Source organism: Indicator indicator, chromosome 29 (assembly GCF_027791375.1).
Source record: "Indicator indicator isolate 239-I01 chromosome 29, UM_Iind_1.1, whole genome shotgun sequence".
NCBI classification, from domain to species: domain Eukaryota; kingdom Metazoa; phylum Chordata; class Aves; order Piciformes; family Indicatoridae; genus Indicator; species Indicator indicator.
The window spans coordinates 7,511,195-7,793,434 of NC_072038.1; the positions used below are offsets into that span (position 1 = coordinate 7,511,195).

Here is a 282,240-nt window from a genome sequence, read left to right on the forward strand (position 1 = left end):
GAAGCCCAGAGACTGGAGCCTGTGCATCCTTCCCAAGTAAACTCAGGCACAGCTCTTGCTTCTTAACTCTCCATTTGCTGGGAATCAGCTTTTCTGGGTTTAGATGTTTGTTCTTTGGTTCCAAACAACTTACTGCTGATGTATTCTAAAGCCTTGCCTTTTGTTGTCACCAAGGTTACTTGAACATTTCTATCTGTGACTCTTTGGGAGTCTCTGAATGGGTCTCACTGCTTGGTAACTCCTCAGTGCTGATGGTGAACAGGACATAGGAACCAGTGGGAAGGAAGCTGGAGAGATGGAAGGAGGAGATTGAATCCTCTGGTGTGGGCTCTGTTAAAAAGAGAAGGTTTTGGGGATAGTTCTTTAGTTTCTCACTACGGTGAAGTAATGTACAGAAACACAACCCCTACCCCTCTGCTGTGTGCCTGGAGAGTGAGCTGCAGAATCACAGAATGGTAGGGTTGGAAGGGACCTCTGGAGATCATCTAATCCAACCTTCCTGCCTGAGCAGGTTCACTTACAGCAGGTTGCACAGGACAGTGTCCAGGCTGGTTACCTTTGATGTAGCAAATCTGCCACCTCTGCTGTGGTTTCATTCAGCCAGTGCAGCTAGGAGGGGGCTGGGCTGTAGCTCCAGCATCCTTCTGCTCTGCTCCAGGCAGCTGCTCCACAGCCCATTCTGGTGCTGTTTTGGGATGTGCCATGTGGGTTTGGATTTCCTGACTCCCTGCTGTGCTCTCTCCATGAGATGTGGCACCAAGACAGCTCTGCAAAACGATTCCTGCTGGTGTCGTGTTGGGGGTGTGGAGTGTGCCTGCTCCCTCCCCTGCATGAGAACACGCTGCTGGGAGGGGATGTGTGAGCAGAAAAGCTTTCAAGAACTGCCTGTTCCTGGAAGCCCTAGGTTCTGCCTGGCCTGTGCAGCCTCCCCTGCTCAGCACCAGCGTGCAGGGCGTGTGGCTGGGTGGCCTCTGAGCCATGCAGCAAGGAGAAGGCTTCGTGTCCCACAGGGCACCCAGCCACTGCCCTGCAGCCAGCTCCCTCCTCCAGGAAGCTGGTAATTAATGCAGGAACCGTTTCTTGGCTGGAAGGAGTCACCTACCCTGCTGAGATGCACATGTTGGAGAGCCCTTTCTGGTTGTCCTGCCTTAGGCTCATCAACAGACACGGCCTGCCCCAGTTTAATTAAACCTGAGCTGCCCCATGCTGAGCCTCCTCACTGCAAGCTTGGCTTCTGCAGGTCAGGCTCAGCCCTGCACACAGTTAGAGGCAGATCAAAAGCTGCTTAAGAGCTTCTCCATACTAACCTAAGCTGGCATAAGGAACCAAACACATTTGCCTTCTGAACCTGGTGTTGGTGCTTCCAGTTTCTCACCAGCCTCCTGAGAGCTGTTATGTTTTATTGTTTTGTTTACCCTCTGAGGATATGGAGGGAGATGTAAGATTTGTGCCAGTCAAATGCTAAATGATTTGTTCTGCTGCAGATCCTCTGGATCTTCTTCCTCTATGATCTTTGTGGACACCTAGAGATCAGGAAGGAAAAATCTCTGCAAGTGCACTGCTTATCAGGGCTCCATTGATAAGGAAGAGAAGATGCTTTAGGATTCAGGTCTGGTTCTTCTCTGATCTTTGAGGGATTCTAGATGAGTAACCCAGTCACAGTCACCTCTGTGCCTGAAGCTTACAGCAGGCTGGATGCTGCCTGTGCAGTTTGTATTGCAAGGACTGAGCTCTGGTGACTGGAGGTTTGTGTTTTGGGACACTCATGCTGAGGACAGGGAAAGTGGTTTTGTTGGGATTTCCCTGCCTCCCCACCCCCCAGTTCTCATTCCTCTTCCCTTCTAACTTGTGCTGCTCAGGTAGAGATAGGAGAGGCTGTTTCCCTCATGCTTCTCCAAACCCAGTCCAGCTGTAGCCATCACCTGGGTGCAGTATGCAGCCACAGGCTGCAGAGCTCCTGCCACAACCAACTGAGGTTCTCCTTCCACATTTCCAGTGCATTTGGCTTGTGTAGAGCTGGTTGGGGCATCTGTGTGCTGTTGGCTCTCTCCCTTCTGCTCACAGCAGGGAGGCTATTCCTCATCTTTAGGCCCCAATTCCTGGCTAGTGTTGGTCCTCTCTGGGACAGCTGAGTCCCATCAGGCATCCAGAAGACTCTTGTGCCATGGATGCACAGGTTGGTGCTAGCAGGCAGTCTCTCTGGTGAGGCCGGGAAGCACTGTGATTCCCCTCCAGTTGTCTCCTTTTGTCCTGTAAATGGTTCTCCACCCCAATCACTCCGTTGGTCTCTGTTGATCCTCTCCAGCACTGACTTGGGCACCTCTTACCAGAGTCCTCCCAGCCCCTAGCTTTATTTTAAGGCCATATTAATTAAAAGCAAATGAGTGGAATTTCTCTTGACATCCAGATTAATAGCAAATGAGATAATTATGAGCCGTGTCATTAGGGTGATGGAGCAGCTTGTACAGGGCTCAGCCTAAAGGAAAAGGTGCCAGGACTGCAGTGCACGGAGAGATGTCTCCTTTCTGGTGGCAGGGGCTGGGTCTGAGCAGAGTTGGGGCTGTGACCCCCAAAAAGCAGCTGGAGAGGGCAGGAGGGTGGGGTGGCAGGCAGGGAATGTGTTAGCTTTGGAGCAGGTGAGAGTACAGACGTGATTTCTCTCTGGCACCTGATCTTCCAGAGCCAGGGCCAACAGCATCTGCCTGCATGGGGCAGGCTGTGAGCCTCGGCAGGCACCTGTGCAGATCAAATCCAGCAGCTGCACCAGGCTCAGGAGAGCAGCAGGGGCTGGGGGGCATGGGAAGGTGCCCACTCTGTTTCTTGGGCTTCTGCTTTGGTTTACGAGGGGTGGTGAGCAGACTGGTGAGCAGACACAGCAGTGATCCTCCTTCTGCTGCATCTGGGCTGAAGGAAAAGGATGGGAAGGTGAAGTGGGGCTGGGTGCTCTTCTGCACCCTTGCTGTGGCTCTGCATTGGGTGCTCTGCATGCCCCCATTCGTACCAGCTTCCTTCTGAAAGGGCACACTCAGAAAGTCTCTGTCCCTATTCTGGAGGCCTGATCAGCTTTAAAAACCTCAAATAAAGTCCATAAAATCAGCCTGTAATTAATTCTTGGGTGAGTTCCCAACTCCACGCACAATGTTTCCTTAGGAACGTGCTTTTCCTTGCTTTTCTTGGACTCGCTGCTTGGCTTGTTGTACCTCTGCCTGCAACACCCCCCCCCCCCAGCTGTTCACACTCAGCTGCTGGTGCTTCTGAGCCAGTGCATCGATCTGATTCTTATTTCACTTGATTTTTCTAATGTTATATTTATTGAGCACTCCCAAAGGCCTTGTGCAGGGGAGGCCCCGGTGAGCACAGGGACTCTGCCTCCCACCCTGCCTGAGGCAGGTGGATGAGCCGGGGATGGAGGGGGGACACCAGACCAGCATCTCCTGGCTGATGTTTTGACTGGAGCAGTTTCTCTTGTGTGGAAACAGCTCCTGCTTGCATGCTGCCGAGGAGGATGTGCTGAAGCAGGCCAGCGGAGTGTCTGGAGGGAGGGCTGCGTGCCGGCGATGACAGGCGCGGGAAGGAGATGAAAGGGAGGAGAGGTGGTGCTGGGAGCCAGCTCCGCGCCTCTGTCCTCGCTTGAAAGGGAGGCGTCCGTCTTCCTCGCCACGAGCATCGCTGCCTGCTAATAAAGTATCAAACGCATTCTGAAGAGAGTGTTTAGGATCTGAAAGCCTGTGATAAATCTGGGAGCTTTGCGACTCGTTCAAAACTACGGCGGGGAGGGAGCGAGGTGATTAAAGCTTTCTGATTAGCACAGCAGCCTGGTTTGTAATGAGCGGGACTGGGAGGGTTTGGGAAATCCAGCTGGCACAGAACGAGGTTTCTTCAACAGATTACTCGGATGTCAATTAGTTTGCTGGGTAAATGTCACCTGGTTTCTCTTTGTTTGCAGTGAACTGGTATCTAATTAATTTGATGTGGTTATTGCCTGTGACTGACAGTGCTGAGGCCACTGCAGGCTCAGGGGTAGGCAGTGGAGCAGGGCAGCATGGGCAGCGACCAGGCTCTACCCCACCCGTGGGGCAGGACCAGGGAAATCCCAGTCCCTAGAGGACAATATTTCAGCCTCTCCTGTGCTCCTGCTCAGCCAAGTCCTCCTCCATGGCCTAGGGGTGAGTTCTGGGGGTCAAAGCCTTTTGGTCAGGCTGGGCTGTGAAGCTGTCCCTGCCACTGACCTGAGCCTCTTCTCTTCTGCCCACTGAAGGTGGATAAATTTAATTTTGCTGAAAATAGCCTCCCCCTGCCGTGCTGCTTGCTGTTCTCCTGCCTCCTTCCCTGGGATCTGCCAAGCTCTGCTTGGACCGTGTGGCTGCAGCTCCTGGAGCACAGGAAGTGGCAGAGGATGCGAAAGCTGCTCCCTAAATCTCACAAGCAATTGGGTAAAGGAGGGTAGAGCTGCAGCAGAAACACGTGGAGGACAAGTCTCTTGTTCCAGCCCTTGGGAGAAGTGTTGGGTGTGCAACATGGATGTGGCTAAGGAAGGGTCAAGGCTGCAGTACCGAGGCTGAAGGCTGTCAGCCAAGTGCAGCATAGAGGGGCCACGGACACATCTGGCTCCAGAGAGCTCTCCTGTGGCTGAAGAGAGCCAGGAGATGACCCAGGGAGCCCCAGCTGTCCCTGAGGGTCTGGCAGCTTGGTACCCCAAGGTGAGCTGTGAGAGCTGTCTCCTGGGGGCTGGGAGTGAGTAGGCAGCGCTGTGCTGGGGACTCCTCTCTGAGCCCTGGATGCTTCCACAGAGCTCATGAATATTAATGGCACCAACATATGGATGATCAGGGAAGGGAGAAGAAGCAGAAATTGTTTCCAATTGGGAAGCACAGCCCATCCCAAATCTAGCACTGGTGCAAGTAAACAGCCTCTAGGTGCAGGATGGTGCTGGAGGGGAAAAGCTGGTGTGACCTGGGGCCGGCTGCAGTTGCTCTGGGCTTTGCTGGAACATTGGACTCCTGCTCCCCTCATGGGAGGCAATAAATCATCACAGCCTTGTCCAAACCTGGGAGTTTGCCACCCAGGCTGGGTGGCCAGGAGGGTGTGTGGGTGTCCGGGGGGAGGCTGCTGGTCCCTGGCTTTCACAAGCACTGAGTCAGCGGCATGATGGAACCCTGCATCCCTCTTCTCCCTTCCCTGGCAGGAGGGGACTTTGTGGGGTGATCCAAGACCTTTGGATCTCTCCTCCACTCTCTGCCAGCCGGGCCGGGGGCGGCTGCTGGCGTGGGGTTGCCCTGTGGCATCTCTGACTTGCATAAGAGCCTCGCCAGGATGATAAATGTTCAAATCTGCTGCAGGCTATCGCTGACCTAATTTCCAGCATCGCTGTGGATCTTGTCATCTGTTGCTTACAGCCTGGGTGCAGATGGGCTGACAGGGAGCTAAGAGGGGGAGAGGGTTTGTGGGGACCACCTAAGCTGTGCTGCCCCAGTATCCCCAGCCCTAGGTGGTGCAGGGTCCTGTGCTGCCCAGGGCTGGAAGTGCCAGGACAGTGCAGGATGGGCTGAACCCCCACCCTCCATGGGATGAACCTCCTGTGCCCACCTGGGGTAAATAATATACTTGGGGTCCAGCTCAGCTTTTCTCCCTGCAGATTTCTGCTAAGCAGAAAACAAATGCTAATTACACAGCATAATTAGCAAGGTGTTGCTTCTATTTTTAATCAGCTTTGAAAGTTGTATTCTTCCTTCTGCTCTGTGCTCACCGGCAGCCTCTCCCATGGTAGAGCAGTGCTTAGTCAGGGACCTTCCAGTGGAAAATCAGTTGCTATTCCCTTCTGAGCTCCTGGGATGGAGCTAAGATCCCTCCTGGGATCCCCAGCTAGATGAGCATCCCTCCCAAACTCCTTGATGGAGTCTGATTTCCCAGCCCCTCTGTAATCCATCAGGGAGGGATGAAAAGGCTGGAGGAAATCAGCTCTGTCAATGCAGTGTTCAGTAGCAGCTGGGAAAATCACAGGAGGAGGAGCCTGGGAAAAGGTTACCAAAATATTCTGAGAAGACAGGGTGCAGGAGGGCAGTCCCAATTTCCCAGCAGCTCCTTGTCCCTGGTGTGGGTGGGACAGGGTCTCCCTGCTGCTGGGGGGATGCCCAGTGTCAGCCCTGACTGGGGAAGGGAGGTTCAGAGTGAGCTGCGGGGTGCAAAAAGCAAATGTTGCTCTGAAACATTCAGCAGGGAGATGCAAAGTGACATTTAAAGTGGATGCCTACATCTGCTGCACCTACAGGTGCTGGGGGGGGGGGGGGGGGGAGGGTGTCCCAGTCCTTCAGGTTGTGACATGAGCAAAAGTGATCTCTAAGAGGGAAGGATGTTCAGGGGACCCCTAAAGAACAGGGCTCTGCTCCTGCAGCAGGAGAGGGAGCAGCTCAGAAAGATCCAGAATTATCTTCCACAGAATCATAGAATTGTTTCAGTTGGAAAAGACCTCCAAGATCATCAAGTTCAACCCCTCTACCAAGTCTGGTGCTAACCCTTCTCCCTTAGCACCATCATCTCCTCTCTTGGCAGCCTGTTCCAGCCTTTGATACCCCTTTCAGAGAAGAAGTTTTGCCTAGTATCCAATCTGAACCTCCCCCATTGCAACCTGAGACCATTTCTTCTTGTCCTATTTCTTGTTAGGTGGGAGAAGAGACCAACACCCAGCTGGCTCCAACCTCCTTTCAGGGAACTGTAGAGAGCTAAGTGGTCTCCTCACCTCAGCCTCTTTATTTCTGTTCTGCAGAGTAGGGTGGCAGGCATCTGCCACCAGCCAGCACAGCCTCTCAGGAAACATGGTGAGCTTTTTATACAGAACATTAGCAAGGAAGAAACTGCCCCCAAACAAATGATTGGTTGCCTGTGCTCACACAACAGAAGTTGGTTTGTGCATGTCCTGGTTCCCACCTAGTTCATGATACTAAGGTGGTTCTGCATTTACCTGTAAAATCCTCTCCTAGAGGGGTGGCTCTTAGGTGACTCAGTCAACTCAGGTGACCAGAGGTTGTGCCTCCAGCCCATCAGCCACCACCAGGTTTTGGGTTAACTTCATGTCCAGCTACAGTTCCTGTTGGAATCTGTTTCAAACAACAGCTTGACCACACAGTGGCTATGACAAAGTTCTGTTCTGAGGGACTTCCCATTCTTGTCTCAAAGCAGACCCATCATGGCTGCCTAATTTTTACACATTTTTAACCCTCCTCAACGTGAAGCACACAAAGTATCCCTGGAGCCTGAGCTGCCGGCGATGGTCTGTTTGGTGACTGCTGCTGCTGTGTCCTCATTTCAATCATTCTGTGCAAACAGCCCTCCCTACTCCATCCTCCCCCAACACACCTCCACCTGCAGGAGGCCACTGGGGTCACAGCTGCCTCCCCTGTGCTGCTCAAAACAATTTCCCTCTGGAGCTGCTCCGAGCACTGCTATAATGCTAGGACGACAGCGCTGCCCTTTCCTGTATTTGCCCACCAGCACCTCCCCAGCTCCATCAGCTGGGCTGCGGTGCAGGGATGACATGATCCTGCTCCCAGCAGGATCTGGGCCATGGCTGGTGTGGTCCCAGCTCTCTGCACATCCCAGCACATGAGATGTGATGATGCTCATGCAGCAAAACCTCCCCACACATCCTCCACCCCACAGCCTTGCCCTGCCAGGGTCTGTGCTTGGTATCTCCTCATCCCTGCCTTGCAAAGATGGGAATTGGCACCACCGGGGCTTTTTCTGCCCAAGGGGGCTCTGGGTTTGTGGGATGCTGGTGCAGGAGGAACAGGTGAGATGCCCAGGACTGTAGGGACCATGCCTTGGCAGCCATTGCATCCTGCAGAAAGCTCTGGGCTGATGTGTCCAAAGCTGCTGTGGGGTCCAAGAGCTGAAGAGGGCTGCAGGAGCTCTGTAGGGCTCTCTGCCCCTCACCAAGGCTCCTCAGCACCTCATCGGTTTGAATAATTCCTGCAGCCACCAAGAGCCTAATTAAACTGCAGAATCTGGGTTACCAAAGGGAGCCTTTTCCACTGCCTCACTGCTGCAAGCCCTGATGGATGGAGCCCCAGGGCCTGGGGAGCAAAGTTTAGCTCCTGCTCCTCTTCTCTCTTGCTTCTACTGCCCTACTTTCTCTGCAAGGGGGCTGTAAAGGGCTGGTGCTCATCAGACACCCACTGCTCCAGGCTGCTGCTGCTGCTGCTCTGGATTGAAGCATGGCTGAGCAGTGTGAACTGGTCTTTGCTCTTTTGGTGCTGTTTGGGTGAAAGCAGCTTTGTAGTGGGGAAGGGATGTCCATGGGGGCAGGCTGCTGTCCCACCGGGGTAGGCAACAACCCAGTGTGAGATCCCCTTGTGGGTGTGACAGCACAGAGATTGGCAGGAGCTCACATCCCAAGCACTTGGAGACCTCAGGAAGGTTTTGCAGCCTGGCTGAGGTCTGAGCTGCTGTGTTTGTGCTGGGAGCTGTGTCTGGCTTGCTCAGGGATGGTAGAGCTGTTGTCTTAGGGGAGATTTTTCATGTAACAGATTCATTACTTCTGCTGTAGGAACAGTCTCTGCAAAGTCCTGCTAGAAGATAATGGCTGGCCAGAGGCTCCTCTCACTGTGCTAAAAGAATTTTGTGTTCCTCCAGCCCTGTAGTGAAGGAAGGATGGGCTGGGGCTGTGCTCTGTGCCTGCCAAGGGGCACCAGCCAGGGCATCTCTGGCTTCATCTCACCAGGCCTCTGGCCAAGTCTGGTTGGGTTTCCTAGGGCTCGAGGAAGCCCCTTCCTTGGCTGTGCCTGGAAAGGATGCCCAGACAGTGCCACAACCACAGTGTTGAGGCACAGGGAGATGATGCTCTGCCAGTGAAGGCTCCTGAGCAGTGTTCAAAGGACACTGCCACAGCCATGACTCATGCCTGTGACTGGAACAGTCTGTTGGCCTTGACTTTGTGCCCGGGGTCACATCCAGCTGCCTGTGGTGACCCAGCTGGTCCCCGTGCCCCTGCAGCAGCAGCAGGGCTTGGCCATGACACCCACAGCTCTTGGGTGCCCTGTGGCTCCAGGACCTTGCTGCTCTTGCCCTGTCACTGCAGGGTTGATCTGTCTTTGCCCTCCCCCAGTCAGGAAACCCTCTCAGCCCTGCCTGGTGCCCTGGAGTACAGCATTTGGCTGCCTGCCTCCCTGTACTTTACCTCACCAAGCAGCCTGCGAGTCGCTTGCTCGGAGCAGGGTCCCTGGGGGAGCCTGGGCTGGCATTCAGCAGCCCCCAGCACAGCCTCTGTGAGCAGCTGCAGCAATGCTCAGTATCAGCTGAGCTCCTCAGCCCCACACTTGCTACTCAGGGTGTTTACGTGCAGGTCAGAACTGCTGCCCAAGCCTGCAGCTCCATATGGCTCCCCGGCCTTGGGAAGGTTGCTGCTGGCGCTCCAAACCCCATCTAGAAGCCATGCTGGGGAGGGGGGAGGATGCTTCAGCCTGTACACCCCTCTTTACCCCCCTCCCCCCCCCATCACCTCCGTTTTATGCTAAACGCAGACAAAGAGTGCTTTCTGCAGGCTAGTGCCACCATTTCTGTCATTTCCCTGGCACAGCCCTGCCCAGGCTGGGAGCTGAGCTCCCTTCACGGCTCCTGGGGGGCTTTGCTGGTTGCCTGCTCCGTGCCTCATGCATATTTAATCCGGGTCTCATGGAGCCATGTGCTCCCAGCACGCCAGCGCGGGCCAGGCATCCAGCATGACACACTCGCTGCTAATTAATCTAATGGCATGTTATTAAGTGCCTTTGGCACTGCAGAATGATGATGCTCTGGGATGTTTCTGGGCCCCAGCCCTGCAGGCAGTTTTGCTTGCAGGCAGGTCCTCCCGCGCAGAGCAGGGATGCCGGAGAGGCCGTCTCGGGACACTCCGTCTCTCTCCTTTTCGTGGGTGTTTGGCTGTGAATACAGCCCATTGATTTTTCTGCTTTTGTGTGTGTGTGTGTAGCCCATCACCGCCTCTCACCTCTGGAAAGTTCTTGGGGGAGCTGACCTGTGTCTGAGAGGTGGGGATGGGCGCCGGGGTGCATCGTGCCTGTGCGCCAGAGTGGTTTCTCTTCCGTGTGAGTGGCCGGCGAGAAGTCGGATCAGGGCTGCAAATCCCAGCTGCGTCCCGCCCTTAAGAACTCTCCCTCGCCCCCGTCGATATCTCTGAGCCCTCTCCCGAGTCGCAGGGCCTGTCCTCATGCAGCCCAAGATCTCCATCTGCTCCGCAGCTCTAAAAGCCTCCTGGATTTAGTGCGCTCGGTGCTGGTGCAGGCAACGCTCTGCCTTATCCCTGTGCTTGCAAGGGATCCTGGGCTGGCTGTCACCAGCATCACCGAGGCAGGGCTGGTGTCACTAAACAGCTTTCAGCCCAAAGCAATAGTTTCTGGTTGCAGGGTGAGGTGTCAGGATTGGTGCCTCTTATTGATGGGCCTGTGCTGCTCATCTCCTCTGGCAGGATCCTCCTTCCCTCCCTCCCTGCCTCCCTCCCTCCCTGCCGCGGGAGCTGGCATTGCTGCAGTGGCAGCAGCGTGGGGATGCACAGGTCGCACGTCTGGAGATGCTGCTCTGTGCTGAGCTGGGACAGGCAGGGATGGTCCTGGGGCTGCTCTGCCCCTCTTCTTACTGCCTGGAATGGCTGCATGCAGTGGGCAGGCACGGAGGGGGTCAATACCCACAGGTTTGTAGGGCGTGAGAGACAGATTAATGTTTCCCTCACAGCCTTGGGGATGAGCTGGGACACTTCTTACCCCTCTCTTGATTCAGAAGTCTCTGCTCCTTCAGTTCCTTCCCCCTCAACCATCACCCACATCCCACCTTGCTCTTGCCCACAGCCTCCCATGTGCTCTGCCCCTCGGCTGCCACCCACCTTGGGGGCCCTGCTTTAGTCTGAGCAATGTTTTCCAGCTACCAACAGGAAAATAAATCTTCCTCTAAGTGTAATTTTTTAATTGCAGTTTCAGCTGTAGTGCAGCACAAGCCTCCAGCTCCTTGTTTCCCCTCTCCTCAGTAGCTGGAGGGCAATGTAGCTTTATCTTGGCACCTGGGGTGGATGAATGTGTGGAGAAGATTCATGGCATGGCCCTGCTTGGAGCTGGGGCAGGGCTGGGGTGGGCTGGTGATGGCTGAGAACAATGCAGGAGCTGCCACCCATTCCCTGGGTAAAAATAGCATTCCCTTTGCAAAGATGTAGGCTGTTCCCAGTGACACAAAACCAAACAGGCTGTCCTTGGAGCAGCTGCTTTTCAGGGCCAGGCAGGAAGGGGATGATCTGCATCACCAGGGAAGGCTGAGCTCTGCTCCGGGGGCTGGGGAAGAGGGTGAGCTGCTGGAGGAAGGGGGTGTGCAGCCTTCTGGCTGGGGCTCTGCAATATTGCTGCCTTTGTAAGGCTGTCAAGATGCTGATCAAAAATCACTTCTACACCACAGGGAGATCTGGGGAATCAGGGAGTTGGAAAGTTTTGGATGCACCCTTCTCTTCAACACCCATTTTGTGTCCTCTGGCATTATGTCCCTTTCATTCCTGTGCCTGTGGTTCTCCCCATCCTGCCCACCTGTGAGCTGTGGTGGAGGCTCCCTCAGCAGCCTGTCTCTGCCTTGCCTAACCACCTGTGAGAGTGACTGATGAGTGGCATGTTACACTCAGCCTGTCCCCTGTGGGGGTCAGTAAATTTCTCTAAAAGAATTTTGATGTTTTGTTTTTACCTCTTGCCCCCAGAGGACTCCTGATGCTGACTGTCCCCTTCCAAGGGTACCCAGCACTTGTAATTCTGCTTTGTCTGGGGCTACAGCACAGACACTGGGTCCCCAGCCCTCAGACCTGCAGCTTGGCTTGAGGCATCCTCCTTCTCTGCCTCACCCTGTTCTTCGTATTATGATGGCTGTGACTTGAGACATCCCCAGAAGGACCCAGAGCCATCACAGGAGTAAACTCTGCCAAGGGAAAAGGCTGCATTAGGGTGGCAGGCACCAGGTGATGGAGAGGGGCCCAGGGTTGGCTGCTCTCTGGCAGCTGGAGATACTGGAGGTTGAGTGGTCAGGGATGCTGCTAGCAGAGGCTGCAGCTGGCTTGAGATACTGCCTGGGAAGATGTGGCCATGGGGCCCTCGCTGGGACCCTCACCAGCCCCAGAGAGCTCAGACCTGCTGGCCACAAGCATGGCACCAGTGAGGGCTCTGCTGAGTTGTGCCAGCTGCATGCCTCAGTGTTGTGTCACCATGTCCTTGCTCTTACAGAGGAAGGAAGGGGAGTGCTGGTTTCACTAAGGGCTGTGTAGTGCTCCCATGGGACAGGGAGAGTTACAGGGGTGTTTAGGTGCAGGGAATGGTTTGTGGCTGGTTGAGAGGAGTAAATAACTTTCCTAGTTGTGTCTTTGATGTTAAAAGCAGTTTATCTGGCAAGTCAGTTGTGGTAGATATGCAGCAAGTGGGAAATTGTAGCAATTACTTGGGAACAGCATCAGGCACCCTGCAAGGTGCAGCCCTGCAGATGCCACTACCAAGCCCCCAGCCTCTGGCACCTGTGTGGCCTCCAGCCTTGCCACCCTCTGAGCCAAGCACCCCTGTGTCCCCCTGTGCTGAGATTTGCCCTCTGAAGCATTGGCTTCCAGGAACTGTGCTTGGAGCCCTGAAGGACAAGCAAAATACCCCAAGTGCAGCTCCTGCCTGTGCCAAAAAGGTTTGCTGCAGAGAGCTGAGGGGCATCAGGCACTATGGGCTGTCACAGTCCCCACCATCACCAGCTTGGCAGAGGCAGCTGGAGGGAGCTGAGCTTCCAAGCCTGCATCTTGGGGAAAAAAATAAAACAGTTTGCATGATGGTGTTACATAAAGCAGGGAAAGATGGGGGTCTATGCTACAGGAGAAGGGGAACACCTGGTAGGTACAGCCAGGGCTCAGGGAGTGCCTGAGGGGTCTCCCAGGGGAACAGGACAGAAAATCCTGCTTTATTGCAAGGCAAACCCTTCCTCTGTAAAGACATCAGCTCCTGAGCAGTGGCTGCTCAGGGCACTGACACATCTCAGACAACCTGGTGTCTTTCTTCACTCTTTATTGTGTAAAAATAAAGTCAACAATTCATGTAATCCCAGCAATAAAATGGAAAAAGCATGAGAAGAATCAGTAGAAACAGTGCATTGTCAGAGCTGCTGCTGCGGACTGGATGCAGAGTCTATCATAATCCATTCAAAACCCGAAGGAGACAGAGAGCAAGGAACAGGAGAAATGTACAGCTTTGGTTAGCAAAAAGAATGACAAAATTAAGATACATTTATTCTCTCCCCTACTGTACACTATATACATTGAGTTGACATCACACCCTCTTATTTGTTTTGGGGTTTTGGGTTGGGGCGGGGAGGGGGTTGGCAAATCTGACGCACCTGGGACTGTAGGTTGGACCTTTCTGGTGGTCTTGTCCTTCTCAGCAGGTTGTGCTTCGTCACTTCGCTGAACAGGTTCTTAAGGAGGAACTTAAACGAACTCACGATGTTGGTTGGGTTTTAAAAAGAGCACAGCTTTAGAAGATGCTGCCCTGAGCCACAGTTGGTAGGAAGGTCTCTTGCTCCAGGGGGATTGTAGGGTGTGTTCATGCCTGTGCTGCTCCTCAGCTGGGCTTTGTGTCCCTGTAGCAGCAGTGGCTGGGCCAGCTCTGTGCTCCCGGCCAGGGGTGGCCTTGGTCTTGCCCAGCTCCCTCCGGGCCCCTCCGCTCTGCGCATCTCTTTGCCATATCTCTGGAATTGGTCGGGGAGGCTCTGGAGCCTTGTGTGCATTCTCTGCCTCATCCTCCACTGCCACCCAGGTTGGGTTGGGGCTCAGTGGTGGGGGGCTTGGGGGTGATTTCTGCAATCTGTAGTACAAACCAGGAGTTTAGAAAAGGAAACTATACAAAATGCATCTGTTACTTCAAAATATGCTTCTTTATCTCTTTTTTTTTTTTTCTCCTGCAGAATCTCAAAGTATTTTCTCTCTGGGAGCACTGCTTAAATTCTATTTTATCTTCATAAAAATACCCTTTTTTTTTATATTGGTAATAAACTTCCCTTTACAGTAAGAGAAACAACAGTGTGTATTATCAAAAGCAGAAAGGCTTCAGACATTCCAGGGGTAGCTAAACTTCCAGGGGACAGTAAAGGCTTTGTTTGTTTTTTTCTTTCACCAGCTACGGCGCATAGGAGGCCTTGGGGGGGCTGCGGGTGGCAGGGCCGGGGGGACGTACCTGAGTGCGGCAGGTCAGGGAGCAGGACGGTCCTGCCCCGGGGGGTCCCGTCCCGGTGCCTGCCGCAGCCCGGGGCTATGGCTGTGGTGCTCCGGAACAGCGCCGGCCAGGGAAGGGAGCAACAGGGGCTCGCCTGGGTCTGGGGGGAGTGTGATGCACCCCCAGTTCCTGGGAGGGAGCAAAACTGGAGGTGGGGGGATGTTGCATCCCTCCCCCAGCGGCTCTGGAGGCATCACCCTCCCCAGGGGGCTTCAAGCTGGAAGGAGAGGAACCCCCGGGTGCGGGAGCGCCTGTCGGGGTCCCGCAGCCGTTTAAGGCGCTGGTGCCCGGGGGAGTGGTGGGTGGAGGCAGCAAAGCAGGGGCCCCGGGGAAGGGGGCAGGCGGGGGGGCGCAGCCGCGCCAGGCCAAGGCACGCAGGCATCGAAGGACGTTGGCAAGACAGAAACCAGAGGGTCATGGGGCTCCGGGGGTGAGTGGTCCCACTGCCAGGACATCCCCACTCCTTGGGACAAGACAGGTGGCTTTGTTCTCAGTCGGTTTTGCAAAAAAAAAAAAAAAAAAAAAGAAAAAAAAAAATGTGGGTAAAAAAAAAAAAAAGAACCCGGTGAGGAGGTTTCTCTGGCTTGTCCATGGCCCTAGTTGAGCTGGCGACAGGCCTCAAAAGTCCATTTGGTGGCCCCGCCATAGATGTCGATGTTGGCCTCAGCCCATGCGATGACATTTCCCGAGAGTGCCTTGGAGCTGCAGGTGGCCAGGCTGTAGACCTCCCCGGGGCTCAGCTTCCTGTCCCACATGTTGAAGTGGGCCAGCTCTCCCACGAAGGCCTGCGTGGCATCGAACCCACCACCCAGTGTGTCCTGCGGAAGAGCCACTGTCACTGGGGGTGCAGAGCTGGGCTGCCCCTTCCCACCCTGGAAGCACTCAGCCAAGCAGGGACCCCTATACCTGTCCCCCCTGCCAGCCCTTACCTGCTCCTGGCCCAGGACCAGGACCCCCTGGGGCTTGATGGGGTGGTAGGGTGCCAAGTTCTCGCCATTGCCAGTCTGCGTGCCATCCTGGTAGGCTTCCCACACACCGTCCCGTGTGGTCCAGGTGACACAGATGTGGTGCCACTTGCCATCGTTGATAACAAAGGGCAGTTTGGCCACCTGCAGATGATGGGTCAGGGTGGTGGGCATAGGGGTCCCCCACGCTGTCCTCCTAACCAGAACCACACCCCCTCACACCCTCCCTTCCCAGCACCTTCCTCAGGGCTGTACCTTGTCATTGATGAGGATCTCCATGGGGTTGTTGCCCCACTCAATGAGTACCAGCTCATTAGCCTGCCCAGGCACAGCATAGGAGAAGGGGGTGCCCATGCCAGGGGAGGCACTGGACTTGATCCACATGCAGACACTGAAGGCGTACATCTCGGGCAGACTCTTCTTCACCTTGGCATACATGTAGTTGGTGCGCAGTGGGAAGGTGAGCTGGAACCTGTCTGGGGGCCGGTTGTCCTTCTGGCCTGTGGGAACCAAGGCACAGTGGGCTCTGGCCCAGACCCCCTCTCTCTGCCCACTTTGGAGGGTTCTCCACCACCCACCACTCCCTCCCTCCCCACCCCGTTATGTAACGGGCCTTGAGATGGCAGTGAGGAGCAAATCCCTCCGGCACCGCTCGGCTGCCTAATCCCTGGCACGGGGCAGTACCCGCAGCATCCCCGGCTCCTGCCGCGGGGGCCCCGGGCAGCGTCTGGCTGCAGCCGAGGGCAAAGGACGATTCCAGGGGTGGTAAACGGGACGGGCTCAGCATCCCGCTCGACAGCGCTCCGTCCCCGAAGGATGCGAGGCGGAGGGGAGCGAGCACGGACAGCGGCGGGGCAGGGGGATGCTCCGGGACCCTGCTCCCGGTATCCCACGGGCAGCGGGGCAGGGGCAGCGCCCGGTACCTTTCTCCAGGTCGCTGATGCGCTGGTGCAGCGAGGTGAGGGTGCTCTCGATCTTGCCGCGCTCCTCGGACTCGTTCTTGGGGTTGAACTTGCCCTCCTCCAAGCTGTTCACCCGCGACAGCACCTGCCGCTCCAGGTCGTCGATTTTATTCTGCAGGATGTCCTTCAGGTTGTTGGTCTGGCTGGAGGAGTTCATCCTACTGAACTGCTGCAAGGGGCGAGCACAGGAGCGGGGCTGTTACCGCTCGACCCGCCGTACCGTACCCGGCTCCGCTCCCGGAGGCGGCTTCGCGGCTCCCCGCTGTCGCTCTTCCCGGGGCGGCGGGACGGAGCGCGTACCTCGAGGTTCTCCAGCCTGGTCTTCAGGGACTGCAGCGTCTGTCCGAGCTGGCTGAGGGTCTCGGCAGCGGGTGACCGCGACAGGTCGCCCATGGTGTTCTTGGAGAAGCCACCCTTCCTGCCCGCTCCGCCGCCTTTCTCGGCGGGGCTCGTCTCCAGCACGCTCTGGCTCTCGCACCGGCCCAGCTTGGCCGTCAGCTCACGGATGGTGTCCTTCTGGTTCATGATGGTCTCTTTCTGCTGCAGCACCGTTTCCCGCAGCTGCAGCACCGTGCTTTTCAGCTCCTCGGCGGAGCCGGTGCCCGGCGCGGTGGCAGCACACATGTCCCCGTCCAGCGGCACCGAGGTGCAGATGAAGCGCGTCTGCCCGAAGCCCTGCCCGCGGCCACGGAGGCCGAGCAGCGGCAGCAGCAGGAGGAGCAGGAGGAGGCGGCGGCTGCTGCTGCTACCGCCGCCGGAGGGCCCCACGGCCATGGCTGGAGCGGGTACCGGGGTTGGTACCGGGGCCACTACCGGAGCCGCTCCGCCGCTCTCCGCCGGGCCCACTGCGGCACGCGGCGCCTCTTATAGCGACCGGGCGGGGCTGCGAGCCGTGACGTCACGTGGCGCGTGGAATCCCGGCCGCGCGAGGCGGGGGTGGGGGGGACCATTAGTGAGTGTGAATGGGGCGGGGGGGGAGGGGGAGAGGGAGGGAGTGTGTGCTTGTGGGGTGTCTGGGGATGTGAGGGTGTGTTTAGGGAGAGAGATGTCTGAGATGTGTGTATTTGGGGAGGGGGGCGTTGGGGGTGCCTGGCTGCGCGTGTGTGTGCGTCTGTGGGAGGGTGTCTGGGGGGTGCGTTTGGGGAGAGGGGTGCCTGGGGGTTGTATTTGGAGAGTGGGGTGTCTGGGCTGTGTCTGGGGTGTGTGTCAGGTGTGTGTATATTTGGAGGGGGGTATGTCTGTGTGTGTGAGGTTGTGCATGTGTGTGTTTGGGGAGGGAGGCGTTTGTGTGTGTCTGCGTTTGGGGGATGCCTATGTATTTGGGGGTCTTTGAAGGGCTTTCTGTGCGTGTGTATTTGCGGGGGGCGGGTGGGAGTAGATGGTTGTGTGTAGAGGAGGTCGTGCTGCAAGCGGAGGGGGCGTGAGTATGTATTTGGGGAGTGTGTGTCTGGGTGCGCGGGGGTGTGGGAGTGGGTGTGTGTGTGTAGAGGAAGTCGTGCAGCGAGGAAGGGGCGGGGGAGTGGGGGACGTGGAGGGTGATACAGAGGTGTCCCAGTGACACGACGAGGGGTAATGGACACAAACGAGCGCAGGAGGTTCCACATAAACATAAGGAAAAAAACTCTTCACTGTTGAGGGTGGCAGAACCCCGGAGCAGGCTGCCCAGAGAGGTTGTGGGAGGGGTCTCCATCTCTGGAGGCATTTAAAACCCACCTGGACATTGCGATCCTGTGGGATTTACTCTGGGTGATCTTGCTCCAGCAAGGGGCTTGGAGAGATGATCTCCAGAGGTGCCTTGAACTCCGGCGTGCTGGGATTCTGTGACACAGGGAGTGTGAGTGCGGGGATGTGTGTGCGTACGGGATGTGTGTGCGTGTTCCAGGTGTGCGGGTGCATGCGTGGGTGCATGCGGGTGCATGTGCGGGCTGTGCGTGTGCATGCGGGGGTGTGCGCGGTGCCGCGGGGGTGCCTGTGTGTGCACGGAAGGCACCGCCCCCCTCTCGCTGTTGGTCTGTGCTCGTGGGGGCCCGTGTGCGGTACGCCCCAACCCCTCGCCACCTCCCTCCCGCCCCCTACTCCCCAGCAGCGCCAGTGGCTGCCGATAGCCACGGGAGGATGTGCTCTGGGGGCGGGCTCCGTGCCGGCGTGGGAAGCGGAGCCGTTGCCTCGCACCGCCCAGGGCTGTTCCTGGCATCTCGAGAAAGCGTCTCCCCACCACACACTCGGGCATCCCCGGTACAGCTCCCCCCAGCCCCTCGAGCAGGGCAGCCCCACGGCAGGGGAGCGGGCAGGCACCCCCGGGCTGTGATTTTAGAGACCTTTTCCAACAGCAACAAAAAATGTCTATGATTGTGTGATTCCATGATTCTGTGATTCTATGATTTTAAGACAGGGGGAGGCTGTGGGGCAGGGGCGGGGGCTCTGCCCCCAGCCCAAGCAGCTGGACCGCAGGGGCTGGCAGCCGGGAGGGCAGTCGGGTGATGGACTGCGGCCCCGGGTGGGTGCTGCTGGAGCACGGACAGACCCGGTGATGGCTGAGTGTCCTCAGGAGTGAAGTGCAGAAGGTGGTGTTGCTGCACAGCTCTGTTGTGGGTGTAGGAGAGCGATTGCTGCTTTTCTTCTTCCTTTTTAATCAGGAAAAAAAAAATCCTCAGGTAATACTTGCATCTGTCCTTGGTAGAAAGAGTTCAGAATTGCTGCTTTTCTCATCTTCAGCACTTCAGCCCAGGCCAGCTCCTCTTCAGTCTCGGAGAAGCGAGCATGCAGCTTCTCCCTGTGGTTGTTCCTCTCAGCCTTCCCTTGGCAGAGACACCTGAGCACAACGAGGACCATCCTGGCCACCGCAGCCCCAGTTCCTTGAAGCTGTCCCACCTGTTGGTTGCACCCTTCTCTTCTCTCTGTGGTATTCTGTTGTGTCAGGAAAGAGGTTTAGCTAGCAGAATGCCTGGGTAACTAGGTAAATTTGGTTCTCCCAGTTCAGTTCACTGCTCTACCCAACCTGCAGTGCAGCTGTCCATATGGCTGGAGTATTTACATAATGCCAAGTTATCCTGTGAAATACGAAGCAATTAATTTTGATTAGTGAAGGGGGTCAGTAAAATACAAAGGCTTTCAGTCCTTGAATCCTCAAAACATGAAATACTACCACTCCATGGTCCTTTCCGCTTTGTATCCATGCTCTGGCGTGGGCTTGATGAGCCCTCGCTGGGAGCTGGAGCACATGGAGCTGCTCACAGCAAGACCTGTGACACTGTGACTCAGTCTGATGCCTTTTCTGTTGCATGTGTTTACCCAGCCCCAAGAGTTTTCTGACACACTACCTTGACATCGAGCGTTTCCTGCTCAAAGGCATCTCAGCTGCCCTGTCCTCGTCCAGCAGTGCTCTGCAGGTTACAGTTCGTGGCCAAACCCAGAGGCTTGAGGTTGTCATGAGGCACAGCAGGAAGAGGATGGCAGTGCTGGCAACCCCCCTTTCCCCCCCTCCTGCCCCCTCCAGTTCTCTGCCGTGGCAGGGCATGGCTGTTGCTGCCCAGCCCAGGGAAATCAGAAGCAGCACTGGGACAAAAGTGGCCAAGATATGTGGAGATGTGCCAGAGTACTCAGCAGCTCTGTAGCACCTTCACTGGCATCCTGTAGTGTTTTCGTTGCTGCCTTCCATCAAACTGTCCTAGGGCTCACAGGCACTGCAGAGACTTCTTATTTAGAGCTTTCCTAAGGCTTCTGGTTCTCACCACTGATCCTGTCCCTGCACAGCAGCTCAGAGACCTCCCAAAACCATGAGGAGCTCACCTCTGCTGCTGTGTGCTTGGTTTCAGGAAATTCTGGGGGAAAAAAAATCTGCATTTCCACTGGGTTCTTCACTTCTGGCTTTATTGCCCTGGTTACTTTTCCTCCTATTTGCTCTCTGTGCTGTGCAGCATTTCAGTGCAATGGGAATGGAGCAGAGAGGAGCTAAGGAGGGGGGAAAAGCAGGGTGTGTTTTGCTGGGCAGACCAGTCCCTCTTTGGCGCTGGTTTGGTTGGAGGGTTGGCTTTGTTTTTCTTTTGGGTTGGGCTTTCTTTTATAGAAAAGGAATGCTATGGAAAGGCTGCAAAGACTGCAAGTCTAATTCTTCTGCCACAGGCAGGAACACAAACCAAAAATAATGTTACTGCAGGCAATACAATTACACCAGTGCAGAACTGGTCTGAGAGGCAGCTGAATTGGTGCCCACTTCTGTTAACATCTGTGTGGTATTGACAAAGTTGTTCATGTCACTGAACCTGTTTAACTAGGAATCTTTTGTCACCCACAGTACATTATGTTGAGAAGAGACCAAGGTGACAGGTGCAATAAAACAAGCACGCCGATACTATGGTGATGGAGACGGAGCCTATACCTGGGTAGGAAAAGACAACAAAGCTGCACCACAACAGACAAGCAAAATAGCCCCCGTGCCTCCTAATGCAAAGAAAGAGCTAGAAAATTTGATCAAGATTTGAGCTTTCCCAGAATCACTGAATCATGCAGTAGGATCTGTTATTGCTTTTGTAGATTTAGGAGCTGGATGGGAATAATGGAATAATGGAGCCCCTATTATTTTTAACTCTTCTCTTGCCTCTTCCAAAGCGCTCTCTGTAGCCAGCTGATTTATCGCTTTTGTAGCCAAAAAGAGCTGAGCACAGCTATCAAGGACCCTTGGAGATGATTTAGTTCTGTACAGGAGCCAGCAGGCACATTTGTATTTGTGATGGATGAGTATCATTTTGGACAGCCCAGGGTGCTCCCTCCAGGGACCCAGAAGCCCTGGCTCCCAGTGCCCTCTGCCACAGCCAGTTCTCCAGTGCAGAGGTGAGGATCGTAAATATTCGATCTGTTCAACACTAACCTTTGTGTGAGAACAGCAGAGTTACAAATGCATCAAGGACATTTTTTTTTTTTTTTAAGTGGACAAATCTCTCTAATCCCAGGAGCTGGAGCCCTAGGGAGCAGGCAGTGGAAGCTTTCTCTCCCATTCGTGCAGCCTGCTGTACATAAAACATCTCCTGTGGGGTAATGCTGATTCCGCATTTAAGTCTCCTCTGTGGAGTGGGAACAATATGATCCATTATGGGATGGAGACAGCTTTGTGATTGGGAAATAGTAATGGGTAGACTTCACTTAGTGAGAAACCCTGCTCTATTTGTTTGTGCATCTAGCTGATACGCAGCTGAGCTGTTGGTTGTGCCTGTCCTGTCTCTGAGGTTTCCTGGGAAATTATCTACTCCAGCCCCTGCCTGCACACCCCTAGCCCCAACACACTTAGAACAGGATGTGGCACTGGCTACGGGGCTGTTTTTAATATAAAGGTTTGTTCTCAGGGACAGGCTTTCTGGTCACACTCCCACCCTGCTCTCCCTGTGGAGCCCATGCGTGGAAGGAGCAGGAGCCTCTCCAAAGCCCTTTGCTTAAAGCTGTGGGACAAGGGGCACGGAACCAGCACAGATCTCTGAGCTGCTCCATGGTCAAGTTTGCAGAAAAATGTGCATGCAAAGTCGTTTTTTTTAATGCCTTCTAAAATCTACAGCTGTCATTACAACAGCTTGAGCATGGTGTGTCTCTAGTACAAGTACTGTGTGTGAGTTGGAGTACTCCCTTCTGTAAAAGGCAAACACTTTGGTCCAGAGTTTGGGAATTTGCTGCATTTTGCTGCAGTCTTTCTTTGCAGATCTCTCCCTCTCTCTCACACACATGCATTCACTCTCTCTCCTTTTTTTCCTTCCCTTCCTTTCATTGTTCCCATCTCAAAAGTCAGTTTTGTTCTATATTGCCTGACATTTGCATCCAGTGAGGAAGAGAAGGAGTGTGTTCTTTGTACTAGTAGGTCTCAGTGATGCTGTAGGGACACAGATTCTTTCATTACAAATAATTAATTTAGCTACATATTGCATAACATCCTAAAAAGCTTTCTAGGGCAATCTCATGCTAGCTGGATGCACAGTTCCTATCAATATTACATTACATTTGGGTACAACAGTTATGAAGTTTCATTAAAAATTTAATTTGTGGTTTAAAACTGCAGCATTCCCTTAAAAGTGTAGCAGAGAAACCATTTTGGCTGCTTGTGGACTGATCTTGCATTAGCCAAAATTGCAGGGAGAGATGCAGAAGGGGCTGGGTACCGTGGTGATATTCCTTGCCCAGGAATCCAACGGGCTGGACCAAAGGAGGGAGGGAGCTTGGGCTCAGCACCTGGCTGTGGCATGTCCTGTTGGGCTCCTGCCAGCTGTGAGATGCTTTGAGTATGAAATGAAGCATTAAGCAGTGTCTGTGGTTAGCAGCCACACACGAGCACAAGAAAAGGCTTTACCCCATTCCCACCACACGCCATTGCAGCCACGTGCACCCGTCTGGGGTTAGTTTATGTGGAAGAAGAGGGTAACTTCTGGGAATGCAGAGCAAGAGACATGCTGTGCCCAGGGCTGTGGGACAGGAGCTGGTCTGCCGCTTGTGCAGGCTCCTGGGGAGCTGATGTGAGCACAGGAGTCCCAAAGGAGGGAATGTTAATGGCTTTGTGGAGATCACAGACATCCTTCTGCGCTGTCTAATGCTGGTGTGAATTAAAAATCTCCTTCCCGTCAGTGAAGTTTTCTTCCAGCAGGAACTGGGAGACGGGAGGAGGAATAGGGCCCAGGATCATGTTTTGTTAATGAGGTTTTGTTGTGACGTTTCAGCAGCAGATTTGAATGGAGGAAGGTTTCAGACATCCCACATCCGCCTCTCGGGCTCAGGATTGATCAGTACAGTAATTTCCACCCCTGTGTGCACACACACACGTCAGAAGAACCAACAGCTTTCCCTTCTAGACCATCCCTCAAGTCATTTTTCAGCTTTCTCAGCATTTACCTGCTGTAAAAGAAAGCTGGGTGCCAGCTGTGTGAGGGATCTGAGTTCTTCAGCAGGACACAGACCTCCCTGTCCTGCCCAGGTGGTGGGACTGGACCTGCTGCTCCTGCCCACAGCCTGGGTCGCACTCAGGGAAGGTCCCATCTGTGAGCACAGCACTGCCCATGTGGGCTGCACAGAGCCTGGCCTCTCACCAAAGCACCCACAAGTGACAAACTGGGAGTTTATTTATTGTAAGCCCCACATTTGTCATGTTTTGCCCTGTCCAACAAAGGAGGGAAGATTTGTAACCAGAGTGGGGGGTTTCACAGGGCAGCACCATCCTGGTGGTTGCTGTAGGTATCTGCAAAAGATCATTTCCCCTCCCTCTGGGGAGGATAACAATGGGGAGTGGGTTCCTAAATCCCTTAAGCTTCTTTGATAGCTTCAATATTTATCTGTAATCCCACTGGTGCTTCTGAGCAGAAACAGCCCTGTGTCCCTCTTGCTCTGGGGCTTCTTCCCACCTTGCAGCACACCCTCTTCACAGGAGAAAAGACAAGGCAGGATGAGAAGGAAACATCAAAAGCCAGCAGCACTGTTGGTGCCCTAGTTTTTTTTTTTCTGTGATTATTTATTATTTTGCACAGTCTCTTGCTCTCTTTCTCCTGTGCTCTCTGCTCTGTTCTCTGAATGTATCGTGGTGGCTTGACCCTGGCTGGCTGCTGGTGCCCACCAAAGCTGCTCTCTCACTGCCCTCCTCAGCTGGACAGGGCAGCGAAAACACTACAAAAGGCTCATGGGTGGAGATCAGGGAGATACTCAGTGATTACTGTCATGGGCAAAACAGACTCAGTTTGGGGAAATTAGTTTAATTCATTACCAATCAAATCAGAGAAGGATAATGAGAAATAAACCTGAATCTTGAAACACCTTCCTCCCACCTCTCCCTTCTTCCCAGGCTTAACTTTTTACTCTGAATTTTCTCTACCTCTCCCCCCTCAGCAGGGCAAGGGGAAGGACAAGGAATGGGGGTTGTTGTGAATCCATCACCCCTGTCTCTGCTTCTACTTCCTCTTCAGGGAGGGAGGACTCCTCACACTTTCCCTGCTGCAAGTGTGGAGTCCCTCCTTCAGGAGAGAGGTCTCCATAAATTTCTCTAATGTGAGCCTTTTCCATGGGCAGCTCTTCTTCATGAACTGCTACAGTGTGGGTCCCCTGTGGGGTCACAAGTCCTGCCAGCAACCCTGCTCCAGCGTGGCCTCTTTTCTCCTCAGGTCCAGGGGTCCTGCCAGGAGCCTGCTCCAGTGTGAGCTTCCCACAGGGTCACAGTCTCCTTTGACATTCTCCTGTTGTGGTGAGAGGGCCTCCATGGGTTGCAGGTGAGTTCTTGCTTTCTCTTGGAGCTGGCTGGCATTGGCTCCATCAGACATGGAGGAACCTTCTAGCAGCTTCTCACAGAAGCCACTCCTGCGCTACCAAAACTTTGCCAAGCAAACCAAATGCATGAATGCAGAGACTGGACATGCATCCATGCACACCCTTGGGATGGAGTTGAAGGGAGGATGGTGGTAGGGCAGGACAAGTCTGGAGGGAGTTCCAAGTGCATACAGGGCAGATGGATCATTAGCCTGGGTCAGGAAGATATGTGTGCAAGTGCAGGTGGACATGTAAGCCCAGGATCAGGGAGCTGGGAGCTCTGTGTTGGCATCTGCTCCCAAACAGGGAGAAGCTGGAGCAGAGATGAGGAGGTCTTGGAGAGGCAGGAAGGAGGAACATTCTGGTCTCTCACAGTGGACAAGAGATATGATTGACTGTGCTAAAGTCAATTTGTGTTTGTGCTCATGATGATTCTGAGTTAAAGCACAGCAAGGTTTTAAGGACAGACAAAGATGCTGTAATGCATTAGGAATCCATGGCATGGGAGGGCTGACCCATGTGGGGAGTGTAGCTTTTATTGGGGGGGGGAAAGGCTTTGAGGACATGGAAGATTCTTTTCTGGCAAGGATGCCACTAGGGTATGTTATTGATTCCTGCTCAAGTTTTCAGGCTGAAGAAGCTGCAGAGATAGTGAATGTAACTGGAATGGCACAGAAGCTGCTTCCAGGCAGTAAGTGAAGCTGGAGACGTTTTGGCTGGTTTGTGGAGCTGGCGCTTCTTGAGCTGAAGATGCAAGGAGTGGCAGGAGTCCAGGGGGTCTGAACCAGAACTGGGGAGGCAGTGGAAGCTCTGAAACACTCTGTCTTTTAGAGATGAAAGATGTACTCACAAAACTCGGGGCTCCTTCCCACCAGGAGCAGAGCACATTTGATTATTGGTTATAACATTTTGCAACACCAGAGGTGTGGTGCCATCCACTCTGGAGAGCATCAGCACTGCCCTGCTTTGCTTGTGTGTAGTACTACTGGTGTCAGCATGTGGCTGTGGGGCTGATTGCCTTTTGCTCTTAGTTCTTAGGGCTGTTCTGCATGGAAAATGCAAAATAAATCGAAATGTGAACCCAGAGTCTTCCAGCTATGCTGCACTGCTTCCAAGGAGAGAAACTCTTGGTGTGGTCTGTGGAAGTGGAGGAAGCTACTCCTTCTTGCCACATCCTAATGGTTCAATCAGCAGCTTAGTGGGAAGTCATTAGTGTACTATAAATTCACACTTGATATTTATGTAGTGCTTATTTTACTTTTGTTTTACAGCTGTATGGATGCTCCCTGGTGTAAAGGGCAGGAGGAGAAGTTTGTGTGTATGCTCATCTCACTTCCATTAATGATAATAAGACTAGGCACGTTGTTTCTTAGAAACCTGCTGAATTTCAGCAGCTAGCACATCAGCCATGAAACCCACTAAGACTTAGAAAATAGATCTTGATCACTGTGTCTCTCTGTATCAAGAATCTGAATTTGCACTATCCTAGGCATAAGGAAAAGGCTTTGATTGATGTAATTGATGGGAATGGTGCAAAGGGGACTAGAGAAATATGCTGATTCTGCAGGTAATGACATTTCCTAGGCGTAGGAAGAGATTTTTTTTTTTGTTGTTTTTCATCGTCTAAATCAATGTTAGTGCTCAACACTACTTGAGCCAACCCAGACTGTATTTTTCCATTCAGGGTCGGTTGTAGTTTTTTTTGTTTGTTTGTTTGTTGGATCCCAAGTCTCCTTGCTGTTCTCTCTTTTATTACACATCATAAAACCAAACCGTAGTGGTTCTGATTCTGAAGCAATCTCTGCATCATTGTGCAGGGCATTTCCAAAGGCTGCTCCATGAAATAGCTTTCACGTTCCCAAGCCCCAGAAGAAGACAGTAAGAACTTCTTGCCAGGTACCAGTTCAGCTCTGGTTAAAGGTCCTGTGAGGTCCTTCTCTGCCCTCCGTGGGAAGGTATGTTTGGCAAGGTGACTGCAAAAAGATACACCAGGAAACAGGCTTTTGGTCCTTAATGTTTTTGAGAGGCTCAGAAGGAGCCAGCAGAGTTCACTGGCTTCTATTTGTAGAGTTTTTGGGGTGGTTTTGTAACTGAGTCAGAGCTGATACTGATCTATAACAGGTCAAGAGTGTTTAAGGAAACATTCCTGCTCTTAATAAGGAGAAAATCAGTGAATGTCTCCTGAGGTGACATCTATCATGTGGCTTTAAACACACATAGCCTGATAACCTAGCAAATTACCCAGATTGTGAGGAGACAAAGGGAGATAATGATAACAAATGAGCTTACATTTATGTACCACCTCTCACCGAGATGGATAGCAACGTGCCCGGAGAACTCTATTAACAGCTTCCACAAACCACCTAATCTATTGTGGCCCCAAACAGGATCGAGTGCAGCTTCACTCAGGCTGTATGAGAAAAACACCTCTGTCAAGCAGCCAATTTTTGTCACTCTTCGGAGAGGTCACTCAAGTCCTCCCTGTGCAGGTAGGAACACAGAAATCTTTACATTCATTGGTGAACTAAAGCCACCCTTGGGGTGAAATGTGGCTGTTGCTTCACAGCCTAAATTGCTTCTGACTTCCTTACTTTTGTCCCAGCATGTCAAATACACTCATTAACTAAACTCTACAGCTACTGATTCATCAAGAAACTTGCCCTTTTATAGTTCAGTGGTGGCAAAGAGAAAAGATAGAACTCCCAAATTTCTGCTTTGAACTGCTGCATCACCTCTTCTTTCTTTCACCAAGGAAAAGGAGAGAGAGAAATATTTCCCCTGATACCAAAACATTTCTTCCACTCAAAAGGTGAGGAGAGGCTTTTTGACCTAGTATTTATTCTGGCCTTTTCAGAGAAGAATCCCTGCCATATTCCTAATGGAGTGCTCCTGATGAGCACACAACTTTGCACCCTTCTTTTTTGTCTCCCATAATTTTAAGGCAGTGTGAGTGTGTTCATGACAGCACCAGGGGCTTGGGGCGTGACCAGCATGTGAAGTGCTCTGGCCATGACATGACTCTCAGCCCTCTCTAAGTCCCATCTGCATCTCCTCTGCTGCTGATTTCCTCTGTCAGCCATGGGATGCTCAAATGTAGGTGGCAAAGGATTTTTGGAGGGACACTCATGTCCTTCCTACAAGGTAGAGAGGTGGCTGCTCTGCAGATACTGTGGGGTGGCCCTGTGTTGATCCTTCATAGGGATGTATACTCCCCATCTCTGGAAGCAAAATGAATTGGAATAAGACTCAGCAGCCCTGTAGTGGTTTCCTTTGTGTCAGATTTGAATCAACTTTCTGTCCTCAGTCTCCTCAAGTTAGTTCTTGTCCGGGCAGGAAAAAGCCTCAGATTCTCTGTTCCTCCTCAGTGCCAGCCTGGTCCCTGTGCTGTGGGTGAGCTGCTTGGAAAGCAGAAGTTGCAGCATCAGTTATTGATGAGGCAGTGTTTGGTACCAGATGCCTTTGGCAGCAGGCAAACAGTGCTCTGTTAAGCCCAACCTGACAGGTTCAACTTCTTTTCTCACCAGCACTGGGGCAGTCCCAGTTTGAGTGCAGGTTTCCCCACCCAGGAGGTTTTAAAGGAGTCAGGAAGAGTGTGGCACTGCTAGGAATAGACTCAGCAGTTCTCTTTCTTGCAGAGGGAGGTGACTGGGCTTCTTTTACGAGACAGTCAATTTTATGAATCATTTTTTGATGTGTATTGGATTTGGCACGTAACATCAGCCACCCCCTTCTCACCTGCCTCCCAGTCCCTTCTTCCCCAGGCTCCCATTCCTGTTTCCAGCCTCAAGCCTTTGATTCACATTTACTGGAAGGAGAGAAGCGTGGAAGCCTGTGTGGTGTGCATGCGTAAATAATAGAACTGAAGTCACAGTTAAAAATAGATATTCTTCCTAATAAATATTTCACCTCCTGTATTTAGGATATAAAACTCCCCTGACTGAAGTGTTAAAACAAACCTTGTTGTTAGCTCCTAAGTGCTTTAAACAACCCTGGCCATGGCTGTGCAAATAGTGCTTGGCTGAGGGGCTGCATAAGGGGAAGGTGAATTTTCACATCCACACACATACAGACAAATACCTACTCTTAAAACCTTAGAAAATGTAGCCCTCTGGCTAAGGGCACAGACCTTTGCACCTGACTTTGAGTCATTTGGTGACCTGTGAAGGTGACTAATGAAAATTAAAGATAAAACTCTCTCTTGATGTTTATGACTAAAGGTCTTCTTTTCATCTCTTTCTTCCTGTCCAGGAGTAGAATTAGAATTGGCTGGCTGAATAAAGCAAAGCAAAAGACACTGATAGAGACTTGATAGGAGCATTTTTCATTAAAAAGAGTGACAGGTGGAAGAATTTGTCTAAGTTCTGCATTTTGGTTTGTAGGACATGACCTGTTCCATGAGGGTAGTGGAACACTGGAACAGGTTGCCCAGGGAGGTGACTGGGGCCCCATCCTTGGAGATATTCAATGTGATGCTTGACATGACTCTGGGCAGCCTGATTTAGTTGAGGATGCCCCTGCTGAGAGCAGAGGGGGTTGGGCTAGATGGCCTTTGGAGGTCCCTTCCAACCTAGACCATTCTATGACCCAATGTGCCTTACTTGACATGGTGTTTCCACTCCCCAGGAGCAAGGGGTTTACATTGTCACTTCAGTCAAGAACAGATGTACTGAAGCAGCTTTATAAAAGATAAAACTAGGATTAGAACACAGGGATCTGAAAGACAGTGAGCTCCCAGATGAAAGACAGTAGGTGAAGTTCTGCCTATGAGCATGAGTGTGTCAAAGGGAAAAACTCAGCCTGCGGGCAGGCAGATGTGGGAGTGCCATAAACCAACATAAACCAGCCAAAGCACCTCCAAAGGGAGCAGGAGCTGCAGCACCACCCTGCACTTGTAATTACAACTTCCTTGGTGTGGAAATGCATAGGAGGAGAACTTAACTGGGCATTTGACTGTAGGACTCCCACATGCATTTTCAGAGCAGTAAAACATAACCTGGCATTTCAGACTGAATGTAGTTCCCCTTGCTAGGCAGGCAAGGACCCAGGCAATGCAGCCAAGTTTAGGTCACAGCTCACTTCCCCCTGTGTTTTCTCAGATGAGTCACCCTGCCAAGCTCTATTGACTGACTTGACCAGATCTTTATCCACTCCAAGAGGAGGCCAGGTGCTTTACTCAGAAACAGACACTGCCTAAAATCACACAACACGTGCAGCAGGCTAACAAATGTGCTCTAGAGAAAATGACAGCAATTTGGATGTTGCATATGAGTTATCAAGAGCCCACTGACAGCATAGAAGGAGCAGGGTATTTAGAGATCCATCTGGGATAAGGAGCTGCCTGGATAACTGCTGCTGACTTGGATGAGTGATTAGGAAGCATGCTTAGTAGATTTTCAGACTAAAGCCGAGTGCGCCTAGAGCACCTTAGAGAATGGGACTGGAATTAGAAGGGTTTGGACAAAGTGGAAACATCTAAAGGACATATGGAAGAAGTTCTTTACAATGAGAGTGGTAAAATAGCAGAACAGGTTGCCCAGGAATGTGGCTGGGGCACAGTCCCTGGGTACATTCAAGATCAGCCTTGTTGTGGCCCTGATCTAGTTGGAGGTGTCCCTGCTGACTGCAGGGGGGTTGGATAGGATGACCTTTGAGGATCCCTTCCAACCTGGTGCAATCTGTGAATCTGTAAAAAGATTTAGTTTCAGTTCAGTATGGAGAAACAAGGTGTTCTCTCTCCCACTGAGTGCAGCAAAGAAGTACCTGCTTTAATTTAGGATGGAAATCAGCTGTCAAGGGCACATCGCCTGGAGAAATTACGTAGTCTCCATCACTGGAGGTCTTATGAGCCTGTGATACTGTAGGAATAAAACCTGAGCATTATAAACTAAAAAATCAGAACATTAAGAAAGCCCTCCCCCAGCCCAGCAGGAGAAGCACATAGATAGATTCTGTACTCCAGTAGCATGAAGCTTGCCACAGCCTGGTGATGTTGAGACATTTTTTTTTGCTTGAGTAAAAGCTGCAGGATTTCCTCTGGCATGAAATGAACCAGGACCTGAGAGTGGACTTCGGAGTGAAATGAAAGAAGTCCAGGGAATGGCATCACTTCTAACAACTGATTTTTTTTTTTTAATGGAGATATAAATGGAAGGTTATTTATGTCTCTTTAGTTTTGCCTTGCTGAGGCTGAAACAAGGTGAGTTGCTTTGATCAAGTCGTAGAGCTGCAAATGATCAGAGAGCCCAGGACCACCATCCTGAAGGTGCTCACCATCAGAGAGCAGATGCCATCAGTGCTGGTTTTGAACAAGCCAGGTGGTTCTGATTTCCATCTAAAGTTGCAAAATTAGGAATTCAAGTGGAGACTGACCTGCGGCATGTGTCCTTTAGAAAAGGATATTTGTGAGGCTTATTCAGAGATCTAATAAAGTTCAGACAATTTTTTTTCCTTTCATGTGATATTTACTGGCTCTGGTCAGTTCACAAATTCCTCATTATAGATTTGCTAAACTGAAATGTTATGCCCTTTTCATCAGGCATTACAAATCACATGTGTTTAGCATGTAGATGATGTCACCCCAGCCAGGTCTCAGAAGCTGTCATGAGGGCAGCCCCTCTCCTTTGCTGAGGTTATTTATGGGTGCTCTACCTCCTGCTGGTCTCTGTGGCCCACACTGTGCTGGCTGGGGAAAGCAGCAAGTCACCCCTTGGGCTAGGGTTGGTGGCACAGCCAATCTTCCTGATAATCCTCTCGTCTGGCTCTTCTGCAGTGTCCCAACAATGCAACCCAAATCCTTGGGGTTGCAAGGGCTCCATCCTGAATCACCACACAGAGACAGGAGGAATACTTGTTGTGAAAGCTGTGAGGAGAACCTGTGTGCAACCCCATTACCAGCATGGGAGCTGGCCCTGGGTGTTCTGCTGCAGAGGACAGAGGCTGGTCACATAGCCTGAGTGGGTGTGTGAACCTCTGAGCATCTGTGTCCACAGGCATCCCCAGAAACACCTCTGGTTTTCTTCTTCTGTGGAAGCTTGTATACAGCTTGGTCCTGTACAGAATGAATGTGGAGGGCTGCTGAGCCAGCACTCTGCACTCTGTACCCTGCAGGTCTGAAGAACCACTTATGTGCAGGGACCTTCTCTCAGCCTTTTATTCGAAGACAAGAACAATTCTCATCTGCCAATTTCATCTGTTATTCTGTGGAGAATCTGGGGCCAGGGGGCTGACCCTGCAAGGAAACTGGGGGCCATGCTGCCTTTTGTATGGAGAATTCTGGCCACAAGACAGGATGTGATTATGGGACAGGGAGTATCTGCAACGGGAACAGCCAAGTGGGGAGCCACAGGTCTAGACTGAAGTGCTCCTGGGAAGTGTGTGTGCCTGTGTGTGACAATGGGAGCATTGCAGGTCAGAGCTGATGCATTCAAAGCTGTGTGGGAAGTCTGCAGAGAGCTGGCTCTTGCTGCCTGGTTCTCATCCCAACAGCCAAGCTCTGCTTTGGCTTGACTCTGTGGAGTTTTCCTCCTGCCACCTTCCCCATCCTCTTTCCCCTAGAGCCCCTGACAGCTGGAACTGAGCAGAGATGCTGGCATGGATGGGATAAAAGTTCCTGGGAGCACTCAGAGCCTCAGGGGTGCAGGGCAGTGTTTCAGAGAAGTCCCTGAAATAAAGGGGTGCACAGGGGATGGGGGGAACAGACAGCTCTTCCAGCACACTTGGTGGACCTTGCCTGGCCAACTGTGAAAAGATATGGTCCTTATTTTAAATAATGACCCTTCTAAAGATGCAGGCATGGGAAGCAAGGCAGATTTGTGCTCTCTGCCCTCTGCCAGCTGTGTCCTTCAAAGGTATTTTCACCAGCAGCTCCAGAGGCTGCACACCAGCATGTTCTGTTGGGGCAGGCACGGACTCTGGCACACACTCCCCAGAGCTGTCGGGAGCTGGGATTAGTGAGCTGTGCTGCCCAGCACAGGGGTCCATCTGTGCAACCACAGTACTGGATTAGCTGCCCTGGGTGCTCCAGTGGCTGTGATTTATTTATTTTTTTTCCCCCAGGTGGTGTGTTGGGATTGTTATTCTCGTCTTGTGTAGCTGCTGCTGGTATGAGGAATTCATTAAAGGTTAGCAGAAACACAGCCACAAGTGCTCTCCATGCCATGGCAATTCATTTCTGTAACAATCATGTAGTTATGATCAGCCATCAGTGCCTGTAAAGCAATGAATCAGCTCAGTCAGGAAATCGAAGGAGCAAAAGCAAATGCTGGCCCCCCCACAGCCTCCAAGAAACATTTTCCAATCTCTCCTAGTGAATGCTCTTCATGTTTAAAATATTCCATGAAGGCAAACACACTGAAAACGTTAATGAAAATGAATGTGATTCCATAAAAGAAGTTATAAAAGTGTTCTTGGAGTTCTACTTTGAAGTAATTTTAAACACGTTTAAAGTATTACAAATATGCAGGCAGTTGGACTTGGTTACTGCTGAGAGCAAACACTCGGAGGAACTTCATTAGGAGCAGTATTTGATATTCATTAACCTTTTTATTTGATGGCAAAGAGGATTTATTCCTGAAATACTACACCTGCCTTTCCTCATACTTGGGAGTGAACATAAATCAGGCATAATTCTATGGGAGTCTATGGCCCAGTTTTACCACTCTTTTGTGGCTTCAGTATAAATAACCACACAACTGGAAATGAAATAAGGTTCAAGAACAGGCGCAATTGGACCAGTACCTGTATCTGTGTGTGTGTGTGTGCATTGGGGGAAACCAGGACACCCCAGTTCAATACTCATGCTGTCAGAGCTGGGAGCCTGACATGACAGATTTATTTTTATCCTTAAGAGGAAGATCATCAAAACTGTGATTATAGGGCAAGACTGTCTGGAAGGCTGGGTATGTTGTGCAGCCAGTCTTGTGCTGCTGTAAGTGATGGAAACCTTTGATGTCTTTGTATTCATTCTTTGCCACCCCAAAGGTAATCAATGAACTTGTCCCTTCAGCGCTGCGGGAGGGGAAGTCCCTGGAGGAAACAAGAACACCGCACCCCAGGGCTCCCAGTGAAGAAGCCCGTCGTGGTCACGCAGCTTGGCACGGTGGTTAACAGCAAGAGCAGGTGGCGTGGCTAAAAGCTGGTCCTTGTTATCCCTGTGTGCAACAGGGCAGGACTTAAGCCCGCAGCTCGGCACAGACGTGCCCGCTGCCCCCGGGTACCAACTGCGGCTCAGCCCCTCGCCTTCCGACCACCATGTCAACCTCTCGGGCTTGTACCCCCGTGGGTGCCTGTTTGCCCTTGGAAAGCCTTTTCCCCACACGCAGCCCCAAACCTGCCCACTCCATGGTGCCCCCTCCCCGGGCAGCGCTGCTGCCTGGCCGGGCACTGCGCGACGCCGACATCTTGGGGCCGCGCACGGCAGGGGAAGCGCCCGACAAGCTGGGGACCTTTGCCCGGGCCGTTCCGGCCTGCCTCGAGGGAAAGCGACCAGTTTTAAACCCTACGGCTCCCGGGAAGTGCTCCGCGAAGCTTCCTGGAGTCGCCCCGGCCCGCGTTAGTCCCGGGACAGACCGCGCCGTCACCATGGCAACAGCGGCTGGCGCGTCGCAGCCCGGATTGTCCCACGCGGCGGCCCGTAGCGCGGTGCATTGTGGGCCGGAGGAAGATGGCCGCCTCCTTGATGTGGTGGTGAGAGGAGTCGGGCTTCCCAGCGCCGCAGGACGAGTCTCCCCTTCTCCTCCCTCCTTGTTCCTTCCCGCCTGCTCCCGGTCCGCAGCTCGCCGATCCGCTCTTGGCCCGCCTGTGTGTGAGGGAGCTGGGAGGCGCGATGGGCCGGGCGCGGCTCCCGCCGCAGAGAGTGCAGGGCCCGCGGGGCTAGAGGCGCGAGTGGAGGCCCGGGGCTCGGTCCCCGCCGGCACCTTGGCCCTCCGCAGGGCCAGAAAACACCGCCTTCCTCGGAGTCCGGCCAGGACTGCTGTCCGCGGGCAGCAGAGGAGGAGGAAAGTCGCCGGGTGGAAAGCACTGTTTCCCCCGGACTCGTCCTTACCTGCACACCTGGGAGAAGAGCCTCCCTCTGCCCTTGCCCCGTCCTCCCCCCCGCCAGCACTCGTCGGAGGAATCCCTCGGCCCCCGCTCCCTACGGGACTGGAGATTGCTGCTCACTTGTTGCCTGGCGCTTCCCCTCTGATGGAGTCTGAAATGCTGCAGTCGCCTCTTTTGGGGCTTGGGGAGGAGGATGAGTCTGACCTGACTGACTGGAACTTGCCTCTGGCCTTTATGAAAAAAAGGCATTGCGAGAAGATCGAAGGCTCCAAATCTTTGGCTCAGAGCTGGAGGATGAAGGACCGGGTAATACTCAAGGACAGGATGGATTTTGGAGGAGGAGTAGGGGGGAGGGGGCAGGTGTTGAAAAGGGAGGAGTAAGTTCTCCCCCCTTTTACAGGGATGCTAAGTCAAGCAGCAGCCCATTTTCAGCTGAAACGCTGGGTAGCTGATCTGATAGTCTGACTTGCCTTTAGTTTGTGTGCATGTCATGTGGTATTAGGGGAAGTAAACATGCAGCTGGATCAAAACTACTAATTCCAAGCTTATGGTAATACACTCCTTGAGTAGCTCTGTCATTTAAGATCTTTAAATGAAATTTGTGTCTTTGGTGCTTTTAAGGGAAGACAATAAAATTAACGAGGTTTTAAAGAGCTCTCTGGACCAGCAGGTTAACGATGCCAGCACAAGGTGCAATAAATGTAGTCATTACAGTTGTCTAGTGGTGAAGATGCATGGAAGCTTTGTGGTTTTGAAGCTTGCCACCAGCATGTTATGCGGAATATAAAATTAAGGCAGTCTTTGTGTGTGTGTAAACTGAGATTATTTGATTTTGGAGGCAGGAAATAGTTATTGGGTGAAGTACTTACTGTATTAAAGCAGGATGCTTCTCTCATGTTTGAATCCCTGGGGCATGTTAAACTGATAAAGCCAAGTGTGTCAAAGAAAGATTCCTGCCAGGGGAGGTCTTGAATCCTGCATTTCATCCATGTCCTAACTTAAATGTTTTGAGTTAAACAAACAAAGGATCTAAGAAATGCCATGGATAGTCTGCTCCACTCATTCTGTTCTTGGAATCTGCTTTGGGTTACAGAATTCCTTAGGTCTCAAAGTTGTTTTGCTCAGAATTTTGTGTTTGTAAATATGTGTGAGATTTTCTGGTGGCTGAATTTCTGTTAAGTTTAAGATCTCCCTTGAAATGCTATGGAATAGCAATGGAATAACTTGGGAACTGCTATTGAAACTCCATTCTGTAATTTCTTTCTAGAGGCATGACCAGGCATGAAGATGCTAACCGTCAATCTAAATCTTCCAAGAGGGATGTTTGCCTCAGTGGTGATAGTGCTCAGAAGTGCTGGGGGAAGCTCTGGCTGAACCAGAATTGTTTGAGTGACTAGAATCATGCACTGAAAACTTGACTTGGCAGATCATTCATGGATTGAATTGAGATTTTTTTTTTCTCTAATGTAATTTAAATGAGCCACAGAACACAAAAGTTTTGTGATATGTCTTCTTTAAAGGGTTTTGGCAAAGAAGGGATTTGTCTCTAGTAGACTGTGGAGGTGTGATGAGCTAGCTTGTCTATTTTAGTGATCCCACTGCCTTCCTGTTCGATTATTTCCTGATCTGCACAGTTGTCGTTTTCTAAATTGGGAATGACATTGGCTTGATCAAGATGATCAATAGGTTGTACAGCATAAGCATGAGTAAAGTGGTAGTAATCAGCTATCTTCTCTGTATTCATTGTTAAGTGTTTCATGTGCATGCAACAGCCAAAGAGAATCGTGTCAGTGAAGGTGAGAGCAGTGGCTGCAGGGACAGCCCAGTTCCTACCATCCTTCCTCCTAGGGAGCTACAATTTTTTCTTCTGAGTCCTCTGTTCTGTGCCTGGTGTGTTTCTCACCAGGCACACTGCTCACTGTGAATGAGCTCAGTGAAATCAGGCTCTGGATCATTCTCCAGGACACTGAGCCTGTTCAGTGGAGTTTGTCCAGCAAACCAAGTGTCTTGATAAAATTGCAGGAACATGAGATTTGTGGCATTTTAATTATGAAGTATTTTTGAATAATAGTGTGTGGGAAGATATGCAAGAATCTGTCAGCCTTTACTGGCAGGAAGTATTCTGACCTTTTGTTGATTTTTTTCTTTTTCCTTATTCTGATTTCACTTAACTGCCTTGCTGTGTACTCTCTGGCACTATAAATTAATTATTCCTCTCATCTCATTGTTTTAGCTATCTTTAGAAAGTTTCCACTCTTTCTTTTTTCTCTGCTTTAGATCATTGTTCCCCAAAGTCAGAATTTTGTGTTGCAGCCATGCTTGTTTTGGTCAGTGTTCAAGGCCTCTGGTGTCTGTTTGTAGCTGCTGATCAATTTAACAGCGACATGCAGTCACTTCCCCACAGTCTCAATCTGACTGCAGGTCTATTGTATTCCCTTCCTTTTTTCTTGCCTCTTGGCTCCTTTTTCCACAAGCTAGATCTGATTGATTTCAGATGTGCTCTTATGCTTTTGAAAGAGGTTGTCTTGAGGGCTGGAGGGGGTATACCTCTTGGTGTGAGTTGAGAGTGTAGAAAGCATTCCATTGTTTAAAATCTGATAAATTAACTTGTCAAAGCTTAGGTTGGGAACTGTTATCTCTGTTTAAACACATGAACCTATCTCTAAATCAAGAAATTAATAGAATGGTTTGGGTTGGAAGGGATCTTAAAGAACATCTAGTTCCAACCTCCCCATCGTTGGCAGGGACACCTTCCACTAGCCCAGGTTGTTCAAGGCTTCGTCCAGCCTGGCCTTGAACATCTCCAGGGAGGAGGCATCCATGACCTCCCTGGGCAACCTGTTTCAGTGTCTCACCACCCTCACTGTAAAGAATTTCTTCCTAATCTCATGTCTAAATCTCCCCTTCTAAAGCTTCAATCCACTCACCCATATCCTATTACTACAATGCCTTGTAAAAAGTCCCTTCCTAGCTTTCTTGTAGGTCCCCTTTCAGGTGCTGGAAGGCTGCTAGAACAGGTCTCTATTTGCCTGAGTTGCAGGTAAATCTGTGACATTTTTTCCCGCTATGAATCATGAAAACACACAGACAGTGGTGGATTTTGTCCTTACTCATCGTCTTGAGTAGTCTTGGGGTGTGATCCCAGCTTTACTGTAGTTATAGGAAATGATTCACTAAGATTTGGGAATGAAACGGCTTTTTTTTTTTTTTTCCCCATCTTTCTTCATTGCTATAAACCCCCAGAGTTTATAGGAACCTGAAGGTTGTTTAAAAGGCAGAAGTCTAATAAGGGGGAGGAATCAAATGAGAAAAGCAATCAGTGGTAAAGCTAGATAAAGTAACTGAGCACTCACTTGCTTCCTCCCACCCCCTTCATCCAGCAGAACTGCTCTGAAAACATTTAATCCTTCGTCTCCTGCTTTCGTGGACTTCATATGCCATCAAAGTGACACTGCTTTGATCTATTATTTATTTAAAGAATATTTTTAACAGAAGGGGTTGGGACTCTGCTTTGTGTGTTGAATTAAATCTCACAGCCTGGCTAGCAAGCGAGTCATAAAACTTGATTTGAATAAAAGGATGTCAAATGCACAAAGTTTTACTGACAAGTTGCTACTACATTCAGAATATTTCCATGAAGATGTGCTGTGCTTATCTTGATGTCTAAACTAAGCAGAGAGCAACAAAGGTGATTGCAGTAGTTTTACATTAACCTTTCTTTTCCCTTCTTCCTTCACATCTTGTTGAGTGAGAGTTAAGTCCTATTTTTATACACAGTTAGGTTAGTATGAAAAAGCAGATTAAAGCAGGAGCAGAGACAGATTGACTTAATTCAGACAAGAAGAGTTTAGCTGCCTGTGTGGTAAATGTTCCCTGTGTTAAAGGTAAGTAATTAAATACAGTAGGATTTGTGTTTGTGTGCCTCATTTCAGCTTCAAATAGAGGTTTCAATCTAAGGACACTTTCCAGGCACTCTCCTAACAGTTGTGGCTTGGCAACTGCTGGCTCTTAGAGTGCTGGAGGCTCATTGTCCCCCTCTTGTCTTAAGTCCAGCTTAGTGTGTTTCTTGTGAGCTGCAATGAGGCAGCAGGAATCTTGGAGGGAGAGGGTGGGACTTTGTGTTCTGGCAGCATAGCACCTCTGCTATGAGGACAGGCTGAGGGAGCTGGGGTTGTTCAGCCTAGAGAAACTCCGAGAGGGACCTTAGAGCTGCCTTTCAGTACCTGAAGGCATTCTACAGGAAGGCTGGAGAGGGACTTTTCGTGAGGGTGTCTAGCAATAGGACAAGGGGGAATATTTAGAAGCTGAGGGAGAGTAGGTTTAGCCTGGATCTTACGAAGAAGTTCTTCAGTATGTGGGTAGTGAGACTCTGGAATAGGTTGCCTGGAGAGGTTGTGGATGACTGCTCCCATGGTGGGTTTAAGGCCAGGTTGGATGAGGTCTTAATCAGCCAAGTTTCAGTTGAGAGGCATCCTTGCCCATGGCAGGAGGTTGGAGTAGATGATCTCTAAGATCCCTTCCAGCCTAAGCCATTATAGGATTCTATGATCTTAAATGTTTGTTTCCTGTTTGCTTGTGCATCATCATTGACTATCAACTGTGTTCATGTTCAGGAAACTCAACCCAGTAAGAAGTCTGGGATCCAACCCAGATGTTCCATAGTTTCTGTTCTTTCCCTGGTACTAAGATAAACTCCTAGGAGGACCCACTTGGAGCACTTTGATGCTGTAGCATGGCCCTGAGAATGGGTGCTAGCAAGAATCTCTCTCTCTGCTAGGTCAGGGGTTGAAATCCATCTTAGTTCAATAGTTACTAGAAGTGGCAATTGCTGTCCAGTGAGCTGTGTGAATTGAGTGGTGGCAGAGGGCACCTGCTGCTTTACAAATGTCTTTAAAAACAAACCCAAGCCCTCAGCTTCTCCCTGAACTGAAGCACCTGCTGTAAGTAATGAGCACTGTCATTTGAGTTATAGATTTATGTCTTCTCTTACCCAGAGTAAAGATTATTTGGAGTTCAGATGGTTGGGTATTGATTGGATAGAGCTGGGAAGCTTGCGCTCTATCTACCACTGTCTACAAATGTTTTTGTGTCTAAGCAGAGAGAGGACTTTGATTAACAGCCCTGAAGAGTGCAACTGGTCACATGTTTTGAAAGACAAAGATCTTCTCTTTGTACACCAGAAGGAATCAGTGACATCTTCAACTTCGTCCTATGACATTTCTCACTTCAGCTGAGATCTAGGGGATGTCAAATGAACACCCTTAGCAAGTGGAATGACAGAAAAGAACTCTCTGTCACATAAGCACTGGACAGTTACTGCAAATTGCATGCTTTAATTAATAAAGCTCACTGTATGAGGCTTTACCTCTAATCTCTCAAGCACGGCAAGTGTTGGCAAGCACTGGTGGGACCCTGGGGCTGGATGGTAGTGGCTGCTTCTCTGGAAGCTCTTGTGGTGAGAGCTGTGAAAGTGCTGTTCTGCTGACATCCACCACTTCTTCATTTTGTTATTGTGTGTTTTGATAGTCGAGAGGCTAAGGGTTATGTGAGTATTTTAGGGATGCTTTGTTAATGCTTCTCTGGTTCTTACATTTCTTTTCTCAGCCTTTGTGCAGGTAGAGGCAGTCAAGGGCAGCAGGCTTCCTTGGAGTTTCATTTTTGTTTGTCTCCATGGGTTATGTAGGTTTCCTGGGAAGTTTAGGGGATTTGGTTGTGCTTTTCTCTTTGAGATGTTTTTTTAATTGGCTTGCTGCTGTGCTGATCTTCTACCCTTGAACGTTTCCAGAGGTGACTGTTAGCATAGTACGGCCATGGATAACGGAGGGAGTTATTGATTGTTCTGTGTCTCATAGCTTTAACTGGCACTGCCAAGTAAATCTGATAAACCCAAGATGTTTGTCTTGCTCTTCTATTCTTTTATAAAGAATGTACTGTAGGTGCCTCTCTCAGTAAATTGCCTCACGAAATACTTAACAAAACCAGGTTAGGTTTGTGTTTATGACATTCTGTAGTACAAGGCTGTGATGTGCATACAATAGGGGACAGATGGGCTCAGGACCAGCAGAGTTCCTTTTTACCTTTTTGTCCCAGTGGTTCTATCTCACCAGTGTTCTTACTTCTGTATTTGTATGTATTTATTCTTGCTGTGTTGTGGCAGGGTGGTGTACAGCTGGAGTAGCTCTTGTTGAGTAGGGGATGAGTGTGGCAGTGTAGTTAGTGCTGTATCCTGCAGAGCAGAGGGAAGGAGCTGTGCTCAGAAGTGTGCAAAACAGACCATGGTGTAAGTGATGATTTGAGTCATTCCATCCCCCTCTGTGCAGCCTGCAGTCCGGGTGAGCTCCACTCCCAGCTGTCTCTCTGCTTGGCTACCCTGTGGTCTGACAAAGCCTCAAGAAGCAGGTTTTCTCAGAGGAGCTTCATTGTCTTCCTCAGTGACTCCTCCTTCCTCTTCATGGCACATCAGCAGTAAAAAAATGTAAAGGTCTTGAAGCGATCAGGTGGCTGAGCTTTATGAGGCAGGGGGATATTGTTATGTACCTTATGACTTTTAAATACAACTGAACATCTCCATCTTTGTTCTTGGCACTTCAGCTGAAATTAGAGGCTTGATCTTGTCCTTACCATTTTCTCCTCTTTGCTCCTGTAAGCTCAGGAAACTCCTATTTTAAATACTTCAGTTTAGCTAAGTTTGCTGCAGCTCAGAGATTCCCCTTAAAGGGTACAGGGATCAAATGTATGTTCTGTAGCCTGTGTTACTGACTTGTTAGAGATCTAAAAGTGTCTTCCAGGAATACCTTGAAATACTAGTTTGTAAGGAAGATCTGGAGATGAGGAAGTAAGTCAGTGCATGGGAAGATGGACACCTTTTTAAAGCTAGTGCTAGACAGGAGTGGGAACGTGGTGCAGTGATGAAAAGAAGCCTGTACAGAATGCAAAGCAGATCCAGAGTGGTGCTGAGGTGAGAAGCAAGCCATTGTCACAGATCAAATGAGGGATGACTTCTAGGAAATGTCTCTTTGTTGATTCTTTTGCATATTGTATGAAGAAAGCAAAGATCATAGAAGCAAAATATTTGCTTCCTGTTTTTTGTTTGTTTGGATGTTTTGTTTGGTTGGGTTTTTTTTTCCCAGTTATTTTAAAGTAATGATTGGCAGGGAAAACACCACTTTGGTTAACTGCATCTAAGCAGTGGTTTAAAGGCAATGTTTTGATGTTTTGCTGTGACAGGGTGAATCAACCTACTTGGCTTTGTAGATTTACATCTTTAAGAGCAGTTCTGTCATGCAGGGTTACCTTTGATCTCTGAGGGCACCTTCCACAGCCGAGGTTGCCAGGCCATAGCATGTGAGCTGACGTCACCCCCTTGTCAGATAGAGAAGATGCACGCAGCTCTCAGAGCAAGTAAATGGAAGGTGGATATCTATGTCTCTATCTATCTGTATCTTGGGTATTGATTGACAGTATCAATTCATCCACGAGCATAAGAAATGCTTATAAAGTAAATAGTGCAGCCAGCAGTTAAAAGTCTGTTTTCTGAGGAGCTGCCTTAGCAGTGCTGACTGCTCTTGACCTTTATGTAGTAGCTGCATTCTGTGGGTAAGCGAACATGTTGGACATAATAAACCTCTGAAGAAAATTCTCTGTGTTAGTTTGGGATGCAGAGGTTAGAAAAGGAAAACAAACTCCAAGGAGGAGCTGATGTAGGAATCTGGTGTATGCTGTCACTACAGTCACAGCAAGAACCGACCTTTTGGGCTCCAGATGGCTGAAGACCACCTGCAGAGACGTTGAATCATTAATGTTAACTTGAAGGATTTCTTTGCATCCTACTATTTTTATCGCTGTAGAGAAGCACGCTGAGATTTTCCCCCCCCATAACTATTTACTTATCTTAAACCTTATAAAACCAAACTTCCTTGAAACTGGAAATTCCTCCTTTTTAGATGTTTTACCTTGCAGGTGAGCTGAAGTGGACTGGCACATCTCTCTTCTTTTGGTATTCAGCTTGCCAAAGGGAAGATCCATTAACACTCCCAGCAGCACTTGGTTCTCCATCATCTTGCACAGTGTGGTGTGAACTGAGCATAGAAAGGTACCAAATTAGAGCTTCATGGTGTGACTGCTCAATGGGCAATGCATCAAACAGACACCCCCCCCCCTTTCTGCAGCAAGGGTCTGTCTTCCTTCTGCCTGTTCCCCAGGTAGAGAGAAGTCGTGGGGGGATATGTTCTGAGTCACACTCTTCAGAAACCTTTCTTTGCTTTTGTGTATGGTTGTGTGATCGAGTGGACCAGGAAGGTCAAGGTTTTGTCTGCCCCTTCAACGTTTTCAGCCTTTTCACAGCTGATTTGCAAACTTGTTCCTCAGTGGTGTGTTTTGTGCCTGAGCCCTGGCATGTTGTGCTTGATGCCTGTGCCGTTAGAGAGCACCTGGACCAAGTGTTGCCACTCCTCACCTGTCAGTCAGGAACCTGAAATGGGAAGTTGGCAGAGAGTTCAGGATGCCCTTCTCCTCCTGTGGTTGATCTGCCATGAATTAGAATGGGTTTGGTTAGTAGGTCGAGGGAAGTTCTTCTCCCCCTCTGCTCTGCCCTGGTGAGGCCACATCTGGAATACTGTGTCCAGTTCTGGGCCCCCCAGTTCAAGAAGGACCTCAGGGAACTGCCTCAAAGAGTCCAGGGCAGAGCCACAAATATGATGCAGTGGAACATCTCCCTTCTGAGGAAAGGCTGAGGGAGCTGGGGCTCTTTAGCTTGGAGGAGACTAAGAGGTGACCTCTTTCATGTTGATGAAGATGTGAAGGGTGAGTGTCAGGAGAATGGAGCCAGGCTCTGCTCAGTGATGTTTAATGATAGGACAAGGGGCAACAGGTAGAAACTGGAGCATGAGAGGTTACATGTGGACATAAGGAAAAAATGTTTTCATTGTGAGGGTTACAGAGCCCTGGAACAGGCTGCCCAGAGAGGTTATGGAGTCTCCTTCTCTGGAAACATTCAAAACCTTCCTGGATGTGTTTCTATGTGACCTGCCCTAGGTGATCCTGCTCTGGCAGGGGGGTTGGACTCAATCTTTTGAGGTCCCTTCCAACCCCTAACATTCTGTGATGCTTTGTGAAATGTATATGAAGAAAAGTGCCCTAAAAAAGCCTTTAGGAAGGAAATGACCATACTGAACAAGCAGCATGGAGCCTGCTGGCTAGTGAGAATTCCCATATAAGGATTTCTCAGTCTGGAAATCTGTCCCAGTATTTGTATTCAGTGGTGGTAAGCTCACCCTCAGCTCTATAAAATAATGTGGCTCTATATATTTTATGTTTAATGCTGACTTAATCTTGTGTTTGTGTGAACTCACAGAAGCAATTTTGACTTATTAGCATAAACTTGGGCAGGTTTCTAACGGCTGAGTGTTCATCTGGGTAATGTTTAAACAGAGATTTTTCAGCTTGGAAATTGCAGTGTGGAAAGAAAATATTGATGGGCTTTAAAATGCCTGCTCTGAAAAATTAGGTGAGGGTCTTACCAGAGAATGGAAAAGTCCTCCTGAATGGATTGACTGAGTTGTTCTTGGTGTCACTTCAACCAGAAGGTAAAACAGTTCTATGACTCTTTGCTTAGGTGCTAACCTCATTCTTACTTAGGCTGTAGCAAATCTTTAGCAGCTGATGAGGTGACATGGGGTGTCTCAGTTGCATTCTGGGCTAGAACACAATATCCAGTAGGACAAGTTGTCTTTCTATGATGGGTCAGGTTTGCAATCAAAACCATTCCTCTGAAGGCAATGTAATGTTTCTTCTGTATGAAAGTACCTGCAGAAATTGCTCTGATTTTTGTTTTGAGATACCTGTGGGTGACGTTACTCTCTCATCTGCAAATCTCTTTTGTCTCAAAATTAAGCAGCAAATAAACATACTTTGCAAGTTCTCTGATCTTCAGTATAACATCTAGATTTTAATGTCAAATGCTTCAATAAACCTCTTTTGAGTACACACAGAATTACCTTTGCTCACTCCCATTTCTGATGGGGTTGGGCTTTAAATTCTATACCATTAATTCTCAGGAAGACAGGACAAGGAACAACAAGTACAAGCTAGAACACAGGAGGTTCTACCTCCAAACAAGGAGATACTTTTTCATGGTGAGAGTGATGGAGACCTGGAACAGGCTGCCCAGAGAGGTTGTGGAGTCTTCTTCTCTGGAGACTTTCAAAACCTGCCTGGATATGTTCCTGTGTGAGAGGCCCTGGATGCTTTGACAGGGGGCTTGGGCTCAATGATCTCTGGAGGTCCCTTCCAACCCTGACATTGTGTGATTCTGTGAAGAACTTTTTTTGACCAAATGGATTATTGCAATTTAACTATTTCAGGTTCTCACCTAGAGTTAGTAATAATTTTAAATTTGATGCACTATAAAGTTGTGAATTGTATCCAGTTTTTAATTTCATTTTTTTTATCTAGGAATCACATCTCATAGAGAAGAGCCCACAGTAAAAGTTTCTGTGGTGTGGCTCTTGGGATATTGGGATATTGGTTTTCATAAATGCTTGCAAAATAGTCTTCCATTTCATTTTTTAATTCTAATAAAAATCCATTGCAATGTGTTCTGGTGGATATATTCTTGAAATGTAGGAAAGAAAATTTCCACTGTCTTACTGACAGATGAGAATGTCCTAGTACTTGGTGTATTTAGAAGCTTTAAATATGTTATGAAGTTTCTGGTGGAATGTTCCAAAAAGAGTTTAGAAATGTGAAAAGGGTTTTTTTTTTTTTTTTTTTTTTCCCAGTTGCTTGGGCTCCAGGTTTGCTTTTGATCTGTAATAATTCAGCAGTGTGCTCATGCAGCCCTGGGCTGCATAAAGAGGAGTGTGGCCCACAGGGCAAGAGAGGGGATTCTGCCCCTTTGTTCTGCTCTTGTGAGGCCCCACCTCTAATACTGCCTCCAGTTTGGTGTCCCCAACATAAGAAGGACACAGAGCTGTTGGAGTGAGTCCAGAGGAAGCCACAAAGATGATCCAAGGGCTGGAGCACCTCTGCTATGAGGACAGGCTGAGGGAGCTGGGGTTGATCAGCCTGGAGAAGAGAAAACTCCAGGGGGAGCTGCCTTTCAGTACCTGAAGGGGTCCTACAGGAAGACTGAAGAGGGACTTCTCCTAAGGGTGTCTAGCAACAGGACAAGGGGGAATGCTTAGAAGCTGAGGAAGAGCAGGTTTAGACTGGATCTTAAGAAGAAGTTCTTCAGTACGAGGGTGGTGAGACTCTGGAACAGGCTGCTCAGGGAGGTTGTGGATGCCTCCTCTCTGGGGCTGTTCAAGGCCAGATTGGATGAGACCTTGAGCAGCAGTTTAAGTTGAGAGTCATCCCTGCCCATGACAGGGAGGTTGGAGTAGATGATCTCTAAGGTCTCTTCCAACCTAAGGCATTCTATGATAGATGGGTGTTGAGGTAGAACACCAGAGGGGAGTGTCAGAGAGCTGTAATTCATCCTGAAGATGTGCTCTTTATTAGCAGAACAAATAGTGGTGAGGTGTAATCCTTTCCATCCTCTGTGGGGAGGCAGGCAGAGGGGAAATAACCCTATTTGTCTTTGGGATCAGCTAAACTGTTACTGTTCATTACTCCTTGGCTGGCTGTTTTCAAGGAGAAATTTTTATTTAAAACACTCAACTTGGGAATAGAAAATAAATACCAGCCTGTTCAACATAAGTCACAGATCAGACATTACCAGTAAAATACTGAAAAATAGGTTGGTATTAGACCACAAATGGGAAACAATAAATAAATGAGGCAGAAAAGGTTGTTTGACAGGGTACTTTCTCTTGAAAGAAAGATTGGTGTCTTTCCACTTCCAATAAGTTACTTTTCCTGTAATTTTATTTGTTTCCTTCTTGTTTTTCAGTGCATTCTTGGCAGCGTGTGATCACTTCTGGGGTGCTGGTGCTCTAACATACTTTTTTTTTTTTTTTGCTTGCTTTCTCCCCCCTCCCCTCTTTTTTTTTTTTTTTTTTTTTTGCTTGCTTTCTTTTCCCCTTGTTTTGCTTGCTTTCTTTTTCCCTTTTCATCAAGTCCATCCCCCCGGCAAAGCAGGGCCACTTAGGGCAGGTCACACAGGAACGTGTCCAGGCAGAGGACCAAACTGTGTCTTGCAGCTGATCCTGTTTGCCAGTTACTGTACTTTGTCTCTGTTGCCCTTATATTTTCTAGAGGACTCTTTTTGTGTGCTTAATGCTAAACTTCAGCTGTGGACCCTTTCCTCTGTGTGCTCCTTTGGGAAGCCTGTGGAATGCCAGTGAGGGAATCCCTGTTCAGAGTCTTGCTTTCATTTGTATTCTGCATCGTTCTGCTTCCTCCTTGTTAACCCACAGGGCTGAGGAACTCCTACATGATTGCAGGGTTTTGTTAGCAAGAGCATAGATTGGGATGAAGCTGTTAATCAGATTTCTTGCTAAATTTTCTCTCCCAAATTCCCCACTTTAGACAGGGAGTGAGCAGATGCTGCAGAGTTCCCGTCCCGATGTAGAGTCTGTCCCCATGTCTTGGTGTGAACAGTGTCTCTCTGCTCCAGCTTCTCATTTCTTTATAAATCATACATGTCTGTGGCTCTGTTTTTTTTTTCTGCAAGTGTGAAGTTCAGATTTTTTTTTTTTCTTTCTGCCAGCTGCTCTGAGTTCCAGTCAGCACCCTGGGGAGACAGAGGTTTGGGTGGCCTTGCTTCACACAAGCAAGGGGGTGCTGAGCACTTGATGAAGTACTTTTGTTTCCCGTCTCTAGTTTAGGTATTGGGCTGAGGGAGTTCAGGAACGACCATAAAGATGTGGAATACTGATTCCAAGCAATGCTTTTACCTAGCCATAGCTCTTAGCCATTGGTTTAATGAAGCTTTTTTCTGTGTCCATGGTGCCCCCTGTAGCTACAGGAGCAGGGCTGAGCCTGGTCAGTTCTGCAGGGCTGGTACTGGAGCAGCACCTCCAGGCAGCCCAGAAGGGATGAGTTCCTCTACAAAAGGGCATTCCAGGATAACTAACATGAAGAAAACAAGAACAAAAATGGACTGAATGTTTTGTTACAATTTAGTTGGTCGCTGGGGTGTTTTTCCCTTGTAATGCTTTTAGTTTTAGTATTAGAGAGAACGTTCTATGTTATAATATTGATCAGGGACCAAGAACAGCTCATTCTCATGTTTTATAAATGTATTTCAGTTGGACACTGACTAATTTAAGATGGGTAGCAGAAGTCCACTGTTATCCATTTCCATGCACTGTGAAAGAAGAATGGACTCTGGAAATAATAACAAAAATAGTAACAGAAAGTCCAAGTGCTGTTCTATTTTAAAAGAAGGACAAATTTAATCAGCCATGGCCTGCTTAAAATAGTCTGAGTTAAAGAGCAGATAACAAAGGTTTATTAAAACCCTTCAAAAGTTATAGTAGTGGTAAAATTCCAGCACAAGAGAAAATTGATTTTGTTTCTACACTAAGTAAGCATTTTACTGCCTGTCTTTGCAGATGAAGACTGTTAGTGTTGCCTTAGTTTTGTGCCTGAATGTCGGTGTGGACCCTCCTGATGTGGTGAAAACAACTCCCTGTGCCCGACTGGAGTGTTGGATCGGTAAGTCTTGAGAAATTCCAAGCTCCAGCTAGGGAAACATCATAAGAAGGACATAGAACTCTTGGAGCAAGTCCAGAGGAGGGCCACAAAGACGATCCAAGTGCTGGAGCACCTCTGCTGTGAGGATAGGCTGAGGGAGCTGGGGTTATTCAGCATGAAGAAGAGAAGACTCTGGGGGCACCTTAGAGCTGCCTTCCAATACCTGAAGGAATCCTACAGGAAAGCTGGAGAGGGGCTTTTCATGAGGGTGTCTAGCAACAGGACAAGGGGGAATGGTTTGATGCTGAGGGAGAGTAGGTTTGGACTGGACCTTGGGAAGAAGTTCTTCAGTACAAGGATGGTGAGACTCTGGAATAGGTTGGATGGTGAGGTTGTGGATGCCCCCTCCCAGGGTGGGTTCAAGGCCAGGGTGGATAAGGCCTTAAGCAGCCAAGTGTAGTTGAAAGGTGTCACTGCCCATGGTGGGGAGTTTGGAGTAGATGATCTCTAAGGTCCCTTCCAACCTAAGCCATTCTATGATACAGAGTGATCTTGAAATGGTGTGATTCCCAAACTGGGGTGAACAGGAGGAAATCTGACATCTAGTCTCACTCTAAGAGGTAATTAAGAGACCAGCAGTACCTGCTACCCTAGGTCACCTTTCCTACTATCTCTAAAATGAGATAAGGAATGTTAAGGAGCTGCTTAGCTTTCTTTTAATTGTTGTGGATATATAAATACCTGAGGAAACCTCTGAGCAGTTACATCTTTGGAGGACTATGATCTGCAGAGGTTTAAAATTACCCTGCCTCATGCAGCACAAGTTTGTGTGAAATGTGTGGACTTCACTGCATGTTGAGGTGACTGCTCTGGGGCTATTTTAATTTGGGTCATGAATTCAAAACACCTGGAATTACTTGCAAGGATGTCTTGCCAGCAGATCACATACCTGGGCTTGCTACTTGGATGCAGTGTTGGACTAAATTTCCAGGGTGGTTTTTTTTTTTTTATTATTGAGATGAGACAAATCTGAAGTAATATTAGAAGGAAATACTTTGTATAAGAGAGCTTTCAAGACAGATTTGGCATTTATCTAGCAACTGAAAGTGTTCAGTCTTCAGCAAGTACCATGCAGAACACTCTAATCCTAAACCCTGAGGTTTGTGATAAGCTGCAATAATCATTGCACAAACTGAAATGCTTTAAAAACTTTCAGAACATCTCATTTCTAACCTTGCTGTACCTCCTTTATGAATCAGAGCATCTCATTTTTTTCCCCAACCTAAAAATGCTGATGACTTTAACGCAGTTAAAAAGCCATGAGTATGCACTAACAAATACATCTGTTCAGTGGAGAGAACAGCTCTGATTTCTCATTGATACATGAGTAGAGAGCTAGGAGAATGAGCAGCTTTGCAGTGTCATTAAAATAAAGTTATTAGTGACTATCATCAACAAAGAAAATTTTGAATGCAGCTTTTTAATTAAATTTTTAATGTTTGTGTATACACAAGTGCTCATTTCCATTTCTTGCCAACTTTAACTTTCTGAAAATGGTAATTGCAAAAATATCTGCTGGGTTTTTTTCTCTATGTCAATTTCAAGGGAAGCTACTGGTGTGTACTGTGGAAACATAATGGCTTTGCCAGTTGTGCAAGGCAGTGTGGAAATCATTTTGGTGCAATTGCTGCTGTTGACAACTGAGCTGAGATCATAGAATCATAGAGTGGTTTAGGTTGGAAGGGACTTCAGAGATCATCTACTCCAACCTCTCTGCCATGGGCAGGGATGACTCTCAACTAGACTTGGTTGCTAAAGGCCTCATCCAACCTGGCCCTGAACACTTCCAGGCAGGGGCATCAACAACCTCCCTAGGCAATCTCTTCCAGTGTCTCACCCCCCTCATACTGAAGAACTTCTTCCTAAGATCCAGTCTAAACTTACTGTCATTCATCTTAAAACTATTCCCCCTTGTCCTGTCACTAGACATCCTTAAGAAAACTCCCTCTCCAGCTTTCCTGCAGGTACCCTTCAGGTACTGGAAGGCAGCTCTCATGTCACCAGCTTGTGAACTCAGGTAACAAATGACCATCACAGTCTCAGAAAAAAGCTGCAGTTCTCACTGTGCCTTCCACATGCACCCTTAGAACATCTGAAGTGCTTTGTCTGTCTCCAGAATTAAGCCTTGGCTGACATCTCTGCTGTGCTGTCAAGCTGGCACCATTTGCAGCACAGAGAGCATCATGCCATTGTTAGCCCCATGGTATCTTGGCCTTGTGTCTGCAGCCAACTCAGCCTTACATATACACCCATCAAGGGAGGCCAAAAGCTCATGTAATGACTGTGGTGACATGAACTATACTGAGGTAAATAATTGGCTTCCATTGTCTGGCTCCTGGAATGGCACCAGTGGGCTTTGTTTTTGTGTAAGGAGTATTGCTAATAGTGCTCATTGCTCTGAACGTGCTCCAGAGCCCACAAACTGCATTCCTCAGCTGCCAAAGGGCATGTGAAGTATTTTTCCTTTCTTTTTCTGAAGTTCAGTTTGGGCCTTTTGAAGGACTCAAACAAAAATATAAAATATCTGTTGTGTTGATATTTTGGTGGTTTTTTTTGTTTCCTTGTTTTTTTAACTGGAGTGGTAGTAATAACTTATTAACTAACAAAAGCTGTTACCAGGCAGTCTGAATACTTCTGGGGCATCACCATCCAGCTTCTCAAGGGTATCACCTCAAAACTTGCCTTAAATAGGGAGGAGGCCATTGCAGTTTGGAACAGCAAAGCCTGCTGTGGTGTATCAAGACATTTCTAGAAGGTGTCAGTGGATGCTGCAGCTGAAGACTCCATTCTGGGGAATGGGCACTCAGCTGGTGCTGGTTCCATCCTGGAGATGGCTCTGTTGAGGCTCCTGGAGCTAGGGTTGTAGCCCAGCCCACGGCAGCAGGCAGGCTGCTTGAACTCTGGAGTGGACAATTTGCTGCTAGTTGTGTGTGGTTTGGAAAAGTGTAGGTGTACCTGAGGGGTACATCTAGTACCAGGACCTGAAAGGGCAGCTACAGGAAAGCTGAGCAGGGACTATTTACAAGGGCTTGTGGTGATGGGATGAGGGGAGATTTAGACTGGAGCTTAGGAAGAAATTCTTTACAGTGAGGGTGGTGAGACACTGGAAGAGGTTGCCCAGGGAACTTGTGGATGCCCTGTCCCTGGAGATGTTCAAGGCCAGACTGGATGAGGCCTTGAGCAAGCTGGGCTAGTGGAAGGTGTCCCTGCCCATGGCAGAGGGGTTGAAACTGGGTGATCTTTAAGGTCCCTTCCAACCCAAACCATTCTAGGATTCTGTGTATACTTTATGGATACTTGTGTTACCATCCATCTTTCTGCAAAAGAACAGTAAAGTTTAAATCAGATCAGAGCTTTTATTTGCTTAAGAAAAAGAACTCATAAAACCCTGCTGTCATCCTACTACATTAGATTTTTTTGTTTCTAACAGCAGAAGGTGAAGTATTTGTAAAGATTGGGAAAAAAAAAAAAAACAACCCCAAACAAAAAACAACCATCCCAGAACTTGTCTGATTTGGTCAAATGCTTGTGAAATTATTTCTATCAAGCTGCTGGTTCTTTTGGAAACTTGTTAATGGTTTTAATTAGATGGCCGTGGCTTCTGAATGAAGCACATCAGGCAAAATTGCATTTGGATGGATGGATGGTGGTAATTATCTAGTGATCAAATTGACTTCTTAGAAATTACCAGTGGCATATCAGCTCTGAAGCAGTAAGCAATGGAAAGGAATGAAGCAGGATTTTGCATTCATCAAGGGGAAAAATGCTTATAATTGTCATTATTTTCTGTAGAAACCTCCTCTTTGAGTATTAAAAGAAAAAAATTTAATGCCTCTGTTGCCTTTCAGAACAAAATTGTATTTGTTATGTTGGTAGAGAGAAATCTTCCAAAGTTGACAGTCTTTAATGGTGTTTCATTTGTACTTGAGTGAAGAATTTGGGGATATAAATTTTGGGTATTGCACCCAAATAAATTCCATGAAGAATGTAATATTTGTGAACTGGAAATTGAATGTGTGAAAGGAACCTGCATTAAAATGTCATTAAATGATCTTTCCTGCAAGCAGAACACTGAAGAGGGAAAGTGTGAAGAGATTTTGCTTTTCTTCTTCTGCAGAGGGGTGGTGGTGGCCTTGCAGCCTTTTGTCTCCCAGGTTGTAGATCAGGGTTTTACAGGTTTACATAAGGAGTAGCTAAAGGTTTAAAATGCACACAGAGCTGGAAATAATTTCTGCTTCTTTTCAAGCTGAGTGGTTCAGTTGTGGTCAACGATACTCATCTGTGTTATATTTTCTAGATCCTCTGTCAATGGGTCCTCAAAAAGCTCTGGAAACCATTGGTGCAAATTTACAGAAGCAGTATGAAAATTGGCAGCCAAGAGTAAGTATTCTTTGAGCTTCCCTTTTGCAGCTATAGATATGATACTGCTCTGTGATAACATTCAATGCAGACTGAAAACTGAGATGTGTGTCTGTGAGGAGGGGCAGTGGGCTTGCAGCATTTGATCCTTCCTTCCTTCATCCATCAGTGGGAATAAACTCTTGAAGCTGTCACACTTGATAGCTTTCTAGCTGATGCCCCCCTTGGCTAAGCTTCCTTTCATCACCTCTTGGGTATTTGTTTAAAGTACAAAGTCCTGCAGTGATTTTTTTTTTATTATTATTATTTGTATTCTTCTGACTTTATTGTATTTTTGAGATGCTCTGACGTTTTTCATTCCAAGTTTGTAGTTTCTTCTGGTGTAGAAATGTGTTTGGCCTCAGCTGGTTCAAAACTGTGGCCCAGTGCTGGATTTATCCTTTGGAACAAAAGAAGGATGTACAGTGTAGCTAAGGAAGGTGTTTGGGTTTGTTGTTAAACATAATTTCAGAACTTTGGTAACTGCTGATTGTAATTTCAGCATAGTGTGTGTTTGTGGTATTGAAAATGAATGTTTTGGAGAGCTCTAACACAGAGCAGGAGCTAGGGAGACATGCAAGCAACTGGGCTGATTATTTCCTGTTCTGTAACACCTCACTCACACAGGGGAAGTGTTTTGCTCCTGGATATTTCAATGTCCACAGTTTCATGTTTCTCAGGAAATAAGCTTCAAGTACTTTGCAGGCTGTAGGGTTTTCCAAATAGCTACAACCCCCAAACTAGAATCATCCTGACTGTTAATATTCCCCAGTATGTTCATGTCCTTATCTGTATGCTCTAGGCAGTTTGGGTCAAAATATTCCTCTAAGAAGTACCAGGATTATTGACTACTAAATCATAAATTTATCATTATAAGCATGTCATGTGTAATCCAAGCAGCAATGGGGACTTCCCTGAATGAACCTTCTTCTAGATTTGCTTTAATGTTCTTTTTATTCCTTACCTGTGGCATGCATGCTAACCCAGTTGTCTTTTCTTTTTAAGGAGACATTGTTTCTTCTCTTCCTTTTGTTGCATTCCTATTCCATTCAGTAATAATAATGATGTATGCTTTTTGTCAGCACCAGCACTATATTTTCTGTTTCTGACATTGCCACTACCTTACTTAGTGTATAAATAATCTACCCAGCATCTCTGTGATGTCTCTTGGTACATAGCTTGGTACAAAGTGTGGTCTGCTGTTGGGAAAGTTGCGTAGGACAGCTGGCTGAGAAGTCCTTTGTGTTAGCAATGCCCTGAGGTATTTTTAACCAGTCCTCCTATTTAAACTGTGATGAGTTGCAATACTTGACTTGTTTCTTTTTGATTTGTAAAATCGGTAAAGAATAGATTGTTGTTGCTGATGATTTATTCAGATCTTGAACCTCAAAACTTCTGAGCATCCCCATTCCTACAGGGAGATGCAGAACTTGGAGTTTTTTTGGTCCTTTTTTCCCCCCAAAGTCTCTGTGAAGCACCTTCAGAAAGAGACAGCTAGCTTTGAGATTCTTTGCAGTAGCAAAGATAAACTTTTCTTTTGCCAGGCATTGCTGAGAATATTATTCACTGAACAAAGGGTTGTTGGGGGGTGTGTTGCTAAAGGCTGCTGGTGAGGTAGTTTGTTGTATGCATTCCAAGTCCCTCTTCTACTTTTAAATTCAAACTGGAAATAATGGAAATAACATTATATTCAGAGCCATTTGAATGTAAATACAGCTTGTACTGGTTCCTTACCTCTTGCCTTTGTGTGATACTTCCCTGCTCCCTTAATCGGGGTTGACTGACTAGAACCAAGTTTATCATTCAGTAAAATCTGAATATATTACCTGAAGGAGACTCAACTGCTTATAGTGGTGAAATGTTTCCATTACTAAATCTGTGGATAATTGCCAGTGTGATTGCTGTTTCCTTTGTAAATATGTTTCCACAAGAAGCACTTTTCTTGAAGCATGTCTGGTATCTATTTACGACGAGAGAATTTTCTTGTGTGGTTTTTCCTTGATACGTTGACAGTTCCTTTTAATCTCGCTCTAGCAGCCTAAGAATTTGGCAGAAAATTCAAATGGTGTCTGAAATCAAACAGGAGAGCAAAACATCTTGATGCAAAGGTGAAATCAACCCTTTTTCTCTGCTCTTTAGTGACAGAGTCCATATTACTGAGGAGTGAGGGACAGGCATCTAGAAGCAGCAGGTGTAGCCTGTGTGGGCTGACCTCACGCTGCCTTGTAGAGTTTGCACAAAACATGAGGCAATTACTGAGCTCAGATGTTTGTGTGCAAGGTGCCTGCTTCTTAACAGTAAATCACAGCCCTTTGAAACATTGCAAAGCTAAACACGTAGAGGTTTATTGCACTCTACAGGGCTCTTGAGTTTTCTGCAGTAATAAAGAGAAGTTGATGTGCCATCTGCAATAAAACAAAAGGAACATTATTGAATTTCCTAGACCTTTCATATAAATACTAATCCATCTAGTTTTGTCTGTTTCTTGGTGGTTTGGAATGGTTGAAGAATTGATGGAAGACAGACAATTTTGGGGAAAACCAGGCAGTCTGAACAAAAGACCAAATCATGAGTAGCCAACATTACTAGACTGTCACTGGGGGGTCTTTCCACTAGGAAATCCTTGTCCTTGGCATCTGCCTGTGAATGCACAAGTGCTGATAAATGGATGTGTCAGTAAGAAAGGCTGTGTGGAAAGCCCTGTGACATCACTGCTGGTGCAGTCTCTGATTGCTTGCAACTGTAGGATGTTCACACACACTCCTGGCTTTTTGTTAAATACAAATAGCTTAGGTGAAAAAGCCTTAAAAAGGGCTAAGCATGAAAGTTCTTTGTTTCTGGAAGCTCCCAGGCTGCACAGCTGCTGCGTATTTCCTTCCAGGTCTTATTGAGCCCCTTTCTAAATAATTTATCAGCTTGCCATTGCTTGAACTATTTCTTCTGATTAAATTTAAGACTTTGCTTTATTGTTGTGTAGCTACATAAATTTGTGTGCTGTGGGAGTAAAAAAAAAAAAAAAACAAAAAACCGAAACCACTTCAGCTGTTATTTCATCTGCAAAACACTCTAGTTAAACAATACTCAGTCATTTCATTGCAACCCTCAAATGAAAATTTTACTGGGGGAAGAGAGTAGCAGCTGACAGAGCTGTGAGCTTTATCTGTCTTCATAAAGAATTTTCAGAGCAAGTCAGAGTTCTTGCAATTCAGTGTAAAGTGAAAAAGCAGAAAGAGGCGGGGGAAAAAAAGCAGTTCTTCACTAATATTACCCTGGGTTATGGGTTTGGAGATGAGTTGGGCATGGAAGGGGTTAAACCTGAGGGTAATCTGGAAAGCAGGCTCAATTACAGGGGATAAAAGGGGTTGCTTAAGCAGCTGAGAAGGAATGGAGAAAAGGGTAGTGAAAGTTAAGAGCATAGGACCCCATAATGCCTGACCTGATGGGAGGGGGGAAAGCTTCCCCAGACTGGGCTTCTGGCCAGAGTTTGGGGTGTTTGTGGTGCAGTGGATTAGGGAGTGCCTGGTGCAGCAGAGCAGAACTGGCACTCCCTGGTCCCAAGGCCTGGATTAAAGAGTGTGGCAGTCAGGAGAACTATGACAAAGGAGAGCCTTTAGCTGAAGTGGCACATTATATCACTTTAATTGCCCAGAATAAAATACTTTGAATTTCTGTTGGAGATTCTTCATGTGCTCTGTATTTAAAGTATTTAGATAAGGAATTGATCACACTGAACGGGTATTTCTCTGCTTCTGATCTTCATTGATTACCCTGTGCAGAATACTGCCCGTGTTGGGTGCAGCGATGTAGTAAGTGACCAGCCAGAGCACTCCTTGCCTTCTGCTGGCAGGAAGTAGCAAATATTTTCCCTGCTGATGGGGATGCAAATGTAGTTTTCTTGGCAGCATTGCCCCTTGTGCCATTTGAAAGGCAGGAACTCTCCTCAGCTTAAAAGTCAACAGACTTCGTTTGAAAATAGGAATAATAGACTGTGAATGCCGAGTGCTGCTGCAGCAGGGTGGGTTATAGAGATGCAGTAGCTCATGGGGATTTTTATAAGCAGAAGTTACTGTTACTTAAGGCCCAGTTCACATCCATTTACCAGCAGAGCCTTGGACTTGGGTTCTTTGCTGTAACATCCTGCAGAGCTGTAGCAGAGAGGATCAAGGTGTCACTCATGCCTCTGCTGCTCCTCTGCACAGCACAGCTGCTTCTTTTGCTGTGGACTGCTTTGAGAGAACATAGCATGGCCTAGGCAGGAAGAGACCTTAGAGATCATCTAATCCAACATCTTTTCCTACATCCTGCTGGCTGGAGTCATCTGACCTGGGCTACGTTACCTTTGTATGCAAAGCACCAGTGAGTCCCTGTAAAGTGGTCATGGTGTGTGGTGGTATACAGAGTGCTATGAGATGAGGTTGATCTGTGGTTGTTGGCTTCTTTCTTGGAAGGTTGCTGGACTCTTTTGAGTTGTTGTGTCCTTTCCCCTTGTCATCATGGGCATCTCATTACTTGGCATCTCACCTTCCCTACGCAATCAAGTTTCCTTTATTTCATTCCCATGGATGTACCTTTGAGAATGGGGCTGTGTAGCCAAAGGCAGAGCTGTAGGTTGAATGATGCCCAGCTTCCATATCTCAGGATCTGGAATGAGGTAGTTTGGAGCATTTGCTTATTCAAGTTGTATGAAATTAGAGAATTGTTTTCTTTTTTGTTGGCTGTGGCTTTTGACCAGCTTCTTCCTTTAACTCTAAACTGATCAGAAATCCCAACAGACTTTTTCTTTCTTCTTCTCAGTTCCTGCAATAATTTTTTTTGTTGCTACTGTTGTGATTTCTTCTAGTTCCAATGAATCCCAATGGCACTTCTACAGTAGGTGCTTTTTGCAGCACTGTTCTTTTTCTAACAGAAGTTTTCCCTATCCTCCTACTGGAAGGTCAAAAATTGCTGTTCATAACTCTTCCTGAGTAGAGGTGAGGTTAGGAAAGCCGTATCAGAGACACTTACAGTCCTCCATTGTTCATGAGGTCAATCACACTATTGATTTTTCTAATTCAGGTGCTATGTTGTTGTGTCCCTTTTCCTTCTCTCCACTTCCTTTTTTTTTTTTTTTTTTTTTTTTTTTTTTTGGCTAAGACAACTTCACTGTTTGGATTGTCTGATGGGATTAGTTGTGTTTCATTGTAGCTCCACCTGGATGGACATCCTTGGAGTGAAGGAAAGCTATAAGCTATGAAGGGAGATGAAAATCCCAGATGGGGAAAGGGATCCAGAAAGCAAAATTAAATAAACTCTTAGAAAGCCTTTGGGAAGGGTGGCTTGAAAGCACGTTTTGGTATTTGAGATTGCTTTCATCTGTAGCATCCCTAGTCACTGAGGGTGCTGTGCTAATGGTGGTGTGGACACTGTCACACAGCAGTTTTGTGTCTGTTCCAAGGGCAATTCTCTTTTGAATGGTCCATTACTTACATTAGTGTCACTTATTAAGAGACAGGCAGTAGCATATCTGAACTCATTAGTCTGGCAGATCCAGTCATGTTTTAGGTCTTTCCAGCCCATTTAATTTACGTGGTTGTACCCATTTTTTACGCTCAGTTCAAAGAGGTGACATAATTGAGGAGGAGTGGCTGAGCAATCTTGTGCTGAAGTGGGCCTGAGGGAACTGAGAGACTTGGTCCTGATCCCAAGTAGACATATTTGTGCCTTTATGTGTAGCAGCAGCAGAAATGCTGGTGAAGGCAGGCAGCTAGCTGAACTATGGCTTTATATGATCTTTTCCCCTAGGCTGTTGGTGCCAGATTGAGAGTCCCAGCAGTGTGTCCCCCATTGTGCCTATCTATGCAGGTTTTTAAATAAAGGGGGTTCCTATTTTTTTCCTCTCCAGTATGATACGTTGTGTGATGCCTCTTGCAGCTTGCATCCTCCAGAGAGTGATGGTCTCTGAGGAGGTGTCTCATACAATCCAGACAGATGATATTTTTCGTGGCAAACCTTCAAGGAAACATTGATGCTTTCCTGATCAAACGAGGCTGCTGCTTGCTCTCTCTTCTAGTCTGCTTCCCAACAGTTTTCTCTTAATTTCAAAGGAAGTACAGCCAAGATAACTTGAAACAGATAATTTAAAGCCTCTACCTTTTTGTTCATGTTTTCTGTTGTCAGTGCTGTTGTTTCCCTCATTAGTTATCTGTGGGCTTTGATACAGTTTCTGAGGTTTCATTCCTTGTGTTGCTTCCTTCTGCCTAATTAATTGGTAAGTTGCCTGCTGCACATCAAAGGTTGAGCATTTCCTAAAGAGTAACTACTTAAGCATGAAAACTAATTGAACACATGACCTAATTATTGGTCTCTCTGTGAGTCATAACTTTCCTTTATTTCTGTAGGGTTTTTCTTTTAAAACAACAGCAAATACTAATTGCTCCTGCAAAAGAGATTCTGTAGAATTCCAAAGGGGAAAATGTAAAATGGAAAAAACTTGTACTTGGGCTCCCTGCTTTGCAGATGTAGGACCATGTAACAAAAAGTGAAGAAGGCGGGGGGGGAAAGTCATTGTGACCTTGTTTAACAAAACTAGACTTTCCTAAGAGGACTGTGTTTGTTGGGTTTTATATCCCAACAGCCTCTTGATTTGGCAGCTATTTCAGGCTCTGCAAAATTTTGCTGTATCAATCCTTTGCTGCCTTGTTAAAGATCAACTCTCTTCAGCACAAACCAGCTTTTTTTTTTTTTTTTTGTTTCAAGACAAAAAAAAAAAAAAAAGGAGATAAAACTCTGGCATAGAAGAGAGGTCAACCAGGATAATTGCTAAAAGCAGTTATTCACATTCTCACTCCACATGAAGAGTTGTTGTGGTACCATTTGGGTCTGACTGTTAGCCATATGCTCTATTTGCAACATACCCCTCTAGAACTGGTAGGTTGGCCAGAAAACCATAAATTGTAAATGTGGTAAATAATGACAACCACTTTTTTTCCCCCCCCCCCCCCCCCCCCTCTCTTTTCCTGCTTTCTCTTTCTGGAGAAACTTAGGGCAAATGAAACAGTTTTCCTTTTGGTAGTTGCCTGTCAGTGGTTTGCAACCCATCCACTTGGTCATCCACAGCACAGCTTGGCAGGGGACAGCACGCAAGACCACAGTCTCGATTTGAACCCCGGGTCTCAATTTGAACCATCAACAAAGATATATTGCCTTGAAGCTACTCTATTTTTATTTTTGTGTGTGTGTGTGCTGAAAAATCTGAACTGGGCCACCTATTTTCTTCTGCAGCCGGGGCACTAAGCACTGGGAGGGTGTCATGATGAACGGCTGTGCAGATTTTAGTGTCTTAAACCAACACATAGGTTCCCTGGAGTTTTGTAGCCTGGATTGTAGCAGTGAATCTGGAGGTGCTGCTGATGTACCTAAAAAAAATCTCCCATAGCAATAACCAAAGGATCTGGGAGTAGGCTGTGCAAGTGGAAAGCTCCCTACTGTGATTCTGGGGCTTGGGCTAGGTGGAATGCATGTTTTAATTCTTCTGCTAGGGAGAAAAAACTAAGCTGATAAATCTTTAATACACTACAAAAAACAAAGTGGAAACTGAAATTGCAGCAGTAATGTACTTAATACTGATGTCTCTGAAATTCTTATGGAAAAATGAGGCACAAAAAAAGTAAAAAAAGGTAGTTCCAGGCATGAACTGCTGTGAAGAAGCATGTTCAGAAGCTGTAAAGACAAGTAAGTGGCATTAAGCTGTTTTGTGAACTGAACTGTTCATGCATTGCAGATCAGCAGTGATCTGGCATTCTGGAACTAAGTCAACAAACCTTCAAAATCAGTTTAGTGGGAAAATCCTCTGGGTCTTGCCATCTTGCTGAAAGCCTGGAACACTGCAGGCAGGAGTGACCTTGAATGAAGGAGATGGGGCAAAGGGGGAAGGTATTGCAGAAGTCTGGAAAACCAGGTCTGAACCACAGTGAAAAAGAAGATTTAACTTGTAAGCAAACAAAATTTCTTCCCGCTTTATCAGGAGAGGGATGCAGTAATGTGATTGCTTAGGGTGGTGTGTCTCTGAAAAGTGACAGCCTTCAAAATCACTGAACTGCTCTAAGCAGCTGCTGGATGATGATGTCTCAGGTGTGCTCTCTCTGGGAAGCAGACCTGCATCACTGCAGAACAGAGACTCCAGAACACCCCACCTCTATTTCTGCACATTTTAAACAGCTCTTTTGGAAAATGCAGAGAGTGACCTGGTAAAATCTCCCAGATGCATGTTCAGTGAGGCCTGCTTGGCTGGGAAGCTGCTAAGGGCATGAGGCCACCAAGAACCTGATTCTTATTTTGCCTAACTGTGCTCCTCTCCCTTACACACTTCATCATTTGCAGAAGCAATGAGCTCCTTTGCCAAGGTGGAGCTTCCCCAGATTGCCTCTGAAATGCTTTTCCTTTGCATTATCACCCAGCATCTGAACTGCTATTGATCTAGAAATCCTCTATTTGAACGCAGTTGTTCAGTGACTGTGCTTTCTCTGTTATTTCCCTCTGTTTTGTTTTGCATTTTGTCATCAAAATGAGGCCAGAGTTGGCAGACAAGCAAGATTTGTGTGTTCTTTCTAGTGTATTTTCACATGCCCATTGTACTCTTAATGTCAGTTTGTCCAAAGATGTGAAGAAAGACCCTGTTATTAGAAAGGCTTCTTGAAAGAGATAATCAGATCTGAGCAGGCAGAGCTGCTTAATGTTTTTCTGTAATTACCACCCAGCCTTCTGTGTGACCTATTTAAAAATACCTTGTCTTTGTGTTTGTGGAGAGTGGGGTAGCACTGGCAACAAGAGGCAGGCAGGAGCCTTCTGCAGATCCACTGGCATCGACTGTGGGCTCTTTATCTAGGAAATGCCACCAGGTGCCCACTGCATGAGGATTCAGTCACTGCACATGGGACTATGTTAGACAACTGAACCTGCTTCCTGAATGGACATGGAGTTTTGGACAGAACTTCAGAGCCTTAACAAAGAAAACTATTTACAGTTTCATTTCTATTTCTGCTCATCTCTAAGGCAGAATGAGAAAAACCTGAAATACTTTGGGTTTAAGATCCATATGAAAGGAGTTAACAAAGCATAAAGCTCAGAATGGTTGGGTTTCCTTCTCCTGACTTATTAAGCTGTTTGTTAATCTGAATATTGCTTCACTGAAATACTTTGCAATCAGAGAAAAACTTTGAAATTGCTAATTAATTATTTAGTATTGAAAAGATTAACTTCTTCTCCTAGCATGAACACAGGATAGTAGAACCTCCTGTTGAGAACAGTGCACTTTGACTAGAATTGATTATAAAGACAACCAGTTTGAGGATTCACTTATACTCCAGATTATGGTCATGCAGTCTAAACCTGGCTCCAGGTAATGGATAAGTTTGTGTTTAAGAAACAAGAAGGTTCAGAGCCTGAAACTTCAAAGAGCTCTTAAAATAGAGGTTATCAAGCAGGAGTAGTGCTAAAATGACACTATTGCTTAGGAGTCAAGTTATTTGACTAAGCAGGTTTTAAAACGATGTCCTAGAGTGTACTTAAAATCCTGTTAGAGCATTTTGTGATGTGACCCATCAGAGGCATCAAACTGTCATCAGTCAAAGGATCAGGTTCTATGAGGATATGAGGAGCAGATTGAAGGGTTTGGTTCTTTTTTTTTTTTTTTTTTTTCTACATTTCTCTTTGTTTAAGAATAAAAATTATTTACACAGCTATCTGAGAACATTCATCTTACTGGAACAGGCTGGGAAGGATTCTTAGCATACAGGTTAAGCTTCTGATAAATCTTGGAGCAAACTTGCAGTGTGTAGCAGCTTGTAAGTGCTGAGAAACTCCTGTCTCTTGAATGTGTTGTAGCAGATACTGAAGGTTAGTGGTCTTAAATTTTTTTTGGTTTTGTCTTCCCTGTCAACATCAGTTCTGAGGAAGAGACTGCTCAAAGGTATTTTTGGGGAAGTATTATTGAATAAGGAATCCATACAATGAAGATTCGGTGCTTTGGAATTCATTTCACATTGGACTTTAAAAGCAAGGTCAAAGACTCTGCAGAGGAAATGTGAAGTCACTACACTGCTGACTACAGCCAAGTGTAGTTCCACCCTTCTAGCTTAGCTCTAGTAATGCATTTTTGTCCCAGACATCTTGCAGATTAAGCTGTTTAAGTCTTGGGCTGCTTATGAATATATTAGCATGGAGGAGATTGAGATGGATTTTTAAAATGCAACCAAATATCTACAGAGGACTTGCCTAAGACTGGCAGGAGTCTTCCTCGTGCCTTCCTTTAGCATTCAGGCTTAAGTATTTGCGAGTTATAGTACATCTGAACAGTAGTTAATACTTTTCCAGTTAGCAATAACTGATAATTTTCCCAGAAGCATTTTTTTCATGGTCTGCATTAGTCACTTTAAGCTGTTGCTTGTAGCATCAATTTGGGATGTCCAGCATACTCCCTTGTACTTAAATATGCAGGGTTTATTATCTTTGATTAATCCCATGAATTTACATCAGGGTGATTTAATGTGCTCACAACCTCAAATTAAAACACCTAAAAGGTGTTTTAAAAACAAAAATTAAAAAGCCCTGCAGCCTGTAGCTAGGGCTCAGAATAATTTGTGTTTGCATGCTGGCGTCTCAGCCAAGAGTTATTGTGGTCATACCAGCTTGGGTTTACAGGCGATTGAATTTATGATCGATTGATAGCAGGGCTAAATTGAAATAACTTGGTACATTGCTGAATTGATCTCTGAAGTTAGCACCTAAGAGGCTCCTGCAGCTGTTTACTCCTCTGCTGCCCGTGTTTTGCAGTCTGATGACCTGGTGCAGCACTTGGTGTTTGCAGGCGTAAGGAACTGAGCAGCAAGGCTGCATCGGTGCAAATGTTGTGAGGTGCAGAAAACCCTCTGTGAGCCTGCAGGCTGCCTGCCAAGGCCTGCGCCAGGCAGAGCTTGCCAGGTACTTCAGGACGAAGTTGTCATACCACAGTCCTCACAGCAAACTGGCAGTGACTACAAGGTCATGTGCTGCCAGTACAGCAGTTCTGTCTTACTAAAATTTTGCTGCTGCTTGCTTTGTTTGGGTTGGATGTGGAGAACAGTGGCACAAGTTAGAGCACATTGCTTTTGGATATCAGATACCCTGTAGAGAAAATGCTCCAGATTTATTACGTTTTACAGGCCACTGTTACATACAGCTTCTGTATTTTTTTTCTCCTGCCAGATGAATCCTAGGCCATTTAATCATTCCTCAGGTGGAAGCCAGTGCACACCTGAAAAAGACTCATAAACCAGACCATCTTCAGGAGGATTGCTGAGTCTCTACATTGGCATAGTGGCTTGGGGGCTTCTTTAGCTTTCCTAATGTTTCTAATGCCATACTTACTTTGATGATTGTTAGTGGGCTGATGTTTGTACAGAACAGCTCCTTTTGATCCCAATACCATTTTACTTCTGAGTGCTAGTGGGTAGTTCAAGGCTCATTGCTCTCTGTGTAAAATCAGAAGGGTGTTGCTTCTTGCATGACTTTTAACTGTGTCCATACTGGATTTCCTTTGCCATACAACATTCCCTATCCCATGGGCTGCCTGCAGTAATTCTGAATAACCCTCTGTCATCAACAAACTGTTGTGTTTCTGCTCACTCCCTTTTCTCTAGTGTTTGTTAATGTGTTGGATGATTCAGGCTACAAAACCAATCCCTTTGGAACTTCACAGTGACTTCCCTCCATGGATAAAATTAATGATTGTCCCCCCCACCCACTTGTTTTATAAGCAAGTTCCTTTATAAAAAACCTTCCTCCAAATCGTGTGTTAAGATCTTGCCAAATATCTTCTGGGAATCGAAATGGGTTTCTATCAAAAAGATCCTTTCTCTCATCTCCATGCTCTTTGATTTCTCTAAAACACTCTCAAAGATAAGAGTTTGATTAGAAAACAGTATGGCTTCTCATTAGAGATGCTAAATGGGCCCTTCCCTGAGGTGTTTATTCATGCTTGTGTTTGTTATTATTACTCCTACCAGTGTGCTCAGCACAGATGCCAGACTGCTCTGGATTTCCTCTGGATTCAGCTAAAAAAATGCTGTCATGCTTTCTGCTTTGCCATTTCCTGATACCCAGGCACTTCTAAGCTGAGGTTACCCTCTGCAGGCAAAGTTCAGTAAGTTTAAGACTTGAGTTAGTCTAGTTTACACTGTTCTGTAACTCCTGGAGATGTGAGGGCCATGAAGATGATCAGGGGGCTGGAGAGCCTCCTCTATGGGAGAGGCTGAGAGAACTGGGGCTGTTCAGCCTGGAGAAGAGAAAGCTCTGGGGAGACCTTAGAGCAGCCTTCCAGTGCCTGAAGGGGCTTGCAAGATAGCTGGGAAGGAACTTCCTACAAGGGCTTGTAGTGCTGGGATGAGAGGGAATGGATTGAAGCTTGAGGAGGGAAGATTCAAACTGGATATTAGGAAGAAATTCTTTACAGTGAAGGGGATGAGACACTAGAACAAGGATGCTGAGGGAGCTGATGGATGCCCCCTCCCTGGAGGTGTTCAAGGCCAGGTTGGATGAGGCCTTGAGCAATCTGGTCCAGTGGAAGGTGTCCATGCCCATGGTGGGAGAGTTGAAACTAGATGATCTTTAAGGTCCTTTCTAGCCTAAACACTTCTGAGTCTATGATGTGGAAGGTGTTGATCCAGTTGCTTGGAATTGATGTGGTTGACAATGGCTGTGTTAGCTCTGTAGCTGTGAGCTGTCTCTTTCCAGCAAATTCAACCTTAAGCAAGTGTTTTCCAAACTTCTGCTCAGTTGGAACAGCTCCTCAGGCTTTTCATTGGCTTCCCAAGATTCTTAGGCCAGTCCTTGTGTATCTTGTAATTGTTTTTAATTCTCTGGAACCCACTTCACATATCTAATTAAAGATCTGTGGTTGGTAGCTGAGATATTGATCTGTGTGTTGGTTCATCTAAAGTGTCTTTAACACCCAAAATCAAAACGACAGCCTGAAATCTTGCTTGTGTTCTGTGATAGATTAGCTTAAATTTGAAAACCTTGCTAAGGAGAAGAAAACCCTTGAGGCTGGGAGAAACATTCCCCCATCCCTCAACCAAAACCCTTAAAGCCTGGTCCTACCTTGCAGCCACAACCCATGTCCAATTCTTACTCTGATTCTCAGCTCAGGTTGCAGCAAACCAGAACAAATCTTTTATTTTTTTATTTTAATTTCCACCTAGACAGAAAAATCAGAAAGATATTTAGGACACTGAATCCAGTGTCTGCAAGATGTGCTATTTCCTCCTAGAAATTAACTTATGATTTATAAATATTTAAAAATATAGGAGTATAGTGGGAGTTTTTTGGTCTGGATTCATCCCAGCTTTCCTACTTGATGCAAGGTATTACCCAGTGCAGGATAACAGTGATAGGTCATGAAGCCCCTGCAGACACTTAATGATTCTGTCAGAGATGACCTGTGTGGTTTGTCTGATCTCCAGGTAACTGCCCCAGCCCTGTGCATATCTGAGTTGCTCTGCATGTTCCAAATCATCCTGGAGCTGTAGGACTTTTTTCCTTCTTTGTGCTCAACGTCAGGAAGTTCCCTAACAAAAGGCCTGGAGGAGACTGGAAAGAATTTCTGAATATCCAGAGAAGAAATATAATGTGACCTTTAGAGAAATGGGTACAAGGGTGAATTTGAGCATCCAGTCAAGAACAATAAAATTGAAGTTCCAGTCCTTATAAGAACAAAAAAGATCACACACGTCACTGTGAGTCCTTTCCACTGCACTGGACTCTGATTTAAACCTTTTGAGCAGCTTCTTTTTGACCCTATTTTTATTTTCCTGCATGCCTTTACAAGATGATTTCCTGGAATGCTTTAAAAACAAATGAAGTTAGGGTAACACCATTCTCTTCTAACTGATCTAAGCTGTTCCTATTGTATTTCAGTTTGTTAATGTGCAAGGATAAAATGCTGCTGGTCCCCTGCTGCTTCTTTATTAAGTGGGGATTAGTGTTGGAGGAATGTTTTAAAACAAAATAGAAGCTGATCTGTGTGGTGTATCTGGTGGCCTGTCTTAATTGTGCTCTGGTCTAAGTCTTCTCTTTTGTCTAAAGTTTTGTTTTTAAAAATTTAAAAAAAACTTATGTGGCCCTGGGCAGTCTGATCTAGTTGGAGGTGTCCCTGCTGACTGCAGAGGGTTGGACAAGATAACCTTTGAGGGTCCCTTCCAAACCGATGCAATCTGTGAATCTGTGACTTTCCAGGACTTTGCAGCTTCAGTGAGTGCAGATCAGAAAGAGAATTCATTGCCATGCAAAATCAAATGCACATTTTAGTCTCAAAGCTTGTTTTTCCAGGCTACCTGAGGGACAATTTTATTGCTTGTTTGTTTTGATTTTTTTTTTTTGTTTTTTGTTATTGCTTGCTCGTTTTCGGGTTTTTTTGGTTGCTTCTTTGTTTTGGTGTGGTTTTTTTGTTCCTTGTCTGTTGTTTTAGGGTTTTTGTTGCTTCTTTATTGTATCTTGTTGCCTTCCCCCCCCTATTTTTGGTTGTTTTTGTTGCTTGTTTGGTTTTTGTTGTTGTTGCTTGTTTGTGTTTTGTCATTGTTTTCTGTTGTGTTGCTTGTTTGTTTTGGTGAGGGTTTTGTTGCTTATTTATTTTTCTGTTGCTCATTTGTGGTTATGTTTTTTTGTTGTTGTTGCTTGTTTGCTTTTTTTGTTATTGCTAGTTTGAATGTTGTTTGTTTGTGGTTTTGTGGGGTTTGTAGGTGTACGTGTTTTTCCTTTTTTTAACCATAGCTATTTTGTTTTACACTGTGAAGGTCACAGGCTAAGAAAACACAAAAGGTTTCCATTGTGTAGTTAAACTCACACATATCTCACTCCGTGCTGAGCATGGTGTAAAACCTCTGTAAACTTGGTTAATAAAAACGTAGAAAAGAAAGCAATAGGACACTGATGAGGATGTTCTGATTTTATCAAAAGAAAGCAATAGGGGCATAGATGAAGATGTTCTGGTTTTATCAAGAGTTAAATTGTAGCAACCAGAATAATACTGATAGGTTGAGGTAGTCTTTGTGCTGAGTAGCTCTAAAATAGTTAAAAAAGAGGAGCTAGTTCTCATCTCTCCACTTTGCTTTTGTACTGGAGATGCAGCTTCTGCAAGGATAAAAGTCAAGCCAGAAGCACACACGTGTAGGTGTGGTATAGGTTTAAATTTAATCTGCAGAGTGTTTTTTCCCTACACACACACAGCCATTCTTGGCCCTTTTAATTTGCTGAATGGTTACATTGCTCAAGGTTTCTAATTTAAGTGTGTTAAGCTAAATAAAAAAATAAGTGTAACACCAATCTTCATATCTTTTGCTTGGGAAGATCAGTGCCATCCTTCTGCATGCTCACAGCGTGTTAGAGAGTTTAAACAAAGTAAAATGTTAGTGGTGTTGCTTTGCAGTGTGGCTCACCATGTTCAGTACCCAGTGACATGGCTGTGAAGCTGTTAGATGTGTAGATGCCTGTTTTATGTATCTAAGCCAGAGTTTGGAGGAACATGTTGCATCAAACTGGCAGTTGCCCTATAAAAGGTGGAATCTGAATTAATTCAATTTTTTTTTTTTTCACTTTAAGGAAAACTAAATCCAGATTTTTTTAGTGCTCATCATTAGTGAGCCATCAAGCATCTGAGAAGTATCTCTAGCTGCAGGGTTTTTTTTATTCTTTGCATGTAAGATACTGGTCTGAATTCTGTTACTGTGAAAACGGCTGTTACATGCATGTGTGCATTAGATTATCCAGAGTGTATCCAGAGTGACCCTCCAGTGTGGTGTTGCTGGTTGGGAGTGTGGCTGTTGAATTTAACTGTGGAATGCTCTGTGCAGATGCAGCCCTGGGCTCTTGGCTGAGCTTCTCATTTTTTTACTGAAGGGGTGGCAGTCAGGAACTTAGGAATGCAGAGACTGGAGTGATGTGAACTTGATCCTTGGAAGTTCCCTACCCTGACCTGGGTGAATCCTTTTGTCTGTTGTAGAAATAATCTGTTTCTGAAGTTAGAATGGAGCAGAAGGGAGCAGTGTGGATTTGCTTCCTTCCAGGGCCAGTTTCACACAGGACCATTTGCCTTTAAGTTGTTCTCAACATTTTAACCTGTAACAGTCAGCTTGATAAAACAAACTACAGAAGTGCAGTAACAATTTTCCTGCCATTTCAGAGCCTACTATTAGGTCTCCTCTCTCTCTCTCTTCCTCTCTCTCTCATCCTCACAGACCACACAGCTAAACAATGATTTTGAGCCATGACCTCGATCCTTTGAGCTGTAGGAAAGTGTTTTGTCTGCTGGGCTGGAGGCTCTGGTCCACACGCAGCCAGGAGAGGTGGTTTGAAACCTGCATGTCTTTGGCCTCTGAAACTGCTGGCTTCATTACTCTTGTTTTTTTTAGTACCTTATTTCTTTCTTTCTTTCTTTTTTTTTTTTTTTGGTATATATATATCTGTTTCTCAAATTTGGGCATTGTTCCCAAAAAATACTCTCTTGGAATAATTAGATTGCTTTGATTCCTTTCAATTGAATCATGTTAAGTAGGCTGGCTGTGTGCAGGGCACAAGCTCAGGCTGAATGTGTTTTCTGGGGTTGGAACGTGATGCAAGCCACAGTGCAGCAGCTGCATGCCATCCTGTGATGTCCCATTTGCGTGGAGGTTCACCTTGAACAGTAGAGTTGCTTTGAAGAACGAAGCAGGAAAGATTATAAATCATTCTAAAGAAGAATCAGGTTGTGTTAGGAAAAAAATTGCTTATAACGATGAGGGAAATGCTGTGCTCGTGGGGCTGCAAGGCTGCAGTAGGAAGGCTTTGACACAGGTTAGATGCCCAACTGTCTGGCAGGATGTGGCTGCAATCAGTTCTGCATCAGGGTAACTGGGATGGAACTGGGTTACTTCATGAAATCCAGCCTTGCTTTCCAAGATGATACAGGACTGAGCAGTGAGACAGCAGAGTGCAGGGCAGGAAACCTTTCAGTACGTAGCCTGCATGTCAATGACAGTTCTGTAGTGAACTTTAAAACCTCAAACAGTCCAGCTTGATTGCATTGATTCTATTTTATTTTCCACCATTAACTCTGAAACTGTGTTTTTCTTGCTTTATGTGTGCTGTTTTGCATGAGGGGTTCTTTGCCACCCAATAACTGTTGTAAAAAAAACCCTCAGCAAAACAAAGCTTTTGTATTTCATTATAGATTCTGGGTAGGGTCATGTGTGTGGCTCCTTTAAGGAAGTGTAAAAGACAGTTTCAGTATAAAATATTGAATGTTGGAGTAATTTCTTCTGTTGATAAATTGGGAGCACATCTTCAGGTGATAAATGGAGCAGCAGTGCCAGTAAGTCTCTCAAGAGCAGAGCTGTCTTACCATTCCTATGTGTGGGAATCTTTTACCTGACAGTGTGTCTGATGGTAATGGTGATTTTGATCCCTTCGTGGAGAGACAGGAATGAAAGAAGGGCAGATAGGAACAGAAACAGTGCTGTGATTTCATGGAGAGCTTCCTTACTCCTTAATGAGTGAATTTCAAGTCATTCCACACCATTTGCCAACATCATTTGACCTCCTCAAATTTTTTCTTGCTGGCACCCTGTGACCCCACTCCAAATGGTCTTGTAGAGCTTAATCTGCAGAGTGCTGTCTAAGGGGCTTATGTCCTGCTTAACCAAGTTGTGTCTGAGAATTTCTTAACTTTTAAGTGTGAGCCTCTCTTCTCGTGCAGATGATGCCTTCTCTCTGCTCAGATGAGCACAGTTTCACCTTCTTCATCTTCCTTACAGCTGCACATCCTGGTTAATGTCTCTGTGCAGGAAGTCATTGTAATACCTGCATTCTTCACCCCAGACTCACCAAAGCCATCCCAGCTCAGCAGTATGGAGTTACCAGGGAAGGCAGTTTGGAGAGCACGTGCTGATACGAGTTGTAAAAGTGAAGCATGAATTTATTTGTGTGGGAGCCATGCCTGGCAGGTTTAGTGAGGTTTGAGGATAAAAGGTGAATGGCTTCAGGCTTTTGTGATGCTGAATGAAAAGAGGGCAATATGATAACTTGTAAATAGCAGAGGTTATGAATGCCAACAGCTACATTTCTCATCCAGTTCATATCTGCTGTGCCAGGTGTTGCTATTTTAGGATTGAATCACACACACACTGCAGTCTGGGTCTTGTGGAGGCTTTGTGGAATCAAGACTGAGGTTTTCGGTTGCAGGAAAATGTGAGATGAAAACTTGAATTTTCTAACTTTGGTGGGAAAATAGTTTTGGTTTTGTTTTGGGGTTTTTGTTCGTTTGTTTGTTTGTTTGTTTTGAGGAAGAAAAAATTATGTCCCTGATGAAAATGTCATGGTGCTCCAGCATGCATCTGTCACCCAGTTGCAGTGCTGAATGCCAGTGATGATGGAAACCTGGCCTGGCTTCCAAAACTTTTTCTCCCCTGTTGGCCATTAATGGTTGAGCAACATCAGCAACTTAAATGACGACTTCTCAGATTGTCACCTTTAGCTGTCTGCATTTCTTCCTTTTTATAGGACCTAATCCTGAGGTGAGTTTCCTGAACTCAGCATCTGGCAGGGTTGAGCACACCAGAGTTTGGAAGGTGGATAATGAGTTGGGTTCTGGTTTCTCAAGTGACAGCAAAGGCACTTTGTCATGAAATTGCTGAGCTGCTGCAGCAGCCCCTGCTTTTGAGCATAGCTTGGTGATATTCTGGGAAAGGGACCTGTAACATTGACTTCTCCTCATTGTTTGATTTATGTTTTGGCCCCACTCAAAGTAAAAGAAAAAACTCTGTAATTAGACAAAGTTTCCAGAGCAGAGCCATTAATTTGAGCATAAAATGCACAGAACTGTGGGAATTACTTTATGCAGCCAATATGTCCTGACATTTCCCAGCGTGATAGAAGCTGATGAGCACACTGAATTGGTTTGTCCCCTCCAGACAGACAGGCTACTGCTATCACCTGCTAATCAGTAAACATGTGGGCGTTTTATTTATCCTTTGAAAGAGCTAAATCCCTCATGAAACAAACGGGACAATGCTTGTGCTTTATTGCTGCTTCTGTTTGTGTTTTGTGTGTGAGCTCTGGTGTCAAGGTGCAGCCCCTTTGGCTGACTGGGTTGGAGCTGTCTGGCTGTTCAGACGTAACTTGGCTTTATTTGCCCACAGACAGTTTTCCCCTGGTGTTTTCCCAGACCTGCTAATTGTAGTGGTGATGTCAGCCCTGTGCTGCTGGCTCTTGGGACCTCGCTCCCTCCTTCTGATCAGAGTGACACAGAGCTGCTGTAAATCCTACTGCCAGCTTTCAAACCAGATGCAGCCAGGACGTTGCCTTCAGCTTGACTAAAGAAATGATACAGCTTTGATGGATCACACCTTCAGAGAATCCCTGTTGTCTCTCTTGAAGATGATTGCTTGGATTTTATTGTGGTAGGGAATTTGGAGATAATTGGGAAAGTAATTCTGAGAGAGCATGCTTTAGAGCAAAACTGCCTCACTTTGAATTTCAGCAGTCATGGTTAACGTCCACAACACATCCATCTAGCTAAATGCACTTTGTATCTAGCCCCAAACTGTTTCTTTCCTTGGTCTGGGTGCCAGAACTTATTTCCATTGAAGCTCCTCATATTCCTGCAGTTTTGTCAGTACAATGTTTTTTTTCTGTCAGTCCAGAAGTTTGTGGCCTACTGAAAAATTGAAATGTCTGAAAAATTAACCAAAGAACAGTATCTTTAAACAAGGATGTGGGAGGAAGGTTGGATGAACAACCAGATGTTACTGAAAAATTGAAATGTCTGAAAAATTAAGCAAATAACAATATTTTTAAACAAGGACCTAGGAGGAAGGTTGGATAAGCCACGGAGTGTTCCATAAAAAATGTGGCAAGATGACACAAACCAGCAAAACCTAATTTTTGCCTGCATGAGTAGAATAATGAGGGTAGTCTGAATCAGGCTGCCACAAAGTTATTGCTTTTGACAGGAGCTCTTCAATGAGACACTGAGGTGATCAGAAAATCAAATTTACACCTTTCTGACATCACCAGCAGCAATTTCATGCTTGTCCCTCACGCCGGTCGGGTCAGGATTTCTGACAGCTCTAATGCTACGATTGCAGCGTTGCCTGGGAGCCATGGCTACAGCTGGGCAGCATCTGCAGAGGAATTGAAGGCTGGATTGTCTTGTCTGATAATTGTGTCAGGAAGCAAAAGTTCTGTGCCAAGCATCAGAAAAAGATCTGTCATCAGCACACGATAGAAGACAGGGAAGGCTAGCATGGTCTTCAGACACTAACAGTCTGCAAGTGGTCAGTAGCTCATAAAAACATAAAGCCTTATTGTATGTCTGTGTGACTTCAGCAGAAGTTGCTGAAGTAAAGCCCAACAAACCTTTCAAGGGTTTGCCTTAACTCCTCTGTTAACCTTTAGGAAAGCATCTCTTTGGAAGTGGAAGAGAATGAATGCAGCGTGTTTCCAGAAAGACACAGAAATGGTGATAGAAGAAATACAGAAGAATGATGAAAAGAAACTGTTCATCAAAAGAGTAGTGATGCTGAAACGCTGCTTAGTTCATAGGAGAACAAAAACTGTGTTTAAAAAAATTCTCCTTTATACAGTGAGAGGCAAGGTAAAATTGTTGGCTTGCTGAATCCTCCTGGACTCAGCTCATCTGGGTGTCAGCTGTGTTAGGTGTGATGGGATGCTGTAGAGCTGGTCAGTGGTTTGTGCTTCCTAGTACTGGGCAGGAATGGCAGCCCATGGGTCAGCAAGATTTTGATGCTGACTCTCGAAGACCTTCAATTTCTGTAGTTCTGTTCTGGGATGAGACCTTATTTAATTTTAACAGTCTCACAGAGCATCCCGTAAACCAGGAGGATCTTCCTGTCCCATAACTAATGCCCTGTACCCTGATCAGATCATAGAATTGTTTTGGTTGGAAAAGACTTCCAAGATCATTGAGTCCTACCGTCAACCTAACACCTCCATGAGCATTAAACCATGTCCCAAAGTGCCATGTCCACATGGTTCTTGCAACACCTCCAGGGATGGGTGAGATGAACAAGCTTTGAACATTTCTTGTAGTTATTGCACTCATTCCCCTGCTATTTTTTGCATACCAGTTAAAAAAGTCTTGAAAATTGTTTTCTTTAGGAAGAAAACTCCCCCCAAAAACAACAACAAAAAACCCCAAACAAAACCAACCAACCAAAAAAAAAAAAAAAAAAAAAACCAAACCACCAGCCTCCCCTCTCTCCCCCCCCCAAAAAAACCCAACCTCCACTTGGTCTCATTTTGCTCAGATCCTTCTTTCTTGTCCTGTGTGCATAAAGCAATGTGTGATGAGCTTAGCCTGACAGTCCTGAGCTGGCAGGTGGGACTGAGGCTGCTTGTTTACAGGCACCTCCTCTCCTCATGCTTCTCAGCCTTGTGTATCTCAAAGTGCAAATGATGTGTTTTACACTTTGGATCTTTAGATCTACAGGCTTTAGTTTTTAGAGTATGAATTCACCTCCCTTAATTGGGAGCTGTGTTTAGTATTTATGCTAAAGGGACGTGAGGATTGCTGGAATGAGTGGGTTCTCCTTTGGAAAAAAAAAAAAAAGAAATAAAGAAGCTAAGAAATTCCCAAGCACTTTGGTTATAGTGTCTGTAAAGATGCCAGCAGGCAGAACGTGATTTAAGACACACATTTTGCAAATCAGCACCTTCATAACAACCCTGAGAGGGGAGAGGGAGAGAGAGAGGTGTGGGGGGGGATCCGTGTTGAGATTAATCTTGTCTCTTATCTTTACTTAGTGCAGAAGTTCCCAGAAGGCTGAGTGTGTCACTGCTTCTCTCTTCATGCCTTCCCCCCCTCCCCTTTTGCTTGCTTTTCTGGGTTTTTGTAATCATGTAAATGATGCCATTCCTTGTCTCCATCTTTTCTGTTGCCTTGAGATGCTGAATATAAATTGTGCAGTGTGATATCTGTTTCTCAAGCGTCGTAGATAAGCAAACCATTTTTATATTTAAGTCCTTCATCCTCTTTAACTATTTTAAGACTTCCTTATCTTTGCCTGTCATAGAAGAAAGCCTAAAAAGCCCAAACTTCAGAGACCTTGATTTGTTTTATAAACAGGCTACAATAGCAGGTTTGTGTAGAAGTGTTTATATAGCTGTCCTGCTCTTAAACTTCTTTCTTTATTTCAATACTTCAGATTTAACTTTTTTTTTAAGCTGTTGTGATTCTGGATTCTCAGTCTCTTTGCAGCTCTGGAGAAGAGAGGAATAAACAGACTTTTGCCTTTCAAAGGACAGTAGAAAGACTTTTTGTTATTGTTTGGCCTTGCTTCAAAAAAAAAAGCACTTATGACTATGACAAACTAGTTGCTACATAGACATCTTGAACTTAGCCAAGTAAAAAGGTTTTTGAAGTATTAGGGGATTTTTTTTTTTAATGGTTTGGGTTTTTTCTCTCAAATGTAGGAATGTGCTCTGATGTTTGTGCTTGTAGAGCTATTTAGCCAAGAACAGTAATGTGGTGTCCACAGCCAAAGCTGTGATGATAATGAACACACAGTTTTTCCAAAAGGAAGGGTCAGTTGGCAAGGGCTCTGCATCAGTTTGTCCTCTTTTTTTATCCAGCTGTATGAATATAAAATTCCTAGGATTTTTGTGTGCTTTTATCTTGAGAATGGTTTTGTCTTACAGTGTAAGCTGTTTGAGGTTCATAGATTCATAGAATGGTTTGGGTTGGAAGGGACCTCAAAGATCATCTAGTTCCAACCCCATGAGCAGGGACACCTTCCACTAGCCCAGGTTGCTCAGGGCCTCATCCACCCTAGCCTTGAACACCTCCAGGGAGGGGGCAGCCACAACCTCCCTGGGCAACCTGTTTCAGTGTCTCACCACCCTCACTGCAAAGAATTTCTTCCTGATCTCCAGTCTCAATCTGCCCTCCTCAAGCTTCAGTCCATTCCCTCTCATCCTATCACTACAAGCCCTTGTAGAAAGTCCCTTCCTGGCTTTTTTTTAGGCCCATTTTAGGTACTAGAAGGCTGCTCTAAGGTCTCTCTGGACCCTTCTTTTCTCCAGGCTGAACAGCCCCAAGTCTCCAAGTCTGTCCTCAAAGGGGAGGTTCTCCAGCCCTCTGATCATCTTTGTTGCCCTTCTCTGGACCCACTCCAGCAGTTTGTCTGATGCTGGGGGGCAGCAGAACTGATGGCAATTCTCCAGATGTCCCTGCTGCCTGGAGGAGCCTTAGACAGGATGACCTTTGAGAGTCCCTTCCAAGCCCACACACTCTGTGCTTGTCTCTGCAGTTCAATTCTTCTCTCACATTTTCTGTTACCAGGCCAGGTACAAGCAGAGCCTGGACCCCACGGTGGATGAAGTGAAGAAGCTGTGCACGTCCCTGCGTCGCAACGCCAAGGAGGAGCGAGTCCTTTTCCACTACAACGGACATGGGGTCCCCAGGCCAACAGTAAATGGGGAGATCTGGGTCTTCAATAAGGTGAGTCTCTGCCCAGCAGAGCTGAACAGCTGAATCTTTTTTCACTGCTATGGAAATTATTGAAGTGTTCTCTGTAGAGAACAGCTCCGTTTTCACGGTTTAAAATGCATTCACGAGTGTGTGTTTGGTTCCCTGCTGACAGCTATTTGCTTTCTTTGTGTTCTTGAAGTTCTGTGAGACCAAACAGGTTGTCCCTCACCTCCCAGCGGGGCAGAAGAGGTGGTTTTTTTTCAGGTGCACTGAAGCTCATTTGCAAAACACTGAAGAGCCAGCTATTTCCACTTGCTTCCTCTGCTTTTCAGAGGTAGCACTGAGCTCTGGCAGGTCTGGGCAAACAGTGACCCTTTGCTGCCTTATGCCACCAACTGATTTATAAGTTCTTACCATGAAGTTTATGCTTAAAACGTCTCCTAACTCTGAACAGTCATTGTTCAAACTACCTGGAGATACTGCCTGAGGACAGTAAACTGCACAACTGGCTCTGCTTCCAGAGCACAGAGTGCTGCAAAGCCTCAAGAGTACTGCAAAGCCTCAGAGTCCAATATCTTAGGTAGCTTTTTATTTTTTTTGAAGCCTTGTGATACTCCTGCTTAGCCATGGCTGGGAGCCATGGTTGGTACAGCTGTGTAGTTCACATGCAACACCCTTCAGGTGATTCCAGGTGATTTCTAAACGTGTTTTGCTTTGCTTTGCCTTTGGTTAAGCTGTTTAGTGTCCAATAAGAATGGAGGCTTAGGAAATTCAGTTACTGCTTGTAGCTAAAAAGTACATTCAGCAGACATAGGACTTGCATTCATTACTGTAGATATGCTCCTCTTTTCTTTGGGGGGCCTATTGAGCTTCTTTTCTTATACTTCACATGTATTATTTTTATAATTGGCAGATCATTCCCTGGTAATTTGCAAGAGGGCAAGGTAGAAGAGAAGGGGAGAAAGTGCAAGAGGGCATCACTTCATCCTGCTGCATCTATATTGGAGAGTTGATTAGCATTCAGACCAATAAACAACTGGTCTGAATGCTAATTCATTTTGAAGCTGAATTTTGGTGTTTAAGAACAAACAGGAGTGACCTTCTTCTTACTTAACAGCCAGTGGGTAATAAATAAGCCAGAAAGAATGCTGGGCAGAATGTGTTACACGTGGAACAAGAGGAAATTACTGCTCAATGAAGTTGTGTGTAGTGCCAAACACTTTATTAAGAGCTTACTGGGTATTTGCCAGTTTGCCTGCAGCATCAGCTGGGGTAATGTGGTGTGGACACCACTGGTGATTAGGACCTGATTGTCAGAGGTTGGTGGGGAAACTTGAAACTTTTAAATTTTGCAGCATGTTACCAAATATTGGGGGTTTTGGAAAGAAAGAATGAAACAGGACTGGAACTTTGCTTTTAAGCATAACATTAAATTTAAGGAAATACTGGGGAGGTGAAGTCAGCAGTGTTTAGAAATCAGTCCTAAGGAATTCAGGCTCAGCTCTAAGCAGAGGATCTAATGAGGCTCAATATTACAGCCCTCTGGAATTGAAATAGCAGAGGGACTGAAATTTGCCTGTGCTGACATTTTAGAATTAGATTTAAGATGCTCATGCATGCTCTTGAAGTCTCAGTTGTGAAAGCAAGAAGGCAGAACTGGAAAAGGACCTTGAGATCATCCAAATGAGGGGCTAAAGGAGGGAAGCAAGTCTTGTTGGTGGATGTGGTGTGTTACAGCCTGATCTGTGTTGAAGCAAATAGAGTTCTTGGGATTTATACTGACTTCCCATGGGCTGAGGCTGAACACCTTTCTCCTGGCCCTGGTGAGACTCATCAGGCTGTTTGCAAGGTTCTGGTGCAGGTGTTGCAAGAGAGCAGAGGACAGGGGCACACAGGAGCTGTGATGTCTGCTTTCATTCAAGGATAGGAGACAGCCATGGTACTCCAAGAGTCTGTCCAAGCATTTCCATGTGCTTTTGTTCTCAGTCTGTAGATGTTCAATTTTCCTTTCCCTTTTTTCTCCCACAACAGGTTCCTTAGGCAGCACACGAAGGAGTGTGCTCCTTAACTAACTACCATTTGTAGTGCTGTAGTTAATTTTTACTTTGCAACTCAACAAACAAAACCATGCCTGAGCTCTTTCAGTTAGAGAATAGGATGTACAAAAGGAGCTGGGGATGGATTCCCACAGCTTCATTGCCACATGGTTCGTTTCCTGAGGTTTCTGAGGGTTTCCATGAAGTTCAGAAATGCTAGGACAGAAGGTGAACACAGCAACCTTCAGAGGAAGCTTTTTTAGCTTCAGAGAAATCTCTTTAGAGAATATTCTTCAAGCATTGTTTCATCTTTGATAGGAAATAGAAAGAAAAACTGCACCATGCTTTGGAAGGAATTGATTATTTTGGAAATGTCCTTTTCCTCAGTCTGTTTTGTCTTGGTGTTGTACAAAAAGACACAAAAATGGTTGCAGTGTCAGAAGCAAATTCCACTGCTGGTGTGAGCACATGGAACACAAAATGTGCATCATCGTGGTGCTCCTGTTAAGTCCTTTGGAAACTTTTTACATATCACTCATCCTTTCCACAGCTCTGCTCAAACATCTTCTGTTTGACCAAATAAGGGCCAGAAGCTGCAGTTCTCCTTCATGCCATGTTTGAATTGGCTGCTCTTGTTGACAAACCAGTACTTAATTATCGAATTGTACATTATTTTGTCGTAGGCTTCCTGCTCTGTCTCACTGAACAGTATTGACATCCAAAGGAAAGGTTGAGACAGTCTCTTACAAACCAGTTAATTTCATAGAATCATAGAATGGTTTGGGTTGGAAGGGACCTCCAAAGGTCATCTAGTCCAACCCCCACTGTTGCTTCCCCTTCCCTTAATTACAGGCAGCAATACCTGCAAATCCATTAGCTCTTCTCCGGAAGGACACAGCACTGGTAAGGAGCAAACCTGAGTGCTCCTGCAGCAGCTATTATTGGTTTTCAGAACAAATTAATTGCCACCATCCTACAGGAAGGATGACATGTTTCAGTGTAATTGATAAAGGAATATAGAATCATAGAATGGTTTGGATTGGAAGGGAACTCCAAAGGTCATCTAGTGCAACGCCCACGGCAGTCAGCAGGGACATCCTCCACTAGATCAGAGGCTTGGTGAGCCTGAGCTTCAGTATCTCCAGGGATGGGGCCTGAACTACCTCCCTGGGCAACCTGTTCCAGTGTTCCACCACCCTCATGGTAAAGAACTTGTTCCTAACATCCAACCTAAATCTGCTCTTCTCTAATGTCAAACCATTGCCCCTCATCCTATCACTGCAGGCCTTTGGAAGCAGTCTCTCTGCAGTCTTCATGTACTGGCAGGCTGCTATTAGGTCTCCCTGGTGCCTTCTCTTCTGCAGGCTGAAGGACCCCAGCTCCCTCAGCCTGTCCTTGTATGAGAGGTTTGGAGATAATCATAGGAGATAATTTGGCTACATGATAGGAGATAATTTGTCATTATCTGGCATTTTGCCAGAAGCTGAAGATGTGTTAACATGCTTTTCATCTCTTTATTGGCAGTGCTGTTGTATTAAGAAGGAGCAATGTTCTTTTCTTAGTATTGCTTGCTACTATTTCCTGAGATAATCCCAACATGGTTTCAGAAAGGTAAAAATCCAACCCCCCCATCCCCTGACTTCAGTCTGTGTTTATTCTGAAGTTCTCTGCAAAATCTGAAGAATGCTTTTTGTAAAATGTTGTCGAGTTGCTCTTTAAGCAATTGGTTCTGAAATCTGTTCCAGATCCATTTCCAGTGTGGTTGTTTGTCTTGTCATTCCTTCTCAACAGTCACAGAGGGATGGTGGGAGCTGTGCTAACAGAACAGAAAACTTTCTAGCTAAAAAACCAGACAGTACTGAGAACAAAACATACGGACAAGTTCTTTCCTACTCACAGCCCCAGCGTGGCAGAGGCAAGATGAGCAAGCATCAAAAGATCACCCTGAGCAACCATGCTAGAAAACTATTATTTAACACTCCTTTTTTTTTTTTTTGCTTCAGGACTATCTCATTTACATATCATTAGCAAATTTGCCAAGTTATATGTGACCCCCACAGTACAGCTGGAACATAAAATTCTTCTGCTTGGAAATATCACGATATTAATCAGAGCTATAATCCAATCTCCACCGTAGCAAATATGCATTATAAATATAAAATTAAAACAATGCAAGACCATAAAAGCTCCCTGATAATATGGTGTCAGAGCAGCATATAAAACATATGCAACTTATGATTGGAATGTGCTTAGGCTGAGTGAGAACCTTGGAAAAAAAAAAGTCTGGGCCAAAGGTGAGTTGTTTGTGCATCATTCTGTCCTGCAACAATTTGCAAAGCTCATAACCCCCCTAAAACTTTGGCTTTTAGAAACAAATTTTTCTATTCATTTGAACAAAACAACCAAAAACTTTTTTATGTGGGCAAACCTGCATTTTGAAATGACTGTTTCCTGCCTTAGCTAACATCTGGTTTATGATCTCTCTTTATCTGTGCTGATCCTCAGAAATTTGATGTTGGTAAAAGTTTACTGGTTTGATTACAGCTATTTGAAGTCTCTTGAATATAAATGGGAGTTAGGATCCCATCCATCACTCTCCTGGTGCTAATGGGAACCTCTCAGCTTTTCCTCTGGATTTTGGGCAGAGTTCAGTGCTGTACAAACATGACCAGGTTGCCCTCTGGCTGCAGATGGGCAGGATCATGCAGTCAGTCCAGTATATTTGCTAGGTACTTCTCAGGCTCAAACCCCATAAATCTCCTTTGGTTTGTAGTTTTAGTTCTGCCATTTAATTTAGGGTGCAGCCATTCATAGGCAGTTGTCTGATTTCTGATCCTCACATTTGAAGAAGCTCTTGCCTCTAATTATTTGGGGGCATGAAGATGGAAGACAAGGCAGAAAATATTTGATATTTACAGAATGCAAACTGTTGGAACTTCACCTTGCTGAAGGCAGGCTTTGCTGGGTTTCGTTTTGTTGGGTAATTCTGGAAGTAGCACAGAAGTTACAGGCTGTAATAAAGTTATGAGGCATCTGGTGAAACTGAGGTGACGTAGCTGCTGATGGGCTACATGTCCTTAATTATCCATCGTGATTTATTGATGGAGGTTTCAGTTTAGGATGTTTGATGTTAAATTAAAGACAGCTGGTTTATATCCTGCAACAGTCTTGCAGAAATCTGAGATAAAATTGGGCTACTAAATGCTGGTTGGAGTGATTAGGACATATCAAAGCATCCCTTTGCTGAGGTTTACAATTTTGCTTCAGAGTTTGGGCTTTCAAATAATACCCCAATAAAATCTGCTTGTCCTTTGTGTTGGAGATGGGCTTTGTAGTCCTCATTGTTGTAGATTCACAGATTGCAGTGGGTTGGAAGGGATGCTCAAAGGTCATCTGGGTCAACCCACCTGCAGTCAGCAGGGACATCTCCAACTAGATCAGGCTGCCCAGGGCCATATGAAGTCTGATCTTGAATGTCTCCAGGGATGGATGGGGCCTCAAACATATCCCTGAGCAACCTGTCCCAGTAGTTCACCACTCTCAATGTAAAGAACTTCTTCCTTACGTCCAACCTAAATCTCCCCTGCTTCAGTTTCAAACCATTGCCCCTTCTCCTGTCAGTACAAGCCCTTCCAAACAGTCCTTCCCCAGCCTTCCTGTAGGTCCCCTTCAGATACTGAAATGCAGTGATTGGTGTTGGTATTGATCACTACTCCCCATGTCCTGTCTAGGTTTCATTTTGAGATTTCAGGATTGGATTTTTGGGGGGGGGGGGGTGCTGTGTAATGAAAATTGTGTGGCTCCTCTGTTCCTTTATAACACAAGTGCTTGGTTTATTTATTTTTTTTCTTCCTACAGAACTATACCCAGTACATTCCCCTCTCCATATATGACCTGCAGACCTGGATGGGCAGCCCTTCCATTTTTGTCTACGATTGCTCTAACGCTGGCCTTATCGTCAAGTCCTTCAAGCAATTTGCACTACAGAGGGAGCAAGAGTTGGAGGTGAGATCACAATCTATACAGCAAAGGTTTTTTTTTTCTTTTGTGTGTCTGCCACAGGGTTGAGTTCAACCCTTGCTTTGCTACGTACAGCTCAAAATGATGTTTCAAACTGCAGTAGAAAGCAAACTAATTAGCAAATAATTTTGCCACTCCAATCTTTCTGGTTCACAAAGAACTATCCTATTAAACTTGGAACAATTTTTAATACAAGCACTAATTAAATGGTAATGTTAATAGAATCAATTTGTGCCCTAATGGTCTTTTTAGCTGAGATAAATGCTGAGGTGAACTAGACATATTTATTTTCCTTGCTAAAGTCTAGTATCCGAGGATGTGTTTGGGTGCAGTTGGAGTTTGGTGACTGTGAAAACACAAACCAAAATAAACCAAGCCTGATACACAGAGGGGTTGTGACTGTGGTGGTTTCAGTTCACAGAGTGCTCGAGTTGAGTGTGTTGCTAACGAAAAGCTGTCCTTTGCTGCAGATGTAAATACTAATTCATGTATTGAAGTAAATCTGAAATGCAAAGTAGAAGGTAAGGAGTCAAGACTCACCATGGGACAGCCAGACACCCAACTGCCAGACATTCCTGCTAGCTTTAGCTTACAGAGGAAGCACATTTTTAAAAGGTTAACTTCTTGCACTCTCACAGTTTGAAGGCACTCTTTAAAATCCCCCAAACTTCATGGAAGGATTATTAATTAATCAGGCAACCAACTGTCACAGATCCTTCAAGCAGCTATTAACAGTATTCCTGGCTATAATTCCTTTCATTCTACATTCCAGTTTCTGGAGATGCTTTTGTGGTGACTGTTTTGGCAGATGGAAATTCCATTCTCCTGACAGAAACCAGTCTAATAGCTTGAGATGTGTGGGTTGTTTCATTATTAATTCTCTTCAACCAGAGATAATGCCATATTTTGCAGAGATAAGAAACTTCCCAAAATCTGAGGCTTGGAAAGAAAATGAAGTTGCAAGACACAGATCAGTAGTATTGGTAATAGATACTTTTTAAAGGTTACCATCTTTTACAGTCAAGGAAAATGTCTGGTGGCTATATTATGTTCTCCTTTTCCAAGTTGTCCTAACAGCTTGTGGCTTTTATTGTGGTATTTTTCAGAGCATGACAGGGAGGCTGGAGAAAGACACCCTTCTGAAAAGTCTAGCAGTGGGACAAGGGGGAATGATTTTAAGCTTAGGGAGAGTAGGTTTAGACTGGATCTTAGGAAGAAGTTCTTCAGTACAAGGGTGGTGAGATTCTGGAATGGGTTGCCTAAGGAGGTTGTGGATGCCTCCTGCCTGGGGGTGTTCAAGGCCAGTTTGGATGAGGCCTTGAGCAGCTGAGTCTAGGTGAGAGGTGTCCCTGCCCATGGCAGGGAGGTTGGAGTAGATGATCTCTAAGGTCCCTTCCAACCTGAGCCATTCTAGGATTTTTAATTTGTTTTCTCATTCTGATCCTAAGGAGGTTAAAATTGAGCATGACTTTACCTTCCCTTTCCCTGCATTCTTCATGAATTTCCTTTTTCCCTTGGCTCTTGCTGAGCTCGAGAAGGACTTTGTAGCTGTGTTGGAAGGGAGGCAGCTGCTGGTCTCTGCTGGTTTCTGCTGTGAGACAAATAAGTAGCTTGGATGATGCTTGGGCAGGAAAAGTTCCTCTCTGTAAGCCAAACAAACCAGACTGTGGACAAGGGTTGCTTACAAAGAGAACAATGAGCACAAGTAACAACCTCAGTCTTTATTTCAACAAAAAGATTAAATCCTTTTTGCTCTGTTTGATTTTTTAAAATTCTGTTAAATATGTGAGGTGGGAAAATTCATTTAGTATTCTTTTTTTTCTCTTTGCAACACAGGTTAAAATCTTACCAGTTAATTTGATTATGAAAATACTTTCAGGCTTCTATGTCAGCTTTCCATCCTGTCTCTTTAGATTTCATTAGCTACTGATGTCTTACTGAGATAACTGCTTATTGTTCATAGAAAGCAGAAGTCTTGGTGACAAATAGAGAAGTACTTAGAGTGCCATACAAAGCATGAATGAGAATTCATTTGGAACACTAGAAATAACTGAATTGTTCAAATTTCATGGAAAGTGAAGTAAAGCTGGGACCAGTGCTCAAGAGGGGCTGCTAAGAGTGATGAAGATAATTGTTAGCCCATCTTACTGAAAGGAGATTAGAGGAGCTTGTTCTCCTCTTAAATCTGTTGGTGGAAAGACTGAGGGAAGCCATAGCTGGTTGGGTTTGTGGTTTTTTTTTTTTTTTTTTTTTTTTTTTCCCCAAATCCCTTTTTTGGATAGCACAGAGCACTTTCAGGTGCCATTAGATTATGCATCCTTCCACCAGAGACATAAAAATTAAGTACAAGGTATTTCTAGGTATCTCTGCAGCCCCATTAGAGTGGATTTTCATTGTTCATGGAATATAAAAGCTGCTACTCTTCCTTAATGTAAAATCTAAATCTTCTTCAGCCTCCAAAGAGAGGAAGCACAAAAAGAAATGATAGCTTGGGAGTGATAGAAAAGCAGTTAACACTTCTCAGAGGTACCTGAGAAAAGATAATGTTGTAGCACTGCAAGGGACATTATCTTCTGGAGAGAGCTGCCTCCAAAATAGCACTTGAATAGTAAATGTTTTTTAGGTTTTGGCCTGCTGTTAGTAAATACAGGGCTGGGAGTGAAGAGCTGTGTAGGTAGAAAGAAGATCTTGGTTTTAATAAGAAGAAATCTCTCCTGTCTTATCCTGGTGGACAGATTGCAATGGAAGCTGTTTTTTATCTTCAGCAAGACTGCTTCTCTGAGGGAGATGAAGGTGAGACAGAAGACCTAGGTCTGGAGATGCCAGAGCCACTTGAGGTGTAACTGGCTTTTGGTGGGATGAGGAATGGGCAGAGATAATTTTGTCATTTGATGGTGGGTGTCAGGAAGATGGAGACAGACTCTTCTCAGTGGCCCCCAGTGACAGGCCAAGAGGTAATGAGCAAAAATGTGAACATAGGAAGTTCCATCTAAACATGAGAAGGAAATTCTTTACTGTGAGGGTGGCAGAGCACTGGAACTGGCTGCCCAGAGAAGTGCTGGAGTCTCTCTCTCCAGAGACTTTCAAGACCCACCTGGACCTGTGTGATCCAGCTCTGGCAAGGAGGTTGGACTTGATGATCTTCAGAGGTCCCTTCCATCCTCTACCATTTTGTGATTATAGCTTTGTGCAATTATATGGCAGCAATTAAGCTGATAAAGTCTACCAATCCCCACCATGCCCAACATGTCACAGGGTTTCTAACCCTTAAGTTAAATGCTATTGATACAGGAGCTGATGGTTCACACTGTGGACTTGAGTGTTTCAGTGCAGGGGGTTGGGCTAGATGGCCTTTGGAGGTCCCTTCCAACCCAAACCATGCTATGATTCTATGAAATACCTGTGAATTGGGCAGCTGAGGATTTGGTTCAGTATTTAGCTAAACAAAGGTACAAATGCTGCAGATGAGAAACATCCATTCAGCAGTGCAACGTGGATAGGATGTGGCAGAGTATTAAATGTGATAAATAAGTTTAAAAGTTCATTTTTTCTAGTTTTAATTTTGTTGTGATATTTGTAATAAAAAGCTATTGCTTTCCCTTCCCAAAAGACCTGGTGTCTGCAGAGCAGCAGTGTCCTGGCTGTGCCTGCTCTGAGCTAGGAGCTCTGCTCGGAACATGTAGTGGAAAGGGATGGCTCTGGGTGCTCTTAATCATCTAATTAGCTGGCTCTGATGATTCTGTGAGTGCATATAAATACAGTGTAATTCTGAAGAATTAAGCAGGCACTTTAAGTGTGCTGTGCTAACAATGATAAAGCAGTAGGCTCGTTAGTTCTGATTAATTTTCTGGGTAATTGTGACATTGTGTTTCCTCTGACTCATCCCTGTTTCATACAGCAAAGGTCTGCAGTCTGAAGGCCACATTGGAGCTGTAGAGCAAGAAGCAAAGGCTGAAAGGCCTCTCCTAGATGTTTACTGCACAAGATGCAACTTTTGGTTTTGTACTTTGCTGTTTGAATTTTTCAGCAGCGTGCACCCTTCACAGCTGCATTCTGACTGGTTTTGTTCTGTGTGTGTGGAGGAGGTGGGTGTTGTGGTGGGAGTGCCTGCTTGTTTTCCCCTCCAGCAGGATACATGACTAACTGGTCCTAATTGGAGCTGAGGACTCCGTTTTTATTTTTCCATCTTCAACATTCATTCTCAAAAAAAAAGCTTAGCTTAACGACAGCACAGCAGAATGGTATCTGGCACCAGCAGCATGTCTGGGAGGAGAAGTTTTCTAACCCACCATCTGCTGGGAGAGAGGAACATCTTCTCTTCTGGAGTTTCATTAATGCCTTCCACAGGGGAAGAGGGTGTTCACAGCAGGGGTTGTGTGAAGCTGGCAGGTCTGGTCAACACTTCAGATAACAACTAGCTCCAGTCTTGGGGCAGAGTTCCTCCACAAAGTTTACCTTGAACATGTCTGTTAATTCAGAAAAGGCTTGGGTGTCTCTCCTAGTTCTTGTTTCTTGTCAAGTGCTTTTTTTTTCTCAGTCAAATTATATAAGTACATAAATGTTTTCAGTAACAGTGGTTTGAAATCCATCTGTTGCTTCCCCTTCCCTTAATTACAGGCAGCAATACCTGCAAATCCATTAGCTCTTCTCCGGAAGGACTGGCAAGGAGCAAACCTGAGTGCTCCTGCAGCAGCTATTATTGGTTTTCAGAACAAATTAATTGCCACCATCTTACAGGAAGGATGACATGTTTCAGTGTAATTGATAAAGGAATATAGAATCATAGAATGGTTTGGATTGGAAGGGAACTCCAAAGGTCATCTAGTGCAACGCCCACGGCAGTCAGCAGGGACATCCTCCACTAGATCAGAGGCTTGGTGAGCCTGAGCTTCAGTATCTCCAGGGATGGGGCCTGAACTACCTCCCTGGGCAACCTGTTCCAGTGTTCCACCACCCTCATGGTAAAGAACTTGTTCCTAACATCCAACCTAAATCTGCTCTTCTCTAATGTCAAACCATTGCCCCTCATCCTATCTCTGCAGGCCTTTGGAAGCAGCCTTCTTGTGGCCCCATTCAGGTACTGGCAGGCTGCTATTAGGTCTCCCTGGTGCCTTCTCTTCTGCAGGCTGAAGGACCCCAGCTCCCTCAGCCTGTAACACTAAACAGTACTGGTCCAGGGCTATATTCCCACTGTTGTTTTGACTGAAAGGCTGTGGATTGCCAGTCACAACAGGTAACACAAGAAGTGCTCTGTGGTTAGCAAGGGATTTTTTACTTACAAACCTTACACAGGAAAACAGGCATCACTGTGCCTTGAGAATTGTCTTTCTGCTGAAACAAGCGAGCTAATCATGACCTGCTGCAAGGTCTACATCTGATTGCTTGCTTACAGGAAAAACCCAGTTAAAAACTGTAGATAAATGCATAGTGATCATTCTGATAGCCTTTTGCATATGAGAGCTTCACATGGTTTGCTGCTCTTACAGTTGTGAGTGAGTACAGTTTTGCCAGTTTATGCTTTTTAATCTTTAATCTTTAACCTTCCACTTATTCCATATCCTGCCCTCATAAAAAGTTACAGTGATGAAGGAACCAAGCAGTCCAGGAGGTCTGACTGCAGTGGATGTTCTAAGGATGCAAAAATAAATGTTCAGAGTAGGCTTTACTTGACCCACTTTGATGTTTTTTTTCCTCTCCATTTTCTTTTACTTGTAAAAATGTTTTGCTTTCATTATGCCTAGAAGTCTTGACAAGATCTGTAATTGCTAGCTGGTGGTTTATGTTCATTTTATGGTTGTTATTAGTTCGTCTCCTAATGGATAAATATTTACTCTGCCTGTGTCATAGCTTCTTACTGTGTGGAAGCCAAGAGTTGAGCAGGTCTTGGAGTATGAGGTACTTCCCTGTCAAAACTGAGGGTGTAGCTCACTACCAGACCATGATGAATGTCAAGTATTTTACACTACTCAGAAAGCAGAAAATCCATCTAAGTGTACCTCCCACCTATGGAGCCCATTTATGAGGCTGCCCAGAGGGCAATTCCTTTAGGAAATGAATAGCCATAGCTAAGCAGTTTGACTGCTTTATATTTATGCATCTGTGAAGACCTAATCCTTTTCCACACTCCCTCATGCCTTTCTCCTCAAATGAAAGATTTTTCAGTGTTTTAATTTGCCTTTTTGGTTGTTCTTTTGCTACTAGCATGCAGCTTAAGTTTTATTGAGAGTAAATATCTCTAGAGGACAAGCAATGACTTCATTTCCACCCAAGGTGTGGCATGAATCTGTGCTGAAAGCTGCAGAACTGAGAGCAAGGACAAGTCTTAGTTAATGTGGACAAGTTGGGAAAGCCAAAGTGTGTCACTGCTGCCTCTGGGATTAGAACAGAAAAGAAATATTTAAAGAATTAAAAAACCTAATAAGAATGCATGAAATACCATCTGAAACTTAGCTGTTGCTTATCAGGTTGCTTTGCTAGACAAGAGAAGCTGAGAGAGCTGGGGCTGTTCAGCTTGGAGAAGAGAAGTGTCTGGGGGGAGACCTTATAGTGGCCTTCCAGTAGCTGAAAGGAGTCTACAAGAAAGCCAGGAAGGGATTTTTTTTGTAAGGGCTTGTAGTGATAGGACAAGAGGGAATGGATTAAAGCTTAAGGAGGGGAGATTTAAACTGGAGATGAGGAAGAAATTCTTTCCAGTGAGGGTGGTGAGACACTGGAACAGGTTGCCCAGGGAGGTCATGAATGCCCCCTCCCTGGAGGGGTTCAAGGCCATTAGGGGTGGATGAAGCCTTAAGCAATCTGTTCTCGTAGGAGGTGTCCCTGCCCTTGGCAGGGGGGGTTGGAACTGGGTGATCTTTAAGGTCCTTTCCAACCCAAACCAATCTATGAAGCTGTGGTTGTGCCAGGCTCTGGGTTTGTAACACAAGTATTCTGTTCCCTGTTGACCCTTCTGAGACACCAAATGGATCTCCTCCTCAGAGGGACAGAATTTTTGACGTGTAAAGATGGGAAGGATCGAGTTTGTTAGTCAACTGTGTCACCTTACTCAGCTAGCAAAAACTAAATAAATGAAAGTGGTTGAAGTGTTGGTCTTTGAAAGAATGTTCTTCTGTTAGCTTGGGTAACAGCACATAGATCACTTTGATGGCTCTTTGCTATCCAACTCTTACATGAAAGGAAATGAAGACCCACATGGTGCTTTTCTTTTTTCACCTCTTCTTTTAAGAACCTTTCAGTACCATAGATCAAAACTTTGGTTGACTGAGGTGTTTATTTCATTGAGCTGTTTCAGAAAGGCACCAGACACATGGTCTGTGGGTTTTGTTCTGTGAATTAATAGTCTCAAAAATCATCCTCTTAATCAAAATTGTAATTAGGAAAATTGGTGTGGTTGTAAAAAGTGGGAGTGTTGGAGCATATGGTGATTTACACTCTGCAGGTGATGGTTGGACAGGTTAAGTGATTGCTGTAGTGCAGGTCAGAATTAGAGAAACTCTTTCACACCAGACTTGACCCTCAGATATAAAAACCCCTGAACATGGCCCTGTGTCTCCTCTGTTTCCCACTCTTTCTTGAAACTGATCCACAGCATATGGACTGGAAGACTTGAATAATGTTCATGCAAGGCTGCTTCTGATCTGCAGATGCTCTAACACCATCACAGAATCATTTTGGTTGGAAAAGACCTTTAAGATCATCGAGTCCAAACATCAACCCAATGCCACCATGCCCACCAAACCATGTCCCAAAGTGTCAGGTCTACATGTTGTTTGAACACCTCCAGGGATGGTGACTCCACCACCTCCCTGAGGAGCATGTTCCAATGCTTGACCACTCTTTCAGTCGGACCAATGCACTCCATCAGTCCATGGTGAGTATGAAATCTGCAGTGACATCTCTCAGTTCTGAGCATTTCAAACATGATTATGCCAAATTAAATAGAAACTGGTCCAATCTTGGAAAATTATTTCTTTTTACAACAGTTCTAGATCTTGAGATGCAAAGACCTTACTTTAAGGTTACTTTTCAGTGTAACATTCACTGCTGGGAGCAGAAATTACCATGTTTTCTCCATCTAGAGTAGCATGTATCAGGACTTTGAAGCCTTTTGCTGAATCATTGATTAATAAATACATCTGTGGAGACATGAATATTTGCATTGCAGAAGGCAGCGCACGTTTCTCTTTCTCTTTTTGTTTGAAGATGGCCCTTCTGCTTAGCCAGGGTAATTTCCTCTTATTTTCCAGCTTGACCTTTTTGCTCTAGGGAAGTAGAAAGGTGTATGAGGTGAACCACAGGGAGCTCAGTATTCTCCTGGCTCACCAAGAGTCATCTTTATCCTTTGTGGCAGGAAATGCTGCCTAGTACAGCCAAATGAGTTGCATTTTTCCATTTGGAGCTGTTCTGCCATCTGTGGTGAATGGTTATGAGCCACAGGAAGGATGGTTTTTGCTTAAATATAAAAGAAAGAATAATTAGCCCAACTTGCTTCTGCAGTGCTTGATTCCAAGCTAGCAGATGTGAGGAGAAGGCTCCGAAGTGGTGATCACAGTTCAGTCTGTGACAAGTTGTTGGGTTTGGTCTGTAGTATTGTTATGGTAACTACACTTAAATACTGTTAATTATATATGAGTTAAAACTGGCTGCTGCTGCTGCTACAACTTCTCTGAATCCAGAGATGCTGTGAGCTTTGACAGCTCTTCAGTGCTTTTTTTCAAGATGGTATAGAAGTGAACTTCACAGAGTTCACCCCCAGTGCTCTCCATCTCTCCAGGTAGCTGCGATTAACCCAAACCATCCGCTTGCTCAGATGCCTTTGCCACCCTCCATGAAGAACTGCATTCAGCTGGCAGCCTGTGAAGCCAACGAGCTGCTGCCCATGATCCCTGATCTGCCAGCTGACCTCTTCACGTCATGCCTTACTACCCCCATCAAAATTGCTCTGAGATGGTGAGTATCCAAGCCGTTGTTGAGGGCAAGTGCATAACTCGTGAGGCTTGTCTGGTGAGCTGACAGATTTGTTAATCTAAATGCTTCATCTAACCTAAAGTTTCCCCCTGCAGTATTGAATTACAGGATTTGAGCTATGCATTTGGGGCAGCATTTTTATTAATCACAACTCCAAAGGTGAAAACATTGTTATCTTCTACTCATTACGTTTATAGATTCCAGCTCAATATCTAGGTTTGCTCAGATTAAGGGATTTGCTGTTCTGGGAATTAAATAGCTGCTTCTCCAGGGAGCAGAAATAGTACCTAGTGCAATACAACTTTTTTGTAAATTGTCCTTTGTACAAATCACATTCCAAATATTGCAGCTGCTGTAAATAATCCAGCAGCTTGAAACAGTGCTGGGAGTGAAAGCAATTGAGCGATAAAGCAAAGAAAGATGTTGTGGAGTGACAGAGCAAGTTAATTAGGCAGAAAGTTATAAAAGTCTGCTACAGATAGCAGCAGCTTTCGAAGAACAGTGTTTTTACCCAGCAACAGAGAGGAGCAACAACCACTTTGGTTTAGCTGTCTTTTGGGGATTGTTATCACTCACAGTTCTTGTACTCTTCCTGCAGCAAACTGAGCCAATGTGGCCAGGTTGTGGGTTAGGTACGTGGTGCATTTCAGTGCTACCTGAGGCAAAGCACAAAATCTGAGCAGTTTTTTTACCACTGTTTTGATTTCATGAGCTCACAGGGTGACTCCTACAAGAAAGTCACAGCTTGTAAACACTGGCAGTAGTCTGGGATAATTTTGAAGAGTAAGGCAAAGGGCTTAAGGAATGTTTTCGAGGGAAGGTTTTGAGAGAGATAGGGGCAAAATTAGTTTTCTGACTCAAGGAGTAATGGGAAGTAATGGGAGTCTAGCCTAGAGATTCAGCCAAGGAACAGCAAACCTCTAAATAAATTAGGCAGATGTGTGCTTTAAAATTCTTTCTGGTTTACATTTCCCTTCTATTTTAAAAGCAAAACCTTCTGTTGCTTTTCCAAGATACCAGTCTGGTTGCTGTCCTAACCACTCATCAAAACTCACAAGTGAACACTTGCAGGTATGCAACAGACTGGAGCCTGCTGATTAGCCAGAGACATTTAATCTCATCTAATCCAGAGGGAATTCCAGATGTGCTTCCCTTCTGGGACAGGTGAAAGAGGTTAAGGTCCAACATAGCTGTTACTGTGACAGCTCTTTGCTGCTGAAGTGACATCTTGACATCATGCCTCCATGCTCTTCCCGGTGCTGACGTGGTTGTGGTGGTGGTGGTTGGTGGTAGGCTTGCTCTGAACTCTGCTGTTTGAAAGTTTTCAGGCTGCCTGCACAAATCCTTCTCTTTAAAAGTTGAAGAAAGTTACTGTGCAGCAAAATTCCTTTAGGGGAACTTGAAGAAATGCTGTGCTTTATAATCAGGAAAATGTAGTTGCAGGGAGCTGCTTTTATCATGCAGCTGCTGCTGAATTGCTGCTAGCCAAACGTGAAGGAGTTTAGATCTCTGCTGGGTTTATCTATAGAGAAATACTTTGAAATTTATCTGAATATTCCACCTGATTAGCTCAGGGCTCACAGCAGATGACAAAGAATGCAACTTGGTAAATACAGATGATGCCTTTCTGAAAATTGCTGGCTGAATGGAGTCAACAACCAATAAATAAACCAAGAAGTGACACAGGATTCAGCAAAGGGAGGTTTTAGTTCAAGGGAGGATGTTTTCACTAAACCCTGTGTTTCTGTGGAGAGAAGAGTGAACAATGGTTTTGCAGGGTGGATATGCTGAGGCTTGAAGTTACTCTGAATAACTCATTATTGAGCCTGTGTGTTAAATCAATACCATGCAGACACAGTGACACCACTTAATTTCTGTTGTTTTCACTAATTCATGAAATCTTTGTGAGAATCTCTAGCGTGGCCTTTGATGCCTATTGGAGATTAACTGGGTTAGAGCAAACTGAAGCTTCATAAGTGAAGTGAAAACTATTGGGACTTCAGGGTTCCTCTTTTCTTTGCAGTTCCCAGAGCCACTCTTCACAGATTGGGCCATATTTAAAGTGAAAATGCTGAGGCTCTCTGAGAGGATTTTGGGGAGGAGGTTGCTGTGGGTGTTGGTTTTTTGTTGTTGTTGGGGTTTTTTAGAAGGATTTTTTTAATATATATTGATAAAGGTTTGGGGTTTTTTATTATATTATGATCTGCTCAGGAATTTTCTGTTACTTCATCTCCATGGGAACATGACAGAGGAGGAGGGCTGAGGGCAGGTCCTCGAGCAGCTCTACACCTGGCATAAGCATGAGAAATACTCAAAGTCATGTTTCCATTTATGTTTGACAGGGGACATAGTTGTAAAAATGCAGTTCAGGGGAAGATTTAAAACTCTTAACCTCAGCTGGTGGGGAGGTTGATGCCCTGTGAACTCCTGGGTAGGAAAGCATTTCTACTGCATCTAATCCAATGATTACATGCAGTGCTTAACCACGCACACAGAATGCCTCCTCCATTGTCTGATGGAGATTAGGCTCCTTTATATTCCCTATAGATTGGCATTATTATTGTGGTTTTATCTATGGCAGTCCTGTAAATAATGAGGTCTTGCTTGAGGAGCAGTTATTCACTGCTGCTTAGCAGAACACATGCAGAGCCAGACCCTCCTCCTGCAGTCCAGCTGCTTGATGCAAACCGTCTGTTACTGTTCTAAAGCAGACAGTTAACTGAAAATAAAGATGTAAATCTTTGTCATTACAACTTCTCTTTTACTTCCCCTTTTTCTAAACCTGATTTCTTCCCCTCCTTGGAAGTGTTCTGGGCCAGATTGGATGAGGCCCTGAGCAACCTGGTCTGGTGGAAGATGTCCCTGCTCCTGGCGGTGGGGTTGGAGCTAGATGATCTTCCAGCCTAAACCGTTCCATGAATCTATGATCCAAAGCTTGCAGAATTGCTTTGGAAATAACATTTTTGCAATTCTGGACTGACAGGCTAATGAGGTTTCATATACTGAATTTATGGACAAATAAAAGTTTGATGAATAAATTTCTATCCATCCCATTTTGTGCTCTGTATTTTAAGTAAACAGCTGATGGACAAAATCACTTGGCAAATGGGGCTTGCAGCTGTATCCACTTCAGTCTCATTTCAGGGGAAGAGGAGTTGATGATGGTAAGAGAAACAGGGGGCACACAGAATCACAGAATGTCAGGAGTTGGAAGGAACATCTAGAGATCATCACATCCAACCCCATTGCCATGGGTAGGATCACCAAGGGCAGGTCAGACAGGAGCACATCCAGGTGGGTTTTGATTGTCTCCAGAGAAGGAGACTCCACAACCTCTCTGGGCAGCCTGTTCCAGTGCTCTGGCACCCTCAAAGTAAAGAAGTTTCTCCTTAAGTTCAAGTGAAACCTCCTGTGTTCTAGCTTGTGCCCTTTGTTTCTTGTCCTATTACTGGGCACCACCAAAAAGAGCCTGGCCCCTTTCTCTTGGCACCCACCCCTCAGATATTTACAGATGTTGATAAGGTCCTCTCTCAACCTTCTCTTCTCCAAACAGCCCTAGGTCTCTCAGTCATGCCCTGCTGAATGTGGTGCTTGAAACTCTTAATGACATTCTTATGATTGCCAGACTCCAGTGGATGAATTGTGGCTTACTTGACACTGGTTATCTTCAGGGGCAGTGTCTGTTGGGAGCTGATGTGTTGCCACTATATATAGCTGTATATGAGGCAAGCCAAGAGATAAGCTGTATGGATAGTTAAGCTTGATTGATGTGCGCTAATCAGGATGAAGATGCAGCTATTGCAGCAAGAAGCAGAGATGTGTGTGTTTGGGGCTCTGTTTTACGCAGCTCTGTGCCTCTCACACTGTCTGAAGCAAGAAAGCAACTCTGCTGGCAGTTGTGAGCAGTTGTGCGTCAGATGCTGATGTTGTCATCAGTCCCTCAAGACATAAACAACACTGCAAGTAGAATTTTACGCGTCAGGGACAAAGAAGCTGGGCTTGTCTGCATTGTTTTAAGGACCTTGTGGCTTTGAACCACAAAGTCCAACTCATCATTGAGTGAAAAGTGCTGGAAAACCCTGAAGGGAAAAAAAAAAAAAGAAGCAGCAAGAAGTTTGGGCAGTGCCCAGACTGAGGAGTTTTGGATATGCAGTGTGAGCACCAGAACACAGGTACAGCAAGCTTGTAAGTGCATGGGAAAGAACTTGACCTGTGGCAGCTGGTTTTCTCTTGAGTCAATTAAAGCAAACATTTAAAGTGTTGGTCCTTTTCTAATCTATTTATTGTGTATTTCTGCTTGAGATTTTGGGGAGTTGAACTGAGCCAATCCTCTGTCCTAAATTTATTTAGGGAGACTAAATTGAGTTTCAAAATATTGCTGTGATAGCTGAGCACAACCTGGCTGAGCACTTTTATTCTGTATTCCTGGGTTTCTCCTTTATTGCCTGGCGTTTATTGGTGTATTTACATGCAGCTCTAATGTATTTCACCTGATGTTTGTGATGATGACCCCTACCATCACTTGAGACATCACATTTAGAGCCTTGGAGTGATGAAATGGGGTTGCAGATACATGATGAGGAACATTTTGTTTCTGAGTACATTTTCTTGGCAGTCAGTGGTGGTTAGAGAGGCACTGCAGATAGGCTGCTACTGGTTAAATGGGGTTTTGATGAACTAATCTCTTGCAAAATATTGCAGGCAGTGGTGGAGGGTTTATTGTAACAGGCCCAGTATGTACCAAAGCAGTCAACACTTGCTGCTCCCAGCCTGGTTAATGTCAGAGATCCACAGGCAGGGCAGACAGGGAGGATTTCCCTAGCCCAATGTGTTGTCATTTTTGAGGAGCCACCAACTCAAATGAATGAATCAAAATCCCAGCCCATAGGGCAATCCTGGTAGCTCCCTAAGGAAGTGCCAAGTGACAGGTGCAGAATGTGTTTAGATGTGAAAAGATCTTATAGGTGATCCTCAGAAGCATTTCTTGCAGCTTCTGCAACAGCAGGACAGCCACATCTCAGAGGGCCTCTCTCCTGCTATGTGTCCTGAATGCGTGGGATGAGCTTTCTGCCTCTTAATCCAGCGAGCTGTAATCGAAAGCCTTGTGCTTAGGAGCAATCCGTGCAAAAAGGAGGCTAATGTATTTGCTTGCCCTGTGGCAATGTGCTCTGCTGCCAGGCAAGAGCCTGCTCAGCAGTTCTGAGCCTCTTGCCACTCAGCCTGGGGGAGATGGGCACTGCTGGCCCTCTTGGTAGGGTGTGTCTTGCAGGAGTGTGCAGCGCTGCCTTCCTACCTGTGAAATGTGGCTGAGGGAGTCAGGTTAGGTGAGATCATGGCTGGGGTGAGAGGCTTCTGAAGTAAAATACTAAATACTCTGTGATGTGGTGATAGGTAGGACTCTTTATAGAAAACTTTATGGAAGAAAGTTGTGTCCTGGCCCTCTTTCAGTTCAAGAAAGGCAGGGAACTACTAACACAGGCTGCAAGGGGTGGTGAGGGGACTGGAGCATCTCATATGAGAAGAGGCTGAGAGACCTGGGGCTCTTTATTTAGCCTGGAAAAGAGAAGACTGAGAGGGGATCTGCTCAGTGCTTATGAATACCTAAAGGGTAGTGGTCATGAGGATGAGACTGGGCTCCTCTCAGCAGTGGACAGTGGGAGGGCAAGGGTCAGTGGGTACAGACTAGAACACAGGAGGTTTCACTTGAATTTAAGGAGAAACTTCTTTACTTTGAGGCTGCCAGAGCATGGGAGCAGGCTACCCAGAGAGGTTGTGGAGTCACCTTCTCTGGGGACTCTCAAAAACCTGCCTGGATGCATTCCTGTGTAACCTGCTCTAAGTGAACCTGAGGTAGCAGTGGGGTTGGACTAGATGATCTCCAGAGGTCCCTTCCACCCCCACCATTCTCTAATTCCATGTGTCATGATGTGGAGGCGTTGAGCAGAGGAGTTAGGAAGTCTTTTAGCATTCTTAGTCTGCAGGGAGACTCCAGCCTGATTCCAACGACCTAATTCTGCTGTGCTGAATCCTGCCTGCCGTTTCTGTTTGAGGGGTATTTCCCTGCGTGGTTTGGTGAAACAGTGTTGTAAGATTTTTATGCTCTGGCAGATTGTGTAGGGATCCCACTGCAGTGTTCAGAGAGAGCTTTATGACTTTTTTCTTTTTTTTTTTTTTTTTTCCACAATGGATGTTGTACACATCAGAAAAGCAGCCCAGAGACCATTTAGCTTTCAGTCGTTCCCTGGTTTTGGCAGTAATGGGTGTCCTGCAGGCAGGGGATGCCACAACCAAGCTGGAGGGTCCTGAAGATTTCAGGAGTGAGCTCTGCACATCTTGTCATTAAAGAAGTAATTGTACTCCCCTTTACCTGAGGAAGTGCTTTTTGGATGTGAGTATCATGGCTGTGGTGAAAGGAGGGGCTCCTGCTGCAGCAGCTTCAGCCACTGCTGCCTGCAGGCTTTCTAAGGCAACTCAGCTCTCCTGGTACTACACTCCCCTACACAGAGCTTTGTGTTCCCATGCAGAGTGAAGGTAAGGGGTTAAATACCAACTGACATGGCTGCCAGAGTTGGGGCTGTTCAGCCTGGACAACAGAATTCTCTGGGGAGACCTTAGAGCAGCCTTCCAGTAGCTGAAGGGGACCTACAAGAAAGCTGGGAAGGGTCTTTTTGCAAAGGCTTGTAGTGATAGAATGAAAGAGAATAGATTGAAGCTTGAGAGGGGCAGATTTAGATTGGAGATTAGGAAAAAATTCTTTACAGTAAGGGTGCTGAGCCACTGGAACAGGTTGCCCAGGGAGGTTGTGGATGCCCCCTCCCTGGAGGTGTTTACAGCCAGGTTGGCTGGGACCTTGAGCAGCCTGCTCTGGTGGAAGGTGTTCTTGCCCATGGCAGGGGAATTGATGGTTTTTAAGGTCCCTTCCAGGCTAAACCATTCTATGGATGAAGGAACGAATATTGCACTGATGGTGAATTCTTCATCAAACAACAGAGAGTAGATTTATGAAGCACTGGGAAAATGGACTGGGAAGGTAGTGGATCACTGAGGAGCTGATTTCTCAAGTTACATTTGCTGGTTTTCCTTCTCAGATCTGTTCTTTCCTACTTGTCCTCTCTGGGCCACAAAGGATGTCCCCAAGGGTTCTGGAGAAGGGACACAAGCTCTGGGAAACTGAGCCGGCAGTCACCTATCTTCCCACGCTTGCTTGGGATTAGCAGCCCTTGGGATTTTCTGGCACAAGTAGCGCTGGTGCTAACAAGACTCCACATTTCCAGGGCTGACATTCCTGAGGTGGTGGTGTTTGTAGTGCTGAGGAAATGGAGTCAGCATTTCTATTTTTCTAATTGAATAGCTGAGGTGTTTGAACTCGACTCATCCCTCTCCCCTTCCCTCCCTTTCTCGCTTCCCTGCCTGCAGTGCCATAGCTCTTCAGGGAAACCCAGCCAACGCTAATCATTATTCCAGAAGCACAAACCCTCCTCTGCTCTCCTGTCGTCTCACTCCTCCTCCCCAGAGACCTTGCTGGATGACTGTGAGCCCTTTCCCCCCCGCTGCTCCGTGTTGGCAAACTTATCACCGTGACAGTTACGATGCCCTGGTTTTGACGCCTGACGATGGAAATCGTCGCATAATCATGAGCCTGACAAATATTGAGGGCCTCCTTTCAGCCTTATTATGCTGGGGCAAAGTTTTTCTACCCAAACCACTCTTGTAGAAACACTGTAATAAGGAAACCACCTTCCCATATTCTTCCCACAGACCCTTGTTGTTAAATATTCAATTAGTGTGTTTTATTTTTATTCTCTCCTCCACAGGTTCTGTATGCAGAAGAGTGTCAGGCTGGTGCCAGGAGTCACACTGGATTTAATAGAGAAGTAAGCCAAATGGATGATTTTTTAAAAATACATATATATATTTTTTTTTAAATTTTCCCTGTTGTTTTTAATTTCCTCAATATTTCCAGCATTTCTCTTGTTTGCTTGCCAAGAAATTTCTTGGGGAAGCTTCTTGCAGAGTCTGCATCTACAGTGTTTGTCATTTCTTGCTTTCCTGTGTGTTGCTGAAATAATCAGCGGCCATAAAAGTGAGCAGGAGCTCGGGGAGCGGTGCCGCAGCGGAGTTGTGGCTGCTCTGGGGCTTTGCTTGGCATCATGAGTTCAGAGTCTGAGACTGGAGTCCAGAGTTTTAGAGTTCAGAGTTTTAGATTCAGTATTAGGAACAATTTGGTCAGGCATCGGAACAGGCTGCCCAGGGAAGTGGTGGAGTCACCACCCCTCAAGATATTCAGGAAATGTGTGGACATGGCACTCCGGGACATGGTTTAATGGCCATGGTGGCCTTAGGTTGATGTTTGGACTCGATGATCTTAGAGGACTTTTCTGACCCAAACAGTTCTGTGATGCTGTGAGTCCTGGAGCTCTCCACACTGGTGCTGTCATCCCAGACTGGCAACTGCAGACACAGACTGTGGCCATGTTCCTGGGAGGCCAGCACTGAGAAGCCACCTGTGTGGCTGCTGCTGGAGTGGGTTTTGACCATGGGAACACTGAGAGAGGAGGCTTGCTCACAGCCCTATGTGCTGTACACTCCACATCACCAAAACCCAGAGAAATGCCCAAAACACAGCTGGTCACTACCCTGTCCTCCTGTTCTTTGTCTGATGGTGTTGATGTGTTTCAGACACCATTAAAATGTTACAGTCCTCCCATCTAAGCAATATTTGAGCATAATTACTGCTTGTCAGGCAGCTGAGGCAAATCCATTAACCAAAACAATGGTTCTTCAAATTCTCCCTCAGTTTCTACACACAAGGTAGGTTTTGAAATAATAAAACTTGGCCACTGTAGACCTGTAAGGGTTTTTGTGGTTTTGGTTTGGTTTGGGGTTTTTTTTTTTTTTTTTTGTTTGTTTTCAGTTTTGTTTTGTTTGGGTTTTTTTTGTTGGTTGGCTAGTTTGGGGTTTTTTGTTTTGGTTTGGTTTGTTTGTTTTAGTTTGGTGGGGTTTTTTATTTCTTTTTTAAAGTGTTTTAATTTAAAAAAGGGAAGCATATTCTTAAAGCCAGGGCAGTAGATGCTTGCAGCACCTAAATGCAGGACTTCTGCGGTCCCTGCAGGTGATTTTTGAGTGGCCTATTTTTGGAACATTGATACACACACACACCCCCCAACACAGACTAACTGGGAGTTACTAACCAAAGATGATTCATTCCATTTCTGAGAAATTTGAATTCTAGAAATATTGCTGTTGAGATCAATCAGAACTCTTCTGACCCACAGATGTCCAGAGTCTGCTTAGCATCTTTTGTCTGAGCTGAACACTGTGGAGTTGAAGGGCATCCTGGAAGAACAGGAGAACAGGAATTTGGATAACAAGTGCCAATTCTTAGCAGGAATATAGTCTCATACTCCCTTGTATTTTAATAAGCTTCTGCATGGTGTAGCAAAGTGCAGCAATCGTTCATTGCTCGTGCTGCCGATAGCAAATTATCTGTTATAGCAGAAGCAATGAGGGGAAGATTGCATCAGCTAAAATTTCTTGTTCAGTTTTCATGTTAGTAAATCATTCCCTGTTAACTTGCATGTTTTACATTCAGATGAGGTTACAGATGCTTCTCAGTGCTACCAGCTCTTCTGCAGTCCGTGTTTTAGAGCAGTCAGGCTCATCAGTGGTGTTTAGGTAGTTAATCATGCTAATTTTAGATGGGAAAATTTGATTATCCTATATCCTCTCAGCTGGGGAAGCAAAGCAATGACTCTTGTAAAGCTGTTACTTCAGAGGCACTACTCTTACCAAAATAAAAGTAATCTTTCAGTTTACAACTCAAATAATAGAGACAAGACCTCATCTATTAAAGAAAGCATTAGAGCCATTTGCAGAGGTGCATCAGTCTAGGAAAAGGTCCTCCACTGGGTGTTGTTTCCTCTGAAAGCCATTAGGAAAATGAGCTGGGTTTAGTTTTAGCTTTTGGTTTGAAGGAGAGAAGAAGCAGGAAGAAAATCTCCCCAGGGGTTGACCTTGCTTTGCCTGTGCACTCAGAGGGGTGCTACCAGGGTTTCTTGGTGTGAGAAGGTTAGATGGTCCTGAACTTGAAAGCAGTTAAGTGGTAGTGTAGTTCCCTCGCTGTTGTTTAAACAGGCAGAATGCAGAGGATGTTATTTTGGCCATCTCTAGGTGTTGGCAGCAAAGGTGAGCAGAAGTTCTTCCTGAGCTGACAGGCTCATTCATCAGCAGTGTGGACTGAGATCACCTCGGGCTGCTGGATAAATGTGCTCCAGAACAATGACAATATTATGTTAATTGCACTTCACATACTGCTACAAGAGTGCATCTAATGAAAGAACATACAGTGAGAGTCAGTGAAGCTCTGAGCAAGAATCAGCTTCACTGAACACTCAGATGTGCTGCTGAGGGTGAAATGCTCTTTCAATAGTGGTTTACTGGTAAAAAAAGAATTTCCTCCAGTATTCTTGGTTCTTGTTGGCTAATACCCCAGCACACATGCATTCTTTAAAGGCTGTCTTCATGAAAAGCCTGCCAGAAGGAGGTTCCTGTGGATATCAAATATTTAAACCTCATCATCTTAATGTGTTTCATCCATCAATTATAGAAAATACATGGGTTTTGTTACAGTCTTGAGATAGGCCTAGAAACTTCCTGCACTGCCTGGGTGTCTATGGTAATTTATAATTTAGCTCTCTTTAGAACTGAGGAGGGAGTTTATAATGCAATCAAGCTGCAGACTTTGAGAGTAAATTAGGCTGCACCTTCTCTGAAGAGCTCAGGTTTGTAATTCTCTAAACCTGGTGTATCCAGGTGGGCATTTATACAACAGATCTGAGATAAAGCCAAAATGATCTCTAGTTTGGAAATAAAGATCTTTACTGGAGCCAGACAGTAAAATGAAAAGGGGAAAAAAAGGAAGGAAAATTGTGTTGGTAAAGTGCTAGGAATTTAGGATCCTCTGGCTGCCACTTCCCCAGACTTTTCAGTGGCAGCATCAGTGTTGGGCACTCCTGCTGCCTTGGTTGGTCTTTCCTGCTTGGTCACAAGCCATCCTGTCATCTGTGCTGGCACAGCTTGTTGTGTTCTGCTGAGTGAAATGAACAGGGGCTTTGTTCTGCTCTTGAAAAATGTTGGAAAAAATCCTGAGGAATAGTTTAACTTGGTGTAGGGTAGGAATTCTGGGTGCCAAGAATCAGGGATGGCCAAAAGTGCTTTAATCTGTGTCGCTGCATTGTGCTCCTGAAATCACATCCTCAGGGGAGCAGGAATGATATTTTGCTTTCCTGGGATTTTTTTTTTCCTGGGTCTATTGTGCAGAAGGAAGATAATTTTGTAACCAGTACCCTGCTTACCTGAGAGTCCTTCGTGCTTATGATAGGGCCACTTAGAAGAGAGTCCTTTCCAGTACCTGAAGGGGGAGGCTACAAGAAAGCTGTGGAGGGACTGTTTAGATGGGCTTGTAGTGATAGGACAAGGGGCAGTGGTTTGAAACTGGAGCAGGGGAGATTAAGGTTGGACATTAGGGGGAAGTCCTTTATAATGAGGGTAGTGAAATACTGGAACAGGTTGCCCAGTGATGTGGCAAAGTCTCCATCCCTGGAGGCATTCAAGGTCAAACTTGATGTGGCCCTGAGCAACCTGATCCTAGTTGGAGGTGTCCCTGCTAACTGCAGGGGGATTGGACAAGATGACCTTGAAGGGTCCCTTCCAAGCCGATGCATTCTATGAAATGACCATGTGAATAGGGTGCCACAGTTCAGTCTCACAGCTGGAAAGGAGCCCAGCCCCTTGCTGCCAGGGCTTTGTGACAAAAGGACCTTCTCTGAATGTCAGCTCTGTGTCACGTAGGCAGGAGCAGCGTGGGAGCAACTCATCTTGCTGCAGCATGTGGCTGTTGCTGTTCTGAGAGCAGAGAGCCCATCTCCAGCTTGTCATTCACCAACACAAAATCCATTTATAAAAATCACTAAAAATAACAAATTTGAACTAAAATTAATATTGGTTTCCACTTTAAGTATTGTCAAATGTCACAGACTGGAAATTAATAATGTTTTAACTTTTTATTTTTTTTTAATTGATGAGTAATGGCTTAGTGGGAGCCAGTTTAAAGTGGGAGCCAATCCGAAGATGAAACAGGAAAAATAAAATCCCAACGTACCACATGGCAAATATAATGTAATGGGGGAAAATGCAGAGATCTTTGTGTATCTAACACATACCTCTGATGCATGCTCTCTTTGTACAAGGGTTTGTAGTGATAGGAAGAGAGGGAATGGATTGAAGCTTGAGGAGGGCAGATTTAGACTGGAGATTAGGAAGAAATTCTTCACAGTGATGGTAGTGAGACACTGGAACAGGTTGCCCAGGGAGGTTGTGGTTGGCCCCTCCCTGCAGGTGTTTAAGGCCAGGTTGGGTAAAGCCTTAAGCAACCTGGTGTAGTGGAAGGTGTCCCTGCCCATGGCAGGGAGTTAGAACTTAGATGATCCTTAAGGTCCCTTCCAACCCAAACCATTCCATGAATCCTACACCCCACTGCCTGCCTGGTGTGAGGAAATGTTGCCAGAGCTGCCGGTGTGGGCTTGGCAGAAATCCACAAGATTCAGACCTAGATGGTGAAAAGTGGTTGATTAAAAGAAAAAAAGATGTGTTACTTTCCACAGGACTAGACAGGGACAAACACTGTTGCCTCCTGGGCAAGTGACGAAGGCAGATGAAGGCTGGATCATAGTTATGTTGACAGGACCATGGCTGTTGTTGCAGGTCTGTGTCATCACTGCTGCCCCAAGTTAAGGTGGTCTAACAGTTTGTGTACAGGGAGATGTTAGCTTATGGTTGGACTCAATGAGCTTAAGCTCTTTTCCAACCAGGTGATTCTATGATTCTAAGACGTTGCTCTCTACAAATACCTGAGAGGAGGTTGTGGAGAGGTGGGGGTCGATCTGCTCAACCAAGTAACAAGTGATAAAACAAGAGGAAATGGATCTCAAGTTGTGCCAAGAGAAGATTAGGTTGGATTTTGGGAAGAATGTCGTCACTGAAAGGGTTATCAGGCATTGGAACAGGCTGCCCAGGGAGGTGGTGGAGTCCCCATCCCCAGAGGTATTTAAGAGGTGCATAGATGCAGTGCTTAGGGATATGGTTTAGTTGAGGACTTGTCAGTGCTGGGTTAGTGATTGGACCTGATATCTTAAAGGTCCTTTCCAACCTAGGCAATTCTCTGGTTCTGTGACTCTGCAGATATTTAGATATCAGATATGAGCCTTGTGCTAGTCCAAATTCTGAAACACTGCAACCTTTTGGGGGGGGGGGGGGGGGAGAAGAGTTTATTTATTGTTTTATAGTGGGGAAAACTATGATTTTTAGTTTGCTTTTAGCCCCAGGTGAGGAAGCTTTCAAGCTTTTCATTTTCTTCTAGAAAATTCAGTGGAAGGCATTGGAGCATATTCAGAATGTAAATATTTTAGGAGGTATTATTAGTCATGGGATAGCAGGGATGCTGTGCCACACTGCCTGTTAGTGAAGTCACTTGCTAGGACGTGAGATGAGGGAAAACTTGGCTTTTGAAGATGTCAGTTAGAGAAGTTTTTCTCCCCTAATGAACCTGGTTTTATTGAAACACAGGAGTTTAGTTTTACCACCACGGTTCCAAGGTATCAGTCTCTAGCGTAGGCAACACCTATTGTAAATACAAAGTGCAGATCACTCTCCAAAGGGTGGTTTTCATGGCAACACTTCTTTCATATCTTTAGAGAGAGCTGACAAGGCTGAACACCAGTGTGCAAAGCTTTCCAGCGCTCTCGAATGAGTAATTCAAGAACCTTAAACGTTTTTGTCTTTCACAAGTAGTTTGCCAAGGTTTCAGGAGCCCAATCACAGCACTCCTGGATCATTCCTCTTGCTCTGTGATGAGGACATGTTGTCTTTGAGCACGTTAACTGTGTTGATCCTGTCTAAGCAGCTCTTGCCAGCTGAGGAGATTTCCACAGCATACATCCTGCTGTGTTACTGTTATACCATTCACTTTCTATATGCTCTCCAGTTTTTTTTTTTTCCCCTGGAAGTAAAAAGTGAAATACATTGGTGTTATTTCTCTTCCCCCCTCCCCCAACTAAAATGATTGCAGATATTCACAGGCACACATCAGCACTAAAGCATCTTATTTTCTGAAGTCAAAGTATGATACTGAATATCCCAATGCAACATATATTATATTCCAAAAGCAGGGATAACGATGAAGCCCATCCGAAGGGAAAACCTGGCAGCCTTTGAAGTAAAAGCTTCCCCTGTAATTAAAGTGATTCATGGGGTTCTGCTAGATTTCTGACAAGGACATTGATGGTTACACCTAGCACGAGCTCTTCAGTGACCCTGACATTTTGCAGTCCTCACTTTTCACAATAGACTGCTGTGATTTAGGTCTCTGTAAAGGTGTCTGTCAGGAAGTTGATGGAAGAAGCAATTGAGAGTCCAGAGATGTTAAATTGCAGCAAGCAGCTGAGGCAGCCTGTGCCCTTTTTTTCCTTTCTTCCCCTTCCTCAGAAATAGTTTTTACAGATGAGGTCTGCTTTGTCCTTACTGTCAAAGGCTCTTGCTGATTGTCAAAGCATGATGTGAGACACATCAGGAGGAGCAATACCAAGATAATAGCAATATTCCTCACAGGGAAAAATACATTCTGGAGCCGTGTGGTGTTCTGGTTATGTAGATGCATGGCCAAAGAGAAGCGAAAGGAAGCTTTAGTTTGTAGCCACAGGATGGGTTTGAAAGAGCACACTGGTTTAACAGATTGTATTGGGTTGGAAGGGACCCTCAAAGGTCCTCTTGTCCACCCCTGATCAAGTCTGATCTTGAATGTCTTCAGGGCAACCTCTTCCAGTGTTTCACCACTCTTATTGTAAAGAACTTCTTCCTTATGTCCAACTTAAATCTACCCTGCTCCAGTTTGAAACCATTGCTCCTCGTCCTATCTCTACAAGCCCTTCTAAGTAGTTCCCTCCCCAGCCTTCCTGAGGGAAATTCACTCACCCCAAAATATTTTCTCTGAAAAATGACATGACGTATATTTGTATAGTGGAAAGCTACAAAAATAACACAAAGCATCCTCTTCTTCAAGAGGAGTAGATGTTTAAAAAAAAACAAACAAGAAGTGATTATTTCAAACACATTAGAAGCAGCAAATAGTGGTTGCTGTATGTCTTTCTTGTGACTTTCTCCTAGATGTCATTGTTGGTTATTTAAATGTAGTGCAGTGGTGCAGGTCTCCTAACTGGGGCAGGAGTTTGGTACCTCAGAGTTTTAGTGCATGGAGATGGAATTTGTCTGATGTGTTTAACCGAGGGTTGGCTGATTCACTGTCCCTCTCATTGAGATGTATTGAAAGGCAATCTGAGAGTTACAGTCATCCTCCTGTTGCCTTTGGAAGCTTAAACTTCAAATCTCAAAGATGTTTAAGATCCACTGTCATTGAGTAATACTGTGTTAAAAATTCCTTCCTCAGCTTGTCATTTGAGTATTACAAACTGTCCTGCAGTTTCTGGGATGGGAGTTCGAGAAGTCCCATCTAGGAACAGAAAATACCTTGTGTTTATTTTCATCTGCTGGTTTATAGTGCTGACTCTTCCAGCTGTAATTGATTCCTGTGTATCTCTTAGAGAATCAGCCCTGCTGCCAATTCCCTTCTGATAGCTGCTGTCTAGTGCCAGCTCAGAATGGGAGAGCTGTGGTAGGGTTTGTGCAGTCAGGGAAATGGATTGCCTGCGCTCCCCTGCTGTTCCCCACATTCCCTCTGCCCTCATCCTTAACACCCAGCACTGAGGTTTTCAAAGCACTGAACAGCATTAATCTTCCTGATGCTGGAACTAGGCACAAAATTAGTATCTTCCTGACTATATGTGAGGGCAGAAAGAAAATGAACTCACCTAAGAGTGCCACATAAGATGTGAGAATGACAGCCTATTAATTTCTGCTACCTGACTGCAGTCCCTCATAGGTAGCTGCATTTTCTATGAATCTTGCAGCCAGTTTCAGAAAGGAAAGTCATGATGTGAATAAACATCTTAAAATCCCAAATAAAAGCTATACCACACTAATGAGTGGTTATTTTAGGTTTATTTTAAATCTTTACATACAAAAGTAAGAAGCATACCTTGATCCCCCAGACAGGAGATACTCAGATCACAAGGAGCTTCTGAACTTGGGCTGCTAGCAGCAACTTTGGATGTCAGGCTGTCATTCCTGCTTAATAGCATCAGCAAGATGTGTCTCAGCTCACAATCTGCATTTAATGAAAGAGAATTTAGTATGAACTGTGAGCAGAACTCTCCATCTGGTGTAAAGATTCAAACTCCACCATGAAACACTCTTTTGCTATTCCCACTGAAAACTGGCTTGCAAGTGGCCATCAAATGGTTTAAGCTCAGCAGTTGGCTTGCTGGGGAATCTCTGCAAGATCACTTTGGTTTCTAATTAATAACACCCTGACTTAGGAAACGCTGCTATGTTGCTGCAAGAGGGTGTTCTGCAATGCAAATATTTACACGGAATCCTCCCAAGAGCAGTTGTGTGGCCTCGAGTTCCCTCTGCTTGCTCTGGGGGATCACTTAGCAAACACTGTGCCAGAGATGGATATATTTTTTTTTTCTCCCCCTCTGATATCAAGACAGACAGGAATTTTTTTCATAGGATGTTAATTTCTAGCTGCTCTTGAAACTATTTATATAAGAGAACTTGCTTCATCTGAACTTGCCTGGAAATAATGCTGCTGGCTGTGTCTGAGGAACAGGTTGCCATAGCAAGAGCATTCTGCCTATGCTTGGTCTTGGTGCTTCTAAGGTTTGAAACCTTGTTGGAGAAGGGAAACATTAGGATGAAATCTGTAGGATGCCTTCTTGGGTTGAGAGCATCTTTCTGAAACTTCTTCATCCTTATGAAACTTCTCCATCCTGCCTCTGACACTGTCTAAAGGGGAATAAAAGCTGTGTTGAGAGTGCCAGCTTGTGTCTGGATTATCCCTGTAGAGTCAGGAGCTGACCCTCTGCTTTTGCTTTGTGTGAGGAAGGTGATGTCTGTGAATATTTCAGCTTTTGGCATGACTTGGGTTATTTTCTCCTTTCTAAAACATCATCTTAACAAACCAAACCAAACCCTTTGCTCACTTCCACTGCATATTCTACATCTGAGCAGGCACAAGAGGAGCTGCATTTGGAGAGCTGCCATCCCTGCTATTGATTAGTGCCACTTTTTTTTTCCCTGCTTTAAAATATTTAATAAAATTAGCAAATTGGACTCCTCAGCATTTTATAGGACCTTGCTACACCACAAATAGACTCCTGGTATGTATTGCTGATGTGATTCTGATATTCTTAGAGTTGAAGGTACATTCCCAGTGGCAGGCTGGTAGATTTGTGTATTGACCAGATGGAGGAAGCTCACGAGATGCTGTGGGTCGAAGGACTCTGGCAGCAGCAGTGGCAGTGCCTGCTGTTTGCTTCCCTCCCATGCTGTGCAGCCTGTCCCTGCACTCTTCAGGGGAAGACATTTCCATTGCATCTCAGATATTGACATTCCCTCTGTGGTACAGAATCACAGAAAACATCCAGTTGGAAGAGACCTCAAAGATCATCCAGTCCAACCCTTAACCCAGCACTGAAAGGTCAACACTAAACCATGTCCTTAAGCAGCAGGTCCACATGCAGCTTAAACACCTCCAGGGATGGTGACTCCACCACTGCCCTGGGCAGACCATTCCAATGTTTGATAAGCCTTTCAGTGAAGAAATATTTCCTGACATCTAGCCTAAACTGTTTTCCTTTAGCTCAGTTATCCATAAGCAATTCCTGGTTTATTGTCCTTTATCTGGCAATTCATCTCACAAGCCAATTTAGATGGAATAGATTTTAGATAAGGAAAGTTTATCTAGTAACAATAATTCTTGGTTATGAATTCACAGTTCTGGAAATGCTGCCTTCTGTGAGCCTTGATGGAGCCTTAGAAGTGTGGAGTGCACAGGTATGTCTCAAAAATATTAGGAAACATACTTGGTTGTTTTTTTTTTTTCCCCCACTAGGATACCTGGAAGGCTGAATGACAGGAGAACTCCTCTGGGAGAGCTGAACTGGATCTTCACAGCTATCACAGACACCATTGCTTGGAATGTTTTGCCAAGAGGTAAGGCTTGGGCAGATGACTGAGATAAGCCTTGGGTAGGTGACTGAGGTTTTCAAGCATTGCTTGTTCATTGTTGATGAAGAGTAAGGTAAATGAGACACTAAAATAAGGGGAAATTTAAAGCCTGGTACTGAGATTACAGACCACACTGGATCTTAAGGCTAGTTACATTTTTTTCAGGTCACTCTTTTTCCCAGCAGCACTTCAGCAACCTGATCACTGAGGACCAAAAGAGTTTTGCTTTAGCTTGGATAACATTCATTCTTACAGTCTGATTTGTTTTCTGTTGTTGTTGGGTTTGTTTGTTTCTTTGTTTTTTGTAAAGAGCAATCTGTTTTCTTCCAGCCTTTGTTAGTATTGTAAATAAAAGAGCTTTCTCTCTTTCTCATGAGTACACTTCATCCCATTTCTCTACCCCTGTTCTGTTTTGAATTTGTGCTTTTGCAGCATGGGTGGCCAAATTTGTAAACAGTGTTCCAGCTATGCTCTCTGCAGTGCTCAGTACAGCACAAACTCTCCTTTGTCTCTCTAGAAGGCAGCACATTTCCTATCTTTAAGGATTCATTTTGGCTTCTCATAACTACATGCAACTGCCTTAGCAGGTGTATAGTTCTTGATGAAATAGTACACGGAGGTCCTTTTCTCTCTCAGCAATTTCCACAAACTTTGTCAGGCTGAGTTTAAGTGAAACATCAAAAGGGGAATTTTATCCAGAAGAGGCAAAAATGAACCTGAGGTAGAAAGTATTTAATTCTGTTAGTGAGAAAGGGAGAGTAATTGGGATACTTTAAGGGAGTTCAGAAGGTGGGATTTGCTTTAGCTAATTGGAAAACTGCAAAACTGGTGTAGATTTCTTGTTACTGGAATAAAATATTAACACAATTTGTATGTTTTAAACGATTTTTGCCTCTTACCTAAGGTACTTAAGTTACAGAGGGATGCATCTAGTGGAACTCAATGACCTTGAAAGATCTTTTCCAACCGAACCAATTCTATGACTCTCATAATTCCTGCAATCTCTTGGCAGATCTTTTCCAGAAGCTCTTCAGGCAAGACCTGCTGGTGGCCAGCTTGTTCCGGAACTTCCTCTTAGCAGAAAGAATCATGAGGTCCTACAACTGCACCCCTGTCAGCAGCCCTCGTCTACCTCCAACCTACATGCATGCCATGTGGTAAGTCACAGCCCACAGCCTGCCCTGGCTGCAGAAGCTGATGGATGCCTTAAGGAGCTTTCAATCACTGAGGGCCTGAAAGATTATTACTACTTGAACCTACACAGTGCTTTGCTGATTAGGTCACTGGAAATGAAACAGTGTGGGGCAGAGAGGGACCTGCACAGACTTGGAGGAGTTGGGCTGAAGAGAATCTCATGAGGTTCAATAAGGCAAAGTGCAAGGCCCTGCACCTAGGTTGGGGCAACTCTTGATACAGGCTGGGGGATGATGAGATTGAGAGCAGCCCTGCAGAAAAGGACTTGGGGGTGCTGGTGGATGAGAAGCTGGACATGAGCCAACAGTGTGCACTTGCAGCCCAGAAGGCCAATGGAATCCTGGGCTGCATCAAAAGCAGCTTGGCCAGCAGGGAGAGAGAGGTGATTCTGCCACCCTGCTCTGGGGAGACCTCATCTGGAGTCCTGTGTCCAGCTATGGGACCCCAAACACAAGAGAGACAGAGGATGGCCACAAAGATGATCAGAGGGCTGGAACACCTCTCCTACAAGGACAGGCTGAGGGAATTGGGGTGTTTAAGCCTGGAGAAGAGAAGGCTGCAGGAAGACCTTAGATCTATATTTCAGTATCTGAAGGGGACCTACAAGAAAGCTGGGGAGGGAATGTTTAGAAGGACTTGTAGCAATAGAACAAAGAGCAATGGTTTGAAACTGGAGCAGGGTAGATTGAGGTTGGACATAAGGAAGAAGTTCTTCACATTGAGAGTGGTGAAATACTGGAACAGGTTGCCCAGAGATGTGGTTGAGGCCCCATCCTTGGAGCTAGTCAAGATCAGACCTAGTGTGGCCCTGGGCAGCCTGATCTAGTTGGAGATGTCCCATGCAGAGGAGTTTGGACAAGATAACTTTTGAGGGTCCCTTCTGACCCAATGCAGTCTGTGAATCTCCAAGTGTATTTCTGCTCTGTGCATGGACAGTTATCATGTCATTCTGTAACAGGGAAGCTTCAGTTCAGCCACAGAATCCTCCACTCCAAATACAAAAGACTGGGCATCTGCTAGCTGTATTTTCACAAAGTGAAGTTAAGTCTCCAGTGGTTGGGAAGGGTGGGGAGAGCTTAGGGCCTGAGGGAAAACTTCTTACCTTGTGTTGCTGAAGCAGAAGTTTTGTTTTGGTTTGTTTTTTTTTTTTCTGCAGAATTCATCTGCTTTTACTGTTGCTTTTAAGGTGATTAACGGAGATGGAGGTGGCGCAGCTATCAAAAAGCTCTTAGATGTGGTTTTGACTATCAGACAGATGTCCTATGAATAGTAATAATAAAAATACTAACAACAGCACTAATAAAAATGCTTGCTTTCATTTTTTTATTCACTGCAATTAAGAATAGAAACTCTACAACATTTGGCTAAGTACCGACTGGTACAGTCAAGCTAAGGCAGTTCTGGAGGAGAAAATGATCACTGGGTACCTTGCTGAGAGGCTAATAAATGACAGGGGAAGGTAGCTGAGTGGCCTTAATTTACCTGCATTTTCAAAAGCCTTTTAAGAAGTTTCCTCCATAAAATTGTGGAGGAAAAGAAATGCAGAGGAGGTATGAAGTGATGATGATGATTGATAGCAGCGTCACTCTCTACAACTATCTGAGAGGATGTTGTAGAGAGGTTGGTGCTGGTCTCTTCTCACAGGTAATTAGTGACAGAACACGAGGGAATGGCCTCAAACTGTAGCAGGGTAGGTTTAGACTGGACACTAGGAAAAGAAATTTACAGAAAGAGTGGTCAGGCATTGGAGTAGGCTGCCCAGGGAGCTGGTTGAGTCACCATCCCTGGATGTCTTTATAAAGGATGTTTAGATGTGGTGCTTGGGGACATGGTTTAGGGGTGAACTTTGTAGAGTAGGGTTAATGGTTGGACTTGATGATCCCAGGGGTCTTTTCCAACCTGAATGATTTTATGGGAGGGTTACTCTAGGAAGTAGAGGCCAGCAGAGAGCCCTGATAGCATCTGCAGGTGCAGGCAGCCGTTGAGGGGAGTGTTTGCTGTTAATGCAGAGTTGCTTTAATGACTGAAAAGTTTGGAGGCAATAGGAGAGACTTTGAATGGAATTATTTATTATTCTTCACAAGGGCAGCCTTGTGAAAGGTGTTGTGAGTTTGTATATGGCAAACAGTGTTATGAAGTGCTTTGGATGAGCAACTTGAGGAAAATTGTTTCAGGCATTTGTAAATACAGTGAGTTGTTTTATTGCTGTGTCACATGAGGGACTGAGACATCTGTAAGTGAAGAGGAGGGAAAAACCACCAGAGTTGCCCTGGTGCCTTTCAGGTGATGTTGCCACTAGCTGTGACAGAGCTTGAGCTGTAGGACTCCGTGTTTCTACTTGCAGCAGAGTGAAACAGGTTGCAGAAATGTTGAAATTAAACCAGTAAATTTCTTGAGTTATTTATAGCTTGCTTACCGCCAGCATACTAAAAACCTCTATTTCCAGTTCCTTATGGGAACAGAATTCATTCTTGCTGCCAGCCTATTAAAGCCTCTATTTCTGGATTCCTATGGGAGTGTGACTTGGAGTTGGTGTTGCCATCTACGTTCTCAACTGCAGGAATGAAACTAGTTCTGTATCTCTCGGACCTGCATGGTAGCATCATGGAGTCTTTGTATTGTAGTTCTCCTGGTGCAAAGCAGTGCTGTAAATACCTTTGTAAAGCTCCTCAGAGAGCAGCCTTGTTGCTACTTTTTAGGATTGACCAGAAGAAATTCCTTAACCAAAATCACACAGAGGGATGTTTTCCTTGTGAATCCCAAGCAGGAGCAAAGTAGACAGCGAGTGAGCAGAGAGAGAATCCCTTGGCACTCAGTGTCCTCCAAAAAATGTGCAGTTTGAAGCAAATCAAGCAAAGGGGAAAATTCCACTTGGTCAGAGGTGGCTAGGTTCATTATGATGAACTTTTAGGAAGGCCAGATTTAGAAACTAAATTAGGACTCACTTAAATATCTTCTAAAAATAATCACCTGCACCTTTCATTCAAGGATTTTCTAATAGAACCCTGATCTGAAACTTCCAAACCCATTTTATTGTTTAGATAAACTGGGTAATGGGGCTGGAGGGTAGGAGAATTGGCCAAGGGAGTGTGGAAAAGAATGGAAACTTCAGACAGTGTGATCTGATGATGATGTTTAATCTATGTCTATACTTATATGGTGGATGATACAGCAAGACTTTGCTGTTTTATTGAGACTTTCCACAGATGCTTCTTACCCAGCATGTCAGACACTTCTTGGAGAAGCAAGTCCTGCTGCTGTGTTGTGTCAGCAATGGTTTGAGCTGCAGACAGTGGGCAAGAACTTTGCTGGGGTTCTCTCCTGCAGTTACAAATGAATGAATGCCAGTAGTGGCTCTGGCATAGATCAGCAGTTATTTATTTTTAAATCCTTTTTCAGGCTTCCCTTCTCCAGACTAAAAGGACTGGACTTCAGACTTCCCAGCACTTGTCCTCTGCCTCCCCTCTCCTATCCTTTCTGACCTTTGTTTATTTGGGTTGGTTTAGGGCACTGCACCTTCCACCATGATCCTGTGTTCCTGATTCAGGTTTTGGTTCATTGCTTGCAGCCTAAGTGATGGTGTCATGTTTTAGCTTCTCCAGTACATGCATACAGATTTTCTTCTCTCTTCCATTATCCTCTGGATGCTCCTCTGGCTTCCTGGGCTTTGTCCCACTGTTCACAAAGGTAATAAGAGATTACCTTGTTTCTCTGCTGTTAGAAACACAAACTGTTCTGCACATTCACAGCTGGGATAGTGATTGAAAATGGGATGTAAATGCAGACATCTTTTGTATCCCAGCAGCAGGCTGACTGGAGAAGCAAATGACTTGTGTGCTAGTACAGGTTTTACACCATCTTGTGCAGGAGAAGCATAAGGAAATGTTTCACTCAGTGTCTCACTGATTGTAGCAACACAGACACCATCTCTGCTGAGCCCTGCATGCCCTGCATTTGTGTTCCTGGTGCTCAGTGCTGGTCCTGAGCCTCTCACAGTCAGTGAGACAGGAAAGAGCCACAACAGCTCCTGCCTTGCTGACGCAGACGTGCTGCTGAGGTCAGAGCACAGCATCCCTGCTTTCCACCTTGCTGTCTGTGGCTGGATAACAGACTTCTGCCAGCTCTGGCAGGAAGCTGTGGGAGAGCTGAGTGAGGCTGGTGGCCAGCAGCTGGCTGGAGTGTGCTGGAGGGAGAAGCACAAGCTGCATAATGTGCCTTATGCTTGACTTAAGCATGAGTTTACCTCTTGTCAGGTATTAGATCTGAACCTTTAGCTTTTTTGCTTGTCTTTGCCTCTGCTTGTTTGATAATTAGTTTTCTCTAAGTCACACTCAAATGTCTGGTAACTTGAGGGTCTGGCACTGTCATAACAGAAGCCCTGACACTGCTAAAGAGGTGAGCTCCTGTTGCTTTTGGTTTAGTCCTTTTGACAGTAACTGTTTAAAATATTGACCTATGAAATTTTTGTTCTGGTCAATCCATTTGGGAGACCTCTGTTACCTCTTCTGTTAATTATCCTTTTTACCTGAACAATTGAGGAAAAGTGAAAATTTGGGGGTTTTTAAGGAACATTTGACCCACAAGCTGTCAGTCTTTTTATTTCACCAAGAAGGGCACCATATTTAGGAATCAGGGGAGCTGAACTCTGTGACCTTGTCCTGTTTGGTAGGCTCTAACATATTACTTCATTCCTTCATGGCTTTCTTATTTTTATTTGCTTTCTCTGTTTTACCTGTTTAGGCATAAACCCTTCTGGGCATGGGCTGTTGATTTGTATTTGTAAGGTGCCTCACACTCTAGGTTCTTGGCTGCTGCAGGCACTGCTATAATACAGGTATTAATATTAATATATATTGATTGACTGGCTGAGCTATTCAGCTTGGAGAGTTGTTCTGTCTATTGTGCAGTAAGAATAGGAGGCCTGATGCTCTGTCAGCATCTTGATCTCCATTGTGATGGATTATGGTTTCTACATTACTGCTGTTGCCAGCAAGTTATATTCATGGCCTTTGAAAAGACCTAATAATGTGTTTGAAAATATTTCCTAACACAGGTCATATATTAAAACCAAAGTACCTTAATTATGCTTTGGAAGAGCTGTGATTTGTCCATAATAGAAATATGGCAGTAGTGTATACACCAACCATGAAATTCTAGTTGAAAGAAAGTCATCATGTGTACTGCAAATAAAATGAGCTTGAAATTCTAGCTGAAAAGAAAACCATAATGTAGCAACCCAGTAACAGGTAAGAGAGGAGCTGGAGCCTGTGAACATGGTGGGAGTGTTGCAGGAGGGATGCAGATCTGCTTGCTGAGTTCTCAAACAAATGAGGCTCATTTTGTAGAATCACAGAATCATTAAGGTTGCAAAAGACCTCTAAGGTCATGAAGTCCAGCCATCAACCCAACACCACCATGCCCACTAAACCACGTCCCCAGGTGCAGTGTCTACATGTTTTTTTAATGCCTACAGTGATGGTGACTCCACCACCTCCCTGGACAGCCTGTTCCCAATGCCTGACTACTCTTGCAGGAAAGAAATTTTTCCTAATATCCAACCTAAACCTCCCCTGGCACAATGTGAGGCCGTTTCCTCTCATCCCATCATGAGTTACTTTAGCTCCACAGAAAGCCTTTAGTATCTCAGCATTGTTTGAAAGGCTCTTTGCAACTGTTTGACATTTGAAGGATTAGATTAGTTCAGATTACACTGTTGATTTAACCAGATTTTTCTCTGTGTGTGTGTCTATGTGTTAATCTTAACATCTCCAAAACCCATTAATGGACTACAAATAGTTTAATGGAGAGGAATGTAGGACAAAAATAGCAAAGCCTGTGCTTTAAGTTGTGGCTAGAGGAGAGAAATTCACTGGTAGAAGAACAAAAGGATTTCATATCTGTGCTTGTTAAAAATAGCTGAGTCTGAGCAGCTTCCCAGCCGTGTTCCCTTGAGCAGGATTAGAGAGGTCACAGTGTCACTGGGAGGCAGGTGAATTGAGGCTGAAATCTGAAAATTCAATCAAAAGTGTGTGTTCTTGACTTGTATTTGCAGAAAAAACAAGCATTAAAAATCTTGTCCAGTGCACTTGATGAAGTCTGAAATATTTAACAGTCCCAGAAATATGATTTGAAACAAGTAGAAATGATCAGGGAAATGGTGCACCTCTCCTACAAGGACAGGCAGGCTGAAGGAGCTGGGGTTGTTCCTCCTGGAGAAGAGAAGGTTCTGGGGAGACCTAATAGTGGCCTTCCAGTACCTGAAGGGGGCTACCAGAAAACTGTAGAGGGACTGTTTCCAAAGGCCTGTAGTGATAGGACAAGGGACAATGGTTTGACACTAGAGAAGAGGAGATTTGGATTGAATGTTAGGAACAAATTATTTAGCATGAGGGTGGTGGAACACTGGAACCTGTTACCCAGGGACGTGGTTGAGGTCCCATCCCTGCAAATATTCAAGGTCAGGCTCACCAAGGCTCTGAACAACCTGATCTAGTGGAGGATGTCCCTGCTGACTGCAGTGGGGTTGGACTGGATGACCTTTGGAGGTCCCTTCCAACCCAAACCATTCGGTGATTGTATTGTACCTGGTGCCTGAGCCCCCAGACCACAGATGGCTCCAGCTTCTTTAGCTGCTCCTCAGATTGACTGTCCCAGTGAGAACTCCTCATTTTCACTGAGATGTGTGGTGCAATATAATGCAAACTATTCCCAGAAGAAGAGAGAATGTTCAAAGGCAGTAATAATACATTATAAAAAAATATGATGAGAATTAAAAGTGCTAAACATTGACTCAGCCCAGGAAATCTGGGTGTAAGAAAATCCATCTTCATGATCTGCCAGTTAATATTGTACATGTGGGTGAAGAAAGACTAATGCACATCTGGGTATCTGTGCTTCATTTATGCTGTTAAAGTTTTACTGGAGGCTTCCATTACCAACTTTTCCTTGAATCTGCACAATAAAAGTCGTTGAGCAGAGTTGGAGCTCTCAGCCTCCTCTTCTCTGTTTAAAAGTCCAAACTTTGCAGCACCTTTGGGAAACAAAGGCAGCTGGATGAGTTTGTGTTAAATTATTAAAAGTTTAAACAGTCCTACTGTAATGAAACTGGTATTGGACTGAGGAGGGAGATGGATAGAGACTGAGAGTCTTTATGCTGAAAGGCTAAGGAAAAATGCAACTAAAATACAACAAATATGTTGTAGTTCTGTCACAGGAGAAGAGAGTTGATGACAGAAGTCAGGGGAGCTCTTGTTTAATTTTTGTTGTTGAATTATGGAGGAGCAATGGCATTTCATTTTTAATGTTCATGTTTTCTGGACTGCACTGTCCCTTTGCAGGATGATGGCTTGCATCTCATTTGTTGAGGACCTTGTTGAACTGCTTGGAGCAGAGGGAGATGCAGGGCACTGTTGGCTTGCTCCCTTTGCAGGCTGTTTCTGTTGGCAGGCTGTGTTGCTTTGCTTGTTTTGGATGAAGAAAAGCACTTTCTTGCCTGTTTTTTAACTGAGTCAATTTTCCACCTAAGGAGAGAATTTAATGGAGAATTTATTCCAAAATCTATATGGGAAATACATGAGACTTAAGTACATTTTCTCAACAGTTCAACCTAAGGAGTCCCTCATTCTACCATGGTTGAAAGTCCCTGAGTTTGACCCCTCTCTTGGATGAGATTGCTGCACAGCATAGCATGGAGCACTGTAAAAGGCTTTTGCCTTTTCTGAGCTGTGATATAATGAAAGCTGTCAGGTCCTTAACAAGCATAAGGGTAAGTGGAGCTGTGCTGTGTGGGTGATGGTATAAAAAAGCTTTGGAACTTGTGGTTTGAGTGCTGGTGGTCTGGCCTAGAGGACAACTGGAGCTTCCCCTCCCATGGTGCCTCTTTCCAGGTTCTCTCTAGTTACTGCCTCAGGCACATTTGGTTTAGGTCACCTACAAAGGACCACCTCCTGATAGGTGATGTTTGATGGAAATCCTTTGGGCTTGGTCAAATCAGTTGGTGGTGGGATTGCTTGTTTTTATCTTGCCCTTTTTGGGGAGAGAGAACAGCAATGTGCTGTGCTCTGCTCTGGTGAGACCTCACCTGGAGTACTGCATCCAGGACTGGAGTCCTCAATGTAGGAAGGACATGGACCTGATAGAGTGGGTCCAGAGAAGGGCCACGAAAATAATCAGGGGGTTGGAACACCTCTGCTATGAGGACAGGCTGAGGGAGCTGGGGGTGTTCAGCCTGGAGAAGAGGAGGCTCCAGGGAGACCCAATAACAACCTTCCAGTACCTGAAGGGGGCCTACAAGAAGGATGGAGAGAGACTGTTTACAGAGGCCTGCAGTGACAGGATAAGGGGCAATGGCTTCAAATTAGAGAAGAGCAGACCTAGATTGGATGTTAGGAACAGGTTCTTTACCGGGAGTGCAGTGGAACACTTGGAACAGGTTGCCCAGGGAGGTAGTTGAGGCCCCATCCCTGCAGATATTCAAGGTGAGGCTCAACAGGGCTTTGAGCAACCTGATCTAGTGGAGGATGTCCCTGCTGACTGAAGAGGGAGTTGGACTGAATGACTTTTGGAGGTCCCTTCCAACTAGATTCTATGATTCTATGTTAAAACCTGACACTAAGGGTGTGATGACTTCTGTCTGAGCTGGGTAGTAGAGGGAGGAGGTGTCCTCTCTTCTTATGCAAGTGTGCCATCAGGTTGTTGTGTACATGAGGACAAGATAGTACAAAGAACTCTCACTGGCACGTTCTTTAGCAACATCATGTAGTGAAGCACTGTGATACTTCAGCAGCTGATTGCCCAGTGGATACGTCACAGCAGTGTCTTGTCACAGTGGGGAGCCCTAGGGATATTGGAAAAGCACAGTGAGGGGGGAGGAAAGAATGGCACTGAGGTATTAACCAAACTCTTTTTATACCTAATGTAGTGAAAACAAATCTTCCAAAGCGGTTCGCAAACAGCAGTCTCCACAAAGGAAGAGAAGTAGCAACCTCTTGGGTTGGCTTTCATAAATCACTGCTAGGATGCAGCACCGCCCCTCCTTGTTCCCCTGCTGGTCTCTAATTTATCTCTTGTTTGTGTGCTAAAGTGTGATATTAGTTCTGCCAGATGTCTGCAATTTGCCCACCTTTCTAGTTCCCTTTGGCATATTAAAGCAGTCGATCACTCTTCCTCCTCCTCACCACCACCAGCCATTATTTTCACCAGAACTGTAACAAGCATTTTTCCCCTTCTGTTTCTCTTCAGGTACTCCTCTGGCATTAGTCCTTCACCATTCTTCTGTGACTTGTTTTGAGTCTTTTAATTCTTGCAGTGTCTATTTTGCCAACACAGTGAGTTATGTATGTGGCAACTCAGGTGCAACCTAAAGTCTCACAAGTAATGTGTAGCTGTTCTGGTAGTTGGAAATAATGAAGCTTTCATAGAGTCATAGAATTGTTTCAGTTGGAAAAGACCTTTGAGATCATCAAGTCCATCCATTCTCTAACTCCACCAAGTCTGCTGCTAAACCAAGTCCCTCTGCACCACATCCCTGTACCTTCTAAACACCTCCAGGGATGGAGATTCAACCACCTCCCTGGGGAGTCCGTTCCAGTGTTTGAAATCCTTTTAGTTAAGATGTTTCTTCTAATGTCATAGAATCAGAGAATGCTAGGGGTTGGAAGGGATTTCCAGAGATCATCAAGTCCACCCCCTGCCCTGCAAAGGAGGACCACTTAGTGCAGGTCACACAGGAGCATATCCAGGCAGGTTTTGAAGATGTCTAGAGAAGGAGACTCCTCAACCTCCCTGGGCAGCCTGCTCCAGGGCTCCAGCACCCTCACTGTAAAGGAGATTTTTCTCATGTCGAGATGGAATTTCTTGTGATTGAGTTTACATCCACTGCCCCTCATCCTATCACTGGGTATCACTGAAAAGAGACTGGCTTCATCCTCCTGACAGCCACCCTGGTGGAACTTGAAGCCATTTCCTCTCATTCTATTACTACTAGGGAGCAGAGGCTTGGGGCAAAGCTGCTGTTTGCTCCTGTGTCTTGTTTCTGGGGAGGTTTTCTGTTTCCTGCAGAGTCAGAGCAGAATTGATGTGCTTGGCTCGTTTGCAAAGGCTGGAGAATCATTTGAAGAGTTTGGATTGATGAGAGCCTCTCACACAATTGATGTTGATCAGCAGCTCTCTAGAGTGTGACGAGCAGTGGTGCTAAGATTTTGTGCTGGTGGTTGCTCTTTGAAGGATTGAGTAATGTTGGCTACATGGCTGCACCCATTGTGAGTGGCATGCTTTGGGAAGCACAAAGAGAGATTTGGGGGTTAATCTACTAAAATATCTTTTAAAATCTTTGTTTATTATTTCTTATAACACTTAAAACCTTTGAGATTTTACTTTAGCAGGCTGTTTTGGATGTTTTAAAGCAGTATTAGTGCTTTGAGGAGTTCAGCATCTTTGAGGAGCTCTGTGCCTCTGCAATATAATGATCTACACAGAGTCCTTTTATAGGCAGGCAAAATAAGAGTAGTTGGCTTTGATCTCTAAGCCATTCTTCTCCTGTGTAGTAAAACTCACCTCAAAGGCACTGTGTGTTGCCACTCTTTTCTTTAGGTGGTACTGCTCATTCCTCCAAGAAACCTGGAAGTCAGAAATATTCATTCTTTGATTGCAGTAAACTTATCTTTCTATTTGCCCTAATTGGCTGTGCCTCAACCAGGAAGAAATCTCTCTCTCATCAGCTCTGTGTAAACAGTTTGTCTCCAGCATGGTCCTTTATTGAGCATGTGGGAAGCATTTGTTGCCCGTGTTTTGATTATCTCTTGATTACCTCTTAATTATATTGGCAGCAAATTGTCAAGTGGAAGGTGAATGCTGTGAAGCAGAGGGATAAGATCTGGGGCAGCTAAAGCAAGCTGCAGCTTTTGCATCCATGGAGGAAATGCAAGAGCTTTATTTTCCCATCTAATTGGAGCGATAGTTTTCGGCTGAGAGCAGCTGCCAGTCAGGCTGACGGGAGAGATGCTTCTCAGCAATTGTTCTAATGGAAAGCTTTGCTTGACTCAAACCAGGGTGATTTAAGAACTTCTTGGAGCGAGTAACTAAAATACACTGCATTGATTATCACCTATGGCCTTACGTCTGCAAACGTTCAGAGGAGAAGAAAAATTGCTCAGCCTATTGATGTTAACACTTGATGGCCACCAGCCATGGAAGAGCAAATGCAGCTGGAGAGTAAATGAGGTTTTTGTGCAGGAATCCCAGCGGGTGGTGCTTTAACTCCCTGGCCTTTCCCAGTGCATGAATTCATATGGTAAAATGAAAAGTGCATGAAGCATCTGTGGATGGAGTCGGGATAATTGTTTTGGGGGTAAAAAGTAACTTTTTCACGTTTTTTTAGAGGTGTTTCAGGAACTTTGGAGGCCAAATGCATTTATTTTATTTTGGGAGCATTTCAAAGCAGACTGTTAGTGAGTTTCATTTGCACTGAATCAGCCACAGCAGGTTCCTTGGCAACTGTGTGTGATTGATGTGCTCTTGTAACTGTAGCACTAAGACACTGTAAGTCACAAGGCTTTAGCCATTAAATAGTAGAAGAGGTGAGTGGGAAAAAGAAATCTTTAGATATTTTAGTGTATGTCCCTCCATCCTTGGGGTGAGTCATGTAGAGCCAGCCTTTGTGACCAAGGCTGCTACAACAAAACCCAACTCCAAGTTAGACTAATGGAGTCTGTGTGCAGTGACACAGTGTCTGTGTCGGGATAAGGGACAGGAGGAGCTGCGTGGTGGTGTAGGTGTACCCAGGAGCTGTGAGTTGGAGAGCTTGGCAGCAGGAATGCATCTCCCTGAGCTGTTCTGATGTGACTGGAATGCAGAGGCAGTGAGGGTTTGCGTGCATGAGAGGTGTGTGCTGAAGGATTGTGGGTTGGAGCTAATCCAGGACTGAATTAATTTTCTAGTTGGAAAAAAATTGCCATCCATCTTGGCATGAGGACACAGAGAGAGTAAGACCTCAGTTCACTCTGGCTTCTTTCTGTGTTATGGAGAGGAGCAGTTGCTGTGAACTTCAGCTGGGATCTTTTTTTACCTTGCTTACATTTTGTTGTGTTTGTGCTGCATCCAGAGGAGTGTGTCCAGCAGGGCAAGAGAGGGGATTCTGCCCCTTTACTCTGCTCTTGTGAGACCCCACCTCGAATACTCCATCCAGTTCTGGTGTCCCCAGCAAAAGAAGGACACAGAGCTGTTGCAGCTGAGTCCAGAGAAGGGCCGTAAAGATGATCCAAGGGCTGGAGCACCTCTGCTATGAGGACAGGCTGAGGGAGCTGGGGTTATTCAGCCTGGAGAAGAGAAGACTCTGGGGGCATCTTAGAGCTGCCTTCCAATAGCTGAAGGGATCCTACAGGAAGGCTGGCGAGGAACTTTTCGTGAAGGTCTCTGGAGATGGAACAAAGCGGAATGATTTGAAGCTGAGGAAGAGCAGATTCAGACTGGATCTTAGGAAGTAGTTTTTCAGTATGAGGGTGGTGAGACTCTGGAATAGGTTGCCCAGGGAGCTTGTTGGTTGCCTCCTCTCTGGAGGTGTTCAAGGTGATGTTGGATAAAGCCTTAAGGAGCTGAATCTAGTTGAGAGATGTCCCTGCCCATGGCAGGAGGTTGGAGTGGATGATCTCTGAGGTCCCTTCCAACTGCAGCCACTCTGGGATTCTATGATTCTGTGTTGGTGAGCCAGAGATAGGATGCTGGACTAGAGCTTCTCCCTGTTTTTGTGGATAATTTTCATATGTTAGACTTGTATTTTAAGAAAAGGAATATGAAACATTTCTGAGCCAGTCAGACAACACTGCTTTGCCCACACACTTGTGTGACAGAATCTACATTTACCTAGGTACTACTTATGGATGACTTTTAATGACTTCTCCTTCCTCTTCCACCTTTTTCTCTAGGCAAGCCTGGGACCTTGCAGTTGACATTTGCCTTTCCCAGTTACCTACAATTATAGAGGAAGGAACAGCCTTTAGGGTAAGTTGGAGAATGTCTTGAAATGTTGGGTGCCCACTTGAACCCATTATTTGAAACCTAGCTCAGCACACTGCTTTTGCTTCTTGAGTCCTGAAAGGTTGCAGTTTAAGGGTTTATATTTTGGGGTGATTGTAAATGTCTGCTCACCTGACTTGGAGAAGTAGACAGGAAATCAACTCTGAGTTCTTCACTGTTGCATGAGATGTCTTGGTGTGGAGGAAACTCCTACCAGAAGAAATGAGGCTTGAGACCTGGCTCTTAGAATTCCAGAGCACTCACTCTTGACTAACAATATTGTTACCAAAAGCAACCCAACGGGCCAGGGTGATTTTGGAAATAAAAAACGTCAGCATGAAGATTATCTCTCAGCAGAGTTATTTCCAAATAAGCATAAAATAGAGGTTGAGGTATGTCCAAAGCATTTTCTTGAGCATGGTGGTGTCAGGATGAGTCACTGGGGTTCTTGTTTTTTTAACTTTAGTTCATCTCAGAGGGAAGAAAAGTAAAATTTAAAAATATAATATTTGGCTTAAATTCCCCACAGTCAGAATGGATTTTTCTTGATATTACTTTGACATTTCATGAATGTAAGCTCTTAAACATAATCACTGTACAGCCTCAGCTGTACAGTTCCACCATGATGCTCCCTCTAATTTCACAGCAACGTTCTCACAGTTTATCTGTTCCCAAGCTTCCTAAAGGTTTTCTGGCTGTGAGCTCAGGCTGTCTCCAAAGACCCAAGCACAGGAGAGCTGTGGACTTCTGTGAGGGCAAGGGTTGATAAAGATGCCCTCAAGCTTTTATCCTCCCACCCTTTTCATTCCCTGCTGTATTTTAAGATTTAGATGGATACGATTTTTCCTCTCCTAGCTTACATTGATTTATTTTTTCCAGGTCTTTAACAACATCAGGGGGTGCTTTTATATTAGTTTTAGACCTCATCTGGTCACTCACTGTTAAGTGAGTTGAAATATTGCACATTTCTGTGCATTTCAGGGATGAGAGAGACAGACACTTGCCAGGGATTAGACAGGAGATCAGCAAATAAGAGTGTTCATTGTCAACTAGCGATTGAGTCAAGCTAGGATGGAAACAATTTGCAAGCAGATTCTCAAGCCTGACAAATGTAATTCTTGTGTATTTTGGCTAGAACTCGAGGTGAGTAGAGCTATCAATGTGCAGTCACAGCTGGGAGCCTGAGTGCTGTGAGTTTCCAAGCTAGCCTGGGCACCGGACACAGAAGAGGCCATGAGCCTGTCTTTGAGCTCTTCCTTAGGCTTTCCTTTAACATCCAGCATGATTAATCTGTGTAGATTTGTGCCTGCGCTGTAGAGAGGGGCCACATATTAACCTGGCTGAACATCTCTGAGACACCTGCTGAGATAGGAAACTTGGGAGGGAGTGGAAAGGGTTAGCTCTACACTGTGACAAATGGTTGGAGCAGAGGGACACACATCTCTGATCTATTCCTTGTGTTCTAATCAACGTTTTGCCCTCAAACCTCTTGATTTATGCCTGACAAGAAGCATTGTATATCAGAGGAGGTTAGCTGCTGCTGGCCAGCAGAAATCTGGGAGGAATTGCTCAGTGCAAGGAGGGGGCTGGGGCGTTGCATTACTGGGGTGGGTCAGCCTGTTTCATAACTGGGCTGGCAGAGGCAGCAATCAGTGTCTGGGGTGGTGAGTCACAGGATTACCTGCTGCCATCCATCCACCGGCCGCCTCGGCTGCGGTGGCTTTAAGAGTCCAGTCTGGCCCTGGATAAAGCAATTGATAATCTCTTCAGGGCTGTTCTGTTTCAGCAGCACATTATAAACCACGTGCATCTAACTTCTGCTGATTCTCAAGGTGTTCTTTCCTAGGCAGACCCAGAAAATACAATAACCTGATGGAGAAAGGCCTGCGGGCTCCCAGCGCTCATGCGGGGGGATGCGGGGGAGTGATTGGGCTTCTGGCAGGTTTGGGTTGGTTTACTTTTCCTCCTCCCATCCCTTCCCTTCCTTCTTCCCCCTTGATTTCTGTTTCTCTGTAGATTTCGAAGTGGAAGCTCCTGTGGTTAGCACTTAGGTCATACCTGGTGTGTGATAGATGGCAAAAGGAACAGTTCTGCCAGCACTGCCCAAGGACTGTCTGAGCGTGCATGGTGAGGCAGAGCATTTTGGGGATAAGTGTCAGATTGTTGGCCAGTCCTCGTTGGTTTTGGGAGATGAGAGATGCTCTGCATGCTGGAGCAGGCTCCAGGGACTTAAGTGTGCTGCAGAATGTCAGATCTCACCAAGTAAACTTCTGATTTCAGAGAATCATAGAATGCGCTGAGTTGGAAAAGGCTCTTTATAGTCATCTTGTCCAACCCCCTGCAGTGTGCAGGGACATCTCCAACTAGATCAGGCTGCCCAGGTCCCCATGAAATTTGACCTTGAATATCTCCAGGGATGGGACCTCCACCACATCTCTGGCAGTGTGGTGCATCCCCAAAGGATCATATCTCATTTGAGTAGGATCAGTTACATCATGTGTTTTTCAAAGTGTGTCTTATTTTCTCTGTTTGTATTTGCTGTCCCCTAAACCAGGATCTTTTATGACTAGAGATCCTACAAGCCAATATCCTTCCTATTTACTGGAATTCATTCAGAGGAATTTTGTAGAATAACATCTGATTGTACTGTCTTAAGTACAAAGTAGCAAAGTACAACTGATGAGTATGAGCTGATGGGACCTCACTCCACCTTTCAGATGCTTAGTAGTAGGGCACTAGTGTGAAGTCTATTAAATAAAGTAGCCCATTGCATGTTATTTTTATGCTGGTAAGAATCCCAACTACCAAGATACCTCTAATTAAATTACTGGATTCGATATCTGAAGTGAATTTTCTGATTTTTGTTTGCCTGAGTGAAGTCCTCACAGTGTATTACAGGTGTCAGAGGAACGATGGCTAGCTAAGGAAAAGGTTTGAATTAAAATCCTGAGAAATAGGCAGCTTTTGTACAGCCCAAATCAGCAGGTCTGAATTCCCAGTTTGTAGGAGAGGTTTATGATAGCCAGGGAAGACTGAGATGTGGATGGACATTTTTCATTGTTGTTGGATTGTGTTCCCTGTGGACTGGGCAGAGGCAGAGCTGTGTGCTGCTACAAGATTGAAACTACCTCTGCAGAGAGATAAATCCAGTGCTGTTCTACCTGCTTCTCATGTGGAAAAGATGAACCAAATTTCCTTAAGACCTTTTGTGATACCTTTCCCTGGTTCTTTGCTCTTTCCTTCTCCTTTTCCCCAACCACTTCCAGTAGAGAATGGCAGCATATTTAGAGGAAACTGCATCTGGTCAGTCGTGGGAAAAGCGTTATGCATTCGAAATAGTGTGGCCAGTGGACTGGGGAAGTAATTGTTCTCTTGTACTTGGCACTGGTGAGGCCACAACTCAAATACTCAGTTCAGTTTTGGGCCCCTCAGTCCAAGAAGGACAATGAGGTGCTGGAGTGTGTCCAGAGAAGGGCAACAAAGCTGGTGAAGGGTCTGGAGAACAGGACTGGTGAGGAGCACCTGAGGGGAGAAGAGGAGCCTGAGGGGAGACCTCATTCCCTCTCTACAACTACCTAAAAGGAGGCTGGAGCAAGGTGTGGGTCAGCCTCTTCTCCCAAGGAACAAATGATGTGATGAGAGGAAATGGCCTCAGGTTGTGCCAGGGGAAGTTTAGGTTGGACACGAGTTAAAAATTCTTCTCCAGAAGGGCTGTCAAGCCCTGGAACAAGCTGCTCAGGGAAGCAGTGGAGTCCTTATGGCTAGAGGGACTTAAAAGCTTTGTAGATGTGGGGCTGAGTGACACAGTTTAGTGGTGACTTGACAAGTGTTGGGTTAACAGTTGGCCTTGGTGATCTTAAAGATCTCTTCCGGACAAACGTGAATCAGTTAAAGAGAACAGGGTTTGGGAACAACGACCTGCGTGTGAGTCCATAGGTGCCAAAACTTATTTGCTTCCCTTCCTTTTCATTTTAAACCCAACTTGCATTCCTATTCTTGCTCCTGCAGCACAGCCCCTTCTTCGCAGAGCAGCTGACAGCGTTTCAGGTGTGGCTGACCATGGGCGTGGAGAACCGCAACCCCCCGGAGCAGCTGCCCATCGTCCTGCAGGTGAGCAGCCGGAGAGGGGCTTGGCAGAGCTCGGGCACCACTGACACGGTGCCTCTGTGCCCTCCCCTCCTGCCTGCTGAGCCCTGTGCTGCCAACCAGAAATTATGTGGGCTCCTTGGCTTAATTAGAGCTGATTGTGTGGTTCCCAGACCTGTGCAGATGAAGACAAAGTGCTTTGCTTCCCCTGTGCCTTCACTCTCTGTTGGACAAAACTTCCTGCTCTAGTCCATTTGCAGCTCCAGCAGTATCAAGCTTTGCTGCCTCCTCTCTTGCTCTGCATTAGCACAAATTTTTCACAGATTAGTGCATCTTTGTTGTTTTCTCCTGCAGTATCTCCTCCTACATGCCAGCTCTGTCAGGCAGAGACTTTATCTTCTCTCTGTTTTCAGAAAGTGGAAGTTACTGCAGCGTAAATAGTTTGGAAATGGCTTCTTTATCTGTCTGGTACAGCCTGGAGAGTGTTCCCTTTAATGTGATGCTGAAATTTTTCTGCAACAACATAGAAACAATTCTCTGAAGACCATGCCTGGAAGGAATGTAGAGTTCTGGTAGGCATTTGCTCAGACTAGACAAAGTTCATGTGTATGAAGGAAAAGTAAATCTAGGAGAAACATTACACCTTGTTCTAAATAATGTTTTATGACAAGCCACATATTACAATTGTCATCTGCTGATGTTTCCTTCTCCCCAGGAGGTTGTATTGACAGAAATATAAACCCTCATGAAGGTAGCTGTGGTCTCTCCTCTATCAGGCAGCAAAATTTAAAGTCTTCTTGTTTAAAGGAACATGGTTCCTGTCACTTGTCCAAGGATATGTGATTCCTTTCACTAAACGTGAGAAGATTCCCCTGCCCTCCATTAGCTGCCAGCTTGTTTTGTGACTGACAGCACCATCAGTCTCTGTAAGACAAAATCTTAATTTCTCTGAGCCTCCCAAGCCTTGAGGGATCAGTTGGATGCACAGATGTGTGGCTTATCTCCCTCACTCCAATGGGAGAAGGCAGGCTTCTACTCTAGCACCAACGCTGCCACTTTCCAGTGAATTACTTGGCACCAGTGGGCTCTGCAGGTAGCTTAACCTTGCAGTGGAATTGAGAGGTCACCTGGCAAAGGAACCTGCTTTCCTTCCTGGAGCAAAAATGAGCTAGGACAAGGTAATTATTCTTATAATTAAAGCCTATTAATTGTATAGTGGAATAGGATTGCTTTACAGGTTTGGGATACTTTGAATCAGAGACCAAGTGGTTAAAAGAGGGAGGAGAAATGCATTTCAGTCCCCTTCTGAGTGTCTTTTAGCCTTGACCCCTTGAGAGAGCTTGCTGTAGCCAAACAAAGGCTGATTCTGTTTCCCATTTTAGATGTGCTCCTGAGGAAAGAAGGTGCTTGAGTGCCAGGGCCATGATGCCAGCCATGCAGAGATGGGTTTGTCAAGGACAGGGCAATGATCCTTTGTAAATGGCCTTTTAATGGGCTGCAGGGAGTTGCTTTCCATTGTGAATTCTTGCTGTGCATGGGGCAGATTGGACACAGGTCACTTCCTCGTGCAGAGAAGATAGAGGTCAGCCAAGAGAAGGTAGCACAAGCACAACCTGAACGAGCCCAAGCAGCAGATGCTTTGATCCTTGTCAAGGTGCCTCCTGCCGTGCAGTCTCCAGCACACTCAGACAAGAGTGGTGCTTCCTCCTCAGAAGGCCATGAGGAGACCACTGCTTGCAATCCCCTTCTACAGTTTGTTGGAGATTCCTACTAAAATGGAACTTCTTTTACTTCTAAATTATTGTTACTTCTAAATTATCCTCCTGTGGCCTGGTTATTGTCTAACTTGCATGCATGGACATCATTGGCTGCCTGTCTTCTTAACGATGGACAAATGATGCCCCCTCCCTGCAGGTGTTCAAGGCCAGGTTGGATGAGGGCTTTTGAGCAACCTGGTCTAGTGGAAAGTGTCTCTGCCCAGGGCAGGGGGGGTGGTGGAAGTAGATGATCTTTAAGGTCCCTTCCAACCCAAACCATTCTGACAATTATGAAACATCAGGGAGAAATGTGTCGCAGCGCTGTGGGCATACAGTGGCACAGTGTAGCCATTTCAGAATTTCACTGAAAATTCCTAAGTTGTGCAGAGATTCAAATCCAGATCTCTAGAATTTATGTCATTTTTGGCTTCAGGTTATTGTGCAGATCAGTTTGGGAAGCAGGACTATAAAAACCTGACAGAGACTGATGGCTTTTTTGTTGATGAAAGGAACAAAACGGAGCTTTTAAAATAAGACAAAGTTTGATTTGGTTAAAGGTTCTTGTGGGATGCTAAGCAGTGTTGAGATGTGGGGTTGCATCTTCACTTGGAAATCCTTTTTAATTGCAACATTTTTTTTTCCCAAGCTCTGACAGAATTTGTGGCTTCATTTGGTTTTCTCCTGAAGGCTGGCTAAGAACAGCAGCGTCGAATCTGTCGACCTCCCATCATCTGTGCGAGCACTCTGCACCTCGTGTGTTCCTGGCTGGTGTTTCAGCACAACCCAGCTTCCACCATGCCCTGCTTTCTATTGCTGCTTTAATCTCAAACAGCTGCCCCTGTTATTCCTGTGCTGGGCACCTTTAAAGCACATTGCTAATCGTGCCAAGTTCTGTAGTAAGTTTATGGAATAGGCTGGTGCCAACTAGGGCAGGATGGGCAAAATCCTTTTTCTCATGACCTGTCCCAAGCTCCCATATTCAGAGGTGAAACAATTAGAGTAGTTAACACATTCTCCTGTCATCTTCTTTTAACACATCTCCCTGTCATCATTTTCTGGACTTTTTCTGCACAGCTTTAGTATCACTCATCCATAGTGTGAGGCATGAGCCAAGTAATTTAGTTGTTCTGTGATATTAAACATGAAAAATAATTTAATTTGAATTTGCAGTGTGGAAAAACACTGAGAAGGGGATGGAATTGGGGAGCTAAATCACCAAGGCTCTTTCCCTGAGACCCGTACTGAGAGATGTTCCTCAATTTAAACTGAGGATTAAATGTTGCTTTCCAATATCTTATGTCTGTTAAGGAGATTAAGAACTGAAAGTCTGCCTGTTAATATTTCACACCAGGGTAGGTATAAGCCAGTAAACTACCACCTCATTATCATTGTCAGACTCTGTTTTAATGAGATTTTTATTAATGACTAATGTGACCTTTTGCCTTCCTCTTAAGTCTCTTACATGGATTTGCCAAGGAAAGCAAAGCCTCTTTTTTTCCTTCTGAGCTGTTTTGAGTAATGGCAGGATGGGCTTTTTGCTCACCTTTGAATTCTCCCTGCAGATACAGTTGTGTTCCTGCTTCACTGGGGGAAGGCAGGTGGTATGATGAGAATATTTGAAATCCATAGGGGCTGCTTCCATCAGGCAGAGCTGAGCTGCATAGGAACCACTGTGCCTGAGAGGAAAATTAACAGGGTGAACAAGAGGAGCAGTGACATGAGACTGAGGATACTGTGCTCCTAGGAAGGTGTTTGCAGGAGCTTCATGAAGGAGAGCATTATCAGGAGGGACAGTAGCCCACTGGTGACATCTTGGATTGGATATTAGGAAGAATGTCTTTGATGAAAGGATTACCAGGCATTGGAACAGGCTGCCCAGGGAGGTGGTGGAGTCACCATCCCTGCAGGTGTTCAAAGAACACCTCTGGGACATGGTTTAGTGGGCATAGTGATGTTAGGCTGACAGTTGGATCTGATGACCTTAGAGGGTTTTTCCAGCTGAAGTGATTCCATGGATCCTGTGAGTCTATGCTCAGTGAGGTGGAAGCGTTCAGCACTCAGGATTTGTCTTCCAGCATTTTCCTTCAGGCCATCAGTTTGTTCAAAGTGACATAGCAATCCTGAGGTCCTTTACATTTGCTCTGCAGTCAGTTTTGGTCATTACAGTGTCAATAATTGTTGTCCCTCTCCTCTGCAGGTGCTGCTGAGCCAGGTCCATCGGCTGCGAGCTCTTGATTTGCTGGGAAGGTTTTTGGACCTGGGTCCCTGGGCAGTGAGCTTGGTGCGTGGATGTTGGTTATCATCTTGTGAAAGTCTAAGCCCCCTCAGCATAGGCAATAAACAGCAGTGAAGATTTATGGAAGGAAGATGTGGAAGATATTCCACAGGTTTGACAAATAACCAGTGGTTTATGTGTGTGCAATTGGAGCAAGCAGCCCTAAAAGGAAAGTGGTTTGTATTAAACAGAAAAAAAAAAAAAAAAGCTGAAGAGCTTCTGGTTTGCATTGCAACAGAGAGAAGTTCCTTGGGAATAGTGCAGAGTAAAATATGGTGAGGGACAAACCAGAAGGAAATATCTGGGATGGATAAGAGAGTTTGTCCTGTAAAATAGCAGAAAACCAGCACATATATTTGTCATCTGTTCCCTCAGCTTACTGGCTGTATCATTTTCTTCTCTTCCTTTATCTGTTTGGTCTCTGGATTTGATAAGCTCTTCTGAGAAGGCAGCAGCTGCCTTCTGCATTTTTGAAAGTGCCTAGCACAGAGTGGGCAATAGAGAAGAATTAAACGAGCAACTTAAAACACTCATAAATTGAGCTATTTGTTGATGAAAGTGATGAAGATCAACCACCAGCTGGTCATGGAATAGCTCAATGAGGGGACTTGTTAGTGGCTTTCTTTACCTTCCTCCTCCCATCTCAGCCAAGACTCCCTTCTGCATGTCTTTGTGGACAATGTGGTCCTCAGTGGTAGGAAGGAAGCTGCATTAGAGGTGATTGTAGAGCTCTGGACTGCAAACTTCTGTGAGCATCAAGACATAGCTGCAGGTCAGCCACAGCAGCCTTTGCTCCGACCATTATGGGCTTTACAAATCTCGCTGGCTGTGTCTCTGGGTGATTCTTAGCTGCTGCCAGGTTGTGTGGGTGGAACCTCTGGGAGCCCAGCACTGCAAGTGCCATCCCCCACCACGTTTCCTTTACATTGTGCTTTGAGCAGGGTATCAGCAACCACAGTGGGAATCTCAAAGATTTCACATTGCGTGGCCTCCTGTGAACTTAAACTCCAATCCCATGGAAAAGCCTTGGTGAAAAACCTGTGTGAGGCAACAGGCCTGTTTAATTTCCAGGGGGAAGGCTGCAATTATTGAGTTTGTTTACTTGTGAGAGCAAACAGCCCCATCTGAGGAGAGCCCAACCTATCATGAAGCACAAAATAGCACAGGCTGCAATGAATAAAAGCTGATGCTAGATGAACTCTGAGTCTCTACCTACCAAATGAGTCTGAAAATACCTGGTGGCATCCAAGTTTATAAGGAGCAATAGATGAACAGCCAGAGATGCCCTTTTTTACTGGAAATGCCTGAAGCTGTGTTCTACCAAATTCCTCACCAGTGTCACTAAATCTGCTGCATCTTCCACAAGCGCTCGGTCCTGCCCCTGAGAGGTTCTGAGCCATTCACAAGGGTTTGCTCTTCTCTCTGCCTCCCCAGGCCCTGTCTGTTGGCATTTTCCCATATGTGCTGAAGCTACTTCAAAGTTCAGCTCGTGAGCTGAGACCACTGCTTGTCTTCATCTGGGCCAAAATCCTGGCAGTGGACAGTGTGAGTACTTCTGACCTCAGCTGTTTCTTTCACATTTCAGCAATGAGCCTTTTTGTCCCCCTCCCTGTTTGCTTTATCCAGTTCTGACTGTGCTCATGTCCCCCTCCCTGTTTGCTTTATCCAGTTCTGACTGTGCTCATGTCCCCCTCCCTGTTTGCTTTATCCAGTTCTGACTGTGCTCATGTCCCCCTCCCTGTTTGCTTTATCCAGTTCTGACTGTGCTCATGTCCCCCTCCCTGTTTGCTTTATCCAGTTCTGACTGTGCTTTTGTCCCCCTCCCTGTTTGCTTTATCCAGTTGGGACTGTGCTTTTGTCCCCCTCCCTGTTTGCTTTATCCAGTTCTGACTGTGCTCATGTCCCCCTCCCTGTTTGCTTTATCCAGTTGGGACTGTGCTTTTTCCCCCTCCCTGTTTGCTTTATCCAGTTGGGACTGTGCTTTTTCCCCCTCCCTGTTTGCTTTATCCAGTTCTGACTGTGCTTTTGTCCCCCTCCCTGTTTGCTTTATCCAGTTGGGACTGTGCTTTTTCCCCCTCCCTGTTTGCTTTATCTACTTGACTTGTATTGAAGCTAGATTCTGGACCTTTGGGATTGGGAAGCCCCTTTTGAGGTGCTGACACTGCCTAGGTTGGCTGCCCACCTCTACATACATACCCAGGTCTCATAATGCTGCAATGCCACCTTAACATCTCAGTTTCTGGTTCTGGGGTGTACTTGCCCTAGGAAAAAGCCATCAGATCTCAGAGGTTCACAGGATCACAGGATGTCAGGAGTTGGAAGGGATCTCTGGAGATCATCAAGTCCAACCCCCCTGCCAGAGCAGGACCATATAACCGTAGAATCTAGTGCAGGTCACACAGGAACACATCCAGATGGGTCTTGAAAATCTCCTGAGGAGACTGCACAGCCTCTCTGGGGAGCCTGTTCCAGTGCTCTGTCACCCTTACAGTAAAGAAGTTCTTCCTCATGTTGGTTGCAGCTTTATTGGGGAAGATCATTGCTTTGCTTGCTGAAGGGGCTTCAAAGTCACTTGTCTCTTCTGTCACATATTCCCAAGTGAGTGCCTATGTGCACACACTCATGCTCTCCCTCAATTTGTTCGCTTTAGGTCGTGATCAGACTTGTTTTGTTTGGGTCTATTCCTGTCAGTTGTCAAAACAGGCTGTTGGGTAGTCTTCAGGCACAGAATTTCCTAGAAATTAAAGTCCTTTTTGGTGGTTTTAACTTATACATCCTGCTGCAAGTCTGATGCACATGCTGATGCTTTTGAAGGTGTTGGTATTCACCCTGGCCACAAGACAGGATATTCCTGTCATGGATCCATGGTTCTCATCTCCTCTACATGATTTTGGTACCTTTCAGGATGAGGTTTCAAAACAACCCTGATTTTTAAAGATGTCTTGGCCAGAGCTCTGCTTTGTGGGGTTTAAAATAAGTAATTAAGCAGGTAAGAAACTGCAGATAAATTTGTGTAGTCATATATATGACTCTTTGGTTGGAGGGTGCAATTAGTTGAGCAATATAAAATGATTAGGAGGGTTATGCACAGTTAATTGGAGGCATGGTTATAAACCAACCCCAAAATTGTCTGACCTGCTGTAGACGTTGGATCTTGCTTGTCTAGGGGGCTGGTTTTGTTGCATCTCTTCCATTTCAGTGTGGAGAATAATACTGAATTTGGTGGAGGTTTTCCCCACTGTTGATCTAGCATTGTCAGGTTCAGTTTTAGACATATATTTTCATTAACATCCTAAGAGGATTTTAGAAAGCAAAGAAAATGAAAACTATTCGTCTTAAAGCTGCTCTCAAGCAGCTTATTTTTGATGCATGCCTCTCCATGGCTGACACTTCTGCCTCAGGTGTGCTTCAGAGTAGGTTTGTGTATGATTTCCATGCAATGGAAATCGTTAACTGACAGCCCCAAGTCCTTCTCCTCCAGCCTGATCTTGAGCCACTCCTCACCCAGCCTGGATTTGTGCTTGGGATTGCCCTGACCCAAGCAGCAGATGAAAAACTCAGCATGAGCCAGTAGTGCTTGCTTGCAGCCCAGAAGTCAACCACATCTTGGGATGCATCAAAAGGAGTGTGACCAGCAGGATGAAGGAGGTGATTCTGCCCCTCTGCTCTGCTCTTGTGAAACGCCCACCTAGAGCACTGCATCCAGTTCTGGTGCCCCCAGCATTAGAGGGACATGGAGCTGCTGGAGAGCAAGTCCAGAGGAGGCCATGAAGATGATCAGAGAACTGGAGAGAACCTCCCCTGTGGGGACAGGCTGAGAGAGTTGAGGCTGTTCAGCCTGGAGAAAAGAAGGCTCTGGGAGAGACCTTACAGCAGCCTTCCAGTGACCTGAAGGGAGCTACAAAAAAGCCGGGAAGGGATTTTTTACAAAGGCTTGTAGTGATGGGATGAGAGGGAATGGATTGAAGCTTGAGGAGGGGAGGTATTGAAACTGGAAGAAATTCTTTCCACTCAGGGTGGTGGAACACTGGAACAGGTTGCCCAGGGAGGTCATGGATGCCCCCTGGAGGTGTTCAAGGCCAGGCTGGATGGGGCCTGGAGCAGCCTGGGCTAGTGGAAGGTGTAGTAGGCTGTGCTTTACAACAGAACAACAGAAAAAAATTTGTCTTAAATATTGTATTTAGATTTTTTTCTGTTGTATCATTCACTGTCCCCATAGAGAAGTGGTGCAAGTGAGAAGGGAGAAGAGAGCAGCTTCAGCAGGGGAGTGCAGCAAATGCTGCCAAGGGAGGGGACAGGAGTGCCTCAAGCTGTCACATCATAAAGGGAACAAATAGTCCTCAGAAGCTAAAAGATGCTTACATGTTACACTTCAGGCATCAGTGCAGACATGCCTTTCCCCTCCTCTGCTGACTTAGGGTTTGGCCCTGTGTGTTTGAAGCAAATTCAATTCCAAACAACCTTCCAAACACCCCCCAGAACTGCAGCATGCCTGTCGTGGGGACTCCCAAGTTCTCTGACACTCAGCCTGCTCCACTTCCCAACCCTTTGCATTTCCAGAGGGTCAGTTTGTCTGAAGAAACCACAAGAGTGGTATTGGCATTGTCCAGGCTGAGAGATAGTCTTTTAGTGTTGTGACTGATGCAGTGGTGCAGCAGTTTATGCCCTGAGCTGTGGAGAGCAGCTGCACTGCATGTCTGCAATATTATCTCAGAGATGGTATTTTGTAGGACTCAGAGGGGGATGACAACTGCAGGGACAAGCTCTGTGTGTGTGAAGGCAGGCAGGAAATGCTGACTGAAGGGTAGATGCAGTAATTAGTTGTTAGGCTGCATGGAATTGCTGTTAGTGCTGGGCATTGGGCTGGGTGGGTCTGAGGGTGCCATCCTCTACAACAGCATCCCCTGGCTTGGCTCCGGTTCAAGTGGGTGCTACCTCCATCATCCAGGCAGAAGCTGTTGCCCCAGCAAACAAGAGTCTTTATTTTCAATCATTCTGCCACACTATCTTCATCCTCACAGTGCTGCCTCTCCCCTTCATCAGCTGTCCCTTGGATGGGCATTTGATGTGGTTTCAGGAGACTGTAGCTGGTGAAATGACTTCATTAGGACTGGAGTTGTGCTGTTTGCTCATTCCTCTCTTTGCATTTGGATGTGACTGAGAGCAATATATGTAAGGTTCACTAGTGCCTTGGAGAGCAGAATATCCTGCTCAAATCATATTTCTGTCCTGATCCCTCCCTCTCTTTGGGCAGGGAGGCAGAAGGAAGGTATGATGACAGGTGACAGCAGTGCAGTGCCCCTTGTGTCCCTTCAGGTGATCCCTTCAGGCAGCAGGGTATGGTGTGAAGAGTTGTGTCTTGTCATGAAAATTAGAGGATAAATCAACAGTGTTCTAGAATCATTGCAGCTCAGACAGAAACATTTGTGTGTCCTTAATAAACATTGGAATGTTTAGATGAGTCTGCTTTAATCCCATATATAATCAGATGATTTTTCATAGAGTGTTCATTGAGGTCATCTCTGCCTGAAGCCTGCTGGAGTATTTCTAGCAATCCACCTGCAGCACTGCATAGCAAGCAATGGTTCAAAGTTCCTACTGTAGGTATCTGACAGGTAGAGGCTGGTGGAGAGGTAGTTGTGTGTGCTGCCGCTTGGAGATACAGGTTAGGTCAAGAACTTGGTACATTGGTAATGTTTGGCAAACAGCAGGTTTTAAACCTTAAACACTTGCTCAAGGGATACAAACTCAAATATAGAAGAGTTCACCTCAACATGAGGAGCAACTTCTTTACAGTGAGGGTGGCAGAGCACTGGAACAGGCTGCCAGGGGAGTTGTGGAGGGTCCTTCTCTGGAGACTTTCAAAACCTGCCTGGATGCATTCCTGTGTGGACTACCCTAGGTGATCCTGCTTTGGCAGGGGGTTGGACTCAATGATCTCTGGAGGTCCCTTCCAACCTGTTAACATTCTATGATTCTGTGAATTTAAAGAAAAACAAAACAAAACAAAACCAACAACAACAACCAAAAAAACCTCAGGTGTGATAAAGCATCCTAGTCAGGAATTTAAGCAAGACAAAAAAGTCCCTGCATGTTAAATAGTACTGAAAATGTGAGTGGTGCTGAAGTGGGACATCTTCCCAGTCCAAAGGACTGACTGGAGAAAACATTTCTCATCCTTTCTGTAGCCTGAATCATGTGCTCGGTTTGCAGATGTATTTTTCATTAGCAAGGTTGTGACCACCATGTCTCATCTTCCAATCCATACAAATATACAGAAGGCACCACCCTCAGGGGTGAGGGTTCCTGACCAGTGTGGTTACTCAGGACATCCCTGAGCTGTGGCAGTGCTGTTGAATTCCAGGAACTTGGGAGATCTTAGGAATAATTTACAGGGCGCATTGTATTAAGGAGAAAGAGGAGAGCTGTGCTCTACTGTCTCCCCAGCACTGGGAGCTCTGTATTTTATGTAAGCTCTGAACTTGCACACCAAGCCTGCAGCTTGTTTTGGTCATGTTGTAATTATTATTCACAAGTGTAGCTGCTTATTCCTTGAGGAGGAGGTGTTATGATGCTGGCTTTCCATATTCTTCACAGGATCTAAGCAGGGAGGGTTTTGAGCAAGCCTGCTGGCTTTGTAGCAGTTGCCTCCCTCCCTTGAGCCTCAGGTATTTGGGTAACAGTGGCAGCACAGTAAATGTGGTGTGAAGATGAACAGCCTTCCCTTTGTTGGGGTCTGTTTGCCAACATTACAGCAAGGGGATTGGGTTTTGTAAGGAAAAGTGCTCAGACTGGGAGTGGAAGGGGGGAGGAAAGGAAGCCTGTTCTTTGTGCAGCATTACACACAAATCAGGAAAGACTCTTGTAGCTGCAGCCTGGCACCAATCCATTCCCTCTGCTCTTTGGTCTGCCAGAAGCAGCATCTTTACTCCCTTCAGCAATCAAATATTCTCTTGCATCTCTGCCTTGCCACCCCCTCTCCTTTCAACAATTAGTTCCCTCCTGCACCTTCTATGCCTGATAAAAAATACATGATGCTGTCTGTGGCATGAGGCATGCAATAGAAGCACAGGCAAGGGGAAACTGCTTGCAAGTCAGGATTTCCACCCTTAAATGTTCCCTTTCTTAGGGTGTATTCCTTCCATTTGACCCTAATATGTCAGCCTGGGGCCTCAGTTGGTACGGTAGCAAAACCAGGGTGCACACCATCCTGTTGCTGCTGCTACAACCCAGGGAAAGCTGCATTGTTCTCCTTGCAGGCAGTGAAACAGTGGAGTTGCTCTGCAGTTGCTCTGCTCCATGCTGCTGTTGTAGCCATTTAATGCACGTTAGCACTTGACCAAGCAACAACACAATGATTCATCTCGTTTGTATGGATGAGTTGAAGTCCTCCTGTCAAAATCTGCTCCTGCCCAGGCAGAGGATGGGGTAGAATGTAAAAAGTGGATATGTAAATAATGAGTAATTCCTCCTCCACTCCCCACCTGTGCTGTTTCTGGTAATGGCTCAGCGTAAGGCATGTGCCAGGTTTATGGTTTAGGCAGTCTGCAAGAGTTGTCCTGCCCATGGAAGGTGCTATGTTAACATTCACAAGACACATCCTCCCCCGTCCTGGCTGCCAGACTGGATGGAAAATGAGCTCCAGTGGTACAGCAGGAGCTGGGAGGACTATGCTGTCAAATTGAACCTCAAGGCCAGGTTGGACTAGACCTTGAGCAACCTGAGCTGGTGGGAGATGTCCCTGCTCATAGTGGATTAAGGGTGGAACTAGATCTTTAAGGCATCCTCCAACCCAAACCGTTCTATGATTCCATAACCGTGGGGAAGGGAATGCTATGTTTATTAGAGGAGAATCACAGGACAGACTCACCCAAAAACTTCCCTCACTCTGGAGTGAGTGAGTGGGTGGCTGAGTGGAAGGAAGAACACCAAGAGCATCTGCAGAAGCCTGGCCTGTGGGCTTGCAGCCGGGAGTGCCCATGTCCATCTGAGCAGGCAGCACAAGCTGCTGCTTGGCTCTTGGTAGCTGAGATGTGACCATAATGGCCTCTGGAAGCAGAGGTCAGGGCACTTATCCCTGCCTGTGGAATGTTACAGATCTGATCAGGATTTTACAAGTGGAACAGAGTTAGCAGCAATTGTTAGCTAATTACCTCACCATGGGATTGGAAATCAAGTGGAGAATTAGACTGGGGGCTTTTGGAAGATGTAATCTTAAATGATTTTTATTCTATTAAATGTACAAAACCAGAAACCAGTTGGATTCCTCCTTGGTTTTGCCTTTGGTGGCTCTCAAATACTGTGGAAGGTTTAATGTGGGACAGAAAGATGTCAAGTTGAACTAAGCAGGAGAGAAGAGCTGGAACAGTTGCCCAGGAAGGTTGTGGATGCCCCTTCCCTGGAGTGCTCAAGGCCAGGGTGGATGAGACCTTGAGCAACCTGACGTGGTGGGAGGGTGTCCCTACCCATGGCAAGGCTGGAGCTAGATGATCTTTAGGGTCCCTTCCACCCCAAACCATTCTATGAACCTATGTTTTCAGCTGCTGTTTCTGTTGTGTTGGAGGGTGGTAGAGGGTTCCATGCTTTAGACCTGCTCAGCCCTGTCAGCCCTTCTCCTGCAGGGATGCTGGGTGGTGACCTCAACAGAGCCTGAGCTTTATTTTGCTTCTCAAATGAAAAAGGGATGTGAGAAAAACGACTAGGACATGAAATACTCAGCTGTCCTTGGAGGAAAACATATTTTTCTGTTATTGTACTCACTGTGTTTGTCTCTGTCTCTCTCTTATTTTTCAGTCATGCCAAGCTGACCTTGTGAAGGACAACGGTCACAAGTATTTCCTTTCAGTTCTGGCAGATCCTTATATGCCAGTAAGGACAAGACATCTTTATTAAGACTCCTCTAGCATTTGCTTAGCTTGTCTTAGCTTAGCTGTCACTGTACTGATGTGGTTGGTGCCTCCCACCTCCATCTCCTGTGACACCCACTGCTCTGCTGGAGAGTCACTGCTGAGCTGTGGAGTTGGTGACCAGAGAAGTTACAAATGCTCTGCCAAGTGGTGCTCTAGAGACAGCCAAACCAAACAAGGATTTACAAACCTGTTTTAAAGTTCTCTAAGCACAGATCAGTCAGCTGGGGGCTGCTGGGGGCTGGGTGCAGAGGCACTGCCAATTTTGTAATTCCCTCTGTAAAAACTTCATGTGCTTTCCTGTAACAGGTATTTGCTTGCCTTCTCCAGAGGGATGCACAGGGAGGGGATGGTTTGGAGGGTCATGCTAGCAGGCTGAAGAAGTGCCTCAGGTATAAATAGTGACAGGGCTGCCTGACAAGGAAATTCAAGCTTGTTTTGCCCTCTCTTGTTTTAATCTGATACAAACTGCACTCAGTAACCTCCTGTCCCAGAAAACATAGGCTGGAGTCATTCTCTGACCTGTTTTCTAGATAACAATGAGTTGTGTGTTGTTTTAAGGCTGAGCACAGGACAATGACTGCTTTTATCCTGGCTGTGATTGTCAACAACTACACCACAGGGCAGGTGAGTCCCAAACATCCTTCTGCTTTTCATTCCCTACTGCCTCTTCTCTGCATTGTGCCTTTTGCTTTGATAAAAAAAAGTCTTGGCTTGCGTTAAAGCACAGCCCTGAACTGGAAAACTGAAATAGAGGATTGCTTTACATTATTTTATTGTGTGGATTAAAAGACGAATTGAGCTGGAGGTATGACAAACACATGACGTACCTGGCACCTGGAAGTGGAGGTTAAGGACACAAGTCACTCAAGAATCACCCCTCCAGGCTATGCAGTGATTTGCTGTTAAAGAAATAGTGCCTAGTTCCTGTCAAGAGGAAACTTGATGGCTGTGATAAAGTTCTTGGGAAGGGTATATGGAATGAGCCATAAACCTTGGGGCTCTGACAGGTGTAAGGAGCATTTCCAGTGAGGCGAAAGCAGGCTTTGTGCATTACACAAGCATTCCTAATGCTCAGTTATTTAACTAGCTGTAGCAGGGTGTAGTTGACCTTCCCTTCATGTTGCTTCCAAGTGGTATTTTGTAACACAATCAGTATCTAGCCAGCGAATAATTATTTTCTGTTGATTTCCTGTCTATTTCAGAAATAATCTTCTTTTTTTTTTTTTGGGGGGGGGGGAGGGATGATGAGGTGGGAAATTGTCATCCAAATTAAATTGCCTTGATTTGTGTCTTTAGGAAGCTTGCCTTCAAGGAAACCTGATTGCTATTTGCCTGGAGCAGTTGAATGATCCACATCCTCTCCTGCGTCAGTGGGTGGCCATTTGTTTAGGTCGCATTTGGCAGAACTTTGACTCAGCCAGGTGGTGTGGTGTGAGAGACAGTGCTCATGAGAAGCTCTACAGCCTCCTCTCAGATCCAATCCCAGAGGTATGAATCCAAGTTGTTAAGTAACCAAACGCCAGCTGAATTGCCAGGATGCTGGCAGAGGGCTGCAGAAATTCTTTCAAAACCGGGGTGTCTTCAGGAGCTTTACAACTGATTCTGGTTCAAAGAAAGATCTTCACAGTGGTGCAAATCATACACGCCCTACAGAAGTAACCCAAGAAATGTAGGGGAGTTCCTACAGTCCAAAATCCCTGGAATCTTGGCACCCAAGTTAGGAAACATCTTTTTTTTTTTGCTTGCTTGAAGCTTGTTAAAAATGCAGTCCCAAAACTCACCGTGTGTCACAAACAACCCTCAAGTCTTTTTGTCCAGCTACGAAATCTTCTCCTCCTGGTATGTGTGAAAATACCTCCTCCACTGAGTGTGTTTTACCTTTGTGACAAACTCTCCCAGAGAGAAGTGATTCTTGTGCAGAGCCTGGCAGTGATTGACAGAGCCTGTCAGACCCCAGTGAAGTGACATCGCAGGTGGGAGAAGTAAGCCTGCAGATAAACACCACTGCCAACGTGCAGCGAGTGAAGATTAGATTCCCCTTTGCAGTCAGTCTTTCTGTCCTGCATTCTCCACCTTCTGTCTCTGGCCCCATCTTTCCCCCCTTGTATGAGCAGTATTTGTGCATTGGTCAGATTCACTGTCCATCTGGCACACCCAGCCCCCAGTTTGAGAAGCTGGAGTGAGTGTTTCTACTTGTGAAGCACATCCTGCAGTTGCTGATGGTGCCTTATCCCCCTTGTTTGCTGTCCCTGCCAAAAGAAGCTGTGAGATTACCAAGTCATCTGATGCCTCTGTTCCTTGTGTGATTTGGCAAAGTTTACCCTGATTTCAGCTGCTGTCTTTTCACCTTTCCATCATCTTCTACCTCTCTGTAAGCCCTTTTCTGAAGACTGGAGTTCAGCACTCTTATTAAAGAGATTCACATCCCAGCTGTAACTCCCTCCATACCTTATTCTTATTAATTAATATTCTAGGCACCATCAACTGAAAAAATCACCCCTGGGAAGGTCACCAAGTATTCTGGGGAAATTAAATATACTCCTCAATCTGTGAATACTTTAAACTCAGTGCTTTGCTGAACCTGCTTTGGTTTTTACTCTCTGTGGGCTTCCCTTTAACACTCACTGTTTATGTGATGCAGGAGCCCAGGTTTCCAGAGATGCCATTTGTGGGGATAAAAAAAATGCCCATCAGCAAATTGCAGACTGAAAGAAGAAGAAAAATCTTAATCATAGAATGGTTTGAGTTGGAAGGGACCTCTAAAGGTCATCTAGTCCAACTCCCTCTGCAGTAAGCAGGGATGTCCTCAACTAGATCTGATTGCCCAGAGCCCAGTCAAGCCTCACCTTGAATATCTCCAGGGGTGGGACCTCAACCACCTCCCTGGGCAACCTGTTCCAAGTGTTCCACCACCCTCATGGTAAAGAACCTGTTCCTCACATCCAATCTAAATCTGCTCTTCTCTAGTTTGAAGCCATTGCCCCTTGTCCTATCACTGCAGGCCTCTGCATACAGTCTCTCTCCATCCTTCTTGCAGGCCCCCTTCACGTACTGGAAGGCCTCTATTATGTCTCCCTGGAGCCCTTCTCTTTTCCAGGCTGAACAACCCCAGCTCCCTCAGCTTGTCTTTGCAGGAGAGGTGCTCCAGCCCCCTGATGATTTTGTGTCTCCCAGGTTCGCTGCGCTGCAGTCTTTGCGCTGGGAACCTTTGTGGGCAACTCAGCTGAGCGGACTGACCACTCCACCACCATTGACCACAACGTGGCCATGATGCTGGCCCAGCTCATCAACGACGGCAGCCCCATGGTCAGAAAGGTAGGGAAGGGCTGCAGGATGGCAGCTGGGTGGGCTCATGCTGATGAGCTCTGTCCCAGGCCTCATCAGAGCATGCATTATCGAATGGACTGGTCAATGAGTTTGACTTACTTGGAAGTATCTGATTCCTTGAGAAGTCTTTCAACTTCAGTTCCTGACCACACCGACGGAAGCAGCAGCACCAAGCTGCTGCTGGGGCTGAGGGCTCAGCGCTGAGCCTCATGCTGCACACTTCGGGGAGCGTTCTGGGATGCTCTTTGTGGCAGTTCTAGGCTGATGCCTAGGAAAATTCTCCACAGATTGAGTAGAAAAGTGGTAGAATGTAAATAAATTACCATTGGATGTGAAAGGGGAAATAATGATAAGGTCTAAATAATCCCACTGGTCTGATAGCTAACATAAGTTAGTTGTATAAACTCTTTCTCTTTTTGGCTTCTTGGCTCTAGCAGATACTAGCTGGTAGCTTTTGCTTGGCTGTTGCTGACCTTGGCTGCGTTCTTGTGGCTAAGTATTAACAAGCTACTCTCTGCTCTTCTCTCTCTCTGGGTTAGGGAGAAGGGAGCAGAGAGGAAGAAGCTGTTGGTAACCCCCTGGTTTTGTCCAGGGGGGTTCTTGTGTTGTTTATAAATTGTAAATATTGTATATTTTGTACATATTCATTGCATTTCATATTTCTAGATTTTAGTCTGCTTGTAAATAGAGCTTCATTTGCTTTCCAACTGAGCTGGTCTGGCAATTTTATTTTGGGGGTAATTTCAACCCACCACACTCTTTGATCCACCTTCCCTTTTTGAAGCCCACATTACAACATTTCATTTAGTCTGCAGCATAAGGAGTCTGCTGACAGGAATAATACAAGTGAAATAGTGTGTCAGCCTGGCTGGGTGATAAGATTGTTGTGCAGATCAAAATGCTGCTGCCTGCTGCTCAGCTGTGGACCTCTGATTTTAGCTCATGTATTCCACTAAGCAAAGGTCTGAAACAGGAGTCACCATCTCAGGGAGTTCTGGGAATTTTTATATCCTGGGGTTTTTTTGATGTAGAGAGAATGTGAAGACAGGAGTAAAGAAGGAGCATTTACACTGAAGTCTCTTTCAGATGCACAGAACACTGAGAATTGCTGGGTTGTTCTTCTGTTGATTACTGTTTTGAATGCAGTATTTTATATTACAGGACTTCAGGGTTTAAGTGAAATAGCAACATGTTGCTAGAAACATGGAGTGTGTGGCAGTCGTAGGGAAGGAAGAGAAGAGGGAGCAAGAGTGCTTGGAGAGAACTTGAGAGCTCTGTTCAGTAACAAGATTTCACTGTGGGTTTGGAAACCACAAGAACAGATGACAGACAAAGTAATTCTTCGGGTTTTGGAGAATTACAGTTTCTGATCATCATTGTACCTCAATTGTACATTAAAGAATTTTTGACACCCTGGCTTGTTCTTGATGGGTGTACTTAGGTGTCCTAATGCTTGTGTTTACTTATCTGGAACATCAACACCCTGACAGTTGTCACCAGCATTGTGAGGATTAATTTTTGTCATCTTCTTCCAGCATTTAATCAGTTTAATTCAAGGGAGAACTGCATGTCACACTGTATACTGTTAGAGATTCATAAATCTCTCTTTTGGAGATTAGTCTCCTGAACAGAGAACAGCAACCCAAACCAGCTCTCCACCTCTCCTGTTTGCTGTTTCCAAATGCCTTGAGCAAGTGGTACCTAATTGAGGGTCTGCACTTTACTTTCCTTCACCCCCCAACCCAGTAATTCAGGTCCTCAAGTTGCAGCTATGACAGTTACAGAATGTTAGGGGTTGGAAGGGACCTAGAATGGGTCAGAAGGAACAGACTGATGATCCCTTGAGGGTAGGCAGCACTGTTCTCATGTTTGCTGCTGACACTGCAGGTCACCACGAGACTGGTTCAGCAAAGGATTCAAGCACCAGAGCTCTTCCTAGAAGAGCTGAGCCATGTCCCTAGAGACCTCTTGTCAGATTCTGTTTCCTTCAGCTGAGACCAAATGTAGGGCAGGCTGTAGGATGAGAGGGCTGCTCCATGCATGTGTGCAGCACAGGGAGAGGGTCAGACTGTGCCACAGAGGGCTGAGGACACCAATCCTCACACTCCTGTTCTAGTAGGAGGTGTCCCTGCTCATGGAAGGAGGTTGGAACTAGATGATCTTTAAGGTCCCTTCCAACCCAAGCCAATTTATGATTCTATAACCATCTTACTCTGTGTTTCCCTTTGAGCTTTTCTTTCTGACCTATGTAACCATCAGATGCCTGTTTCTTCTGCTCTTCCCCTAGGAGCTGGTGGTGGCTCTAAGTCATTTGGTGGTTCAGTACGAGAGCAATTTCTGCACTGTCGCTTTGCAGTTCATGGAAGAAGAGAAGAATTACCCTCTCCCTTCTCCAGCTGCCACAGGTGGGTGTTTGTGTTTGTGTGGGCAGGAAATGTATAGCCTGAGAGTGCTCAGGAACTTATATTTAAGGAGTTTGCCCAACAGAATGAAATTCTTGCTGGTGGTGATTAATTAAAGAGTACTGTTGCTGCAAAGTTGAGTGACGTGGTGGGCAGCTCTAATGGTTCTTTATCACTATAATGTCACTGGAGAAATGCATCCTCCACTGAGTCTCCATCTAAAACACAGCTATAGCTCTCCAGCAAGTTGTAGAGCCTGAACAGAGTGTCAAATTCAAAGGCATTTCCTTCAGGTCAAGACTGAAGTCTATTTGTCAAGGCAGTGCAAAGGCTTACCAGACTTTTTCCTTATTCTCTCCTCAAATAATGCCTGAAATTTCAGTGTCATATTGACCTGATGAGAAGCCTCACCACAGAACAATGAACCAACCATACTCTGTAAAGCACCAGGCAAGAAGCAGTGGAGAGCTTTATGCTGTGTGTTGTGGTCCTATCCCTTGTGTTGTGTCTGTTGTTTTATGTCAGGAATGAAAAGCCCTCAGTGAAGTTGTTGCTAACCTCAAATTTTCTTTAGATGTTAAGGACATTGGAAGTCTTGAAGGATAATGGGACTGTTGCAATGGAAACTTGGGAGACGAAATCATGTGCTCTCTCTGCAACGAGTAGTTTAATCTCCCTATTGTCTGAATAAATAAATCATATTGGAAAATAAGCTTCTCCCCATTTGTCCTTTTTGCTGCAGGAAATAAATATTGCCTGCAGTTTATACAGAGCTTTTCCTTATCTAAAGAATCCTGAAGTATTTATAAGTAGGATGCACTGGAAGCATTGCCCCCACCACTGTCAGTGCAGGTATCTCTGCAGTGACATAAAACAGCTGCTCTCAAGCCCATGGTGCTGTGTGTGTATTCAGGCATGAAAACAAGGAAGTTTAGGAAATGAGAAATAATCCGGGTTGTGGATGAAATAAAAGCTGAAACCAGGTCTGAAATTTGGTCAGGAACCCTGAATTTTCATAACTCTTCATAATGAGAAAATTTAGTGGGTTTGTAATGAGCAGGAACAGACAGAAGCCTGAAAATGCTGCCCACTAAATGGTGTCTGCTGTAGCAGTATGTCCTTCCACAGTGTCTGGGCAATGGCCCAGCACTGACCTGGAGAGAGGAGCCATTGTGCCTCCCTGGATAGTCTTCAGGCACTGGCAAGGCTCAGCTCATCTGGTTTTACTGGAGGCAACAAAATCAGAACTTCAACAGCAGAGACACCTGGTCCTTGCTGATCATGTGCGCAGAGGTTCCTTTGTCATGCCCCATTCTGGTTTAGCCTAATGGACAATGACTGAATTCTGTTCCTATTGGTTACATATTTGCTGGGAAATAGCCAAAAGGCTGTGATTGTTTTGTTTTTGGTTTGGTTTTGTTGTTTTTTTTTTTTAAACATCTATAATGGCTAAGTTTTGCATCCACAGAGGGTGGGAGTTTGACACCGGTGCGAGATGGTCCTTGTACACCCAGGCTGCGCTCCGTCAGCTCCTACGGGAACATCCGAGCAGTTACCACAGCTAGGAACCTCAACAAGTCCTTGCAGAACCTCAGCCTGAATGAAGAACGTAAGAAAGATTTGAAAATTCTTTCATTTTTTTCTCTATCTTCTCTTTGCTCGCTCTCTTGCAAGCCAGGAAATACCACATGCAAGCCAACATGAGCCAAAACTTGTGCTTTAGCCCAGATTATCCAGCTGCCAGCTCTGGATAAGAAGCTCCTTCATAATTAGTTTCAATTTTCTGGTCATTAGTATTGATTTTTCTGTGTGTTTGGAGACCGAATTGGTGCCTCCCAACCTCCTAGCAACACATGGATTTTTAACTGAATCTTTTCTGCCCCCTTGATGCTTATTCTGTGTTTTAAGTGTTTAAAGGGGGATGTTGTGGGTTTGCCTGCACCTTCATTGAGTGTTGTAGGATTTAGAAAAGGGGCTGCTATGCCTGGCTAAAAAAAAAAAAAAATCTTCTCTCATGAGTTCTTGTTTCAGCATCTTTTCTTTTGGCAGCTGGAAGCTCTGTTGCATTTTCTCCTGGGAATCTCAGCACCAGCAGCAGTGCCAGCAGCACCTTGGGCAGCCCTGAGAATGAAGAGTACATCCTGTCCTTTGAGACTATTGACAAGATGAGACGAGTCAGCTCTTACTCTTCTCTGAATTCACTAATAGGTGAGTGAAACTCTCTTACCCTTCCTTTGGTGTCCTCTTCCTTCACATGCTTCCACTAGCTTTTGTGGAGAGTTTGCATCTTAGCTCCTGCTGGATCTTACTGCAAAATAAATTGTTGTAGAGGTGCTGCTCTTGTGTTTGGCTGGCTACCTGCACAGCAGTGTTCCTCCTGCTCTGATGGAGGGACTGGAAATGAGAAGTTTTGGCTCCAGTGCCATGCCTCACTACAATGGACAGCAGTCCTATTAGGAATTTGAGCACAGAATGCAGCATCTAAAGGGATTTCACACCCACTACAGTTTCACTGGGTATAGGGTGAAAGCAAGGACTTTCTCTCCCTGGACAGCAGCTGGGGACATTGGCACTAACTGCTTCCCTGGATTATTTTTCCAGTGGTTTGTGTTTCTGTACAGTACAGCCTCTTTCCTGTGTTACTCACCTGAGGAAGTCTTACCTAGCTAATTTCCCAGGTGGCTTTATATGTACGTTGTTAAAACAGGACATAAAAAAAGAAGCAGTGCTAGGCTCTGCCTTAAAAGCAAAAAGAGTGTTCCATAGATATCTGCTGCTGTGCAAAAAGTTCCATGACTGACCCTACTGCCTCCAACCCCCTCTCCCCTCTGACATCACTAACAGCACTCAACTTTTTAACACCACTCCACAGCTTCTGACTCTCTGGGTGATGTACAAAGCTCTGCAGAACAAAGTGCCAGAGCACAGAAAGAAGAGAAATTTGCCTTGTATTTATGCAGCATGTGGCTGGTTGGTGTGTAATGGATTTTTTGCATTTCTTTTGTAGAACAAAACTGGAGTGTTTGTACTGAGCTGGTTTGACTCAGTTGCTTTGCAATAACTTTCCCAGTCATGCCTGACTGCTACAATAGCATTGCTTTGAAGCTTGAGGAGGGAAGATTTAGACTGGATGTTAGAAAGAAATGCTGTAAAAGTAAGGGTGGTGAGACACTGAAAGAGGTTGCCCAGGGAGATCATGGATGTCCCCTCCTTGGGAGGTGTTCAAGGCCAAGTTGGATGAGGCCTTGAGTAATCTGGTTTAGTGGAAGGTGTCCCTGCCTGTGGTAGAGGGTTTGGAACTAGATGATCCTCAAGTCCCTTCCAACCCAAACCATTGTATGAATGAATCTATGAACTAGCTGTAGATTTTTCAAACCCTCTAAACCATTTGGGGATGGTAACACAGACCACATCTCTTGAGACCCTGGGGTGCTGTGTCCAGTTCTGGTGCCCCCAGCATAAGAGAGGCATGGAGCTGCTGCAGTGGGTCCAGAGGAGGCCACAAAGATGATCAGAGGGCTGAAGAACCTCCCCTATGGGGACGGGCTGAGAGAGTTGAGGCTGTTCAGCCTGGAGAAAAGAAGGCTCTGGGAGAGACCTTATAGCAGCCTTCCAATGCCTGAAGGGGGCTACAAGAAAGCCAGGAAGGGACTTTTTACAAGGGGTTATGGTGATAGGATGAGAGGGAACAGACAGAAGCTTGAAGAGGGCAGATTGAGACTGGAGATGAGGAAGAAATTCTTTACAGTGAGGACAGTGAGACACTATAACAGGTTTCTCAGGGAGGTAATGGGTGTCTCCTCCCTGGAGGTGTTTAAGGCCAGGTTGGATGAGGCTTTGAGCAGCAGAGGGATTGGAACTGGATGATTTTTTCCAACCTAAACCATTCTGTGAATCTAAGAAGGACCCAGCTTTTGGAACAGCCACCTGTGCAACAGAGAAATGCTGGGGGAAGTCTCTGCATTTTCTTTGTAGTCAGTAAGTGTGTCCATAGTTTTCTAGCATTCAAAATTAAGTGGAAAAACCTAAGTGGTGTAACAGAGTTAGCACCTACCTGAGTGATAGACTTGCCTTGAGTGAAGGAATGTTTCGTTCAACTCTGTATTTTCTAAGAGAAATGGAGATTTGGCCTCTCCTGAGTTGAATGATTCTGGGATTGTGAATCCTAAGTCCCTGTGGCATTTAAAATCATGTGTTCCTTAGAAATTTGATCAAATATTTTGCTTTGGGTTGTAGGTAATGAAATTGAGTCTCATGAAAAATGACAGGAATGCTGGGAAATGTCTCTCCATGTTAAGCTAGGAGTTTTCCCATTTCCACTGGTGCACACTGGAGTCTGCCTGATGGCTTGAGCACGTCTCAAGGGCTTTACAATACAGTTGGGAAAGAATCTAGAAGTGAGCTGGAGATGAGTGAAGGAGACCTAGGAAAACAAAAAGAGCAGTTCTGTAAAGCCTCCCTCATTCCTATTCAGTCGGAGGAGCTCATACCCAGCTGGAAACGACAGAGCTTATAGAAGTGTTTAAAATTCATAACTCACACAGAATCCCATTACCTCCAGCATTTGGCTGCTGAAAGCCAGGCTTTTTTCATTTCTACTGAAGAATCACCATCTTCTAGCCTGCTCTCTCCTGTTCCCCAAGGAAAGAGATTTCAAAATGCCATCAGCTCCAGCCACCCTCAGTAGCGCTGCAGCTACTGCACAGCCAGCCTGGGCTCACATTAACCCCTTTAAAGTTTTGGTGTGCAAGAAAATACTGCAATACAACTAGCAAGGGCCTTGGAGAGGAGTCCACCTGGGTGAGAGGCTTGTCTTGACTGAAGAAATGTTTTGCCTCTGCTCTGTAATGGTGATTTGGCTCTGCATTAATGAGTGGCAAATATTTGAGACAGAGCAGTGAAAAGGATGCTTTGGGCATTTGACTCAAAGCAAAGCAGAAGTCTAGTCTGTAATAATAAAAGTAGAAGGGTGCCACCCCAGTTTAGTTCTGTGTTCTGTGCTCTGCATTCTCTAGGCTGATTGAGGACTTTCTTCCTCTGTCATGATTTTAGGAACATGTGCTAGGGGAATCAGTCTGGACCAGTTTATCCACTTCACACTGCAGCATCATAAGATGTATTTCTTTCCCTAATCTCAAGGAAAACCTCTCAGTTCCTTCTGCTGCCACTTTACAAACAGCTTCCTAGCTGACAATAGGCCAAATGTCCCTGTGTAGTGCCCCCTCTCCACTCCCAGTGCACCACATAATTATCGTCAAGGTGTGGAATTTTCTGGCAGACTGTTCCTTGGCCAGGCAGTCCTGTTACCAGAAGAGACATTTATTTCTGGCCCACGTTTTCAAGCTGGCAAGAGGCAGTTTTTTGGTTAGTCAACAAAGATATCAGCTTGCATGGGAAGCTGAGCCTTGCTGCTTTTTCTATACAACTAGTCATTAATCTTGGTGTCCTGGAAATGTTTCATTTGGTTTAGTTTTAAGACAGGAAAAAGGAAGGAATTAAGATGGGGGGTTTTACATACCTTGAGGCTAATTATTCATATCCAAACTGCATGATTAAAGTCTTTGTCCTACAGAGAGCATTGCTGGAAAGATTATATTAAGGAATGATCAAAGAGGGAGGAAAACGAATTTTGGAGCAGTGAAGTGCTGGGGAATTGTGCTCATTTTCAGCAGGAGAGTTTGGGGGCAGAAAACTATTTGCCACATCACAGAATCCATCCTGAAGAGCTGCCTTGAAGTACCACTTACAGCAGGAGGTTACTGCAGTGAGGATGAGGAGGGTGAAAGATGTGGGTGGACAGTGACCTGCAGCAAAGAAGAGAGCGAGTGTTGGGACAGATTTGGGACACTGTAGAGCCTCCTTCTCCATCACTAGGCAATATATTTAATTGCACAGACACAGTAAGAAGTAACTGATCAGCCAGAGGTGTTTGTAAATAGTAACTTGCACGGTAGCAAAATGCAGGGATCTGAGTCAGGTTTAGAAATGGAAGCTTGAGGTAGAGGCTGGTCATGATGTGTACCTTTCATGCTGGCTATGACAGCCCTGGTCCAGAGGAACATTTCCTGCTCCAAGGGAACATATTTTTTCCTAATGAGCTGACTCTGCTTTCTGTTGCAACATGAGAAAGCTCCTGCTTTGCCCTTAGAGTCACCAGCAGGGGCTGGAGTGTGCAGGGACCCCTTTGTGTGGCCCTGCTCAGGGACCAGCTTGCAGACTGGCAGGTCTGTGCAAGAAATGCTCATTTGCCATTCCTCTGCCATTCCTCTGCTGTCCACATTTGTCAAAGCAGAGTTCAGAGAGCAATCAGGATTTCAGAATGTTCCCTTCATCTCTCACAACACCTTCTGTGTCACTCATGGGAAGAGGAGACACTTGGGGGATGCACATTGACAAAGCAGGTGGGGTTAGGGCTGATGGGAAGCAGATACTTGAGTCCTTGGCTACTGTTCAGTCTGAAATATTTCAGTGCACATTTCATGGTGTGCCAGTCTGAAATGTGCCTTTGGCTGCTGATGGGAGCTGTCTCTATCCAAAGTGTGTGGCTGTGCCAGGTCAGCTACTGGTCAGGTTTTGCTGCTGTGTTGGGTGGGGAGTGGGCTGCACCTTCTTCTGCAGATCAAGGCATAGAATCACTGCAGTGATTTTTACAGGGGGTTAGAAAGAAGCCCTGTCAAAGCAAGAAAAGAATAAATAAAAACATGAAAATTCACTTCTGCATCCAGCTTGGTTCTACCCTGCATGTAGCCAGGGATCCAACTGCAGGACCTCAGCCAGGTGCCCTCCTCAGGGCCACTCCACAGTGCTTGCTGTTAAATTGAACTAAGAGTTCTGCATATGCAAAGAAAATCAAAGTTGTCAGTAAAGGCAGGCAGCTTATTTTCTGCATTCTTAGTGCAGAGGAATCATTTTGTAACCATAAATCTGTACTGCAAGGTCCATTTAGCTGACTTTGAATCAGGCTGACTAATTACAGAGCTGTCTGCTTAGATTAACACTCCATCCCCCATGCTCCACTCTTTGTTTGCATCTCCTGGATGGTTTTTTTGCATTTTAGTCCATTACATGAGATCAAACTGCTGTTCCTCCTGCCACCTCTGCTGCCTTCCATTATCCCACTGCCTCAGTGCTGAGGTTTTTACAAGGGGCTGTGTCAGATGTGTCACTGGTTTGAATCAGTAACATGGGCAGGGGGAGGATGGCAGAAGAAAGGACCAGTCCTTCGAGCACCAGCTCTGAGCTCAAGATGCCTTTGTAGAAATTCCCTCTGTTCTTTTCAAAGGTTGCTGAGTGAATGAGGAATTGCACTGATGCAGTTCTGGTTTAAATTTGTGGTTTGTTTGGGTTTGTTTTTTTTTTCATGATGCTCAGATGTATAAAAAATGTTGCTGAGTTTTATTTTTTTTTCTTCATGACTGCATCATGAACGAGGTGGTTATCAGAGACACTGGGAAATTTGATGGGTACCGTCTTGCTCTCCCTTTCCTTTTACTGTGTTTCAAGGGCTTTGAAAGAAATCCAGCCATTCAGATTTCCCATTGGTCCTTATGTAACTTCTGCACAGGACCAAATGTGGGAGGTAGAGCTCTGAGCAGACCTCAGATGACTTTACCTGGGCTAGCTGCTTCAGCCGCTGGGGCTGTTTTCCTCCCACAGCTTGTAGCACTTAGTCTCTCTCCCTCTCTTCTTCTTTATCCTCTCCCTTTCCCTTTTTATTTTCCCTAGTAATAGAAACTTCCACGATGAAAATGGAATTGTAAAAGTAGAACATAAAGGGTCGGAAGCCTGTCAAAATCAAATAAGTGTTGTTTCACCACTCTTTAGGGCTGGGAGGCCTAACCTTCTTCTGAGCAGAAATTTGATTGTGTATTATCTTCTTTATTTGAAACATGAGAGCTTCTGAAGCACACATTGGCTTTTGCCAAGTCCAAACCTGAACTTAGAGAGTCATAGAATCCTTAAGATCAAAAGAGAACCCCAAGATGATCAAGTCCAACCACCAACCCAGCACCACCATGCCCTCTAAGCCATGTCCCAAAGTGCCATCTCCACATGTTTTTTGAATGCCTCAGGGATGGTGACTCCACCACCTCCCTGGGCAGCCTGTTCCAATGCCTGACCACTCTTTCAGTAGAGACATTGTTCCTAATATCCAACCTAAACTTTTCCTGGCACAACTTGAGGCCATTTCCTCTCTTCCTATTGCTTGTTACTTGGGAGAAGAGGCCAACACTCACAGCTTGGATCTGCACTGTTCTGAGTCAGTAGTGCTCAACTTCTGCTTGCTGTGCTCACACATTCCTTGATTTTGGGCTTGTTCCTTGACTTGGGGCTGTATCCTCAGCTGGCATAAACCAAATCTGACAGATCAGTGTCATTTGACTGTGCTGCATGTTGACAGCTGTTACTGCTTTCTCAGAGTATCAACTTCTTCATTTTTTCCTGAGTGAGTTTGACTTTGTTGTGTCTGCCAAGCCCTGTATCTTCCCTGCCTTGGAAAAGGTGGCATTAGCTGTTGTACAGCTACCCTCCAGCAAACGGGCAGCCTTGTCCGAGTGGGGTTGTCATTAATGTTTGTGAGACTTCTGCATGAAGCTCTGTAAACAGACCCCACTTGGAAAATCCTTTGGATGTTGGCTGAGTAGGAGACCCTTTTCTTTGGGGGTTAGGAGAGAGGATGGAGTTAGGTTGTTGCCTTTGCATTTTGCAGAATGCTTTGTCATGCGCTGGGGAACTTTTCTGGCAGGAGAAAGAGTCCCTTGGCTAACACAGACAAGCATGAATTGCATCATGAGAACTCCTGAAGCTCCTTACTGTGCACTACTTGCCTTCTTCAGACAAAGTTCAGAACTGGACTGTCCAAGTCTTATTTTCTGTGGGTCTGAGGATCAGGTTTAGCAGCTCTGCCAGGTGAGAAGCTGCTTGTTGACCAAGGGACCCTTTCTTCTGAACTTAACAGTTTATATTTAGATGCCTCCAGAAACATGAAAGGAAAATGCAGCAACAGCTTGATCTGTCATTTACCATTGATTGTGACTCATCTGAAATCCCTATTTTAGTTTCTTTTATTTTGTTACTGCAACCACTTTAATATTGTCCAAATGGCTCAACTCCCAAATGATGATGTTAGAACTCTTAGGCATTGTGAGGGTTAGAAGAAAGAACTGCAACACTGCTCACCTCAAAGCTGCAAAATGAAATGTTCACAGAATTTTGACAGTTGTTCTTCATTTGCTTTGTACTTGGAATCTGTCTGTCCCTTCTGCTGAAATACCAAACAACAGATACTCTCCTTAAATAACAAATGGGCAATTGAGGAGTTGGTACAAATGACAACAGGAAAGACTGAGTTAGACTTCACTGCTCCACTAAGGTCCTAGAGCTTCGTTTTCAGCATTTAAATGTTTAGTAAACTTGTAGGATACATAAACCCTCTGAATGCTCAAGCTGAGTGTTAATGCTTAAACCAGCAGTAAAAATAACCATAAAAATATAAGCCAGGAGCTGTGGTTTTTAGTATTTTAGCTCAGGAAATCCAAAGCCATTTCCATTTGGCCTTTTCAGATGATTTGTTTCAGCAGCCTAGAAAAGGAGCAGTTTGACTGGCACTTCTTTAGGTAGTTTTTAATTCATTTTGCTTTTTCCCACTTTCATTTTTACAAGACCTTACAGAATTCACAGAGACAGACAAAAATGGAGATGAAAATGCCCAGGGAGGGTGTTTTTGAGCTCTTCTCTTGATGTTTTCTTAGCTGTCATTGTGGTGTTTGGAGTTCTAATGAATTTTCTCACGTTAAGATCAAAGACTTTGAGCTGATGGATTGTCATGTGCCGTGGGGTTTGGGGGTTGTTTTGGTTTATTATTATTATTATTTTAGGTGTGAGTTTCAACAGTGTTTATACCCAAATTTGGAGAGTACTCCTGCACCTAGCTGCCGACCCCTATCCTGATGTCTCCGACTTGGCCATGAAAGTTCTCAACAGTATAGCCTACAAGGTATGCCTTTCTGTGCTCCTCTGTGTCTGGGAGGTTTTTGTGTCTTCATTTTTTTTTTTCATGCTTAGCCAAAGTGTAGGCATACTGAACTGGATAGGTGCATTGGAGGGCTCTGCCTAGTTCGGTCCTGGTCTGTTGCAGAAAGAGCTTTTAATGTTTCAAGATGGTAAACATCTCCTATGATCAGGTAAAAAAAATAAATGGGGGAGGGCCTGGGATGGTTTTAGCATATAAATTAGGTACAGACCTTAGACAGTAGGTCATGCTTGGTAGTCTACTTATCTAGATCAGTCCCTGGGACAAAACTTAAATATACTTCATTAAATTATCCGTTTGCAAACTGATTTAGATTATGCAAGTGGGACTGGCCTGCAGACTGAAGCCACAACGGCTCTCCAATCCAGGTGAACTAGTACATGTGAGTCAGCATGCAGACACCCCTGCCACTACTCACCTCTGCAACCCAGGCCTAATCCACCTAAACCCACCATCCTCATTGCATTCCATCCTCCAAGGGTGACAAGATGTCCCTGGAGGCTGCCATCACTGCTGATTCCGAATTGCCAGCCTGGGGAGCTGTAGAAGCATCCTCACCTTCCACCTGAAATGAAGCACCAGGCCACCCCAGAACATCTTCTCACCAGCTGCCTTCCTCCTTCTGCCCTGGTTGGTGGTGTCAGAAGGCTGTCGGAACGCAGCCCTCCCCACGTGCTTTCTAGTTGCTCTAGCATCAAGCCCATGAGCCATTGCAATGCAAGGTGATGTCTCTTACTGATCCATTTCCAGTGAATTACCCTAAATCTCCTGACTTAGGCTTCTAAGCTCAAATTGCAGTAAGAGATGCCAGCATTGTGCACTACCATCTTAATGCCTTAGAGATTTCCTGCTTTGAAACCTGATTTTCTATTGAGAAAATAGTTACTTATTTGAACTCTTTTGTTTAAGTACACATATCAGGGAGTGGTAAAGTCTTGGGGTTTGGGAGAGAGAATTATTTTGACAGTGGGGGCAACAAGGTCAGCCGTTCCCTGATGATACAACAAATTACAGGCTGAAGGTGAATAGGAAAAGGACAAGGTGAAAGATTTCCCTCTCTCTGCTCTAGATGCATGAAACTGTTTCAGTTTTGTGTTTTCGAAGGCTTTTTGCAAAATGAAATGTTAACTCCTGCTAGGGCTGTAAAAAGGAACAAGATTGCTCTTCCTGTCTTAGATATTTCTTGGGACTCACTCCTTTGCTGGTGTGCTGAGCCCTATTCATATGAATACAGATATTGCTGGGCCCTGCAGATGCCTTCATGAGCGCTGCTGTGGGGCTGCTCAGCCAGCAGGAACCATGATGGGTATCCATAGTGAATGTCATGGCTGGTTTGGTAAATTCTGTCTTGATTCAGATAAGTTTGGACCAAAATGTCCTGAATGTACAAAAGCTCAAGTGGATGGGTGTCATGCATCTCATGCTCTGCTTCTCAGACAGCTGTTCTGTCCCTGGCTTTCTAAGGCAATGGCTTTTCAAATGGTTTTGCAAACCAAGGAAAGAAGCATTCCCAGTTACAAAGATCCTTATCTGGGGATGCTTCAGTGAACAAAACTTCTTTGTTCTTCTTTGCCTTAGCCATAAAATCCATCAGGAAAGTCTTTAAATGTGCAGCTTGTCCAGCAGTGTGGGCAGCTGTGTGTGTAGCAGGCTCGCTGCTGTGCACTTCGGGATACTGTGGGCTTTGCTTTGGTCAGAGCCACCTGGCCTAGGTCGCTTCTAAAAAGGCTTCTTTTTTAATTAAGAAATTAATAAAACCTATTAACAGCCCACCAAAATGGAAATTAAGGCTTCAGATCCTGGGTTATGATCTGGCCTTTATACATTTCATTATGGACAAAGCTGCTGCTGTGAGCAGTGCTGCTGGGATTTACAACCTGAGCCCTGTGTCTCTGCTGGTCTGAGCTCAGACAGATGATGGGAGTTGTCTCATGTGTCATGCAAATTAGTAACAATGAATTCTTTGCTAACTGTATCCTGAGATCTTTCCTTGGTGCTAATGGAGCTTTGTTGGATGTAAAAAGGAGCAGCCTGGATGCTGCCCATGGGCTCTCTGGTCCTCCCCAGAAGGTGCAAACAATGCTTGTTCCATTTTGTAGTTTGAGTTTTATCACTGAATAAAGAGAAAAGATGATTTTCTTGCTGGAAAGAAAATACTGCTTCAGGTGAAGTAAAGCACTTGAATATTCTAGGGTTGTAATCCCTTTATTCTAATGAATACACATTTCAAGGAACAAAAGGCTTCAGTTTGAAACTTGGGCAGCTGAAGTTTCTTCTATTAACAGAATTGATCAGAATGTGGATCTGTGCCTTGCCTCTTACTGCTGAGCTTCCTAGCTCAAAGACCTGACCCCATTAGCCATGGGCTTGTACTGCTGGAGGGTGTCTTCAGTGTTGGAGAAGTAAATAGTTGGCCTCAGAATGTTCCCAAGCTCTGTGCTTGAAGTCTTTATGGTTTTTAAGCATATTTTGCAGCAGGCAGGTGTTAGTCAGTTGTCCTGACAGGTGATCAGGAACACATGGAGAGTGCTGGGGCTGGAGAGCTTTAGGGAAGTAAATGCTGTGATGATGCTTAGTCCCCTGCAGCAAAACATGGGGGGAGTGCTGTGAGTTTTGTGAGTGTGCAGAAGTTCAGGTTGTGAGTCTGCAGTTGTGAAATTGTCATTTGCAAGGCACCATGGGTGAGGTTAAGACCAGCCCTATTTGGTGGTTTTAACAGAGCTGTGAGTGTGTATCTTTTAACTGCAGGAGGAGCATTACGTCCAGTTCTGGGCTCCCCAGTTCAGCAGGGACAGGGATATATGTGTTGAGTGTCCAACAGAGGCTACAAGGATGATGAAGGGCCTGGAACATCTGGATGAGGAAAGGCCTGGGGCTGGTTAGCCTGGAGAAGAGCAGCCTGAGAGCAGATCTTATTAGTGTGTATAAATATCTGAAGGGTGGGTGTCAAGAAAAAGGGAACAGTCTCTCTTCAGTGGTGTCCTGTAATAGGACAGGGGACACAAACTGGAACACAGGAAGTTCCATCTCAATATGAGGAAAAACTTCTTTACTGTGAGGGTGCTGGAGCCCTGGAGCAGGCTGCCCAGAAAGGTTATGGAGTCTCCTTCCCTAGAGACTTGCAAGACCCACTTGGATGCATTCCTGTGTGACCTGCCCTGGGTGACCCTGCTTTGGCAGGGGTGTTGAACTGGATCATCTCCAGAGGTCCCTTCAACCCCTGGCATTCTGTGATTCTGTGAACTCCAGGGGTCTTTAAGCAGGCTGATGTCTTTCTGAGCAGCCGGTGAGTAGGTTGCACAGACGTGCCTGCTTCCTGGGTGGGAAAGATGCTGGTTTGTTTCATGGGCTGATTAGACATTGCTAATTCCCACACAGATTGTGGCTGGGTTGTGATTTATATTTATGATGCAGATTGGAGTGGTCCAACTCTCATTCCCAGCCTGATCTTTTTAAAAAATCCAAACCAGGCTTTTTTTTTTTCCCCTTCTTTTTTTTTCATTTTTTTTCTTTTTTTTTTCTTCTTTTTTTTTTCCTTTTTTCTTCTTATTTTTTCTTATTTTCCTTCTTTTTTTCCCTCTTTTTTCCTTCTTTTTTCCTTCTTTTTTCCTTCTTTTTTCCTTCTTTTTTCCTTCTTTTTCCTTCTTTTTCCTTCTTTTTCCTTCTTTTTTCCTTCTTTTTTCCTTCTTTTTTCCTTCTTTTTTCCTTCTTTTTTCCTTCTTTTTTCCTTCTTTTTTCCTTCTTTTTTCCTTCTTTTTTCCTTCTTTTTTCCCTTCTTTTTTCCTTCTTTTTTTCCCTTCTTTTTTTCCTTCTTTTTTTCCTTCTTTTTTTCCCTTCTTTCTTTTTTTCCCTTCTTTCTTTTTTTCCCTTCTTTCTTTTTTTCCCTTCTTTCTTTTTTTCCTTCTTTCTTTTTTTCCCTTCTTTCTTTTTTTCCCTTCTTTCTTTTTTTCCCTTCTTTCTTTTTTTCCCTTCTTTCTTTTTTTCCCTTCTTTCTTTTTTTCCCTTCTTTCTTTTTTCCCTTCTTTCTTTTTTTCCCTTCTTCTTTTTTTCCCTTCTTTCTTTTTTTCCCTTCTTTCTTTTTTTCCCTTCTTTCTTTTTTTCCCTTCTTTCTTTTTTTCCCTTCTTTCTTTTTTTCCCTTCTTTCTTTTTTTCCCTTCTTTCTTTTTTTCCCTTCTTTCTTTTTTTCCCTTCTTTCTTTTTTTCCCTTCTTTCTTTTTTTCCCTTCTTTCTTTTTTTCCCTTCTTTCTTTTTTTCCCTTCTTTCTTTTTTTCCCTTCTTTCTTTTTTTCCCTTCTTTCTTTTTTTCCCTTCTTTCTTCCTTTTTTTTTTTATTCTTTTGAGTGTACCAAAACAAACAAAAAGGAGCATTGGCCTTTGAAGACTTTTTGAAATCAGAGTAAATTAAGGAAAGTTTACTTCCTTCCAGATTGCTTCATCCAGCTGTTTTCAGTGGAAGGCTTGAGGTTGAATTATCCCAGGAGTTATTCCTCCATGATATCACTCCTTGGTTCAGGCTTTTCTATGCATGAGCAAATAATCCTGACAGTGTGCTTCGTTTTGTTTTTTTTTTTAAACCTGGAGTCAATTTGCAAAATTAGGACTTGGCATCTCCCTTCCTCAAAAGAGATGATTTGACTAGCAGAGGAGCAAATCCCCAGGAAATGGAGAGCTGCTGCTGCCTCCAGCAAAATCAACTGCCATGTCCCTGAACTGTAGCCTTCATGCTGCTCACTGCCCTCAGAACAGAAATTGCTTTTTTTTTTTTCTCTCAGCAGAGGAGAAGGCTCTCTGCCACACTTGGCTCTCTGTGTGCCCCTGCAGCAAATTACCCTTAGGTGAACTTGGCCCTCTGCTGTGAAACAAGGTGACATGACCTGTTCCAGGTGACAAAGACCTGACTGCAAGAATCTGAAAACAGAGCCTTCTGTAACCAATTAAAAGGAGTCATGAATAATAATAATGTATCTCTAGTTACTAAATTGTTTCTACTTTCTTCCCATTCTCCCATGGTGGGATTGGCTGCCCCAGCCCTGTATAGTAACATCTGCTCACTAGAGACCCCACTCTGTTGCTCAGGGATCAAGAGCCAAGTGGCTTTTAGGACATCTCCCTCCTGCATGTGAAAAGGAGGGAAATTTCACATGAAATGAGCCTGTCCTGTACAAGAAGTCTGGCTCAGAGGGCAGCCAGGCTCACCGGAGGTCTTGGCACTTGCCTTCCCAGCTGTAGCAACCTGGGGCTTGCTGTGGTGTAGGTGTGGCAGTCGTCACCACCCCTACCCTTTGGAGTCAAACAGGTGATAGGCAGGAGGGCTTGAACCCTGCCAAAGACAGGGAGGTAAAAACCTTGCTGGGTTGTTCGAGGAAGGGAGAAGTGGAAGTCATCGCAGAAGGTCTTTTGGCTCCTGCAGGGAGAGGCAGGATGCCTCCCACTGCATATGTGGGCTTTGAGTGGAGCCAGATACTGTCATTGAGGATTGTTGTTGGTTCTGCCTTGTTGAAGGCATTAGCTGATAAAAGGCTCCTGAGCTGTTTGCAGACACAGCTTTTGCTTTTTGAGTTCCCTGTGTTGTGGCAGCTGCTGGCCTTGCCTTCCTAGCCTGGTTTCAGCTGGATACAGACTCTGGTGTCATCACCTGAGAACCTTGTTCAGCTCTTGTGCTGTGAGATGTGGATTTCCTCAGTGCTGGGAGAGATGATGGAAGTCCCCTTGCCTCTGGGATAGTCGTATTTGTCCCTTCAGGCTTTTTAAGCCAACTCTGGGGCTTCCTTTAAAGGTTATTTCAACATGTGAGAAACTTCAACCATTTCACAGAAGGCGTGGTGGTGTGGAACAGGAGGAAAGGAGTCCATAAGCAGTGGAAGACTTCCCTCTTTTTCCAGGGAGGGCTTGTTTGCATGGTGTGAGCAGTGAGCTCAGCCTGGGGGAGTGTGAGACGGTGATGGAGCTGTCTGTGCACTTCTCACTGCCTTGCTTTGAGGTCTTCCCCAGGAGAAGGGGCAGACATTTCTCAGGCTCTTTCAGAAACAGGTCTCTTCTAGCTGGTGGCCAAGTGCCAGGGAACTGTTCTGGAGGAGGGCTGGCTGTGTCTTCTGGAGCTTGGAGCAAACCAACTGTGCCAATCACCTGTCTTGCCCCTAAGGTTGTGGTGCCACTGCAAAGGGCACCTCTAATGAACTCTAGAAAGTTTCTGCTCTTGTTAGGGGAGGTGGAGCAGCACAGGAGGCAGTTTCAAGCAGCTGTGGGATTTATGAGGAGAGTTCTGACTCAGATGTGAAGTCAGGGTCAGAATGCTGTTTGATTTATGGTTGTGGTTAGAGCTGCAGTCATCTGTGGTGAGATGGGAGGAAAAGCCTGGCTGCTGCAGGGAAAGCCCCTGGGCTGCCTGCCTGCCTGGGACAGCTCAGTTTGAGGTGCTGGTCAAAGTTGTAGCTGCAACTGATGCAAGGAAAAGGCTGCTGTGTTAGTTAAAGCCATTTCCCTGTAAGTAACAGCAAGACACTTTCTGGTAAGTGTTTTCTGATTAAAAAAGTAGTAAAATCATCTTACTTGTTGGGAGCTGCACAGGAGCTTCTCCTCACATACATTTTTAAACACACAAACACACTGATAGAGCTTTAACTTCATTCAACCCCAGGTGTGCAATTCTATTAGATAACAAACAACTGTGGGTGGTGCTTTGCAGTCTTGGCTCTTCTGGACTCTGCTGTGTGTTTTTTTTTCCTCTAGGCAACAGTAAATGCTCGTCCCCAGCGCATCCTCGACACCTCCTCCCTGACTCAGTCTGCCCCAGCCAGCCCCACCAACAAGGGCATGCACATCCACCAAGTTGGGTAAGCCAGCACTGCTTTCTAGCACCTTGCCATAGCAGGTTTAGGTGCTCTCTGCCAGTCACTGCACAAGCACCCATCCCAGTTAACTGTAGAGAGTGTGGACAAGCCCAGGTCTTGGTATAGTGCTGGTAAGGTGTTCAGAAATAAAGGGCTTGGGAAAAGGTGGGGAGTGAGTTCTTGGTTTGCTTTTTAGGACACAAGAGTAACTAGCCACACTAGGTATCTGAAGGTGAATTGAGAGGAAGAGCTGACTGCTGCTCATTCTGTTGATTACTGTGTGGGATCCACTTTTCCCATTGAAGTCTGATCTCTATTCTCACCACTTTCAACTTCTACAAGCCAGGATTGTCTGGTGATCAACAAGCAACACCTGAACTCCAGGGAAGTTGAGATCCAGGGAAGTTGGGATGGGCAAAGCTGGGACTGGAAGATTCAGTTATTTCCCAAAGCCTGCTCTCCAAGAGAAAACACCATAATTGAGATCTAGCAGTCCTATAACCAGTGTGACCAGCAGGGTTCAGAGTTGGAATGGAGGGCCCAGAACTGCACAGTGATGTTTTTAGTGTTTCCTGGCAGTGTAACCAAACTGTAACCATAGAATCAGTGTGTGAATTGAGATGCATTCTGTGGGCTGACAGCACTCCCAGTCTCCCCACTGACATACAGTGCTGTGCCTTAGGTCAGACATCATGGGCTGTGGACAGGTTGGACCTTCAGGTTTCCAAAATGTTGATTTTTCTTATCCTCAGTCTGGTGCTGGCACCGTCAAGGCTGACTCTTCTTTCGGGGGGGTGGGGAGGGTGTTAGGGTGGTGGGAGGATTGTGTGGCTTTGGTTTGGTTTTGTAGAAGCAGCACAGCAGTGAGTTATAAATCTTACAAGAAATAAACAAAATAAAAGTAACCTAATTCACATGTCCAGTAATACCTAAATGCTTCCCCTCTTTTTTGGTCTTTAGAGGGTCACCTCCAACTACCAGTACAAGCAGCTCCAGCCTGACGAATGATGTGACAAAGCAGCCAGTCAGTCGGGACATCACATCTGTAAGACCTGCCAATGTTGGCAACATGGGGGTCCAGTATACTCCCCACTCCCACCAGTTCCCCAGGACAAGGAAAATGTTTGACAAAGGGCCAGAACAGGTAAAGAGACTTTGCTCTAACATCTGGCTACATCCCCTCTCCACTGGCTTTTGTAACGCATTCCGATCCTTGTGGTTTGTTCCAACATATCTCTTGTTTGTCTCTAGCTGCTGTTAACTCCAGATTGGCTTCCTCTAACCAGTAAAATTACAACTGATTCATTTTTTTCCCCCTCAGGGATAAATTTTGGTTTATAGCTTTTGATACAGCATTATTCGCTTTGCTACTAGGAAGTGTTTAATCAGAGTTGATTACTCTTTCATAAACATTTGTCTGCCTGAGCAATAATGGAATTGGATATGTGACCCACAGAGGCTTATCCTCCAACCTGAGCAAAGCAGAGACCTAGAAGGGAAAAGGGGAGATTCCTCTTCCTTTAAAATACAAACTGGCATTGTTCTTGATAGGTGCTCCTGCACCAGAGTGTTCACCTTCTTTCCAGCAGCCCCTGTCTGCTATGCACAAGGGAGGATATGAGCCCGGGCTATTACTCAGAAAACCAAAGCTCATCACAGGTTGCCCTGCTGGAGAAGAGCTGATCTGTGAAGAGCTGTGGGGGACCTCTGGGAGGAACAGCAGTGACTCCTCAGCCTGCAAGCAAGCCAGCAAGGGTTGTGCATACATTTTAGTGTTTTGAAGTCAGGTACTGGGCATTTTTCCGTTCACAGAAGCATGAAGGGCTGATGTGCCAAGTAGAGCAATCAGTCAGGTTTTAGTATGCACAAAAGATTTGGAATTACCTTCAGATGAGTCATATCAGATGAACGTGGTTGAGTCCAAACACATTTGGACATGCTTGGGGCCATCACTTCAAGACAGAGACTCTGCTTATCAGTGATCCACGTTCTTCAGGATTCAGCCATCTGGCAATAGTTTTGTGCTGCCTCTCCCTCTACTTCAACATATGTGGACCTGAGGAAAATGAGAAGGAGCAGATGTGCTCTGCTGCCTGTATTAATGGACAAAGCATGATGGAGAGAGGCCATTGATCCTTCTTTCCTCCTTCTTGGTGCTGTGAAAGGGAAGGATCTTCCCATAATAAGCTGTGAGGCCACAGGATGAGTGGACAGCACAGCTCTTAGGTGTTCTGACTGCTGAGCAGTAACTGCTCTTCACTGTTTGCTTACTCTGACATTTCTGCCTTTGTTTAATGAGTGGTCTCACAGAAGCTTCCAGGCATGGGCAGTCAATTTTTCTGTGTGATTGCAAGAAAAAAAACGTTGAAGCCTTAGCAGAAACACTTTCACCTCTCACAGGGATGGCAGCACTAGTCTGGCTTCTATTTGTGAAAAACTGGATGAAATCTGGATGAATGGAGTTAGCCTTCCCCTTTTCCTTTTGGATGTCTCCTTTGGATATTCCATGTATATATACCCTGATGTGAAGCTCTGCCTGGCTGTACTTGATCCTGAATCATCTTCACTGCTCCACTGTTTCTAATGCCAGATGCTTGAGGGAGACTGTGAGAAAACTCACCCTGGGACTTCACTGTGATGAAACACTGATGCTTCAGCCCTGATTCATACAGTAGCCTGGTTATGTCCTGTGCAGATGAGGGGATTTGCACATTCCCCAAGAGTTAATGCAATGACAGTGATCTTCAAGGTAGATGTCAAAATTCCACATCCTTAGCAATGTCTTTGAGCCTTTTTCTGCCTGGTGACGTGTTGAGGGAAATGCAGGTATTGCTGTGTGTGCAGGTTGCTCAGGTGAATGGGAGGGACGTGGGTTCAAGCTGCTCTTCTCTTTCTGGGCAGACGACTGACGACGCCGACGACACCGTGGGACACAAGAGCTTCATCTCAGCCTCGGTGCAGACAGGGTTTTGCGACTGGAGTGCAAAGTATTTTGCTCAGCCAGTGATGAAGGTAATGCTCTCTTCTCTCTGTGCATGCTTTCTGAATCCCAGCTCTGCAGCTCTCAAAGAGTGCTGGTGTCCTGAGCATAGGCTACTGCCTTTCCCTGTTCTTTTTCCCTTCCTCTTCCTTCAGTCTGGGGAGGGAAAGTAATGGACTGGCTTGTACCATGCTGCTCTGGGGTGCTGTGTGCTTGTAAAGAGAGAAGAAATCATCAGAGGGAGCACAAGAGTCAGTGACAGACAGGAAAGTGGTGTGTTACCAGGAAAGAGCCCAGACCAAAAGCCCTGCATCCCATGGAGTGCATTCAGGAAAGAATATAGAAAGGAAGAGAGGTTCTGTAGTCAGCCCAGATCCAACAGTGATGTACAGTTGCAGGTTGTGTTGCAGAGTTGTTTCATTTTAAATGTTGTGCTTGTCTATGTATTGAAAATTGAGTCATAGTAAGAGTTAATGGCTTCTTTAAAATGGAAATAAATGGAAGAAGTGGACTTTCCTTTAGTCTAGAAAGGGCTGTGAGAGGCTGGAGAAGGAGAGATGCTGTTTGCTTTCTGACATTCTAGCTGAATTTTCTGGCTGTGGCAATGCTAAAACAAGCAGAGAAATGGTGGTGACTGCTGCCCTGGGTGAAGGCCAAGTAATCCCAGTGGCACTGGGAACACTCCCTTCACTCCAAGTCAGCCTTGACTCTGCACTTGAGTGTGACTTCAGAGCTGTTCTCTGCTGACAGGCACCCTTTAGACACCTTTATCCTAAAAAAATAAAGGAAGTGATAATGACTGGACATCTATATGGCTGCCTGGAAGCAACTTTTGGAGCAGCATTGTTGGTTTTGGTTCTTAAAGTAAAAAAAAAAAAAAAAAACCCAAACAGTGCTGTTATGGCAAAGAATGAGGCTGGTAATGCCAGGTGACCACTGAGATCTATTTAGGAGTGTGTTCTGGTAAATAAGTTGGGTTTATGTGAAGCAAGAGATACACTGAAGCCTTGTTCTAGGAAAAGGAAGAAAAAGAAAAAAGGAAAACAGAGCTCTTAATAGATGGTCAGAGATTGTCAATGACTGGAAAGAGAAATTGTTAGATTCCCAGAATCTTTTAGCCAAAGATCAGGTTTCAACTTTAAGAATGAAATGAAACCAAGCAGTAAATTTTACCTTTGCTAATTGAACCCAACAAGGCAAGGCTGCAGGTACCCTGGGAGGCCAGCAGCACAAAGCGGAACACAACTTTCAGCTTCATTTCTTGGAGGTATTGCAGTCTCTGTGAGTAATAATGCCCAGGCTGCATTAATGCCATTACCTGAGCAACTCTGCCACAGATGTTTGTATCCAACCACTGATATTTAAATCTTCATCATGAGGAAATGGTCCCTTTTATGAGCTGTCTCAGCCAAGAATTGCCACCGAGCCATCAGTCACTGCTCATTCCACTCTTTAGGCACGTTAAAGAATTTGGTGATGAGGTGAGGTAATTGCCCTCAGGTTTAAGGGTATCAGAAAAGTAGTTACATGGCAGCCAGTTTCTGTGTAGCTTTGATTTCTTTAGAGAATCACCAGGAGGAAAGACTAGATGGTGAAATGATTGCCTGATGCTTCCTCAGTTGCTGGGGAAATTAACTTTCTTCTGATATCATTAGCAGAATAATTCATTAGGAAATACATCTGGCCTGTGGGGCTTGCTTGCTTGGTCAAGCTTTAAACCAGGATTTTTTTCTCTCATCAAGATGAGTTTTGGTGTCTTGATTCAAATCCAGAAGAGAGTACAAGAGGAGGGAGGATGTTGTTCCATCTCTTAGTTCTTATTAAAAACATTTGTCTGCTTTTTAAGGAAAGCTCTTCCCAGTGAAGAGGGGTGTCTTTATTAATAAAATAAATCATCTTAGACAGCCATTCAAAGGCAGCTTCAATGGTTGGATGGGGAGCTCTGATGTGTGTGTGTATGGATTTACTACTTCGTGTACATAAAACATAAAAAAAAAAAGAGGAAATGCTTTCAGGGAGGAAGTGAAAAATGTGGTGCATTCCTGTACTAATTTACAGAAGCCAGGGTGGGGGAGTCATGGAGATTCGGGGTTTCCCTGTGTCCCAGTGAGTCCCAGAGTGCTCAGTGTCTCACCCTGAGAATTAAGGTGCTGCAGACTGCACCACGTGCACAGTGCTCTATCTCTGCAGATTTTACTAGCAGAGCAGGAGTGTGTGTGGCAGTGAGGGTTCTTTTAACAGTTTCCTAAGTGGTTTTGTTTGGAAATGCTCTCTGACTGGGGCTGAGTTTTCTGAGCACAGACTGTCCTCACAGCAACATTTCAGGTAGAGTTTGAGCCGAAGAAAATCTATGTTTTCCAGTAAAACAAGGAGGAGAATTGATTTTCCCATTACTTCTGTAAAGCAGCTTTAAAAGTCCACATAGAAGGTTTCTGTAGGAAATCTTTCGTGTTATCGTGTCCTAACAGGGAGTTACATGGAACTTGGGTATTAGAGAGGTTTGTGTGTGTGCAAGGGACAGGAAGGAATCTCTGCAAGAGCTTTCTTTGGTGTTTCTTGATTGCTGCTCATGTAATCAGGTAGGGCTGGCCATCCAGTATCTCAGGTGCTGGGTGAGTTTCTGTAGCATGCTCCTCTCCTTGAATCCACTGTTCCTTCAGAAACAAGGGAAAAACAGCCCTGGCTGGTGGCTGCTGTCTTTTGGGAACTTCAGCCTCATGAAAAACGCAGAGAGTGAGGTCTGCTGAGTACTGATGGAAGAAGCTGACATCGATGTTGAATTCCAGCACTTCATTTGGAGATGCTGCCTACCATGATAAACAGGGAAAGATAAGACAACTATTCCTGTAATGAATAAACATAAAATGACTGTGAGTGCATCTTAGTCATATTTAATTTATGAATTTAGTTTTGCTTCACAGACCTTGCTCTGAGAATGCTTTCTCTGGAAAGATTGAGGGATTAATTTCCAGTGTAAATCATTGGCTCAGTTTCAAGCCAACAAACCCAATTTGATTTATCGATTATCTAATCAAAAAATGGAGAAAGAAAACAGTGCATTGTGAATTCTCAGGAAAACCAGATACCTGCCCCAGCTAGCTCTGATCTCTGCAGAAGCCTTTTCCTTTCCCTGAAAACTCTTGTGGCAAAAGGCTGTTCTGCTAACCACAGGCAGGCTTGGACCGAGCGGCACAGGAAAGCCTTGTTGCCAGCTGTCAGGAAGCCCTGTGTCAAGGAGAGCGGGAGCCAGCATCTGTTACTTCCAGGCCTGGCAGAACATGCAGGCAGGAGCTGGGTAAGGATCCTGGAAGGTGAGAATTACATAAGGAATCCTTCCTGATCAATCCCTGCCTTGGCCATGGTTCAAAGCCCTGGCGGAGAAGCGAGGCTGCGCCTGCTGCGGGAGCGCTCGGCAGGGCCAGGCTGTGTTTACTACTGCAGCTGTCTGCTGAGGCCTGCCGGCTCCCCTCCAAATGGGAAAGGCTGAGTGCTGAAGAGGAAAAACTTCCTTGGCTTTCAAATGGCACTGCTTGGTGGGAGGCTTCAGAATGGTAATTGGTTGCTGTCTGAGTGGAAGCTCAGGAATCGGTGCCGTGTCTTGGTCCTTGTGGTGCAGCACTGCTTGTGACTCCTGCGTACCCCTGGAGCTCTGCTTGGAGGAGAGCTGAGTGACAGCCAAAACTAGGCTCTTGTTTACTAAAAATCACTTCCTGGTGCTTAAATAGGAGCTGGAGAAGGAGGCAAAGACATGCATGATGAGCCTAAACAGTTCTTTTGAATAATAATTCTGGGTTTCCAGCCAGCAGCAGCTGGGCTAGAGGTCACAGCTCACACACACATCCTGACGCTCTCCTGTGCTTGTCTGTCACCAGAAGCTCCTCTGTGACATGTTCTGTGGAGGTCAAGTTTTCATAGATCCTTGCACCCTCCTGACCAGATCCTCCCAGCAGCTCTGTCCTGCAGGCAGTTGGATGCAGGAGGAGAGGACTGCATTTTGGCTGCACCTTCTGGCTCTTTCTACTCACTTCATTGACGGTTGAAGGGCTTGGCTGGTCAAACCCTGTCTGGTTAGCAAAAGTTCACTGTCTGTCTGTGTCAGACTTTAACTGAACTGGTGTAGAGTGTCTGTGCTGGGTTACAGCTATTTGCAGCACTGTTATGGGTAGGCTGAGTTCAGCTGAGTTTATTTCATTAATATTATTGCACCTTTGCTCTGATAACACTTCAGAAGGACCCATGGGGATTTTCTCTCAAAGCTCTGTGACTCTCCTGCAGTATCACAGAGTTGTGCCAGGTTTCTGCCTATGCAGGCTCAGGCCCCATTACTTTCTCTTTCTGACTTGCCTGTCCACCAAATTCCAACTAGCATCAATCAGCTTAATGATACCACTCGGCTTGGTGAGACCCAGAGCCTGGATCAGGAAGTGGAGCCACACAGAGCAAGCTCAGCAAGTGTATTTTGGGCGTTTTCAGCTGTGAGCCCAGCTGGACCTGGGGGAAGCTTTTGGACACACAGAGATCCTGGCAGAAGCATCTTTGCAGGAACTTCCCTTACCAATTCCAAGGTGATGACATCCCCCTCATCTATAGAGGCTTTGGCACATAGAATGTGGTTGGTTGAGTCAACTGTACCAAAGCCAAGACTTCAGCATATGCCCTGAACATTCTCCTGCTGCAAGGAGCTGGATTACATTGCAGAGTGGTACATGGATCTAACCCCTTCAGAACTCAGCCATCCTCTGGGCCAGCATCTGGGACTCTCCTTTGTTCACATCTTCAGCATATGAAGAGGCAGACAAAGATGGCAAGGAGATGATTGTGGAGGCAGAGGCCACCATATGAGAATTGCAGCTGCTGCAGGAAGATGCCCTGCAGAAAAAATGGAGCAGGCCAAGTAAAGACATCATCTGCCCTTTGCTGTTCTGGGGAAGGAAGGGCTGGTGCTGGGGATGGTGTTGAGCTTTCAGGTCACCATCAAGCAGCACAACAGCAGTGCAAATGCAGACAAGAACTGAAAATCTAGGCAGGGCCCTTCTGTCTCACCAGTGGAGATGCACAGTCACTTGTGCATTGAATCTGAGTTAATGTGCTGGGGATCTGAGGTAGTGGAATAATCTCTCCCTGAGATTTTCCTGATGTGTCTCCAGAGTCAGCTTTGACTGCTGCCCTGCCTGGAGTTCAGGGTGTCTGCAGGAGCTGTGTGCAGCAGCAGAGGCAGAGTCTGATTGGTTTCCATGAGGAATCACTTCTGCTGACCTGGCATAGCACAGATCACAGTCATCACCCAGCAGAAGTGTTGTCTCCAGAATGGTGAAAGCAATCAGAGATCACATACAGAAGGATTCTGTCATTGTCAATTCTGCCCCAAGAGCAGAGAGGAGAGCCTTAAGCAGTGGGCTGTAGAGATGCCTTTACTCTCCATCTCAGGAAATTATAACAACCATTTTGATTCCTTTTTTAAGGACCTGCAGATGAATGCAGGACTCAAGGATGCACCAGAATGCTACAGCTGAAAGAACAATAAGTGTGCTTCAGAAAGTGTGTAAAGAGATGAGGAGAAAGGACTTACAGTATGTGTGTGGATGCTCAGGGGATGGAGCTGGACCTGCCTGCAGAAAGAAGGAGGTGCAGGAACCCCCCAGGTGGATAGAGACAAGGACCTACCTCCTTTGGCACTCTGTTCATCATGCAGGGCTTCACTTGTATTGCTGAAAGGTTCTCAGATCTGTGGGGGCTTTGGGTGGTGGTTGGAGCTTTAATGGTTGGACATTTGATGGTTTATTGTCTCCCAAGCAATCAGTATGCACAGTTTGAACTCAACAGGTGGGATTGGAGATGTCTCATGAGCCAGCCTGCCAGAACTTCCCCAGAGATTTGCTGTCTCATCTGTGACAAGCTGTAGATGGTGCTGGCCATACTCCTGTCTGAGTTTCTTGCTCAGTCCCTTTCACCATCTGCTGCTCTGCTTGCAGGTGACATTCAGGACACACCAGTCCAAGTGGGTTTTGAATGGAAAGCCCAAACCCCATTCACTGCTGTTCAGCAGTGGCTGAGGCAGAAGCTGTTCTAGTGAGGTTGGGAGGACAGGCAGTCACCAGGTGTTTGCTGGTCTTGATGAGCTTGGTGTGGCTCTCCTGGCCTGCAGATCTGCCTTTTGGCATCACTGTTCCTATTGATGGGAGGCCTGCAGGCTGTTTCCTCTTGTCAGAGTATTTCATCCCACAGTCACTTGCACTAAGCCTTCTTCCAGCCGTGTCTGAGGCTTGTCTTGCCATATGCAGTCTGCTGATGCTAAAGCCTCTGGGAACCATACCCTGAGGGACCTCCTTACAGGAGCAGTCTTTATTAGTGCTATCAGAGGATTAAAAACAACTGCTCACTCAGCCTTCTTGGAAGAGAGAAGTTCTTCTTCTTCAGACCTGAAAAGCCCAGCAGCTCCTTTAATGTGATGTTCTTTGTCTACTGGAATGAGGAGTGCTTTGCTCAACTGCAGAACTGCACATTTCTTAGACCTGAGCTGCAGAAGCTGCTGGATGCCTGCAGAATTTACCATTCTGCTCATTTCCCTTCTCCTCCCCTGGCCTTTTAGGTCTTGCTTTAATTTATTCCCAGAGAAGTTGGGGTTTTTATTAAGGTGTAGGTGTAATCTTTCCACTCTCAAATCTCCTTTGCTCTACTTTGTCTTGGCTTTGTTTATTGCTGTACATTAGTGGTCGTTTGTCATTGCCTTGCTAATAGGTGTTGTGTTCTTGAAGAATTTAAGTAGTGGTGCTTTGATCTTGGTTTTTTTGTTTGGTTTGGGTTGTTTGGTTTTTTTTTTTTTTGCCAGAAGAGAAGGTGGAGGGAGGGGTTCTTGTTTTTTAATTACTTTTAAAAAGCAGAAGTTCAGCTCAGTAATAGCTGCTCTCCACAGGCTAGTGCATTTGGAAGACAGTTTATATACTAGTGACAGACCGTTTAAGTCCTTATTCAGGGGAAAAAAAAAGTGTTTGGAAGGAACAGGGAAGGAGTTGAAAGGACTTTGTCTGTTATGTCTCTTTTCCACAGGAGTTCCTGCTTTTGGAACAGCCAATGTCAAAAGAAGTCAGGTTAGAGCCCTGTAGCTCAGCCCTTCATTGACCCAAGGGTGTTTCTGGAGCAATGCTGGTGTTAGGCTTGGGTAAGGTTTTAGGCTTTAAGTAAAAGACACCTTCTGTAACTCCTGTGGTGTTGGGAGTGAGATCATATGAGTTTATTCCTGTGGATCCTGTTTTTGACTAAGAGCAGGAATACCTGTGGTCCCTACCCATCATTAGAAGCAGCACTGTGTCTTCTCCAGTGCCTGGCAGGGAGCTGCTGGTAGCTCTGGTACTGAATCCCCAGCTGGCTGGAGGACAGTTTTTGCAGGGAAGCCATGCAGATCGAGAGGGGATTCTGACACTCTGCTCTGGTAAGACCTCACCAGGAATCCTGTGCCCAGCTATGGGACCCCCAACACAAGAGAGACATGCACCTGCTGGAGCAGGTCCAGAAGACGGCCATGAAGATGATCAGAGGGCTGGAGCACCCAGGACAGGCTGAGAGAGTTGGGGCTGTTCAGCCTGGAGAAGAGAAGGCTGCAGGGAGACCTTATAGCTACATTTCAAAATCTGAAGGGGACTTACAGGAAGACTGGGGAAGGACTGTGTAGAAGGGCTTGTGGTGATGAGGGACAGTGGTTTGAAACGGGAGCAGGGTAGATTTATGTTGGACGTTAGGAAGAAGTTCTTTACAGTGACAGTGGTAAAATACTGGAACAGTTGGGCTGGGGATGTGGTTGGGGCCATGTCCCTGGTGACATTCAAGATCAGGCTCAATGTGGCCCTGGGCAGCCTGCTCTAGTTGGAGGTGTCCCTGCTGACTGTAAGGGGGGCTTGGATAAGGTGACCTTTGAGGGTCCCTTCCATCCCACTGCAATCTGTGAATCTGAGTGTGCTGAAATCTTGGGGCTCTGGTGTGTGAATAAACATCACCAAACAGATCAGAGTGGCTGTGTATTCCTCCAGGACTCTCTCCAATTTCAGGCAGAAGTTTGTGTGTAATCAAACCAAGATGACACCAGGGCATCATTTTCTTGCAGCCAGTTCTGGTATGGGAAACTGAAACAGTTACCATCAGTGGTAAATGTGCTGTTGGTAACTTGAGCATCTTGGGGATTTGGAAATGCAGTAATGCCTTTTTTGGCCTGCAGTCATCTCTTAGCAATGAGAGGAAGATTTTAATGTGTCCTGAGCTCTTTGTCTCTCTCAAAGCTGTGCTCTCCCTTTAATCTCAGGATCACTATGTGATGCTTTTCAGCTGAAAAGTGTTAAGCAGAGTGATCTGTGTTGGACTGCAATCAGACTCAGCATTGTTTAGGGAGGAAAGGAGATCATGGTGACCATGTGTCCTGTGGAGAGAGGTTCCTTCACCAACCTCTTGTGTGTGTTACAGCAGCAGGTGGTTTGTGCACAGCTCTTCACTTTGGAGAAATGCCTATTACTTAAAACACAACAGAGGACAGCAAAGGGAAAAGAGAAGAGATTATGGATGATGAGGAAGGTTTAGATCAGAAAGATGCTCAAGTATTCAATGACATAAGGTCCCATGAGCTCCTCTGTTTACTGCCTGAAGCTGGAAGCCCTAAAGAATTTATGGCTTTATTTTATGTGTGTGAGTGTGTGTCATAAAGGTAATTCGTGGAGTTTTGATGGTTGCTGCTGTTTTGTGTTGTGAATATGCTGCTCCACTGAAAGATCCCAGAAGAGCACGACTTGGAGAGCCAGATCCGCAAGGAGAGGGAGTGGCGGTTCCTGCGCAACGCTCGTGTCAGGAAGCAAGCCCAGAAGATCATCCAGAAGGGTGAGTGAGTCCCTCTTGCCCATGTCACAGGCAGCTTCCTTGAGCTCCAAGCACTGCCCTTAGTCAAGTTACTGACCTGCAAAACCCTAATTAGAATCATAGAAGCATCAATTACTAAGGTTGCAGAAAAACCTCTAAGATCATCAAGTCATCAACCCAGCACCACCATGCCTACTAAACCGTGTCCCCAAGTGCCATGTCTCCACATATTTTTTTTAATACCTCCAGGGATGGTGACTCCACCACTTCCCTGGGCAGCCTGTTCCAATGCCTGACTACTCTTTCAGTAAAGAAATTTTTCCTGATGTTTGATCTAAACCTGGTGCAACTTGAGGCCATTTGCTGTCATCCTGTCACTTGTTACTTAAGGGAAGAGACCAACAACCATCTGGCTCCAGTCTCAGGGAGCTGTGAGAAGGTCTCCCCTGAGCCTCCTTTTTTCCAGTCTGATCAGCCCCAGTTCCCTCAGACACTCCTATAAGACCCTTCACCAGCCTCATTGCCCTTCTCTGGACACACTCCAGCACCTCAATGCCCTTCTTGGAATGAGGGGCCCAAAACTGAACCCAGTACTCCAGTGTACCCAGTACCCCAGTGTAGCCTCACCAATGCCCAGTACAGGCATGACCCCATGCTGACCCTTGCAATGGGAAGGTGCCAATGCTCCCACGTGCAGGCAAGGTAATGCTGCTGTGACATCTTTCCTTTCTCACCTGCTGGTTTGGTTCACCAGATCAGGGAAGTGAGCACTTTAGATGTCAAATGTCTGTCTTCCCCTTTGACAACCTAACTACAGCCCCATGGTGAAAAGTGCCATAGTCAGGCACAAGTGCTCAGCCAGAGCATGGCACTGAGCTGGCGTGGGAGCAGAGGAGCCTACGAGGAATGCTTCTGTCAAGGAGCAGCAAGCTTGCCATGAAAGCTGCTTTCTTCACTTATAGGAGTTGACAGAGCATCCAGTTTTCAGTGTAGGTGTTGGCTTCTGGGGCCCCTGGCTGACTGGCAGCAGCTGAGCTCTCCAGCCACGTACAGATCAGAGCCAGCACCTCCACAAGAGCCGGAGCAGGCGGCGTGAGGTCGATAATTCCGAGGCCCTTAAGAGATGCTATTGATTTACCATTTGGGCTTTTCCTCCCTGTCCTGGAACACCCAGATGGGTACTCTAGGTCATGTTTTTAAAGGGATAGAAGGCAGAATACTCTAGGATGACCTCCAAAGCTGCAGTCTGGCTGAGAAGGCTCAGGAAGTGTTTGACGTGTCAGGTACCTTTTGGATGGCCACTCATAGCAAACCAGCCCTGCCGAGCTGCTTAGAAGATACAGATTCATAGAATGGTTTAGGTTGGAAGGGACCTTGAAGATCATCTAGGTCCAACCCTCTGCCATGGGCAGGGACATCTTCCACTAGCCCAGGTTGCTCAACCCCTCATCCAACCTGGCCTTGAACACCTCCAAGGAGGGGGCATCCAGAAGCTCCCTGGGCAACGTATTCCAGTGTCTCACCAGTGTCTCTCAGTGATGTCTTTCCCATTCCCCACTCAGCTGAACTCTAAATGATTACTTGCTCCTGGTAGCCCATTATCTTTTTAATACTTGTATGTATGGCTTTATGTGTGCTGCTTACACAGTTCCCTCTCGTGGGCCTCAGCTTCGTGTTTCATTAGTGTGCTCTCTCCAGAAAGCTGATACTGCTGTTTTTGATGCCTCTTTATGCCCCACGAGGCAGCAGTTGGGCTAGAATTCTTTTAGCACAGGAATTTATTCAAATAGAGTGGAGCCCAATGAAATCTCCTCAGGAATTTGCATACTTAAATGATTCCTGCTTGCCTGCCTTGAACAGCAGAGGCTGGGGAGTGGCATTTCAGGGAGCTCCTCTTACGGCATCCTCCCAGCAGCATTCCCAGGCGGAGGCTGCTCCTCTCCTGGGATGCTCACAGAGGCACACGGAGTTGGAAATAATTGTTTGCTGAATGATGAACTGCCCAAGGCTCAGCCTCCTGTGTCTGCCTCCTTGTCTGGAGGTTTGTTGGGCTTGAGTCACTACAATGAGTAGCTTAATGTCGCAAAACTCCAGAATATCATAAAGCAGAGTAACACAGAAATGAAACTGGAGCCCAGGAGATGGCCTGGGAGATCTTTCTGAATACAAAGAAGGGGATTTTTCATGCTTGTCTGAAGAAGTTAAATCTTTTTTTTTTTTTTTTCCTGGGTTCATAATTGGTTGCTTGACCTGAGTGACTAAAATGCCAGCATTCATTAAAAAAGCATGGATATGTGAAATATTCAAAAGAATTAAAATAGACTTACAATCTTTTAATGAAAATTAGATTAAATAGCTGCATTCAAAAACAAACTAGAACTGAGTGAATGTCTCCTGGGCTTACAGTTTTGTGTGCTGGATTCACAGTGTGCCAAAAAACCTGCAGTGTCAGGGGTATCAAAACTGTTTGTGAACAGCAAACTGTTGTGAAGAAAAGATGGCAAAGGTCTTTAACCATCATTGTAATGTCTCTGTGGAAAATGCATTTTTCATTTGCAAATTAACCTGAAATTTAAAAGCACTGAAATGGAAGGCTAAATAAATAATCCAGCAGATGAAATTAAATGCTGCATTTGAAGTTGTAAAAAAAAAAAAAAAAAAAAAAAAAGTTATTTTTTTAATTGTATTTTCTTTTCTTTTTCTTTAAATTTTGGAAGGAAAAAAGTTGATTTTTCTGTCAGCTCAAACTGGTGTTCCTGTGGGCATCACTGCGCTCCTTTGCTGTGTTCTTTTCCCTTACCTCTGATTTGGCACCACCAGTTTTAGTTTGTACCTTAAGACGTGATTCAATTAGCATGGAGGAGTCAGGGCTACCAGAGAACTGGACTCTGAGAAGGTTCTTGAAGGAGGAGAGAGGTGTTTCAAGGGATCTCTTGGTGGGAACTGGGTGAGGAGGAGGCAAGTGGTGGTACGTGGCACTGGGGGGCTGGGGGTGTCCGAGCCTCATTGCTCAGGCCAGATGATCCCAGACACTGAGCCATGGCTGCCTCCTGTCCTGCAGGTATTTCCCGGCTGGATGATCAGATCTTCCTCAACAGGAACCCAGGTGTCCCCTCTGTGGTGAAGTTCCACCCCTTCACGCCCTGCATCGCCGTAGCTGACAAGGACAGCATCTGGTGAGAGTTTCCCCAGGCTGCACTGTCACCATGCATCCAGGTTCAGAGCAGCACATCACAGGGTGCCTGTGGGTTGTTATCACAGGGTAGCACCACCACATGTTGTTCCTTTCCTTTGTCCTCCTTCCCTGCTCCCCTCCATGGCCATCCTTCCTTCTTTCAGGGCTGGGAAATGGGGCAGAATCAAAATGGTCTGGGTTGGAATGGACCTCCAAAGGTCATCCAGTCCAACCCCCTCTGCAGTCAGCAGGGGCATCCTTAACTAGATCAGGCTGCTGAGAGCCCTGCCAAGCCTCACCTTGAATATCTCCAGGGATTGGGCCCCAGCCACCTCCCCAGGCAACCTGTTCCAGTGTTCCACTGCTCTCATGGTAAAGAACCTGTTCCTAACATCCAATCTGCTCTTTTCCAGTTTGAAGCTGTTGCCCCTCGTTCTATCACTGCAGGTCTTTATAAGCAGTCTCCCTCCATCCTTCTTGTAGACCCCCTTTGGGTACTGGAAGGTCCTCCTGGAGTTCAGTGCCATGGTTGCAAGCGTTACTCTGAGTCCTGTTCTACAGGAGGTGCAGGGTTAAAGGGCTGCAAGTGACTCCTGCCAGAGCTATCACAGGTCCTTACAATTGGGCTTTTATCCCATTTCTTTCACAGAAGGCTGACATGCATCATTAATAACATGATGCTGAAAAACCAAAGGAGAAAACCAAATTGAATTGGTATTCGATGTATAGGATTTTTAGTTTTGCTCTAACAAGTAGATCTCATTACAGCTTGCACAGAGAACCAAGAACTGAGTTGATGTTTTTTTTCCCCTCCCTAAGTTTTTGGGACTGGGAGAAAGGGGAAAAGTTGGACTATTTCCACAATGGGAACCCTCGGTACACCAGGATCACAGCAATGGAGTACCTGAATGGACAGGACTGCTCCTTGCTGCTGACTGCCACAGGTAAAGAACTCATTTTCCCACGTATGACTTTGGGACATTCACAGAATTCAAGTCCATGTGAGCTGTTCTGGACCTCTGCTCTCTCTCCCCGTTGTGACATTGCCCCAAGCTGACCCTTGTGTCCTGTCACTGCCTGCTCTCAGCTCAGGAGGCATTTCCAGAATCAAACGTGAAAGTTGTTTCTGGCAGTACTGAAGTCTCTTAACTGCTCAAGCAGGCACAGCAAAGATTTCCAAAGGATTTAAGTCAAACATTTGGCTGAAAGCATTTCCAGTGACATCTTTATTTGTTGCATCATTCAGAGTCTTCATCTGCCTTTGCAAGTCCATGGTAACCTCCTCCTGGGGCAGTGTGGTTTTAATTGGTTAAAAGCTGCTGCCCAGAGCTGGAAAGGAAATCGTCCTGCAGCCAAGCTATAAGAAATGAGAGTCTCTTACCTGTGCTGTTTTAAGTCTGGAGAAGGCAGGACTGATTTTAAGCACTGAACTTCTCAAATAGTCCTGAGTTTCTCTCTAGTCCATGGGGAAATGGTTCTGTAGACTGCCCTTTTGCATCACCTAAGGTAGCATGAAGAGCTCTTTCCCATTCATTGGTCTCTAAAGCTGTAAGATCTCCTCTCCCAAGGAGCCATTCTGCACCTGTCAGTCTAAGTGTTTTCAATGGCTTTTCAAATTTCATGCTGAAATACACAGGTTGGGTGTAATTAAGAGAGGTGGAAGAAGAGCTGAGAGGGCCTTTAGGACATTTCCCTTTCAATTTATTGATTCTTAGCACAAAAGTTTCACAGATGGGGAGCAAATTGAAAAATACATGATGTTCTGGAAAGTTTGGCTGGGCTTTGCTTCAGCTTCTTTGATGGGGTTGTATTTTGTATTTAGTAGGATGCTTTTGTGGCTCTCAGCACCAATAGCAAAGAGGACAGAGATAAATCCTAAAGGAAACGAATGGGTCGAAGAAATGGAGCGACACCTAATGACAGGTGTTACTTGAGGGAGGGAGAAAAGCTCTTCCAGAACAGTTCCCAGTAGAACAGTGCTTTAGGTTTCATGGACATTAGAGAGGAAATACAGCCCTAATAAAAAGGATTAAGTTTAAGTAATACTCTCAGTTCAGGAGTTTGTATGGTTACAGTTCCACTTCCTCCTTTGCTGTGCACAAGTAGTGATGAGAGCTGCATCAGCAGTGGCTTTGCATTTCGTTCTCTTTTCTGTGCTCCCCAAGATGATGGTGCCATCAGAGTGTGGAAGAACTTTGCAGACCTGGAGAAGAATCCAGAGATGGTAACTGCCTGGCAGGGGCTGTCAGACATGCTGCCAACTACACGAGGTTGGTCCCCACTACCTTTTTCTTGTGGAGCGGGGTAAAAATAATTTGTGCTGGTAGGGTTTTGTCTGTGGATGGGGAGAGTGAAATGTGTCTGTCCACTTCAGCCATCAGTAACATCCTTGTTCAACAGTCTCTGCCTCTGGAATGACCTTTTGCCAGGCCTTGGTGAGGAATTACTTTCCCAGTTCTCACAAAAAACAAACCAACAAAACCAAAAGCTCAACACAGCAACCTCACAAACCCACTGAAGAACTACCCATGCTCTGAGAAGGGTACAAAGACCTTGTCCTTCAGAAGCCTCACAGCAGCTAACCTATCCAAGCATTTCTCTTAACTGTGTTCCTAATGAGAGGACTGTAGAACAATGGTGGAACTGGACACTGCCCTGCTCTCTGCTCACCGTGGCAGGAGGTTTTTTTATTCCTCTGGGCTGGGGTAGTAGCTCATGTATTGCCTCTTTCCTTCTGATGGGCTGCTCAGCCTTTGCACAGCTTTGCATGTGGCACCTGTGACCTCCTTCAGCCTGAGCTCAAATTTTGGCACTTACTCTTCACTGTTGATTGCGGGTCAGGAGGTGGTGAGAGGATCTGTGGTCTAAATCTGACAGGTGCAGAAGGACTGCACAGTTAGACATTGACCTGCTTTGAGTGTTAGAAAAGCTGGATAGAAAAAGATGTAAAAAAGAGCACTGGCATCCAGCCATACACAGGATGAAGCCAGAACCAGTCTGAGTAACCCTGAAGTCTGTTTTAGGAGGTGGGTGTTTCATCCTTCTGAGACCTGATAATGGACCAATGCTCTGATGGTGGCTTTCTGCTGCTTGAATGTTTTTAATCAAGGTTACAAATTCCTCTAAATGTGCAGTAGTTCAATCAGCACTTGTGGGATCGCTGCAGGAATTGCTGGGTGAGGCTTCCTGGCTGGTGCTATGCAGGAGGTCAGCTGAGATGACCATCATAATTCATCCTGACCTTAAAATCTGACAGTTCCCATTTCTGAGCTTACCTGGTTCATCACGGGAGCCTGACACAGCTCTTTTAGCTATTCATGGGATTTTACTGGGGGCTGCCTTGTGGAGCTCATTTCTGTTACGTTTTCCTCACACCTCATGGTTTGTCTGTGGTGTTGCAGGGAGGAGGAACTGGATTTGAGGTAACTTCAGGCTCTGTGCCTCGCTGCGGTATGTGCACAAAACTAATTATAAGCTGCTGGAAGTTTGCAGCCTACTGTGAAAATTGTTATGGTCTAAACCTGCTCTTTCAGCAATGTTAATAAAAGCAGGAGACAAACAGTGGCAAAAGGCCTGGATCTCCTTAGGTGGAGAGGAAAGTGTCCAGCAGTCATCTCAAGCTGCCCTTTGCAGTGTCATTTGCTTGGTCTGTATTTCGTCCTTGCCAGCACCAGCTTTCCTGAGGGATGTTGGTGACTATTCACCATCCTTGGGTTCAGGATCTTGCTTCTTGGTGCTGGTAATGAACTTTTCCAAACAACTGGAAATTCTCCCAGCCCACTCCAGCCATCAGCTTCTTTTCAGGGAGGATGCTGACAGCTGCTGACTGAAATCTTTCAGGCTTATTCCACTTCCCTGCCTTGTTTTCTGTGTGCACCTTCCCAAGACACAGCATTTGCTGATTGTACCTTGCACTCTACAGGCCTAATAGAGCAGGAAGGATCATAGGCATTGATGTTTGGCATTGCAGAGTGGGTTAAGAGCTGAGACAAGAGCTGGTTTAACTCTGAGAGCTGAATGGTTACACTTCCCAAAACAGGCGGGTTGAAACTTTGAAGTCTGTTCTCTTTAAGACTACAGAGTTTTGCCCTTTTCTTTCCCTTGTGGTTTTAGCAGTTCTAGGTCTTGTTGCACTTTTGGAACAATAGAATCAGATTCAGAGGAAGAGAGGACAGATTTCTTTATGGAGAGAGAAATAAATGTAGTCACTTCAAAAGAGCTATGTGGATCGAGTCCCTTTGGAAATGAGACTCTCTTTATTGGTTATCTTCTGCTACCAAGACCATAGTTGTTGTCCAGCACTGACTCATAAAACTGAAGCTGCAGAGCTCAGGAGTTCTGCTGGAGTTTGTTGGCTCCTACTATTGATTTCCTCCTCTCCTCTCCCACCCTTTTCCTCCATGTCATGCTCATCTCTGAATTTAACAGTCATCCTGACAGCAACCAAAACACTGACTTTTCTAGGCAGTTTTCCCACTTAGAAAAAGAGAGGAATATGCAAGACCTAAATTCATCCTTTGAAAGCTTGAAAAGCTTCCCTGGGTTGTCTGAGTACTGGGATCTCAATGATAACCTGCTCAGGAGCTGCCTGAGATGGAGGAGCAGACCAGAGGGAGGCACAGAACTTAAACTTTTGCACTCTGTAAAGGGCTTGTGTGTGGTGCGCAGGCCAGGGTAAGAGAAATGAGCTGATACAGCCAGGCTGGTGTGTTAAACCCCTGTGTGGGGAACTTGGAGTAGCTTGGCCCCAATTATAGAGTCATAGAATTGTTAGGGTTGGAAGGGACCTCAAGGATCATCCAGTTCCAACCCCCCTGCCATGGGCAGGGACACCTCACACTGGATCAGGTTGCTCACAGCCACATCCAGCCTGGCTGCAAAAACCTCCAGGGATGAGGCTTCCACCACCTCCCTGGACAACCTGTTCCAGTATTCACTGCACTTAATTAACTTGAGGTTTAGGGTAGGTGAGTCTTAATTTAAGCACTGGCAAACTACTGTATGGATGCCCTCTTTTTTCAGTGTAAGATCTGTTGATTTTGGTTCTTTGTAGATCTGCACTCACGATGCACTAAGAATGTCTCTTTCAATCAAAATCAAGGTGTTTAAAGCAGCACTGGTACCAGCTGCTCCAGTACAAGGCAGTGACTGGGGATCCCCCAGCACAAGAGGTAGAGGGGGCTGAGAAAAAGCCAACCCCCCTATTTATAGTGGGTGTTTCAGTCTGGTGTCTCAAAAGATATAGGAAAAATGAAGCATTTTCTATTTGAACAGCGTAGGAGGAACATAAGCCCTGACGTGCTCTGAAGCTGTGATTTCACAGCAGGAGGCTTTGGGAATTCTGGCAATTTCTATGGAGCAGGGTGTTTGAAGGCTGTGAGAGCAGTGTGAGCTTGCAGAGCAGCACAGACCCATTGCCTGGTGTCTGCCACAAGAGCCTGGCGGGGAGGAGCTGCTCTGGACTTGCCCTCCTGGGCTGGCTGGGTCATGGGGCTCCCAGACCATTGCTTAAGAGGTGGCTGTGCTCATGCTTCTGAACAAAACTGCCATGTTTTGTATTGTCTCTTTGTGACAAAGGGAAACAAGCCATGGTCCCCTGGTCAGAATGGCTCTGCCCTTGAGAGCAGTTCTGGAATTCAGCAAAATGCAGAAGTGTGAGCAGCTGCTTCACAATTACCAAATGCTGTCTGCTCAGCCCTTCCCTCCCCAGCTCTTTGTGTGCTCTCTGCAGATGCCTGCATTGTTTCCTTTCTCCAGTCCAGCAAAGAGAACCAGTAAGGCACTTCTAAAGGCAACCAGTGTATTGCTTCTAAAGGGCAAGGGCTGAAGGGCTCAGCTCAGACTCTTCCCAAACACATGAAGCTCGCTGGGCAAGGTTTTCCAGGGTTGTCCCAAGGTGCCTCTCACTTCCCAGTTTGCTCCCTTGCTGGGGGTTTTCAGTGGCTAGAAATTAGCCTGTGTCTGAGGCCAGCTGCTCATTTATGAGCTGTTTCACCAGAGCACCCCTAAATTGTCTGTGCTCTCTGTGTGCTGGTTAGCTGTCTGTCTACAGCAGCGCAGGGCAGAGGAGCCCTCAGTGCAGCCACCCTCGCTGCAGGGAGCCCAGGCTTCTGAGGGAGACACCTCGTGTTCTGTGCTGGGTTGGATTTGTCCAGATGCATTTCTGTCTGTCACTTCCTGATGGATTTTACTTCAGAACAGGGACCAGATCATGCAAAGGATAGATAGTCTCCTTGTTCAAGAAGAAATGTCAAATCTGTGCTGCTGTCAGCCAGCCAGAATTCTCCCTTCACACATGACAAGTGCCTCTGTTGATGGGTTCTCAGGGAATGCTGTGGTTGAACTAGTGCCTGCTCTCTGGATGGAAGCATGTGCTGCTCTTGGTGCTTCTGCTTCTCTTTTATGTTCTTTCCTTTAATCTGAGTTGCTTTTTCTAATACTTTTTAAAGATTTATTTATGCTCTGGTTGACCAACTTACCCTTAGCATCAACCCCTTAATCCCTGTCTTCTCACAGGTCTGGCCCGAAGGGTTTCAATCTATCTTGACAGAAGTAAGCAGGGAGGTGAGTGCTTTCTTTCCTGTTATCTACAATCAGCTGGGGTGGGGAGGTCCTCCTTCTCTGGCTTTGGGTTGGTTGACTGGTTGGTTGGTTGTTTTTTGGCATTGTTCGGATGACTACTGGGTCCTCGTGGTTCCTGGAAAGCTTTGCTGCTTCTCCCATTGCTTGCTCTGTGTCTGTGTCCATAACAGCTGTGAGAAATACAGGGAGGGTCTCTGTGCTACCTAGGGAAGTGTAGCCAGCCAGTGGGAAAAGGACATCTTCATGTCCTACACCCTGAGCTTTCTGCAGTGGGGGGAGCTGTAGGTGGGGTAGATAAGTCTCTCTCTTCCAGGAAGATTTCAAAGCATCCCTGGACAAAAGGGTTTAAAGGGCAGGTTCCAAATATGTAGCATTGTTAAGCTAATGTGGATTTTCCTGGGCTTCATTTGTAACACCCCCTTTGCTATAAAGATCAAGTGAAAAGGAGAAGCTGATGAATCTTTCCTAGGAGGCTTAGAGCAGTGGACTTTTGGCAAGGATGTGCCTAATAAATTTCACAAATTCTCTTTCCCTCACGTGGAAGGAAGGTAAATGAACTCCCCAGCCTCCATCTGTGGAAGCCAGAACCATGCAGTGTCTGCATTGCTCTGGAGCCTGGCCCTCTCCTCTGCTGCCCAGGTCTTCAGGGGAAACAGATGGCAAATGTGTCAGGGCACCTCCGTGTGTGTGCACGGCCGTGGATGCTCATGCTGACGTCGTTATCTGGGGTTATTCATCAATTATTAATGTTTGCTGACTGATAAGAGCTGAATGTGTCTGTAATGATGAATAGGAGGAAGGTGATTATTGCAGTGGGGTGTGACTCAGAGCTCTTTAGCTTGAGGTCTTTGCAAATTCCTCTCTTAGCATTCAGAGACAGAGCACTGGGACAGAAATTACCAAAGCCGTGAGCTGCCTGGCTCTGCACTGCACTAAAAAAATCCACTGGCAAAGGGAGAGGTTACAAGTAGGAAGATTTGGCTGCAGGGAATTCCCTGCTCAGTAAATGGGGCATCCCAACACTTTAAGGACATAACCAACCACTGCCTTGCTGGGCCAGTGCTGCTGGTGCCCAGAAATTGTGCTCTGTCCCAAGCACAGAAATAACTGTGAAACAATAAAATCATTCAGCAGCATTTTCTGGCCAGGTGTTCTAGTGCAAAATGCACTTCTCTCCCACTGAAAAGGTCTTTAAAATGTATGAGATCAGCTGTTTGCTTGACAGCAAAAATGCACCAGCAATATTTAGGTAATTTATTTGTTGTGGAAGCACAGAAATTCTGTTCCTGTTGCATAGACTTCTGTGAGGAATTTTTACCAAAGGAAAGGCAGGGGACTGTCCATTCTCACATCACTGGGTGCTGGCTTTAGGCAGGAATCACAGACACTGCTGGACTGTAGATCAGTGATGAATTAAGAGCAATGGCTTGGTGGTCCAGATCATAGCAGGCTGCTGTGCAGGTCAGCCCAGGAATCTGAAGTTCATGTGAGCACCAAGCAAGGTCTGCAGCCATTCAGCATCCTGAAGGCAGCTGAGCTGGCAGGAGTCTTGAGATACATTTGGGAGACCCTCTGTCCATGCTGCTTCACCTCCTGCTCTGTCAGAGCTCTTCTGAGGTGTCTCAGCACACAGTGGCACTGCCTCCCATCAGCATGACTGAGTGTGCCCTATAAAGGAGACTGTGTTAACAGGAGAATGCCTGACCTCTGCCCATCTCCATCCATCACTGCCTCCTGGGAGTTGTTGGTGCTGATATGTAAACAGCTATAATCTGTTTTACCTTGAGAAAATTTCAACGGATGCCAAGCAAGAACAAGGAAGCAAACACTTGCCAGTTCCCTGCTTCCCTCCTGCTCTCCTGGGGCTTCCAAAACAAGGTGAAAGACGTCAAATACCTGCTCTGCAGAAAAACAGGGCCTTGCTCTCTGGAGGCTCTGCTCTGCTTTGAAGAGTGCTGGCTCTCCTGGCAGTCAGTCAGCAATCCAGATGGGAGAGGATGGAGAGGCAGCCAAGGAACCTTCTTAGAAATTGAGCAGCTTACTGAAAGGGAGGTTTCGTGGGGAGCTGCCGGGCTTTTGGGCTGCGTGGGGCAGCCTGTGACAGTGGAGCCTTGGCAAAGCTCTGACCTGCAAAAGGAGCTCATCAAATGATCAAACTCCAACAGAGCTTGTACTGAAGTACAAGAGGGAGAGAGAAAAGTAGAGTCGATTCTTCCTACATCTCTCCAGGGGTTGGTGTCTTGTCCTTTAGGAGTGAGAAGTTTGGGAGAAGTACCTCATTTCTGGTCAGGGTTTTTTTTTTTTTTAATGGTAATAAAATAAGTGGAGAAATTGCAGCTCCAGGGGTTTGTGCTCTTTTAATTGGATTCCCAGCTTCACAGCTACTCTTCTCCCTTGCTGTGCATAGTCCTTGGCATAAGAAGAGTGACACTTTTTGAAAGGATGTTGTAGAAATTAATGATGAGAGAGGTCAGACAACCCTCCCACTGCTTCCTGGAAATTAAAACGGTGCTGTGCCTCATTCCTCAACCAGGAGGGACCATGATGGAAAAAAATATCATCAGTCAGGAGCCCAGATGCTCTTATGTTGTGTCCTGTGTAGGTATTCCTGATTTCATTGAAATGCCAAGTACATGTTGGCCACGTTCCAGCGGCGTTGAAGATCAGTGCAGACACTGGGAATACAGCTGCTTTCCACAGCACTGTGATTTATGGCCTTTTATACAAGGAGCTGCCCCATCCAGACAAATATCTGTTGCTCCCTGAGGGAGCAGCCATAGAAAGTTACAGCTTCAGGAATGGCTGTTAGGATGTCTTGCCTCCTGTACACACTCATGTCATCCAGAACTCCAAATGCTTGTGTTAGAAGACTCAAAGAAACCTCAACAGGACAAAACCCAACCCATAAAAAAAAACCCGACCGCCTTTAAAAATTTCTTTTCCCGAGCTGTGGAAGATTTGTGGCTCATTATCTGAGAACATAACACTCCCTGTGGGGAAAACTGGAGCCTTAACTAATGATGCATTCAAAGCAGTGCATTGCAGGGCTGCCTGTTTCTGCAGTTCCTTGGCTCCCGAGAGCAGCACAGTTTCACCTCTGGCCTTTGTGGGATGCTTGTTTGGCGTCACAGCATCGCCCCCGGTTACTCTGTTCCTGTAAGGAGGTGGGAGCTTGGAAGTAGGGTGGTAGGTAATGCAAAGCCTGGCCACGTGGCTGAAGCCAGGAGCTGAGATCTCACAGGTGTGCAGAGTACCTTCTTGCCAGAGTGAGGGTGAGAAGCACCTTCGATGCCAGGCACAGGAGCCAAAACCCAGCAGGTGAAGTGCAGACTCAGTAGTAACATCCTGGAGAAGGACCTCTGATAATTAAAAAGGAAATGACAATTAATATTAAGTCCCACATTTGCTTCTCATCCCAAAATACTAGAAATGTAACCTCTCAACATGAGCCAGTGCTGTGTCATTTCCACCATGGAAATGTTTTCTCGTAGATGGAAATAGTTGAGCTATTTATGTCTGGCTTCGTACCGGGAGTGTTCTCTTTGAACTGAACATTTCACAGTCAGAGGAGCTTTCCTTCCCAGTTACCTGCTAGCAGACAATTTACATTTATGTACAAAGGCTTTTCTTCTTTCTAGACACATTGGAATTCTGGTTCAGCATTCCCAGTCCTATCCCAGGGTTCCCTTTCCCCCTTTCCTTCACTCATCTCTATGTCTGGACATTGCCTGGGCTGCAGCAGGAGCAGACCCCCAGCCCAGGACTGGTGCTAAGCACAGGCATGACTCTTTAATCAGGACCCACCACCATCCTGGGCTGCAGATGGAGCTGGCTCTGTCTCTCAGTGGGAAGGTGCCAGGATTTCTCCCCAGCTGTGGCAAATACTCTGTTAATTCTGCTGCCTGCGTTGTGAGGTGCAGCATGAGCATCCTGTGCTCTGACTCTGCCCAGTCCATGCACCAGTGCTGTGCATCAGAAGCAGCAAAAATGGTGTTTCATGGTTTCTGGAGAGAGTAACGAGGCTGATGTAGGAAAGGGAAGATCCCTTATTATGGGGTGATCGAAAGGCTGCACTTGCCTCTTCCAGAGAACAGAGGTTATCACTTATGTGAGCTGTTTAAGTTGTATAAGCATTGGCTGCTTGGTAGAGCATCATCCAGCCTCATCATCCTCCTTTCCTTCCACCCGTGGGCTCTGTCAGCTCCTGGTTTGGGGTGAACCTTTGTCCTTTCTCTCTGGTTATCTCTCATGGGAGCTCTCTGTGCCATTTTACATAAAGTAAAACCTCCCTGAAGCTTTTTCCCTCAGTGAAGCTTTCCCTGGCCTTCTAGATGGCATCGACGGTGATCCTCAGTGCTTGAACTCCTCTCAGATCCACCAAGATAAGCACCAAACCCATCAGTCAGCACTGGGAATTCACCATCTCCAGCTTCCTCCATGGAAAAGACTCCTAGAACCACAGCAGGCTGGGGATTTGCTACCAATCAGACTGATGAGAAACATTGTCTGCAAACTGGGAAATGTAACTGGAAAATTGGGAGCTTTAACACTGCATAAGAGCACATTGCCTGCTTAGCTCCATCAGTGATGGAAATGGCAATATCTGTCTGGGCCTGCCAGGTTTAGCTTGTCACATGGGCCATAAACAAGATGACAAATGCAAACACTTCAGTGATGTTTATCATCTAAATCACTGCCTGCTTGTTTGCCTCGGATCTCTAGCAGCCCTCCGAGCTGCCAGGCAATCTGAAGTAACAATCAATTTGACTCTCAAAGATAAAGATGCAAGCTCTCAGCTTAGCCCAGAGTCCTGAATTTCCTGCAGGAAGATGACAAACTGTCAATAAACATCACTAATCTTCTTAGTGATCTGCAGCAAGATCAGAAAAGGGCTTGGGTGCAATGGTTAGTTGGGGAGATGGGCAACATGGTTTAGCTGGGTCTGTGCAAAACCCAGGTCATTTTGTCTTCTTTGAAGCTAACTTGGTGTTCCTAGGATGTCCCTGCTGTTTCCTTTGTGCCCTGGACAGGTGTTTGGTCAGGTGAGAAGTACTCATCATAGAATCACAGAATGGTAGGGGTTGGAAGGGTCCTCTGGAGAGACCACCAAGTCCAGCTGCCCTGCCAAAGCAGGATCACCTAGGACAGGTCACGCAGGAATACATCCAGGCAGTCCAGGTGGTCACTGCCTTTGTCACTCTGGTAACAAAGAGTGCATCGAGCTAGGTTTAAATTTCCTCCTGGGGCTAATTCCTAGCAGTAAATTGAGACAAATCTACATTTGTACCTTCTGGACAAGCAAGTTGTGTGAGTGGAAATAGAGGAACCTCACTGTAGGCAACTCTGAATGGCTGGGAGCAGGAGCCTGCAGTCCTGGTGCATTGCAGAGTGCTTTCTGATGCTGGGTTCATGTGGTTATAAAACATTTCTCAGCACCAGAGTCCGTTTGGCATGGATGAGAGGATGAACTGCTGCTCTGCAAGGCAGGGCTGCCACTGCTGCCTCTGCTGAAGGGAGATCCCTGCCTGGGGAGGTGAAAACAGCCACAAAATCCAGAGCGTTATCTGGTTGCCTTGTATAGTGCTCCTGGGATTCTTGATTTGTGTTTTTAATGTATGAGTAAGAGTCTCCCTGGAAAATCCACAGATCTGGGGCTGGTCAGCCTTTGCAGCATAAAAAAGCAGATGATAATTGGTGTACAGCTCTCTGCTTTAAGCAAAGCGTTTCTGTGCTGTAGAGGCAGCTCACAGGTACAGAGAAATCCTTTCTAATTAACTGCACAGGAATGGCTCCTCCGAGATTTTCCCCTGCAAGACAGGAGCTTCATGGCCAGCTGTTCTCCAAGTTCTGGTACTTGGGTGCTCTCTACTTAGGAGAGCCAGCTCACTCCATGGCTTTGGGATATCTTATTCCCCAGGCTGGGAAGGGAGGAGACATAGAATCATGGAATCACCCAGGTTGGAAGAGTTGGAAGGGACCTCCAAAGGTCATCTAGTCCAACCCCCCTGTAGTGAGCAGGGACATCCTCAGCTAGATCAGGTCAGCCAGAGCCCCATCAAGCCTCACTTGGAATATCTCCAGGGACGGGGCCTCAACCTCGGGGCAACCTGTTCCAGTGCTCAACCACCCTCATTGTAAAGAACTTTTTCCTAACATCCACTCTAAATCTACTCTTCTGTAATTTCAAACCATGACATGCACTTACTCTTCTCTGGCATTTGTCATACCAGCAAAGTTCATGAGTTCCCACAGTTTGCCAACCTATCTGGAAGCAGGTGTCTATAGCAGGTGTTTGGGGGGCAGGAAATCCCCTGTAGTTCTCCTACAGCATGAATGGGATGTTTTCCTGAACTTCACCTAAGCAAGCATAGAATCATAGAATGGTTTGGGTTGGAAGGAACCTCCTTGCAGTGAACAGGGACATCCTCCAGTGGATCAGGTTTCCCAGAGCCTTGTCAAGCCTGACCTTGAATATCTCCAGGGTCAACTACACCCCTGGGCAACCTCTTGCAGCATTGCACCACCCTCATGGTAAAGAACCTGTTTCTAACATCCAATCTAAATCTGCTCTTTTCTAGTTGCAGTCCATTGCCCCTCATCCTATCACTACAAACCTTTGTAAGCAATCAGTTTATGCCCTCAAAGCTAAGGAGCAAAAGCTCTCATAAAGGTATTTTAGCTGGTGTAATTGCAGAGTGTTCCCTCCTTATCTATCTGTGTTGCAAGTTGGGTTTTGCTCCTACCAAGCTGTTTAATTCAATAGCTTGCAGCAGTGACTTTGCTATTCCTCGTTTAGAAACACCTCCCCTTAGGCACCTATTTCTGTTAGAATGAGGAATCCTGGTAATCCACAGGCTCTGGGGTCTGGCTGTGTGAGATGTCACTGGTTTAGTCTCCTTCAGTCACCGTTTATCCTGTGCTCTCAGGAAGAGGAGGATCCTCAGTAAAGATTCCCTTTGGAAGTCCCCAGCAGCTCACTAAGGTCCCTGTGTTGTCGCATTCACCTTCCTGCAGGGCTGTCTGCACCTCGGCTTTTCTAAACTAGACAAGAAGGGGTCAAAGACATCTTTTGAACTCAAATCCAGACCCAGCCGATCTGATCCCTTTTGGAGGATGTGTGGATGTGTGTGGCTGTAATTTCACATTTCCTCTAGTACTGATAGTTTCTGCAGCATGAGCTTGTGAGGCTGCTGCTCTAATTAGCACAGCTCTGCCTGTGCCGGTGCAGAGAGTAATTTGCACACCCTGCCTGTGTTTTATCTTAGGAGCAGGAATGGTGGTCGACTGGGAACAAGAAACTGGGCTCCTGATGACATCAGGAGATGTGAGGATAATCAGGATCTGGGACACAGACCGGGAAATGAAAGTACAGGTAACATCTGTGCGTCTGTCCCATTCCCCTTTTCCCTTTTCCTATCCTGTGCCATGGGTTACCCCATGCACAACCAAAGCATCCAAGACTTGTCTGTGGAGAGCTGACAGGTTCTGGAGTTCTTGCTTCCCTACCTCAGAGTCGTGTTAGAAGATAAATAAAAATACAGACATAGGTACTGAGTGAGTCAGGGCTTTCCTGCAAGCTGCTGCTGTGATTGCAGGCAGTGTGCAGCAGCGTTTGGGAAAGGTGAGGCTGTGGAATCCAGGAGCAAGCACTGGGATGCAGGTGGTGCTTCCTATTAGCATGTACCTGAAATAGTGTAGAAATTCTTGAGGAAATGTAGCAGTAAGTGGGGTCAGTGGTAGAACATTTGGTCTCGAGTTTTGCTTCTCCAGGGTGCACACAGAGCTCACTACAGAGCAGTGCTGTTATGTGCCTGCCAGCCACAGGTCTGTTTCAGGAAAGCTGCCTCCACACAAGGAGTAGTTATGTACCTGCTCAGCCCACTCCTGAGTCAGGGTCCCCTGCTCACCAGGACAGAAACAGAAGCATTTCCTCACCACGCTCAGGTCACCTGCACCCAGCAGAATTGTTGCCAGCTTGAACCAGGCTCACTCAGATTAGAACTTTGCTCAGTGCTGTCTGGCCGCAGGTATCAAAGGATGGAGATCCCTGTGAGCCTGCTGCAGCTCTGTCAGGACCTCTCTGCAGAGCTCTGCAGACCTAGCACTGAGCACCCCAGGGTGTTCACATCTCACTTCTGCAGTGAGGCAGTGCCAGAGCCATACTGCAGTCGTTCATAGCTTTCTGTGCAGTGGGATGGGGCAGAGGCACTGCAAGCGCTGCTGTCAGTCGGAATCAGAAATCAGGAAAAGCAGCTGGTCTGTGAGAATGGAGTCACCATGCTGGATAAAAAAAAAGAAAAAGAAAAAAAACTGGTTTTCAAAGCTTCTCCAAATTAATTACCCTTCAATGAACATTAATTACAGCACTTTGACCCTGCAATGCAGGATAATTAAGCTTATGTTAATCTCAGTTCCTTCCACGTTTTGGTTTTGCTATGCAAATCAGGGAACAGCAAAATTCAGGAGGTGGAAATCTTTTAAGATTGTGATGATTAATGATTGCACTGAAAGTATCTTTAAAAGTATCTTTTAAAAATGTTGTTTCTCTTTTAATTGAAAAGATTGGTTGTGTTGAAATTCAAATGATTGAAACTTCCTGACTCAGTAGCACTGGAAAAGTGAAATTCAGCACAAAGAGCAGCAGAGCTGTGTAATCCCAGCTAATAAAGGTGCCATCCCACTCTTTGAACTTCAAAAAGTGTACCTTTGGAAGTGTTTGGGCTGGAGCTGAGGGAAGCAAGTCCTTCATTTTCACTTCTGCTGATTGTTCCTGCTTCAAAGGCAGGAGCTGGCTTTCGGCAGAGGAGCTGCTGAGAACAGCCCTGGAGGTTGGTGCCTCCAGCCAGCAGGTGCTGTGGCTGTGAAGAGCAGCTGGGAATGGTGAATGTGCACAGAAGCAGAAATAGGACTGAAGTGTGAAATTAGCTAATGCCTCCTGATTGCTACCCTACTTTGTCAGTGCTGCTTCCTTTTTTTTTTTTTTTTTAACCTAATTGAAAATATTTTTCCTCACAGCAGCCATAGATATTATAGCAAACAATGCTTTAGCTTACAGCAGGTAAGAAGAGGGAAGGAGTCAGAGCTACACCATGTTCCCAGCACAGCTGTCCTTGCAAGCTCCAAACTTCTTCTATGCAATTTTTTTAGTCTGGAATCTAATGAGATCAACCTGGATCTGCTTGTCATATGTCCTAAAGCAGGGACTGATAGGTGGCCCAGCACTGGCTTGCTTTATCTTGTGTAAGTGATACTCTGGTGCTGTGCTGTAGCTGGGCAGCTTGTTGTGTGTCTGGAGCTCCTGTGTCCACTTGGATGTTTTATAAGAGTATCAAAGCTGCCTCCCTTTCCCCTGAAGACTCATAGAATGGCTTGAGTTGGAAGGGACCTTAAAGATCATCTAGTTCCAATCCCCCTGCTGTGGGCATGGACACCTCCCACTAGATCAGGTTGCTCAAAACCTCATCCAGCCTGATCTTAATCACTTCCAGAGATGAAGTGTCCACAACTTCTCTGGGCAACCCATTCCAGTGTCTCACCACCCACATAATAAAGAACTTCTTCCTAATGCCCAATCTAAATCTACCTGCTCTAGCTTAAAACTGTTTCCCCTTGTCCTGTCACCACCTGCCCACAAGGAAGAGGAAGGTTGTACTCACACAGTCCAAGAATAATTGACTCAGTCTGGCCCATTTGCAACAACCAGGGAGGCTCTGCAGAGGTGTAGCAATGATCCTAATGGTGAAGGGAGGGAGAGAGCTGAGTGTTTAAAAAAAGAGAATTAAAAAAATGAAAGGAAAGTGAAAGAAATGTCTTTCATTAAGGCTAACTAGAGCCATCCTGGCTAGAGGGAACTGCTTGCCAGTAAAATCATTTTATTGTTTCCATGGACCAGCTATGGTTTTGGTCTGGTACAGACAAAGAAGGAAAAACCAAGCTTCATTTACAAGAAACATTTACATAACTGCCTAGAAAATAACTTGCCAGAACTTAATTTGGGTGTTGATATCCTGCACCTTCCAGCTTCGTACCTAATGCCTTGCAGCTCTGTTGAACCTTTTTTTTGTGGGGGGATTACCTGCAGCAGGCTGTATGTTTGGGTTTATAGGTGCTGCAGGAAGAGTTTTTGCCTTCTACAGGTGTATTTGTCTTACATGATTCTTCCCCAGGCATACTGTCCCCTCCTGCCATTCCAACGGCATTTACAGCTTGTACACAACAAAGGTGGTTTGGTTTATGGACTCCTGCTCATTTCCTTTAACTCATTAGGTGTTCCTACCAGAGAATAATGCCAGCTCCTTCCCAAAACAGACCTTGGCTGTGGGTTTAGAAAGCTGAATTGTTTGCAAAAGTTGTGTTGGTTTTGTTTTGTTTTTTTATTCTGGAATTGGAAAGATGAATTGTTTGCAAAAGTTGTTTTGTTTTGTTTTATTCTGGAATTAGCTGAATTGTTTGCAACAGTTGGTTTGTTTTGGTTTGGTTTTTATTCTGGAATTAGAAAGCTGAATTGTTTGCAAAAGTTGTTTTGTTTTTTTTTATTCTGGAATTAGAAAGCTGAATTGTTTGCAAAAGTTGTGTTGGTTGTGTTTTGGTTTTTATTCTGGAATTAGAAAGCTGAATTGTTTGCAAAAGTTGTTCTGTTTTTTTTTATTCTGGAATTAGCTGAATTGTTTGCAACAGTTGGTTTGTTTTGTTTTGGTTTTTATTCTGGAATTAGAAATCTGAATTCTTTGCAAAAGTTTTGTTGGTTGTGTTTTGGTTTTTATTCTGGAATTGGAAAGCTGAATTGTTTGCAAAAGTTGTTTTGTTTTTTTTTATTCTGGAATTAGAAAGCTGAATTGTTTGCAAAAGTTGTTTTGTTTTTTTTTATTCTGGAATTAGAAAGCTGAATTGTTTGCAAAAGGTTGGGTTATTTTTTTTTCTGGAATTCCTACCCTGCACCTGGCTCTTTGGGTTGAACTGTGGGATTTGTGGCTCAGACACATGGCAGCAGCAGTAACTGTCATCTCCAGGGCCACCACCTCCTCATTCCTGGCCACATCAAGAGAACCTGGGGGAAGACTCCACAGTGACACAGTGCCCCAGCGCTCTTGAGTGCCTGGTGGAAATCCTGGTTTTGTTTGGGAGTGATTTCCAGGATGGGGAAGGGAAGAGGAAGGGGCCAGTGGGTCCACCTGGTTTAGGACCTTGACTGTAGTGACTTGAATTCAAGTCATGGTCTCATCTTGGTGTTGGTGTGCTCTCTCCTCAGGATATCCCCACTGGAGCTGACAGCTGTGTCACCAGCCTCTCGTGTGACTCCCATCGCTCCCTCATCGTGGCAGGGCTGGGTGATGGCTCCATTCGTGTCTTTGACAGGAGGATGGCTCTGAGTGAATGGTAACTCCCTGCCCTTCCCAGGCTTGGTGGGATCCTCATGTTTCCTCCTCCCCCTTCCCTTCAAAACGTTTCTCTGCTTGTTCTCCAGCCGGGTCATGACCTACCGAGAGCACACAGCCTGGGTGGTGAAAGCCTACTTGCAGAAGCATCCTGAAGGCAACATCATGAGTGTCAGGTAGGAAAGGTTTTACTGTTTGAGCTGTTTTGGTTTTTTTCTTAAACACAGTTTGTTTTTCTGTTTAAATTCTGCCTCTGGTATTTCAAGAGCTCAGAGGGTAAAGCTCTTTAGTTTGACATTTGCTTCAGTAATTAAGTCTTGCTCCAAACTTGGTGGAGAGAAGGCAGAAAGCTTTCTTGGGAAGCCTGTTGAGTGTGGTTTGAGAGTAAACAAGGAGGCATCTTTGCTGAAATCACTATCATGAGGTGTGTGAGGGAGGAATCAAGTGAACCAGAAACCTAAGCTAGATATAGTGTATCTTACAGTGGTTGTTCTTGATTGCCAACATCTCTGGAGGGTCATTTGCGAGGGAACAGGAGAAGAAAGGTTGATGTTGCATCTGTTGGGCATATTGCTATGCAGGATTACTTTGCTGTCTAGCAATTTTCTACACATAAATCCATTTCTGCTGCCTGGTAAATACTATGGAGAGAGCAGCATATACTTATTTGGCCATTAAGGAACAGCAGAATATAATTTATTGTCACAAAGCCACTGTGTGCACATAAAGAGGCTCTTTTTTCTTGATTACAAAATGGAAACAAAATTATTTTCTGGGATTCTGAACATTCCTGAGGTGGGGGATGGGCCAGCAAAAATGTATTAAGATTTTTCAGAAAGGGGATTATGTGATGCAGCTGCCAGATTTGTTGAGCTCACATATTAGAGTTTTTAATCTTCCTTTCTGTAATCTCCTTCAACAATCCCAGGGGTGAGGCCTGTGTGCTTGGCCAGCCTGGCCCTGAAGGCTCTTTTTCTTCCCCTTCTGTGTGTTTGGCCAGCCTGGCTCTGAAGGCTCTTTTTCTCCATCTCCTCAGAGCCAATTCCAGCACGTGGTGCTTTCTCTCCAGATTGAAGAGGTATGAGGCAATGTTGTGCTTCAAAAGACAGGTCTGGTCTCATCCCCAAGGGACTCAGTTTGTTGAGACAAGCCACCTAGTTCTGTGTCTCCCACTTCACTCTCTTCTTCAGCTGACAGCAAGATCCAAGAAAAACAAACATTAGGATGTAGCAAGGTCTTAGCCTAGCTGTTTCCTGAAAACCTTGAAGGTGTTGTGTTGCTTGTGGGACAGTTCCTTGAACCTCAGCAGAACTTCTCTGGACCAGAGGCAGGAGTTTGTAGCACAGGTCTGGTGCCTGAGCTGGATCCTGGCTCTCCATTGCCCAAGGCTGTTTCACCACAGGATGCTGATCCGTGTGCTCATGCCAGCACTCATTACCCAGCAGCTCTGCTTCTGTCAGGCTGACAACAGTGCCAGGAAAGGTCCTAAACACTTTCTGAATATCCTGGGTTAGTAGCTGAGCTGCTGATGACTTCTTGTGGCCTGCTGTTGTTCAGCTGGGGTGTGTTTTCTGATGCAGTCTCTCATCACAGAACCTCACTTCCCATGTTAAAGCTCTTGCATGGTCTTCCAATACATTCAGAGCCATTTCCAAGTCTTGGCAAAGTTCAGAGCTTTAAATGAATTTGTTGTATATTCAGTCTCTCTCAAACAGTATTTCCACCTAATTTTCAGGGTCTAAATCAGTCTCAGTTTGTCTTGAATTTAATTATGTGACAACTGGAGATGCAGCTTCTTCTAATGACACAAGTAATCATTTTGGTCAGTGGCAGGTATTCCAGAGGTAAGGAAAGTGAAGGCAATACACTGCCTTTGCCTTTGTTGTCCTTAACTCTGTGGAGTGATCCACAGTTCTGTGGACATCAGTGATTTGGAAAACATCACAGAATCATAGAACTGTTTTGGTTAGAAAGGACCTCCAAGATCTTCCAGTCCAACCATCAGCCTAACATCACCATGGCCACTAAACCATATCCCAAAGTGCCATGTCCACATGTTTCTTGAACACCTCCAGGGATGGTGATTCCACCACCTCCCTGGGTGCCAAAAGCCTTACTTCTGCTGCCAGAGGATAAGGCCTGATGAGTTGATTTTGAAGTTGATTTCCATGAGAGACTTTGTCTTCCTGCACACCAGTCGACCAGGAGCTCAGAAAAGCAGATGTGCCATAGCAGCATCTTCAGTCCTCAGTTCTAGCAGGAGAAGATTGTTCTTCACTTCTAGCAGCTGTGATTCTCCTGATGTATTACAGAGGTGTCACTTAACAACAAGAAATCATTTCTGTTTGAAAGGTGCTTGATGTACCAAGCATAGCATCTTGCCACCACCACTCTTGCTTTCCTCACCCTGTGTCCCCTGATGAAGCCATTAGCAGGACTGACACATGGCCTGAGCGTTAGCAGGCTCTGTTGTGCTGGTCCCAGAGTACTTTGGACAGCCAGGACTCGTGCATCTGTGTCCACATTTGGTGTAATGGATGGTACCAGCAGATCCCATCTGGTTAGAGGCTTCTAATACAATTTCCTAGTGTGAGCAGGAGCAGGAATTGGGGTCTGACATGCAGCTTGGTGTATTGAGTATGACACAACACTAAAGGCTCTTAGAGCCTTGAGGAGCTGGAAGCAATAAAAGTAATAATGGATCACTCCTGAGGGCAGAGGCAGAGCTGTTTGCACAGCTCTTAATGTCTTGTGGTTGGTACCAACTCTGAGTGGCACTGTTGGAAATTCAGCCTTTTCTGGTCAAGGTGCTGAGCCTACAGGCAGGCATACAGCTCCATGCCCTGGGATTTAGGATCCAGCTTGGGAGCAGCCTGACTTTGTGAAACCTGTGTGTTGGCAGTGTGAATGGAGATGTGAGGTTCTTTGACCCCCGGATGCCAGAGTCCATGAAGGTCCTTCAGATAGTCAAAGGACTGACAGCCCTTGACATTCACCCACAAGCCAACCTCTTTGCATGGTAAGTTCTTGTTTCATCTCTTGCATCCATCAGGGACAGACTCTTTTCAGTGGTAGGCAAGTGATAGGGCAAGGGGCAGCAGACACAAGCTAGAACACAGAAAGTTCCACCTAAACATTAGTAAAAGCTTCTTCACTTTGAGGATGGCAGAGCACTGGAGCAGGCTGCCCAGAGAGGCTGCAGAGTCTCCTCTTCTAGAGAGATTCCAAACCCATCTTTACAGTCCTGAGCAGCCTGCTCTGGGTTACCCTGCTTTAAACTGGGCAGTTGGACTAGATCTCCAGAGGGCACTTCCAGCCCCCACCATGCTGGGATTCTGCGATCCCTGGAGTGAACAGAGGCCAGTTTGTCTCTGCAGACATCATTCATGGGGTTTGGCTGGGGGTTGGGTTTTCTTGCAGCTTCTTTCCCACGTTTGCAGCTCAGGAATGTTATCAGTTGCATGCATTAGGTGAAGCCTTTGCACTGGTGACTGGCAGTGATGGTGTAGGGCCTCACACTCCTGTGTCAGATCCTTGTTCAAAATCAACATTTATATTCTGGGGCTCTGAGTGGGGACTAGGAACTGCTCCACAGCCATCTGACAGAGATGGTTTGGGGATCTGCTCTCAGTGCCTGTGTGCATCAGCTCCCCACATTTTCCCATCTCAGCATAAGAGGTACCTCTGGTTCCAGCCCTTCTGGAAGCCTCTCTGCACTGAGGTTGCCATGATACAGTTGAAGTCAGTCTCCCCACTTACAGGAACTCATGGCACACTGGTTTCATGAACATCTCAAGTTGTCACAGCTGGAAAGGAGGGCTGTAGGCAGCAATGCTGTTGGTCCCAAACCATTCTGGGTGGCCTCATGTTCTCTTGGTTCCCTTCCAGTGGCTCAATGAATCAGTTCACTGCAATCTACAATGGGAACGGGGAGCTGATCAACAATATCAAGTACTATGATGGTTTCATGGGACAAAGAGTTGGAGCCATCAGCTGCCTGGCTTTCCATCCTCACTGGGTCTGTATCCTTTCTTTTTGGATTTTGTGTTTCTTAGTTAACGTCCACACTGGAAGAGGGAAAGGCACAGAGACTCCTCTAGCACTGCAAGGTGCTGCCCAGCCTTGCTTTCTGAGGATGCTTTGAGCCTGACTCAGCCCAGGTTCTTAGTGCTTGTCCTCCAGGTGTCCCAGATGACCACCCTGGTGGTGCTGCCAGTTTGTGATGTGCACCTGAGACTAGAATAGGGCTCCCACCAGCTAAGCCCTTTTAACTTGCAGATCAATTTGATGTACTGTTCCCATTTCCTCCCCCTCTCTCTGGGCCTGCAGCCTGGCTCAGCTCCCTGCTTCTTGCCACAGCAGTTGTCCAAGCTGAATGTGCCTGGAGCTGAGTGGAGAGGTGCAGCCTCTCACTTCCAGCACACAAAATTTGATGTGCTTATTTATTCCATGCCTCTTCTCTTGCAGTTGGTGGGCTCACCCTCGTGTCCCTGGGGCTGCTTTTACACCACCTTACGTCAGGCTTTAGGAGGACCTGATGCTGTGCAGCAGAAAAACTGCACGTCAGAAAAAAAGGAGAGCCCTGCAGAAATTAAAGGCATAAGCTGCTGAAGTCTAGAATGAATCAGAGTAGAAAGGACATGTTGGAATATGTCACAGCTGAGGTGGCTCTGCAGTAGCTGTTAGAGGCAGGATCTGGTTCCTACTTAATTAGGAGGCAGGTGCCCATCTGCTTTATGGACTTCTGCTCACCCGGAGATGAGAATAAACGAAGGAGATTGAAAGCTTGAGAAAAACGACGTGAAGGGACAGGAAAAGCAGGAGGAGGTTAAAGAAGGCATTTAGACAGAGAGTTATTTTAGAAACCTGCAGATCAGAACACAAATATTTAATATGTAATGGGAATCACAAAGGGAGGAGAGGGAGAGCATCCTGAAGACAGTGAGGTTAAAGGCAAGCTCAGCTCCTCAGCTTTGCAAAAGTTAAAAGAGTGATTTTTTTTTTTTTTTTTTTTTTTTGCTGTCCTGCAGGCTGGGGGATGGGGAAAGAAGGGGCTAAGCATTACAGATGGTTTGCTCTTCCAATAGGCAAACAAACCAAGCCCTGTCCAGCCCAAGTCTCCGTGCCTAGGATTGTTCTGGGCCTCTCATTGGAGGGAATGCTAATTTTCGGCCCAGGCCGGTTCCTAACTAGCAGCTTTGCAGTCGTTTAGAAAAATTATGCTAGCAGTTGGCAACTCATAGTGGCCATAATTTTTTTCCCCTCTGGCTGGAATGGGTCTGTAACTCGCTGGGACGAGGGAGGTGCTGGCACAGCTGTCGTCAGAGCTGCGTTGGCAGATGCACTTCAGAGCTTTGGAGCAGTGAGGCTGGTGAGAGGTCTGGAGCACAGCCCTATGAGGACAGGTTGAGGGAGCTGCAGGTGTTTAGCCTGGAGAAGAGGAGGCTCAGGGGAGTCTTTATTGCTCTCTACAACTACGTGAAAGGAGGTTGTAGCCAGGTGGGGGTTGGTCTCTTCTCCCAGGCAGCCAGTGGCAGAACAAGAGGACACAGTCTCAAGCTGCACCAGGGGAAGTTTAGCCTGGAGGTGAGGAGAAAGTTCTTCACAGAAAGAGTAATTGGCCATGGAATGTGCCCAGGGAGGTGGTGGAGTCACCATCCCTGGAGGTGTCCAAAAAAAGTGGATGTGGCACTTGGAGCCATGGTTTAGTTGTCAGGAGGTGTTAGGGATTGGGTAATAGGTTGGGTTGATGATCTCTGAGGTCTTTCCCAACCTGGCTGATTCTGTGATCTGGGTGTTCCTGGGGCAAATGTCAGCCCGCAGTGTGCCTGTCCCCTCGCTGCCTGACACCTGGCCACTCATCTGCCCTGTGTGCTCTTCCCACAGCCTCACCTGGCAGTCGGGAGCAACGACTACTACATCTCGGTGTACTCAGTGGAGAAGAGGATCAGATAACGGCCGGTGGCAATGGCACTGGAGAAGGGCATCCCAGCGGGCAGGGCCGTGTCTCACCCACCGTGTACATAGTGACATCAGCGACTTGAATGTTTAGTGTTGGCTGCTGCTGCACCCCATAACTTGAACAGTTTTGTTCTGACTTAGCTACTGATGATTTTGACAAGGGGAAGAGAGACAATCTCCTTTGTTCTTTTGTTTCTTTCTTTTTTTTCTTTTTCCTTTTTTTCTTTTATTTTTTCTTTTTTTTTCCTTTTTTTCCTTTTTTCCTTTTTTTTTTTCTTTTTTTTTTTTTTGTTGTCCCCAGCTATATCCTCTAAAAGCTACAGAAAAGGACCTTTTTATTTTTGTTTCCAGTGGTTGGCTTCTCCGTTAGAAACACGGCTCCTGAGCTTGAAGGGACTGGACGAGGCAATACCCTTGAAAAAGGGCTTTCTTGGTTTAGTCTTTGTTTCTTTGTTTTGCTGGAGTGTAGGAGGTCAGGACTCACCTACAGCTCCGTGCATTCAACCAGACCATGGGACCCCTCCAGCTGCTGCCTACCTTCTGCCAGACAGGGATTCCTCCACGGGGCAGCGAGACCTGAGCTGTCCACCTGCACAGCAATGTGAGAGCAGCTTCTACACTGCCCACTTGGCAAGGCAGGCAGGAGAGTGTCTCCCCTGCATGAACCTCGTTCTCTCTGCAGCATCCTCTCCAGTGGAAGCACAGACAGAAGGCAACTTGGTGGCAAGGAGAGGCAGGAACCTTGAGGAGATGACAGGAGCAGGGCAGGATGCCACCATACAGTTGCACACACAAGAAGAGGGAAGAGAAGGAACATCTCTAACGTCCCCACAAGCCTGGACAAGTCGCTCAGTAACCGCTTTCCACTCGAGCACATGGTGCTGGTGGGGAGGTTTGGGGTATCTCAGTCACTGTTATTTCTGCAGTCAGTTGTCCTTCTGCCCATGGTGAACTCCACAAACATGTCTGACAGCCTAGGAGCTCTCTATCCAGCCAGTCAGAGAGGCTCCAGATTCAAGCCACAGGCTTCCATTTGCTCCCATGTGCTACCACTCAGCAAGGTGATGGTCTGGAGAATTTGCACATTTGCTGCTGTGTGTCTGCAGCTGCACACTCTGTGTGGACCTGGCTGTGGTTTGCCTGTTGTCCCCACAGAACTGGGTGTGTAACCACATGTGGTCTGAGCACAAGAGAATCACTAAAGAGAGGGAAGACAGCTGGGCATCCTGCTTTGAGCAGAACAGCTTTGACTCAGCTGTCTAGGGGAAAGCCTGCTCCATCTTCTGCACCTTCCTTCTGATTAATGAATGTTTCCGTCCCTGGAAATCTGCCATGGGTCTGGAGATGGCTGTGGGGAAGGGGGAGGCAAAGCCAGAGGGTAGGTTTCTTTCAGGCTCCATTGAGGGGCAATTTAGCTGGCCAAGAACAGAACTTGCACTGTGCAAACATCACTGTGGTGACAAAGGGTGACCAACTGAGTCCAGAAGTCCCCAGTTTTTCTCCCAACTGGTATCAGAGGGGCTGCAGGCCCCCAGCAAACTCTGCTAGTGATGGCGCTGACACTGAAGCAAATACTGATGAGGGAAGGGGTGCGAAATGTTCTCTCCCTGTGCTGGTGGCAGCTTCACCTCTGCCATGGTGCTTGTGGAGCACGTCTGACCTGTCTCTGCTCCTTATACACCAGAGAACTGTTTCCTATACGTGTAGAGACAGCCAGGCCACGCAGGGGTTGTGGAGGTGGCCTGGTGGCTGTCCCAGACTCCCTGCAGGGAATCCCAATGTGAAGTGCTGCATGCTCATCTGGATACTGGCTGTGCTGAGGGTCCTTAAACCATAGAGGTGGAGCAGATGCTGAAGGTTGGGTGCTGCGTCCTTACCCTGAGCACCATCGCTGTCCCCTCCTGTAGCAGGGAGGTGGAGGACCACTTCCCAGGGCGATGAATCAAAGGCTTTAAACTTGAGAAAAACTACCTAAAAGTCCACTTTGAAGTTACCAAAAGTTAATTATGATCTAACAGAGCTGTGCCTCTTCCCAAACCCCCTCCTGTACTGCTCTCAGCGGTACACAGCTCCTCCACCCTGCCCGTGCCAGGGGCTGGCAAGTGTGGAGCCAGAGTTTGGGATCTACACCTAACTGATTAACTTAACACAGCTTAAAAGAAAAACAAACAAAAACAAACAACAAAAACCACAATAGATTTTTAACTTCTATCAGTGTATTTGTGAAAGGAAGAAGAAGAAACCTGGCACAGTATAAAGGTGAGTGGTGGGGGAAGCTGTTGCTCTCACCAGATGCCCGGTGCCAGCCGGCCCCGGGGCCAGGAGATGAGTTTTTAACTAACTTGACCTGTTGAGCTTTCATCTAAGCGTGTGTGTGTGTGGCTGGGCTGTGTTTTCACAGGTCTGACACAGAGATTTCAATCATGGAAGTTTAACCCAAGGATCCTGGAGAGCATCCTACCTTAAAAGTTCACTTATCTCTATTTATTTTACAAAAATTTAAAAAAAAAAAAGCTATATAAAAAAAAAAAAAACAACAACAACAACAAACAAAACCCAACCCCAAACCCCACACGATTGCAATGTGAGAGTAAAACAATTACAGATAAATGGTTAATAAAAAATAAATGCAGAAACACTTTTCAGCCTGAGGATGGTTTCCTGGGGCAGAAGTGAGGAGGGGAGACAGCTGCAGCCTGTGGAGGAACCAAGTTATGTTTGAGGTGATGGCTTGGGTAGTTCTGGGTAGCTTCCCTGCAGAGAAAAGGCTGGTGGCAGGTGGAGACCCTGGGAGAAAGGCTCTTGTACAAGCCCAGGTCACTGCTGCTGAGGCTCAACATTTCTCCTTTGCAGTGATACTGGAACATGTGTGTGGGTCTGAGCCCCAAATCCATCTCGAGTGATGGTTGTGGCCCAGAGCCACCAAATAAACTAGAACAGTCATGGCTGTCCTTGTCCTGAGGGCCTGCACAGCACCGTCCCTTCCCTGTCCCCAGCCCAGGGTGTCCTTGCCACCAGCACCATGACGGATGTTGGTACAGTCCTGGTAGGTCCTGGCTGGAACCGGCGGGTGTGAAGAGCTGTTGCAGCGACCATCAAACCCACCAAGATGTGGGTCGTGTCCCTGCTGCCCCCCGGGGTCCTGGAAGCACTGAGCATCTGCCTGGGCACCGGTGGGGTTAAAGGACACATGGCACCTGAAGGGCTCAGCATCGCTGGGACCATGGCACTGGGGACCAGCTCCCACACAGGTTTCCTTTCTGCTGTTTGTCAGCGGGACCTGGCTGCCGCTCAGCGTCATGGTCACGGGAGGGCCAAACTCTGATCGCCTTCTCCAGAGGCAAAACCGTAACGAGGGATGTGGTGCAAAGCAAGGTCTGGAAACCTCCGCGCCCCCACAGCGCTCCCCGGTGGCCTTTGTGGGTTGCTGCGCCGCGCTCACGTTCGCCTTTGCCTTCTGCTGCGCCGGGCCCTGTGCGGCCACCGTCGATGGGTGGGACCGCAGCGGGGCTGGGGTGGGGCGGGGCGGCCGCGCCGCCCGGGGCAGGAGGGGTGGCGGCGGAGCTATGGGGAACCTCTTCGGGAGGAAGCGGCGGAGCCGCGTCACCGAGCAGGACAAGGCTGTGCTGGTGAGGGCGGAGCTGGGGTCGGCACGGGGGAGCGAACCGGGGGGAGCCCTGGCACCGGAGCCAGCCAGGCTGGGGCCGCGGAGAAAGCTGGGCCGGGGCTGCGGAGGAGGCCGGGCCCATGCCGGTCAGCGCCGGGGCGTTCCCTGAGCGGGGAGCGGTGGAGCCCCTGTCACCGGGCCTGCCGCCGTCCTACCCGGCCTGGACTTGGCCCCTGAGCGGCTGCGACCTCCGGGGCGCTCTTGCCGCTGCTGCTCGCCGAGTCCCTGTGCAGCTGAGGGGGCACGGAAGGGTGGAGGGGCGAAGCCAGGCGATCCTGTCGCTTTAACGGCCGTTGCTGGTGTAACCTCTGTGTTTGTGACACGGCGCGAGGAGACCGGACCCGTGCGAGCGACCAGGAGAGTTGTAGGAGCGCTCCGGGAGTGCTGGGACCATCCGGGTCCGAGTTGTGACTCTGCCCCTCTCCGTCCTGCAGCAACTGAAGCAGCAGCGGGACAAGCTGAAGCAGTATCAGAAGCGGATAAGCCAGAACCTGGAGCGGGAGCGAGCCCTGGCCAGGCAGCTGCTGAAGGACGGCAAAAAAGAGTGAGCCAGGAGGGGTCCTCTCTGCCAGGGGGTGCTGAGGTCTGGCCCGAGCAGGGAGTGTCAGTGCTAAACTCGGGGTTGTTTCCTGGAAATGAAAAGTTAGTGAGTCGTTGGTATGCATGAGCTGTGGGGGTAGTTACAGACTCTTCTTTCAGAAAAGAAGCTTAGTTTGATGTTTTATACTTAAACCTAAGAGAAGTTGCCTGTGTTCCATGGCTGGTCTTAAATCAGGTGGTCATGAAGTGCTTCTTTACCACAGTGCCAGTGGCACATCCTGATGCCGTGCAAGTGGCCATCTCTTACCTCACATTTTGAGTCTGTATCGTAAGCTTTTTGCCCAAAGTCTGTGGTTTACTTTGCTTCAGCACAACTGGCCCAGAGAAATCTTAAATCCACAGCACACACACCTAAATTTTCAGGCACCAGATTAGCAAATTTATGATTTAGTTGCTCATCTTTATACTTCACAGGAGCAATTCAGAGTTGTCCTTTGGTTTGCACATGATTTCTTTCCTCTTTTGGAAACAAATATGTTTTTGATGTGATTCTTGTAGACTTACTTGCTTTCATCTGTGCTGAGTTTTCCTCCTCCTGTTTTCCTTCAGAAAAGCCATGCTCCTGCTAAAGAAGAAACGCTACCAAGAGCAACTTCTAGACAAAACAGAAAACCAAATCAGCAACTTGGAGAGGATGGTGAGTGAGCAGCTGGCTCTGTGTGCCTGGTGTGAGCCTTTTTTTCTGGCATGGATGTTCCTCTTGATTGTGTGGAGTCACATTTTAATTGTCAAGCCATAACAGGGGTTGAGTCTTCCGAAGGGCAGGTGTCTGAAATTCTCCATGTGCCATGACTTGTCCCTGAAGAACCACGTGGGGAAGCTGTTTTGGGTCTGTGTGGGGGTTATGTATTAAATGCATGGTTTGTAAATTACTAAGACTTTAGTCATAGCTGCTGTAGAAGGTTCCTTGGGCTTGTCTCAATGGCTTGATTTCAGAAATGGGTGTGATTGTCCAGGAAGCTGTGGCCTCAGCTTTGACTGTCAGCTAGAAAGTCAGTTACTGAGCTGCTGGAAATGTTTGTGCAGCTGCCTGTGCTAAGGCTTTATACTATTGGTATAACTGAATCCTCTGTTCACTGGAGAAAGAAACTTGACTGATGTCTCCACACAGTTTCCCTGCAGATCATGGCAGTCTGTGTCTGGCTGATGACAGGAATGTGGCAGCCTGTGATGTTTCCCCTGCTCCTTTCTGTTTCAGGTCCAGGATATTGAATTCACCCAGATCGAAATGAAGGTCATTGAGGGTCTGAAAATAGGCAATGAATGCCTGAACAAAATGCACCAGGTAGGTGTCACCAAGTCAGCTGGGCACAAGCTTGCTTTGGACTAGGCCAAGTCCTGGCTGTTTGTGGCTGTCTCCCTGCACTCACACCTGGATTTTGACTTTTTTCTTCAGGTTATGTCAATAGAAGAAGTAGAAAGAATAATAGGGGAAACCCAGGATGCTGTGGAGTACCAGAGGGTATGTACTGTGTGTCTAGCTGTGAGCAGGGCCTGCTGCCATCCAGAGTTCCTCTGGTGTGTGCCTTGTACCTGGGAAGGAAATTTCAGGTGCTGCAAAACAATTTGCTCTGTTAGTTTTCCTGAGTACTCCTTCACCCCACGTTTAGGTTGCTCTCCTGTGTGCCTGTAGCAGCCATAGAGCTGCTCCTGCCAGGCTGTGGCTGACTGGAGCATGTCTTGTCCTCTCTTTCATAGCAAATAGATGAGCTGCTGGCTGGCAGCCTGACTGAGGAAGATGAAGATGCCATTCTAGAAGAATTAAACACTATTACTCAGGTAGGTTTGATGTTCTTCAATGACTTTAAATCCACCTTTTCAGGGTGCTGTTTGTAATAAAGCAGAAAGTGTCTTTTTTCCCCCCCTTTCAATAACTTATTTCCTGCCAGAGATCTCACTTACACCTCTTTGCACCTGATTATGGTGTTCATGAAAGATCAAGCTAATTGCTCCACACAGAGGTCATTCTGCAACAGGATGCTTTTAAGAGTTGTCCTTTGTTTGCTGTCTGTTCCAGTCAGCTGATCTCTGTTCTTGCTGGGTATCTGTTCCACTTCACCAGGTGAAGATCTCCAAAGCTCTGAGTGATGCCCAGATAACAGCACTCAGTGTGTGTGGTCATCTCCAACCATCTCTGGTTGTCTGTGGCACTAGGTGGAGAGGCTCTGTAGCTGACATTGGTTTGAGGAAGCTTCCAGCTAATAGAGGGCCCTGTGAAGTCTCATTTCATAACCAGAAAACCCTCACTGGGCAGTACTGAGGGCCACAACCCTTACTGCAGTCCAGGAGCCAGGTGTCAGCTCGTTTGTGAAATCTCTTACATTGTTATTCTGTTCCCAAGGAGTCTTTGCTCCAAGCTGTGCTGTGAGGGTCTGTGCTGGTGTGTGGGGTTTGTGTCATGTGTTGTCTTCAACGTTCTTGCAGGAACAGATGGAGCTTCCAGAAGTTCCTTCAGAGCCACTTCCAGAAAAGATCCCAGGTATGCTTTCTCTGGTTGCTCTGCAGCTTTGGCTTCTCATACTCAGTTCCATGCCATAGTTTGAGACCCTCTCCTCTTGTAAGTGTTGTCCTAGCAAATGTGAAGGAATATTAACTTCCTGGTGTAAAGCCCTGCTGACCTGGGCTGTGTGAGCCTACCTCATGCAGCTCTGACAAACCCAGCTGACCCAAGGGAACCCAAGGCTCAAATCTCTTCGTTCAGTCAGCATCTAGAAGAGTTTTGTTACATCTGCTGTTCTTCAGTCACAGTTTGTGCCTGCTGTGGGACAACCAGCTGCTTTGAAACACCCTGGGGATGTTCTGATGTGGAGCTCCATGAGGAACTCCTTCCTTGGCTCTCTGTATGACCTACACACAGCTCTCTCACACCACCTCAAACTGCTCTCTGCCTGTCAGAGAGCACACAGCAGCAGGGCAGGAACACCTTTTGGTGACCACAGCTAGTGGCCTCCACACTGCCCAACCTGGATTCCATGGAGACTCATCACCACTTGTAGCTCTGGGGATCTTGCTCCAGGTAACCACAGTCATGTTGAGCTGGCTGGGTGAGGACTGCAGGAGTCCCAGAATTCCAGGACTGGTGGAACACAAGCTCTGCACAGCTGATGATGTGTGTGAGCTTGCTCCTGAGCAATCCTGAACCTCAGCAATGGGATTTGGTCAGCTCTGTGTGAAGAGGGATGTGGGAGAGAGCTTCTGAAGCAGTGACCAAATGGGCAATGTTGACCTGGTGAGCAAGGAGCCTTTGCAGAGTGTCACCAGATGTCTGTCCATGCTGGAGAACTGAAAGTGAAACCTGCTCTTGGAGACAAGCAGTGAGGTGGAGCTGGACTTAGCTTAGAAGGCAAACTGGTCAAGAATTTATTTCCTGGGACAGCAGAACCAAAGGTTTGCAGAAGCTGGACCATCTTAGCTTGTGGAAACCAGGAGCTGTAGAGGCCACTTCCTCTGTGTGCAATCTGCCTGACAGAAAGCTGGGGTGTGGGGAATGGGGCTGCCTTCATTTTAGTGCTTGTTTAGTAGCAAACACAGATCAGATGTCCTCTCTGTGCTGGCAGCAGGGTGGCCAAACAAAATCACATTGCCCCTGCTGCTTGCAGCTGGTTGAGCCTCATTTGGACTCATTAGGGGTGAGGGGAAAAGCTTTTCTGCTGCTCCCCTCTGAGAAGCCACTGCCCTGGATTGGTGTCACTGGGCTGGTGGCTTTCCAAGGTTGTGTTGGGTATGTCCTGAAACTGTGTTAGTTCTTCAGGTGCTGTGAAGGAGGAGCATGCTCAGTGGGGGGGTTATTTATAACAAACTTTTATTATCTCAGTGACTTTGCAGGTGCTGTGCTGCAAGCATTTACTGCTCTAGAGAAGAGTGAACTCTGAGTCCTGGTTCTTCCTTAGGAGGTGACTGGAAAGTGTTTGCATTCTGTTTCTGTAACAAGTTTCTTTTTCTTCCACAGAAGCATCACCCATCAAGAACAGGCCAAAACCAGAGCTGGTGGCAGCATCTTAACTCCCACTGCTGGGGATCCCCCCACATAACTTGCACCCAGGACAGTTTGCCCTCCTAGCTTGTGCTGGGAACAAACAATGCCTTGGCAGCATCCCAGCTGTGCTGGGCAGATCACGGAGCAGGATTCCCCCTGCAGGGTGGGGAACCTCAGCAGATCTTTTGCTCTTGTATCAAGATTATTTTCTAGTGTGTTTTTTTTTTTTTTTTTTTGTAACTTAAATTCTAAACTCACTCAGCTGTGCTGTCTGTGGATTAAACAGCAACTCTCCAACTTCCAAAGCCAAATGCTTTCCCTAGATTTGATGTCAGTGGTGGAGCTGCCTTTGCTCTGACTGAATCCCCAGGAATTCCCATCCTTGGGAGCATGTTTGAAGCTGCTGTCCTGGGCATCAGGCTGGGCAAACAGCAGGCCACTGTCTCAAGAGCTTTCCAGACCATGCTGGTGTCTGCACTCATCTTGGTCTCTTTGCTTTTCCTTTTCTGACTGTGGAAGGGCTGCCAGTGTCTCTTGTCCTCCTGTAAACCTGGCTGGTGTGCCCAAGGCATGGGCAGAGCGCAGGCAGCCTGGGAGAAGGCTCTGGCCTGAGCTTACACAGTGCTCCCTGCTGGGGCTGGAAACGGTTCTGTCAGCCTTGTGTGCAGCCAGCCTGTGCAGGAGGCTGCCTGGGCTGAGCAAAGGTCAGTCTTCTCTTGGCTTTGTGTCCGTGGGCAGCAGTGCTGAGTGGGGGGAAAGGCTGATCTCCATGCAAGGTGAAGAGCTGCCCTCAGGCTGGGTGAGAGGCAGAGGCAGTTGGTAACAATTCCCCTCTGGATCCTGCTCTGCCTGCCCACTTGTGGTAACTCCTGGTGCTGAGTGAGACATGGGATGACAGAAATCTGATGAGCCTCTTTAAAATTGCAGCACGGAGGCTGCTGCCTGCTCGCTGAGCCAGGAGCCATCCCTTGTTGGCTCTGCACCACCGTCAGAGTTCACCTTCGCAGTGTTCAGATCGATTCTGCTTCCAGCTGTCAGCCTGTGTTTGATGCTTCCTCACAGAGCTGGAGACAGGAAAGGTCAGGCTGGAGTGAACACGAGGCTTGTTCTGTTCTAGACATGAGGCATGAAGCTTCTTAAATCAACACTCCAAAGACTCTGCTCTCTAAGTGGTTAGAGGGGATACCAGCTCCTCCTGAGCCCTCTCTGGAGGACGGTCTGGTGCTTCACATGGTGCAGTGAGGCACTCAGGTCTGCTTGGATGGTGAAGTGGTTGCAAAGCTGCCTGGCCAGCCAGGTGGTTGGGCAGATTTAGCTGTTCCTGGAAGCAAGCTTGCTTGCCAACTTGCAGATGTTCTTCAGGACACTGCTGAACTTTGCTTATTACATTTTGAAGCCACAATCCTTAATCCTGTTTCTGTGACAGCAGAAGAAGGACCAGAGGGTCCTTGGAGACGTTCAGTGACTGCCTTTGGGGTTCTGTGATCTGGTGCTAGACAATAAGTGATCCCAGAGCCTGTGCTGCTCACCAGGTGTGGTGGGCCAGCAGCAGCTCTGGGTTTGAGTCATACTTTCTGTGTCACCTCTGTTTGTTTTGTTCCAAAGACTGGCTGGGGCATCCTCATCCTCCCATGTGTGTCTTCATGGCAGCCAGCACCTTGGAGCTGCTCTAGTTTCAATTCCTCTGTGCTCTATCTCTCTCAACTCATGTTTCACAGCAAAGCTGGGGCCCCACCAGCCTCAGAGCCCTGTTTGCTAACTTCAGTGATCAAAAACCTCTCTCTGGAATGGGCAGAGCAGGTTTAAGCTGCTCCTTGTGCTCGTGCTGAACGTGCTGGTTGTCCTGGCCGGTGCTGGAACTGTCAGACCCTTCACCCTGCTCTCATCTGGAGCTGAGAGGGGTCAGGGCTATGTCCTGCTCTACACCCCTGTGGTTTTGTCTCCAGGCCAGGCTGTAGCTCTGCACCGGGCTGACCATCCTGCCTTGTAATTCCTGCTTGTTCCACCGTGGGGAGCCTTGTCCTCACCAGCGCGGTGGTGGTTGAAGGTTTTTTTCTTGCAACCGTTTTCTTCCAAGGCTCCTTCAGCTGGTGGCCAGCCTGGTGTCAGCCTGTTCCCTTTTCTCTTATTTAACCTCTAGCTCCTAGGAGTGGGTTCTCCCAGCGTGGTCTTTAAGGGACCTTTCCTGGGAGCCCAGCCTCTGTTGCTAGCACTGTGTAAACCCTGTCAAACAGGGTTGGCACACATTGCCCAGCCAAGGAAGAAGGGAGGGAGCACCACAGTCCCCATGCTCTGGTTTTCTGCCTCATAAAGGTCCTGGCAGTGGGAGAAACAGGAGTCAGCTATCCCCAGGGGGGCTGCAGTGAGGCTGTGCTGGGTTGTATGATGCTGGTGCTGTCTGTGCTCTTGAGTGAAAGGTGGTCCAGGAGGGAGCAGGGTTAGTGCTGAAAGGGTTACTGCAGCCTCTTGGATTTGTTAATACAGTAAAGAGGCCATTTACTGAGCCAACAGGAAAGTTTGGAGCAGATTGCCAGCAGCTTCCTCTTCTAATCCCTGCACCAAACAGATTGTACTGTGTCTTCTTGAGAGGAAGAGCCAGGAGTGCTGTGTGACCTCTGTGGTGTGCTCTAACAATAAACTGTTCCAATGGTTCCACTGATTCTTCTCCCAGCCTCATGTTTTCACAGAAAATGTTTTGGATGAGCAGGAATTGCTTTCCTCCTCCCTCCTCTTCTTTACTCCCTGCTCCTGGGGGAGATGTGGGCAGGAAATTTCAGAACAATCTCCATGTGTGAGAGAAAAACAATCCTATGTGCCAGGATGGCCCAGGAGGGGACTTGTCTGTAACCCACAGCAGTGGTGCCCTGGCATGACCCTGAGCCAAGTCCAGAGGAGCCAGAGGGATATTTGAGAGCCTGTGCATTACCCAATACTGCTGCAAGGGTAGAGCAGCCCCTGCCTGGCCCTCATCACCCATGGGCCAGAAGCAGGGCAGGAACCCTTGGGGCTCCCTGAAGAAGTGACTTCCAGGGGGAAAGGAGGCAGGAGTGAGGGGCTGGATCCCAAGGAAGTGAGGATGTTTGCAAAGGCAGCCTTCCACCCCCAGGGTTTGCAGTGAAGCTGCACAGGGTGGTGGGTTTGGGTTTTGGCAGGAATTGCTCTGAAATTGTTTACAAACTGAACTATGAGCAGTTCTGGGTGCTGGACTTGCAGGGAGCCTGTGGCTCTCTCTGTCCTGGTCACAGGCTGTGTTGTCCTGTCCCTGACAGGGCCTGGGTCTGGTCTTCCTCAGCAGGATTTCCTGCTTCCATCTCAGGGGGATTGTCCAACAACCCCAAGCAGCCAGTGCAGGACCCCCTGTCTGTGGCTGTCACCCAGTTCATAGAATGGCAGAAGGGTTTGGGTGGGAAGGGACCTTTCAAGGGCATCCAGTCCACCCTCCTTGCAGGGAGCAGGGACATCTTCACCTAAGTCAGGTTGCTCAGAGCTCCATCCAACCTGACCTAGAATGTTTTCAGAGATGGGGCATCTACCACCTCTCTGGGCAACCTGTGCCAGTGTCTCACCACCCTTAATATAAACAGTTTCCCATGACCACGGTTCTTGAGGCAGGTGGTGCCACACCACTTTCACACTCAGGACAAGGGGCAGGGGGGACTCTGAGCCACAGGCTGGTCCTTGTGATTTCAGATTTGTGTCTCCTCTGGTGGTGGGTCCCCCCCTGCTTGGGCCAGCTGCACCCTGTGCAGTAGCTCAGCCCCCTCCCCCCATCCTGTCCCTGCCAGGGGTCTGTGCTGGGGTTCCCCTGTCCCTGGCACAGCAGCTGCTCCATGTTCAGTGGTGTTTAATTAACACTTCCTTGTACCCACTCAGCTGTGGCAGCAGGGTGGGAGCTGGCACCCCACAGCATGAGCTGAGTGTGGAGCTCTTCCAGCTGTGTTTTGGTTGGCCAGATGTTTAGTCAAATAGGAGTGTCCTGCTCTGGAAAAAGTCATTCAGGCCAACATAGCTCATAGCTAATTAAACCGTGGAGAATACAAGCAACCTCCTGCTGCTTCCTCTGCCACCCCCAGGCAGCCTCCCCACTGCCCCCAGTTCTGGCACAGCCCTGACCCCTTGCCAGAGGCACCGGAGAGGTTTGGGCCACCAGCCAGACCTGCTGGTGACAGACACAGCACGTGTGAAGGTGGCAGTGAATTTCAGTCCGTTAATGCTTACAGGAGCAGGTGATTTGTTCCTCCTCCTGGAGTGGCTGCTGGAGTCTCTGTGGCATTTCCAACGTGCCAGGTCCAGTCCAGTTTAACGTGACTTGGGTGGCAATGCAGGATCATTGCCTGGCACATCCAGGAGGGAGAAGCTGGAAGAAGGGATAAGCTCTGTTGGGAGCTTCCAGTCCCTTGCTCTGCTCCAGAGAAGGTCCCTTTCCAGGGGCACACTGGCTACAGCTGCCCTTGGCCCATGGGCTCTGCCCCCATGCCAGCATCCCTGGCGTGGGGGCTGTGGGGGAGAGGGCACAGCTGCCAGCATTATGCAAGTGGCATTGCTTTTAGCTAGACTCAGTGCTGTCCAGGAGGCAGCAGGGCAGCTGAACATCAGCATAGGTCATTGGCTTGCTGGGGCTTTGTTTGCTGCTTCTGCAGCCCACCCCACCACGCCCAGAAAGTTGGCTAGAAGTTGGTATGGGCCAAAGGCCTCCTTGCCACCCCAACAGCCTGGGAGCTTCTGCCCACCCTCGTCGTTGAACAGCAGCAGCCCTTTCACTGGTGTTTAACTCAATTGTGTAACACAGCCAGGCTGTGGCAGAGCCCTGCCGGTTTCTATGCCAACACGGCTGGGTGGCAGCACTGCCTGGGGAGGCAGAGAGGCTGCCTGCTCCCTCATGGCATGGCTGTACACCCTGACATGGCTGCACCCCCCAAAACAGCTGCATACCCCCAAAACAGCTGCACACTTTGACATAACTACACCTCCCCAGAACATCTGCACACACTCAAAGCAGCTGCACACCCTGACATGACTGCACCTCCCCAGAACATCTGCACACACTCAAAGCAGCTGCACACCCTGACATGACTGCACATCTCCAAACCAGCTGCACATCACCAAACAGCTGCACACCCCCAGAGAGCTGCACACCCCCTGACACGGCTGCATGTCCTGACATGGCTGCATGCCCCACTGCTTCAAGTATTTCCTGGAACACCCATGGAAGACAACTGGGCACTGAAAATCCCAGTGGCAGCTGACTTGTGGGCATTTCCTCTGGGTCCAGTCACTTTTTTGGCATGAGTGAAATCAGAGCTGTGGCTAGGGTGCTGGGCACAGGGGGCACAGGGTCTGCAGCTGGGAGTGGCAGCCCTTGGCCACAGCTGTCCCTGCAGCCTTACTCAGTGACCCTTGGGCAGCAGTTCCCACCCTGAAGGAAACAACCTCACCATGGCCTTTGTCCTCCACCCTCCTTGGCAAACGCCAAAGTCAGGACCAGGCACTACAGAGGTCCCTGCTCCCTGCAGAGGTTAGAGTAGATGACCTTTGATGGTCCCTTCCAACCAAAAACCTTTCAATGATACTTTGGAGAGGTTCACAGGGTGGGAGGGTGGGGGGTGTTCAATTTTCTTTCTCCTCCTCTCTTCAGCACCCCACACCCCGAGCTCACCTTGCCCTGCATGGGAGGGATGAACCCGAGGAGCAGGATGCCGGTGGGGGTAGCACTGGTGGTGGTTTGTTTTGCACTCAAAGCCTCACAATGCCAACTCCCCCTCCTCCTCCAGCCCCGGGGCTGCAGGCTCAGAACCGCGGGGATCCGGCCGCTGGCTCCTTCCTTTTCCCTGTTCGCATATTTCAAGTGGCCCTGGTGTCACGCTGAGTCACCAGCGGAGAGATGGAAGAGGCTTTGGCAGAGAACAAGCCTGAGTTTTGATAGTTCAACTGTGGGGGGAAAAAGAAATCAGCACAATTTCCTAATTAGAGCAGCGCTGGGAACAAAGCAGATTTGTTAGAGAGCTGCGCGGCGGAGCTGGGGAATGTGACCTTTGCTGGCTCTCAGTGCCAGACTGGAGCTGTCGGTGTACAGTGGTGCTTGGCAGTGGCTGAAATGCTTCAGCAGTGACTGCTCTGACTTAGGAGAGCCAGAATTTCACCTTCTAGAGGCAGCCAGACCCATTGCCAGAGCGTGTCTGATGTGGAAGGAGTCCCTGGGTCACTTGCCTTTGCTATTTTTACCCCAAACCTGGGCTGGTTTCCCTGCCCTGCAGTGGAATGTGGCTCCTCAAGTCATAGCAGTGGGCACACATTGGGTGTCTCTGAAGGGCCAGCACTGTGGAGTGACTGGTGGTCCCCAGCCCTTGGGTGCCACTCAGCCAGCCCAACTGCAGGACCATCTGCTCTGGGCATGGGCTCCCAGCTGCAGGATCAGGCTGTGCAGGAGAGCTGAAGCTGGGTTGCACTTGGGGCTGGAAGGAGGCACAGCCAGACAGTGCATGATTAATTAGCAAGAGGAGGAAACGAGCAGAGACCAGTCCCAGGCCTGTGCCTGAGTCTCTGAATCAGGAGGAGACAATGCTCCTGCAGAGCCCATCTGTGCAGAAAGCCTGGATGCCGAGCAGGAAGCTGGGTGGCCTTGAGACCAGAAGAGAAGAGGTAGGAATGGCTTCATATGCTTCAGTCCTGAGAACCAGCATTTGTGCTGCAGCCTGAAAGCTGGTCAGGGTTGTGACAGCCTGGCCAGGACTGCTCAACATGGCCATGGAATGAGCAAATGTGACCCATGGTGCCATGGGGCTGGGGTCTCATGCCAGCCCAGAGCTGTGTTGTTGTGACAGAAAGGAAGAAGTGACACTGGGTAGGTGATGACAATGGGGGCCTGATCCTGTCCCTTCAGCCTTGTCTCTGTGAGCCGCCCCTCTGCAGCTGACAGATCCTTCTCAGACTGAGCAGGGCTGGGCAGGGTGGAAGGAAGCACCCAAAGGCCCCTACAGCACCCAGTGCTCCTGTGCAATGCATGGGCTGGGGGCACTGCCCCATACGCTTCCCCGAGTTCAGCAATGTGATGCCAAATCCCATCATGCCAATTATGCAAATCACATAAACTATTCCTGTTATTCCCAAGTATCCCCAGAGATCTCCTTAGTGAGCTGTAATTCAGCATTACTCACTCATGAAAGCAGGAGCTGGGGCAGATGAGGAGCAAGTGGGGCTCTGGGCTGCTCAGCAGCCTGGGAATGGGGCCCCTAGCACATTTTGGGGCACCTCTGGAGCACACCAGTCCCCTTCCTGCTCCCACCCCAGTGTGGCTTAGCACAGGTTGGCTTTGCTGTTTGCTTTGGAGCTGAGATTTCTCCCTTCCCAGCCTTTCCTGGTCCCTGAAAAAGGCAGCATGGCCAAGGATTCATCTGTCTCTCCCAGGCCAGTGCTAGCACGGCTACCCCTTCCTTGCCTTCCCCATCCCAGTCGGCGCCTCTGCTCCCTCCATCTTCCCAGATCCCATCACAGCCTGCTGCATCCGCAGCGCTTTGTTCTCCCACCCACTCCCTGTTTCCTCCGTCATTCCGGCTCCTCCCTGCGCCTGCTCTCCCCAGGAGCCTCCCGGGAGAGCTGAGGCTCCTCCATGCTGGCTCCATCGCATTCCCGTGCAGCCTGGCCTGTGTCATCCCTGCCAGAGCTGCCTGGCTCTGCCCATATTCCACCCGCAGCCATCCTGACAGGAGCCAGGAAGGGTGTGAGGATCTGCAGGGGACGCACCAGCAGGTCTCTGCCCCCCTCAGGCAGAAGTTTGGAGCTCTGGGCCGCACTCCGGGCACACTGCTGCTTTGCCAGCTTTATTTTAACCAGGCAGGCAGCTGCTCCAAGCTTTGAACTGGGCAGCAAGATCATCCCAGACACCTACCAACAAAGTTCTGCCTTTGCATCCCACTCCTGTAGGGATGGGGGAAGCAGGAGCAGGGGGAGTCTGTCCCTGCAGCTGAGCACTCCATCAGCACCATGTTGGTTTATTTATTGCCATCAGTGAACCTGGCGATGAGACCTGATCCCAGCCCAGGCACCGTGTGGCTGCCGGCCGTGCCGGTGAGGGCAGAGCTGCGTTCCCAGAGGCAGGCTGAGCTCAGCCCTCGCCGTGAGCAGGGCCACGTGTGCCGAGGCAGCCAGCCACAGGCAGAGAGCTGCTGCGTCACATCAGGGAGCAAAACTCTTCCTGGGATACAAATACCTGGAAACAGCAGCTCATGCTGCGGGGAGGCTTGGTCAGAGGCTGCTTTCAACGGGATTAGGGAAATCTGCTGGGAACGACGGGGGCCAGTTACTCAGCTGTGCCTCAGTTTCCTCCTTGGTAACATATTCCTGGCCCTGTGCTGTCACCCGCAGGGAGTCCCGGGAGGGAGGGTGTGCAGCGGGAGCTGGAAATTGCTCTTGCTCAGGCTCGGTGCTGGATGGCAGTGCTGCAGCTCCCACCCGGTGAAATAAGAGCCTGGATTGTTCATCCTCTGCTAATCCCCAGTAAATGGCTTTACTTGCTTTGCGGTTTGTGCTCGGGGCGGGGGGGGGGGGGGGGGGGCGGAATTAACCGGCTAAGAGCCGCTGGTGCGTGCAGGGAACCTCCAGGTTTCTGACAACTCTGAAATCCTGACCCTGCAAAGCAGAAGGTTTGAAGCTGTGTGCCTGTCCTGAAGGGTCAAACCCCCAAACGTGCCCTAGCCCAGACAATGGGCTAAGCACCTGCCAATGTGCTTACCTGGACAGTTCCTGGGGGTCCAGATGGCCAAGGCAAATGTACAGCAGGTGTGGTTAACACTGTAAGCACCTGTGAATGGGCATTCCTGGGCACTTCCTGGGGTCCAGATAAACTGGTAGCATATGTGATTAACTTTGTAACACAGCTGTGAACTGTGTGTGCCCCTGGCCATGTGATCAGGGTTCTGTGTCACCAAAGGGCATTAATTGTTTTGGGACAATATTTAAGCCAGCCAAGAAGTCAGGCAACTTGCCTTGTCTTCACCCAGACAGCAACAAGAGACAAGTGCTGCCCGAGTAGCAGCTGAGGGATCTGCTCTAGCAGACCAACAACTTCACCCAGGCCTTGCAGCTGGACCAAGGCAGAAAGGGGGAAAGCTCCAAGGGAATTGAATCCCAGAAGAGGCTGCAGGCCAGCGAGGGAGCACAGAAGAGAGAGGCCCCCTAGCCCTCTCTGACGCAAGGGCAAGCTCTAGACTGTGAACTGGGCACAACAAGAGAGAGGTCCTTAGCCCTCTCCAAGCCAAGGACTGCTCAAATTATAGCCACAGCATCTGGGAAGAATCCAGACAGAGGAGCAAGTGGTGAGTCCCCAGCCAGTCTACCACAGAATCCCATTTGTGGGGAACCCACAGCTCACAGCACCTGTATGTCCAGTTTGAATGGCTGTATTGGAAAGGTTAGATCTGGGCTTAAATCATTTAACTGTCCTTATATGTGGAATGTAAAACCCACAACTGAGTAACTGAACCTGTGAATGCTTATTTTGTAAGTAAGTTACAGTGGTGGTTGAAGATACCACTGCCCAAGATATTAATTCTAAACTATATCAAAATACACATTTTTAATTAGAGTGCCTCAGTGTAACCTGGGCAGCAACATCAATGCTCAGTGTTGCAAACTCGAGGTGCCTATGGTGAGGGGTCAGCACTCACCTGTGCAAAGGGTGATGGCACTGGCCAGGCACTGCAGCTGCTCCCAGCTCCCACTGGCACCCAGTGGATGATGATCATGTTGCAGAAGGAAGAGCCGTGTTTGGGTGGGTGGCTGCAGGACCCAGGTTTTGGTGTGGGATTTTCCACCCCAGCTCCTGCAGAGTGCTTGAAACCAAGCAGGAGCCAGCCTGGTGTTTACAGAACCACAGATTGCATCGGTTTGGAAGGGACCCTCAAAGGTCATCTTGGCCAAGCCCCCTGCAGTCAGCAGGGACACCTCCAACTAGATCAGGCTGCCCAGGGCCACATTGAGTCTGATCTTGAATGTCTCCAGGGACGGAAGGGGCCTCAACCACATCCCTGGGCAACCTGTTCCAGTATTTCACCACTCTTATTGTGAAGAAATTCTTCCTTACATCCAACCTAAATCTCTCCTACTCCAGTTTCAAACCATTGCCCCAAATCCTATCTCTACAAGCCCATCTAAACAATCCTTCCCCAGCCTTCCTGTAGGGAGGACCTACACCCTATAGGTGTTGAGGAAGGACCCTCCACCTGCTCATCAGTGAGGCAGGAGGCCAAGCTGAGCAAGTGGTCAGGGTAAAGCACGTCCTGTACTCACAGCTGGGTTGGTTTTACCCAAACCTCATTCCCCAGTGACTTGCCCCACAGATGTCAGAAAAATTACATTTAAATTATTTTGGAGCTAACTAATTCCTGGTGTAGCATGGAGAGGGCTTACAGCAGAGCAGCAGGACTCTGATGGGGAAACCATCTGTGAGACACAAAGCACAGAAACTTCCTGGGAATCTCTTTAACAGGTGGATGCTGGAGGACACGTGCCTGCCCTGCACTGGGCTCTGGGCAGGGGTCACTGACAGTGCCTGGCTTCAGCTGTTCCTCTCAGGACCTATCAAAAAGAAGAAAAAAAGGCACTTGTGGGGGTGTCAGCCCAAGGTGTGACTGTGCAGGGAACAAAGCAACCTCTGCCCCAGGCCCCACAATGGGACTGTGCTGGACAAGCAGGTGGGTGAGTGATAGAGATGGCTTCTACAGCCTGGCATCTACAAAGGTGCCTTGGTCCCTGCTTGGTCTCTCCTACTCTGACACCATCCCTTTTCTTTCGAGGTGCTGAGGAGTGAGCAGTGACCACCCAGAGCTGCTCCTGGGGGCATATCACCTGTCCATGCCCTTTGGCAGAAGTGCTGGGGGGATGGCAAGAGCCAGGGGGCTGCACCTCTGTTTCCTCCTCTCTATCACCTGGTGGTGACACATCACATTCAAAGGCATGAGGGATTATAACTCACCTTTATTTTTCCCTCTCTTCTGTGTCACAGGAGGCTTTCCTGAGGTGCCCAGGACATGGCAGCTCCCGCTGACCCCAGGCAGCATGGTTTTCCCCTCCCTGGACAGCTATGCCACCCTGCAGCCACCTCCCTCCCCAGGCAGCCACCTCACCCACCTGTGGAGGCATTTTGGTGAGCATGTGTCCACCTCACTGGCAATCCAGAGGAGCTGTTGTCCACAACTCTGTGCCACCGCTGCCTTTGGCCATCACCACCCCAGCGTGGTGCTGGGACACGTGACCCTGCCAGGAGAGCTGGCATGATGCCATGCTGCTAATTAATAAGGAACCTAATGAAACCTTGAAAATAGCACAATTTCCTCCCCACACCTGCAGCCGAGCGGGGTGGATTACATAAGTTGGTGTTGCCACAGCAACTTCACTCCACCCGGGGCTGGAGGTGCCCGGTGCTGTGTGTGTGCTGATGTGCTGCCACCCCAGGGAGGGACCCTGGTTTTGCAAAGGGGAGGCATTGCTCCAGTGACAGGGACGTGTGACAGCTCCAGGGCTGGCACAGGGCTGGGGCAGGGCAGGGCTGCTGTGTGTTTATCCTGCTGTTGTTCCAGGTCTGGCATGGTGGGTTTCCCATATGGCACCCACCAGGTTTGGCTTCCCCAGCACAGCTCTCGTGGTGGAAGGTCTCTACCTTCCAAAAGAAACGAGACGCACCAGGAGTTGCCACGGGGATGCAGGTAACCCGTGAAGGACTCTGCCACCATGGTTACCCTGGGCACGCTCCAGCTGCTGCCAAGCCCCAGGGAGTGAATCACCCTGACAGAAAGTCAGCTAGCAACAAAAATAAATAAATAAATAAAGCAATCAAAGCAAATGTTACAGCACGAGGCAACAGCAGGTTTTCCTGCTGCGAATTCTGTGAATTCCCAGGGTGCTCCGGGAGGCTGCGGGGTGGCAGCTCTGCCTTGGGCTCTGGCACAGCCTCATGGCACATGGGTGGTATGGGCAGGATGAGAAATGTTGGCAGCACAGGCAGTATGGTGAGTATGGGGAGTATGGGCAGGATGAGAAATGTTAGCAACATGGGCAGTATGGGTAACATGGGCAGCACAATATTGGCAGTATCGGCAGCACGGGCAGTATGGGCAGCATGACAAATACTGGCAGCACAGGCAGCATGGGGAGCATGGGCAGCATGGGGAGCATGGGCATCATGGGCAATACAGGCAGCATGAGAAACATGGGTAACATGGGCAGCATGGCAGCATGGGCAGCACAGGCAGTATGGGCAGTAGGAGCAGTCTGGGCAGCACAGGCCAGCCCCAGGCGCTTTTGCCAATCAAGACTGTTTGACATGGTAGAAGCCAAGGGCCACTATAATTTGGCAAATCTGTGCCTTCATGTGAGACTGAGAAGTCACTGGTGGCTTCCAGCCAAAGCTTCACTTTGGGACCAGAGGGCACAAGGCAGAAAGGTTTTCAGTAATCGAATTTCCTGGGGATGAGGAGAAGCAGAGGATGGCAGGAAAGTAGAGCAGCTGCCTACGAGCAGCCCTAGATGCCAGAGATTCTCAGAGGGTCATCCCAGAAGGCCTCTTTTATTATGAGAAATTACAAATCCTTTTATCTTTCTCACCAGAGGAACAGCTTGTTTGAATTGCTGGGCTGTCACACTGGAATTAGATGCAAGAACCCCCCACATCCATGACGTAGCAAAGAACTTACATAACACAACTAAAAATAAGGTGATGGAGATGTGGATGGAGGCACTCTCTTCCTGGACATTGGGTCTGAAACTCTTCACTGGCACTAGGAAGGCAGCAAGGTGCCGGTGTCTGAATGAGGGAATGGTGTCCCACCAGAGCTCACCAGCCTGGCCACTCAGGATTGAGGGAGCTTGAGTGGGAAAGGGGCATCTGAGTGGCTGCAGGCAGCTGGGCATCCCTTCTTGGAACATTACCCACATCAGCCTTGTTCCCAGGTCTCCCCTGAGGTTACATCCCATCATCATTTGTCTCTCTCGAGCTCCAGTGGGAACAGGTTAACCAGGTGCTCCAGAAAAATGACAAAAACCCTTCTCAGGGTTTTTTAATTCCTCCCTGTCCTTTGGAGTGTGAAACCTCTGAGGGTGTAGCAACCAAAACGGGACTCGAGTGTGCCCAGAGTGAGTGGTTGCCTTCAGTGCCCACCCTGCTCCTCACCAGGGCTGGGATGGAGATCCAGAGGCAGCATGGGAATAGAAAGAAGAGGTTTCGGGCCAAAGTATCGACCTAGGCTGCTTGGGCTCCTTGTTCTCAGAACTGATAGAGGAGATGATGGAAAAAACCTTGCTTAGCTGCTTAACTGTTTCACCACTCTTGCAGCAGAGAGCAGGGAGAGGAAGGAGAGAAAGGCTTGGCCTGAGGAACAGGACGAGGCAGCTGGTGGCAGTTTGCAGCTGGAGCCTTCCAAATGTTTCTCATCTGTATGGCCATAGGCATGTGGGGACAGCCCCGGCCCTGTAAAGCTCCCTTTGAACCACAAACCTCCCTGCAGAGACTGGCAGCCATGGTGGGGGACATGGGATGCTGGCTCTGGGGCATTGTTCCACCCCTCATATCCCTCAGGACCTATGCAGGGAAGGAATGAGAAACATGGGGATCTGCAGCTTCAGTGTCCCACAGGGAGGATTGGGAAGGGCCTCCTGGGGGAATCCTGGTGTTTCAGGTGTGACAAGGTGTGGGCCTGGTTCTCCTGGCAGTGGGACAGAGTGGGGACAGTGTGGAGACAGTGAAGAGCTGCCTCTGCTTTTGTCTGGGCTGGTCTCCCACGGGCCAAGCTCTGCTCCCTGCTGAGGACCAGCCCAGCAAGCTGTGCTGCACTGCTCTCTTCGTACACCACGGTGACCACTCAGCCCTCTCCTGGCCTCCTCGGATGGCATCTGCCGTCTCTTCCCCACCACCCTTCACACCACCAGCTGCTCTCCTCCTTCCAGCTGGTCCTCACCTGTCCACCCCAGCCCACGCACCTGGGAACAGGGCACAGCACCAGGGATAGGATGGGGTACAGCAGGGATGTGGGGTACAGAAAGAGGTAGAGTGGGGTAAAGTAGGGGTGTGGTACAGAGTATGTTGAGCAACGATATGGGGGTGTGTATGATAGGTTATGGGTATGGAGGGGGTACGGGATGGGGAATGTGGAGTGTAGGGAGAGGTATAGGATGGGAGAGGTATAGGATGGGAGAGGTATAGGATGGGGCAGGTATGGAATGGGAGTGGTGTATGGGAGGGAACACAAAGTGAGAAATGGTCTATGGAAGGGGTACGGGATGGGGCACAGCACAGTGCATCCCACCCGCCCTCTGGGCTCGTAGCCATCCCCCGCTCCTCCAGCCCCACACCGAGCTCGGGCGCTGGCCCACCATTCAAGCCAGGCCGGGCCAGCCTGTCCCAGGCTGTCCCGGCTCGGCTCAGCTCGGCTCTGCTCCTCCCCGCGGGGCGGATCCGGGCGGAGCGGGGCGGGCCGGGCCGGCGGGGAGCTGATAAAAAGCGTCGCGGCCGCCGTTCCGCGCTTCTCTCTTGCATCGCCGCTCGGCTCTACGCTGCTCCGCTCCGCACTGCTCCGCGCAGCCCCCGCCGCCCGCCATGGTGCTGCCCGGCCCGCCCAGCATGTCCCGCTCCGAGGAGGTGCATCGCCTCACCGAGAATGTCTACAAGGTAAGCCCCTGCAACAAGTGTCCGTCCGGCACCGGCACCGCCTTGTTTAGGGGGTGTGCTTTTTTGTTGTTGTTGTTTCCACCCATTTGTCCCCACCCTTCGTCTTTCCATCGGGTGCGGGGGTAGAGCGGGCTGCGAGCGGACGAAGGCACCGGGGAGGGCGTCGGGGACGTCGGGGGATGCCAGCACCGAGCGCCCGGAGCCGGTCGGACTGGGAGCTGCTGCCAGGGCCTCGCAGCTCCGAAGCTGGGAGCGAGGAGCAGCTCCGGGCACCCCGAGCCTTTCCTCGAGTATCTCTAACCGCCCCTGGGCACCCCGATTTACCCTCCCAAGCCTTGGTTGGAGCCCCCTGCGGGTGTCGGGACCCGAGTGGGAAGGTGTGTGACCGCATAGGTGAACAGTGCTGTCCCTAAATCACCTCGGTCCAGGGCAGGTTTGGGCAATCATTCGCTTTCCTGCAGCAATTAAAAGTGGTCAGAGCCTTTTTTGTGCCTTGAGTACAGCTGGATTTTGGGGTCTCATAATTTTATTTTTCCTTCTGCTTTGCTCCTGGTGTTATAAGAAAAAAATCAAATAATTTATGTACTTTAATTTTCCTGGTGCGGGGAAGTGGTTTCTGCTCTGCTGGGTCCTGTGACTGAGCCTAATAAAACCCTTCTAGCCTAACATGTAATGCAGGATGTCATTTGTTAAACTGGAGAGCTTGCATGATTTCCTGCATTTTAAGTGGTTAGATTGAATTACCTGGGAGCATAAAGCAGGGAAAAAACCCACCCCTCTGAGAGAAAAAAAAAAAAAACAAACCACAACACCAAAAACCTAAGGTAGTGAAGTTCTAAACTCCTGGATCTGGAGGATGTTGGGGCACGGCAGCTGTTTGGAGGGAGCTCATGGCACCAAAAATTTGGCTGCTCTGAATGTAGAGTAGGTCTGTGAATGGAGCTTTGTGTCTACAGCTGGGATTCAGGTGTCTGGGACACCCTCATGCCTCCTAAACACAGCTGTTGGACCCAGACTCACCCCTGTCCTGGCTGCTCCTGCACCTGGGCAGAGCCTGGCACCGCGGGTGTTGACGCCATTGTGTCCCATGCAGGCAGGAGCTGTTGCCTCCCAGGGAGCTGAGTGTTTGCATATAGGCACAACCCTGGCTACTGCCTGGACAAACAGGGTTAGAGCTGCTGGAGCTTGTCACCTGGCTGTGCTGGTCCCCTGGATTGGGTGACAGCGTGGTTGGGCTGGGAACAGCTGCTGGGAACAGTTTCAGCAGGTGACTCAGTTGTTGTTTGAGGTGTGTTGCCCTCGAAGAACTGTGCTAATGAGAGGTTTGCAGAGCAGGTCACCGTTCCCTGGGCACAGCCGTGTAAGGATCTCACAGGGTGGCTTTAGCCATCACCACAACTGTGCTTAAATGGTGCTCGTTCTCCCAGGAAAGGATGGGTGAAGGGTGAATGCTGGGCAGACTCTTCCCTTGCCTCCAACCATTGGCTTTATTGCTCCTGAGCTGTAGATCTAGAGATGGAGCAGAGCACCCTTGGCCTAGAGCAAGTAGCAGCACCATCTCCATTGAAGTCTGGCTGGTCTGGCTGAAGGACAGAAGGTCGATGAGCTGGACTCTAGAGGAGTCCAAAGGTCTCCATCCATTAATGAACACTTCCCTTTCTTGGTATTTTAGTGGGGACAGCTGGAGTGTGGGGACTGAGGACATGGAGCTGGAGTCAGATCTCATGGGTTTCTCCAATTCAGTATCTCTGTGCTGGTAATTGGAGGAGGCTGATCCTGACTGCATTCCCTGTGGTGAATGAGGAACCTTTTCTCCTCTGGAGGAGATGATGCTTTTCTTGGACTCTGGAGATGTGTAGCATGGGGTGTGTGCAGGAACCTGGTGCTTGCCCATTTCTTTGTGGACTTCTGTGACCTCCTGGAGCCCAAGATGAGGTCTGGAGGCTCAGGGACTTTGTGAACTCTGCAGAGCTCTGTAAGCTTTGGAGTCTCAGTCTAAATCCACCCTCAATGCCTCAAATCCCCATTGGTCTGAGTATATTTTCTGGCCCATGCTTTTCTGTTGTTTGTCTTATCCTTGAACGCTGCTGTGATCAGGAGGATGATGCTGGGGTGGTTTGGATGTTGCCTCCTTACTGCCACCAAACCCCAAGCCGCAGGGGTGCAGGAGGGGTGGCCAACCTATGCTTTTCTTTCAGCTGCTGCCATTGTCTTGCCGGGGTTTTGGCAGCAGCTGGACAAGGGGGTCGAGCCGGTTCCCCATGAGGTCTGGAGCAGGAGCTGCTCCCCGTGCCAGGCACCCTCTCCCATACAGGCTTTCCCGAGGCGCTCTGCTTGGGAAGCCCATTGTAATCATCTTGCAGAAGCAGCACTCGCCCTCGGAGTGACTGTGCTAATGAGATGGTGGAGGAGCTGTCAGCCGCCCCCGTGCCCGTGCTGCCACTCCAGGCAGCTGCCTACACGTGTAGTAATTACAGAGGGAGACGGAGGCTGCTGGCACCTTCCACCAACGTGATCCCACCTTCCCTGGTGCTGATTCACTTGCGTGGACCCTGTCGTAGCGGTACAGCTGCCAGGCTGGGCTCTGAGCGTGGAGGGATGAGACCCCTCTGGCTGCAGGCACAAGGTTTGGCATCTCTCTGGGCTGTTCCCCGTGCTTTGCTCACCTCTTGCTCAGGATCTTCTGCTTGCAAGAAGGAGGGACTGGCAATTCTTCCTCCCCCTCCTCGAGCCAAATCTGTCTGCTGTTGTGACAGGTTAGGTGATTGCCGTTTGCAGGCCAACCTCCATTTCGCTCCAGAGCTGTTTCTCCACGTGGAAGGCAGTTTTGCAATGGTGTGTGAAGAGCTCTGCCTTCAAAGAGGTTTGCTTAAAAACATCCCAAATCGAAGCCTAATTGTCTGACACCGATGCAGGCGTAGTGCCTGAGAGTCGTTTGCTTCACATCAGCCCTAATAAATGTTACTGCAGGCATTGCAGCCTCTTGCCTCATTATCTCCAAGTCCAGAGGGAAGGGGAAGGATCCTTACTCAAGTGAATCAGAAGAGAGGTTGTGGGTGGCCTGGTGTGTTTGGCAGCGCAGGGACAATGCGATGTGACAGGAGGAAGGAGCTGGCCCCTGGAGTTAGCCCAGTGCCACCCCCAAATTCCATGTGCTGTACTCCCTGCTGTCTCTGCTCCTTGCCCCCAGGGCATCCCACACCCCCAGATATGGGGAACCAGTTGGCTGGGTGCTGGGGCCTTGAGCTGACAGAGCACCACAGCGGTTGGTGGCATGGATGCATGTGATGGCAGCACCCTGCTGCTGCTGCGGGCAGTCGGTGCTGTGTGCTTGTGTGGGAACAGGTCAAAGTGCTGCAGAATTCCTTCCCCAGCAGTAGCTGCAGAGGATGGTAGGGTGGAGGCTGGGCTTGTCCCACAGGGAGCAGGGCCCAGGGCTGTGGTGCTTTTATAGAGCAATGAGCTTTTGCTGGAGTTGCATCTCTGTAGGCGTCTTGGCTCTGCAGCTGAGTCCTTTTGGAGCGAGGCTTTGTGCTGGGCTGGCATAATGGGTCTGGAGGAAGCAGTGGGGGCTCAGCCCAAGCTCCTGCACTGGTCAGCAGGCTTGGCTCCAGCTTCTGCACTGCTCACCAGCAGGGTGGTGATGTGGGGCTGCTCTTGCTGTCTGCTGCTCCATCCCCTCTGTGTGAATACCTGCAGTCTGGGAGAGTGGTCTCTGTCTCTGCTGAAGGTGGTAGATACATCTCCAGGCTGTCAAAACTTAACAGATTAAGAAGTGTTCTATAGCTCCTGACTTGCTGAACGTGCCCTCCAATCACTCCCCTATGCTGCTGGCTCCTGCTGCTGAGAGATGCTGCTCCCTGGGATGGAGGCAGCTGCTGACTCCACTTTTGGTGCCTTGTTGCATTGAGTCTGCTCATGGCCAAGGTTTCTCTCCTGTGCTGCTTGTGTTGCAGGGCTGGGTATGTCCTCTTGGAGCTGCAGGCTTTCACTGAGTCAAGCCCCTTGGTGCAAATTCTGTGGGGAAGGGGCTGGGGGGGACCCTCCTTGCTTGGCAGTGGAGATCTCCCCTGTGGGGTGCTGGGGGGGTGCGTCTCTGTGGAGGTTCCCATTCCAGTTTCCTTCAAGCCCAAATCCCAATTACGAAGATGTTCAGAGCTCTTTCCCTGAAACTTGGATCATTTGTTTTCCAACGCAATAGTCAGTAGAAACTAAATACCTTTAGATGGGGATCCTAGGTTTGTTTGTTTGTGGTTTTTTTTTGGGGGGGGGATTGGTTTTGTTTGGTTTGGGTTTTGGTGGGGGGAGGTTTTTTGTGGTTGTTTTGTTGTTGTTTGTTTGGGGTTTTTTTCCTGCTTCCCTTGCTCCTGAGCTCTTTCTTCAGTAAAGGTTGGGCTGTGCCCTGATCTGCCTTTGGGGCAGGACCTTGTGAGAGCCTCATCTGGAGGGCCATGGCTCAGCTGTTCCTGTGGCTTGGAGCAAGCTTTGGGGAGAACTCAGTGAGGTGGACTGGATGATAGCAAGGGAAGGAGGGCTGCAGCACCACAGCCATCAGCAGCTGGGGTTGTGAGATGCTGCTGCTGTGTTGTGTGTTGTGGTGCACCAAGATCCTGGGGACTGCAGGACAGGCAGGATCCCAGCAGCAGAGCTGCGAGCTGGGTGTGTTGTAAGCAGTTGAAATAACCCCCTCTAATGAGTCCAGCGAGGCTGCTCTCCCAGCAGAACCTTGGCTCTTGAAGCTGTGGGGCTGTCTCCTGATGGTGCAGGGCAGGGTGAGCTGAGATGGAGGCAGCGCCAGGCTTGGTTTGGGCATTAAATATTAATAGAGAAGTAATGAAAGCGTTCCTGGAGCGGGGCTGACCCGTTTAGAAACCAAACTTCCCTGTAGCTGAGCCATTTCTGCAGTGACTGGTGTAGTGGAGAGTCCTATGGGGCTTCCTTCTCTGGTGACACTTGTCATGGTCCTGTAATATGCTGCTGTCAACTATGAATCACCTAGGAAAGCTGTGGGTGCCAGACTAAGCCCAGGCCACTCATGCCACTGTGAAGTGTCAGTCTTGCAAGGAGCCATCACAACCTTACTGCTGCATAGGGGCACCAAAGGATGGTTCTAGGAAAACACTGAAGTTGTTTTTTTTTAGCTCAAAGTCCATCACTTGTGTTTACTGAGGTGTCCAGGATGTGCCCAGCCTATTTCTATCAGGGGTGGCCCAGGGCACAGTTCATGCTGTGGCTTTCTTGGTAATGCTCATCCCTTGGTCACATCCAGGAGCCCCTCATCACGTTCATCCCTAGTTGTCTGGCCATTTGCTGTGTGGAGAAGAGGCTGCACATGAACCCTGGCTCTAATTACAGCACAGTAATCAGGGCAGCCTGTGCATGGCTGTGAACGCTGAGGTCCTGTTCCAGCCGTGCAGTGATGCAGGCAGTGGTGCAGAGCTGGGTGCCCAGCAGACCATGGCCACTGATCATCTCCAGCCCCAGCAGAGCAAAGGAGCACCTGCTTTGTGTTTTGCTCTGTGTTTGGTTTTAGGAGCTACCTGGGAGGCTGTGAGGATGGCCTGGTGGGGAGAACTGTGCAGCCTGGTTTTACTCTTTTTAAAGCCCTTAAGGAAGTGCTGTGGAGGTCTTCCCTACACAGGAGAAACCTGATACAACCTGAAGCAGCTTCATTTCCAGCTCATTCTTGGAGAGGACTGAACTTTTCACTCAAGGGCTGATTATTGCAGCATTGGAGCAGCTGGCAGGTCCTTGCTGTGCAGCATGGAGTGTGGTCAGAGGGGAAAGATGGAGACCTTATTTTCTGTTGCCTCTTCTCCCCCCTAATTCAGCAGGACTGTGTCCTGGAGACCTCGTGCTTTGCATTAGTTTCATTTTTGGCAGCTGAATAAAGCTGTGCCAATCCCAGAGAGCTGAGTGGTATTACCCAGGGAATTTAGTGCACTGGAACAAAGCAAAGCCCTTTCAACCCTTAGCTGCCAGGTTTTTTTTTTTTTTGGTTTGGTTTTTTTTTTTTTTTGTCTGTGTTTTTCTAAACTCTGCCCAGGCGGCGTGTGGAAGGCAAACAACTTGTGGGTGGTGCTGATGGAGCAAAATTGGAGGGAGAATGAGACTTGCTTTCATTACCAGCATTTTGCTGAATATTGGCTTCACTGCAGTGTCCTGCAGACCTGGCTTCTCCTCACCAGCTGAAGGAAAGCCCTACCAAAACCCTGTGTGGGCACCTCTGCCCTCCCTGCTGGGTGGGGCTGGGGTGGAGGGGTTGCATCCAGCAGTGATGCAACCTGCGGCCTCACAGGAGGGGTTACAGCACCTTGTTGGCTGACTTGGGTGTGTGAAGTGATTAATTGTCGAGCTTATTCTGTGCCATAAATATGGGTTAGGGTTTTTTTGTGTGTTTTTTTTTTTTTCAGTATTTCTCCTTCACAGCTTCTCACCTGGAGAGGGGGATGTGAAGGTGTGTTAGTTCTGGAGTCACCTTCCCTTCCCACCCTGGGAGGAGTGAGAAGGCAGCTTGAAAAACTCTATTTTTATCTCCGTAGTGAAGAGTCTTTTTCAGTGCAGCCCTCCTGCTGGGCTGTTTTTGTTGGAGCTTCCAGACAACGTTTTAAAAACACTCACTTAACAGCAAGCTTCCTCCTAAAATGTAACGAATTTTATTTGGCCAGCAAAGAGTTGCCTCCTCCCTTCTTCAGCTGATCAGTGGGACCCATTCTGAGGGCTTATTTCTCTTTATTTATTGCTTTAAAATGGATGTTGTTGGTCTATGGCAAGCGGGGTCCTACCCTGAGTGGTGCCAGGGCTGAGCTGTGCTTTGGTTCCTTCCAGTTTGGGGAAGAAGTACTGAATTTTGGCAGGGGATTTCCTTGGATCTGCTCTACCACGTTTGTCCCCATGAGACCTGCAGATTGAGAGAGGCTGCTTGAAGTCTGTGGGCATGGCACTGCCCTCCTGGGTCTGCTCCCCATCGCTGCCATCTGTGCAGGTGTGTCGTGGGGACAGCCGGTGCTCACTGCTGGTCACCTGTGCTCCTGCCCTGCCAGTGATGTCTGTGGATCCTCTTCTGTCATTTACTCACTCAGCTGTGTGCTTCAGGAGGATGTGTTCACATGGGCACTGCTGCAGAAGTCATTTCATTGCTGCGTGCACCTATACATACATGTGCATGGACATTCCCTGTGCTTAACCCAGCAGACTGCTTCAGAATCCCTTCTCCACCCAAGTTCTGTCAGTATCTCTTCTGCATGAACGTTTTTCAGCCATTCCAGCTCAGCTTGAGCATGGTGGAGGCTGTAGCCATGGCACTGTTGGCAGCAGGGATGTGTCTGTGTCCCTGCCATGAGCAGCAGGACATGTCCCTGTCTACACCATGAGCATCAAGGATGTGTCTATGTCCCCCACTGTGGGCAGCAGGGACGTGTCCCTGTCCACCATGGGCAGCATGAACATGTCTGTGTCCCTGCCATGGGCAGCAATCCCACACCTCCAGCTGCTTTGTTGGGGTAACACAGGTAGATCTTTGACCAAAGTTTAAACGTGATGTGGGGAGGCTGCAGCAATCCTCCTTGTCTGTGTTAATTAACTCCTGTGCAATTGTCTCCTACAATTAGGGAAAGCAACTCGCTATGTGGCTTGTTGCTACAGGTCCATTTTCTCCTTCCAAGCTGAGAGTGTTCACTGAACTATGTGCTGCCCAAAGTAGCTTCCATGGGCACTGTGCTGCTGCAGAGCTTGACCTGCAGCCTTAATTAGTGGTGAAGCTCCTCGTTAGTCTTGTGCTTGCCTGTCAGATCTCTGCCTTTTGCAGGGCTGGTCCCGAAAGCACTGAGAGCTGGTGGCTTTTGGGGCATCACAGCTTGGGCATCCTCAACCTGCTGCTCCAGCTGGGAGCAGGGCTGCTGCACTCCCTGCTCCTTGGAGGATTAAAAGGATTCCTGCTGCCAACAAATACCAGCACCTAGGTGATGCCCCAGCTTGACACTGGTCTCCGAGCTGGTCTCCCTTGTGGGTTCCTGCTCACTGAAATTAGAAAATGGCTGTTGAGAGCTGAGGGGGAGGCGCTGGCTGGGCAGGCTCCCGCGGAAGAAAATTAAACTGTCACACACTCCAAAGGCCAAGGCAGCAGGAACTTGGGATAAAAATGCTTCAGGCAGAAAATGAGCTTTATAGCATTTGGCCAGCTTCAGATGAGGTGACAGATGCTTAATCAGCTTATTCGCCGTAAGTGTCTGTCTGTCGTCTTCCCTCCCCTTGCCGGCATGGGACGGTGCCAGCAGCGCGGCGTGGGGGGTGCGGAGCCCTCGCATCCCAAGGGAACGCCCAAGCTTCCCTGCTCAGGCTGTGTGGGGACACTGAGGCGTTGAACTTAGTTCTCCAGCGGTGGGAGACTGTCCCCGAGCTGGGGCTTGGGGCTCAGTCTGGAGGTCGGGTTCGCAGGGAGAGAATGGGGATTTTGTTGTCTCCTCCGGGGCTGGGCCGGGAGGCGGTGTCTGGTTTTAGAGATGCTATCGGCGCCGGGATTGAATCGCCCTGGCGAGGGGAGGGTCAGGAGCTGCTGTGCCAGGCGTACAAAGAGCTGTTCTTCATGATCCGATTATTCCTTCCCCCTCCTTCCACGTTTAAATAAGGACCTTAGAGCGAGGGAGGAAAAGCTGTCAGACAGCGCTTCTGGTGTTCACCGACACCCTAATTTATGCATCCATAGGCAGGTGGAAAGTGACACCAAGTGCTTGGAGAACCGAGGTGTAATTCCTGGCACGTGGCTTCAGCCATGGCTGGCACCAGCTTGGTGGGGACGATGGGGGCTGGCTTCAGTTCCTTGGTGACCATTTCAGATACCTCTCTTCAGCCCTTTCTGCTTGTCCGTGACAGACCGAGCTGGTGCTGCTCTCCAGGGTCATCCCGGGAGTGGGACATCAGCAGCCACCATCTCCCAGAACACAGATCAACTCCATGGTTGGTCTGAGGGCCATTGCCTGCTGTCTCAAACAGCCACCTGTGGTTATCACTATGGTGATATTTGCCATATATGATAGTTTTCTGGTTTGGGGCATCGTTTGTCTCTTACAGTGAAGACCTGCACAAGGCATCTCCTACTGTAGCCCTGCAGAACCACCTCATTATTGGCTTTTTCCTCATGGTTTTCAAAACCCAACCTTGGTCTCCCTCAGTAAAGCTGTGGGGTGAAGAGAGGATAGTTTGGACGTTTTCACAGCTCCTGCTGACATGTTCAGGCTCTGCTCTCACCTGGTGTCAGGACAGTGCCAGAGTCACCTGCTGGAGCTGCTGTGGGAAAGAGCCCTCTGGAGTGGTTCTCCTTAGTGGGAGGTGAAGGTGCCCCTACCCTGCTCTTACAAAGTGCTGGAGGAGGCATGGCTTGAAGTGGCAGCACTCAGCTGACATCCTAGCAATGTTCAACAGCTCTTAGTGTTGGGCTATTTCTGCACTGCTCTAATGCTGTGCTTTTGGCTTACCCCAAATAAGAAGAATATTTGCCCTTGTAGGCCAACAGGGCCGTTGCTTTGGAGCATTATTTGCAATACGTGGGTGAACTTGAGGCTTCTTGGTGTAACTCCAGCATCCTCTTGCAGATGTTGGGAACCTGTGAGGGATAGGGGAGGATTTTTTTTCCTCTGTTTTTATGTTTATGAGCATTGAGTTCAGCATACCAGCCTTGGGGAGGGTGGAGCTGTTCTGTCCACTTTCTGATCATATCTGTTAACCCCTGATGATGTTCTTCTCTTTCCTCTAGACAATCATGGAGCAGTTCAACCCCAGCCTCAGGAATTTCATTTCTATGGGGAAGACCTATGAAAAAGCCTTAGCAAGTAAGTGTGACTGCATTGCTTGCTGAAATGCTGTGAGGCTGGGGAGGATCCAGCTGGTCAGCATGGCCTTGGAAAGGAGGAAAGCTGAAAAACCAACTCTTTGTTCCCAGGGAAGAGTTAAAGGGAGGAAACTGAGGAGGTGATTCTTGGACCTTGATGCAAAGCTGACATTGTTAGGATGTACAAGATGTGTGCAAGGCTGTGGATGTGGAAAGGATTTGAGTGATAAACTGTTGGGTGGTGACTGGCTAACAAATAACATCTCCAACCAGTTTGTCTCTAAACATGACTTTAAAATATTTAGAGTTTAAGATTTGAATCTCTGTTTAAAGATGTGCTGCTGAAGTGTTCAAATTGCCCAAAAGAATGTGTTGGAAGAGAAGAGAGAGAGGGGAAAAAAACCCAACAAACTAAAAATACTGGTGGCAGCTCTTGATTTGGATTAGAGGGCCCTACTGGGAGCTGTTAGGGAGGCATAGATATAAATGATCAAAAGTAAAGCATGAACTGATGAGAACTGAAAATGGGCTGGTTTGACTTAAAGCAACTTTGCATACTGCTTGGGTCTTCCTCAGTGAGGTTTTGGGGGAGGTTTAGGGCAGGCTCTGTTCAATCCCAGAGGCAAGCTGTCTGCTTTTGGGGAGGGCTCTGCTCACTTCAGAGCAGCTCTGCACATGGCAGATTTGATTCTTTTAATTGACTTGGTGAAAATGCCTGGAAGGGAAGAGGAGGCTGTCAGGATCTTAAGCCAGTGGAAAAAAAAATAATATTTTTGTGCCTCCTGTTCTTGAATGCCGGTGGTTGAAATGTGACCTTTAGAAAGGATCTGTGCCTCCTGCTTTGTGCCTGGGGCAAATTTTATTTCCCACAAGTCAAATGAGGTTCCTGGACCTTTCAGTGAAGGATGTTTTAATAGGCAGAGCTCCTGCTGATCTCGGGTACAGGCACTCCTCTGCATGCTGCTTTCTTCCCAGCTTAACTCTGTTTTAATGGATCAACTGCCTGTGACGTGGGAAGTGCCTGTCCATCCTGGTCCACTGCCCAGGGGCTGTGAACTCTACTCCCTCAGGGATGGGACTTAATTCACCCTTACAAGCAGCAGCATTCCCTAATGACACCACCAAAGCAGGGGTTGATAATGTGGCTGTGACTCTGCCTGCTGATTCCCTGCTGATCTCCAGCAAGGAAGGGAGCGGAGGCAGGATTCCATGGGGAGGAGAAAAGGCTGCATTTGGAACTGTGGTTTTTATTTATTCTTCTGAAATGTTATACTGCAGCTTTTAATTACCCAGGCAGTGGAATCTGTTTACTAGATGCTATTTCATCACAGCTCAAGTTGGGCACACTGTACCTGCAGCATGTGGAGCACCAGGATGATCACTTGTGCTCTCCTTTTCTCACACCCCTGTGGTGAATACACTTTGCACCCCAAGATCTTCCTGCAATCTTAATCCTTGGTCATCCTTTTTCTGTTGGATCTCTGAGCTCGTTGGGGGCATCTGAAGGAAGTGTAAATCACAGTGGAAGAGGCCTTGGTGCATAATTTGATGGTGTTGAGCTCAAGCTGTACAACGTGTTCTGTGATTAGAGGAAACCCCCTGCTTATCTGATTAAAGTGGAGTGCGTAGCTGGAATGTCAACAAACAAGAATGAACTCTAATGAAAGTCTGTGATATTCAATTATTCCACTGATTTTTTTTTTTTTTCCTGTGCAGCATTAAGCAGGCTGGTGGTTACACTGGAATGAAAACCACTGAGGTCCTGCACGTACCCTTTCTTTCTCCTAAAGAACTCTGTAATCTTGCTGCTTGAGCTTGCTTCTTCACTCATTTTTCTTCTGTTTGTTGTCTAGTCCCTCCCTGTGGGGTTAAGCTCTTTTGAAGTAATGTCTGGTTTAGTGGCTAGCATCTGTTCAGTGCCATAAAAGCTATGGTAGCTGTTAAGGAGAATATAACTTGCCCCTTCTTTTTGGATGCTTTTAGGTATGACATATGCAGCAAAAGGATACTTTGATGCTCTGGTTAAGATGGGAGAGTTGGCCAGTGAAAGCCAAGGATCTAAAGAATTGGGTAAGTCACCAATTTATTGTTAAGTGGAACTGCAGTCTGGAGTGGGTGCTGAGCACAGGAATGAAACCAGATATTTGCTGTGGGTGAGGATAACAAGCTCAGTGTGGAGCTGGTCCTGCCTGATGTGAATGCTAAAAGTGTCTCTGTATTTGCTCTTAATGTATCTTTAAAAAGAGCCTGCTATTCTTGGTGTCAAGGGTTTGGGGCATTGTCAGCTCATGGTGTTTGCAGAACGTGGCTTTGCTGGTGTGGTTTTTGTCTTGCTTTGCAAAGGAGAGGAAGGTCCCAGCTTCTGCTCTGGGAGCTGGGGAGGCCCACTGCAGCCCTCAGAAGAAGGGGGTGAGGAGATGTGGGGACTGGGCAGATCAGCCATGCTAGAGCAGTGTTTTTTCTGGTAGAAGTCAGCCAGTGCTTGGGGTGGGTGTGGTGGGGGCTGTTTGTACCCTGAGCCCTGGGTGAGTGTCTGCAGGCTCCCAGTGCTGTGTGGCTGGCAGTGGTGTTTGCTCAGTCAGTCAGAGCTGTGACACAGTTCATCAACTGTGATGCTTGGTGCCTCCTTTTCCTTTCTTACCCTTACTCCTCTGCTCAGTCATTCAGGAACTGCCTTTCCAGTCGTTCCTTTGCTGGCTGTGGCTCCTGAGCTTTCCCTTCACTGCTGCTTTGGTGTGCAGGTGGGGTTTGAGATGCCTTCTCTCCCAGCTCCCCACAGGGATGCTGCAGCCTCTTGTGGGGCTGAGACAGGTTTTGATCTTGTTGCCTTTGCAGCCCCAGGTGAACTCCTCCACCTCCCAATCCCTGCAGGTCGCTGTGCTGGGAGATGGCAAACTGTGCCCATTAACAGCACCTGAGGCAGCCAATTACCAGAGGAGAGGTTGAGCTGAACCGACTGCAAGGGCTGATGAGGTGATGAGTGAACTGCCCCTTGCAGGGCAAAGCTTTGCTTTGGCTGTGTTGTGCTTGGGGTCAGACACTGTGTACCCCCAGCCACAGCTACTCCAGCTCAGCCATGCATGGCTCCCTGGTTGCAGCTGAATTGTGATGGGGAAGCAGCAAGTGTCTATGGAAACCGATCCTGTCGCTGGGATTGAAGCTGCCTGGAGCAATCTGCTTCTGTTTAATAAATAAAACAAGAGGCTGGTGGGCGATGCGTGCAGCCACCGAGACTGTAAGGGCTCTGCAGACCTTGCTGTCGAAGAGCTGCTTCTGTCTCTTTGGGGGTGAAAGAGGCAGCAGCTCTGTGTTCCTGGAAGTGAAAGCTTGGGAAAGCCTTAGCAGAGGCAGCTCAGCTGGGTCAGGGAAGGAGCTTGGAGCCTACAGGCTCTGCCTTCCCTTCAGAGCAGTGCCAGGCTTTGCTCATGCTTCAGCTCTGGCTTTGGTGTCTTCTGGTGGTCCCTGCTGCTTCCTTGCTGAAAGACATCCTTCATGGCCTTCTGCAGTCTCCTGACTGTATTCAGTGTGTGGCTGAAGTATTTGGTTTAAAATGTTTCCAGATTTCTGTGCCTTCCACTCCTGGTGTGAGGATCCAAGGGAGGATCCTGGCAGCTCCTGCTTGACCCAGAGCTGTGACAAGCAGCTGCTTCTGGGACCTCCTGCTTTGTTGATCTTGCTGATATTTATTGTGGCAGCTGCTCCATGCAGAAGAAAGTTTAGATAAAATTGCTGGCTGTGGTTTACTGGAGCTGATAAGGGCCAGGGACACAACCCCCTCCCAGTGGGATGTGAAAACAGAGGCTGAAGAATGTTTTAGCCCAGAACTGTGCTTGCCAAAGGTACAGCTTCTCCTGGGAACACCTTGACCTCCTCAGTCCCCAGGCTGTGATTGCTGATAGTGCCGGAAAGCAGTGCTGGGCTCTGGGTTCTCTCATTCCTTACCAGGGGCCACAGCAAATGGGGAATGTTCAGTATTGCACCACTTGCATCAGTGCTGTGCCCCTGCTGCTCCCTCCCTGAGCAACAGGACAGAGAAAGCTGCTCTGGGACGTCAGGCAGGACTGCAGGATGCTCTGGTTGGGACTGCAGCTCACATCTCTTTCCAGCCTCCACCAAAAGGAATCTGAGATATTTTTTCCCTCCTTAACTCTTTCTTTTCCCCATGCAGATACTTTTCTCATGCTATTTCTGGGACAGGAGATGTCAAAAGAAAATAAACACACAGATCCTGTGACTAAAAGGTGATGAAGGCAACCCCATTTGTCCCTGCAGCTCTCCAGCCTGTGCTGCAGGGATGCTGCCTGTGCCAAGGTGGCTGTGGGCACTGCACCCTGTGGGTGACACAGCATGGGCAGGGTGCTCTGGACTGGCTTACAGCACCCTGGAGAGCTGGAAGGGAGCTCTCAGAGGCTGTCCTGTGCCAGGAGAGCTGCTGTGGCTCTGTTGGTGCTCAAATCCAGAGGTGTTTTTCTGTTGTCATCTCTCAGGTAGCACTTGTGACTCCAAGGAGATGCTCTTTAAGTTGGGCACTGGAGGACTGCCCATTGGTGGCTGTTTCTGGCTGTGTGTAGCCATGCTGGCTGCCCAGTGCAGTGTCCCAAGGTGGCTTCTTCTGCACCTTCCTCTGCTGGTAGTGATGCTGCATGAAGAGTGATGCTGCAAGAGAGATTACTTGCTGAAGAGTTGGCAGCCTACTAATGCTGCCTCTGAGCTTAGGTCTCTGCTCAGCAGCTGCTTAGCACTTCACATTTTTTGTAAATTCTCCATCAGATTTTAGCAGTTGTTTGTAGACAGGATAATCCTGGGCAGGGGGGATGGAAAACCCAGCAATAATCAAGGATTTGAGCTGTAATCAGCTCTGTGGCTGGAGTTTTTGGGTGCAGGAGTCTGGTGGGGGTGTACCTGTGTCTGGACCCCACTGCTCTGCCATTCCTGAGAAGTGGATCACTGGGGAGGGATGGCAGGGAAGCTTCTCCCTTCCCTGCTCTGCTGTCCAGGCTACTGCTCAGTTTCTTGCTCTTGGGAGATGAGACCCATACCCACAGCTCCTCTCTGAGAAGGATTCCTTATGCTGTTCTTCACATCTTCAGTGGTTGCTGTGGTGGTTTTTACGAAGCTGGTATCACAACTGTGTGCCTGATCAGTGAAGGTTTGCTCTGGGCTTGATCTGGGGATGTTCTGTAGATGTTTCTGAGGAGCTCCAGCCTCCTGCATATAAGTGCTCAGGTGACTTCCACCCTTATCTAGCTTCTACTTAGGTCCCTTGGATGTGGCTTCCTTTGTCCTCCTTGAAAACTAGGCCCAGCAAAGTCGTGGAAAGGGGTTTCCTTTTCTAGGGAAGCATGTGCCTGGTAATCAGAGCTGGAGGCAATTTCCCCCAGACTTGGAAGCACACAGATGCTGGGGCTGAAGGGCACCTGTGGGGAAACTCCTCTGAGGCTGGAAGTGGCTTTTGCTTATCAGTTGGTTTTCTCAAATGATCTTGAGTTAGTGAAGCCTGCTCTGACTGAAGCATGGTGCTCTGAAAGGACAGGACACGCAGTAATTAGTTGACCATTGTTGAGCTGCAAGGAGCTTCTGGTTGATAAATAGCAGCCTGCTTCTGACACACAATTTGCACAATAAAATTAGAACCAGTGACACCTGCCTGCCAGTCATTTGAGGAGCTGTTTGGTGTCAGTGGAGGATGCTGGGCTTCAAGAGTGTGAAACAATTCCCTTACAGCTTTTAAAGCACTGAGCATCACGGTAGGGGTGCAAGGTAGAGCTGCTGGTTGGAGCTGGGCATGGAGCCTGGTCCTGTCCATGATGCTTCCATGGAGTCAGGGTGCTGCCAGCCTGTGTCTGGGTGGGAGAGCCAATGATGGGCCAGCCCCTGGTGAGGAGCAGACCAGCCTGGTGGGATGCCCATGGCTGCCCAGGCACGTCCAGACTCTTGGCTTCACTGCAGCTCCTCAGTCTGGCCCAGCTCCCAGCAGCGGTGTGGTTTGGAGGCTTTGTGCTGTATCCTTGGGGCAGAAGGATGAATCTGTTAATGGGATTTGCACTTGGTTTGGGTAGACACTTCCTGCAGCAGCAGAGATGCAGAGAGAGATCTTGAGCATGGCAAAGGTCATCAGCATTCAGTGTGTGCTTGGGGCCACCAGAGCTGGTGGTAGTTGTGGTGCCCAGTGTCTGCTGGGGACCAGCCAGAGCAGTGCCAAATAAAACCAAACTAAAACTCCAGGGAATATTTGCCTGAGGTGGTGACTCAATGTCCCTTCAGTGGGGTTCCTCTGCCCATGGAGACCAGCTCCTGTGTGGAAGAGCAGAGGTAATCTTGTTGCTTGATCCTTTTAAAATTGGACTTAATGATGCACTTAATGGTTTGTGGGTAGTGACGTTGTACAGGTGGAAGAATGGCTGCTCTGGACCTGCATTTCCACCTGTGATGGTCCAATGGCCTGATTGCCAGAGAAATCATTCCAGAAGTTCAGGACTCAGTCTCCAAGCTGTGTAGTTCCCTTAGGGAAGGAACCTGTGGGAATGGGCTTGGGAAGGGTGCAGAAATACAAGAAAGACCTCTTAAAAACTGCTGCCTGCCATGGAAGGGACATTCCTGCCTGCTCTGCCTTTTCACTACCTTCAGATCTTCTGGTTAAAGCAGGCTGCCACAGCAGTAGGGCTGCTCTCACCCACCTGTGTTTGGGTATGTGATGGTAGAGGGTTGTTAAAGGAGCATCTGCCAGGAGCATGTTGCCTGGCTGGAGTTTCTAACATGTAGCACCTGTAGCATTTGGGCTTCACCTTCAGTGGTATCATCCCTGGAAGATGTCACCTACCTGCTGTGGGCACTGAGCCCAGGATGAGCTGCCACAGGCATGCTCCATCCTCTTGGGAGGGATGGAGTGAGCACATGTGTCTGTGGGCTGGTTTCTGCTCTCCAGCAGCCATGCTGTAAGCTTGGCAGATTTCTAGGAAGGGGCACAGCTTGGTGTGTGGCCAGCTCTGAATCCTGGAGGTGTTTGCTTCCCTCCTGGGACTGCTGACTTGTGGGGTGGCTCCCTCACTTTGTGAGGCTGTGAGCTGGGGTGGTTCCAGGCTGGTGAATGGGAGGTCTGTGCAGTTGTTCTCCTGTGCCACCAACAGAGCTGCTGCCAGAGTGGTTGGGCACTGGGCACTCACTGTATCATGATACAGAGACATGAGCTGTACACAGCCAGGCAGTGGCTGTTGGGACTTGGCAGTGCTGGGTTAAGGGTTGGGCTCAATGATCTTAAAGTCTCTTCCAACCTAAAGGATTCCATGATTCTGAGTGTGGAACACCACAGGTCATCCAAGTCTCTAATCCATTCATGGCAGAAGTGTCAATGCCAACTGCTCAGCCCAAGGGAGCTGATTACTGGGGATGTGTTGTTGAACTTGCTTAAGTCAGGATGCCTTGGGAAGCTGTTGTGTTTTTTTTTTTTTTTTACCTTGTCTCTCAATAAATAAATAAATGCCTTAAGCTTTGCCAGGCTGGACTGGAGCAGAGGCTGCCAGTGGAGCTGATCATTCTAATGCTGATGAGTTGCTAATATAGCATCAACAAGTCAGGGCCATCCTCTGGGGCTGTGATAAGTGAACCCTTTCTGAAGAGGAAAGAGATGAATCAGTGTGGAGAAGCTGCTTGTTCCCCCCACACTGGGATCCTTCCCACTGTACATGCACAGATCTTCCCCCAGGTTGTCTTGCAGCTGAACATCAGCATGGATCAAGTCAGAGCTGCCTTGTCTGGGTGAGGTGTTAGGCTGTGAAGTGCTTCTGTGAGGCTTGAGGGCTTGTCTGTGGCATGGACTTGGCAGTGCTGAGTTAATGGTTGGACTCAGAGAATCGTCTGCCTGGTTGGGAAAGACCTTAAGATCATCAAGTCCAACCATAAGGTGATGTCTCTCCCTCTGCGCAATTGTTGGACCATGACCCTAAGCTCCTCAGCTAAACATTTTAAGATCCTCCAGGGATGTGACTCTACCACTTCCCTGGGCAGCCTGTTCCAGTGACCCTTTTGGTGAAGAAGTGTTTCCTAATATCCAAGCTAAATCTCCCCTGGTGCAACCTGAGGCCATTTCCCCTCATCCTATCACTTGCCAGCCCCCACCTCACTCCAACCTCCTTTCAGGTAATTGTAGAGACCCAGGAGGTCTCCTCTTGACCTCTTCCTCCCCATGCTGAACAACCTCAGCTCCTTCAGCCGTTCCTCACAGGACTCGATGATGATAAAAGTCTTTTCCATCCAGAACAATTCCATGGTTCTGTGTCTGTGAGCTTGGATCTAGACACAAGAGGGAAGAGAAAGAAGATTGCAGAAGTTGTCAGAAGCAGGTTTCTTGCCTTAAATCTGGCTTGATAGATCTTCAGCATGTGATGTGACATGTGAGCAGGGTTCTTGCTGGGCTGTGTGTACAGGCTGGAGGGAGACAGCTGTGCAGCAGTGGGGACGTGACCAAGCTGCAACCACTGGAGCTGAGGCAACCATGTGTGCTGCTGGTGGGCAGTGGAAAAAGGAAGCTGTGAAACCAGCAGGCACACAGCACTGAGAAGGGGAACTGGTGGTAACCACTGTTCTGCTGAATCCAGGCAGCAGGATTTCACCTTGAAGTGATACTTTGTGCACAAGGCTGATGCTCTCCGCCCCACTCCCCTACAAAAGCCAAACTGATGGAGCTCCCTCCCTGTCTGGCAGGTACCTTTGTTCAGCAGGGTCCAGGGGGAGTGACATGGGTGCCTGTGTGAGAGCAGTGCCTGGTGCAGGGATCTTCTGACCTCTTCTCCAAGCACCTGGTGCTTTCATGTCTCTGCCCAGGGACTGTGCATCCTCTCCCTGGGTCTGGGTGCTTGCTTGGCGTCAAAGGATTCAGCTAACAGCATTTAACCAGCCATTGAAAAGCAGATTATTTTTTTCCCTCTTAAGCTTCAGGAGCTCAATTTGCCCTGTTACTGTCTGTTTCTTTTTCTCATTAATGAGCTAATATTCCTTTTCTGCCAGCTTGGTTACTTCCCTTGATGGCACCATTGCCTTTCCTGGCAAAAAAAAAAGGTATGGGCAAAAGCCCATCACAATATCAGAGAGTGGTAAAGCTGAGCCCCTGGACTCCTTTTCATCCCTTCATGCTCTTTATTTGGGATCTGAAACTCCAGATCAAGTGATCTTGATGGGAAGTGATGCTGATGGTGCTGCATCCTCTGCCTTACAGCAGCAAAGAGCAGTGCTGGTGAGTGCACAGGGATGTTTGCTTCTCAAAGCATCCCTGATGCTGGTGGCAGCAGGAGCTGGTAGCCTGTGGCAAAGCCAGGCAGCCAGTCCTGTGGCCACTGGCTCCCACAGCCCTTGCAAGACAGGCTGGGCTGCTTCAGCCTTGCACAAGCCTCAGAGCAGTTTGGCTCCTTTGCCAGCACGTTGTTTGGTGTTTTGATTTTAAAATGCCACATCTGGCTCAAGAGAGCTGGAAGCAATCATCTGTAGGCTCTGAAAACTCAAGAGCAAAACGCTGTGAGATGGATTCCTACTGCTCTGCCTGCTGGAGGGGCAGCCAGCTCCTGCGTGGTGCTTGTGGTGCTGGTAGTGATGGGAGGGATGAGAAACAACCTGTTTGCCTGTGCCTGGCTGGGTGTGGTAGGGAAGGGCCCACAATAGCTCCTGTAGTTCTCCCAGAACGATACTGTGAGTCACACAGACGTAAATAGCAGCTCCTCCTCCTCCTCCTCCCGGTCTGTTTGTGCTTCGCAGCCCGCGGGAAGGTGTGGGAGCCTGGCATGGGCAGGTGAAACCCTCCCCTTGCCCTCCCCTGGCTTTAGTTTTGCCTCTGGGCTGAGGTGAGGCATTTCACCTTGGGTTCCTTGACCTACAGAATGTTCACGTTAGCAGCACAGCTGGCATAGTGCTCACACTCCATACAATGCACCTGAGCTTTTTGCCCTGTCCTGTGCCCTGCTGCCCAGCCGTGATTGCCATCTTTAACTTACAAGTACCACTGGCAGGTGACGCAGAACGCCCGTGGTGTGGGCAGCTGTGCCAATGCCAGGGCATGTGCCATGCTCCTCACCCTGCCACTCAGCTCTGCTAAGACCTCATGGTATGTGCTGGCAGCCCAATGCCATGGATCCTCTTCAGAGCTGGGGCTTGAAGGGTTTAGGTTTTTCAGCTCCCGTGGTATCTCACAGTCAGGTTTAATGTCTCCCCTGCTGCCACGCAGGTTGGTCTGAGTGGTGTCAGGGTGAGATGCCTGCTCATGTCTGAGGCTGCTTTGCAGTGGGGAAGCAGCTGGTGGGGTGGGGGTACCAGGGTGTCAGAGGTGCCATGTGTGAATTCACATCACACTGCAGCTCCTGTTCAAGGGTTTTGGTTCAAACCCTGCTGCTGCTCTGTGTGGGCTCTCAGTGATGGCAGCAGCCATGGGATGCCTGAAGCTGCTTCCTTCAGAGCTGGTTGGGCTGTCTCAGCTCAGAAGGAAGCTCTTGTGCCTCCACACAGCCCAGTGCCAGGCAGGCAGCCAGCAATCTTCCTGTGCCGTGCTGGCTGCTGTAAGTGTGGTGCTCACCTTGAGTTGCTCTTGGCACTGGGCTGGCCATGCCCACAAAGGCACAGCAAAATGGCGATGGCAAGGGAAAGTGCTGTGTGGTGGGCATGGAATGGGACAGGCTGGGGTACAGCAGCTTTCAGCAGAGACACTGTGCTGGTGGGAAAGGCTCTGCACTGCTGCTTGCTTTGATGTGGGGCTGGAACGCCCTGTGTTCCCTGTGATAAGAACCACGGGGTGGGGGGAGGTGGAGCAGAAGAGCTACACAAAGATGTGTATCTGTTGAGACACATCACACATCTCCCCAGCTGCTGGGAAGGGCTTAATTCCCTGTGAGGAGTATGGTGGTTGCACCATTGTCCCAGTGCCTTGCTAGAAAGTGGAACATATAGGATGGAAATTTACAGCACTCCAGGGCTTCCTGCAGAGCCCTGTCACTTTCAGCCTGACCCAGTGGATCAAGTCCTTTTTGACAACGATTTTAATACTGAATCACAGTGCTGGGATGGTGGGGTCTATATTAGTTCTAATTCCTGCTCTCTGGGTGGGTTTGTGAGTTCAGCAGCAGTGGCCAGAAAGCCCTGGGCCAGCCCTGCCCCAGCTTTCTCAGCTGGGGTTTCCACTCTGGCCAAATGGGAAGTGAAAGGGGAGAAGGGGGGTGGTGCAAGCTTTGCAAATAATAAGCAAGCTGCCCTTGCATTGACAAAGCAATCTCAGCCCAGCCACAGCCTTACGTCATTGCCTCCTTGCAGTGGGAATTTGTGCACTTCCCATGATTGAGCTGCCACAGCCCAACTGGAGAGCAATTTCCTGGCGCTCTCATGGTGGTGACCCCGTGCCTGGACCTCCCCATCCATGCATGAAGCTCTTCACTGCAGATGTCTGTAGCTGCTGCAGCTCGGTGTGCGTGCTGGGGGCTGCTCCCCTTTGCTCAGTACCTTATGAAGTGCCTGTAGAAGTTCGAGCTGGTTTGGTGGCTGTGGAGAGCTCAGCATGTGGTTCCCTCCCAGTGAAGGAGCAGAGCCACAGCTGCTGGTTTGGGCATCTCCTTGCTTTGTAGGATGCTTTGTGCATCACTGCTCTCTTGAGGGGCTAAGCCACGGGCACAAGGGATACAGTGCCATCACAGAATCATAGACTGATTTGAGTTGGAAGGGACCTTTAAAAGTCATCTAGTCCAACCAGGACATCTTCACCTGCATCAGGTTGCTCAGCTCTGCCCAACCTGAGCTTGGATGTTTCCAGGGATGGGACATCTGCCACCTCTCTGGGCAGTCAGGGTTGGTGTCTTACCATACTTAGTATAAATCTCTAGTCTAAATCTCCCTCTGTTAGTTTAAAACCATCACCCCTTGTCTGTCACTGCTAAAAGGTCTGTCCCCATCTTTCTCATTAGCCCCCTTTAAGTGCTGGAAGGCTGCAGTAAGGTCTTCATGGACCAGCTGGCACTGGCCCAGCACCTGCTGATACTGCAGCTGGTTCTGTTACCACATTGACCCTTGGTGGAGGGGGCTGGTGCCTGCCAAGGGCAAAAAGGGATCAGATTTTAATGTTTGCAGGAGGTTTTGAGCACAGTGTATGGTGCAAAGTACAAATTGCTTCAGCCACCAGAGCAAAGAAATGTTGGGCCAGGCTGTTCCTGATGGGCTGGTGGTGTTGACACTGGGCTGGCATATGGCCTGTGTGCCCAGGCACGTGGGGTGCCAGGATGGGCTGACTGAGCAGTAGACTGGGGCTGGCCCAGCATGTGCCACCTGGTTTTGTGCTGTCCTAGCACAGTGGTTCCCTTGCACTGGTAAGACACTCGTTTGGCTCATTCCAGGCTCATTGTGTCTGAGGTCTGACTCCATGAACAGAGGATGTCCTGCAGCCCAGGATGGAGCTGTCATCCACAGAGGACTTGTATTTTCCTGCCCTATCTAAATGCACCAAACCCACAGTGTTTGGCAGGAGTGGGCAGTGGGAGCAAATCTGGGCTGCTGGGGAGCCATTTGTACCAGGGAGGTGCCACAGGTGGGATTAGGGCTGTGGCTGCTCACCCCAGATGCCCAGCGGGTTCCCAGGCTCATTGCTGCCGGGAGCTGCCACCTCTACCTTAAGCAGCCTCAAGAGTGTTGCACCACCTCTCCCCTGGGGCTCCAGGGCTGGTGCCTCTTTCCCATGGCATTTCCTATCCCTGGGGTTGCTGTCCTCATCTAAAATCCCACCGTGCGCTTTCATGGGTAGGTTTGGCACTTTGAATCATCCTGAACTCCGCTCTGCTGCTTTGTGCACGGGATGTGGGATGCTGCTTCCCTTTGGACAGGCTCTGTAAATGCCAGGGGGAATGCTGGCTGTGGGACCTGCCAGGGCTGAGCCTTGAGACTGGAGCAACTCAGAGGTAATGGCTCATGGCTTTCAGTTTACCAACAGCTCTGTGTCGTTTGGAAGTCTCCTGGGAAGCTGTGACCTGCCATGCTGGGATTAAGAGTTTCCGAACCCAGCCCTTGCAAACAGCTGACGGAGCTGAGCTGTTCCTGAGACCTTGCTCTGACCTGGAGATGGTGCCTTTAGTCCAGTGGTAGTGCTGGCTCCATGTGTGTGTCTGCTCCAGCAGTGTGGGGCTTTTGCTGTGGCAGGGCACTGCCCTTCCTCCCAGGAAAAGCACAGTGGGTGTGTGACCTGGCACATGCTGCATCTGAAAAGAAAAATCAAAGGAAGAGACAAAGCAGAGCTGGGATCCCTCAGCTGTGGTCAGTCAGTCACTGGGCTGACCTGTGGCTGTGTGCCGTGGCTGTGTTCTCACTGCCCAGCTCACCCAGGGCAGGGCTGCTTGCATGTGGCTCAGCTGCTGAGCCTGAACAGGTCCAGTTGTTTGGAGGCAAAGATTAACCTGGGACTTAGCTCCCTTTGCAGTTCCATGTGCTGGATTAAGTCCTGGGGCTGTGTCTTTGCTGCTGGGGCAGAGGAATGAGGGTGCTCTGTTTGTGCAACTGGGAGAGCATCAGGTGAAGCTCCTGGCTGGAGCTGTGCTGTTTAAATTTCAATCTCATTAATGCAGCATCTCTTGTCTCCACCTCCTCTTCTCAATATCTAGATGGTCAAGATGAGAAACCAAGGAAAGTCTCCTCATCCTTGACTCCTTTGTCACATCCCTGCAGACAAGGCTAAGGGTTGGCACAGATAATTGTACCATAGCTGGAGTGGCTGATGGGATGATGGGTCATGGGCAGGGCTGCCCCTGGGTGCTGAGGTCCCACTGCTAAATGTCCTTTGTCTCTCTCCATGCTCCACAAGATATGTGTGATTGTCCAAGTGATTCAGATGAACATCTGCTTGTCTACAGCTCCCTGAAGATGGGCACTGGAGGTGCTCCAGGGCACCATGGGTCTGGCTGCAGACCTCTTTTTGCTTCCTGCCACAGCCCGAGCTTGGTGCCTGAAGCCCACTCCCCATGTCTTGTCTTCACAGGAGATGTGCTCTTCCAGATGGCAGAAGTCCACAGGCAGATCCAGAACCAACTGGAAGAGATGGTGAGTGCCCTGGCATGGGCATGCCAGGCTCTCTGCCTGGTCATGGACTCTGCCACTCTTGCCGCTGAGCAAAATAGTTTTCCATGTCTCATCTGGGTGACACCAACCCCCCTGAAGTGCAAGAAATCAGAGGTGCAAAGGGTCTGCTCTGCTTGGGCACCAGACTTTCTGCATTGCTGGGTCCCCCCCTCTGCGCATCCCTCTGTCCCAAGCTGCCATTAGCTTCTGCTCTGTCTGTACAGTCTCTCTCCCCTGCCTGACCCTGTACTCCCTGGGCAGGGTCTGCCAGCCCTCACCAAGGATCTGTGTTTTTTCTCTCTGCCTGCAGCTCAAGTCCTTCCACAATGAGCTCCTGACACAGCTGGAGCAGAAGGTGGAGCTGGACTCCCGATACCTGAGTGTGAGTTACAGACTGCTGTAGCCCAGCAGCACAAATGTTGGTGTGGGCATCCCTGTGTGTCCCATTCCTGCTGCCCAGCTCCCTGTTCAGGGATGGTTGTGCCCAGACACCACTCATGTCCCTGGTTACAGATGGGTCACGGCCATCATCCACCTCTCCACACACACAGAACAGCATTTTCCCCAATGTCAGACTGGTGCAGCCCCTGTCTGCTCTCTGGGCTGTGGGGACTCCACTTCTCACAAAGGTTGGGGGCTTCTGCTTGCTTCTGCCACCCTTGGAAGCAGAAGCCAAGGCCAGACTTCAGCTTTGGCTGCTCAGCTCTTTCTCCTGTCCCATCCAGGCTGCACTGAAGAAATACCAGACAGAGCAAAGGAGCAAAGGGGACTCCCTCGACAAGTGCCAGGCAGAGCTGAAGAAACTTCGGAAGAAGAGCCAAGGCAGCAAAAACCCCCAGAAGTACTCTGACAAGGAACTGCAGGTAGGACCCTGGGCACGAGGAAGAGACACGAGCCTCTTGCCTTCGTGTTGGTGTCAGGGAGGAGGACACATGAGCCTCTCACCCTTGTGATGGCATTGCCTTGAAGGGCTGAGCCCCATGGCAGCATCATGGGGAGGGGGCAAGCCTCTCTCTCCCTTATGCTAACTGCGAATGCTTGGTGCCACATGCCAGGGGTGGCCTGGCTCTTGTGAGCACTGAGATAAGAGCTGGCTGCTTCCTGCAGAGGAGGTGAACAGTGGAGCGTGGTGGGGTGTGGGAGGTGTGGATAGTGAGAGGGTGGCAGCCAGTGATGGGAGCAGCCTGGTCTCATGGCCACCTCGGGGGAGGACAGCGCAGAGGGGGGAGGCTGTGGGCCTGGCAGATGTTGCGCCGGGCGGTAACTAACCCTGCTCCATCCACTGCTCCTTGCTGCTTTTTCCTTTGTCGCTCAATGAATGCACCCAAAAAGATCATTAATTTCTGTTGTGCCAGATCCATCTTCCTCTGGATGGTGTTTCACTTCAATGTTTGCTGTGCCTGTTGCTGGGGCGCCCCTTCCCCCAAGCCCGCTGGGGCGGTGGCGCGCGCCGGGGGCGGCTGCGGTGAATCAGAGCAGTGTGATCGTGGTGTGGGCTCCCCTGCCGACCACGCACCGCTTGCTAATCAGGGCTGCACGGGGCTGGGGTCTCTCACAGCACCTGTCTGGGTGTGGGGTGGGCATGTTTCAGAGGTTGGGGCGTTGGGGTTCTCTGCTGGGAGGGAGTTGGGGCTGGGATCGTTCAGAAGAGCATCCAGAGTGCATCCCTGGCTGGTGCTGGCTGAGCTGCGGCTGTGCTGAGGAGCTGCAGCACTCAGGTTGCTGATACGTTCACAGCTTTGTAGTGAGGTGAGGTTGGTCTCTTCTCTGTAGTAGGAGAGGAAATGGCCTGAAATTGTGCCAGAGGAGATTTAGGTGGGATATTAGGAAAAATTTCTTTATGGAAAGAGTGGTCAGGAATTGGAACAGGCTGCACAGGGAAGTGGTGGAGTCGCTGTCCCTGGAGGTGTTCAAAAAAGTGTGCAGACAAGGCATTTGGGGACATGGATTAATGGCCATGGTTTAATGGCCATGGTGGTGTTAGGTTCTATGGTTCTATCTTCTGAAGTCTGTGACCTTTGGTTCAGGCTTTGCCCAGAGCACAGCTGAACATGGCAAACTTTAACAAACAATTGATGCACCTGCCTGCAAACCTGCTCTGGCTGAAAGTCCTCCTGCTGCTGCTTGAGCTAAGGCTGGTGAGTGATGGCAGTGTGAGTAGCACCTTGAAAAGGGGAAGATGAACCCTGAAGCCAGGAATTGCCATGTCTTGTCTCTGATGCATGAACATATGCTTTGTGTTGGGACCAGGATCTGTTACTGGGTGCCACAGGCTGGTAACCTGTCAGAATGATCAGTGTCTGCTGGAGGGGCTCTGAACGTTGGTGGCACTTCCCTCGCCAGGGCTGTGTACAAGGTGGCATTTCAAGTAATTGGCAGAGAGCTACTGTGAAGGTTGTGCTGGGGAAGTGACATTCGTAACTGCACTAAAATTTGGGAAGTCAGTCACTCCCTTTGTGGTGTGAATCAGAATAAGCACTGAAGGAGCTAAAAATGCACCCATAGTGATCGGTGTGCAGCTCCTCTGTTGAGCTGGAGCAGGTTAGTGAGCTGTTTGCAGGGGGCACAGCTGTCTGGAATGTTGGGGAAGGTGCTGATGCTCACCAGAACCAGCTGTCCTGCCTGCCCAGGTGGGAGCTGATATGTTCTTGAGAGCTGAGCAGCTTAAACCACTTCTGAGCAGCAGCAGTGTCCCCACAAACCCTGGCTCTGAAATTCCTGCTGAGCAAGAAAGGCTCTGTTAGGCAACAAGCCTTGGCATGGGACAACCTGGAGATCAGACCTTGGTTACTCCCCACCTGCAAAAGCTGCTGATAGTGACAACAGGAGGAAACTTCTGCCAGAGCCTGTCCTCTCCTGATGAATCCCTCCAGGCTACTGCTGCGCAGGGATCCCCATCCCACACTGGGAATCGGAGGAGGGAAAAATTCATCCCAGCATTGGGCTTTACATAGCTGGGATAGGAGCGATGGCTTGATCCTCCTGCTGTGTTGTGGCAGGGATGGCATAGTCCTGTTATCAGGGCTGCTCTGGGCAGGGAGACAGGATCAAGCCTTTCATTCGCTTAATCTTTCAGCAGTAAGTATTTAGGAAGTGCTTATCTCTGAAAAAGCCTTCTCATGTCTTTTGGGCTTAAAGAGCTATGAGACTCCTCAACTGCTGCTTCTCATTTCCACCCTCCACCCCTCCCAGATCAAAATACAAAGTTAAATTGCTGAATTCAGCCAAAAGGGCACTTTTCCCTCTGTTCTCTACTGGCTGCAGTGCTGGTGTTTCCTTTCTACAGAAAAAGAGGCTGTTTTGGGCCATCATTGATGCTGTTCATCCCTTTGCTTGGACACTGGAGAGCTTGGGGATTGCTGCAAGGGTTGGTCCAGCCCAGAGCTGCACAGGTGTTGGTACCAGCCCAAGGAGGGGGTGTAGTCAAACCAGGCTTAGTGAACCAGGAGCATCTGCAGAGCTGCTGATGTTGCATTGTGAGGGCTTTGCTCCACGAAAGTGTTTCTCAACTGGCTAGGAGAAGCACACACTTCACCCTGGGGAGCTGATACTTCAGTTTGTTGAGCTGGCCCAAGGCCACCCCTGCGGCCAGTTTGTAAAAACCTCCAGCAGCCTCCTTGGAGGTAGCTCATGGTGCTTGTGGGAAGCTAAGACTTCATCAGGCTGGTGCCTGGGGACTGCAGACAGACCAAACAACTGGAGGGAACTCTTCTAATGGACTGCTGCAGATTGCTTAATGGGAGAAGCTGCTGTTGATGGAAACGTCCTGGTAGCTGCCTCAGCCATCTCTTCAATAAAGCAGTAACATGTTATTCTTCTCTTGAAGACTCATCCACTTAAGCTACTGTAGCAGTCAGCACCCAAAGTCTGGTGCTCTGTCATCATTTCTTTTCATATTGAATGCCATGGGAAGCAGAACTGCTCCTTTCTGCCTGTTCACGCCTTGTGGAACGACCACGTTGTCATCACCTGCCAGCACGATGGATGGGTGAGATGTGTGGTGGGAGAGGCAGTGCTGGCCTCCTTTGGGGAGCTCTGGGACACTTTCTGTAGCATCACCTTCATCTGCAGAGGTGAGAGGAGATTTGGGGCTGCTCAGGCTCTGATTTGCAGTGTGGCAAAGGACAGACTTCACCTGCTCTAAGGTACCAGCGTAGCTCAGGCTCCATCTAGATTGAACAGAAAGCCCAGTAGAACAGCCCAAACATCTCACCTGGGATTTTTCAGTTCACATTCCCCCCTTATAAGGCAGAAATAAATGCTGATATTCAGCCAGCACTGCATGGAACTTGTGGCTGGTGAGCAGTAGCTTTGGGAACATGGAAGCTGTGGTCTGCTCAGGAGAAGGCAGTGGGACAGTACTCATGAGCACTTGCAGGAGGCTTCTCCTGAGCTGCATCAGCATGGAGAGAGCTGATCCAGGCTTGTCTGCAAGTCCCACATCATCTGGCCTCTGTCTCTTGTGCTTGTTTTGTGGTGTTTAATAGGTGAGGACAGGCATTGCAGGATTAAAATGGGGGAGGATTTAAAACACCTTTGTGGTTTGCAGTGAAGACAACTCACGTAGCTTAAAAACAGCTCCAAGAGCAGCGAGGCTGCAGGAATGGTTTTTCCATCTCCAAAGCTTTGTCTGTCATGGTCAAGGGAGATGCTGTGGTTGTGGGTTGTTGCTGCTGAATGTCACAATAAAGCCAGGCTTTTTATTCCTTATGAATCAGCCCCGAGCTCTTTTGTTACACACGAGGAATGAAAGCTGGGCCAGCTAACTGCCTCAAATGTCTCATCTTCCTTGTGTAGTCACCGAGGGGGTTTTTCAACCTGTGTTGAAAACCAGGAGAATAAACCAATTCCATTCACTGCATGTCTGTATGAAGAAGAATGAAAACAATATTAAGATTAAACAATCACCAAGGAAGCGAAACTGCTGTAATTGCATTGAACGCTGGTTGTGATCAAGCTATGAAATCAAGGTCACGATGAGTTTAGGACCTTGATTGAATCAGCAGCCCAACAATGAAGTTATGTTGGTTCCAACTATTTATCAAATCATATTAGTGCTGTGAACAATTGGATTTCTCCACTGGGCTGAGATGAAGCCGACTGTAATTCATCCTAAAGAGCCAAGCTGAAGCCGTCTGGGTGTGCGGTGGAGAGCTGTGACTGACCTGGGGAAAGGGCCTTTGTGTGACTCTGCTGGCCAGCAGCCACCCCAGTAACTCCAGATGGGCAGAAGAAGCTCCCTGCTTCTCCCATCCCTGTGAGCTCCCTACTCCCAACCAGGAGAAGCAGGCTGAGGAGACTGGGCTCAGCTCCTGTGTCTTCTGCTGTCCACACCTCCACCTGCTCCTTTGGGAATGTTTTAAGTATTAAACACCACTGTGCCAAATAACCTGGTGAGGTGGGTAAGAATTTTTTGTAATTGAAACCTCATTTTGATATTCCCACCAGGAGAAATAATTTTAGGTATAGGTCAAGAAGTTCTAACTGACAAGGAGATTGCACAAACCAGGTTACAAGAGCTTATGTAAAAGTCAGAGAGGGAAGAATTATGTAAAAGCTCAGTGGCTGCAGGTGACTCCAGGTTTTGGTGTGCTTTACGCTGAGTTAGGCTTGGTGTCCAAACCCAGCAGGTGCAGGGAGAGGAAATGCTTGATGGGAGATGGAGTCACTGTCTCTGGAGGTGTTCAAAAAGGTATAGACATGGTTCTCTGGGACATGGTTTAGTGGCCATGGTGGTGTTGGGTCAATGGTTGCACTTGAGGATCTTAGAGGTCTTTTCCAACCAATGTAATTCTATGATTCTCTGATAGGTCTGGGACTGACTATCAACATAGGCAGCATGCATGTGTCCTCCCTGCCCTGGGCAAGTTGAGACTGAGGGATCCCCAGCCCAAGTGCCTGTGTGACTTGGTGGCATTATCTGCTCATGTTTCAGGACCTTACCAGAGAGCTCATCCCCTGTGGGGTTTTTGTCTCTTTCTCCACCAGCTGTAAACTCATGTGCTGGTGATGCTGGCAACTCTTACTGTGAGGCTGTAGTCCTGAGTGTCTGCAGAGGCTTTGGGTGTTGGTGGGGTTTTGGCACACCTTGCTCTGGCAAGGTACTGGACCCTTTTCTCTCCAGGCATGATGCTGCAAGAGCCATTGTGCTGCAGCAGCTTCTTCAGACTTTGTGGTCTGTGAGTATCTATGAAAGACACAGCACCAGGAGGAAAGTTTCTGTGTTCTCCTTGCTGTGACTGTGGCCAGGGTGGGTTGGCTCAGCCACGGTGGCTGGCTGGCAGCATCCCTCCCACCCTGGCTGAGCTTCAGGCTCCAGCACAAAATGTGGTTTCCTGATAATGGCTCCACAAATCTATAAGCAGCTGCTGCAATTGTGCAGAATGAAGTCTTGAGCTTCAGCTCTGGACTGTGTTCAATAGAAGCATTGACCTCTGGAAAGCTGGTCCCTTGGTCCCTGTGCCTGTGCAGATCAAGGCCATGTCTGAGTGTTCTGATACCAAACTATAAGAAAGGTGGGGCCAGACCTTTTAGCAGGGCCTTTTGTGACAGGACAAGGAGTGATGGTTTGAAACTGAAAGAGGGAGATTTAGACTCCATACAAATTGTTTGCAGTGAGGGTGGTGAAATACTGGCCCAGGTTGCCCAGAGAGGTGTGGTAGAAGCATTCCAGGTCAGGCTGGACAAGGTTCTGAGCAACCTCCTTTAGTTGGAGATCTCCCTGCTGACTGCAGGGGTGATGGACTGGATGACCTTTAAAGGTCCCTTCCAACCCAAAGCATTTTGTGATTCTTTTCGTCTGGGCTGCCTGAAATGCCTCTTCTGGAAAGCTCATCCCTTGATCCCCCCATGTCTGTGTGGATCAGGGCCTCATCTGATGAGCGTTTTGGTACCAAAGCTCATGAGCAGAGCTGTTGAGCTGAGGTGTCCCTGTATTGAGAGGGAGCATTTTAAGCAGCTGATTGTGAAGCCCCCGCAGAGCTGGCTGCAGAAAGCAGTTGCCTGCTGTTTGCTCTGCACCCTTTATGTAAGCTCACATGTGTGAGTGGATGCTGCCTGAGAGGAGCCGTGAGAGGGATGAGGCTGATGCCCCAGCGAGCAGATGTGTGAGACAGGCAATGTAACACGGGGAGACAGCCCTTCTCAGGGGAGGAAGGGAAGGCTGGCATCCTCAGCTCAGGGCTGTGGTTCCCTGGGATCTGCTCTGGGAATGATTTCACCTTCGATAAGCATCAGGTCGGCAGCGTCCGGAGGAGACGTTTGGCTGCAGGGTGGAGGAGGCTGGTGGACAGCACAGTGCCAGCACTGGAAGATCTTCTTGGCTGGAGGTGTTGGTGCTTGTGTAGGACAGAGAAAGGTTGTCTTCTCCCTGGGAAAGGTGCAGAGCTTTGGGGTGGCCATGTGGCAGGTGCACAGAAGCCATCCAACAGCAGCAGCAGGGGATGCCATGGCTTTCTGGTGCTTTGGCCTTGCAAAAGGCAGTGACATCTCTTGGCTCCCATGGTGACACACATAGAAGTTTTCTAATGCAGAAGAGGGTTTGGTCTGTTGCTTTATTTTGCCTTATTACAAGAGATGTTGGGCCACCTCCGGCTTGTTTCCAAGCCCTCATCTCCTTCCTGGCCTTGTTCTGATAGGAAGAGCTGCTCACATGCTAGGGCTTGAATACAGAATCACTCTGGCTAAACAAATCAACCTTCTCTTCCATCTGTAACACACTTGGTCAGTGGTGGAGGTTGGAGGGAGACAGGAGGGGATGGCATCTTCCCTGAGTCACCTCCAGGGTCCACCAGCTTCCACACAAAGGAGTAAATTCTGGGAATGAGCGAAAATTGTCCCCTTCCCCAGGAGCCATCAGGACTGAGGATCCCCAGGTTGCTTTTTTTCCCCCCTTGGTTTGGCTATGTGCTGTGGTAGGGTTTCAGCATTTTTTTCCTTGAGTCTTTTCAACAGCTTAGATGTCCTTCCTCTGTTAATCAGCCTAACTTCATTCTTATTTTTATCCCATTACTTTCTAATCATTCTCCCTTGTGGTTCACTAAATAAATCCTCCCTTCTCTTGGTGTTCATTCCTTCCAGGTATTTCAGCCTACTGCATCAGTCTGGCAAAGTCCTTTCTCTTCCCCTCTTATCATTGTATCTTTTCCTTACTGCTCTGTGGAAGATGAGAGCCTGCTGATCAGAGCCAGTATAGAGGCATCATTCCCTCCTTGGTCAGCATCACTCCCAATGCCAGCTGGAAGCATGTGCACCACATGCTCCCCTGTGGTGTTGCTGGTTTTCTTGTCTCAGAACTCTCACTGTGCCCACAGTGATCAGGTGGGGGACCCCAGGAAGGCTTTTACCTGTTCTTGAATCTCTTGTCCCTGGAACTGGTCCCTCACTCTGTTACTAGCACTGGCAAACGCATCTTATGCCTGATAAAGGTCTGTAATGATGTTTTCTTCAGTCATGCTCAGTGCAGTAGTGATTAGCATTGCCCTTGGCTCATTTTTGTAGCAGTTTGCGTGCTCTTGACTTGGATAGAACAGTTTGAACTAGTTTTTATCCATGAAGGATGGTTGATTATTAAAGGCTTGACTGAAGTTCAGTAATGATGTTGCAGTTTCACCTACAATAACTGCACTGACAGTAGCATGCACTTGAAAAGTGCTCAGGTCCTGACATTTCTTGGCTGTTCTTTCATCTTCACACACCTCCAGCTGTCAGCTTTGGAGTGGCACAGGGAAGGTGTTAGTGTAAGCAGCAGGGCTTTTGTGTGCCCTGTGCCAGGGCTGACATTGACTGTTTGAGCTGGGGATTTTGCAGCATCTTGTTTCTTCTTTCATGTTTTGTTGTCCCTCATTTACCGTCTGACCCTTTGGGGAAGCTTGCTGTGGCTTCTGCAGATTGCCCAGCTTTAGCTGGACCCTGCATGGCCAGAGCTTTGCTCCAGCATCAGTCAATTCCCAAGCATAAGGCAGCCAGGAGAGGTTGAACTTGGGGGGTCTCTGGCTGAGCCACCACCCCTGGGGCAGCTAGGGCTGCAGTGACCAGACTCCTCCTCCCCAGGATCACTGCCTCCCTGGGCCAGGCAGGAGCCCAGGCTCTTCTGGCTCTCGGCACTGAGCCGTGGCAGCATCTTAAGCCAAGCCCTTGGTCCGGCTGTGCCCAGCGCTGCCTCGTGCTGACATTGTTAATTAGGTCAGCAGCTCCTGGTGAATTGGAAGTGGATGTGTTCAGAGGTGGGGGGGCACGGGGGAGTTATTTGAGGCCTCTCCAACCTAGAAACCCAGAAAAGGTTTCTGGAGCTGTTGGGTGGCTCCAGCGTGTGCGCTGGCTCTCGGCATGGTCACCTCAAGCACCACCCTGGCCAACTCCCTGCCCCTCTGGGAGCTGCAGTTGCAAATGGTTATATTGGTGGGTTTTTTTTCTCCTTTAAACTGAGAATTTTATGATGCTTAAAATCTGACTTTGAAGCTGACAGCCTAAATCAAGGTCTGCATTTAAAAAGCAGTGCTTGGGCAGTGTATGCTTGTTGGTGTGCTCTTTGGAGGGGATGCTGCTGAGCTGTGGAGCCCAAGCATGCAGAGACTGGCACAGAGGCACCTTCCTCTGGCCCTTAAACCAGTTATCAGGTAGTGCTAATCTGGGAAATGCATTTGGCTGGGGTTCAAGATGTGGGGAGTAGATGCAAGATCCCCCCCCATCCCTGGGCAGAGGAGCTGTGAGCAGCAGCCATGACCCTGACAGGCACCTGACCCACAGGTAAAGCACTGCTCAACAATCAAAGCCAACACTTCTCCTTGGCATAGAGTAGTGAGATCTTAACATCCTGCTTTGCCTGTTCCTTTCCCCTGTGCATCTGTCACATTCCACAGGGTTTGTATTTAAATTGTCTTTTTGTGCCCTCAGTTGAAAGCCCAATTGTCATTTTGAGCAAATCCTAACCCAAAACTCTCTCTAGCAAGCAAGTAGCGTTGCTGGCCATTTTGTCATGTAAAAACCTGTTAAAAAGAAATATATATATGTGAAAAGAAAAGAAAAAAAAATCAAGGCTGTGAATAAATCAATGGCACGTCAGGCATATTTACATAAAGTATATAAAGTGCTGAGAATACTAAATTTAGAGCACAGGCTTCTGTGCTTGCAAACCGACATGTTCCAACAGGCTGCAGCCATGAAGGCGAGCCTGCCTTCAGCAAAGTAATTACCAGTGTACCTGAGGAGGGAGATGGGAATCAGGGATGTAAAACAAGGCTTCAAGTTGTGTGTTTCAATCGTGATTGAAAATCTGACACGGCTCAGGGAAGGAAGAATTCCCCCCTGCCCCATTGTGGTGTGTTGGGGACTGGAGCTGGGTCCTGCCTGGGGACTGTACCTGGGGCATGGCTCTGTCTTACCTGGGGAAACCAGGATGGTGGTGGGGAAGGTCCTGGTGCTGCTGAACTAAAAGAGCTGGCAGTGTGGACTTGTTTCACTCCTCACCTTCTTGTTCTTGATTGGCCCAGTTAGTAAATGAAGCAGAGTGAGTTTAGGGTGTGCTCTGCTATTTCAGGTGCCGTCAGGGTTGTTTCCTTCCAGAAACAGGGCTCTGGGGGTGGGGGAGCATCGTCCCACTGCTTCCCTCAGGAGAGAAGGGAAGGAGACACTTTCAGGACCTGCCTGTGGTGCAGTGGTTTGGGGACAGTGGATCTTGGTCTGCCCCAGGTGTTGCTACCTGTGGTGTGGTGACAAAGTCTGTCAGTCCCAAGTACTGCATTGGAGAGGTTGGGGCACCAGCGTCTGGAAGAGCCATTGACTCTCCAGGCTGGGACAACCTTTCCTCTCGGCTACCCATTGCTGCTGCCAGGCTGATGCTGCTGGGCTGTGTCCCTGTGCTGTTCTTGGGGCTAATAATACCCAGGAGGAGGTGGCTGCCCTGAGCCCACTCCGGGGAGCGATGTGTTCCCCGCCGGTGCCGAGCGTCCTCCCACGGCCGCCTGCTCCTGCTCGCCCGCACGTGCCCAGGGCTGCTGCTGCTGCCTCTTCCCAGTGCCTCTCTGCCTGCTGCTGGCTTTCCTTGTGCCCTCTTCTCTTGCCCAGTCTGGCTCAGCTGTCCCCACAGCTTCACTTGGAGGTGATGCAGATGCCTCCTTTATTTCTGCTTCTGTGCCCAGTGGCATCAGCTCACTTCCCTTCATTTATTTCTGTCCCAAAACGCCGGCATTTGTACTGGATTTTCTCATCTGAGGAAAAAAATTCTCCCTGAAATGAGGTAGTTGGTTGCAAACTGGATTTTTACTGTTTTCTCCTTGACCTCCTTTCCTATGTTGGTGCAAGTGGGGAAATCCAAAACCTCATGGGTCTGGCCTGTGCTCTGCACAGGGTTTGTTCTTGAGGGAGGATGCTCTGAGCAGGATGGTAGCAGTAGGAGCTCCAGCTCTGAAATAAGCCTCCTTTGAAGTCTGGGATGTCACTTAATCTTGCTGCTTTTGTTGAGGTTTGTTCCATTTTATGTCTGCTAATAAATATTGTAGCATGCTAAAAATAACTGTTAAACATGAAGAAAGAAGTAAAGCTGCTTTAGGCCCTGAATTTCCAGTTTTTAATTTCCTTCTCAAGGAAGCTCAGACCTTCTGAAACAGGTTTAGCAGTGCCTGGGCTGTATGGTTGGTTGTGGCTTTTCAACTGCTGTCCCAAGAAAAAGCTGGTGGCAAGGAGCTGTCATGGAGCAGAGCAGCAATGAGTGAGAGATGCTTCTGAAAGGCTTTGTGGCTGCTCTCCCAGTGCAACATCAAGGGTGGGAGCTCCGTGCAATGTAGCTAGGGCCATCTCAAGAGGATCAAGGGACCGTGGCTGCACTGGCAACTGGGGATGTCCCATGTGTTCAGGGTGCTGACTGCGTGGCTGAGCAGCAGCCCTGCAGTCCTGGGTATTGTTCTGGAACCCTTCTATGTACCACATTCAGCAGCCTGAGCTGCTGGGTTCCCCCAGCCTAGCTCTGTGTGCCATTTTCATGCCCTGTATGGCACTGGCAAAGCTTCTACCATGCTGGCAGAAGTCACAAGTACAGCAGGAGCCTGTGCCAGCAGAACAACTTCATGCTGCTGTCTGTGGTGTGTCTGCCTGGCATTGAGAAGGGTCCTGGTGTTGGCACAGCCCTGGGGTGCAACGTGCCAGGGGAGGTCTAGGCTGGATGTTAGGAGGAAGTTCTTCACAGAGAGAGTGATTGCCCATTGGAATGTGCTGCCCAGCAAGGTGGTGGAGTCATCATCCCTGGAGATGTTCAAGAGAAGCCTGGATGAGGCACTTAGTGCCATAGTCTAGTTGATTGGATAGGGCTAGGTGATAGGTTGGACTGGATGATCTTGGAGGTCTCTTCCAACCTGGCTGATTCTAAGATTGGATTCTAAGATTCTAAGATCAAAGGTTGGCCACCCTGGCAGCCCCCTTGATGCTTGTGGCCAGGAGGGAGGTCCTGTCCACACATCCCCTGCACCACTTACCATACAGCTGACTGGCAATTGCAAACTGAAAGCTAACACTTTAGATGTGGCTGATCACAGGATGTTAGGGGTTGGAAGAGAACCTCTGGGTATCTTCAAGCCCAACCCCCTGCCAGAGCAAGACCACAGAATTTAGCACAGGTCGCACAGAAACACATTCAGGCCCCATCCCCGGAGGCATTTCAAAGAGGCAGAGATGCTGAGGGACATGGGCTAGCCCCCAACTTGGTAGAGTTAGAGAATGGTTGGACGTCATGGTTGTGTGTGATGAAGTTCGTGTCCTGTCCCACCACAGCCCTTGGCAGTCCAGCCCTGCCCATCCTTGTGGGCACTGATGGGCGGTAAGGAGCGATTCAGCAACGAGGGGGTGCTGGAGGTGTTCCAGCCTGGGCTGGATTTCATGGCACTGCGGTGCCTGAGAGGGACGAGTAGGGGCTGGGGGGGCTGGGGGGCAGGCTCCCTGGGCTCTGCCAGCGGTGCCCGTTTGGTGAGAGGGAAGCTGCTTGCGGTACAGCTCGTCCTGCCGCCCGCGTGGCTCTCAGCCCACACGCTGAGTCAGCGCCTAGCACGGGGGCCTCCGATGAGTAAGGGCGGGGTGGAGGGGCTGTGCAGGCTCCTGTGTGCCTGTCCTGTGCTGGGGGGCGTCCCTGAAGGCACCCTGTCTGCCACCCCCTCACCAATCCCACAGCTGCACTGCTGACTTCTCTCTTGGAGGATGCTGCATTGTCCCCTGCATTTGGTGGGCAAAGGGACTGAGGCAGCCACCTCTCTGCTCCTTTCTGTTCTAGTACATCGAAGCCATCAGCAACAAGCAAGGTGAGCTGGAAAACTACGTCTCTGATGGCTACAAGACAGCTCTCACAGAAGAGAGGAGACGGTTCTGCTTCCTGGTAGAGAAACAGTGTGCAGTAGCAAAGAGCGCCATCACCTACCATGCCAAGGTGAGTTGGAGCCACTGGGCTGCAGGTCCCCCTGCCCTGTTGCCAGGTGGATGGATGCTCTTGTCACCACCAGCTTCCTATAGAGCAGGTGGACACTCTGAAAGCCACAACTGGTGGCTCACAGGGCAGAGCAAGGTATGGGAGACCTCCTTGTGACCTTCTAGTACTAGTAAGGGGCCAATAAGAAAGATGGGAACAGGCTTTGTAGCAGGGCCTGTTGCAATGGGGCAAGGAGTGGTAGATTTAAACTAAAAGAGGCAGGTTTGGACTAGAGAGAAGGAAAGTGGTGAGGGTGGTGAGGCACTGGCACGTGATACCAAGAGAGGTGGAAGATGCCCCATCCCTAGAACTGTTCCAGGTCAAGTTGGATAGGTCTCTGAGCAACCTGATCTAGCTGGAGATATCCCTGCTGACTGCAGCAGGGTTTGGGCTAGATGACCTTTAAAGGTTCCTTACAACCCAAACCATTCTATAATTCTATACCAATGGATGACCCACAGACAAGGTACCCTGGGAGACACATGTGCTCCCTGGCCGGGAGAGGCAGATCTGCCCTCCCAGCTGCACCCTGAGCTGCCCTGACCAGGAAGGACATCTCATGGGTGCTGCTGTGCATTTCCAAGCAGAGATAGGTGGGGACTGACAGTGATCTGCTCAAGTGCCAATGCGGTGGTGCCAATGGCAGAGTCTGGAAGCTTATCCTACCATCTAACATGCAAAGGTGGTGCCAGTCCTTCCATGGTGTGACCTGCACAGGAGAGCTGACAGTAGGTGCACAGGGTTGAGTTTCTCTCCCTTACATGTCATGGTCACTTAGGGCTTTGTCCTAGCAGAGACTCCACATGCTCCTTGGACATCAGCTTGTGGGTTGCAAAGCAGAAGGAATGGAGAGCAGCAGCATTGCTGCTCGGAGTCGGAGTCAGTGCTGCCCACCTGGAGGGCTCACACCAATCCTTACCCCTCATCTCTTAGCAAGGACAGGATTAAACCACAGATGAAGCTGTTGCTCCAAACCCCTTCTTGCCCATTCCCAGGCAGATCTTACCTCCTGTGCCAGGGGCCGGAGCTGCTGCCAGCCAGCCTGGGGAACGGCATCCCCCTGTGCCGGCCCAGAGCAGAATCCATCAGGATGAGGGTTGGGAATGCCGGCGCTGCTCCCGCAGCCTCCTGCTCTCGTTCTGGTTGTTTCCCACCGCCACCCCCCATCGCTCACAGCACCCATCTGTCACCACCATGCTTGGCACTTGGGAGCAGGAGAAGGAGCTTGGATTAGTCAATGCTGTGCTGCAGACTGGATCAGTGCTGGGCATATGTGAACTCCTCCTGCAGTGCAGGAGGAGGAAAAAAAAAAAAGCAACAATCCCTTGAGGAATAGGGGATCAGCAGGCACGAGGGTGCTGGCACTCACAGCATGGCTGTGGCACAGTGTAACCAAAAACTTGCAGCATTGCATGGAGGGTGATTTTTTTTTTTTTTGCAGCTCTGCAGGCGACTCGTACAGGGCATGGTGGGTGTATGTGAGATGTGGGTGCCTGGCCCTGCACCAGCCTGGCAGCCAGCGTGGGCTGTGCCAGCTAAAAACACCCTCCTGGAGGATGCTGCCAGCAGCCGTGGTCTGGGTGGCGAGGTGGCTGAGAGTGGGGAAATGTTCTGGGACTTAGAAACTGTCTTTAGAGGGGGTTTTGATGTATGAGGACTGAGATGTCTCCAGGTGAGACTGGTTGCAAAGCTGTGCATAGGTGTGGGGTCACCCTCTGCTGTGGGGTGAGCCTCAGGTGAGCTAGCCTTCGGGCAAGTTAGCCAACAGGCTCACCAGAGCTGCTCCTGTGCAGCTCCTCATGCCATGCTTCCCAAGGAAACATTTAGGCAGGTGGCTAGGGTCTGCATAGTGCTTGACTGGAAAACATCAGGTGTTTTGGAACATCTGCCTCAGTGTCACATGGTGGAATACTCATTCTTGTCTGTGTCAGCTGAATAAGGGCAAGTTCAGCTCCATCTTTTACTCCCCCTCCCCATGCTCAGAGCACAGTGGTGGGTGGCTGCCAGTGTCCTGCCCACAGGCTGGCAACAGCAGGGTCTAGTTGCAGGGTGGTAGGGCCAGAGCTATCAGGGCTGAGCAGCTCTAAGCATGAAGCTCATCCCTCAGGACCTGGGCAAGAGCACAGTGTGACTGCATGTCCTGTGGCCAAGCTTTTGGTCAGATTTTTCTCTGGTTGGTTCTTGCTGAGCCTGGTGCTCTGTCCTGCTTCCTTCAGCCTCTCTGCTAATGAAGCTGCCCTACACAGGATATACCTCAGAATAAACTGAGAGATGAATGACCTTTTCCTTCCCTCCCTTCCATTTTTCATGACACCTTTCTGGCTCTGCTGCTTGTCAGAACCTGGAAGCAGCAAGCTCCTGCCCTGTTATCTCACCTGTGTCAGTCACAGAGGAGCTGATCAATCTTGTGGCCAGGATCAGGCCAGCTTTGAGTCCACACAGTGCTGCCCAGGGAGGAGTTCAGAGCTGAGGGGTCTCCTCATGCTCCTGTGTCCTCATGCCTTGTTTTTTCTCTGTTGCAGGGAAAGGAGATGCTGACACAGAAGCTGCCACTGTGGCAGCAGTCTTGCTCAGATCCCAACAAGATCCCGGACCGCGCTATACAGCTGATGCAGCAGATGGCTGCCAGCAGCAATGGCACCATCATGCCCAGCCCTCTGTCTACATCCAAATCCAACCTCATCATCTCTGACCCTATCCCTGGTGCCAAACCTCTCCCTGTCCCCCCGGAGCTTGCACCTTTTGTAGGAGTAAGTGTCTGTGTGGTGGAAGTTGTCCTCCTCTTCTGAGCAAAGCTGGAGGGACAAGCCCAGGCCGGTGTCACCATTGTCCTCAGCAAGTTGCCTTTTCATGGACTGTCATTGATGTGAAGGAATGGGCAGCTCTGTGCACGCACCACCCTGGCATGTGGGAAGGAGCCTGGCATGGGGATGGGCAGCCTGTCCCATCCCATGCTGCCTGGGTCGCTGAGATCTGGAGGGGCTGGGGCTGCAGGGCCTCCCTAGGAAGGGTTTGGGGAACCCGTGAGCTGGACTCATTTGACCAGCCAGGCTCATCCCAGAGCTGTGGGTCTGAACTGAGGTACCCCAATAACCATAGCAGAAGGTGTTTGGAGTGACCCCTGGGATGAAAGGCCCTTCAGAAAAAGGTCTCAGTAGAGCAGTAGAGCTCAGAGGGTATTTCTTGGGTCTGAGGCAGCTTGGAGCAGCAGAAATACCATAGGAGTGATCCCAGTGCTCCCTGCAGCTCAGTTTTTCTTTGGTGGGGAACTAAATCCAACAGGCTGAAGCTCTGGTGTGCTGTGAACCCCCTTCCCCAGAGCTGCGTCCCACTGCAGGAGCTGCACTGGGATGCCCTAATGAAGACATTCTCCGTCTTCCCCCCTCCTCTCCTCTCTCCCTAGCGCATGTCGGCGCAGGAGGCCATGCCAGTGATGAACGGAGTCTCAGGCCCAGACAGTGATGGGTACAACCACTGGTCTGAGATGAAGCCAGCACAGCCCAAATCTTTATCTCCTTCCCAGCCTCAGAAGCAGCTGAGTGACTCTTACTCCAATACACTCCCAGTTCGCAAAAACGTGCAGCCGAAAAACAGCTACGCATCCGGTGAGGCTCTGGGGGCTGCCAGCTGTGCCATGATGCCAGCTGTGCCATGATGCCAGCTGTGCCATGATGCCAGCTGTGCCGAGCAGGGTCATTGGGATGCTGATGGAGCAGTGGTGAGCAGCATCCCTCTGGTGTCCAGTGCTGCTCATGCCTCTGGATCTGAGGTTAGGAAATGAGTGGAGCTGGACTCTGCTGGGTGGAGTTTGGCTCACAAACAGCATTTCCAGGAGGAAAATCTTGAGGGATCTAATTGCTTTCTTTGCCATGGTTGGTGGGTGATGCCAAGAGCTGTGGCCTGACCCTGTCTGGGATCCTGCTTATTAAAGGGGATGGGTTTATAGGCACCTTGGGTAAAATCCAGCAAGGTTAGGGACGTGTCCTGGCAGATATGTCATGCCCCTGGTCATGTCAGACTGTCAAGGACTTGGATGCATGAAGGACTTGGGGCACTCATTGGTCTCTGTCTTCCACTAGCTGAAAACAAGACGCTGCCACGCTCCAGCTCCATGGCTGCAGGGCTTGAGAGGAACGGCAGGACGAGGGTTCAGGCCATTTTCTCTCATGCTGCTGGAGATAACAGCACCCTCCTGAGCTTCAAGGAAGGTGACCTTATCACACTGCTGGTGCCAGAAGCCAGGGACGGCTGGCACTATGGAGAGAGTGAGAAAACAAAAATGTGAGTCTTGTGGCCATGCTGGTGAAGCACTGCACCCCAGTGCAGCCTCCCCTGTGTCCTCCATGAATAACCAGGGGTTTGGCTTCATCTCCTGCTTTTCTCTTTCAGGAGGGGCTGGTTTCCTTTCTCCTACACCCGAGTCCTCGACAGTGATGGCAGCGAGAGGGTCCACACAGGGTAGGAACATCAGATGGGTGCCATGCTGGGTGGGTCCCTATGCCCCTCCCAGGGTAAGCTCATGGCCTTGGGATGGGAATATTCTGCTTCCCCCCGACACCATGCATGTCATTAGGAATAACCTGGGGAGGGGATGTTGTCCACCTGGAGTCCCCTGTTGTGGGTGGATGGGCAGCCTGGGGGTCTCAGCCTAAAGTGGGCTGGTGCTGATGGCTCTGCTTTGGATCTTCCCTGCCCAGCCTGCAGCAAGGGAAGAGCAGCAGCACTGGCAACTTGCTGGACAAAGATGACATCTCCATCCCACCACCTGACTACGGCATGGGCTCCCAAGCCTTCCCAGCACAAGGCGTCAACACCTTCAAGCAGAGGCCGTACAGTGTGGCCGTGCCTGCCTTCTCCCAGGTGAGTTCACAGGAGCTTCTTCCACTTCAGGGGGGATTTATAAATGGGAGATGCTTGAGTAAAGCCCTGGGCATTAGTCTCTGCTGGAGCCTGGCACAGTGACCTGGGCAGCATCTCTGACCCACCTGTGGTTTTACAGCAGAAGGATGGAATGTGTTAAAAGCATCTTCTTGGTATGGTGTAGACCACGTGCAGGGGAAGGAGGGCTGCTCTCCAACCTGTGTTCATTGTTTGTAGGACTACCTAATGCCCTATGGTTGTGCAATTAAAGACTATTCCAGTGGCCTCTGCCAACCTCCCTCCGCTCACTACAAGCCTTACACTAGGTCGACAGCTGTAAGTCCAAACCCAAGCAATGTTTCCTTTGGGATTTATGGGCAAGTTTTGCCTGGTGACCCATGTGCCTTGCCCAGGGTCTCATCTTCTACTGAGCATCTCTCCTGGGGAGGAAGGACAGGAATGGAGGGAGGCAGTGAGAGGACAGGCCAGTTTGGCTCACCTGGGCAAGGTACGGGGAGCAAATGGCACAAACCAGCACTGTAAACCCCCAAAGGACAACACTTGCTGATTCCATGGGAGCCTCCCACCAGAAACAGGCTGTTCACAGGCAGCTGGAAGCATTTTCTCTGGCACATGCTAATTCAAGCTGGGGATGGTCCAGTGAGGGGACACTGGGGTGAGCGTGCAGGGCTAGGGCAGACCCTTAGCAGGGTTCTGGTGGAAGTCCAAAATGAGTTCAGGGCTTCTTGATTAATGCATTAGGAAGGTTGCATCTGTGGATGAGATCAACTTAACCCAAGAGCCACTGGCATGGTAGGGCTTCCCCACCAGAACAACTATGGTAGGATGAGCCAGGATGGCCTCCCTGGATCACAGATGTGGGGAGGGGATGAGGAGGGGTAGAGGTGGTCATGCAGCATTCAGCCCTTTGGCAGGTGACTGTGAGTGTTCCTGGGATGGTGGGAACATGTCTGTGATCCCTAGTGGATCGCCAGCTCAGGGACTAACAATTCCTGCTCCTTTCTGAAGCAGTCCCATGGAGAGCAGAGCTGCTCCATGGTTGTATCCCAGGGCAGATCTTCACCTGAAGAGCAGTGTCCTCAAAGGACATCCTCTAAGCTTGGTCTCCATGTGCTCATCAGACCAGTGCAGTCCTTCCCTGCTGCAAAGGCTGTTCAGTACTGGCTGAAGGAGAAAATGATCCAAAATCCTGTGGGTTTCTGGTGGGAGAGAATACAGACAAACACCTCTTTCCACAGAACATTTCACTGATCTCGCCCAGACTTGTTCAATCTCTTTTTCAGTGTCTTGTATCTTGAAAGTGGCAGATGCCCTCCACAGTGGAGCTGGACAGAGCAGACCATGGCTCTCCCAGCAGTTACTTTCCCTTGCCTTGCCAGATAAAGTCCTGCTCCAAAGAGTGGTGTAAATCCCATGTCTAAATCTCATTCAGATCATCTCCATAACTCCCTTTCCTCTCCAAATGCATTGGTTCTTGGTCCCAGCATCCCTGGGTCCTGATGCACTTTGGTCTGTACATGTGACCCTCCAGTGGCACCTGGAGCCTATGACCCTCATCCCTCACCATGCTTCTTCCCTTCCTCTCCACAGGGTCTTGATGACTATGGGACAAGGTCTGTCAGCAGGTAAGACTTCACCTTCCTGTTGTTACCTTAAAGTGAACTGTTGATGTTGACTCTAGGATAAGCCATGGGGCCCCTTACGTGTGTTCCCCAGGAGACAGGCAGTGGCTGGGATGGGGCTGTGTGGTGGAGGACACGGTGCAGGTTTTGATGAGCATGGAGTGACCCAGCACCTCCTGAGGAGGGCAGGTCCTGGGGCCACCCTGACCTCACACCCTGTGTGCTCCTTCAGAGAGAGTTGTGTGTCTCCAGCATCCCTCCTGGGGCTTGCACCCAGGCAGTGAGGCCACAGAAAGTGTGCACCCTTGAGATCTTTCCCCAGCGCATTCTCCCAGCTGGCAGCTCTGTCTCCATCCCCTCTGCCTTGGAGCTTGCCCCATCTCACTCTCAGGACTAAACCTCAGCCCCCCAGGCACGAGCTGTGAGCGAAGCGGTGATGGGCAGGGGTTGAGCTGGTGGTGCCGTGCTGGGGAGCTGGGCTCCTGGGCACGGTGCTGCGGCACGGTGCGCGCCGGCGGTCCTGGCCACTCTGGCAGTCTCCTCTGCTTTGTTCCGCAGTGGCAGTGGCAGTTTGGTATCAACGGTGTGAGGACACCTTGGCTAGCGGTGGCCCCTTGCTGCTTGGAAGAGCTTTCTGCTTCTTTCCCCCCTTTTTTTTTCTTTCTTTTTTTTCTTTTCTCTTCTTTTTCTTCCCCTTTCTCCTCTGTTTCTCTTTCTCGACTTCTTTGGGATTTTTAAACTCTTGTGATCTTCAAGGAAAACCACTGGTGCTTCTCCACCCTCCCCGGTGTTCACAGTGCCCTTGTTTCTGAAGCCTTTTCAGAGCAGAAACTGCCGCTCAGTCTGTGCTCACTTTGAAGCAGCCTGGATGCAGTTGACACTGTAGTGGGACCCTGGTTTTGTACTCCTGTGTGAACGTTAGCGATGCACTATCTATCCTTCCTCTCGGGGCCTCGCGCGAGCCTGGACAAAAACCTCCCAGACCGGAACAAAATATGCATGGCCTCTGGTGTCCGTACTGTTACCGAGCATCCGGGGTGCCCGCGCCCGCGATGCCATTGCCATGGGAGGCTGCAGCCCCTGGCCTGCCCCTCGGCCTGATCTGCTTCCATCCCACCACCCGCTGCGGTGGCTTTGGGAGAAGCAGATGGCGGTGAGCTCCCTCCCCAGGGAAAGGGCTGCTTCTTGGCTGGGGTCCCTCGCCGGCCGTGGGGTGCAGCTGGGCAGCCCCCCTGGAAGGGTTACTCCTGGTTGTTTTATAAATATCTATATCTATATATATATTTTTTGTAGCAAGGTATTGTTACCTCACGTTAGTCCTGAGGGCTGGTGCGGAGCCATCCGAGGATGTGCCTCGCATCCCTGAAATGGGGTTTGAGTGAGGCAGTTCCTGAGCTGTGCCTGGGGGGGCTTGGCAGGTCTCCTACCCTGGCAGTCCAGGGTTCTGCTCCTGCAGCCACACCTGGCTGCAGCCCCTCAGTGCCCGTGGCTGTCTCCGCTGCAAAGCTGTTCACGCTTTCTTTTTCTGATGTGATTTTTAAGACCTCTCTCACGTTGCCTGTTTACTGGGACAGTGCTGGCAATGCAGACACACCCACGGATGAGTTTGTTTTATACACTTGCCTACGGGCCCCTTGTAACCAGACCCTCCTGCATCCATGTCTGAATTTTGCTAACAATTTTTAACCCAGGATATTTCATGCTGAATGGTTGAATGTTAGAGGGGAAAAAAGGGTGGGGGGAGGACAGAAAACCCCAGCCTAGCAAAGCCTGTATGGAGATTGTAAAGTGCTGAAAAAACTTTTTTCTTTTTTTTTTCTTTTTTTTTTTAAAGCCAGAGAGAAATGTGCCCTGTACTGAGTTATTGTTTGAATAAAAGTTTTATTTATTGCATTGAGCTGGGCCTCGGTGTCTTTTTCGGCTGCTGTGCCTGCGTGCTGCCCATCCCTGCCTGCATCGCCCATTGTCATGCCATGTTTTTTTGGTTGGTGTTTTTTTTTAATTTGTTTTTCCATTCTCCATCCCCTTGGCATCACATGGCTGTGAGGGGGCTCCCTGCTCCCCCCACCCAGGCTTTAAACAGCTTTGCTGAGCGGGAGCAGCTAAAGGTGTTTAAGGGACAGGGCTGCCTGTGTCCTGAGGGGATGCTGCCGCTCGCTGCATGCCCAGGCTGCAGCTGTGCTTTCCCAACACGGCGGCAGTGGGAAAGCAGCGATGGCTGGGCTGGAGTGGGGGGAAGGAAGCCACCCGGCTCCCTTCCGTAGCCCCCACCATGCCTGGCCTGTCCTCTGCAGGTGGCTGCTGGCTGGCCATGCCCTTCCTTCCCCTCCTCACAGGGAGCCGTCAGGCAGCATCAGCAACTTGATAAACACAACTCTTCCTCCTTTTCCTTCTTTTTCCTGCTGTTTCCTCTGCCTGGAGGCACTGTGTGCAGGGCGTCTTGCACCGGGGTGGCCGCCGGCTCCTAGCCTGGTTCCTCACCTTAACCAACACCTTCTGTTCCCAGCAAGGGGTCGGAGCATGTCCCAGTGTCCTCCAACCTGCCTTCTCTTTCCCTTGCAGCCCCGATGTTGAAGTGGCCAGGTTTTGAGGTGCCCCTGCCCATAGTTAGTAAGTTGATGGTCTCGGGGGGGGCCGAGCCCTGGGTGTGCTGGTGCTGGGCAGTGGGTGACAGCTGCGGGGCTGTGCGGGGACAGTGCCACCGCTCTGCTTCCCTCTCTGCACCCAGCCAAGTGTGTCCCCTCCCTGGGTCATTGCTTGTCCCTGGGCTGGTGGCGGGAGCTCCCAGTCTGAACGCGCTACAGCTGCACGGCTCCTTGCTCCACCACCACCATGCTGGGCAGCTCGCTGGGGCCACGCTTCCTGCAGATGCTGAGCTGCTGCTCCTGCTGCTTCCCTGCTCCCCATAACCAGCCTCTTTGGTTGTAGGTCTCCAGCATCTGCTGTCCCATCAGTGCCTAGTCCTCAGCTCTCTCCTCGGGGACAGGGCAGATCCACACTAATGTAAAGTTTTTTGAGCAGCTTCTTTTGCTTGTAGACACATCTCAGGAGCCTTCTGGTCCTGACCGTGGCCCCAGGGCAGGGATGGAGGAGTTTCCCCAGGAGCCAAGAACGCCCTCGATGGCATTGCAGAGCCCCGGAGAGACCCTTCCCTGTTTTTCTTTGATCCGTGAGCTGGTTTTCCCCATGGCTGCTGGAGCTCTGCAGGCTCCTGTCCTAATAGCTCTTCTCTGCCAGAACAAAAATAGTTAAATAATAACCCCTGGTGACTCATCAAAGCAACCTTTCCTTTCCCTCCAGTCCTGAGAATCTCTTTTGGCATCCAGGGGTGAAAGTGATCTAAGAATCTGCATTAATTAGGTGGGAAATTAATTATCCTGTTTTTAAGCAAAAGACATTTATATTATTGAGGAAAGCAAAAGCACACTGGGAGAGGTAAAGGATAGCAGGGGAGAGGGGCTGGGGGTGGCAGTGAGTGTTCTTCCCAGGGGCCTGGGGGAGCCCAGTCTCTTCCTCCTGTCCTGTGGGAGACGCTTGGGGATGTCCCCAAGCAGCTGGGGTCCAGGGGGGAGGTAGCCACTAACCATGGCTGTTCCTAACATGGCTTAACCCCAGGGTCCTTTTTGTCTTGCTGACCCTTTGTCCTTTCCAGATAGAGGTGTGGGTAGGGCTCTGCCACATGACAGTGACCTGCTGGTGCCCTGGCTAGGGGACCCAGTGTGTGGGTCTGTGGCAGTGTGCCAAGGGCTGAGCAGGGCTTGTTGTTGCAGGTACAGAGCCACTGCCTCTGTTTGGAACAGGAGAGGGATTGTGCAGCTCCCTAGAGAGAGGTGGGGGTGCTGCAGGAGTGCTCTGTATTTCCCTTGACCACATTGCCTGGTGCAAGTTTGAAGCCAATGGCTCCAGGCAGCCCAGGGTGATTGTGCACCCACAAGCAGCTGATGTATAACCTCATGGCAGCCTGAATTCCTCCCTGGGAGTTACCTTCTGCCAGGCTGGCACAGAGTGGACCTCCTCGGGTCAGCTCAGGGTGCTTCCCCTGTCACAGCACCCAGTGCAGCAGCCTCTGTCCTAGCTCCAGGACCTGTGTGTACCAGGGCTGGCCACACAGTGTGCTGCTGGAGCTGGTGAGTGCTGGTGGCAGGGGGACAGCACTGGGGACACCCCAGGTAGGTAAAAGCCCAGATCAACTAGGCTGGTCTGCTGGGAGCTGGGCTGTGGATGTAGCTTGGGTACTTAGCTTCTAAGGCTTCCACAAACACTCCGCTCAGAGCTGCCAGCTCTGCTCTTGGCCACAGGTCTCCACATGTCCTATGGCAAAGTGGGCACAGGGAGCTGTAACTCCCTGCTCCCTACAGCAGTGTAGTGCAGAGCCAGGTCATCTCAAGGTGCTCCCCTCTGTGGGAATGGTTCAAGCACAGGCTGGAGGGGACTGGAGCTGCTGCTCTAGCCACACTGCCCCTTTGCAGCCCCAGCTTTAGCCCTGCTGGAAAGCATGGTGGGAGAACATCCTATCTGCAGCAGCCGTTGCCAGCTCATCTCCTACATCTACCATGGCTTTAGCAGAGAGAAGTAGGGGGCATGGCTCCCTAGGGCCAAGCAGCTCAAGCTTAACACCTTCCCAAACACCTGGGCAGGTAGAGGGGATGGGACTGGTCACTCCAGGCTTGCCACCAGCCCTGCTCAGGCTCAGGGGGTACCCAGTGCAGCATCTACCTTGAGCAGAACCACCTTGACTCCACTGCAAAAGCTTTTTGGGGGTTTCACTGGGTGGCCACTCGCTGCACTGGTGCCCTGTCCTCGCAGGCCCCACTGCCACCATCCCTCCTGCTAAATTCTGCCTTCCTCTTTCTCTGCAGAAACCCCTTTGCCAACGTCCAGCTGAAGCCAACGGTGACGAACGACCGCTCGGCTCCGTTCATCAGCTGATCCGGGAGCACTGGTGCCCACCCTGCCACGTGGCACTCGCCGCCACCTCCTCCTCTTTGCCACTGCATGTCCAGCTTGCCCAGGACTTTGTTTGTAGGCAGAATTTATTTAATCCTGCTGCTTTGAAAGCCAAAGGCTAAAGCTAGTGCCCTAGTTCTCCTCTAGCCCCAGCTCATTCCTCTTGGTGGCCAAGGGTTAAACCACTGCCTGTAGCCTGTCCTTTGCCTGTGCAGAACCATGATGGCAGCATGTCCCAGAGCCAGTTTGGCTTTTAGGGCCAGCAGAAGCTCACCATGGTTGGAAGAACAACCTCAGCTGGAAAACAGCTCTCCAGAGGGGAGCTGTGCTTCAGCCTTGCAGCAATGGCAGAGGGGAAATGCTTCCCTTGCTCTCCTTTGCCCAGCCACCAGGGATACTGTGCAAACCAAAGGGGTGGTGGGAACTGTAGGCAGCTCCCACTCCCCCTGCCCCAGAGTGGGAGACAGCGGGATGCTGCCAGCAGGATGGGGCCAGCTCCATGCCCAGAGCTCCTGCAGGTCCAGGTCTGCGTACAGTAGGGTGTGATGGTACTGCTGTAAAATATAAGCTAAGAAACCCACTTTTGGAGGCAAGGGCTCTGTTTAAGAGTGCCTTAGGGTGCCTTGGGCCACAGGGTGCCCAGCAGTGGCATCCTGTTCCCCTCAGACTGTCCCAGTCCAGACCTCTTGCTTGGCTGTTTGCTCTTCCTCTATTACTAGGGCTGCATGAGAGAGAGATAGGTAGAGAGTAGAGATAAATTTACAGCTCCATGCACACTTGCTAAGCTTATCGCAGGGGGGGGTTGCGTGCCCACAAGCAAGCCACCTCCTGGCCAATCCCACAGCTCCTGGCTCCTGCTTGCCCTGAGCTGTGCCAACATCAGGGTCACATCCCAGAGCCAGGAACAGGGAGAAGGTTTTTCCAGGCAGGAGCTGCAGCTGTGTGCCAGGCAGCACCCTCAGAGTTTTTGCCTTTTCCGTTGTGTTTGTCGTTTTGCACTTTTTAACCACCAGTGCACCATGGCCTGTTCAGCAGTTGCCAAGACCCAGGCACAGAGATTGCTCCCAGGGGTAGTTCCCGTAGGTTTCCATGTGGGCAGAGCTCTTGCCCAGTCATGGAGTGATGGCTCATCACTGCTGTGTCCCTTTTGATGGTTTTTGCAGCTTCACCACTGGAAAGCAGCTTCTCCTGGAACCAGCCGGGCTCTGGTCAGCCAGCTGCTTCATCTTCTCCCAGGGCTGGAGCTGATGGATATAGGGACAGACAATGGATGAAGGAGAGGATGGGGCAAGGGCTCTGCTGTGATGTGGGAGAGGGCTGGGGGCTCACAGCCCAGGATGAGGGCAGGCCTGGGGGTCCCCCTTGGCCAGCAGACCAACGGTATCTTCTTCCAGCCCCGTGAGGGGGTCATGCCTGCTGGCACCCCCCCAGACAGTCAACCCAGGCTCCAGCCTGCCCCTAGGGCTTTGTTGCACCTCCTGGCTTGGTGAAACCTGCAAGATGTAACCTGAAATAATTTTTTAATGAGAAAAAGTAATTTATGAGCAATAAAATCCCCCCCAACCCTTCTCACCCACAGTGTTTTCCTTTGCTGGAAGCATCAGCCTGGCCCTGGAGCATCACTGGTCTCCATTCCCAACCACTCCAGTCCCAGTCCCGGGCTGATGTGCAGCGTCTGGCAAGAGCTGGCAGCTGCCCCTGTGCTGGGCAATGATCTGGGCAGGAAACAGCTTAAGATATTTTAAAAACTTTATTATTGGCCTGATGATATTTGACACACATGCTGGGAGCTGTATGGAAATCAGCACTGATTAAAAAATACAGCAGATATGACCCGTATTGATAAAATAGACAATGTAATTGCAGCCTTTCTATTAAAAAAAAAAAAAAAAACAACACCCTCCAAGCCCCAGCTCTGGCCTCATGCTGCCATCCAGAGGCAGGGACCTGCAGTGCCATAGACCAAACCCAGGGGGTGGGGGGACACAAGGGTGGGGGGACAGGACCAGCACCCCAGTGCCTTGGGTGCAAGCAGGGGGTGGAAGGGCTGTGGGGTGGGGGTTGAGCAAACTCCCCCCACAACGCTGGCCAAGCCCCTGCAATTCAGGTAGGGCGGTGAAGTGGGGGAGGTGGAACAGAGGTGGGTGCTGCAGGAAGGGCACCCCAAGAGGCACCCTACCACCACCCATGGGTGCTGTGCCCCGTGCCACTGGTCAGAATGGGGCTGCAAGGTTTAGGAGTTTGCAAGAGGTTGGGGAAGGGGGGTTGAGGGGGTACAGGCCAGGTTGGAGCTTAAATAAATCACTTAAATAAAGCAATAATCTCCACCCGTGACTTGCCAAGTGAGCCCTGTGGGAGAAGCAGTGAGGTGGGGCAGGGGGCAGGCACAGCAGCCCTGGGTCCCCCCAGGACCCTAACTGTTCCTTCAGGGCACAGCTGTTCAGCCCCTCCAACAGCCTCCTGATGGCTGAGAGGGTCCTGGCTGGGGCCACAGCTCCAGGCTGCGCTGGCTGTGAGAAAAGGGTGGGCAAAGACGGTGCCAGAGCTGTGCCAAATTGGGGACAGGCTGAGCCTGCAGCACCGTGCCCTGGCATGGAGTAAAACCCCTTTGGCACCAGCCCCATCCCATGTGAGTGTGTATCCAAGCATAGGTGCCAGTGCACAAGGACTTGTGCCCTCGCCCCATGTGCGCAGGGTGACAGGAGCCAGCTGGGACCATAGGACATGGGGCAGGGTGTGAGGGGGGTTGGAAGGGGCCAGGGGGAGGCATTTCTCACCTCAGGGTTTGGTCTATAGACCCCAAAGGAACCAGCCCTGATTTCAAGGTTTCGTTCAGCTCCTCTTACTTCCATTTCCTTCTGGAAGCTGGAATTGCACAATTATCCTAAGCCTCAAATGGATTTTAAAAGGAAAAAAAAATCAAAACAAAACAAAAAAAAAAAAAAAGGAAAAATGGAACGAAGAACTGCAAGCACCCCCCCAGCCCTCCCCCTGCCCCCTGCCTTGTGATGTCTCTTTGGCAGCAATAACTTAAAATGGTGTCAATGTGGTTCAGTTGACAGCAAGTTTTGGTTTTTAAGGTGGGTTTGGGTTGGTTTGGGTTTGTTTTGTTTTTTTTTATCCTTTTCTTTAAATATAAAAATAATCAGGTCGGTGGGTCCCAGGCTGGGGCCACCCCACATAGGGGCAGCTGGGACACCCCCACACTCCTGTCAGCCCTCCACATGCCACTGCAGTGGGGCAGGCGGTCCCCAGGGCTTTAGCTGGGCCAGAACTCTGAGACTGATCCCCGAAATCAAGGGAGAGGGGAGCTCCCCCGGCCCCTCAAGCTCTCCCCTCAAGCCATGCTGCCCTTCCCCAGGTGCAAGAGCCTGTGGCAGCCCTAGTGCAGGCAGTGGGTGCACTCAGGGTGACATCAAACAGCAGCAGCAGCCAATGGCCCCTCACTCGAGGACACCGTGGGGCAGCCGTAGGGTGGCTGTAGTGCAGCCAAGCTGGTGAGGTGCAAGGCCAAGTGCATGGCACAAGGGGGACAGGGACAAACACCACCTGGGGGAGAGCACATGTGGGCAAGAAGCCAAGGGAGGGGATTTCGTTGGGACTGGGGAGGGGACACTCCGCAAGTATTAGCAAGGTCAGGGCACTACCCTTTAAATGCTCTAATTTATATATATATATATATATATGTATACATATATATATATTGTGTCTATTTATACACGCACACAGCCACACACACACGGCCGTCACCCACCGCCTGGCCCTGGGCCGCCCTGGCCCCTCTCCTGCTCACAGCGGCAAACGAGCTCCTTCCGATCAAATCTGTCTAAAAAAGATCCAGAGCGCAGGCTGGGAGCTCCTGGCCGGACCCCGCCCCCAGCCTGGCCATCCTGCGCCGGTACCGCTGTCGGGATGATGCCCGGTTGGCGTGCTGGCTGGCTCACTCCCGGTCACCGTCCTCACTGCTGCCTGCAATGAGCAGAGCGTTCACTTGAGCAGGTCCTGGTGCTCCCACGGCTGTAGAGGGCTGACCATCTCCACAGGGCACCAGGACACACCCTTGGCTCCCACAGCAGCTAGCATCGGGAGAGCAGAAGCTCTCTGGACAATCCCCCACCCACCCAGGGGTGGCAAGGAGTCCCGGGACTCACCTCCTATGGAGTCCATGTCTGAATCGGAAACGTGAGTGATGGAGAACCGGGACACCGGGGCAGGCGAGACTGTGAAGCGGGAGAACTGGATAGGCAGCACCTGTTTCTGAGCTGGCACCAGTGTGGACAGGGCAGGTAGCGTGGACACCGCTGGGTCAGGCTCTGCTGATGTCCCTGTCAGTGAGGTCATCAGGGATGGCTTCACTGCCACGAGTGGAAAGTCATCATCCCACTCGAAGCCACCACCTGTGACACAGAGGGAAGGGGCTGAGCCCACTGCAGTGCTCACTCTGACCCAGCCCACCGCTGCCCTCCACAACCCCACCAGCTCCTTACTCTCTTCTGAGAGGTTGCCATCCGAGGAATCATCCGAGGTGCTGAGCCTGTCTGCTGGGTTGGGGGGGCTGCCAGCAGGCTGGGGGGGCTGGGGGGACTCCGGAAAGTTCTGCTCAGCCAGCTCCCGTGTGGGGCTTTCCTGTGCAAGGGAGACAGAAGGCAAGGGACCTTCGCTCGGGGCATGCCTTGGGACGGTTCCTCCCACTGGTCCCCATGTCTGAGGACAGCATCCAAAAATCACTGTGGTGCTATGCCCAGTGCCCAGCTTTCCCGCCCCGCAGCCACCCACCTGGTCAAAGAGGTAGATGGTGACATCATCGTAGAAGGAGACAGCTTTCTTCTTGCGCTCCAGATCCTCACAGAAGTCCTCAGAGAGCAGGCTGGGCATCTTGAGGAGGCTGCGCAGGTTCCTGCTGCTCTGGCTCTCAGCCACCACGATGGGCACTGCCACTGGCTCCTCCTCACTCTCCTCACTTTGTTCCTGGATGTTGTAGCAGCGCAGCTCCTCGTCCGACTCATCGCTGTCTTCTGTGTCGTCCTCCTCTTCCTCCAGCTCCTCAGAGCGCTCAGGGCCAACCGGCCGTGGCTCCCGGGTGGAGGGGAGCGGAGAGAGACCCAGGGGTGACTCGCTCTCCGGTAGCAAGGTGCTGGGACCTCCTGGTGCATCATCCACCACAGTTCCCTGCAGAGGCAGCCCCAGTTCCCCAAGCCCTGGCGTGGGAGGCACAGTCTGTTTGTCCCCAGCCTCAGCTTCCCCAGGTCCAGGCATGCCCTCAGGCCCATGGGTCCCTTCGATGGACTCTGCCTCACCAGGGCTCAGTGGCACTGGAGTCAACAAGAAAGTCTTGGGCGTCACAGAGCCTGGGGGACAGGATTCTCCATCAGGGTGTGGGGAGCTGCCTGGCACCAGCCCCGTGCCAGCGGGTCTCTGCTCGGTACCAGAAGCCTGCCCCGTGGGGCTGCCCAGGGTGCTCCCAGCCTCTGCCTCCTGACAGTGCCCCACCAAAACCCCAACCACTGGCGTGTCCACTGCTGCCGCAACACCGGGGCCTGCTGGGGGGCTACCGGGTGCCCCTGGGGGGTGCAGTGGGTCCTCTCCTGGCCCAGGGGCTCTTACTAGGTCCTGTGCAGGGGACTGAGGACCCTCCTCTGCCTCTGGGGTCTGGGCCCCATCGCTGTCCTCCTCGCCCTTGGGACTGCGCTCGGCCTCAGCATCATAGTCGGAGAAGTAGGCAGAGTCGCGGTAGGGATTCTTCTCAGCAAGGCTGTGCAGCTCAGTCCCGAGGGAGGTGGGGACCCGAGCGTCGGGGGCCAAATCTTCACCCTCGCTCCCTGGCAAACCCGGGGGTGGCTTTCCCAGCTGGTTGAAGGCATCTGGCTCTCGTGGCTCGTGGGGCTCCTTAAGGACGAACTCGGGGGACTCGTTGTTCTCGGTGTCGTAGCCGCTGTCGAGAGCTTTGGGCTGGCCAGCAGGCGTGAAGGCAGTGGGGCTGAAGACCTCACAGGAGCTGGCTGTGGAGGGAATGTCTAGCGACTCCAGGGAGTCCGGAGTCCCCACCTGCTTCTGCAGGGACTTGAATGCTGGGGCTGCCTCCACCCGCTCCGTGTAGTCCCCAGAGAAGTCAGTGAAGACACCGGAGGTCAGCTCTGCAGTGTCCTCATCGCTCCCTTCGTCCGCGCTGGGGAAGCTGGCACTGGAGAAGGTCTTGTCTGGCGTCCGGTCCACATCAACAGCAGCGCACACACCACGCTCGCCTACAGCCTCCCCAGGCACTGGCGCAGGCACCTCAGAGGCCTCTGCTGTGGGTTGGGCACCATCTACACCAGGCTCCGGGGGGGGGTTGGGGTTCGGCACAGCAGTGCCAGCCATGGGGGTGGCCTCCCCTGGCCCTGGCACAGTTGCGGCGTGGGGCAGCGGACTCTGGGTAGGACTGCTCCTCTCCAGGCTCTCATCCAGGCAGTCATCATGCTGGGCCCCTGCTCCAGCTGCCAGGGCCGTGGTGGGGCCCCACGGCTTGGCGGGGCTGCCAGCCAGTGCTGCTGCCTGCGAGCGACCGAAGGTTGATGAGTCACGGCTGTGCCAGGCCTGGCGGCGCGGGGAGGGTGAGCGGCACAGGGAGGAGGAGCTGCCGGCCATGCTGGGGGGATGATCCTGCCGCAGGCGGCGGAAGTCATGGCCTGGTGGGGACCCCCCGAGCTGTGGCTGGCCGCGTGGCACAGTGCCCAGCGGCTTGGCCATTAGCCCCCGGAAGGTGATCATGCGGCGGTAGCACCAGCTGTCGCCAGCTTGGGCGTCGTGGGATGCTGGGCTACCGCTGCTGATGTTGTTGTTGGAGGAGCTGTTGGAGGCCCAGGGATGCCGCTGAGACGGGGGGCTCGCACCCTGGGTGTGGGGGGCACCAGGGGGACTGTCCTCACCCAGCTCCACCGCCACGCAGTCCGGCCTGGCATCACTCTGCCCTGACAGCTGCCCGCCTGGTGGGGCTGCCCGTGGTTCACTGTACCCCAGGGGGCTGTAGGTGCTGTTCACCGACGGCGAGACACCCAGGGGGTCAGTGAAGATGGTGGGCTGGAAACCAGGGATGGACCAGTCCTGGCTGTCCAGCTGGGTGGGATCCTCCTCCAGCAGGTACCCCTCTGCCCCGTGGCTGGGGGATGGTTCATAACCCCGTGGCTCCTGCCCTGGGCAGGGGTAGGGATAGTACTCAGCACACTCCCAAGAGCCCTCACCCACCGGCGCATGGCCCAGCAGTGGCTCCATGCTGAGGGAGACGGTGGGGCTGCTGTCAGAGTCGTAGGTGCTGCCATTCCGGGTCCCCTGGGCACGCCAGCAGGACGGGGGGTGTGGGGACCCCTGCTCGGCTGCAGGGCTGTAGGTACACATGGCATAATCCAGCTCGGCACTGCCCTCCCCAGGCCCCTCGATGCGGATGTAGTACTCGCTGCCAAGTGAGGGGCTGTGGGCACCTAGGATGGGCACCACGCCAGGCGCTGGCAGCCCAGGGCAGCCAGGTGGCTTGCACTCATAGCAGGAGGGTGAGACCCCCAGGCTCAGGTGTCCTGTGGTTGTGGCTGGGTAGTAGAGGTCGTGGTAGCGTGCAGCGCTGCTGGGGCTCAGGGACCCCAGGGGAGCCTGGAAGTGCTCAGTCTTGGTGTGCTCCCACTTGTACTCAAAGTTGAGGCCATGGCTGGTCTCCATCACGGTGAGGATGTCATCCCCATCTGAGGGGAAGCCATCAGCAGAGAACTGCTCCAGCAGTGGGAAGGAGGAGAGCTCGGGGCCGTGGTGGCTGGTGCTGGCACTGCCGTTGGGCTTCATGGAGTTCCAGCGCTTCTCGAACTCCTCCTCCGCTTCCGTCGCCCCTTTGGCACAGAGGTAGGAGAGCAGCAGGTGGACCTCCTCCGCCGTCGGACGCTGCTCGGGCTGCAGCCAGCAGAACTGCATCACCTCATACCTGCCGTGGTGAGAGGTGACGGTCAACACCGGCCCTCCCGCTCTCCTGGGGATGGGGAGAGGAAGGGGACAGGATGTGGCTGCAGCCCAGCCTGAGTCCTCACCAGCGCTCTGACAGCGAGAGCTTCAGCTGAGGCTTGGGCAGCTTGAGCTGCTGCTCCTTGATGGCATAGGCGAGCACTTGCCGGTCAGAGTAGTGGTCATAGGGCTGGCTGCCCAGCTCAAACAGCTCCCAGATGGTGACACCCAGCGACCTGCAGGCAGACCGGCATGCTGGGGGCACAAGGAGACCCCCATCCTGCTACCAGCCAGCAGCCCCGCAAATGAGACACCCTGATGTGTCCTACTGAGGCTTCCAAACACCTCCCTCTGCACCCACCGGCTGCCAGCCATGCTGGCAGCAGTGCCCCGTACCCCTCCCGAGCCTGCTCACCAGACGTTGCTGGACTTGGTCTGGTCCACGATGAGCAGGTTGCCGTGCACTTCGTCAATGAGCTCGGGGGCGATCCAGCGCAGCGGCACCCACAGCTGGTCGGCCGTCACAAAGTAGTCGTCCTGCCAAGTATGTAGGGTCAGTACGAGAAGAGAACGTCAAACCTACGCGTAAGGAACCAGCCACGCCACACCAAGAGCTGTCCCCATCCCCCTCCACCCTGCCCTCCACACCTGCACCCTAGTTCCCAATCCCACC

At 48.2% G+C, this 282,240-nt stretch overlaps 5 protein-coding genes across 12 annotated transcripts in view; 3 read left to right on the top strand and 2 right to left on the bottom strand.

Moving 5' to 3' along the window:
* Positions 1-14,845: 14,845 nt before the first annotated feature.
* Positions 14,846-16,800, bottom strand: NPTX1 (neuronal pentraxin 1). The gene is given in 5 exon segments (XM_054393847.1): positions 14,846-15,067; positions 15,179-15,358; positions 15,470-15,714; positions 16,138-16,381; positions 16,477-16,800. Coding segments are annotated over 5 exon segments (1,215 nt in total).
* Positions 16,801-34,620: 17,820 nt separating this feature from the next.
* On the top strand, positions 34,621-201,916 carry RPTOR (regulatory associated protein of MTOR complex 1). 2 transcript variants are annotated; one of them, XM_054393726.1, is made up of 34 exons: positions 34,621-34,782; positions 47,973-48,075; positions 52,412-52,494; positions 75,857-76,015; positions 81,880-82,026; positions 90,812-90,987; positions 98,820-98,879; positions 109,073-109,173; positions 110,201-110,345; positions 123,303-123,378; positions 127,402-127,503; positions 131,434-131,517; positions 132,946-133,056; positions 140,305-140,379; positions 140,979-141,044; positions 141,717-141,908; positions 143,595-143,735; positions 146,035-146,152; positions 147,618-147,758; positions 148,199-148,357; positions 156,028-156,146; positions 162,911-163,014; positions 163,972-164,155; positions 165,913-166,023; positions 174,745-174,850; positions 177,891-178,005; positions 178,824-178,948; positions 180,170-180,274; positions 191,852-191,958; positions 195,835-195,962; positions 196,051-196,137; positions 198,864-198,980; positions 199,850-199,979; positions 201,848-201,916. In XM_054393726.1, the coding sequence occupies exons 1-34, from the start codon at positions 34,621-34,623 to the stop codon at positions 201,914-201,916; spliced, it is 4,008 nt and encodes a 1,335-aa protein (XP_054249701.1). The 2 variants fall into 2 exon arrangements, with proteins under 2 accessions (XP_054249701.1, XP_054249702.1); XM_054393727.1 differs by lacking the exons at positions 140,305-140,379; positions 140,979-141,044; positions 141,717-141,908; positions 143,595-143,735.
* A 3,572-nt stretch (positions 201,917-205,488) lies between these two features.
* CHMP6 (charged multivesicular body protein 6) lies at positions 205,489-210,192 on the top strand. Its single transcript, XM_054393885.1, has 8 exons — positions 205,489-205,551; positions 206,024-206,133; positions 206,739-206,826; positions 207,388-207,474; positions 207,586-207,651; positions 207,888-207,968; positions 208,614-208,668; positions 210,139-210,192. Exons 1-8 carry the CDS (start codon positions 205,489-205,491, stop codon positions 210,189-210,191), a joined length of 603 nt encoding a protein of 200 aa, XP_054249860.1. The 3' UTR covers position 210,192.
* A 14,568-nt stretch (positions 210,193-224,760) lies between these two features.
* On the top strand, positions 224,761-275,485 carry BAIAP2 (BAR/IMD domain containing adaptor protein 2). Of its 7 annotated transcripts, none has more exons than XM_054393998.1 (15): positions 224,761-224,821; positions 234,573-234,648; positions 236,631-236,717; positions 248,632-248,693; positions 249,022-249,093; positions 249,437-249,574; positions 261,967-262,119; positions 264,681-264,908; positions 265,562-265,763; positions 266,238-266,439; positions 266,548-266,616; positions 266,856-267,018; positions 268,630-268,664; positions 271,224-271,271; positions 273,521-273,557. In XM_054393998.1, the coding sequence occupies exons 1-14, from the start codon at positions 224,774-224,776 to the stop codon at positions 271,249-271,251; spliced, it is 1,563 nt and encodes a 520-aa protein (XP_054249973.1). In that variant the 5' UTR covers positions 224,761-224,773; the 3' UTR covers positions 271,252-271,271; positions 273,521-273,557. The 7 variants fall into 7 exon arrangements, with proteins under 7 accessions (XP_054249973.1, XP_054249974.1, XP_054249971.1 ...); XM_054393999.1 differs by lacking the exon at positions 273,521-273,557 and adding an exon at positions 271,699-271,716; XM_054393996.1 differs by lacking the exon at positions 271,224-271,271 and having other exon boundaries at positions 273,521-275,485.
* Positions 275,486-277,548: 2,063 nt separating this feature from the next.
* AATK (apoptosis associated tyrosine kinase) overlaps positions 277,549-282,240 on the bottom strand; it is an 8,478-nt gene continuing 3,786 nt past the window's right edge. The window contains 6 exon segments of the mRNA XM_054393802.1: positions 277,549-277,577; positions 277,760-278,005; positions 278,096-278,234; positions 278,385-281,550; positions 281,654-281,803; positions 281,983-282,146. Of these exon segments, the coding sequence (XP_054249777.1) occupies positions 277,549-277,577; positions 277,760-278,005; positions 278,096-278,234; positions 278,385-281,550; positions 281,654-281,803; positions 281,983-282,146 (3,894 nt within the window).

Bases quoted from the DNA above. Each gene is read 5' to 3' on its own strand.
- RPTOR (XM_054393726.1), top strand. From the start codon at position 34,621: ATGGAGTCTGAAATGCTGCAGTCGCCTCTTTTGGGGCTTGGGGAGGAG. The intron at 123,379-127,401 runs GTAAGTTGGAGA...TTGCTCCTGCAG, and splicing joins AGGAAGGAACAGCCTTTAGG to CACAGCCCCTTCTTCGCAGA. The intron at 195,963-196,050 runs GTAACTCCCTGC...CTTGTTCTCCAG, and splicing joins AGGATGGCTCTGAGTGAATG to CCGGGTCATGACCTACCGAG.
- CHMP6 (XM_054393885.1), top strand. From the start codon at position 205,489: ATGGGGAACCTCTTCGGGAGGAAGCGGCGGAGCCGCGTCACCGAGCAG. The intron at 205,552-206,023 runs GTGAGGGCGGAG...TCCGTCCTGCAG, and splicing joins AGCAGGACAAGGCTGTGCTG to CAACTGAAGCAGCAGCGGGA. The intron at 207,969-208,613 runs GTAGGTTTGATG...ACGTTCTTGCAG, and splicing joins AATTAAACACTATTACTCAG to GAACAGATGGAGCTTCCAGA.
- BAIAP2 (XM_054393996.1), top strand. From the start codon at position 224,774: ATGTCCCGCTCCGAGGAGGTGCATCGCCTCACCGAGAATGTCTACAAG. The intron at 249,094-249,436 runs GTGAGTTACAGA...TGTCCCATCCAG, and splicing joins TGGACTCCCGATACCTGAGT to GCTGCACTGAAGAAATACCA. The intron at 266,440-266,547 runs GTGAGTCTTGTG...TTTCTCTTTCAG, and splicing joins GAGAGTGAGAAAACAAAAAT to GAGGGGCTGGTTTCCTTTCT.